Here is a 288,358-nt window from a genome sequence, read left to right as displayed (position 1 = left end):
TTTGCATTCTAATGCATTTTAAGACTCCTGAAGGTCCTCAAACACAATAGAAGACCTAAACACAACACAATTGACCCCTAATACATGAATACATTCATCTGGAGTACTTTACCTGTGAACTACCCAAGTATCTCACTTCTCAGGCTGTCAGCATCCTGAACACACTTGACTCAAACTAAAACTTGGACAACTCAACCATGGCTCTACTGAGTCCTAAATGGTTGGTCCATTATTACATCACAAAGATAATTATAAAACTTGAAATAAAACAAAAATTTGATACTTGGAGGGTTAGGTGCCCTACACCAGAGAGGAAATGCTAAAAGGATTTAGCAGAGTAGAAGGTGTTTGAGGTAGATCGACAAAGTGCAGAGCCGAAGGTCAGAGGATCGATAGAGTGAAGAGCCAAGAGAAGAGAACCGACAAAGTACAGAGCCAAAGGTCAGAGGATCGGCAGAGTGCAAAGTCGAGGGACAGAGGACCGATCAAGTAAAGAGCTGAAGGTGTAAGAAGAAAACCGGTGTTGTGCAAAGAAGACACAACTGGTGTGGATAAACTGTGATTCATATTGAGATCTGATCAAGCTATCAATAGCTAATTTAGCATATCATCCATTTATTGCCTTCTAACCATTGCAACATAAATCCCTTAACCGGGTGGACTTTAACAGGTCCCTTTTGTAAAATCCCTTAACAGGGTGACATCTTAATTGATGTTCTTAAATCGTTTGATCAGGCTACCTTTAATAGGGTAAAGGCACTAACCGACCTTAAACAAAATCCCTTAACCAGGTGGCACCTAATAGTGTCTTTGTAATCTCCTAACAGGGATGGCTCCTCACAGGGCGTACTCCAAAAGAGTACTAATTTTGTGAGTTCCTACTCACACCGTGGTTTTCTCCCATTTGGGTTTCCATGAGATAAATCTTGGTGTCACTGTCAACATTTCATGCTTGCATATTTACTTCAGTGATTAAGTAAATTGATGAATATTAGATAAGTGTAGATTAGAGTTAAAAGTTTTAATTGTTAAAAATTGATCAAGTGTTGATTCACCCCTCCCCTCTCAGTACCGGATGGGACTAACATTAACATGAGTTAAGGGATCACCTTTTCCATTATAAAGTTCCAATTGAGGGACTTCTACATGTTTGGGATGGACAACTCTAATAATGTCATTGGATAATGAGCTCGCTACATCAAATGTGGGCATATTATACTTAGATTGATTCATAGAAGCTATTTGTTGTTGTAATGAGGACATTGTTTGAGCTAAATTATTGATGGTAGCTTCGGTAGAAGGATTGAAATTAGACATGTTGGATTGAGAGGAAGGAGTAATATTGTTGAATGAAGGAAGAGATTGAGATAAAGGAGGTGGGACACTATGGTAGGTAGGTATTAGAGAAGATTGGGTAACAAATGGAAGACTCATAGGAGGAATGAAGGAATTGTGATTGAAGGAGTTGCCCCCTTGACTAACATTTATAGGTGGTGTAAGTGATTGGGAAACAAGGGGAATACTCATGGTAGGAGAAATGAAAGAAGAGGGATTGCCCCCATGACTAACACTTGTAGGTATGACATTTTATGTAGAGGTAACCATGATGTTTGATATGAAGGTGGGAATACTATCCATAGAAGTGGTCAAAGGAATGAAATGATTAACTTGACTAGGAGGTTGTGTAAAATGTAGGACTTCATCACAACTCTTCATGGGAATAATATTAGAATTAACAATATCAGAAATACCACGCAAGATATCAACACCATGTTTGTCACTTTGAATCATTCTTTTTAATCCTTCAATCAATGGGAGAGCTTCACTTTCCGGGTATTCTTGACTCATCCATTGTTGAAGATTGTCAAATTGATTGTCCATCTTCACTAATTGGTCAACGGATACCCTAGTTAGTGACTCCTCATCATGAGAATTATCAAGAGGATAAACGGGGATATCTGTAGTATTGGAAGAACCACCAATATCCTCATTGAAAAAGCTAGCCAAATTAGGCTCCATCTCCTCGGTAATTAAACCTTGGGCAACCTTAATTCTACAACTCCTTCTCACGAGGTTACTATAGGTAGGACTAATAGTAGTAAAACTCATGCACTAAGGGAGGGAAATTGGAAATTTGAATTTTGGAATCTAAGTTGCAAAATAATTGAATAATGCAAAATTCTAGAAAGGAATGATGCAATCTCCTAGGAAATTGAAAATGGAAATTATCCACAAGAGACTGAATTTTAAAATTAGGGCCTATTATAAATTACCTTTTAATTTTAAAATTTTAAATTTTAAATTTTGAAATCCTAAAATATTGAAGAAATCAATTTAATTTGAAAAATTAGGGTGTATGTAATTAACCACTTAATTTTAAAATTTAAATTGAAAATTAAAATGTTGGAATTTAGATTTGCTTTCGACCTTAGGGTGACCTAAAATCAATAAAATTTCACAAACCTCTAGAACTGAATAGTAAAATACAATCAAAATAGGCTCCCAAAATTTCAATAAAAAAGTTCGGGACCATGTGTAGGGACCAGGTAGCCCCCTCTTGGTCGGACCAAATTTTTGCCAGTTTTTTGGGGAAGCAATATATTGTGATTTTAATGCGAATTACATAAAGATATGGGAATTGGAGATGTCTAGATATGTAAAATCAAGCCTTGAAGGTCAAAATAGGAGACACTTAGGATATGCAATGAGATGATCAATTGAAAGAAGGAAACAAAAAAGGGCACTCTTAAGGTTAAGGGCCAACTTTTAGAAGGACAAAAGAAAGCTAAATTGATTAAATGCTTAAAAGAAAATTGGAAATTGCACAAGATTAATTTAAATTTAAAAATTAGGGTTTGTTGCATAAACCGCTTAATTTAAAATTAAAAAAATTGAAAATTTGAATGTTGTAAGGTGGGAATATGAATTTTGAAATTTAAGTAAGAACTCAAATCTGAAAATTAATTCAAGATCTACACAATCCACAGGTTCAATTTTAAAATTAAAAACTAGGGTTATTTTTAATTTAAACACTTATTTTTTGAAATTTTGTTGAAAATTGAAAATGTAAATGAAAACTTGAATTGTAAAATTAAAGAGCTCTCTCAAATCTGAAACAATTAATCCAATTTAGACAAATCACAAGCTCAATTTTGAATCTAAAAATTAGGGTTTTTGTGAATTTAACCTCTAATTTTTTTTTAAATTACAAGGAAATTAAACTTGTAATTGAAAATTTGAATTGTAAATTGCATATGAATCGAATCTAAAAATGAAAATTAGAAGTAAGGATAAGACACATCAGGCTCACCAAAATGTAAAGGGGAAAATTAGGTGACTTGGCAACTTGCAAGATAGAAGGAGAAATCACCAAATCACCCATTTTCACCTGGGATGGGGAGATGCCTTTACATTCAAAAGAGGGGGAAAATAAACTAGATTCAGTTACTAATCAGATTAGGACTAAATACTAAGTAGATTGATTGAAATGGAATGTGTTTGACCCTCTTTTGTAAATTGACTAGTTGAATTAAGACTAAGTGCAAGAAAGGAAGTCAAATCTGAGAAAACAATGAGTTGTAAAGTCGGGATTTCGTCGTGCACCTGGATTTGAGAAGTATGAGATGATTCAGAGCTGCTCTATGAAAACTGTCAAAAGTAGCAAGGACCATGTGTAGGGACCAGGGCGCCCCCTCTTGGTCCTCCGAGATTTCCAATCACTAAAAAGGGTTTTTTCGTCTTTGTGTCTAAAGCTTAACCCGAGATTTACAGCTGCACACCTATTTTTCTGCACACAGAAGGAAAGGGAAATGTGTTGGGAATAGGGGCTTTCCTTTAGGTCAAACCTCGGTTTTGGAATTAACCAAGTGGTTGAAATAATGTAATTGGAATGACTGGAAGTAGAAATCCTCCTCTTTGAGGGGATGTTTAATTGACTGAAAATCAAATGCTTATACCTCCTTGTGAATTTTTGGTTGCCTCCACATGGAATTAGGACTTCATGAATTAGAATGATGATCTCCTCTTCAATGCTTGAAATCTCGACTCTATTGCTGCTCCAAAGCTTGAAGAAAGACTTAAAATGGTCAATTACTCTTGAATGCTTGATTTCTTAAATTCTCAATACTTTCTTATGAATGTCGTCTAATTATTGGATGTCTTTAAATGAGAGGGAAAATCTTCTTATATACTTGCCGAAGGGTAAATGAATTAATTTTCTGACATGAACCGACATGGAAGGGGTTTTCCCTGCTCAAATTTGAGATAGGCAAGGGTGGCCAAAATAGGTCCCTATTAGGGAGGACCAGGGTGTCACACCCTAGTCTTGGTGAGGACCAGGGCGTCACGCCCTCATCCTGATGAGGACCAGAGTACCACGCCCTAGTCCTGCCCTATTTTGGGGTAGGATCAAGGTGGCAATGAGGTGCAACTTTGAGATAGGTGGTATTTATGACTTGTATGAGCATAATCAAGTCTCTTATTATACCAAGGGGTGCAAACACTAAGGTGAAAACCAAAATTCAATCAAAAATTGCAAGGGGTGCAATTTTAGGATGCTACAACAAGTTACCAAAACAAGCTTATTATTTGGGTAACTTACCTCAAACAGTTTGAATCAAACTTTCAAATTACTTCCACTAACATCAATAGATGCAACATGATACTGCATACATTCCTCAACTAAATCCATCACCATATTTTTTAGCCACATGTGTATTTGCAACTCAAAATGCTTTGATATGACATGATAGAAGTAAACATTCTTCGATGTTTCAGATGTCATTACATCAATGACGGAACTAACTAGCACACCTGACATATCTCTAACATCAAGGAAAACACACTTTTGACATCAATGACAATATATGTCCAATACTTTACCACTCAAAGGTGTCGGCAAAAGGACATGGTATGTGATCTGGTTGGCAATTTCACTATGCAGTTGTATGTTTCTTCTTAGAGGATTATATTTGTATGCAATTGGAGTTGAGATTCGTCTGGAGTTATTGTGATCACTATGTATGTGGCCATTCGTTGTTACTTCATTTTTAATTTTTTGTAATAGCATGAAGCTCTTTAAGCTTTATCTCTTATGATGTGGAGAACTTGGGAGAGATATGAAGCCTAGAATTGAAAATTGTGTTACAATAAGTTAGTTGCAATTGGTTGATTATAATGTATGTTCTTTGATGCAATGTTTTGATTTCATGAATCACACGGGACATTGAGTGCATATTGGAAAACTTTTACTTGCTTTTGATAGCCCCAAATTAAACATTGTTCATGCAGTGGGAATCCTAGGAGGTATACATGTCTTTGGTGGATAATTTTTCATTGAGTTGCAATATGCATTAAGAGAATATCAACAAAGTTATCTACCATGGATCTAAGAAGGAAAGTATTGGACCAAGAGTGAGCCATGAATACCTAAGAAGATTGGGAAGGATTCTTGGGGAGCATTAGCATAAGTGATCTACATCCAAAGTACATTGAAGGAAGAATTGAGAAATAAGTGTTGGAAATAACACTAAGGAAGGTTTTTTGCATTATGGGAGCACAAGAAACTAGAAGGAGATACCAACTACATTTTTTGATGGAAGTGGATACTAATGTTCATGTTTTATAAAGTAACAATGAACAAACAAGTGAGTAGGTAAACTGAAGGTATTTGTTGTTTAAGATGCTTGCATGTGACTTTGTGTTGGATAGATAGTCCCTTTTAAGTTAAAAATTGTAATGAATTATTGATGTTAGATAATATGTATACTCTAGTTAATGGTTGGTAGTGTCTTCAAATATGGAATTCACATTTATTAGAGGTATTGTTGAATTGAGTTATGAAACAATTGGTTCCACTTTTCACTTGATGGCATTAGGAAGTGAAGTGTAGATTAACCACGGATATTTGCAAGTTGGTGACACATAACTAGTAGTGAGTGTTCAAAGCAGCATGGTGTTGGACATGCAATCTAAGGATTCATTGAGTATGCAAAGTGAACCATTTGTTATGATAATTAAGGAATTAACAAGTGCATAGGCCAATCTAGGTGCATTTTGGTCACACGCTCTAAACCTACCAATGCAAACTAGCATAATAATAACAAGTTATCATAGTTGTGATGCATCTAGAATCACCAAGTGGTAGTTAACCACATCTATATTTGGTTGATAAAATGTTGTTTGAAGTGCCCCACAAGGTGAGTAAATGTTAAATACTCACACAAAACATTAAACAACCAAATGTAGGGTACCAATGGCAAGTTATTTCAACACTAATCCATAAAGAAATGTCCATGAAGTTATCAAACTACAAAGGGACTAACGAGAATGCATCAAAATATATTCATGTGTAAGATCATATGGAAGGTAAAAATAAATACCTATTGGAGTTAAGAGCGGGTCAATTTACTACTAGGGTAGTGGATTGGACTCATGCATGCTATCGAAGATATGGTATAACCGAATTGCTCATTCATCATGAGGAGATAATTGATTCCCATCTCAAATTGGTTTTTTGAGGCTCAAATTGCAAGTTTGATGAGACAATTATGAGAGTTGTCAACTTTTGGTGTGTGTAGAGCACAAACAAGGGGCATAATAAGAACTATTGTTAAAGGAGAAACACCACGACCATACTATGTGCATATGAAATTTGCTAGTATCTATGTGTGAAGCATTGTACATTGTTAGAGAAATCGAAAGGAAGCAATGCATATGTGGGGTGCTAAGTTTGCATATGATTTGAGGAAAACATATGCAAAACCATAGTCTTCCCAATACTATCAAGAACAATGTGATTGTGTTGTGCCAAAATACAATAATACTACACAAGGTTTTTTGAATTGTACACAAAACTATAGATTAAAACCATCTTATAGTGGCTAAAAACAAATCCATCGTGGGAAAGGTCAAAGATATGGTGAAAGGTTCTATGGATGAGGAAATAGAAACAAGGTTGTAGGGAAAGGACGGGAGATCTGCAAGCATGATGCGCTACACCACATTCAGAGAAAAAGTCCAAATTTTCGTCAACATGGGCATCACAATGTTGAGTACCAAATTGAAGATTGGCCTAAATTATCTGTGAAAAATTGTTGGAAGGATAAGATGCAAAGGAAGAAAGTTGAATGTTTTTCAACTCCAATATTTAATACTTCAAACCCATACGCAACTCACTATATCCTTCTTTTCATAGCTTTTATTTTTTATGTACACTAATTTCTCATTCATAACTCTTTATATTATTTTATGTTTTTTCACGATGGGATATGGAATTAAATCCTAGTTTTATTGTTTAATAAACATTGATTTTATCATTCATGACATGATGTTGTTTAATTTATTTAGTGTCTTCATGTTCTTCTAGTTTTTTTTAAGATAAACATCCTACAGTGCTATATCTAATACATTTTGTATCAGGTGTTGAACTATTGTGTCAATGATTATGAGTCAAGAATTATTGGGTGTTTATTTTAAAGCCAAATGTTTAGGGCACAATCTTCATCCCATCCCTTTAGGGTGTAAGACCTTTGCATTCAACAAGACTTAATTAGAAAGGTTAAATAGGATGCATGATAATGTTGACATCACCCCTAGTGAATATAAAGAAGCTATACCAATGGCCAATCCATTCTACCAAATTTATCCAAAGCACAATCATGGCCACATCCCTTCAAAGCATTGGACCTTTGCACTTAACAAGACTTAATCAGAGAAACTCGAGGCATGTAATGTCTCTCGTGTTTGTGTTATGTTGTTCATATATTGAGACATGATTTGTATAATTATACATGTATATTTGATGCAGGATTCTTCGTAGCACCATTCTTTTTGTATTGGCGTTATCATTGGATGTACTTTACGAGACATTATAGTATTGCTACATTATGATTAATATGTTGTTCTCTTTCCATTGATTATGCACATGTATGCTCGTGACTATTTTCATGATTGTGATTTTGAACCCCATTCGAGGAGATTGTATGTGCTTCAACTATTATGTATATGCACAAGTACACTTGACCTGTGTTGGGTGGTTACATGTACTGGGAATTTTTCCATTTGGTTTCATAGGTCTAAGTTATTCCTTGGTAGTGGTTATGAGGATATGTCACATTGGCCATACCCATCGTGCTTGATTTGAGTATAATTTTCCATTATGTTATTCAATAATATACCCCAAATACCGTGGTTGGTATTAGTGTAGACAACTAATAATGAGTGTTTGGATGCTTTATACAGATTTGTATTTTCTGTAAATTTAAATGGGAAGTAACTTTTATGGGTTTATATTGTAAATTAATATTGGGGTGAAAATATAGTTATAATTGTGCGTTCATTATGCGTTTTGGTAAATATAGGGTAAATGAAACAAATTAGGAATTAAAAGAATTATTTATTTATTTATTTCTCAAAAAGTGAAATTGGATTTGAGTTAAAAAGGAAAAAAAGGGAGTTCATTTTGGAGAGCATTTTTTGAGAGCAAAATGGAGAATGAGGAAAACCCTCTTGCCTAAAATCTTAAAATTGAGATTGAGAATCCATTTGAACTCTAATTTGTACAAGATTAGTTGGATTTGGGTAGGAATTGGGAAGGGATGTTGTGGTCGTGAATATTTTTGCATTTGATTTTTATTAAAATAAGCAACAAAATAAGGGTGTTGGCCCTATATATAAACAACCCATGGGTGGCAAAAGGAAGGTAACAAAACAAGAATGTTGACCTTGTACAAGCTTAGGTCGAATAGGCCAAAAACAACAGGTCAAAGGACCACTGCCAAAGACCTACCAAACCAATTACAACACAATAGCAGAAAGCTATGAACCCAACTCAAGAGTGGGGAGAATCGTCCCCAACCCGACACAGAGATTAGGAAGGAGAGGACTTACCTTTACACCTACGACAAACAACAGTGCAAGCAATACTATTGTTAGGGACATCATTACCAGGAAGATCAAGCGAGGAAACCATCTCAGAGAAACCGTCCACACCTGGAGCAGACTGTTGTTGTAGAACAACCCCTAGGGCAGACTTACCAGTAGCACACAGTTGTTGCAAGACATGAGCAACATGCAAAGAAACTGCAAGGCTAAAGGGGATCACACCAAGAGCATCCAAGGGGCCAACAGATGCCACAATAGCAATAAGAGGCACAACCTCATACCAAGAAGAGTCCACATAATAATCATCATAATCAGGAGCTTTGACAATCAAGTGATCAGCATTGGCATCTTTCCACCAGGTAGCAACACCTTTACGACAGGAGAGCAAGAAATCCAAACCTAAGTGACCAATAAAGAAAGATCTTTCAATTTGAACTTCTTGCTAAGAGTTGAGTTTGTTGAAAGATCTTTTCATTTGATTTTCTTGCCAAGAGTTGAGTTTGTTGTTTCTTTGTCCATGCTTGTTTTTAAAAAAATCAAAGGATTAATTTTAGCATTGATAGGAGATTTCAACTCTCTTTCACTATTTTTTTCATTCAAAATTAGTAAATAGAAGTAAATATGCGAAATTTTCCTAAAATATCCAAAAATGGGGTTACTATGCCTAGATTTTCTGAAAAAGGGTCAAAATGTGGATGTTATGTTAGAAAGTGGGTGTTGGACATTTCCTTTTTTTTTTTTTTGAATTTGACAATTTTAATTATTGGTAAAATTTGAAGTTGTGTTAATAGACTCTTCTTGGAATTTATAAATTTTTTTTATGTTTTGAGAAAATTGGAAAATAGGAATTTCTAATGGTGTTGGACGATTTGTTATTGTTGGCATTCTACACTCTAGTGAGAAATGATGGTGTTGTCATTGATGGCAACCTACCGGCAACCTATAGGCAACCACCCGACATTCATCTAGTAAATCACCGGCAGGCACCGACATCGGCGGCGACAACAATGTATACCGCCACCCCAGTCGACAACATTTTGTTTATTGTATTATAAATATCTTTTTGTAAAGACGACAAGGCATATTGTAATAAGACTCATATATGTATGAGATCTTGTAAATCATTTTGATATAGGTAGATAGATGGACATATAATGGCAAAAGTGATGAGCGAATATTAAGGTAGATTTTGTATAAGGGTTTATGGTTATAGTATGAGCTTAAACCGGTACTGAACCTGACATAGCAGATGTTGAATTATAGCAGTACATTCTATTGGATTCTCATAATCCATTTTGTAAGTCAGTGAGACTTCCTTTTGTAATTGAGTAGTGAGCTCTAGGCAGTTGGCCTTCCTGCATGTGCAGGCCCCTCTTGTAAGTAATATCCATTCATTGGCCAGTGAGTGAATATTGTGGGTCACAAATCCCACCGAGGTTTTTCCCACACTGGGTTTCCTCATTAAACATCTTGTGTTATGGTGTGCTTTCTATGTTGTCTTTACTGTTCATATTTACTGCATTAATTCTTGTTTACTAGTACACTGTTTTGAAATGCAAAATACTTAATAAGGTTAAATATTATGTCAACTGGTTATATATTGATTCACCCCCCCCCCCCCCCCCCCTCTCAGTATCTTTGGGTCTATCATTAATCCGAACAATTGATATCAAAGCTTGGTCCTCTATTTTCAAAAGTCTAACAGCTTGAGGAAGATTCTGACACCGGTAAAGATGGAGAACTCAAGAAAGCAATTAGAAGGAGCTCTTGTGGACTATGATGTAGAGAAGTTGAACAATATCAAACTTGAAGATGATCTAAGGAATGCATAGGAATTCATTCAAGGACTTCAGGAGAATCTCACTATTGCTAGAAATAAGAGAAAAGAACTTCATGAGAAGATGCAGAGTAATGATGATGAAAAGGAAACTCTTGATGAACTTGTAAGCAAGATGAGGCAAGAAAACATGACCTTGAGGAATGAAATGCAAGACATGACTATAAGATTTTGTAAAGACATTGAAGACATAAAGAAGAATGAAGATGACCTGACTAGAAAACTCGATGATGCTGGAAATGAAAATATTAGACTCAGTCATGAAAATGATATGTTGAAGACAGATTTGATTCACATGGAACATGATAAAATTGAACTTATGAGACAAAAGGGAATTTTGGAAAATGAGTTGGCTACTGCAAATCAACATAAAGAGAAATTCAATAAAAGTTCAAAAGAACTTGATGGTATGTTGAAAATTCAGAAACCTAATGGAGACACTAATGGACTTGGATTTGAAGTTGGAGAAAGTTCTAGTACTGCAAACAATCATGATCACAGTAAACGGGTAAGACAACCTAATGCTTACAAATTTAATGGGAAATGCTTTAACTGTAACAAGTATGGTCATAGAGAAAATTAGTGTAGATCTAGAAACAATCAGAACATTAATGCACCCACCGGTCAATGTTCCAAATGCAACAAAATTGGTCACAATTCATAAAACTGCAGAATGAATGTAAGATGTTATGTTTGTGGAAGATTTGGGCACTTATCTAATCAATGCAGAACACAAACCGACATAGGATATGGAAAGGCTATTCAAAAAAACAATGTGACTTGTTATACTTGTAACAAGATTGGACATATTGCAAAATTTTGTAGAAGCAAGACTTCACCGACAAACAATAAAGGACCCAGTTTGAAAGGCAAAGAGAAGGTTGATGAGGTAAAGCAAGAATTTTCAAGACAATAGATTAGAAAGACAAATCAGAATTTTGATGAGACTATTCCTTCACCGGTAGAATAGAGTATTACTCCACCAACAGGAGACTCTTCATCCAACTGAAAAAGTAACCCTTGGGGGTATTGCAACAAGTTGAAAATCATGCAAGTTTACCCTCGGTTGATGGTGAGAAGATGGACTTCTTCTCTACCGGTAGATGTGTTAAGTTTCACTTAACCGACGAGCATTTATTGCGGTTGTTGGAGGAAAAGACATTATAAATCAGTGATTTTCCCTCTTTTTCAAATTCACCGAGCATTCAAACTTTTAGAGAGCGCGAAATCCGAGCAAGGGCATCCAAGGCGAAGAAGTGAAGCAAGTTCTTTCAAGCACTCAAACCATTATCAAGCAAATTAAGGTATTTATCAATGGATTCCTCCTCTGCTCCGGAATTTATTGCAAACCCTGCTGTTGTAGAAGTTGTGAAGCGCCCTAGGCCCGTTTTTAAGATCATTCCCGAGATAGCAAAACAGGATGATTCCCTAGGTGCTTTTTCAAAAATTCCAAAAGGTGTTGCATATGCTGAGGACCCTAGAATCTATACTCATTGCAATATTGAGGAATTAGGTTCAGAGGAAATATTGAAAATGTTTAAAATTGTTATCTGTGATGAAAGTGGAACAGTAAAACCCGAACACAAGGTAATTGAAACTTTAGGTTTTGTGGAAATCTTGGACATCCCTGATTTTCCTAAGGAGGTAGTAAGGATTTTCCTTAGCAGAGTTCATGGAGGATTCTTTTGGCTAGATTATGTTTGTAAAATCACCAGAGAAGCAGTTAGGGCAGTGACTGGTTTACCCTCCACTGGTAGCAGGCCAGATAAAACTAAGAAGGTTCCTAATAACACTGTCATGACACTTACAGGAGCAACATATGACAGCAAATCCCTGAGAGTAAATGATGTTAAGGATGAGAATGTCAGATTCATAAGCATGATCCTAGGTTACAAAACCACACATGCAAACGACTCAACTCTATTTCCAGTCTTTGTATTAAAAGTGCATATGATATGGTCAATAATGATGCAAAAATAGATGTATGTGAGTGGTTAACGGATGAATTAATAGATAATCTGAAAATGTCTAATGTTGTATCTCACAAAAGAGGTTCCCAGTATTGGTAAGAAAGACTTTGGTTATGATATACCACTAGGAAAACAACTGCTAGAAATCTTCACCGGTATGGGCACTGATAAGGATAACAATATAACAAAGTACTTCAAAACATTCAAAGCAAAAATGAAAACAAGAGAGATTACCACAAAGCATTGTAGACAAGTATGAAAAGGAAATATGTTTTGTAATTAAAAAGGATGAGATCTAGATGGAGGCAGTTCTTCCTAGAACTGTATGGGTAACAGAAATGGGATATGAGGCAGATGTAAATATCATTGAAACTTATGCCAAAGCCCTATTAGAAGCCCCTAGAGAATCGGAAGAAAAGGTTTTTGGAAATGCACAAATAATAGAAAGTGATGTACAAACATTGAAACAAAGAAAGAGAAGAGAAAAATACATAAGAAGTGCATCTAAACAAGTTAAGGAAATAAAAGAAAATGTCATGAACATAATTGGAATAAAGGAAAATGACTTAGAAGGATTACAACCGGAGGCACATCTCTCACCGGTTGGTACATCCTCTGATAGTGAAATTCCTGTTGAGTTTAAGCGAGTTGATAGGAAGAGAAAACCCTCACCGATACCCTCTCCTCCTCCCAAGAAAACAAGAACACCAAGGCAGAAGTAACAGGCAGCGAGACCACCGACAAAGAAGTTGACACCAAAGAAGAAAAAGCAACAACAGGTTATACCACCTTTGGACAACTTATTGATTGAAATAACTGATGAAGGCAACTTAGCTAATGTTAGCAAATTGTACAATACATTCACTAGTGAGGAGAAGGAAAGTATTGAGAACAACATTATTTTACATCTTGATATTTACAAGAAAGTATTAATTGAGGTTGTAGATGATTTACCTAGTGAATTATATAGGCGGTTAGATGCAAAGAGAATTGCAGTCATGGAGCTTGACAAGAAACTAAAGATTGAAAAACTACTAGTTGTACATTCGGTCAACTCTGTAGAAGAAATTGATGAATTAATTGGTGAAGCTAATAGATCAATTTTTGCAAGTGGACACCGGCATGTGAGCCTAATGGCTGGCAGAGTCAATGAAATTGCGGAAGAAACAACAGACAAATGGGATATTTTCTTTGTTGAGAAAGAAAAATAGGAAGAGTTGAACAGACCAAAGAAAACCTTCAAAGTTTATCAGAAGGACAGAGACAAGGAGAAAGGTAAAGTAGGTGGATTACCCAACATTAAAGTAACTAACAGCCTACCACCACCTTTGGTTACTCCACTGGTACAGACTGATAGCACATCGGTTACTGAGAATGTAGATACACCACATGAGGATACCAACCCTGAGTCGGAAATTTTGTACACCGTGAATATTGACACTCAGGAAGTAAACATTGTAGTTGATAAGGAGAACACAGAGGAAAAGAAAAATGATATTGCTACTGAGCAACCGACAGATAATATTGGGATTGAGACACAAGCAGAGCAAGTTGAGCATTCAGCGGAAACATTGGACAGTGGAATGGTTACTGGTAGTGTAGATGTTGGCACAATAAAACCAACAAAGATACCAATAGTGGATAACACAGAGATACCGGCAGCAGATAGTACAAAGAAACAAACTGAGAAACCGGCAAAGTCCCAGGTACACATTGAGGTAGTGAAACTGGCAATCACAGAGAAACCAAAACCATTGCTAGTAGAAATGCAGACACAAACTGACCCACCAGAGGTCGATTCAGGCAAATTGGTTACCCCCACCGGAAGCACAGAAATTGTAAAGGTAGTTGGTCAGACATCTGGTACTTCACTAACAGAATTTATACCTACTAATGTGACTGAAGTACTTTTGGATTCAATAAAGAAAATAACAGATTGTAATGCATTGGCCTATAAGGCAATTGATGACACAATTCTATTCTTAAGTTGATTGCACCCAAATGCAATTTAGAGCATGTAAAGGATTCTTTAGTTCAGTTAGACACATTGTCTAAATATATTACTGGTAATATACTGACAGTTGATCAAATTAATGAGGATCCATTCAAGGAGAAAATGGAAAAGGAAAAAGGCAAATTCTTTGAGGAAACAATAAACAAGTGCACGAAACACATCAATACACTTTTACCGGCACTGAATAAAACAATCTTGGAGTATAAGGAACTGTACAGAGATACTTGCAAGACAAATATGTTGACAATTGACATTGATAAGGAAATTAGCAAAATTCAAAAGGAGATCAATAATATAGCTGATAATATCATTGGTTCATCTGAACCTATATCAGTTATTGAACAAGAAATTGTTGGATTTGAGGAAAAACTAGAGAAGTTAGAAAAAGAGAAGGAAAGGTTAAAGGGAAAAGCCAAAGAACTTAAATGCAAACTAAGTCCTAAGTTAGATAACCTTATCTCTCTAAGGAAAGAAATCTCTGAGGCATTAATTCAAGGACAAAAGACACCGGAGGAACATATGCATCATCTCACCGATCCAATTCAGAGAACTGAGGCAGCTATGAAGGACAGTAACAGGTTTTTACAGAGCCTAAACTTGGTATTAGCATACTTATTCCAAATTGTAACCAACCAGTTACAAAGTTCAAGTTGAACTTTTGCACTTATTTGACAATTTTGACAACCTTTGTCATTGATGTCAAAGGGGGAGTAGTGGACAAAGAAAAATGGTCATCAGAGGAGATCATCTGCTCAAGGGAGCACATATTTTTGGTAAAATTTTGGACTTCATTTTTGGGGTAGATTTTTGGATTTTTCTCATGAGTGTTGCCATCAATACCAAAGGGGGAGATTGTTGGCATTCTACACTCTAGTGAGAAATGATGGTGTTGTTATTGATGGCAACCTACAGGCAGCCACCCGACATTCATCTAGTAAATCACCGGTAGGCATCGACACCGACAACAACAACAATGTATACCGGCACCCCAGCCGACAGGATTTTGTTTATTGTATTATAAATATCTTTTTGTAAAGACGACAAGGCATATTGTAATAAGACTCATATATGTATGAGATCTTGTAAATCATTTTGATATAGGTAGATAGATGGACATATAATGGCAAAAGTGATGAGCGAATATTAAGGCAGATTTTGTATAGGGGTTTATGGTTATAGTATGAGCTTAAACCAGTACTGAACCTGGCATAGCAGATGTTGAATTATAGCAGTACATTATATTGGATTCTCATAATCCATTTTGTAAGTCAGTGAGACTTCCTTTTGTAATTGAGCAGTGAGCTCTAGGCAGATTGCCTTCCTGCATGTGCAGGCCCCTCTTGTGAGTAATATCCATTCATTCGCCAGTGAGTGAATATTGTGGGTCACAAATCCCACCGAGGTTTTTCCCACACCGGGTTTCCTCGTTAAACATCTTGTGTTATGGTGTGCTTTCTACGTTGTCTTTACTGTTCGTATTTACTACATTAATTCTTGTTTACCGGTACACTGCTTTGGAATGCAAAATACTTAATAAGGTTAAATATTTTGCAAACCGGTTAGATACTGATTCACCCCCTGCCACCCCCCTCTCGGTATCTTTGGGACTATCATTAATCCTAAAAGTTATGTGGGAATGATGTTACACTTTGTAGATTGTAAAAATAATTTTTTTGGAATCATGCTATGAAAGATATGAAAACATGAAATTATGCATTGCACCAAATTTTTGGACATTATGCACCATGTTGGTTTATGCCACATTTGTTCGAGGTTGTGATGAGCTTAGGATGTAGGTACTAGAGAGGGTTATGGGAGTGGCTCCCAACATTTCCTTGGCCCAAAGTGGTACACTAGAAGTAATCATGTCAGGGAATTCTTTAATCAAGTGAAAACTAATGAAACACATGTAATAAATTAACTAAGATAATGAACGTCTACTTTCATGCCTAGAGTGCTCGTAAAGACTAAGGATTACTAATGCAAGACATGACTTCTCATGGAGCATGGGACTTGTAAGATCAAGTATCCTCATTTGTACGAGAGGTGTACTCAGTTTCGTGTGATGCCATCCATTCAAGCATACATAATGGCACTCCCTAACTAACTCTCTAGCATCTAATCCTAGTGTAATTTGAGTAGTACTAAAAAATGTGCTATGCCTTCCTATGTTGATAATATTGCATCTCATGCATGGATGCCATGTATTCTTCATCTATGATGTATGTGTGTGTGTGTGTCTGTCTGTTTAGGTTGTGTGATCATTTCCTAGCACAATGGGGTGAACCTATGGGTCTCATGGTTGGGTGACATGGAAACCATTGTTGGGGATTGGAAGACTATGATGAACTTATAAGGCACTGAGAGGGGGGGTGAATCACTGATAGTCAATACAATACAAATCTGAATATCAATTTCACCAACTTAAAACTCAATAGACATGTAAGAAATAACACCAAGTATGCAATCACCACATAAATCATAAACCACATGACACAAGAGTTTATACGTGGAAAACCCAAATGGGAAAAACCATGGTGGGAGTTAGTACCCACAAGATCCGTTAACTGCAATATAGAGATTTGACCGGTTAAGGTCTACAACACCCAGTTAGGGGCACAGGCTGTTAGAAGTGTCTAAGCCCAGTTAAGAGCATTACAAAAAGGCCTGTGAGGACCAGCCCTGTTAGGAGCTACCCAAGTAACTGGGATTTGCAAACACAAGCTAATGTGTCACCTAGTTAGAGGATTTAATGATTAGAACTGTTAGGATCTGACTGCACCCTGTTAGGAGTGACCTTGTAAGAGGATTTTCTTGTTGCAATTGTTAGGAAGACAAAAAGTGCAAATGATCTTAGTATAACACCTTTTGTGTCTGATAAGATCCACTTCAGAACATTACAACATCACAGAGACTTCATCTCTCAACTTCTCTGATCTTCGCACTATCAAAAATACAAAATTCGCTCATCACATATCACACTATCAAGCTCATGTATATATATCCTTTCATACCTCATCACACAATAAAAATTATCATAAGGTCGGCTAGAACCTTATTACAATTCCCTAGGTTCAATGCATCTAGACAATCTTGCATTATACGCTTTAGTTATGTCAGCCACCGACATAACAAATCCAATTTTGTGTCATTTTACCGATCTGAGTGATTTTCATCACTACCGGTTAACTATGTTTCTTGGTCTCTGCCTTGTTGATAAAATCTCATTCATCTGATCAAATTTGTTTGTGCGGTCATGAAGTTATCTTCAACTGCTAGTCATCAACGTTGCTAGAAAACCGCATTCCTTCATCCTTCATAGATTTCATGTACCGGTTGTCGATGTGAGACTTTGTCAGTCATTTTACCGGTTGAAGTCCTAATTACTGGTTCTGATAAAACTATCTTCGCTTTACCAGTTAAGTCTAGCCAGTTGATCTGTAGGACTTAGATGACTTAAGAAACATAGTTGTCATCAATGACAACATACAAAATAGTCATCATACATAAATCTAATCTCTATGCACAACAGACATGTACCGATTGCATCAAGCAAACACACATTACATTACCGGTTGATCAAATGATCAAATGCCAACAATCTCCCCCTTTGGCATTGATGGCAACAATTAGGAAATTTTTGTCAACTAAGTGTGCAAAACAAAAATGACTTCATGACATACACTCCCCCTTAGCAATTGCATGTCATTACAAAAATGAAATCATTACTCCCCCTTAACAGTACATACAAAATTTTGACTCTTAAACTAATTCTACTCCCCCTTTGACAACAATGCCAAATAGAAAAGTAAATGACATGCATTACATCAAAATTTGTCAACAAAAGGTATATCTATATGCTCAGTATCAACAAGGTCCGGCTCAAAATCTGTAGGCTTAACACCCTCAGGAAAACCTTCCCCCTTTAACTTAACAGGTGTATCATCCTCATCTTCTTCATTTTTTTCTACTTCTTTAGGGATGAGACCTAAATATTTCTTTATCAAAATTTCAGTCTCCTTTTGGACTGATTCGGTATCACCTATTAACATTCTAGTTAATCTCTTCTTTGATTTGAACAAAGATTTTGAATTTACCTTTATCTGTTCAATTTCCTCTTTAGTTGCTTCCGGTTGCAAGTGTTTAAGTGTATAATCAATAAATTCTTTATCAAGGCTAATTGTCCCTTGCCACCTAGCATCAATCAAAATATATAAGGAATCTGGAATTTGCCCTTGTATTTCAATGAGGGCTCTACTAAACTTGTTCATACTGAAGATGACTGCATCTTTAATCTCTCTTCGTTGACTTTCAGACAAATGAGTAAACAATATGTTTAAACCTTTGTAAATACCATACTCCTTAATAATTCTTATCATTCTAGTGAAAGAATCTTCTAGTGTCAATATTTTTGTCGCTGCTTTACCTTTTCGAGTAGTCTTCTGCTTCTTAGCACTTGCCCTTAGTGCTCTCTTATCTTCTTCTGATTTTGTTTCCTCAAACCTTGTTGAGCCTCATATTTGGCTCTTGCTGCAGCTATCTGTTCTTTTGTGAATCCGGCCTGCTCAGCAAAGGCATGTACCTCTTTTCTAACTTTCTTTGCAATCATCGGTTTTTGTACTTCAGAATGCACTTTCAGTAGTTTCTCCTTGTAGGGTCCAAACCTCTCAGCAGTAGCATCTACCGATTGGCCTAACAAATGATCAACATAAGCAACAAGTAGATCTTTGTCTACTTCATATCCCATGGGCATTACCCATGTGGTTCTTGGAATCACAGCTTCCATCAAGCATGTATCTGTATCAACCATGAAACAGATGGAATCCTCATATCGATTGACTACCTCTGCCGATATGCATTCCCTAGCATGCATTTCCTTTTGAAATTTCTTAAAATATCCCCATGAAATATCATCGAACTTGTTTTTTGATCATCCTAATGTTGTTTTTCATCTGCAATAGGGCAGGTGTCCCGGTTATCCATTGTACATCACCAATACCAAGGAAAAAGTTTTGAAAATAAAAGAATAAGCCCATGATAAGTTGACCAAATTTAAATCTCAGCCTTCTGTCCTTCTTCACGGCTTCAAGATTCGCCATTAATTTACTTCTCATTGCTTCACAGAGATCATAATCAACATCCTCCTTAATCATCCGGTAGGCAGTATGAATAGCTGTTGTTGGTATACTATTCATTCTGCTTGAATAGAAAATTCTATAGCCAATCACCATAGATGCAAATTTAACAGCAAGATCATTAATATCATTCACTGTCATGGCTCTTTTATCCCATCTAGATCCAGTTAACTTCACAACATCATCCTTAGGTATAGACCTAAGCAATGGCACTTCACCAGTTGAGCAGGAGCCGATTACATCATGGATTGCCTCCTTAGTGATTTTGTGAGGTTTGTCCAACCACATGAACTGATCATGAGTACGGCTCAAAACAAATCTCACCAACTCATCATCAAAATAATCAATGAAATTGATCGCATGATGAAAACCTTTATCGGCTACACTTCTAAACTATTCTTTCAATCTTCCTTGTTCATTACACAGAGATCTGTATTGCTCATAAATAACTGCAACTCCCAAGTCTTCAAGTTTGCAGTGATAAAAGGATCTTACATCCTCTACATGCAATACACCATTCGGTACACCGAATAGGGCACTGATAGGGTCAGTTTCCTCCGACTTGTATGGATGTCGTTTGTATCCACGTCTTGCCCTCTCGGTCACATCAACTAGATGCAGGGTATCCATACTACAATATGCAAATCACCAAGCAAAGAGTGGAATTTCTCAAACAAATACCTCTTCTTCTTCGGTACTAGGGTTTTCGACCATCAAAAACTTTCAATACTCGATCACCGAATCAAACTTCGCTTCAATCGCCTCAGATTGCTAGTAAATGATCTGAATGCTGCTTGCACAAACTTATCTTTGCTCTGCTCACTTCGCCAAGAGTTCTCAAGATAAAAAGTGACAAATGAAATTCAAAAATTTCTATTTATTTGTACTTTAACTACTGCAATAAATGCATTTACCGACAAAACCCTAAAACGCCTTAGCAATCTCTAAATCATATTACTAGTAGCAAAAACTCAATGATATTTACCGGTTATGATCCACAAACACATCAAAACATCAAAGTGCATCTGAATATGCAGATTTAACTTACAGTACATCATCCAGGGGTTCAACTCAAGATTTGACAATAAGCTCACCCCAAGTTGTAGAAACAACTTAGTTTGTTGGAGAGGGATTCTCCACATTAAGTGAAGAATCTGATTCCTCAGATGGTTTGTCATCACTCTTCTTCTTCCAGGTCTTATTCATCTCAGCTCTGGTTTCTTCAATATCAACCTTCTGCTTTCCTTTCTGGTCTGCAGAATGATTCACCAGTTGGTTCTTCTTTGTTCTGCAAAACTTGGCAATGTGTTTCAGTTTGTTGCAATGATAGCATGTCATTCCAGATGCTCTCCAAGGTCCTGCATTGCCTCTCCCTGTTCTTCTTCTGCAGTTCATTGCCACATGTCCAAAATTGTTGCAGATTGAACAAGTCACATTGACTCTCTTTTCCATCTCATAAGGACTAGACCGGTTAACATAGGGTCTTTGCCAATTTGTGTTCCTCCAGTCAGTGAAATTCCTTCTCCAGTCACCAATAGGTCTTGGGTTCATGTGAGGTGCAGGATTGTTTGCTCCATATATGCATTCAACTGATCTATGCCCATACATGTTGCATGTATAACAGTATCCTTCAAATCTCCTAGGTACATATCTAGTATTAGGTCTATAACCAATATTAGCATCAAATCTGCTTCTACAAACATTAGCAGTATGTCCTGGTTTATGACAGTTAAAGCTAACAGGTTTGTAAGCTTTCTTACTAGTAGGCTTCTGAGCCTTAGGAGCAGTTTTACCTTCATGCATATCGCTCTTGGTACCGAAAGGTTTACCATTCTCAAATGTATTGTATCCTAACCCAGGTGTATCACCTTTCATCCTTTGAGATTTGATTTGTTCATCCAGCATAGAGGAACTCTTGTTGAATTTATCAAGCTTCTTATTTGCCTCAGCAAGTTCCTTTTTAAGATCTTCATTTTGCTTCATAAGAGTCTCTCTAAGAGACATTGCAATTTCAAGATCTGACTGTAATGCTTCTTTTTCTTCTTTCTCCTCATGCCAATGTTCATACAAAGTTGCATTCTCCCGCTTGATCTTAAAGATTTCATGCTCTTTCTCTTTGATCTGGTCTTCAGCTACCCTCCTAACTTCAAGTTCTTGACTCATACGGATTGTAAGGGCTTCAAGTTCTCTCCTTAGGTTTGTTTCTTACCATTCATTTTCTCCACTTCCTGAGCTAGTGCATCCACATTAGCTTCATCCAGTGAACTGTTTTCAAAGATTTCCATTAGTTGCTCTGCCAATTCTCCTCTTTGCTTGTGAAGCCTTGTATTTCACTTTGAGCTCATCAAAGGTCTATTCAGTCTCTGCAAATTCTCTAGCCATCTCTCTATAGGTCATTCCTTCACCCATTTTTGCCTTAGGATTAGAGATCCCTTCCAAGCGGTTAAGCCTTAAGGAAGTTAGGCTCTGATACCAATTGATGAACTTATAAGGCACTGAGAGGGGGGGTGAATCAGTGATAGTAAATACAATACAAATTTGAATATCAATTTCACCAACTTAAAACTCAATAGACATGTAAGAAATAACACCAAGTATGCAATCACCACATAAAGCATAAACCACATGACACAAGAGTTTATACGTGGAAAACCCAAATGGAAAAAACCACGGTGGGAGTTAGTACCCACACGATCCACTAATTGCAGTATAGAGATCTAACTAGTTAAGGTCTACAACACCTGGTTAGGGGCACACCCTGTTAGAAGTGTCTAAGCCCGGTTAAGAGCATTACAAAAAGGCCTGTGAGGACCAGCCCTGTTAGGAGCTACCCAAGTAATTGGGATTTGCAAACATAAGTTAATGTGTCACCTGGTTAGAGGATTTAATGATCAGAAATGTTAGGATCTAACCGCACCCTGTTAGGAGTGACCTTGTAAGAGGATTTTCTTGTTGCAACTGTTAGGAAGACAACATGTACAAATGATCTCAGTATAACACCTTCTGTGTCTGATAAGATTTGCTTCAGAACATTACAACATCACAGAGACTTCATCTATCAACTCCTCTGATCTTCCCACTATTAGAAATACAAAATTCGCTCATCACATATCACACTATCAAGCTCATGTATATATCCTTTCATACCTCATCACACAATAAAAATTATCATAAGGTCAGCTAGAACCTTATTACAATTCCCTAGGTTCAATGCATCTAGGCAATCTTGCACTATATGCTTTAGTTATGTCGGCCACTGACATAACGAGATAACAAATTCAATTATGTGTCGTTTTACGATCTGAGTGATTTTCATCACTACCGGTTAACTATGTTTCTTGGTCTTTGCCTTGTTGATCAAATCTCATTCATCTGATCAAATCTGCTCGTGCGGTCATGAAGTTATCTTCAACTGGTAGTCATCAACATTGCTGCAAAACCGCATTCCTCAATCCTTCATAGATTTCATGTACCAATTGTCGGTGTGAGACTTTGTCAGTCATTTTACCGATTGAAGTCCTAATTACCGGTTCTGATAAAATTGTCTCTGCTTTACCGATTAAGTCTAGTCGATTGATCTGTAGGACTTAGATGACTTAAGAAACATAGTTGCCATCAATGACAACATACAAAATTGTCATCATACATAAATCTAATCTCTATGCACAACAAACATATACCAGTTGCATCAAGCAAACACACATTACATTACCGGTTGACCAAATGATCAAATGCCAACAGACTATGGATAGGAGAGGACACTGGCCTTCTCTAGTCTTCATTTCTCTTATGCATTTGAAGTAGTTCTTTTAAAGCAAATTGTATATTCAAGGACATTTGAGTCCTCGTGATGAAATTGTAATATTGACTCTTGAACCTCTCTTACAAGGAGTGTAATGGAAATAAAAGAGAATGGATATTAGAAGTAGTTGCATGACTCGATGTTGGTATTGAGCGTGATGGAATTATACTTTACTTTCATTCTTGAATGTTGCAAAGATAAAATGAACTTGGAATCTCTATTTGGGTTCAAAAAGAACCTCCCTGTTCTAGCAATCAAACTCTTCTCGGACCTTGTAATTACATTCAAAACTGTAAAAAAATTCCAAGTGTTTCAAGCTTCTTTGATTGGGCCTTTGCCTTTGGTTTTCGTTAAGTTTGTGAAAGGGGTAATGGCTCATCGTCAAACCCCAATCAACGATGGTCCCTTTTAAAGCAGCAAATTTCTCTAAGGTTGTTGGGCATCAAACATCTAACTTTCACCCTAATGCTTAAGCTTTTCTTTCAATACAAGGGAAGGCGTACTGCCAATCCCCAACCCCCAAAGTGCAATTAAATGCTTTTTGTTACCTTAAATTTCAAGCATCGGGCATTGGACTTACACTCTTTCATCTTTGCCCAAACTGGCAAAATGAGTAAGTTGTAACCCCAACACTCCCTGATAAATCTTCCTTCAATCTTTAGAACTCCCAAGTTCATCAGGCTTCAAACTTCAAACTTTCTCCTTGCTATTTACATCCTAGCTAGGTAATGAGTATGCCAAAACCTCGATCTCTAATGCCTCAAATCTACTTTTTCAAACTTTGGAATTTGGACTTTCTCTCTTTCAAGTTCTAATGTCTCGTGAATAAGATAAGGTGAAACACCCATCACCAAACTCTAACAGGCAAACTAAGAGTGCCAAAATCAGTGCTTATATTAACCCCATCTCGGAAAGGTCATAACTTCCATCCCACTAATCGAAAATTAAACTTTTTTATATTGTTGGAAAGAGCTCGAAGAGATTTGTCCCTTTGAACCATGCCTTTGGTAATGGTTCTAAGGGACCAATGAAATATTAGATCCTAAATTCCATCCCAAAGACTTCTAAAAATGCAATTTTCTGAGACAAAATACCTAGAAAACTAGACCCTCAATAATTTGCATCTTCCTGTTAAGAAGCCTCTCTATAAGATGATCCCAGGTGTTTGAAGATGTCCTTGTTCTCTACCTTAATGTTTCTTTGTGGTTGAGCTTGGCTTGCAATGGTAGTCTTTCTCTTGTACCACGCTTATGCATTGGTGAGGACTTCTCTTCTATATTTACCTGTGTTGTATTTTGTGTGACACTGTTATGCACATTGTAATGCAAGTGAGACATGATGTTAGATACATATATACTCGGGGGATGAATCAATTTAACTTCAAATCCAATTTATCATTAGCTACATTTTTCGATCTTACTTTAACATTAAAGCAACCAACTAAAAGATAAACATAAACATAAATCCACACAAGAGAACACTATTTATACATGGAATCCTAGAAGGGAAAAACCACAATGAAAATAGTTGCTTGGATCTATTGTCCAAATCCAATCTCATGAAGAAACATTTAACTTACAAATGTTTATGGGCACCAACCTACCAGAGACACCAATCCCCTTACAATGAATTTGCAAGCACCAACTTACAGGAGACACCAATCTAATACAAGAGCTGAGCATCAACTCAAATTATGAGGCACCAACCACAATTATAGATGTGAAATATAAAAGATGAATCATGTTGACCTTCCAAACTCACGCAGCGTCATCAATTAATAGCTTGCACACTTCGTTACATACAACTTCACAACTTTCACAACCTCTCTGTCACACTCTCTCAACGAACATTAAGGAATGGCACAGGATCAATAATATATTTTCATTACCAGGTTAATTACATTCACATGTCGGCCTATAACACAATTACAATATATGCAAGTCAACCATTAACAAAATCCTTAAACCAAATGTGTAGTCAGCTTGATCCTAAAGCCCACAGGTTAAACTAGTAGCAGGAACATGCTATGCGTGTTGGTCCCATACTATCTCCACATGCTTCCTCCGATTGCCGCACATTACAATTCTTTGGCGCATTCATCTAAAACACTTGTATACTCAACTAGCTAACATTATGAACACTTTGTCATCTCTAACTTTTTGTTTGCTTGATCAAAACCTCAAAAACTTTGGAATAACATACTTCATGTCCAACTCTACTTCCAAACCACAAGCCATAACTTTCAACTATGGTAGAATGTGGAACCATAAACCATGATAGTGCAACTAGGTGCACATATTGTCTCTAAGCCACAAACCTCAAAAAACATATGACAAATACTTCTAGACTTCTATAAATATACTAGACAATCAAGGACAACTGATACCAGAGCATTATGATAACACTAAGTGATCTATCCAACAATACTTGACTCTGTTATTCACTGTTCTCAAATACTTTGCCATAACTCAAACTCTATGACATCAATGACAACACTGATAGCACCTTTGACATCAATGACAATACTATGCCCAACACGTTACCTTTTATCTGTGGTGTTGCAGTTGTTTGTTGTTATTTATAAAAATAAAATAAAAATTGTTCGTCAAGTTTTACCTTGGTCCTTTGGACAAGGCATTACAAGGTAACATGATAATGCTGGTATAAATTGTAAAGCTAGACCAAAGGCCACTTCTTTGCACTCAACAAGACTGAATAAAAAATGCTCAAGGAACAACATGATAATGTTAATATTACTCCTGGTGAATATGATAATGTTGATATTACTCCTGGTGAATACAAATAAGCTAGATCCTCTTCGTATTCACTAAGGGTAACATCAACAGGTCTAACTTTTTTGTATTTAAGCAGGGCAATACCAGCATTATCATCTTGCCTCTTGATCTTTTCTACAACTAGAATTAATGTTAAAATTACAATCTTCGTTTAGTCTAGCTCGTATCTGCCAGGATTGTCATTGGTACATACATTTCTGAATTAGTGAATTATTTTCATTGAGGACATTTTTCATTTGCAAATAAAAAGGACAGAACAACAATCATTAAGTTGTACTTTCATCTTCAACAAAAGAAATATCTATTTTAATAAGAACTTGACATTACATGTTCTATTTTCTTCATGTAACGAACACATTTTGAAAAAAATTATTCAATTTTTTCCTTTATTGTTAGAAACAACAAAATATATACTGCAGATAAGAATGTGTCCTTTGAGATTAAAAAAGTTCATAATTGACTGGAGGCTATTTATATGTTATATCAAAAACTTTTTATCGAAATCTTCTAAAAGGATATAATTTATTTCTTTAACCTGAAGAAATAATGGTTAATTCCTAACATCTTCCTATTTCCATTTTATTTTGTCCATAGATAATTTTATGATCCTGATATTCATGGTTGCTGTACTAATTGCCTGAAATAAATTTCTTTCACTCCAAAAGCTTCTAAGGGGTTCTTCCCGCTCTTAACAAATAAAATTGTTGAAAGAAGGCATGCAGCATCAAGGAGATTCTTTCTTTGACCCAGAAACGGCTGCAGTAGCAGCTGCAGTCATTGCTGCAGCTGCTGCTCCCAACTTTACACCACCTGCAGCCTTCACTACACCCGCAAATTTGGCACAAGCAGCTATACCAGCTACAATCGCTGCCCTAAATGCAACAGTTGGCTTTATATCCATTTTAGAATCTGCAACAGTAGTAGTGATGTGAATAACAAGAAATATGATAATATTACTCGAGGCTTGACCAAATACTTTCAAAGAAAAAAACAAAGAACAAAATTGGAAGCAGAGGCAATGTATTTTTGTCTAAAGGGTAATGCCAAAAGGAACAAAAATAACCCCAACCGTGATTCATATTTAACCGCTGAATGAAAATCAAGGTTGAATGAGGTTAATATGATTTCAAATTTGAAGTAGCAACTTGCATCCATCCTTAAATACTTGCCAAAACACAGAGAGGGAACCATATATGCAAAGAGCTGGTTGGAAGAATTACATTCCAAAGATGATACCATAAAGAAAGACCATTTACAAAGAAACGATGGCAGAAGTATTCAGGATAGGATTCTTACCAAAAAACTACCATCAAGAGGCATTCAAATTTCAACTAGCTTCAAAATTTAAGCGGGATGCATCTCAGATTTCTATTTTCCACAAACTATATATTCACAATGAGCTGCTAATGCTAAACCATCTTTCTGTGCAAAAACATGGAAACATTTCATTAATTTCTATCTTTAATCTAGTGCAGTATAAGTAGTCTCTCTGTGGACCAAGTATCACACCAAAAAGTAAACTGAGCTACAACTCCAATTCGTTGCCTCATAGTTGGTATTAGTTCACATTCATACCACGCGATTAGTCAGAACTATTTTAGGTCCAAAGAAAACTGTCTTCCTTGAGACAGGCTTTTGAAAGTTTAGTCCAAGTTCAAATCTCTTCAACTTCCAAACCACTCGCAAATGCTAAAGATTAAACATTTTTCTTTCCACAGATCATCTTCCAAAAGCATGTAATTTAGCTTTATCATTTCAACTATTTTCTTAAGTCATTAGTGTTTGATCAAGCAGTTATTGGTCAAAGTTTTGCGAGCCTAGCTTGAATTTTTTTCATAAAGCTACATTTTCAATACGCTCTCTTCAATATGCTCCTACCCAATTCCAAGATAGACATTGAGCATCAAAGTAAACATATTCCTCATTGTTAGAGATGCATCATCTAATAGCAAATAAAATCTGGGTACTAATAAATGGAGAATACTATTTTGTCTGTGATATACAACTTGTCTCTGACAGTCAATGGGTGTTTCACACTTTGGCATAGCTCATAGAGTTGAGTTGAATTCCTCTATTCTATATGTGGGCCTTTAATCCAATTCATATAGTTCCAATATCTAATCCTGTCTTAGCTGCCAAAACCTTTCTGCTACAAGCGATATCCTTGGATCCAATCCAGTAAAGATGCCAACTGTCAACTTTTATTTCTCAACATACCTTTTTTATTTTCATTGAAAGGAATTTATCCACTGAAATTCAAGTGTAAGGTCTATTGTGACATTTTCACACATCGCCCCATTGCAAATGGGGACACCCACTTTTTGCTTTCTAGCGTAGTTGTTTTAGCTGGTCATCTAGCTTGGCAGTAGTTTCTTTAGTTATTAACCTTTTTGCTTGTGAGAGATGCAGTGCCTTTGATTGTCAAGAAGTGATCAAGTCAGGCAGTTTGGCAGCAGTCAAGTCTTCCTCCAGACTAGTTTGAGGTCTTCTCAGCTCTAAGCCTCATGTGAGAGATGTGATAGTCCTAAAAATAACTGCACATGAATTTTCATATTTGAGCCAAAATATTGGTCATTCTGGTTTTATTTTTTGCCCTCTGTCAAAGTTCAAGGTATAGGGTTTAGGGTTTGTGAATATCTGATTAAGTCTTGTGAAAAAAAACCCTAACCTTGTTATATTTTGTCATTACCTTTTTCCTCTTAAGCCAAGGGTCGGTTACCGTTGGTGGGGCCATTTTACTTCCTAAGCATTAAGTCAGCGGGCCCCTTATATTTTCCTAAGTCTAAAAATCTAAATATTTCGGCCGATGGATAAAGGCAGTTTAAATTCGATGGTCCGCGCTTCCCCATGGTCGAAAGTGCAAGGAAGATAAAGACCGCGGCATCACGAGATGATGCCACGTGTTTTCAGCAGAGAGGGGCAAGCTGGCAATTTGACTTTTCAAGACCTCATGTTACCGGCTCTCAAGAGGTAAAAACTGGTTTACTAATGGCCCTATCAATTAGCACATGTTTCAAATGGACGATGATGTTATGATCTGGTCGAAAAGGTGCTCGATTTTTAATTTGCAAAGGTTAGCAGGCACTGTGGTTGCACGGTAAAGTGCGAACATATCTGATGGCCCTCGTATCCCCAGGATAGAAGTTGCAAGAAGGTTATGGACCGCGGCATCACGAGATGGTGCCACGTGTCCCAGGCTGACCAAGGAGATCAACGGTGGGGCCGCTGACAGCGTTGGGCTAGAAGATGATATGGCATTGCTATGTCACAGGTTTAATGGGTCCACAAGCCCCGATGGAAGGTCAATTGCCACATTGACCATTAGTGATCGCTTGATTTGCCAGGTTGGGCAGGATCTACGGCTGAGTTTCAAATTGATTTTTAAAAGGGTCATTAAAGGTATTGGTTGTCACCAGCGCAGGAAAGATAGGATGAACAAAATACAAGCTTGTCAACTTGGAACAGATAGCGACAAGTTGGGACACTTAGATGTTGACTCATTCCAGAAGGACTAATTTGAAATTTTCTACTGAGTCGAAATTAATTAGACAAGCAAGGACGATGTATCAGAGGTGTGAAAGGATTGGATAGCTTCTGAGTTAGAGATAAGGATCACGGGTTTCCCCGATGAATTCAGAGATCGCCTGTTGACAGGGATACTAAAGTAGAAAATGTACACTCAAGGAAGAATAAAATCAGAACAAAATCATTCCCACAAGATGAGCCTTGGCAGGAATACAGTGGATTTGATAGGCATGATTTCTAAAATCCAGAGTTGGCAGGTTGAGTTGAAAGCACTGGAATAGTGATATTTCATGTGAATGAGCATCACCAGATGAAGTGTTTTGATTATAAATACAATAGGGTGCTGACTTAATTGGTAGGAGAGAAAAGAAGCCTTTTTATTTTCTAAGAGCAGTTCTTTCTTCTGCAAGGAAGATGATGTTTGAGCAAAGTCGTAAATGGAGTTGTTGTATTATCTGTGATACCGGATGGATGTTTTTTCTCCTATGTGAGTATGTTTATTGTCAGAGGGGTTATGAAAGTGAGAAGGATTGCCAGAGGGGGCGTGAAAGCCTTTCTTATGAAGAAAGGCCACGCATGGCACAGCCTCTGCTTCTACTCTGCCACCAGATGGCAGGGGGTTCTAAGAAGGAGCCTGCAGAGGAATGAAAGGAGGACTTGTTCGGGTGGGGAGTGGCAGCCAATCATCTCTGTGACTGCATGGAAGCTGCGACCCCTCCCCAACATATTATGTTTCCCCCGTAGCTCCTCCTTCCACTTTCTCTGATCCTGGGCATGAAGGCTTCAGGTCCTCTTCTATTTCAGAGGCGACTTTTCTTCCTGTCGGGACCCAGTATCCCTTCCAAGAAGGGAGACGCTCTATTGGACAGAACGTAACATCTCACACTCCAACTGAAAGCATCAAGGTGATAATGGCACGGATCAAGCGGTTTTGCTTCTACCAATTTTCAGTTGAAAATATTGATTCACAGGTGCTAGCGCATGGATATAGAATATCTTTGTAACAAAATTGCATGTGGCCTTTTAGGCCTAATTGTTGAGAGTAAGTTTGTTGTTGGCGTGTGTCTTTTGGCCTGAAGCTTGTTGCTCCCTTTTCTTCTATAAAAAGGGAAATCAAGGCCATTAGACGGGTTCAGATTTTTGGGGAGTCTCTTGTGGGTTCAGGATTTTTCTTGTTCCTTGGGTTTTCCTTGTCTGTTTCCAGTAGTGAGTCTAGGTGAAGTGAGCAAGTTGTAAAAATTTTACAGAGCAAATAAAGAAGCATTTAGTGTCAAGCTTTGTGCAGGTTCTTGAAGGAGTTATATGTAAATTTCATCCTGTGACAGAAGTAGTGTTTCTATTTAAATAAAAATAGAATTCTGACACTTTTCTCTCCATTGTATGATTCTATCAGTTTTTGAATGAAATCAACCAAGGGTTTATTTTATTCAGTGCATTGTTGCGATGTATGTAGCTTTCTATTTATGCTTCGGCCCAAGGGGTCAATTAAATTGCTTAAATAGAGTTGCAGAATGATAGGGCTTGTGCAGGGATTTTAGATAAGCAGTTTGGGTTGGGATTGCAAATGAGATATACTGTAAGGCAGTATTATCTTAGATATTAATTATTAGATAAAATTCTGTCACATCTTCAATTTACATTTTGTATCTTCAGGTACCCAATGGAGTAAGGCACTGATCACCGCTTGTTGTTGTCTTTAATTATCAACCGTGTTTCAATTTCACTGATGAATCACTGTAATCTTGTCGATTATCAGAACATTTTTTACGTTTTCATGTATTGTTTGAGTTGTCCCACCCATCTCATGCTCCAGGTAGGTTGAGGATCACTAAAGGATTTGTCATCCTTGAGCATTCTCCCTTTCTGTCAAACCTTTTCATGAGATTATCTGCTTTGTTTTAGTGAATTTTTTAGTGTGGTGCAGAGATCAAAAAGTTAATTGAAGGGATTACCCTCCCGAGTCTTGTAGCGCCCAAAGTGTAGAAGGATTTGCAGATCCTTGTCGCAGTTGGTCCAAGCCTGAAGGATATTGACAGTTGGAAGTGGCTTTCCATAGGTATTCGGAGGAATCAACTTGGTCTCTGCCTTGTAGCAGTGTAAACCCGTTCGTTTTCGAGAACCAACAAGGTGCAAGCCAAGTGATAGATAGAGGTCAAGGTGATCATTGGGTGATGCTTCACAATGCAGCCTTCAGGTCGAGCCAAAGCATGAGTCTCAAGTGTGATAGGTAGTCAAGTGAACAAGTGGACTTCCTCAAGTCAGAGCATGGAGGCGAGGAACAATCAATTGAGGTGAAGTGTTTGAGGAGGACAATTCAAGGTCTAGGTGACGATGAAAGAGGGGAAGCACCAAGTCAACCTTATAAGGAGATCAAAGTGCCTCAAATCCATGGCCTAGAGGGTGGATGATGACTTTGTCCCTAACTTGCTAGAATCCACGCCTTGTGAAGGTCAAAGTGCTTGAGGAGTTTTAAAGGCAATGGTGAGTGAAGGTGGTGCTATCTAAATGCCTTAATGAATGATAAGGTCGCTTTGAAGTTGTTGGTTAACATATTTATCACCTAACTTTATATTCTCACACCCACACAAAGGTGACAAATGTAACCACAGTTGAACCAGTCTCAAATAACCATTTACTGACTGATTCTCTGCTTATTTCACCTTCGTTCATATCTTTTATGGGGTCGGCAATTTCTAACAGTCGGTGGCCAAACACAAAATCAGAAATGATTCAAGACATCCTCTTCGCCTTTTTGGGCTTGCAGGAGCTATAAAATAACAAGGCAATTTTATCAACTTCACTGGTGACAGGTGTGGTGGTTTTTCTCTTCTTCTCCACCTCTGTTTTCAACCATGCTGGAGAAGTCGTTTCCAATCTTGAGTCTCTATTAGCAGTACTCACAGGAGTATTCTAAACAGGGGAGGAAGGAATTTCCAATAAATCAGAAAAAGAACTATCATTAATTATTTGCTGGTAAATGCCCTTAGAATCAACAAGTGGTGTCTTTCCTTTTGATGGCACATACTCTTCATCCCGCTCACAAGCCGATTTGAGCCTGGTTCCAGTTTCTTCAAGTTTGGCTAATTTAGTAGCAGTTTTGTCTATTGACATTTGGACAGAAGTGGCCAAGACAATCACCTGATCCCCGAGGGCTAATGACTTATGTACTTGTGAGGAGTTGACATGTTGTCTCCATTGTCCATTCAACCAATCAGATGTCCTTCTCAACACGGGAGTTGTACGAGCCATCAAATCCGAGAGCTCACCTTCTGACCAATCAATCCCAGGTGGAGCCTTGTTAGCAAGAGTGTGGTATTCTGAGTCAAGAATGACCTCATCTTCCATCGTGGTATTAGGGATATTAAAAGAAATACCAAAGGCATGAATTTGTTGCAAAGTGAGCCTCATGAAACTTCTTCTAAACACTTCAGCATCGTCAAAACAATCTTCCCAGAAACCTTCAATATTTGGCCAATGCACATAATTTATAGCTCCATACTGTTGTGACATTTTCATAACATCGCCTCATTGAAAATGGGGACCCCCTTCTTTTTAAGCCCTTTCGGTCTTTTGGCTTTGTTTTTTGGATCTTTTCGCAACAGTCTCTCCAATCTCTTTGCTTTGCAACTGTTTGAGGGGTTGAATTGGTCAAGTCTGCTTTTCGTTTGAGTGATTTTGGTGAAGTCTAGGGCATGTTTCGTCAATTTTAGGGTTTCTGCGTGTAGTCCTATATTTCAAGGGTTTCTGCTAGGGTTTTGGAAAAACTGAACATGGAACTAGAATTAGGATCCTTCGAGGAGCCTCCCAATAAAATTTGAGCGAAAAGGGAGCAACTTTCTATTTTTAGAAAGTTCCTATTTTTTAGGGATTTTACTGAGCCCCGAAATGTCTTCATTTTACCAAAAATCGAACTTACTATTTTTAGTAAGTTTCTATTTATCAGTGTTCCACGGGGATGCGTCCCCCCCCCCTTTTTGGCCACGTCTCCTTGAGGGGGACGTCTCTGGGACGGGGACGCGACATCCCCCGCCGTCCCGCCACCGTCACCCAATCGCCGTCGGAGACGTGGAGACGTCTCCACGTCTCCCAAGGAGATCTCCCCGTCCTTTGAGAGACGTGCAGACGTCTCTCAAAGGACAGGGAGACGCCCAGACATCTCCCATCGCCCCCACGTATATGCAATGTTTAAAATTAAAATTTTAAAAAAAGTGACTTTTTGGGGGGTTAAGGGGTAACCCTAATTGGACGTGGGCCAATAGAAAAATAACACCCGACGCCTTTAGAAAATAATAAAAGTATTTTTGGCCTCGTGGGGCGCTACCCCTCGACCCCGCCCTGTATCGCGATTGACCCCGCAAGGGGCGATGCTCCTTGACCCCAACTTGGGGGCGCTACCCCCAAACCCCCGTCAAAAAATATAAGGGGAAACTGCGCTGATGGAAGTAGGGAAAATTTAACCTCCGAGTCTGATTAGGCTCCATATAACAACATAATTAGCATTGAAGAAATCTTGGTATTTAGATTTAGTATTTCAAATTTCCTATAGTCTCATTTGAAATGTAATTCTTATACTATAATACTGTCATACATCTTTTCAAAACTAGTTTTTCAAGTACTATATGTATATGTATAACTATATCAGCACCACCACCCCGCACCACCCCCCCACCATCCCCAAACTTAGGCCCTTGGTCCCCCCGTCCCGAAAACGCGTCCCCAACGCCCGTGGAACACTGCTATTTATAGTAAATCATTCATGTGTCCTGTTTTGGGGTCTAACGCTAACGTTCTGAAAGTTTCTATTTTTGGAAAGTTTATTCCTGACAGGACCATTCAAGTAGGCAATGAAGATCAAGCATTCACAACTACTTCTAAATCCAAAAAGTTTGAAAAGCAGATAGAATCAGTCAAAATTGGCTAAGTATTGGAAGCCCATTCTTGAAGTGGAAAGCTCGAGAAATTTGTCTCTGTCCGGGAAAGCACCTCAAATCCATATATGGTAGCCTAATCCGGAAGAAGCTCAGAAATTCACCTAAGTAAGGAAGAAGAAAGGAAATCATGAACTCCTCCACACATGGAAAAATCCGCCCTACTCCTCAGGAGGGCGCCAAAGTGGAGTGGTCAGGGAAGGATAGAAAAGTTGTGAATTCCTTGGCTTAGGTAGATTTGCGCCCTAGCAACTAGGAGGGACACAAGGAAAAGATTGCAAAACAAGTGAATTTCTTCCCCAGTGACAAATGTTGCCTAGGAATGATGGAGGGCACCAAAGTGGAGTGGTCAGGGAAGAATTGAAAGAATCATGAATTCATCCACCTATATTAAAATCCGCCCATGAGTGAGTTAAGGTGCCAAAATGAAGAATGCATGGAAAGTGTGAAAAATTGTGAATTCCTTGACCTCAGTCAAATTCCACCCTACTCCTCAAGAGGGCGCTAAATAGGAGAAAGCATAGAAGGCAGGACAAATAGAGAATTCCATGACAAGGTCAAAATCAGCCCAAGAAGGTCATAGGGCGCCAAATTCAAGGGATGATGGATAATTCAAACAAAGTATGAATTCCTCCTTCAGTGTGAAATTCCGCCCTAGCACTGTGGAGGGCGCCAAAATAGAGTCAACGGGAAAATTTGGAATTCATTGAACTCCTTGACCAAAGGGAAATAATGCCCTAGGGAATAGTAGGGCGCCAAATGGAGGGGACGAAGGAAAATGTTAAAAAATCATGAATTCCTCCCTCCTTGAGGAATTGCACCTAAGAAGAAATTCTAGGAAGATGAGAATTTGGAATTTGGCTAAGTGTTGGAAATTCCTTCCTTCAAGACAAAATTCCAAGAAAGTGGAAAAATTGACTAAGTGTTGGAAATTCCTTCCTTCAAGACAGAATTCCAGGAAAGCAAAAATTGACTAAGTGTTGGAAATTCCTTCCTTAAGGGCAGAATTCTTGGAAAATGTGAAATTTGGCTAAGACATGAAGGAATTCCTTCCTCAAGGGTAAACTAGAATCGAGGTCAAAATGAAGTCAAGGAGGAATTTTTCCTCCACATCAAAATTCCTTCACAATGGAGAAAATGTGCTCCAGGAAAGGAATGGGCGCTAAATGAAGGTAAGGAAGGAATTTTCCTTCCAAGATGAAATTCCTCCATGACATGAAAATACTGCCCAAGGAAGAAGATGAAAGTTCCAAGGCAAGGAAGGAATCAAAGATGAACTAAATAAGAAATTCCCCCCTGGGAAAAATTTTGAAAAATTCATTTTTGGGCATCAAATCACATGCAAATTTCAAAATTCTTTCAGATTTGGATTCGTGGGAGAAATTTCCCTCTCCTGGAACCTAGAACCCTATTTTTGGAAAGTTCCTAAAAATAGGAGATGGTGGAAAATCATAAAAAATCTCCTCCAAAGCAAGGAAAGTTCGAGAAACTTCAAGAAAATTCTTCATGGATCAAATTCTTCTCTCCTGAAGTTTTCTCTCTCCAAGGTTTTCTCGCCAAGTGGCAACCGGGTCAATGCACGCTGAATTAAAAAAGCATCTCTTTGCATGCAACCGTCACATTTATGGCATTATGGCAAATTCCTTCTGCATGCAGCCGTCACGTTCAGAAGATGATGGTGCATTTATGGCATCATGGGCATTTTTGTACAAGGATACATTCATTTCATAATGGGCACATTTTGAATGTGATGGTTAATTAATACTTTATGGGTGCCATTTTTGGCAGGATTGTAATGAATTGTATATGGGCTTTATGGGGCATTTATTGCTGATTCCCACCTTGTTGCATCTTGAGTGGAGAATCTTTTGGGGAAACCCTAATTAGGGTTTGCATGTTATCATAGCTTGAGGCTTATATAAAGGGGTGACCCCCCTCATTTGTAACAGGAGAGATCATTGTCTGAGATTGTTGCATCAAGATTGTTGAAGTAGCCAACTTAATACATTGTTCGATTTTGATGGTGTATTCTTGTTCTATTTTAGCAAGCCGCATGGTCTTGCTCTCTTCAGTTAGAATAGATTTTGCTTTATGTTGTTAGATGAACTGGATTTGATAGGATTGATTGTTGCAAAATTCATGCTCATACTTTTGGTGTGCAGCTGATTGTTGCATACTGTGCAAAGTTAGCCTAAGCCTCCGTTATTTGTGTATTTTTAACTTTGATTATCAAAAGAGATTGTTCGATGTGATGGTTTCTATTGATGATTTGAAAATCTTTAACACACCCTTTGAAGATTGCACCGCCTTCGTGTAGTTGTGCATTGTTGGCAAAGTGAAGCGTGGTTGGATTTTGCATAAGTAATCTCGTCTCTGAGTTCATAGGATTAGATTAGTCTTAGCCTAGTTCTCTAAACCTTTCCTCATTTACTTTTCCGCATATCTTAAATCTAAAAATCCAAAAAGAAAAAATAGAGCTTTCATTGCAAATCATTTGTATAGAAATCCTTGAGCTTGCTATCTTCTTCAAGTGAATGCGTAAGGCCCCTTGGGTTAGCAGCAAACCCATCAACTGACTGAGTCATGACCATGCATTGAAGGAACCTTGGAGTTAGCCATTTGAACTTTTTGTGCAATCTTAGCATACGGATTAATTCTGATCAAGAGAGAGTAAGGTGACCGTTGGTACTTTATTTTGTGTTCGGCATAGTCCTAAAAAACACGTCAACACACACAAACAGTGTTTCACATAGCCTTTGTTGTCAAAACTATCCTTGGCCGACGAGGAATGAAAGTGAAATTCTTCTAGGGTTTTCTCCGCTCCCTTTGCAACACCATTTGTTTTACAAGAAAAGTGAGGCATGGACAATGGGAAGGAATATCCCTTCTTCCCCATATTTAAATATTTGACATTAACCACAGCCATCTGCCGACAAACCTCCAAGAATATCATAAAATCAGCAAGAAAACGGGCTAGCTTTAACGGAGCTTTTTCAAAACCCCCAATTCAGAGGTATGTAAACCTGTCAAACTAGGTATAGAAACTCCCAAATTCCATCACAAAAGCAACGGCAGTATGAGAAATTCACACTCCGGGGTTTCCCTCTAATTCCCTAACAAGTCCCATTAGGAAGACATCATTCACGCAAGAAAAAATTTGCATGCCGACCTGCAACGTGAGTTGGGGAATTTTTTTGAAAATAGGTAGACATGCAAAGGAGGGGCATTGCAATTCCAACCTAAGCCAAACGGACTGTCGACAAGCTAGAACATATACTAAGTATGAACACATGCTAAAGGCCAAAGACTGCTGAAAATTTGTCAATTGCTCATTTAGGTGGTAACTAATTACAAAGGCCCAATTGATGGAATTTTGCGGACTACAAATCACTAAGAGGAAGTGGCACATCCAAAATTCAAAGGAGTCAGCACGGGCATTTCCTACTACATGATGCAACAAAGCAATAATTTCTGAAATTTCATCTTTGAAATGTATTCTTCTAAGCTTGGAGGGCAATTGAGACTTACCTCCTTTTTCAGACTTCAGCCAAGACTTGGCAATGTAGTTTTTGCACCTGTCTCCATGAGCTCGGAAATACTCTTCACTGGCAAGAACAGACGTGTCTTTGGAGGCTTCTTTCTCAGGAAGGCACAAAGCACGAGAAACACTTTCAAAGTTGATTTGTGCAATGACCTTTCTATCCTCTCTTCGAATTTCTTGTGTCGTTGGGTCGTATCTTTTGGAACATGCAACAATTAAATCAACACTGGGCACAGCGGGTGGAAAACCAGCTGAGTAAGCTAAACCACTCTGAAAGATTTTATCTCGCGACGGGGTCCTTTCTTTCTGTTCAAGGTCTCGCAGGAATTCTCCTAAGTTCAAGTGCTCTATCTCTATGTCCTTCACTTCTGCCCAATGATTTTGGATTCCGCTCTGCATGGGCTCCAACTAGATAGCTCACTTCATGAAAGCACCAGTGAATAATGGAAGTTGGTTCAAAAAAACATTTGCCACCTCGTTGATGTACTCATATGATGTGACATGTCTTTAATACTGCATTTATTTAGCCGCTTAAAAACGGTTCCTTTGTCCGCATAATCTTGTTGACAAGACAAATCAAGGTTAGTCTGTACAACTGACCCCACATGGTGGCAATGCCTCGAAATTTGAGCAAGGCTTCACAAGTCGCTTGGTCACGGAAAACACAAACTTCAGAACCTATGATCGAGGTTTTCAGACTTTTGACAACCTCCACGCGAGTGACTAAAACACAAGGCAAAGAGGGAGGTCGGGCGATCAGGGACTTTTGAAAATCTACAACCCCGCGACCAAGGTTTGAAAAAGTGGACAAAGCGCAAGTAACTTAGGGCGACTAAACATTTAAGTTATGAGACAAACAAGGAGAACCTTGAGAAACAGACATGGAGGGGATTGACTTAGTCGTGATTAAAATTTTAAAGGCTAACAGAAGTGAATTGAGAGGAGGAAAACTTAGTGTTGAACCTGAGTAACAACAAGGAATGCATGACTTAAAAGCATCCTTCCACTTCCACTTCCACCTCAAATCCTCGGCCATGCTTGACAACTTCCACTTGCTGGGTAAAAGCCCGGCCATCATGAGCTCACTTTCACTTCACACCAAAATCCCCGGCCTAGGAGGTGCAATAGTGAATGAAAACAATGTTTTCTTAATGCCTTGATGAGGATAAGGTTCCCTTGATGAATAAGGATTGGGAGTTCTTGAAATGAATTGAATAAGGATCGGCATATGGATAGGCTCAGTGTTGAAATCAGCAATTTGGAGAAGTCGCCATTTCCACTTCATCCTCCAAACCCCAGCCTTCCATCCTTCTATTTCCACTTCACCTTGAAATCCACGACCTACCTTGGAGAAGTTCCACTTCCCTCACATGTTGAAAAGCCCAACTTAAATGCACCGCTACCACTTCTCACTATGACCCACGCCTTGTGGAGGTTGTGTTTAAAAGACTTAAAGGCAATGATAATATCTTGAGCTCTTATTGAGTGATGAAAATGCCTTAGTGAAAAGATAAGGATGCTTTGAAAGTTAAGTGAGCAAAGAGATATTAATGTTGAAGGAGTCCGGCCAGTTTCACACCATTTCCACTTACCCTTGAAATGTCCGGCCATCTTGACTCATTTCCACTTCATGTCTAAAATTATGGCCACCCTTAGCAGATTTGCACTTGCTAGTCAAATCCACGGACTTCCAATACCCCCCCGCCCCAGAAGTCCGGCCATCTCCACTTGGCCTCCAAAAGCCTGGCCTTCCTTGAGTAGTCCCATTTCACCCCAAAATTCATGACTATGACAGATTTTACCTTAATTTGGCAATGAAAGTACATCATCACAAGTGTTTGATCGGGTAAAAGAGGGAGTTTGATGAAGGACAGAAGTGATTAAGATCAACAACTTTGAAAAGTCATCTTTCCTTCAACTTCCACTTGGAGCCCAAAAGTCCGCCCATCCCCTTCAACTTCCACTTGGCCTTCAAAAGTTCAGCCTACCTTGCATCAACTTCCACTTCCCATCAAAAACCCCGGCCATCCTTGGAAACTTCCATTACATGCCCAAATCCACAGACTTCCAGTCACCCCTTCTATCCCCAACCATCCTTGGAGTCTTCCACTTCATGGTCAAAAGCTCGGCCTTCTTATCAGCACTTCCAGTTGCCTTCCCCTGCAGCAAGTTTGTCTACCACTTGGTGAAAGCATGCCATCAATCAGACCTCTAAGAGGTGAAGTCTCAGACTGAAAGCATGAGCAATCAGACTTCAAAATATCAATGGATCAAACCTTAAAGCATTACAAATCAGAACATCATTACACCCCATTAGGAAGGATAATCAGATTAAAAAGGTAGGAAAACTATTTGTATCATGTATGTTTGATGCTATCTTGTTTGTTGTTGCAGATGATCAGATTAAGGAACTAGCTGCGAGCAACATCAAGGTCTGATGCAAGAAGCAAGCACAAGGAATGATGGAGAGAAGACATTACAACTTGAAGGGATCAAGATACTCAAGGTTTGAGGAATCAAACACAAAGACAACAATGCAAGAGAGAGGATTCCATAAGGGAAGATATCAAGCTAAGCAAGGAAGCTGATATCTCTATAATGAAGAACACTTCCAAGATTCATCAACATGGAAGGGGAAGAATCGGCATGAAGGAATCATGACAGGGAGGAGGCATCAAAGGAAAGGTGCTACAAGGTGTTGTGACGTTTTCACACATTACCCCATTGCAAATGGGGACCCCCACCTTTTGCTTAAGGCTTAGGTGTTTAGTTAGGTCGTCTTAGCTTGGTAAGTTTAGTAGCTGTTAGCCCTTGCTTATGAGAAGTGAATATGTCTTGTCAAGTCAGGATTGAGGTTGTGTTGCCAGCATTGTTAAGGTGGTTAATGTTACTAAAAATAGTCAATTTGCAAGAAAAAGTCTTAGGGTTTGAAATGGCAAGAACTAGAGTTTTGAAATGAAAATTGGACAGGGGCATCCATTCGCTCCAAAAGAGTGATCTAGATGAAGTATTTGCTAAACAAGAAGGTTCTTATCCAAACAAACCTTAAACGGCCGCCCTAGTTGATTAAATGCATTTGATCCCCCAAGTGCTGCCATCTTAAGCCAAAATTGAGCAAATTCATATGAATGAGCAGGTTTCAAATCATCAAGACAAAATCACCAATCAGCAATGGAGAATTGATGCTAAGGAGAAATGAAAGCATGTTGATTCCTATCTTGTGCAAACAAAACTCAAAATACTGATTCATTTGATGAAGAAATCCAAGGTTGATCAATTGATCATCTAATGCAAATAAACCTTGGAATGGCAATTTGAACTTGGTACAAATGAAGGTGAAAATTCCGCCCTTCAAGTTGGAGAGTTCAAGACTTGGAAGTGGTATGAATAAAATGACGAACGAACTTGGTACGAATGAAAGGTAAAAAGCCGCTCAAGGTATCAACTACGAATGAAGGAGAAAAATCCGACTCAACAAGGAGGGTTTTGATAATGCAAAAGGTGAGGTTTTGAATGATGCACTACAAATGAAGGTGGAACGGTTGATTTAACAAAGTGATTTTGTTCATGCAAAGGGCAAGAGATAAATTTCATCAAACAACCTTAGTACAAACGAAGTCTCAAAAGCCGCCCAAGTTGTCTAGTGCAAACGAGCCTCAAATTTCCGCCAAGGCAAGCTTACTACAAATGGACCCCAAATCTCTACCAAGATAGTCTAGTACAGACGAAGCTCAAATTTCCGCTCAAGTCTCAAAAAGTGCAAATGAAGTCCAAATCTCCGCCCAAGTTTCACAGTGCAAATGGACCCCAAAAGTCCGGTAAGAAGAGCTTAGTACAAACAAACATTAAGGGGCCGCAAAAGTAAATTTCCGCCAAGGAGAGCCCACTACAAATGAACATCAAATTCATGCCAAGGCTAGCTTAGTGCAAATAAATGGTATTTTGCCGCCCAACAACTGCGAATGAACATGAAATCGCCAACCCTCCAAAACCTCAAAAGGGCGAATTCAAAAGGCAAAGTCGGCAAGTGTAATATTGGCGCCCAAAATGAGAATAAAATGTTTTAGTTGATAAAGACAAGTTGGCCTAAAGGGAGTTGAAACAAGGAGACGTGACTCTTGGCCTTTTAGCGCCTATATAAAGGGTCACTTCTAATTCATTTTGTCACACCTCAAAGCAATCCAGCGAACATAATTCTGATCTGCACCTCAGCATACAACGAAATACACCCAGTCCAGCGATTTTGGATTTTAGGATCAAGTTGAAGGCATTTTCAAAAGCTGATATAGGATCAGATCTCACAAGCATAAAATCAGATCTAAGACATAAAGTTTGACCTTAAAAGGTGAAATCAGATCTCCAAACATGTGACTCAGACCTTGGAGCACCTCAAAATCAGATATGGGGATCAGAGATAGAATCACCATTTCATCATTCTTTTGAGGATATACCAAATTAGAGGTTTGTGAAATCTATCCATATCATGTGTGTTTAATACCATCCTTGTTTATTTTGCAGGTATGACTAACGAAAAAGATGAAGATGCGGACTGCAAACAACATCAAGAACACTTCAAAAGCATGGAAGAAGACTCAAAGCATTGCCAAGACGAAGGACTTCAAGCATCTCAATAGCCGCAACATGAGTCAAGCATGACAACAAGTGGAGCATAATACATTCAAAGTTTTCATTGCATCATGTTAAAATGAAGAAGTTTTGTTGATCAAGACAAGTTCAAAGACCTTCAAGATATCATCTCGACACCAGGAGGTTAAGGTCTTGGAACATGAGGGAAACATAGCTTATATGATGAAGGAATGTTTTTACAATCTTGAATTCCCTTTGGGAATCCAAGAATCAAAGTCAGTACATTGAGGAGTCAAATCCAGCTGGGTATATCATTCATCAAAGTAGATCATGAATGAGGAAAGATCAATCATCATTGTCACATGGAGCAAACTGAATAATGTTGAGTATCAAGAGATATTACTCAATACTCATTCATGATAATCTATCAAGTCTACAAGTGCAAATTGAGATGGCATCCTAGTCACCACTCAACCAATCAAAACTTTTTGTGATTGCAATTAATAAGACATGAGTATTAAGAGCATATATTGGCTGGTATGTTTATTGCTTAAGCTACCTATTTTGGTTCGACATGGGTAAGATTTAGGCGCCATTTAACTGTTTCTTGAAATACGTCATGATGCTCAAACGTGAGCTTAAAAAGTTTTCTTTTGGATGCATTCTATCGAATCTTTTAGAACCACATTATCTTACTTTTGTTGAGAGGCGATATTTATGTAACTCAATCATTTTTCATTGAGAATGGCACACAGTTGAAGTGGCAATACCACAGAGAAATGGTACTTAAGGTGGCAAATACATTATGAAATCATGTTTGGGAGGTAAAGGGAGAAAATAGACATAAAATTTGGGCCCTATTTTGGAGTAGCAAAGCCACTAGGGAAGTTCCATTCAACTTGCAAACAAATGGCAATAAGTTCATAAATCTGCACCTAGCAAAAAGTGGCAAACAGCTTCTAAAATTGCATCTGAAAACATGAGAATCTGAAAACCAAAGAGTGGCACACAATGACAATGTCATAATCAAGCAAAATGTCTTCCTGGCACATAATTTAGATGGCTTATTCTTATGAATGGTGCATGACAGCCAGCAATTAAAGGTGTTCAAAATTGGGCATGATTTTGTGATGACTTTTCCATCACATTTCCTCCAAGGATACATTTTTAGTGGCTCAGCCAATCACTTTCTACAACGCCTATATTGTAATGTCTCCTTTTGGGATGTTCCTGATTCTTGCCTTAATAATATTTACTCAAAATTGATAATAGTATCAAAGTATGACAATATTCAGATCAATAAATCATAACACAATACCCAAAGTCAATCATATCATGAATTCTTCGGAAATACTTGCAAATCTGCTGAATTAGAGGTTTCCATCCCTAACTCAATAGTGACAATACTAAGGGTCTTTGTCCTTAGCTTCCCAAAGAACATGAAAGGGTTTTCATCCTCCTCGACCGAGATTTGGGTTTTCGTCCAAACTCAATAAGAGCATGAAAGCGTCTTCTAATTCTCATGGACCCCAAAGGGCTTTCTGTTAGTTTTTGTGATCAGATTAACAATAATGAGCAGGAAATAATAATGCACAGTCACAAGAATCAAAGCACACAAATAGAAAGGGCACACAACACAAGTCTACCCTGGAAAAACCTCCCTCTTGGAGGAAAACCCATTGCAGTCTTACAACACTTATCTCAGGCTGAATACATGTGCAAATATCTTCAGCTTCAAATGACCTTTTTGTAATCAGCATAACTGTGCCTTCTTCAGCATGAACAATAGACTTAAGTTCGCATCAATCAGGGCAGAGTCGCATCCATAGATCAGGTATCTTCACACCAAAGGAGAGCAGATATATTTCGCACTGTTATTGCAGATCTGATTCACATATATGATAATTGTATCAAGATGCATTCTATGTAGCTTTTATATATGAGGATTGGTGCCTTATTGGGTCGGCCCAATAAGGCACCTTTTGGCACTAAAGTCTTTGTACTTTTCCCCCGTTATATGTGCAAGATAGGGTCGGCCCTATATCTCACTCCACGATTTATTTAGGTTCAGCCCTATCATGGGCGCTAAGGTAGATGCTACAATCTCACACGTTTGACCTTGCTTGGCGTGTGGAAGAGAAAGGGCCCAGCCCTATCCTAATTTGTGCACATGGATAGGGCCCAGCCCTATGTGCCCTTTTGCATAAATACATTAGATGGAGATAGGGCCCAGCCCTATTTACACGCCTCCTTAATGAAGAAGGGCCCAGCCCTATAAGGATTCGGGTGATGCCTTAAGGCAATCCGAATCCTTTTTATTTTCCTATCCTAGTTACACAAAAAACAACACTTTCATCCCTCCAATTTAAAAAATATTACCTAGAATTCAAAGCTGATAACTTTAAGTATTTTCTAGATTATTGCTGATTTGCTTTTGCTGATTAATATTTCTTGATGGATTGCCAAGTCGATCCTTGAATGCTTTATAAAATGATAGCTGCTTGACTTTATTTTCTGAATTATATCTATTGTTGTCTGAATTGATACTTGAATATGAATTTCTCAATTGATTGAGTTTCTTGGATGTTTGATGCTTGAATGTTTGATCTTTGGCTGGTTGATGTTTGAATGATTGATTGATTTTATAGATTGATTCGTTGCTTGATTGCTTGGCACTGAACTGATTTTCCCTTAATATCCATTTCTTTAAGGAGTCACCGCCCTTCATCACTCCCTTTTGAGAATAATCATTTATTTCCAGATCGATTGATTGCTTCCCTCATTCTTATTTCATGATTGATGGATGTCCTTTTCAAATGAAATGATCTCCCTTTTATATCTCATGTTTGAGGGAATCACAATTCTTTATTTCATGACATTTGACCATTCATTAAACTTAATTAGCATTTAATTATATTATACTTTATTTTATTTTATTTTAATTTATTATTATTATTTAATATTAATTATTGAATCCCATTTCAAATAAGAGGACATTACATATATGAAGGCTATCATTCTTTCGAGACTTAACAAAACAGTTTTGTAAGACAATCGTTGTGTAAACATAGCTGATTTTACTAGACGTGTGAAGAAGATTCCTGCACCATAGTGGAAGGATTTTGAGGTTTGCTGTCATTGGTGAAGGGGTTTTCTACATAATTAGTCTTTTGTCTTTCATATTCTCATCATATTGTGTACTGCTGTTGTGTCCAAACTCTTTCACTCCCAAGTGCTATTTGTCATCTCTAAGGAGGAAAATTCAACCAAAGTGCTACCAAGAATGAAGGTTTTCAGCCTGTCCAAACAATAGATAGGAATGTTGTTGACAATCTTTGCAAGTTCCAAAATCATATTGGTTGAGGGTTTTTCATCGCATCAAAGAAATCAACAGATTTGACACCATATTTAACTGGTAAATTCACAGTAATAAGGGATATTTGTGCTGCACATTTTGTCAAAATCCTAAGGAATATTCAAGTGTTGTTTTCTAAGTGCTCCAAATTGCAGGTTGTGCACAATGTCATTAAAGTGGAAGAATCGATCAAAGTATTGCTGAGGATGAGGTTTTTGGTTTCAGGGGATCAAGATGGCATGGGATATGTATTCATCAGTTTCTATTAATGAAATTTCATCAACTTTAAGAGGCCCTAGGGTAAAGTAGCCATATTTCTAAAGATTTGACATGTTTTCAAATCAAAGTTACTTTAAATTTTCAAAAATCAATAGTGTGACAAAAGTTTCTATTTTTCCAGCACAGCCACATCTGGAATCTGCCATCATGAACAGTGATTATTTTAGGGAGATAGAGATGAGCCTATTATTAGGTCTTTATTATATTAATTGTTTTAGAATTAGTTTGCTTTAAAGTTTAAAGTTTTATTTTCTCTTTTCAATGGATAGGGATAGTTTTTCTTTAAAGCGATATTTTTTTAGGAATATTTTATTATTTTAAATATTTTTCTATCCCTTGAAGCTACCTCTTGAGAGCTTAAGAATACATGCCTTGAGCACATGATTGGTCAAAGAGAGTCTATGTCAGACTTATGCTGCAAAAATTTCCAGTCGAACTTCAAAGTCAAGTTATTATGTTTTTAAGTAGTGAATGAATGTAAGTTGATGTTCGGCCTATGTTGTAGAAGCTTATGTTGAGGTTATTGATCTCCTGTTTGTAATTCTGTTAGATAGATTGAATTTAGTAACTTTGTCAAGCTTTGTATTGATGTTCATCAGTCATTAAAGTAATTACCTTGCATATAACTTAGCAATTTATATTTTGCAATCATGTAATATTCACGTGTTTAACCATTTCCTACAGATGTAGAATTACCAGTCTCTGATTTTAGCCAGTAGTTAACATTCGCCTGTTTATTCCATCAAACCTCTGTTTATAGCCGAATATTGGTCACCAATAGGAAGTTGAGTTTATCGTTCATGCTTGACATTAATTCTCCTTAGAATCTAAAAATCTCACTATAGAGCTTGATCATTGAGTCTTGACAATCAGGTGCTTGCATCTAGGGCAAAAACACAGTCAATTAGATATTTATATTTGATAATTGATACAAACTCCATTGAAATCTTGTAAAGTGTGCATATTCATAGATTCTCTTGATAGCTTTAAGTTTTAGATTTAATTAGGTCTCAAGGTGCTTCCCCTTATAATTTTTAGGGAGGTTCTACCGTACATACTATTCTGGTTTGAGTTGTCTAGCAATAGATAAATTAAAATACTAACAGCTTTCACACCAAAAATGTTGAGAAGAAAGAGTCTCATTATTCCATTGGCTTGATGGCATCAATCCATATTCAAATTGGATTGGCAAGAATGTGGTTCATTAACAAAGATCTCACTGAATTGGAGGGAGAAGCAGCAGTAACAGTAGAAGCAGAAACAAAATAAGCACTAGGAGATGACATATTTGATTATTCATTCACTCCAAAGGATGATGATTCAGATCTACCTTCCAACCCATAGCTGATTACTACTAGGAGGGGGAAGAATTTGTAAACTATAGTTGTACAATTTGAATGTTGGGCTTTTGAGGGATACATCATATGACATATGCAATCATTTATTCAAGACAAATTGATAATCAAAATAGAGTTATACATTCTGTAAATTCATTCTTTATATTTTTTGTGCATCAGTTATGTTTATTGTCTGTATTTATTTTGTTTGTCAAGTTTTTCGTAGAGTCAAGTCCAAGTAAAAATTTTGGGCTGCTGATTTTTGCACGTCTGAGTTTTTTAACTATGCATCTAACCATCAATATCAAACTGATAAAGCTGCAACGGTTAAAGAAAAAAAAAACGCATGCACCTCCTCCTCCAGGCAAGACCAACAATGCACTTACAATAGACACAAACTCTCCCAGTAATGTGTTCCACACTTCACAGTTTTTAACTTTTTTCCAAAGTGAAAACCTACCTTAGTAAAAACTTTGAGCGCCACCAAAAATGTCCACACTGTTTGGAGGGCACACGAAAAAACTCCTCAAGACATAACTTCCTAATGTTACAGAATGTGGTTGATAAGTCCATCATTCATTCTTTTGAAGCTAATCCACAGCCCACACTTTACAGTCCCAAACTTTTGAAGCTAATTCTACTATCATCTAAAGTCACCTGAAAATATTCACAATGGCCTTTTATTATTTTTAAAGTGTCATGCCTACAGTTAGAAATGAAAAAGCAATGACATGAAGATTCTGACCGAGGCCGTTGGGCGCAGAGTGCCCAGAGGTCCTCGTCCTACCAGAAAGCAGTTTGCTGCACTAATATCTGGGCCGGAAATCTAGACTGAGTGCTTGACCCACCTACAGGATTGGGTGGTCGATACTTCCGACCCAATATCTAATACATTTCATCACTGCACGATTATTGTAGTGTATGGGCAAGCAGAAGCACGAACACACCAAATGGCATTCACCATCCTCAGGCAATCAAAGAACAGGGAAATGACCTTTTGCACTTGCATTACGCAGCTGTTGACAGGGTTACCTATTACAACTCATTGACACGCATGGATATTACTTGCTGCAAATTCCTAATATTATTATTATTAAATAATCAAAGGATTGCAGTGGAAGGGTAATGGAGACTCTTGTAAAAATATCACTCAGGTTCAATTACCCCTCACGGAAATAAGGCAGCCCGTAACCTCAATATACATGTTTCAATGCTCGAATGTAACAAGCGGGGGATAAATTCCACCGTGTGCCAGATTTTACTTCAAGCTTGTCCTACATAGCAATAAAGGCAACCCCTAGACCGCCCAATATTGACAAACCGTAAAGAAAAAAGGTAATATCATCAAAGACTCTTTTGATCGTCTGTGCCCATGCAGCTAAACCCGTTTCTGTTCTTGATGAGTCCGTGGGAATTGACCCCGTGACCTCCTTCTGATTAGTCATGAACTAATTGCCCTATTCCAGAAATTCTTGACAAAATAAGGCAAAACTAAAGGTCTGTATCGAGATATTTAAACTCATTTTGAGTTCTAGGAAATTAAAAAATTGAACGTTCCAGAAGGCTATTCAGCAGATATTGAATTCTGTGATTTTATAGTTTATTTAAAACAAAAATGTGGAAGTAACAGAATTCATACATATCTGTCAAATCTTTCCTTGTTGCGAAACTTTAAGTGGCGTTTTCCTTCCTCTTACACCATGAATTGCAGGTCTGTAGGAATAAAGATGCTTAAGAAACGGGTAAACAAGGTATATATGCACTTCTATATCCCCGCTACGAATATTAATGTACAAGGGCAAGGTCATATTGGTAATTAGCTATTGAAATTGACGGTTTCTGGCCTGTATTTTTAGATTTTGGTTTGCCTCTCAATTTGGTGAATTAGTTTTATATATATATATATATATATATATATATATAATTTTGTGCAATACTTTAGGTCAATTGATAATTTGTTAAGAAAAAACATTATATATGTCACTAAAATAAAATTAAAAAAAATTATTCTTATAGTCACAAAAATCTGTCAATTTTAATTAAATGAATATTTGTTATTTATTTGATTAAAAATCCACTAGCCATCAGTTAATTAAATTAATATTTAATTAATTCATCTTCAAAATATTTTCCTATTAATTAAATAAATTATTCAATTTATTTTAATTAATTCATTATACCAAATTCACAATCAATTAAATGAATAAATCTTGTTTATTTAATTTAATCCTCTTTCTTCTTTTAAATAAATAATTAAAAATATTTATTTAAAATCATTTATTCTCCCTCACTTGCATTTTCCTACAAATGCAAGTTGCAACCACAAGTTGAAATAAATTAATTTTATTTTAATTAAAATCTTATTTTCCCTCACCCACCAAACCCACTTGCAATCCTAACCCCCTTCTAGATTCTTCTAAACCCTTCTCAAATACTTCAAAGTCTTTGAAAAGCATTAAATGTTTGTTCAACAAATTAACCTCTAAAGTCTTCCAAACCACTTATGGCTCTTACATGACCATTTATGGTTAACCCCTAACTCAACCCTCTTGTGACTCATGTGTCTCCTCAAGTATTTATTGTTTTGACCATGGTTATCCCTTTAACCTTTGCACAAGAGTTTATCCATTGGATAAAAATTTTATTCTTTGAATAAAGAATTTATTCAATCAACCCAGCCTTGACCTTAACTCCCAAATTTACTCTCAGGTCATGTCAAGCATTTAATGTTTATTCCCTCTCCTCTCAACCCCTCTCATGTTGACACTTGTCATCCTGGGATTGGTTTTGAAAGCCCTCACATGGATTGAATATCATTCAATCCTGACCCTTGTTGAGATTACTCAATCTCAACCATCCATTGCTCCATTTTACCTATAAATAGAGCTCATTTCTTCATAATCCAAATCCTGAAAACTTGTATGCATCCAAGTTATAGAGAATTTTAGAGAGCATTTAGCATAATTAGTCATATTCACTCTTTTGGTTAAAATTAACAAATAGCATTTAGATAACTCATCTTTCTTTGGTTATTAAGCTTGCATTTGCATACTTTTCATAATCATTTACAATCTTGAATCTCCATAAGGCATCCATAGTGCAAAAAGTTGCTGAGAGCTACACTAATTTGGAACTTGGAGAGGAGAGGAACAATGGAGAAGAAGCTAAAAGCATGTTAGAAGGCATTTGGAGATGCCTTGTTGTATTTGCTTCCATAGTTAAATATTTTATCATATTTTTAGTGTCTCTTTTGGTATGTCTGCTTAGACTAGTTTTTGGTTGATTAACACTAACGTTTATCTTTGTTTCTTGTGTTTTTGTGTGTTATACGACCACAGGCTTTTGTCTAACATTGCCCATTTTGCAGAGCATCAATTCTCTTTAATTATCTCTATTTCTAGAAATATATATCTCTACCTCTCTACCAAATTTAAAGAACTAGAAACTCATGCTTTTAATTAGATTAAAAAAAATTGTTTTCTTTTGTTATTTATATTTATATAATAATTTTATATTGTATTGAATCTAACAGATAATAATATATAACTATAATATAAATGCAGTGCATAAAATAAATCTAATTAAATTATATGTGTGATTTTGTAATATAGTAAAATTTTAAAATTTTATTTAGTTATTTATATTTAAAAGTATATGATATAATAATAACTAGATATTGCATCTTCGTGTGCAATGGGTGCACTGAATAGGTATGGAGGGTCAATTAGAAAAACAATCAGTCTATTATTTGCATACATTTGTGTAGTACATGAGTTCAATTGAGGCAAATTATAAAATAATGGCATTTGTACAACATAGGTATTGAAGCGGAGAAGTGATAGTTAAATCAAGAAGATAAGCATGATCCATTATGAATAGGCTCGTGTTATGTTTGAAATGGGGAGAGAGGGAGAGAGACATATATGCAAAAGAGATAGAAGGGGGAATGATGAGAGAGAGATGAAGAAAGAGTAAGGAGATAAAGTGTGTGTGTGTGTGTAGAGAGAGAGAGAGAGAGGTAAAAATATATCAATATATAAGTCTAGGAAGAGGGAGAAGAAGAGAGAGGGAGACATGTCTAAAGATATAGGAGGGATGGAAGAAAAAATGTTAAGAGACGTGTTTAGAGACATAAAGATATATAGATATAAAGGTCTACGAAGAGGCACAGGAAGAGAGAGGGAAAAATATCTACAGATAGAGGGGGAGATAGAAGATATAGGTAGAGATTAATATAAAAAGGGAGAGAAGAGGGAGAGACAAATAGAAAGAGGTAGAGGGAAGGATAAAGATAGAAAGAGATAGGGAGACAAAAGAAGATAGAGATGGAGATAGATAGATGGTGAGATGGAGTGATAGAGATATAAAGAGATATGGAGAGAGGGAGAGGGGCAGATATATAGATAAAGGGTGATCCATAAAGAGAGAGGGGGGGGGGGAGTGTGTGTTATAGAGAGGGTTAGAGATAAAGATAAAGAGATAGGGAGATAGAGCTAGAGAGAGACAGGTTGATGTAGAGACAAGTAATAGAGAGGGAGGTATAGAGAGAGGGAGAGAGATAGAGATAGAGAAAGATAGTGAGATATAGGGAGGGGGAACAAAGAGTGCATATACTAATAATAAATAACAATAACCTCATAATATATTAAGCTTGTTTAGTTAATAAATAATTAAATAAAAATAATATTATTTCATAATTTATTAGAATTTAAATATAAATATATTATGTATAGAAAATGTATAATTAGTATCAAACAATATTAACATTAATATTTTTCAAATATATTTAATAATTTGTATTATGTTAAATTAAAATTTTGTATAGAATAACAAATAAATTATTTATTTTAAATAACAACTTAAGTTTCAAAATTGTGTTTGTATGATATTCTACATGAGTTTCTAACATCCTATTTTCGATTTGAGAAAGGTGGCACCACAACTAGTGATGATAGTGAAGTACACAGCTAGTTACTTCAGGACTATTTAAAAAACATGTTAAGCAATTTCAATGATAAATTATAAAATGTGATCTATATTATAATTTTAAATTCATGATAATTTAATACATATCTTTAATTTATTTATCATTAGTTTCAACATTATCTATACTTACCTTTGAATTGAAGGAAAAAACTGAATATAAAAAACGTAATATAATTTAATTATAAGATAATATTACTTACCAGTTGTAAATATCTCTTGTTCCTATTCCTCTTCCACTGCTAATGACAAGGAAACATAAAATTTATTCCTTAAAGACGACCTTGATTTATTTAAGAGGCATTCACTAAAGAAGCTAAAATATAATTATAGTTTTATAATATTAATCTATGATATTAATTTATAAACTTAATTTAAAATCATTTATGATTAAATATTATATTTATTTTTAACCATATTATATTATATTATAATTATGATATTATATTATTATTAATAACTATAATATTATTAGAACCCGAAAATGGAGCGAGAGTTAGGGTTTCACAAAGATGGAAGATTTTCGCCCTGTATGGAAATACAAGGGCTAAAGGATTGAAGGATATCGAAATAATGCCTAGTGCCCCCTTATCAGGCATAGAAGGATTAGGCAAATAGAAAAAAGGGATATATCAAGGTTTCAGAGCAAGATTTTTTCTCATGGAAACGAGCAAGGGAGAAATTGATGGGGATGTGTTGCGATTCATTTGGGACCTAGAGTTGATTTTAGAACCATTGAAAAGAAATTCTGGAAGCTCAAACAACAAGAAGCGCAATTGCAGGCAAAGAAGGTATGTATGGCTTTTGAGCACTCTTGTGTTGTTTCTTTACTAATAAAAAATGATAAATGAAAAGATTCGTTTTAGATGTTTAGAAAGAGGGTTTTTTTATGAAACGGAATGGGAAGTGGTCAATATTTTCGAGGGAAAGGATTGCATTCTGAAAACCCTTCCAAATGGATTATATCTGGTTATATGCCTTTGTGAAAAGGATAACAAATGGATTTTGAATAGTGGGCCTTTTCTCATGAGGGGAAAAGGGTTTTTTATAAAGGATTGGATTCCAAATTTTTTACCTTAAAAAAGAAGAGATAGAGGAATTTTTGGTGCAGAATCCATTGTATAATCTTCCTCATGAGTATTGGGATTTGGAAACACTCAAGAAGATTGGGAATAAGTTGGGGTTTTTTTTAAAGGTGGACGAGGCTCTTGAGTCAAAATAATATAGCATGTATACTCGTATATATATTTTGTGGCAATCTATTCACCCTCTTCCGCAAACAATGGAGTTGAAAACTGGGGAAGGAATTTGGAGATAGGTGATTGAAGTGGAGGATATTTTGGAATTGTGTTCATTGTGTAAAAAAGGAGGGCATACAAGTGGGAAATGTTTAAAGGATCTAAAGGGAAAAGGGTTAGCACAAAACTCTTTATAAGATTTGTTGATCAAAATTAGTGAAGGGGTGAGAGATGAGATTATTCAGGTGAAAGACACATCATCGGAACCTAAAGATTCATCCAACGATGATGTAGCCCAAGAGACAACAATGAATATTGGAGTGTAGGTAGGTATGTAGGGAGATCTCAATAAGTCTTTAGAAGTTAATGTTGTTGAAAATGAAGGATCAGATGAAGATGAGTCTTTAAAAATCAATAAGGATGGTTGAGAACAGGAAGGAGTCAGACGGGACAATGATATGACCGAGGAAATGAACTTTGAGAATTTGAACTGAGGTATAACTTCAAAGTGTCAAGCAAGGGAGATGGTGATCAATGACATGAAGATAGGTGGTAGGAGCCCTTGTGTGTAAGCTACTACCTACAGTAGAAATCTGAAACCTACAATGCTTGGGCCATCAGTAGAGGGTGAAGAGCATTTGAATATTGGGTTTGAAGGTGAGGATTTAAACTCTACAGATGATGGATTGTTTAAAGATATTCAGATCTCCCCCATTAGAACTCTCAAATTCACAAAAGAGGATTTGAAGGATTTGGATACACCTAGAATAGAAAATTTAGGGTCTCAAGCAACTGTAGAGAATGGTAAAGTGATGGATGATTTGTGAATCTAAGTGAAAGTAGGGATAGTAGAGAAGTGATCCCTAAATCAAATAGACTCAAATCAAGAGAAGGTGATGATAGGTAAGAAGAAACAAAAAGGCTTGAAGCCTAATTAGGTGCACCTAGAGATAGCAAGGAGTGCTAAAGGGCAGACAAAATTGAGATCAGGAAAAGGTTATGCCTTCTTTTGGAAGTAATGAAGCTCCTTTCGTGGAATGTTAGGGGCTGTAATGCCCCTGACAAAAGGCAACTGATCAAAACATGTCTTGATCAGTCACACCCTGATGTTCTTTTGATGCAAGAAACTAAACTCAAAGGCGAGGATGTTGTCTCTTTTCAAAACATTTTTTTCTTATGGGGAAGTCTTTTTATGGAGGCAGATGGAGCTTTGAGGGGTCTCGACACCCTCTAGAATGCTTCAACAGTTAGTGTGTAGATGATTAGGCAAGAAAGGAATTAGTAATGGGTGGAGGTATCTTTGAAAACCTTACATAAATTTTTTGGGTTATTCAATGTTTATGGTCCTACTAACACTTTTTGCAAGAGGAATATTTGGCAACAAATCTTAGGCCTATTGGTGGATTTGGAAGGGAAAGTGTGTCTGTTGGGAAGCGATTTTAATGTTACTCTAAGTCCTATGGATAAAAAAGGTGGATCAAATTGGTTTGGACCAATCCAAATAGATTTCAATGACTTAGTTACTGAGAATGGTTTGCTAGAGGTAAAATTTAAAGCGCGTTTTTTCACTTGGACAAATAGACATCTCGATTTTTTAAATATTGTAGAAAAGTTAGATCGTTTTTTCACTTGGACAAATAGACATCTCGGTTTTTTAAATATTGTAGAAAAGTTAGATCATTTTTTCCTGGATGGCAAATGGGTAGAGTGACCTTGGGTTTTTTAGGTTGATATTCTTTCGCTTCATGGGCCAGATCATTATCCAATTAGTCTTATTGTATAGGATGACTTCGCTCCTTCTCAATGTCCCTTCAAATTTGAAATGATGTGTCTATGGGCTAAAGGTTTTAAATAATTGGTAGAGGGGTGGTGGAATTCAGCTCCTATAAGATTTGGTAATAGGGCCTTCATTCTTTTCAAGAAACTTCAATATCTCAAAGAATGTCTAAAAAAGTAGAATAAACAACATTTTAAAAATATAATTATGGAAAAAATTTGGCTAGAACAAAATTTGGAAGAACTTCATAACATAGTCATTAAAGAGGGGTATGATTGATATAGAATTTGAGGAAGAGAAGAGGTTAAATCAAGAATATACTAAAATTTTATCTAGGGAGGAGGCTTTTTGGTGGCAGAAATCTTGAAAAAGTTGGTTAATACAATTTTTTCCATAATTCAGTGAAGGCTAGAAGATTCAAGAAGAAGAAATGTTTTATAAAGAATCATAATGATGTTCTGGTGACAGATCGAAAAGGGATACAAGATAAGGCTATAAGGTTTTTTAGAATCTCTTGACTAATATGGGGATTGGTGTGGTTGATGATGTTGGTCTATGGAGTGTGGTTCCAAAATGTATTTCATAGGATCAAAATGACATGTTGATGAAGGCAGTGACTAAGGAGGAAGTGAAGTGTGTTCTTTTTGCTTTAGGTAGTGATAAGGCACCTGGTCCGGATGGTTTTCTAGTTGTTTTCTTTCAAAAAAAATTGGGATATCATTGTTGATGATTTATGGGGAATGGTGGAAAAATCTTGAAGAGATGGTTTTATGTTAAAGGATATAAACAACACTTTCATTGCCCTTGTCCCAAAGAAAAAAGAGGTGGAATCCTTTGAAGACTAATTAAGACCTATTATGTTGTGTAATGTTGTATACAAGGTTGTCTCAAAGGTCATTACGAATAGGTCAAAAGTAACCCTTGACTCTGTTATTTCTGAAGAACAGAGTGGATTTTCACCTAATAGATCTATAGTGGAAGGAATTATTACAGCTCATGAGGCTTTCATTCTATCCAGTTAGAATGCATGGAAAGACTGATAGTTAAATTGGATATTAAAAAGGCATATGATCAAGTCAATTGGAATTTTTTGTTTAAGGTTCTAGAGAAAATAGGGTATTGCAACAGGTGGATTGAGTGGGTCAAGGGTTGTATATGTACCCCCAATTTTTTGTCTTAATGAATGGTAGTCCCCAAGGATTCTTTAAGTCCTATATCTCATTTATATTTTGCTAATGATACTTTGTTGTTGGGGGAGGCCTCACTTAGGGAAGCTCGTATAGTAAAAAGCACTATTGACATTTACAACAGATTGTCGGGTCAAAAGGTAAACTAGAGGAAATTTGAGGTTTTCTTCTTCAATACATTTGTTCAGAAGCATAAAGAGATTTCTAGGATTTTAGAAATGAAAATTGGTAACCTTCTTAGGAAATGCTTGGGTAATCCTCTTTTTGGTGGGGCAAGTCATTCAAACTTATGGAAAAATTTGGAAGATTGTTGTTTGAATTGGATGGATGGAGGGAAATGCAAATGGCTTGCGTCGATTGGTAGGATTTTGATGTTGAAATCCATGATTTTGGCCATCCCTCTATATTCCATGATGTGTTTGAAATTTCCTCCAAAAGTCATAAAAGTTGTTGAGTGGAAAATGCAGATTTTTTTTTGGAATGGTACAAGGGAGGAAAATAAAATACCGCTTTTAGTATGGGATAAAATTTGCAGATCAAAGCAAGCAGGAGGGTCTAGTTTGAGAAATTGGTAGACCATGAATGAGGCAATGGGGGAAATACTTGTTTGATCTTGATAGTTATGAGGATCAACTAATTCTCACTATTAGGAGTTCTTTGAAAGGTTAGCTATATGGAACTTTATTGTTTCATGCAAGCAGATTATCACATACCACACTCCTTGGAAAATTGGTAATGGATGGCTTGCTAATTTTTGAATGGAATCTTAGGATGGGTTGGAGACATTGGGGGAAGATTAGAATGTGGAAGAGGTAAAGAGTATTTTCAGTATGCAATGAGGGCTAAAAGTTAGCGACTATATGGAACAAAGACTTGATGAAGGTAAATTGGAATGGGTATGGAAGTCAATGGAAAAAGTTCTTGTAGATGAGCATCACAAAAGACACTGCGAATATCTTTAGTCAAAGGAAGATTTTTTTGACAGAGAAGGAGGATAAAGTTGTATGGTGTGGAGCAAAATATGGTAACTATTAAGTTAAAATTGGCTATCATCTTCTTGACAAAAATGAAAGGGATGAATATTGGTCGTCGAGTTTATGTTGGGGGAAGGAATTCCTTCCAAAGGCGGGTGCCTTTGCATGGTTAGCCATAAAAGGGATAATCTTAACATGGGAGAGAAGGAAAATATTGGGTTTCATGGGGCCTTCTAAGTGTGTAATGCATGACAAGGCGGAAGAGAATTCTGATCATTTGTTGCTAAACTATGAATTTGCTAGACAATGTTGGACGATGGTTTTACAAAAATTAGGTTGGAGTGGTCCCTTTTCAAAAATGTTAATAGAGGTCTTCATTAGATGGACTTTGGCCAGAAGGAAGTCTGTCTTTTTCATGCGTATGTAAGATAAGACCCTTGATGATTGTTTGGGAAATCTAGAAGCCAAGAAACAAGTGTATCTTCAAGGATAAATTTGAATATGTAAACATGGTATGCAATATGATCAATATCTCAATAGAGGGGTTTGTGGGAGCTGCAGCATCACAACGAAAAAAAGAACATGTTTTATATACTAAGGATGATAGTAGAATTCAATAGTGTTAGCCAAGAATCAAGTTTCAGCCTGTTAATAGGCCTCTTCAGGTCAATTTGGGTGAGACTCAGAGGTCTATTGTGAAATGGATTTCTCCTCAACAGGGTTAGTACAAGGTAAATTTTGGCGGGGCCTCCAATGACAATCCAGGAATATCGAGGGCAGGGTTTGTTATTAGAGATTGGATGGGTAATATTATTGTTATGGGAGCCAAAAAATTATCCGTAGGCACAAATAATGTCATTGAAGCACAAGCGGCTTTGCTTGCAGTACAATGGGGGGAGAATTTGGGTATTCAAAATTTACATATAGAGGGACATTCTTTGTTATTAATCAACGCAATATTGAAAGGTGAAGCTCAAGCATGGCACCTAAATAAATATATCTATGTCATTTTACATGGTTTTAAATCGCCTAATGATTATTGTGTCACCCATACAACGTGAAGGAAACGAGGTTGTTGATTCCTTTTCAAAGTGGGTGTTGTCTTTTCATGATGAGAATAAAGTATGAATTGAAGATTTTCGAGATCCCCTAAAGGATAATGTGGATGTGTGGGAGTAAATCGCCACCTGAATTGGCAATTATTATTTAGCATGGCTAAATGTGATGGGACAGGGTTTCCATGCTCGATATTTAAAGGTGGCGGTTGATGCAGGTATGTTTTGATGTAGCTGGTGGATAGGTGTTTGTATAGATGGAGGCCACCTTCACACTTAACACCTCTAGGCAACAACTAGCCTTTGCAAGGGATATCTCTGCTAAGAGGTTGAAATGTGTATTCAAGTATGGAGATGAAGCCTTTCTACAAATTGTGGACTCTTCTAGGAGATTGTTTCATGTCGATAATGCACAAATATAGGACCAATGTGGACATTGTCACAATGGTAATGGCTTAGGGCCTCGAATTGGGGGAGGAGTATGTCATTGTGTGTATTTTGAGAGAATGTGTGGAGGATGTCTAGTTGTGTGGTTTGAATTCACTCCTGGAATGGTTGTTACTTGGTGCAGGGTTTGATGTAGGTGAGGGTTTGGAAATTGATGTCGAGCACGAGGTTCCTGAGCTAGTCCCTTTTATGAGATGGGCATTTGGTGTGATTGGGATGAAAGGAGATCAAAGGTCGTGATAGGGTGGGACTCTCTAAATATTTACTTGAGGGAGAAAGAAGCAAGGAGATGGGTGGTCGAGGAAAACTCGAATTCAATGCAGGAAGCATTTGCAAAGAAGAAAAGAAAGGATTTGGATGGGGTGAAGGCAAGGCGAGGAAGAAAGAAGAAGGTTCTAGGTGGAACAAAGACATCTGTTGTAGGTTTGTGTGGAACAAGATGATTCTGCGAGATGTTGCATGGTCAACAGGTTGTAGCCCTCTTCTTTTGGTTTTGCTTTTTTGTCAAATTTTGTTTAATGATGGTTTGACTGGCTTGGTTTTTTTACGAGGCCAATAACTATTAATTTTGAGTGAATGTACATGGTATACAAGCCTTGTGAATTTGTAATGGTGTAAATACTGCTTCATAGTAGGGGTTCAGGGAGAATGTAGGTTGGGCAGGGTTTTATGATGGAAAATTTCCAACTTTACTATTATTTTGGGTGAATCATAAACAAACTGGCTTGAATTTTTTGGTGCGGCCAGTAAATAATCTCAAAGGATATATGTAAATGGGTATACAAGCTCAATGTGACTACAATGATGAAAATTGTACTTCTATGAAAGGGTTCAAGGTGGTTGCAAGATTGGGTAGGGTCTTTTTTGGTGAAATTTTTGAAACTTTTGCTTTTGTTATGTAATACTTTTAATATCAATAAAATAATACTTATTATCGATCGAAAAAAAAAAACTATAATATTATTAATTCATATTATGTTATTTTTTAGATATAATTAATATTATAAAATATGAAATATCATTTTTTAATAGGCCTATTAATGGGCACCTGAGGGCTAATCTTCAGAGTCAGAGTCAATCAATCCCTTAATGGACTTCGCCAGAAAAGGGGTGGATTAAGATTAATTTCGATGGTGCATCGAGGGGCAACCCAAGGGTTTCTGGTGTTGGGGTGATTGCTCGAGATGATTAGGGCAACATTCTGGCCATTGGTGCTAAAAGATTGGTGGATGGATCGAACAACGTTGCTGAGTGTCAAGCAGCGTTAGAAGCTATCCTAATGGCTAGGAAACTGGGAGTGAAGAAACTCCATTTGGAAGGAGACTCTCGAGTTGTGGTGAACGGGATAGCTCGAGGCCAAATGGAGGCATGGCACTTAGACAAGTAGGTTCGAAGAATGCAACTTCTGTTGGGCTGTTTTGAAGATTTTAAGGTGACTCGTGTCCTTCGGGAAGCAAACTTGGAAGCTGACAAACTTTCAAATGTGGGAGCGAATGGCTCCTTGGAAAATAAGTATAGTTTGTTCGAGGACTTTAGAAATTTTAGTCCTCTCAATTTTGAATTTGGTTAGATGGCTTATCATAGAAAAGTGAACCTGAGCTCGATTTGAAGTGACCATTTGTAGCCATGGTCCTGTGGGAATTAAAGATCCTCGTGATGTGTGATCTACTATGTTACTGCAAGTGGCCTTGTGGTGATGGATGATGATGGAGGCGATCGGTGTGAGTGACTGGTGATGATGCTTAGTTTTCTACGAGGCGTGTGGAGTAATCATGACATGTGATGGTGGTGACTTTTAAAGGCCTTTGTGTTTCATTTCCTGGCATTTTGTGGTGGCTGCTTGGTGGTTGGCGGTGTGTTCAGGGTTTCTTTTGTGCAGTAGCGAGAAAGGATGGAAGCAAATTTTTCTTTGATGTCAGATGGGCAATTACCTGCATTTCGTGGGTTGATCTCGTGGAATAGGCTAACAAACGTCTTCAGAGTGGATGGAGAAGACTTCTGGGGGGCAGTGAGGTTGTTGTTTGGAGAGGAATTCCTGACTCTAGATTGGCGGCCGAGAACAAACCTTGACATTTCGTCGCTTTTTGCTGCTCTGGCCTTGCAGGTGGGAAAGTCGGTGGAGGAAGTGCAACGGGTTACATCTCTGATGTTGAGACCCAAATGGGCGGGTGGTTTACAGGAAGTGGTGGCCCGAGCTGTCATTGGCGAGGGGCTGAAGTCGGTGGAAGGCCTGCAGAGGAGGATTGGGGTGGATGTGGGGGCGTTGCAGCCTTTTGTCATCTGATCGGCTTCCCGGGCGGTTGCACTGCAGGTGGAGGATGCAAGGAAAGGTTGGGACGAGATTGTGGATTTTGTGCGTAAATTGGGGCCGACTGAGTGAGTGAAGATTCGTGTGAAGGTGACCCCCATTCGATATGAGGCCCCTCTGGATGTGGATTGGAGGCCTTTGGTTCGACACCAGATTCCAAAGAAACAGGCACAAGCGAAGGTGGTGGAGCGTGGGTCTCTGTGTGGTAGCAGGCCAAGAACGATGCCAGGTGGAGGGAGTGTGACGCAGGAGGTAGGACCCAGCAGGGGTATCCCCAATTTCTCAAGAGAAGAGGCATTAGGGTGGTTTAGTAGATAGGTTCTATGGGTCGTTCGGGGCCTCTTTGGTGGTTTTTGTGTCTGTAAGTGGCCTTTTTGTGGTTGTTGGCCATGGTGGGATGGTTTCTTGTCGGGTTCCTTTTTGTAGTAGGGGCGTGACCCCATAGTGTGGCAGAATGTCTATCTGCTCTCCGGATGTAAAACTTTTCTATTTTAAGCAATATATTATATACTATTATCGATAAAAAAAAAAAGAAATATCATTTTTTAATATAATTAAATTAAAGTGCATAGTAATATTTATGGGCATAATTCCTTTTCTATTCTTTAGTGATGAGATTCCTTATATAATATATAGGTAGAATATTATTTTAAGCAGAAAAGCTATGTGATGAATTATTGATATTAATTAAGGTTTACCATGGCACGTAAATGAATTATTGGTCGAAGCTTTTTAAAAAACGAGGTTAGGGAAACACTTTCCAAGAAAAGAGTTTAAATATTCTACAATAATATTATTCTTTTTATTTTTAATAAAATCACTAATGAGCAGTATGTACAATCGATTTCATGGTTTAAGAAAGATTTGGTGGTCAAAGTGCTCAATGAAATGAGCAAATTCATAGCGTATCACTTTCTATATCGATATATAAAAATAAAGAATATACTAAATTTAAGATAATACATTGTGCTAGCAAATTGAATTTTGTCTAGTCAAGGGACATGTTTAAAATCTGACAGCCATTTATGATATTTCATAGTTGTATGTATTAAAACAATTCCCGAAACTTCATAATGAAATATTTGCATTAAAGAAGTCTTAAAAGGCGAGGGGAAGAATGGATATAGAGGATTTCCCTAATCATCTTGCATGAGGGCTAATAGAATATTTACCATTATTTTACAAAATCAGGTCATTCATCTCAAATAAGGAACGCCTTCAACGTAAATATAATTATATTTGTTTGTTAATAGACACTATTAGGTTCATCCAGAAAAAAAGATGTATTAGATAAAGTCGGAGGAAGGTTGGATTAAAGTCAATTTTGATGGGGTGTCCAAATGACATCTAGGACCTTCAGGGGCAGGATGTGTGGCTCGTGATTGGTCTAGGAATATCTTTTATTGGGGAGCATAGAAGTTGGAGGATGGACAACAACATAGAAGACAAGATCACATTTCTCATCATAAACTTGGAAAGAAAACTTGCAATCAAAAAGATCCACTTGGAAGGGGATTCTCAAACTATTGTCAACCCAATTATCAATGATGAGGCACAAGTCTGGAAACTAAATAAATATATTAGATTGATAAGAACTAAATTATTATCTTCCAAAGATTTCAAAATTTTATACACATATAGAGTTGGAAATAAAGTAGTGGATACACTCTCTAAGTAGGAAATGTCATTGAACTGTTGGCATTTTGATGATGTTTTGATTGTCATTGATGGACACACACTTTCTTGATGTATGAGTTATGCTCAACCGGTATTATGTATTATAGTCTTTAGACTATCAATGTTTTGCATAAGATGTTTACCGGTCACAAATTGACTGAAGACCTCAAGCGGTATGGAGAAGCCAAGCGGTATGAAGGCCTCAAGTGATTCGAGGATCTCAAGCAGTACGAAGGAACAAAGCGGTAGTTAACATTTTCCAGTCTTCATTTTTGACAACCGGTAATCGGTATATTGTATGAACCGGTATTACTCGGTGATGAGTTACTAACCGGTATTTCTGTGATGAGTTATCATACATCGACACTTTGGTGGTGATTTTGTGTCATGTTACCAAATGTGTCTAGATGCACTGAACCTAGGAACTTGTAGTTTAATCCTATTAGACCGACATGAAATTAGTTTCCTTTATAAGGACATCATGTCTAGGGTTTGTATGGATGAGAGATGTATGATGTATGAGAAGGTTATGTGCGATCTTTGCAGAGAAGATTAGGTTTGTGTGAAGAGTTAGAGTGTGGAGATATTGAAGATTGAAGTAATGCTGAAATGCATTAACAATGAGCTATCAAGGATCTAACCAAGCATACTGTGCTAGTATCTAGATCACTCTTTTGTTGATTACTCACATCTTCGACAAGTATGAAACCCTTAACCGGGTAGGCCCAGCAAATCCTTTGTAAATCCTCTAACAAGGTGGTTCACAATTATGGATCTGAAATCCTTTAACAAGGTAGTCTTTAACAAGACTTATCTCCTAACAGAGATCTAGATTCCTAATAGGATCTGTTCTGGTGAAGAACATTGTATGATCTTAACCGATCTGGTTTCTATTCTGCAGATAGTTACTTGTGAGTTTCTGCTCACTGTGGTTTTTCCCATTTGGGTTTCCAAGTCAAATATCTTGTGTTATGGTGATTGTGGTTTTGTGGGTGAATGCTTTATTTTCTATTTGGTTTGCATTTATCTTAACCGATTTATTAGTGAATCTATTATACCGGTTATCTGCTAAATTGTTTAAGAGTTTGAGTTCAGTTATTTTTGGTATACTAATTCACCCCCCCTCTTAGTATTCATCATGAACATGGGCAAATATTATTGTGTATTAAAGGATTATCAAGCAATCTTTTTGGAGGCGAAGTGCGTACAATGGGTTGTAGAGAGATAATGAAAAATCTTCGGTATTTAATGTGATGGGAGTTTCTAGACTAGCAAAGTGTATAAGGAGTAATGTATGTCATCAGTGGTGTTGGAGGCCTTATTATTTCATTTGGCCTTGGTTGCAGTGGTTTGGTGCAGATCAAAAGAAGAACCATTTTTATTTGGCTTTGGTTGTGGTGGTGTGGTGAAGAGAAAAGGATTGATGGAAGCTAATTTCAGATGGAGAAGGAAGAAACAACAACTTGCCTTTTGGGAGAAGATTTTGGATGAATCGTTGAATAAAATATTCGCCATTGACAATTCTATGCTCTTCCAAATAGTAAAGATGATACTAAGTGATGAGTATATGGTGGTCGAGTACAAGTACATAATGAACATTGACATTGCTTCCTTGTTTTTAGCCTAGTGTTTGGAGTTGGGAGGGAAGGAGGACACTTGGTGGATTATGAATTCGTATGTAAAGAGAGAATAGTGTTACAGTTTAAATACCATCATTGTCATATCTATTCCAAGCAAGGGGTTCAAAGCCAAGGACAATGACTATCTTGATGTTGTAGACTTCACCTCACCTTTGTGTCCATTTTTGTTGTGGAGAGCTTCTTTAAAGAAAGAATATAGGAGGCTAGAAGACCAATTGGGAAGGAAAATCATCGAGTAGTACCTACAGGAGTGGGAAGAGGAGCAACATGTTGGGGTGACCAATGAGAAAATTCAGAAGAAAAAGAAACACAAATTCACTAAAGATGATCGTTCGGAGGAGAAACAAATGGAGAAATTAAAATATAATTAAGACTAGTATGTTTATTGTTTATGATGGAGCAATAAACGACTCGACAATTAGGATTTCACAAAGGCGATGGAGGCAGAAATGGATCATTGGTCAGGGGACAAAGAGTGCAGGGCTATCGAAATAGTGCTTAGAGGTTGTCAGGGAGGGCATAGAAGGACCTAGCAAATGAGAATCATGAGCCAAGATAGTTTTGAATAAATGGTGAGGATAGAAGGGATTTCTTCACAAATAACAGATGGGTTTCACAACAATTCACCCTGGTCCCAATGTAGACTCCATATACTTGTAGTTCTTGTAATTTCCATTGTACGGCTAGCCTAAGTCCTATGATCAAGGTCTCATACTCTGCTATGTTGTTGGTACATGGAAATGTGAGCCTGTAAGACTTCGGGATGCTGTCACCTTATGGTGTGATAAATAGAATGCATGCCCCCAAGCCATGCCTAGTGTATGAACCATCAAAGTATAGTTTCCATGGTTGTGCTATTGTGATCATGAATATCTCTTCATCTCAAAAATTGAAAATGAGAGGATGATCGCCTATGAGTGGTGCATCGGCCAATTGATCTACAATAACTTGACCTTTGATAGCTTTACGGTCCACATACTCAATGTCAAATTCACTGAGAATCATCACCCATTTGGCCAAGCGGCCTGTCAATGTTGCTTTACTGAGTAAGTATTTGAGTGGATCAATCTTCGCAATGAGCTGTACTTTATGTGTCAACAGATAGTGCCTTAGTTTAGTGGCTGCCAAGATTACTGCTAGGCAAGCTCTCTCAATAGGGGTGTAATTGAGTTCATAGCCAACCAGTGTGCCATATACTTGTAGTTCTTGTAATTTCCATATACTTACTGCTAGGAAAGCTCTCTCAATAGGGGTGTAATTAAGTTCATAGCCAACCAGTGTGAGAGAGATGTAGTAAACAACACACTCTTTCCCTTCTGCATTGTGTTGTGCCAATAATACACCCAATGTCGTATTTGTTGTTGATATATAGAGTAACAGAGGTCTGCTTGGATCTAGTGGGATCAGCAATGGTGTATTCATGAGATAGTCTTTAAGCATCTGGAATGCTTGCTGGCATCTGCTATCCCACTGAAAGCGGATGTTTTTGTGTAGCAGATGTGTAAAGGGGTGACACTTATCTGCCAGTTGTGCAATGAATCTTCGGATGGATTGTAGCCGTCCTTGTAATATCCTTAGCTGACTGATGTTCTTTGGAGGTGGCATGTCCATGATTGCTTTGACCTTTGCTGGATCGATCTCAATACCTTTGCTTGAGACAATGTATCCTAGAAGCTTCCCTGAGGTTACTCCAAAGACACATTTCTTTGGGTTGAGTTGAACATGATATTGTTCCAGTCTATCAAAGATTTTATCTAATATGTCTAGATGACCTTCTTTGGTGAGTGATTTTTCTAGTAAGTCATCAACATAATCTTCTATTATAGTATGCATCATGTCATGGAAGATGGTGGTCATTGCTCGTTGATAGGTCGCTCCTGCATTCTTGAGACCGAAAGGCATTACATTCTAGTAGTATGTGCCCCGTGGACATGTGAAGGTTGTCTTATGTTGATCCTCTGGTGTGATCTTTATCTGATTGTATCCTGAAAAGCCATCCATGAGTGAAAGCATGGCATATCTTGTTGTTAGGTCTACTATGATGTCGATATTTTGTAGGGGGACGTCATCCTTAGGACATGCCTTATTCAAATCTCTAAAGTCATTACAAATACGGATGCCCCCATTTGGTTTGCCGATAGGCACAATATTGGATATCCAATCTGCATAATCAATTGGTCTAATAAAACCAACATCTAGGAGTTTCTTGAGTTCTGCTTTGATTAGTACTGCAATCTGAGGATGCATCTTATGAAGCTTCTTCTTGACAGGTTTGGCTCCTTTTGCTATGGTGAGGTGATGCATGACTAAATCAAGATCAAGCCCAGGCATGTCTGCATATGACCATGCAAAGTTGATCTGACGCTTTTGAAAGAGCTCTACAAATTTAGGTTGTTCCTCTGGAGTTAGAAGAGATGCCAGATGTATGTGGTGAGGAGTTTCAGGAGTCCCCACGTTGTATTCTTTTGTTTCCTCGATGAGAATCGTTGATCGTTCCTATTGTGTACTAGCAGGGAGAATGTCAAACCTTTCATCCGCCAGCGCCTCAGAGAGGTTTTCACCATTGGATAAGCTCTTTCTTTTTACTTTTGTTGGATCAAACAGTGCTATGGTGTGGTTTTCACTGGAAGATCCGTGTTTTATTGTTATATTTTTGCAATTGAAAGGTTTGGCATCCGCCCCAAAGTATGCGACGCTATTAAGTTCTATGGCAAAGCCAGCTTTGTGATCCCCGCTTGGTATGTTATCCCGTAGTTCTAATAAGTCAATGATCGCCTCATCATTTTGGAAATGATCAAGACATGGGGGATTAGGTTGGTTCCATTCGATGAGTTCAGGATGGATAATGGGCATTACCTCATCAATTAGGTTAAGTTCATTAGATGTGTTAGTGAAGGTTAAGACATTATGGTGAAGGTCGTTGATGGTACTCTCCCTGTCAGAATCGGGTGTAGGATGTGACGTAGGGTTTGTGGAAGATGTTTCTAGCTCAGGAACCCAAGAGGTCTTTATCTGTGCTTCTCCATAAATAGGGATGTCTTTGTGAGGTGGAGGTAGTGATGTGTCTTCCTCATTTGAAGTATTTAGCTAGAGGGAATCAAATTCCCATTCATGTGAGTTGGTCTCTGAGTCACTTTCCAGTATCTGATTACTATACCATACTAGGATGTCCTTTGAGTTAAACACTGCGGGTGTGACCGGTTTTGTAGATGAAATGATTGGTGCTGCAGGAAGGATTATGGGGATCAATGAATCTGATACGGGGAGTATGGGTAGTGTAGACTCTGTTGCTTCTGCTGGAACTGCTGGTGTCATAGATACTGCTATGGGTTCTAATATAGTTGTTGCTGCTAATGGTGCTATTGATGTTATTGTTGTTGCTGATAGTGTTGTTGGTTCGATTAATAGGAGGATGGGTTTTGTAGGTGGTTGTGTTGGGATTTTTAGCCTCATTGGGGTAGTTGCGATGGTTTTTGATGTTGCTTGTATAATCAAAGGTGTCCTCTTTTTAATAGGCTGATATAGTGGTTTGTTGGGTTTTCCTTTGAATCTGAGCTTGGGAAGGATTTCCTTTTGAAAGCCTAGTCCTGTATTATCCTTGGGTTTTAATTCCGGCTGCAGCGATTCATGTCTTCCTTGTTTGCAAGGTCCCAGAGCACTCTAACCATCATAACCCATTCTTTGCATAATGAGAAGGCCTTTGCCATACTGATCTATGGGAAGCTTAGCTTGTGGAATATCTGTGGTGATGGGATCTTTATAGATCCATTCTGCTAAGTCCTCATCTCTAGTTTCTTCTTCTTGACTCTTTCCAAGGATGAAAGGCATCAAAGTACATGCTGACTTGATCAGTGGTTGTTGAAGTAACCGCTGAGGTTTACCATGTGTTCTAGGAGAAGTGGGCATTTGTCCCACACAAAAGAGTCGACTCAAATTGTATTCCCCAGGACCTTCCTCTGCTATTTTCATTTTAAGCTTTTCTTGCTTGGGTATAGTGGTGTTTGAATTGGCAAGAGAGGCTAGACTTATGTGTGATGTGGAGGAGATGGCTTCTCTATTGTTAGGAATGGTAATCTCTGGTTGATGACTTATATTATGACAATATGCAAAGGGATTTGCATCACCCAAGATTGTGATCTCTACACCATTATGCGGGAACTTGATACACTGATGGTAGGTGGATGGAACAGCTTGCATGGTGTGTATCCAAGGTCTTCCTAACAATAGATTGTATGGCAGAGGAAGGTCCAAGACTTGACAGATAATGTGTTTCACCACAGGGCCCACTCGGATTGGTAGTACCACAGCTTCGTTGGATGAATGCTCGACATCATCATAGGCTTTGATTGTGATCTTCTTGCGGGGATCCACTGATTCAATTACATATCCCAAAGCTGTGACTAATTATGGAAATTACAAGAACTACAAGTATATGGCACATTGGTTGGCTATGAACTCAATTACACCCCTATTGAGAGAGCTTGCCTAGCAGTAATCTTGGCAACCACTAAACTAAGGCACTATCTATTGACACAAAGTACAACTCATTGTGAAGATTGATCCACTCAAATACTTACTCAGTAAAGCAGCATTGACAGGCTGCTTGGCCAAATGGGTGATGATTCTCAGTGAATTTGACATCGAGTATGTGGACCGTAAAGCTATCAAAGGTTAAGTTATTGCAGATCAGTTGGCCGATGCACCACTCATAGGCGATCATCCTCTCATTTCCAATTTTCCAGATGAAGAGATATTCATGATCACAACAACACAACCATGTAAACTATACTTTGATGGTTCATACACTAGGCATGGCTCGGGGGCAGGCATTCTGTTTATCACACCTCAAGGTGACAGCATCCCGAAGTCTTACAGGCTCACATTTCCATGTACCAACAACATAGCAGAGTATGAGGCCTTAATCACAAGACTCAGGCTAGTCGTACAATGGAAATTACAAGAACTACAAGTATATGGCGACTCCCAACTGGTCATTCGACAAGCAACTGATGAATATCAGACTAAAGATGACAAACTCATGCCATACAAACAAATGGTGGACAAATTAAAGGCATCGTTTACTACTATCACCTTTGAATAGATACCAAGAGATCAAAATCGAGCTGCTGATGCTATGGCTACCATTGCATCTCTCTTAGATCTTCCACAGAATTCAACATGCTACGAGTTCTTGGTAGAACAACTTTGGATCCCCGCTTATGATATCCCCGAATCCAAGATGATATGTTGCCTTATCGGTTCTGAATCCCCATGGTACGATGAGTTCTATACCTACCTCCGCAATCACACACTTTCTCCTAACTAATCGAAGAACCAACGCAAAACCTTCATTCGCCAAACTGCTTGATATACCATTATTATTGAAACCCTATACCAACACAGTCTTGATGGTACTCTCCTTCGATGTCTGGAATAGGATGAGATAACTTAGGCCTTGGAAGAGGTACATGAAGGAATTTGTGGAACTCATGCAAGCGGTCCGTCACTCGCCAAGAAACTCCCACGCACTGGATACTATTGGCCATCTATGGAAAAAGACTCCTACTACTTTGTCCGAAAATGCAAGAAATGCCAAGTTCATGGAGACCTGATACATGCACCAGCACAGGAATTGCAACCCATCACAACACCATGGCCTTTTTGTCAATGGGGACTTGACCTTGTGGGTAAAATTCTTCCATCTTCATCCAACGGCCACAAATTCATTATTACCGCCACCGAATACTTCACAAAGTGGATCAAAGTTGTTCCACTTACCCAAGTCACCGGCAAGCAGATCACCTCATTCATCCTCAATTGCATCATCTGACGGTATGGTGTACCCATATCCATCATCACAGATAATGGTCTTCCTTTCAAAAATCAGGATGTACGTGAACTCTGTGAGAAATTTCACATCCAACACCGCTTTTCCACTCCCTATTACCCACAAGGCAATGGTCAGGCTGAAGCCTCAAACAAGAACATATTGAGAATCCTAAAGAAGATAGTCAATGATGTCGGTCGTGACTGGCATGTTCAATTAAATCCAGCACTATGGGCATATCGAACTAGCATTTGAACCCCTACAGGCGCAACTCCCTACTCACTAGTCTATGGCGCAAAGGCTATCTTACCTATTGAGGTCGAGATACCATCACTACGGGTTTCCTTGCACAATCTCATCGATGATGAAGCATACCGAGTATCCCATCTTCAGGACTTAGAGCTACTTGATGAGAAATGACACGCTGCATACAACCACCTCAAAGCCTATCAGCAACGCATGAGCAGAAGCTATAATCATCGGGTTAGACCTCGTACATTTGAGGTAGGTGATCTTGCTCTTTGAGAGAATCCTCGTAACCAACCCAATCGAGAACATCAAGGAAAGTTTGAATCAAATTGGCTAGGACCATATGTTATTACTGTTGTATTTGGGTCTGGGGCATATCAGTTGGCTACTTCAGAAGGCGAACCGCTAGCAGATCCGATCAACAACATGCACCTCAAAAGGTTTTATACATAAGCTGCACAGAGCATCAGGCTCCCATATATACTGGCAAAAATACCAAAAACATCCAGATAAAGGTCTTGAAGAAACATATAAAAACATCAAAATAGTAAAGAAAAATCATGCATCCAAATGGTGAACAACCACTTCGGTGGCACCTTGGGTAAGTTCGATGGTGAAAACCTGGTAAACAAGCGCCACTCGTAAAGGCCATGGCTCCATTATCTTTCAGACTTGTTGCAATCACATTCATTTTATTCACTTGTCCATCCATCCAAACCATGGCTTATCATTGATCTGCAATTAAGGATAGTACTTCATGCGTCTGGCATCCCGCTTTTTCATAGTCATGTCTAAACTGGGGGCAATGCCCTTAATCTAGTTTGATGGAAGTGGGTTCTACATTGTTTTGTGATTCATTGAGTTCTTCATTGGAAAATCGTCTCACAAACATCCAAAAACATTCAAAACAATCATAAAAATCCAAAAACATTCAAAACAATCATCAAACATCTAAAAACATTCAACATAATCATCAAAAATCCAAAAACATTCAAAACAATCATCAAACGTCCAAAAACATTCAAAATGTCTCACAAAATCCAAAAACATCAGAAAAAAACGAAAATCAAACAGAAAAACATGGCAACACATTGTACATACTCATCCGAGCAGATACCAAAAAAACATTGAAAAATACTCGCACAATGATCACTTCTCAAAATTGACCAAACAATCAACATCAACACTCAAGCTGTCTTCAACAAGGATACATCCTTCCTTAGCACACCAAAGACATAAATGACATTTTCTTTTACAGGAAAATTATGTTTAAGCTATCAAATACTTGGTTGATTTGTGGGTTATTCATTTGTTTATATATATTAGGTTCCTACAGCATTGTTTGTATTTTCTGTGGATTATTCCAATGAAGTTTTGGGGCATGTACTAATGGTGTCTACGTGGGAAGTTCACTAAGTTGCGTGATCATAGGAAACATACAGTCAATAGATCACTATGGATTACTGACTACAGCGTATACCTCGACCATATGAGCATGAACCAGTACCAAGGATCCATATTCTTTATTCTTTATGTATGTTATTTACTTACCGGTCCAATGCTCTTTCTTTGGTTCCTCCTCCCTCATCCAAACTGGATAAAGGTTTTTATCTCTTATTACGGTATGAACTTGTCTCAGGATATGATCAGCCCAAGATCAAGGAGGACGATCCAAGTCATGCATGAAAGGAGATAATCCTTGTCTATTCTGCAAGAAATACTCAGGTCAACTTGATCCATTATATCAAGTTGCTTGTATTAACTTGCTATATCAAAATTCATGTAAGGAATACTCAAGTCATCTTGAATCATTATGTCAACTTGCTTGTATTTTCTTACAACATTTTAAAGCTCAATGATGAAAATAAAGCACTATGGATCGTCATTTCACCTCATCTGTATATATTGCATTCCATCCATCCATCCATACATTCATAAATAGATGCATATCATTCATACATAGTAATGACAATAAATGCATACTCTATTTTCCTCTTCTTCCATAGGAATGAGTCATAGGTCCTCCATTTGTTCTATATAACATTGAACCTCCCCCCACCCTTCCCATCTTGATAATCAACATCACATACCCTACATCGTGCCCCATCAAATCAATCAAGCCATGTTCCTATAAGCCAAGCAAGTTACTTTGTCTGCACGGGTACATCAGCTCACACACACCTAGACTCTCAATAGATACTCTGATCAAGTATCTTCGGATCTCAACAGGTAATCGATCATGGTAATCCTAGACTACATCAGGCCTTTATCATAATGACCTAGTCTCAACGGGGCTGCCATGATTCTCCAAAACCATCCATCCCACGCCCACACTATTAATTGATCAACCAATCCAAACACAATCTAATGGACAATTACATCAATTGTCTACGTCTCAACGAGTATTTTGCTTCATATACCTTGACTTCATCGGGCAATTACATCAATTGTCTAAGTCACATCAGGTCACTTTGATTCACTTACTTAGACTTTATCTTGTCCAAACAACCAACTGACATCAACTGTCACGCTTTGACTCGACTGGGGCAATTAAACCGATTGCACCAGATTGTCCAACCAATTTTGATCAATTGTACAACATCAATCCAAACCACACACTACATCTGCTTTGTATCTCTTGCATGACCTAAAGGTACTCACTGGCTTGTTGTTTCTCTGTTTCACTCCGTTTACTCCCATTCTTTCCCTGTTATTGCTAATTTCTTCTATTCTACCTCCCCTCCACTTTTCATTCTTTTTCAAGAGATCGCCCGATTTTTCAAAAAAATTCAGCCCACCTCTCGAGGGAGCATACCACCCATTAAATTAATATTTGATGGGGCATTTCTTCACACCTATTTTTTTTCTTTCTTTGAAACAACGCGATAAACCGCACCGTCTCAAAGAGAGGCAAATGTAGTCACATAAATCTGTCCATTTTAATTAAATGAACATTTCGTATTTATTTGATTAAAAATACACTAAGCCATCAATTAATTAAATTAATAATTAATTAATTCATCTTCAAACATTCTCCTATTAATTAAATAAATTATTCAATTTATTTTAATTAATTCATTCAACCAAATTCACACTCAATTAAATGAATAAATTCTATTTATTCAATTTAATCCCCTTTCCTCTTTTAAATAAATTAAAAACATTTATTTAAATCATAAACCCTCTCCCCCCCCTCCCACCACTTGCATTTTCCTACAAATGCAAGTTGCAACCACAAGTTGAAATAAACTAATTTTATTTTAATTAAAATCCTATTTTCCCTCACCCACCAAATCCACTTGCAAACCTAACCCCCTTCTAGATTCTTCTAAACCCTTCCTAATTAACCTAATCCATCCCCTAAATATTGTCACATTCCTAAGCAAATTGGAGTCACTTCTTAAGGACTCCAAAGTCTTTGAAAAGCAATTAATGCTTTGTGTGTTCAACAAATTAACCTCTAAAGTCTTCCAAACCACTTATGGCTCTTACATGACCATTAATGGTTAATTCCACTTGCACCCATGGTTAAGGACTTTGACCCCTAACTTAACCCTCATGTAACCCATGTGTCTCCTCAAGCATTTATTGATTTGACCATGGTTATCCCTTTAACCCTTGCACAACAGTTTACCCCTTGGATAAAAGCTTTATCCAATGGATAACTCTAACCTAACCTTAACCTTACCTCCCAAGTTAACCCTCAGGTCATGACAAGCATTTAATGCTTCTTCCCTCTCCTCTCAACCCATCTCATGTTGACACTTGTCATCCTGGGATTGGGTTGAAAGCCATCACATGGATTGAATATCATTCAATCCTGACCCTCGTTGAGATTACTCAATCTCAACCATCCATTGCTCCATTTTTCCTATAAATAGAGTCCATTTCTTCATAATCCAGATCCTGAAAACTTGTATGCATCTAAGTTATAGAGAATTTTAGAGAGCATTTAGCATAAAACACTAATATCTTGTCACTTTGGTTTAAAATAAATCATTTTAGCATCATAGCATCTAGTATTAGCTTTTTATTCACATTTAGAGTAAATATTTCAATCTCAAACCTCCATAAGCATCCATAGTGCAAAAAGTTGTTGAGAGTTACACTAGTTTGGAACTTGGAGAGGAGAGGAACAAAGGAGAAGGAGCTAAGAGCATGTTAGGAGGCATTTGGAGATGCCTCATCATATTTACTTTCCTAGTTAAATATTCTCTCATGCTTTTAGTATCTCTTTTGATATGCCTGTTTAGAATAATCTTTTGTTGCTAACACTAACGTTTTGCTCTTGTGTGTGTGTTGTCATCGAATAGATTTTCTAACCCTTTTTGCAGAGCATCATGAGCTAAAACATTGGGAGGAGGAGGTTGGTTGTGATAGATGACTATCATTAGCAAGCTTTGACCTCAATAAGATTAATAAAACTACAAAAGATGCCTAGTTCAAAGATATTTAAATTTCTCCTATAAGAAACTTGGATTTATCGTTGGAGGAGAATAAATACTTGCATATTTTTCTAGCGGATCTGGTGAGTGACTTGAAGGATGTAAAGGATGAATATGAGGAATATGTATTGGGTTTGTAGGCCACGTAAGGTATTTTGGATAAATGTACGTTGTGTCAATCTAAATTTGTCTAGGACAAAGCCAAGGTAGGGGAAAAAAGACAACGAGGTCCAAAAACTATTAAGATGAAGCTAGAGATAGTTGGGAGCGCAAAGTGGCAAAGCCATGTCAAGTTTGTTGGGAGTCCTAGTTCAACTAGAGGTCCCAATCTTAAATGTTAGTATGAAAGAGTTTAAGGGTGATGACCGAGCATATATGAGTAAATATATCAAGTATAAAAGCTTAAAGGACCTCCTAATTGGTGATCTAATTGTTAAGTATGTTGAAACTATGAAATCTTAAGAATGGGTTAAGATCAAGAACATAACGAGGGTCCTAGAATAGGACTTGGCTTAAGGGGTCAAGAGTTTATGTGTCTTAAGGGGGTAACCGCGGGATGTCTTAAGGGGAGTTCAACATGATTAGATATAAATGAAAGATTAAGGGATCATGTGATTGACAATGTCTTAAGGGGTCCTAGTTCAGCTAGAGGTCCTAATCTTGAATGTCAAGTATACATTGAAAGTATGACAAGCATGAAAGATATTAAGGGGTCACAATTGAAGTTATGTGTCTAAAAATTAAACTTACATGTCAAGTATGAAAGATTAATCTTGGGTCATGATTGAGAATGTCAAGGGGTCCTAGAATAGGAATGCTTAAGGGGTGAAGATCGAGTTCGTGTATCTTAAGGGGGTCATTAAAGGATGTCTTAAGAGGAGTTTAACATGATTAGATAAACGCAAGCTTAAGGGTTCATGTGATATTGAGAATACATCTTAAGAAGTCCTAATTAAACTAGAGGTCCTAATTTTGAATGCCATGTATACATTGAAAGAGCTAAAGGGGCCATGATTGAACTTATATGTCTAATTTTTGTTAAGTACATGTCAAGCATGAAAGCTTGAGCTTGGGTCATAATTGAGAATGTCAAGAGATCCTAGAATAGGATGTCACTCGAGTACATGAGATTGGATTAAGCTATTAAGCTATAGGTCATAATAGGAAGACTTAAGGGGTGAAGATCTAGTTCACGTGTGTTAAGGAGGTCATTGTAGGATGGCTTGAGGGGAGTTCAACATGATTAAATAAATAAAATCTTAAGGGGTCATGTGATTGAGAATGCCTTGAGGGGTACTAGTTCATGGGATGTCAAGTATGACCTATTGGATTAAATTGATCATCTGGAGGCCCTGATCTAAAATGTCAAGTATACATTGTTCAAGTATGTTAACTATGAAAGAGCTTGAGGGGTGTATGATGGATGAGTTTGACATGGAAAATTTGATTAATCCCCCATATTTGCTCCCTCCACCTCAACTATTTCCACTTGAGCTACCTCAACACCCTCCACCTCCACCTCCTCCACCTCATAACCCCCACCTCCACCCACAGATCCAATGAAGCTTGATCTCAAGCCAAGATAAATGAGAATATGGCATCCATACAAGAAAAAGTAAATGCTATCCTAAATGAACCCTACATACCACCTCATCTAGTGTGTTTTGTGTCTTCGATGTAAAATGTAGTGGATACAATTAGGTCCATTGATGTAGACCTAAATTCATACTATTTATGGAGAGAGGAGAGAGGATAGTTTTTTTTTAGATGGCCTCTCTTGTAGGAAAATCCTAGACCTAAAAAATAACCAAAGTTGACCTAGCTACATTTTTCATTGACTTCACCACTAACTTATCAATTCCTCCAAATAAATTGTGCATTTTTATGATGTGGTGCAATCATTTTGTGATGGTAGCTCATTTTTTAGAGCAGTGGCAGATGGTCTTTGACCAACCACCACATGCTAATTTAGAGGCCTCTGTATATTTTCTAGACAAAATTATATGCAAAGTTTTTGATAGGTTATAAACACAATTATTTTGACATTAGATCATTCCAAGGTATTGATGGCGACATGCCACAACAGAGGTTGGGGGCACAAGTTGACCCTAATCAACCTGTCCCTCCTTAGCCTATTGTGGATCCTCCTTATGACACTATTCCTATTCCCATTCATTGAGATTTAGTGGTATCAACATTAGGATAATTGAGTGTGCTCTTTGCTAATCTTAGCGAGAAGACTATTGATATTGTAGCTCATCATGATCATGGAGGAGCATCAAGTGGATATGGTGCTAGTAGGTCCACTCCACATGTGTCGACACCCCATTTTTTCACAAGTTGTAATCAATTATGCTATGTCCCTGGTGATGGTGCATCCTCTTTAGGTGCACATCGAGCATCAGATCATGATATTGCTTCATATGTAGATTTTCTATGTTTTGAAGATCATCCAATGGACCAGCCTACATAGGTGCATATATATAACTTACCTACATGTTGAATTTATAAAATAAAAAAATTAAATTAAGCATGTGTATTTTTAATCAAGCATGTGTGTTTTTTAATTTAAATTAAGCACACGTGTTTTTTAATAATTGATTGTTTGGTATCTAGACCATAGCTACGGGCACATCGACTTCCTCTTTTGATCAATTTTGTTTTTGATGCCTATGCAACTCGACACATTTTTGGGGGTATAATTTGATTGATTTTTTAAATGTAAATTATATATAATTTTAACTTTTCTTTTAATTATAGTTTATAAAATTTCAAGTTCTAATGTTGTTCATCATACATTACTTATAAATATTAATGCTACTATCTAGGGAGTGACACTAACTTCAATGTCAGATGATCCACTAAAGGTTGTGGTGGGAGCTCCTCTAGTCTTAGCTATTGCAAACAAGGTAGTCAATGTATGACAATTGTATTTATAAGTAAAGTTATATATACACATAGAAATTTCCAAATTAAAAATTGAATTACTTAAATTTTTAAATGCATGTGAACTATGTAGGTTGACACCACTACGAGGATGAGTTTTGCACACCTAGATGATCGAAGTCAATTGCACGTGTCATCGACTCCATTTCAAGTAAACAATTTTATTTTAATATGTATGAAAAATTTGTAGGTCTTTTAAATGGATCAATATCAATTTGTATACCTTGACATGTGTTTTATTTGATCTTGTGGCATGTTGTTACAGACACTTTTGATCCTGACAGTGCCACTTAGACCATGTCTTGAGACAAGCAACAAACAACAATATTTGTTAATTTTAATTTTTTTAAATCATTTATAGTTTGAATTTTAGTGTTCGTGTGTGTTTTACATTTTCTAACCTACACCATGAGACAAGTCTGAGCATGCCCATAGCACGGTTTGTACCTAGAGATGTAGGGCACCTAGATGTGGGAGAAGATGATTAGGTATGGTAATATATCTGAAAATATAAATTAAAGTGAATTAAATCATTTTAAATTCTTAAAAATATAATTATCCGATTTCATTTTCTTCTATAGCATGAGATAGGTTCGAGCCTGCCCATAGCACTTGGAGATGTAGAGCACCTGGACGTAGGATGAGATGACTAGACTCGTATGATGAAATTTAGTTCTAATTTTATTTAAATTAAACTGTATTAAATTTAATAGTTTTAAAAATTTGATGTCAAGTTTATTTTTCTCTTGCAAAGTGATTTTGTTTGTCCTAGTTTGCGTGGATTGGAGAGTCCTCTTGATTTTAGGTAGTCCTCTTGATTTTATGGTTCCATGTATGCATGTTTTAGTACACATTTTAGTATCCATTCAGACTCAATATTTCAGTACACTTGTTTCATGGACTTTATCACATATATATACATGTTTCATAGACTTATTTCCTTACGCTTATTTCATAGACTAGATCTCTTTACATGTATGTTGAACAATATTTCATGGACTTTATTATATGCTTTCTAGTACTTTATTGTATGCATGGGCTTTATATGCTTTATTACAAGCTTTAAAGTACTTTATTGCATGGACTTCGTATGTCATGTTATTACACGCTTTAGTAATGTAGTAGACTTTAAATGTCAATTAAAAAGATCTTTTAACTTAGATTGAACATATTAAATTTTATTATTTTGTTCTGGTTTTTAAAAATACGTTATTTTTTAAAATGTATTGTTTATTTCTAACAATGAGTACCAATTTAGGAACTTATATAACTTATTTCAAATATTTATTTAATAAACACACACATAACAAATTGAACATTTACATAGTAATTTAAGAATTTATAATATACACACATTAACATTACAAATAAAGTAATAAATTATATATTGGAAACTTCTAAGAAATGTACTTATGTTAAATTTAGAACAAGTCAATGTAGAGAATTGATTCACTTTAAATTATATCAAATAGAAACAACATTAAAAATTTGATCCACATTTTAAAGATAACTCAATGTTCAAAATTCATGCACATTGTTAAATAGTTCAGTGTACTCAAGAAATAACATTATTGAATTAATCCACTTTAAATTATATAGTTCAAAATTATACAAAATTGATCCAATTCATTGGTATTCAATTGCAATACTTGTAGAGACAATCGTATTTAATATATATTCTTGTAGGAGACCTGTGCGATAACAAATGAATAAAGTTAAGTAAATTAAATAATCGAATACAATAAAAAAATTATTAAATTGCACTATATGTAACTAATAATAGAATTTAATTAAAAATTAAACAATTGATGCTTAAAATATTATGGGAATTCATTAATTACTCACAAACTTTCAAATGCACATCTAGACATGTAGTATTCATTAACACCTACAACAAAAATTAGTTAGATATAAAAATATGATACATCTTAAGTAATGGCTAAAGGGGATCTAGAATTAGGATGGTTTAGAGGGGATATATAATTAGAATCTATCAAAGTAATGAATTTTAACTATGTAAAGCAATATCGATATCATTGAAAAACATGTATTTAAATTGATATAAAACTATATATACACACACACTTGTATTTACTTATTCGATTGTACCATCTTAAGCTTAAGGGGATGGACCTATACCAAACAATAATAAAACTATCATATTAATTATATTAACTTGATTTTAATAAAATTATATCAACTTGATTTTAATATTATATCAAAACATGTCACAAACTTTGAACAATTGATGATTACCATATTATGGGAATTCATTACTTTGTCACAAACTTTCAAATGCTCATATAGACATGTAGTAGTCATTAACACCACCTACAACAAAATTAGCTAGATATAAAAATAGGATACAACTTTTATGGGGGGATGTAATTAGGACGACTTAAGGGGACATCTCATTAGGAAGGCTTAAGGGGACATCTTATTAGGATGGCTTAAGGGGATGAACCTAATTATGATAGCTTAAGGGGACATATAATTAGGATGGCTTAAGAGGATGGACCTAATTATGATGGCTTAAGGGGACATCTCATTAGGATGGCTTAAGGGGATGGACCTAATTAGGATGGCTCAAGGGGACATTTGATTAGGATGGATTAAGGGGATGAACCTAAACACGATGGCTTAATCAGACATCTCATTAGGATGGCTTAAGGGGATGAACCTAATTAGGATGGCTTAAGGGGACATATAATTAGGATGGCTTAAGGGGATGGACCTAATTAGGATGGATTAAGAGACACCTAATTAGGATGGCTTAAGGGGATGAACCTAATTAGGATGGTTTAAGGGGAGATAACTAATTAGGATGGCTTAAGGGGACAAACCTAATTAGGGTGGCTTAAGGAGATGGACCTAATTAGGATGCCTTAAGGGGACATCTCATTAAGATGGCTTAAGGGGATCCACAACTAGAATCTATCAAAGTACAAAATGATAATAAATGAAATTTAACTATGTAAAGAAATATTAATATCATTGAAAAATATGTATTTAAATTTACATAAAACTATTTATACATACCTCTATTTACTTATTCCATTGTACCATCTACATCTTCTCTTTTTTCTAATGCATCTATAATTGTCTCACGATCTTTCATAGAAATTGTCCACAACTCTTTATTAGTAGGTCTCCCGTGATATCTCACCAGTTGTATATTTTTTGCGATAATCAAATGTGGGTAGTGTATAATCTTCTTATATGTTTCATACTATTTGAATGTAGGAAAACCTTTCTTCCTTATCAAATATTTTCCTAGCCAAGTTCCAAGAACCACCACTGAACCAATTAGATAATGATAGCCATCATCATCTTCTCGAGGTTTAATTAACTTTTGTTTAGTCTCAACACATCGAGCCAACTAATATTATATTTACTCTTTATTGTCCTCATGTGCAACAATAGCATACACATGTCCTGCAAATAAAATTAAAATCAATAACTAATTTATGACATATATTTTCACCAATCTACATGTATATGCATGGTACAATAAAGTGAAAAAATTGAAATAAATTTTATAAATTAAATTACCTTTTTGTACAAGGTTTAAAAAACACTCATAATCATCTGATGCAAATTGTTGATCAATATCTTCAATTGTTTCATATTGACCATGTGAATCTTTGATTCCACTCTTCAACCCATTAAGTATTCCCACATGCTTCTAAATCACTTAAAATACAAAACTGACAAAAACATGCAAGCTCCCTTGTCCAAATAGTCCATCTACTTGCATTTGAAATCTTAAATGAATGTCATTTTACCGATTTGCTAATTATCTCAAATCAAGTTTAGGCACACTGTTCTCTTCTTCAACTAACCAAAAGAATTGTTGAATTATAAAGTTCACAATTGATCTAGTAGATAATATTGTATTGCACCAATCTACAATCGCACATGCATCTTTAAATTTTACTTGATCCTCAAATTTTAATTGCTCTTTAGAAAGAATTCTTTTAACACATGCACTAGATCCATCATGTTTTTCTTTACCATGTCCAACTTCAAAATAACTCCATATATGTTGGATATTGTTTTCCTTGTGAGCCCTACTTGACCAATAAACATTTGAGCATTCTTGAATTGTCCTATACAAATATCTGACCATACAAGATGTTTTATCATATGGATTCCTCTTTCTCTTAATTTTTTATAAAATATGTTAAAACAAAATTGGGCAAACTTTGACAAGCGCACCCAATCATCACTCACATATAAATGGTACTCCCTCAAAAAAGATTTATCATCATCTGTACTATCATTTGCATGTCTATAAACAATATGAACAAAAATAACCACCTACACTGAATTCTAGTACTAAGATTGAATTTTCTTTTGTGGAGCAAGGGTATAGTTTTCTGCAAAGTCAACCACTGATAGTATACTTCCAACTGTAAATGAATTTCTACATGTGTGAAATCCACCATCAAGCCATTTGGCATGTTAAGAGTGTCCCACATATTTTGGTACAATCTTACTTTTAAATTCTAACATAAACAAATGACTTGTTTTTGTGATCAAATTGACACTCTTTCCCATTTTTCCACCCTTTAAAGGATACTCAACATTCTTAAATCTTGTAACATCCACTAGTTGTTGTCCAAAATCATTTTCAATACTCTCATGCATGCATTCTATTAATAATGAAAAATTGTCACAGCCAATGTATTATCCATAAATAAATGAACAAAAATAAAATAATTGCCCATTAGATTTTTCACAAAATAAATCCGCTACAAACTAATTGATTGTTTGAGGTGGCATATGAATACCACATTCATAAATAAGCATGTTAGTATGCAAAGTGCAACAAGTGTATATATATATATATCAAAAACCAACATAATAATAACAAAATTACACATGCCTTTTACAACAACAAGAGATTTGTTTCTTATTAATTACCAAGGCTTACATTTCTCAAATGATCTTTGACTTATGGTAATATTTCTACGTAACACAATATCATTTAAAAAATTTCTATAAAATTTAGTTTGAGTTGTGTCTAATAGGTGTTTTGGATGAGGATCACTAAGGTTGGACCCCACTCCAAATTTCAAAACATCTCTAACATTAGATGATACCCTTGTATTAGTATGTCAATACTATGAACCAAATATTTTATCAATGTTCAATTTCATATCAAACCTAGGAAGTCAACTACTAAAACTCAAACATTGGTTGATTGGATTGTTTTCAATACTTTCTCTTCTCTTTGTTTCTCTTACCAATGTTTTAGGATGCATCTATAAAATTCCTCTAATGTGGTTAACATCCTTTTATTCAAAGTTGCTTTATTCACTATAGCAGCTATTATAGCTCATCATGCCACATTCATATTTTTAGATCAACTATTTTTTCCAATAGACTCAATGAAACTTGCAACAATAGACATAGCATGCTTAAGTGATTCAGTTTTTTTCTTGCTTTCACAAAAAATCCTAAATTTTTCATTACTTTTCTCATTTTCCACATTCTCATCAATTGCATCATTAGTTGACTTTGTGTTGGTTTCCAAACCAATAGTATTCGAGTTCTAGAGGAATTGCCACTAACTCATCAACAAACTTGGAGAAGGGTTTGGGCAACTGAACAAGACTCAATCACAAGACTGAGATCTCCTACTTTTTGGCTTTGTGAGACCAAGGCGGGTGAACCTATATAATGTCTAACAACTTTCAGCTTCAAAATACTCAGAACATTACAACTTACAACAGATCAACCCAATTAAAATGTACTAAGGAAGATGGGTGAACTCCTGGTTTTGGCTTTAACCTTAGCTTCTAAGCATCTATGCACTTCATTGAGAGGGGGTTTCTACACTAATCCTACTCCTAATGTAGAAATTAAAAGAGATTTTGAATATGATGATTCTGAAGACTAGATGCAAGCCCCATGAATAGTGCCTTATTAGGGCAGCAAAGTCAACCTTCAACAAGCAACCCTTGAAACTCAAACAGTGTGAAACATAACCAACTAAGTCTAAGTATCAATGCATGACACTGAAACACTTCATTAAAGATTTCCTATAATCATACTTGAAAACCTTGTGTATATAAAGACCATTTCTCATTCTACCTTGGGCATTTTAATCTCTTCTTTGAAGAGAAGCTGAAAGATAAAATGACACCAAGCTTGTTGGGACAAATTAAAATAATCTTGGATCATATGTTTCATAAAATGAGAACAATACATGTAGGAGGCAACCTTTGGAAAGCTTGTCAAACTTGCTATCACATTGGTTATAACTATTTAAAATAATAGAATATTACATGCTGAAAGAGAAAATTCACAATACACTAATGTTGGAATCAAGGAACATTGAGAGGGGGGGCAAATCAATGTTCTATAGGTAAACAATTTTTCAAACTTATTCTCAGACCACCAGAAGCAAATGCAAGAAAGTAAAGCACGGGAACACAAGATAATCAACCACAAAATCATAACACTAGGATTTTTACATGGAAACCCGGAAAGGGAAAAACCATGGTGGGATTGGAACCCACAATATTCATATACTATGATCAAGAGTACATAAATATTACAAAAGGTGAATGCACTTGCATTCAGGCATACTACATAGAACCAAAGGTTCAATTACAATATGGAAGTCTCACTAACGTATAGATCATTTACAATGATAACTACAATGACTAAACTCCAAAATAGCATCAAGCAATTTCTGGATGAGTTTCGGTTAAGTGCAAAAAGTCTAACTGTAACCGCTCTGCAACTCTACCCTGTTCTTCTTCTCAGTCAGCTATTGGATCAAGAGTGCGCATGTGAAACTTCACCAAATAGGTTTCTTTATCACTACTCACTCATATCATACTTGAAAAAGATCTTCTACATCAATCATATATATCCACAATCACAAAATGAAACATTCATCAAGTTGGCCATCCATATTATGCAATGTAACATGTAACCAAGTGTCGGCTTAGACCGGATATCTAAAACATATGCGGATCAACCAAATGATGTCAAAATAATTTCTACATGTCGGCCCTATCATCCCATGCATGAATTCAACCACCACAATCACCACAAAGATTCCAGATCAAAAGTGCTCTGCTATCTAGAGATACTAGTGATAGATTACTGGACCACTCCCTTTGCCAGTTACAAATATCCATAACTACCGAATAGGATTTCTAGAAAGAGTTGCCATCAATGAAAAACCTAATCCATTATCCATGCATTGGTATTCACCAGATCAGTGTTAGCTGCCAATAATCTCCCCCTTTGGCATTGATGGCAACATTTGTGAAAAATGACTAAGTGTTGAGTCAACCTGTATAACGAATCAAAATTTTGAAGGCTTCCCCTTAGACCAAAAAATCAAAAACTTTTATCAACCAAAAACTTGTATCATTCTCTGTACATTTTTCACTCTACTCTCCCCCTTTGACAACAATGTCAAAGTTGGGGTGTTGCTGAAAAACTTATATACAAGGGTATATACCAGATATTCTATACATACTTGAAGATATCTACAAAAATAGTCTTCAAAAATCCTAAGTGGGTATCCCACCCATTCTTCAACTTGTCCAAAACTGTGATGAAAGTACTGAAAACATAAGCATATATCTCCATATCTTCCAAGTCTGTCAGAACTGGTTGTGCCATTGATGCCATGCAATCTACTTTGTTACTCAACATGGTGTCCATTTGGGGGGCAATAAGGTTCCAGAGTTCACCAACCCGCCTCAGTATTCTATCCTTTTCTATATTTAGGCTCGATATTTGATCAATTAGAGCCATCACTTGTCATTTTATACTGTTGGTAAGGGCTACATTGGAATCAAATGACCGAGATATACCATCAAGCTTGCCTTGACAAACACATATCTGCTTGTCTACATCTGATGTAAATTAAAGCAATATGAGGCATGACTTATATATCTTTCCTCCTTCACTCAATGCCTCGGAGATTGTCTGCAGTCCTTTGTTCAATCTAACCCTATCATCTTCAATCATCATTTGGAATGTCTGCATACGCACCTCCTTGAATCTATCCAATACTTGCTTTGTGGTTGCCTTTTCCAATGACTCAAAATTGGTACTGATATTGTTGATCAACTGTAATAGCTTGTTGCAGGGGTTAGAATTTGGATCCAATTGCAGTTTTGATACCACCTTTTTCAAAACACTTACATACATCTCAATCAAATTTTTGTCATCACCCTCAGACTTAACCAAGTCCTAACTAGCTTGAGCCTGAACTGCTATAGCAACCATCAGCCTTTCAGTCGGAGACATCTGTCCAATGTTAAGAGGTCCATCAAAATTGATGGATATTTGTGGAAAAATCCTTTTCCCTTTGTCCTTCGGTGTGTCAATTGCCATGATTTTTGAGATCATCATCAATTTTTTGCTTTCCCTTATTCACCTCTTCGCCCTTATCCTGTACCTTGTCCTTCACTGATTCCTCTTTTCCTGCATCTTTTCCTTGATCCAGTTCTTGCTCAATATGTGCTTCTGCTTCATCCTTTTCTTTTTCTTCAACCTTTGCATCGGTGTCACCACTTGGTGCAGTATCATCTTTTGGTGTCTCTTTGGCCTCTTCAACTTTCCCTTCCACCATCTCCGGGTTGTCCTTGTCAACCGGAGGATTTTGACTGTCCTCTGCATCAAGGGTTATATTGGCCCGATCTTCTAGATTTGGAGCCTCTATCTAAGTTTCATCCTTCTTATTACCTAGAGCATCTGCTTGTACTTTTGGAGGGGAAATATCTTCCTTCTGTGAGTCATCATCATACTTTTGATTGGAAACCAATTGTTCTTTAAGAACTTTTTCCATATCTCTTCAGTTTCTTTTCTGACTTCCTCAACCCTACCAATCATAAGCCTATTTACTCTATTTTTGCTTTAGAATTCCTTCTTGTTGGCTTGCTCCATGAGTCTATCAACTTCTTTTTGTGAAATACAAGCACTGATATTGATCAATTCATGTTCTTTCATTTCCTTATCTACTCGACTTGCAGTTAGCCTTCTAGCATCAAGAATATTATATAGATCTTTTGGAATTCTACGTTCTAACTCAATTAATGATTTGCTGAAGTTATGCAAATGCAACACAACAACTTCCTCAAATTCCCTTTGATCATTCTCATCAAGATTTTCATAGTATGCACTAATATTCTTGAGATTACCATTAATAACTATTTCATCAATCAATTCTTTTGCAGTTAATGGGGGAACGATGGTATATTTACCTTCCACCTTGTCAGATTCAAGACCTTCATCAAGCTTTGTTCTTATCTTTCTTCCTCTTTGTGGCCTATCGATTAGAGAAGGTTATAATTTTGTCTTCTTGCTTTGTTGGGCACCAACAGACTGTGGTTTCCTTACTACTATGACAAATTATCCTTTATTCTTTGTTTTCTCGGCTTCCTGATCTGACTGCTTTCTCGGCTTCCTGATCTGACTCTATCTTGGATTCAACAGGAGATACAACAATATAAGTTCTTTTTGGTTTCAGCTTCTACTTCAATACTCCTTTGTTGGATGAGCTTTAGGCTATTGATTGAGGAGATGGCTTCACCGAAGTAGGAGAAGACTTAGTCTCCTTAGGCTTTGTCTTGGAGGGAACCAATTTAGTCTTAGGTTCCTTTGATTACTCCTCTGCTTCCATCTGAGCCTTCTTCTCCTTGGCTTTCTTGATATCTTCTCTGGTAAAGCTCATCTATTCATCCACAACCTCCACCATTTTTGTTACCTTTATTTTCCTTTCAGGCTAAGTAAACTTCTTATGAAATTCCATATCTTTTTCTTTGAATGAGCCAAATTTTGGTTCTTGAGGGTCAACCAGTTTGCTCAAAAGATGTTGATCATAGCCTTCAAGAGTTTGATCATCAACCTCATAGCCCATTGACATTATCCATATTGTCCTTGGCTCTACTGCCTCCATATGGCACCAGTCCTTGTTGACCATGAAACAAATAGTATCTCCATATTTGTCCACTACTTCCTTAGGGATCCTTTCCCTATTCTTCATTCTACCTTGGAAAGTTTTGAAGAAACTCCATAGGGCAGTTGTTTGATTCTCTTTATTTCTCAATCTTTGTAGACCTTGTTTGATCTGAGTAGCTACCAGTAACTCAAATGCCCATTGAACCCTGCCTGTCTCAGGGATTTTATTCATGAAGTATAGTGATAGACAGACAATCAATGAATCAAATTTGAAAAAATTCTTCTTATCTGATTTGATTTTCTCCAAATTGCTCATGAGCTCTTCAAGAAGAACTGTTCATCATGTACTCCCTATAGCAACGACCATTTTGCTCATCCATGACAATAATTAGGGTTTCTATCTTTTATGGAGGTCGCCTTTCCTTTTGCATTCTTCCTTCCTTCGCCCTAATTCATTGATCCCGCATTGCTCTTTTTATGACTTGTCCTACATGCGGGGCAATGAGATTAGCTTTGCACCTTTGTTTCTTTTATCCCATGCGATCTTTTCTTCATACATGCCCTCACACATGATAGAGGGGCAAGGGCCTTTCCCCTTTCGCGCTTACCCTGCACGGGTTTTGGCCCAACTCATTTTGTGCATGGGATAAGCAATCAATCTCCTCCGTCGGGCTGACTTTGATCTTGCCGCTTATCCACTATCTTCGCTCAAGTCCGCGGGATAACATGTTGACCTTCCTGCTACCCGGGCTTATCCCGCGCACATCCTGGGTGAACATAAAACTCACCCGAGATAATTTTTTTGCCTCACATGTTGCATTAAAAAGATTTGTAGGCTCCCTTTTAAGGTTCATGGGTCCCGCCATGACCTTTGAAGCTAAATGGGGTACATTGAATATTTAATTCTTATAAAAGGATTAACATAAGCTTGCCATCTTTTGAGTCCCGTGAGACAAACCTTTAATTGAAACCTATGCCCTTTTCTCAAGCATTTGTCGGGTCCTAACGACCAAGCAAGTTATATTTAAAATTTCCCTCTTTTTTTTCATTTAAGACCAACTTAATTTTCTTTTCCTTTGAAATTCCAATGGGCCCATGGATAAAATTTTGGGAGGGAAAAAACAAGCTCTCAAAATCAATTTTATTTTCCCCCGTTGAAGTCATTTTGGGAAAATTAGATAATCACCCTTTTTCTTTTTCTTTAGATATCCGCATAATATTAATATTGACAAATACTTATGTCAATATTAAAATGACTCAAAACCCATGGTCTTTCTTAAATTTCTCCAATGCATCCATTTGAAGTATTTCTATTTTCCCCCGAGAATGATTCCTCATATCAAACAAAATATTGCTTAAATCGAAGCAATTTAAACAATATTGATTTCTCTTGGTGAGCCTTAACTGACCTCATCAAATGCTGCCATTAGTTGGGCCTCGGGTGGGCCTGGCTAAAAAAAATTCGTTTCTGAGCAACTAACTGGGTGAGAACATTCTGATATGCTGATTGGAGGTGCCCGAGATATGATGAACTGAATTTGGAACCCTCATTTTGATGTTCTTGCAAATTTGACACTTGGTCTGAAACACCTGAGAAGCCTCCCGAATCAGTTTCAAAAATTATTCAAAACACTTGATCAGACCCTGGGAGCAAGCACGCCGATAGACTGCAAAACTGAGAATCCAGAGCACTTGATGGATCACCATTACGACATCCGAGGCAAAATCTATTAACTGTCAAAGTTGCCTACTTAGGCTTTTCTGAATCTGAACTTGTTAAATCAACCTAAGTAGCACCTAAAACTCGATTTGAAAAAATATCAAATCGCCACTTCAAAAGCCGCCACTTAGCACACTGGTAGATGAACATACCTTGAACACATGTGCAAGAGGATTTGACCTGATTAGGTCACATGTGAAAATTATTAACCCTCAAAGTTGGCTCTTCTGAAAATATTGAAGTTGATGCTTGAGAAATCCTGAAAAATGTGCGTTTGGAATGGGCTTCAAAAACTGATCAAATGATGAGTCGGAGGGCTACAAATTGGGAACATGGTAGATAATTCTACAAAGAATCATGAGGTACACTTGATTTGAATTTCAGGTCAATTGGGCATGAAATACAAATTTTCAAAGTGGGCACCAAACTATTGTTTGACATTGTTCAATCTAGAAAACCGAACTTTTTGCAAATGTAATTGGCTTTGAAAACTCAGCAGATGGATTTATGGTACTTTGCCACTTGGCATGGGGATTCAAAAAATTATAGAGAATCATGGACAACTCTCCGTTTGGATTGAACATTTAGTGGTACAAAGATATAATGCCTCAAATAGGGCTACTCAGAAAAATAGAGTAACTGCAAATCAACAACCCTAACCTCAAGACCTCCAAAGGAGACTTCAAAAACACATCAAATATGGTCCAGGGAAGCTGCAAGAAAGTATATGGTATCTCTACAAGGTTTAACAATCCCCCAAGAGGATTTTGCATGACAATTCTCCGGTGCAAAAATATGAGCTCACTAACTGAGCTACAAAGGCCTATTCCAAAAGGTGACTCTGAATGCAATCTACAAAATTTTGAGCTTGGGTCGTCAAAATTAGACAATTTTTGAAGTCCCAACACTTTGAAATGATAATTTATTTTGATAAAAAAATATTTGTTTACTCTATTGGCATGCATTCTTATCCGTCTCCAAGAAATCTTACGATGAAGATTATCCAAAACATTACTTTCAATTTTCAAAAAACAAATCATCTTCGACAACAAGAGGATTCTCATTTTCACCATGTTCATAGGGATGTCCATTTTCAACATCAAAATGGTTTTCATCTTCACTAACACAAGGGATTCATTTTCAATATCTCTTTGTACCTTTTTCTTGTGAATACTATCAATCTCAACATTGATATATCCAACTTCCAATAATTGATCAGCACGAATATCATCTATAATCACATTTTTTTATATCTTTCAAAGGTGGATTTGAAGATGTACCTAGATAATTTGAAGATGTACTAGGATTAGTTTCTATAATCGTATTATCTTCCACATGAACATCTTCCATATTTGCATCATCTACATCCATCTTAATCCCCAAGGGATCATCTTCAATGTTTTTCTCTTTAATTGTTGTGAATCCAGAAGCATCAATATTATTCATTTCTCAAATCCTCATTCTTCTATCTCTTTGTCGTTTTGCTTCCTTTTTTCTCTTTGTGCTTGAATTTGCCCAAGGGTCATGACCCTCGTTTCTTTCCTCTTTTGATGTCATTTAGATCGCATGATTAACAAATTTTGACTTGTACTTGATTGAATTCAAAAAGAAAAATTTGTTTAAATTAACCTCCTCAAAATGGATCATCACATATACATTATTCCACTCCAAAGGTCTCCAATGATTGACTCTTTCCAAAAATCGATACAAAATTGCAAGAATAAAGCATCAACAAGACAAGAATCATAAAAAATGTAGAAATAGTCATTGTTGGTTGTACAACATAACATGTGAAGTTGCAAAAAATTAATAGTAAAATTACAACAATCATTAAAAAAAAACCCGATACAAAACAAAATGGGATCCCGCTTTCTTTTTTGAATTGGGATTTCGTATCCTAATCAGGATCTTGCTTGTTTTTTGCCTTTTCTTTAAAAAAAAAAAAAAAAAAGCGAATAAGATTTCCTTTCATACACGTGATCTCGATTAGGAATCAAGATCACATTTCCTAAAATTTAAATTTTGGACCCGATTTTTAATTTGGATTTCACTTCGGGGGAAGGCTCGAAGATTCGACCCTTAGCTTTGAACCTAGTTTGACCTGCAACTTGAAGGCTATGTTAGTGTCCATACAAAATACTGACTTTGGACATATATTTGAAGACCTTATTTGTAGAAATTTTTTACGAAATTAAAACCTATTACAAAAGAGACTATCTAGATTTAAAATATGTAATTTTTTTTAATTGTATTATTTTTTATATTTTAAAATCATTTCTAATTAAAGAGGTCCACAAATTTGAAATAGCATGTTCTCTTATTTTTTTGATAATTTTTTTTATTTTTTAAGTTTTTTGAAAAACACATTATATGGAATCAAACTAGAGACAATTCCATACACTTTGAAAAAATTATAAGTTTAGGTCAAGTTATGTATGCCATACATGAGGGTTTTTTAAAACAACAAAAAGAATATTCGGAAAAAATTACAAAAAAATATCTTCATCAAAGGCGAGGGTGTTACAAATCTTTTCATAAAAGCATTAAAAAAAATACTTTCATTTAGGTCAAATTATGTTTGTCGTACATGGGCATTGTATGGTCCTGAACAAGTGACTTTTAAATAGTGGTTTTTAGAAATGCCTATTGAAACTTAATGTGTAAAAATAAATTACATATTTGGAAACTAGACTTTGAGCACTACATTTCAGATTCTTTACTTTTTTCAATATTCATTCTTTAAGTGCTTCAAATTTTTAGGTCAATTGGGACGAATTCTAAAAAATAGGGAAAACACTTCCTCTTTTTGACGAAAAGTGGACTCAACTTCTTGTACGCACCCATATGTTATATCGTATACCATCCATTATCTATATAGTCCTCCTTTATCATTTATTCTTCTTTTCATTGTAATGTTAGGAACAAGGTGTCTCAACCACCCATTATCTATATAATTAACTTGAGAAATGTTAGGAACAAGGTGTCTCAACCTTTGATTTCGTAGCATTGATTATTTAATTATTAATGTTGATATCATATTGATAATGTGCTTATGTAATCAATTTATGTGGACTTGATGATGTCATTCGTGGGAGTAAAAACCCGAGTCATCTGCATACATGTGAAGTTACATGGGTGACATGGAACTCCTATATTTTAGGAGATAGGTGTCCCACTTTGTTTGAGTTGACTAGAGTCATAGTCAATAGTTAACTCATGTTGGACTATCAATTGCTATAGGTAGTTTCTATTTCTAGGGAGAAGTCAAGTTTGGAAGTTTCTATTATAGATGGATTTGTGCATAAATGTAGTTTTTATTTCATGTTGAGTTTGAAAGGAAACTAGCTGGCAAAATACAACTTCATACATTGATGTATATAGGAGAGTGAATTCGAAAAATTCTTTAGACCCTATAACAATTACAAATTCAGATGTGCATTCAAATAGACATAAACATATATTCAACACTAAATAAACTCATAACTTAACATATACATGGGAAAAACCATTCAGGAAAAAAATCCACAATCAAAACGCTCAACTCAATTATATTAATCAACAAGATCAACCACTACAGTGAAATATTAGAGCTATGCTCTTTAGGAGTCTTCACACTATTATTTAATTCTAGATTAATTTTGAGAACATAATGATGGCTTTGAAAATATTCAACCTATCATACAAAATAAGCTAAGGCACCAACATTTTTATATAGCTCAACATGAAGAGATAGGCACCCATGGTTTCTAAAACCAACCGTTGGAATCATCGTTATCATTATGCCAAAAGCTCGAGCTATCAATGAATGACACAGTGGCCAGAGACAATGATCCACGAGAGGTGGTTAAGCACATGTCATGAATCTCGAAGGAGGTGCTGACTAATTGGCCAACAATCCTGTTATGCCCTGCATATCTAGCCCCATCATTTTCTTTGATTTGAAAATGTGGGTCCCCCTTTTTGTTTTATTTCTTTTTCCTTTCTTTGTCTTTGTTCTGCTCCTTCGGGATTTCGGGCTTCTGAAATCCCAAAATATTCTTTTTGTTTCTTGGTTTTCTTTCTTTTTCTTTGGGATCTCGAGACACCGAAATCCCAAAGCTCTTTCTTTCTTTCTCTCTTTTGATGTTCTTCGGAACTCTGGGTTCCCGAAGTCCCGAAGTTTCCTTTGTTTTCTTTTGTTTTTTGCACAACACCTTGGAACCCCTGAATCCCGAAATCCTGAAGTCTTGTTTATTCATTTTCTTTTGAAGCCTCAGGATCTCAGAAGTCTGAAATCTTGGGTTCTTCATGTTTTGTCTTGGTTAACAGATTTTGGAACCCTGGAACCCCAGGATCCCGAAGTCTATTGGTCGTTGTTGTCCTTCTGTCTCAGGATCTTGGAGTTCTGAAATCTCAGGCTCTTTGTCTTTGTTTTGTTTTCCACCTTGGGATCTTGGAACTCTGGAGTCTTGAGGTGGTCTTCATTTGCCCTTTTTAGGGCCTCAAAAACCCACAATCCCTAGTTTTTGTGCGTAGTGTGTTACCTATTGACTTCGAGATTTCGGAGCCTTGAAACCTCAAAGTCGTGTGCATTTAACGGGTTGTATGTTAGCCCGAAGGGGGTATAAATAATGACCAAATGAGAAGTTTCAACTCATTTGTGCACTCATCCATCCTAAAATCAAATCTCTCCCTTCGCGATTTTCACCTCCCATAGTGCATGAGTTTTCGATCGACCTCACTTGTCTAGGTTGGTCTTTTGTTTTTTTCTGTTGCATTTTTCTCTTGTTTTGTGTGTTTTTCACCTCCCTATCTTAGGTTTTAGATTAGATTTATTATTTTAAATAAAGTTAATTTTTTTATCGACCCCTTAGGGTTTAGCCTTGATTACCCACTTCAGGATTTTGAGTCTCCGAAATCCTGAAGTTTTTGATTCACCCAACCTCAAAACCCTAGAACCCCAGAGTTTCGAGGTTCCTTTTTGTCCAAAGTTTACCCACCTCAAGATCCCAGAATCCTGAAGCTTGATTTAATGAAGTATACCTTCTTCGAGATCTCAGAACCCTGTGATCTTGAAACCCTTCACGCCGTAGGAGTTTAACATCTTTGGGATCTCGAAATCTCGAAGAACTTTTTCGAAGTATTATAAACACCCCAGAACCCTGGAGTTCCGAATTAAATTGTTTTCATGCTTTTACCTACTTTGGGGTTCTAGAATCTCGAAACCCCGAAGTGAGTCCTTGTTCAATCTTTTATACCTCGGGACCTTGGAAACCCAAAATCCCAAAATTGCTTATAACTGGTTCTTTTATACCTCGAAACCTCGAAACCCTAGAGTTCCAGAGTCTATAGTGTTTTGCTATTGTGTATAAATTGATTATGTATATTTTATTATAGAGTAAAGTAGACTTATGGAAGCATCTACATCTAGCCGAAATAAAAACAGAGAAGAGATAAAATTGGAGAAGAATCCTCCCATGATGAAGTATCGATACCAGGGGCAAACTTTGGTATCTAAGCTTGATAACGAGGTACAATGGGTGACCGACATTGAGGTAGGTCACATTGAGATAGAAGACATTAGAATGGAAGTGGCCCGAATTGGTTGGATGCACCATATAGAATAATCAAGAGATCTAGATTAGTTAAAGCCACAATCTTCCCATAAGCTATGCAATTTCCTGAGCTCATACTCACTATAGACACCTAAAAGTTGCAAAATAAATTAAGTGAATTTTATTCATTTAATTATCCTACTTCTTCCAATTAATTAAATTAATATTTAATTAATATCCATATTCTTCTAAATGTTAGTTAAGATGAGAGGGGAGGGGGGTGAATCATAAAAACTCACAATACAATATATTCACCAGATTCAACCTCAGTAGCCTTTACTGATATGCAACTATGACTGTAAATCATTCAATACTCATAAACATATACACTTAAAACATCATAACACATTTAACACTAGATTTAACGTGGAAACCCAAATAGGGAAAAACCACTATGGGATTTCGGACCCACTAAGAAATATACCCTTCTAGAGTATGCTCGGTTAAAAGCCAATCCAGTTACAGATTACAAAAACACATTGCTAGATGTGACCCGATTAAGGGATTTCCCTCATACTTGTTAGAGTCTTGCACTTTGTTAGAAGTGACCTTGTCAAAGGATTTCAAACACTCATTTAGAATGTTACCTTGCTAGAGGGTTTACAAATAAGACTGTTAAGTCCACTCGGTTAAGAGATTTCCTGTCACTTACAAAATAAATAACAGTAATAAAATATATCTGCAACTTCACATCTGAAATGCTAAAGCAAATTCTATGTGCTCAAAACAATCTTGTCATAAGACTTATCTTGCTTCTTGCTGGGCTTCTCAATCTGTTCTTCAATCAAATCTTCAATCTTCTGTGCTCGGTGATCACTACTGTAGTGTCACTGTTCTTCTATTTTGCCCGCATCTATTGTTCATCAACAATTTCTTATTTATGAACAATACCTAATCGCTTAATCTCCTTGATCACATTTCCCATGATCAATCCTAGCCATCAGATCTTAAAACGTGACTAGGTTCATTGTATCCTTCGCTTTGAAAATGTTTTACCTCACCTTGGAACTTGTGCTAGGTTATGACCGTTCAATCTGCACTGTAGATCTATCTCTTGTATTTTCGATGTCGTAGATCCTCAACAAACTTCTTGCACGACATACCAATCATCTGATCAACTCCAGCTCATTGGTATTCTACATTTAATAATGTATTTATCCATCCAATGCATTCTGTTATTACTCGGTAAATACTAAACTTCACTCGGTAGATATTCTGCCTTCTTTAACCGATAGTGATAACCTTAGGGTTTATCGACTAGCATATTGCTCGGTAACATAGAACAGTATCAAGCCTTAACTAATTCTATAGCTTGAAATCTTTTCTCCTTCTTGTTCAGTCTTTGAATACTCATATATAGGATATCAAAACAATCAAAACAACATAATCTCATCACTGTCTAACTCGGTAATAGTTGCCCATTGAATAACTTATTATTCCCCTTTTATTTTCACATTCAATTTGTGTCTCTTACCGACATCTTTATACTTATCAAAACATACTCATTAAGATATGGCAACACCATACTGAATTAGAAAAATAATTGCTTGACATCAATGAAAAAATAATATTATTAAGATAGTAATCATCCTTTCTCAATTATATCAACAATCTCCAACAACCTTCTCAATATCCTCATACCGACAAACTTACTGAGATGCTAACAATCTCCCTTTGTGAAAATGCTAACAATCTCCCCCTTTGGCATTGATGGCAAAACCAACTTTAATGGCAATACCAACATGATTTATTTCAATTGATTCGGATTCAGATTGTTGTTTAAACTTCTCTAAAATTTTCTGGAATTCTCCCCCAGTCATTAGTCTTCTCCCAGCTTCTTCTGTTAGTTCCTTACAAATTACTCTTCTCCCCCTTTGACAACAATGCCAAAAAGAAAAACTAATTCATGATTTCTTCCTTCGTGAAGTAATTTCCTTGCAGTCTCATTCACGGTCAGAGCATCTTTGTCCTTTAGATTCATAGAATTGATGCTTTCACCGAACTCTGTCAGTGAGTACTAGATAGGGGTAGGACCCTTAACTGACTTCTGAGATACTCAAAAGTGTCCCTTGGCAATGGCTTTGTGAAAATATCTGCTATTTGTTCCTTTGAACTAATATATTCCAGCACAACTTTCTTCTCTTGAACTTCTTCTCTGAGATAATAATACTTTACAGAGATATGCTTTGTCTTAGAGTGCATTACCAAATTCTTTGAAATGTTAATGGCACTAGTATTATCACATAATATAGTTACTGGCTCGGTAACTTTCTCATTCATACCTTCCAACAGTTGTTTGATCCATGCTATATTGGTACAATTCAATGCTGCAACGACATATTCAGCTTCAGCTGTTGACTGTGAAATGCATCCTTGTTTCTTGCTAAGCCAACTTACTAGTCTATCTCCCCAAAAGAAAGCTCCACCGCTTGTGCTTTTCTTGTCATCAATGTTTCATGCCCAATCAACATCGGTACAAACTTTTAAGTCAAAAATATTTCTCTTTTGATATACTAAGCTGTAATCTTCAGTGCCTCTCAGGTATCTGAAAATTCTCTCGATTGTTGTCAAATGAGTGTCTTTGGGATCTGTAGAAAATCTTGCAACTATACCTACTGCATGTGTTACATTTGGCCTGCTGTGAACCACATATTGCAACTTTCCAATCATAGATCGGTAAAGTGTCTCATCAACAGATGCAGATTCATCACTCTTTGATAGTTTACAGTTGGTAGTCATAGGAGTACTTACAGGTTTAGAATTATCCATTCCAAATTTCTTCAAGATTTTCTTTATATACTTGGATTGAGTAATGAAAATATCATTTTTCATTTGTAGTATCTGTAAACCTATAAAATACTTTATTTCACCGATTAATGACATCTCAAATTCTTTGCACATTTCATTTCCAAAATTCTTGCATAAGGAGTCATTTCCACAAAAAATAATATCATCAACAAATATGGCTGAAAGCAGTATACCATTGTTTTCATCATTTTTCATATACATGTTGTTGTTTTCACTTGTCCTTATAAATCCAATCTTGATCAAATAAGAGTGAAGTCTTTCATACCATGCTCTGGGTGCTTGCTTTAAACCATATAATGCTTTGTTCAACTTACATACCTGATCTTTATTCTTGTCTTCAATAAATCCTTCAGGCTATTCAATATAAACTTCTTCTTCTAGTATACCATTCAAAAATGCAAATTTAACATCCATTTGATATGCCTTGAAATTTTTGTAAGCAGCATATGCCAACAATGTTCTCACTCCTTCAAGTCTTGCCACAAGTGCAAAAGTCTCACCATAATCAATTCCTTCTTCTTGAGCATATCCTTTGCAAACTAGTCTTGCTTTATTTCGAATGACCTCTCCTTTTTCATTTAGCTTGTTTCTGAAAATCCACTTTGTACCGATTACATTTTTCTCTTTTGGTCTTGGGACCAATGTCCATATTTCATTCTTCTTGATTTGTTCAATTTCTTCTGTCATAGCATTTATCCAATCTTCATTACTAAATGCCTCTTTTACTATCCTTGAATCAAATTCAGATATCAGACATGTGTTTTGTCTCAGTTTGTTCCTTGTCATCACTGGATCATCCTTATCTCCTATAATCTGACTCAATGCATGATTTCTTCTGACATACTTGGCTAATATAGGCTCGCTATGCTCTGTTTGATCTTCTTCATCACTCAGTAACTGAGTATTTTCTTCATTTTCTTCATCAACTTTCTCGGTAGGATTTCTCGGTTGAACATAAACAAATTCTTCATAATTTTCTGGTTCTTTGGAATTTCCTTCATCATTTCTTTCTGCAAATTCATCAATTTTCACATTTGCACTTTCTATTATTTTGTTAGATGATTTGATTAGACATTTAAATGCTTTACTTCTAGAAGAATAGCCAAGAAATTTTCCTTCCTCGCTTTTCTGACCAAATTTTCCATTTCTGTCATCTTTGTGAACATAACATCTACTTCCAAATATTTTAAAATAACTTACATTAGGTTTCTTATCATACCAGATTTCATATGGTGTCTTCAAAGTTCCTTTCTTCAGTTGTACTCGGTTCAGGGTGTAAACTGCAATGCTGATTGCTTCCCTCCAAAATGTTTGAGGTACCCTCTTTTCTATCATCAGGGTTCTGGCACAATCTACAATTGATTTGTTTCTTCTTTCAGCTATCCCATTTTGCTGAGGTGTTCTCGGTGCAGACACTTGTCTCTTTATACCATGATCATTGCAAGATAGGTTAAATTCATCATAAATGAATTCTCCTCCTCTATCAGATCTTAGACATTTCAACTGTATTCCTGTTTCTTTTTCAACTCTAGCCTTATACCATTTGAACATTTGAAAGGCTTCTGATTTTTCTTTTAAAAACATAATTGACATCATTCTTGAGTAATCATCCACAAATAATATGAAGTATTTATCTCCATAATAACTTTGTACTTTCATAGGACCATAAAGATCAGTGTGCACTAGATCTAAAATTCCTTTAGAAGTGTAGGACTTACTTGTAAAGCTTGACTTTGTCATCTTACCCATCTGGCATCCTCGACATATTGCATTCTCAGGTTATTCTAGGCTCAGTAGACCTCTTACTCGGTGCTTCTTACTTATTTTGATCAGATTATTAAAATTTACATGACAAAACCTTTTATGCCATAACCATGTATCTTCTAGTTTAGCATACATACAATTGTTCTGAGTTGAGTCAAGATGAAATGTATTACCTTTTGTTTGTGTCCCGGTAGCAGCCAACTTTCCATGTTTGTCATGAACTTTGACACATCCCTTCTGGAATTCTATTCGGTATCTTGTATTGTTTAGCTGTGCTACACTCAACAAATTGTATTTCAAACATTCAACCCAGTATACATCATCACATTTGGCATTGTCAAGAAGTGTTATAGATCCTTTACCTTTCACCGGACATGGTGCATCATTACCAAATCTTACATATCCTCCATCATAGTCTTCTAATTTAACAAACTTGTGTTTATCACCTGTCATGTGATGTGAGCATCTACTATCTATGATCCAAGAATCATTTTTATTCATGTGAGATATTAGGGCTTTTTCTTCATACCTTTCTTCATCTGATCCATCTTTGATAGCCACATAAAAAACTTCCTATGTATCAGTCCCATCAGATTTATCATCGTTGGATTCCTCATCAGCTACTAGGCATGTCTTTCTATCTTTCCTTCTGAAGTCATGGTGTCCTTTGTATTGGTTGTCTTTTTGTCTGTCATCTCAGTATTCTCTCTTTTCACTAGATTCTTTGTCAGGACAGTTAGAAGCCATATGTCCTATTCTATCACAGTTAAAACATTTTAAAGGTAACTTTCCTTTATACTTACCTTTACCTCTCGGTAACCTTCTGGCTAATAATGCTTCAAACTCTTCTTGCTTTCTGATTTATTCATATAGTTTGTGTACCTCTTCCATGTTTTTGCGAAATCTTTCACTTGCTCCACTGTGATTTCCTTCAGTATACTTATACATTCTATCATTGTAATCATCAGATTCACCAATATGAAAAGAACTAAATGCAGATTCAACTTTATTTACCGAGGACCCATTGTTATCAAAATTACTTAACTCAAATGCATGTAGCTTACCGATAGTAGCATCCAAAGAGACTGGCATGTTTGGCACATACCTTAATTTATTGATTGCAGAGACTCGAAAGGCATAAGCAGGTAGAAGTGTTCTAAGCAACTTACTTGTTACATCCTTTTCTTCAATAGTTCCTCCTGCTACTTTGATTTGATTGACAGTTTCCTTTAACCTTGTACTATATTGGGTTATGTTATCACCTTCATTCATTCTCATGGATTCAAGTTGACCTCTTAGACTGTCTACTTTTGCTCTCTGAACATGTTCATCACCACCATACATAGATATAAGCTTGGTCCACATCGCTTTGGCATCATTGCAGCCTTCTAGATCATTAAACTCTAAGTCGATTAATGCTGATGTTATTTCAATCATAGCTTGAATATGTTCTTGATTTGCTTTTATCTCTTCCATTATCATCGGGTTGGTTCTAGGTGCTATGTAATCATTCTCTAGATAATATGTTGCATATTCTCCAATTCCTGATAAGTGCAGCTTCATTTTTTTCTGCCGTGTGAAGAAACTTGACTTGTTCAGCTTTGGTGCATCCCTTTTATACATCTTCGAATCTTGGCTCAAGTACCTTTAAACACATTTAACACCAAATTTAATGTGGAAACCCAAATAGGGAAAAACCACTATGGGATTTTGGACCCACTAAGAAATATACCCTTCTAGAGTATGCTCGGTTAAAAGCCAATCCAGTTACAAATTACAAAAACACATTGCTAGATGTGACCTGGTTAAGGGATTTCCCTCAGACTTGTTAGAGTCTCGCACTTTGTTAGAAGTGACCTTGTCAAAGGATTTCAAACACTCGTTTAGAATGTTACCTTGTTAGAGGGTTTACAAATAAGACTGTTAAGTCCACTCGGTTAAGAGATTTCTAGTCACTTACAAAATAAATAACAGTAATAAAATATATCTGCAACTTCACATCTGAAATGCTAAAGCAGATTCTATGTGCTCAAAACAATCTTGTCATAAGACTTATCTTGATTCTTGTTGGGCTTCTCAATCTGTTCTTCAATCAGATCTTCAATCTTTTGTGCTCGGTGATCACTACTGTAGTGTCACTGTTCTTCTATTTTGCCTGAATCTATTGTTCATCAACAGTTTCTTATTTATGAACAATACCTAACCGCTTAATCTCCTTGATCACATTTCCCATGATCAATCTTAGCCATTAGATCTTAAAACGTGACTAGGTTCATTGTATCCTTTGCTCTGAAAACGTTTTACCTCACCTTGGAACTTGTGCTAGGTTATGACCATTCAATCTACGCTGTAGATCTATCTCTTGTATTTTCGATGTCGTAGATCCTCAACAAACTTCTTTCACGACATACCAATCATCTGATCAACTCCAACTCATTGGTATTCTACATTTAATAATGTATTTATCCATCCAATGCATTCTGTTATTACTCGGTTGTTACTCGATAAATATTGAACTTCACTCGGTAGATATTCTGCCTTCTTTAACTGATAGTGATAACCTTAGGGTTTACCGACTAGCATCTTGCTTGGTAACATAGAACAGTATCAAGCCTTAACTAATTCTATAGCTTGAAATCTTTTCTCCTTCTTGTTCAGTCTTTGAATACTCATATATAGGATATCAAAACAATCAAAACAACATAATCTCATCACTGTCTGACTTGGTAATAGTTGCCCATTGAATAACTTATTATTCCCCTTTTATTTTCAAATTCATTCTGTGTCTCTTACCGACATCTTTATACTTATCAAAACATACTCATTAAGATATGACAACATCATATTGAATCAGAAAATCAATTGCTTGACATCAATGACAAAATAATATTATTAAGATGGTAATCATCCTTTCTCAATTATATCAACAATCTCCAACAACCTTCTCAATATCCTCATACCAATAAACTTACTGAGATGCTAACAATCTCCCTTTGTGAAAATGCTAACACTAAATTAGCCTATTAATCAAATTAAAGATTTGTTTAATATTTCCCTTCTTCTATCCTAGCCATTTAATTAAAAATCTCTCTCATAGCCATTTAATTAAAATTCCCCCTCTAGACCCCTTTTACATTTAAATAAATCTAAATTTATTTTAAAATCCCCCCCACTTGCAAAATCCTACAAATGCAAGTTGCAACCAAAATTAAAATAAATAAATTTTATTTTAATTAGATTCTTTTTTCCCTCACCCACTTGCAAAATCCTACATCTCCCACTTGCCTCCTAAATCTCTTCTAGAGCCTTCTAGATTCTTCTAAACCCTTTTAATTAGCCTAATAAACTCCTAATCATGTCCCTTCCCTAAATTTGAGGAGGTCACTTCTCAAATTTGGAAGAAAGTCTTCTAAATGCATTTAAGATTTTATTTCCTTCAACAAGCTAACTTTTTTAGTTCCCCAAATTTGGAAGGACTCTTACAAATTTTTCCCCAAAGTCTTCCTAACCATTAATGGTTAACTCAACCTTCCCACATGGTTAGAGACTTTCTCTCTAACTTAACCCCCAGCTAACCCAAGGGTCTCATCAAGCACTAATGGTTTTGAACCTAGTTATCCTATTAACCCTTGCACAAAAGTTTACCCCTTGGGCAAAGGCTTTATCCATTGGTTATCCACTAACCTAACCATAACCTTACCTCCTAAGGCAACCTTCATGTCTCCTCAGGCATTTAATGTCTCTTACATTTTGTCTCAAGCCCTCTCAAGGTGACATTTGTCAACTTGAGATTGGACTGAATCCCTCACATAGATTGATAACTTTCAATCCTAGCCCTTGTTGAGATTATTCAATCTCAACCCTCCCTTGCCCTATTTTCCCTATAAATAGAGTTATCATTCTTCATTCACATATCAAGTCTTTTGTGCATCAAACTTGTAGTCATTTTGAAGGTTAAGGAGCTCTCTTTGTTATCTTCAAGAATCAAGCATTCATCTCATAGCATTTTAGTTTCATTTAGCTTAATCCTTTTCTAGCTTAATCAACTCATCTAGTAGCATTTAATCTTCAATTTGGAATTAACCTAATTTCATATCTTCATCATCTTGATCATTTAGTCTTGCTTCTTGCATTTCATCTTAATCCATCATCTTAGCTTTCACTAGGATCTTAGTTGCATCCATTTTGATCCTAGAATCATTTAAATCTCATTCTCTACGTTGTCATCTTGAGGATCAAGTGCTCTTCCAAGTGAGGGCCACCTTGAATCTTGGAGATCTTTAGAGATAGAGGAGCATGGAACAATTTTAAAGAGTTTTGATTCATTAACTTACTTTGTTTTGTTTTGATTTCTAACTCTAATGCAATGTTTAATGTGTATGTTTGAAGTGTTCTTCTCTATTGTTGGCTGATACCACATTTTTGGCATACACTCACAATAACTCAACATTGTAATCAGGAGACCAAAAAATGTGTAGATGCAACTGGTAATGTTATAGTAGATCTCTAACCTGAAATGATTGGGAGGACATTTGGGATACCAAATAAGGATGAGGTACATCAAACTATAGAAGAAGAGGTAGCCTCTATATTCCATAAGAATGCATCTAATTACAAACACCACATCAATGAATCTTGGTTAGAAGAACCTAGAAAGACAGGTTTAAAGGCAATAGATATCCCAAGGGTAGATTTCAAGGACGCACCAAAGGATTTGGTGATTATGCTAAGTTGTGTTTTCGGTAAGCTAGATTGCCTACATTTCTACCTGTGGATGTTCCACTACATGCACATAATCCTAATAGGTAAAGAATATTTTGATTGGCCACAGATTATCTCTGATAATATTCATAAGCAACTAACTACAGTTCTACAAACAAAGAAGTTTTTCATGACTTCTTATGCCATATGGGTAGTAGCTCAAGTTGGTAAATACCCGGGTTTGAATAAAGAAGGCAAATTGGGAGAAGAGCCAGGGCATAAGAAGGTGTGGGAACATTACACTCAACTAATCATCACACAAGCTAAGTTTCATTTCAAAAGGATAAATGACGCATTCATATATGTAGCCATATGCAAATTAACGGGTGATGTAGGGTATAGAATTTCACCAGAGGTAATGAAAATGATCAAAGAGTGGGGTTGTTGGTTCCTTCAAAATCAATGTTCTACTTACATAAGAGTAAGTGGATTTGTTGGAAGTCCTTTAATCCTTCCGAGGTTTTGTAGTAACCGAATAATTATTCTTGAGTATGCACGACAGATTGTGGGGGTGCAATCACTTCTGACCCTTAAGCACAAAATTGGCGTCACCTTCCCTATTTCACTTGAATATTATTCTTGTTAGAACTTGCAAGCAGCTAAGGCAGCTAAACAAGAGTTGTAAGACCTCAGTTTAAAAGAATTGAATTATGCAAGAGAGAAATATGAGTCTTTGGGTAAACTTAAGCAAATAATACCCATTGCATATACAGGTCACCAACCAACTTTGGAGGATTTTTGGGTAGACATGCAGGATAGTTTTGAAGCTCGTGAGAGAAGATACCACAGATTAACAGTTCCTCAGATTAGGAACTTTAAAATAGAAATCAATCTCCCCAAGATCTTAAATATGAAAGAGAGATATTAGATCCAATATACAAGGAAAAAGAGATTGACAAGAGACCACTCTCTCCTATCCGATGGTCTGATCAAGAAATTGTTGATATAGAAACAGTCTCAGAAAAGGTGATAGAAAGGACAAGGTATTGGTTGGGTTTGAGGATTAGGCCAAGCATGACAAAAGAAAAGAAGAAAGGAAAAGATACTGACAACCCTCAAACTAAAACAACCAAGGAGTATACTAGCGAATGACGAGACCAGAATCAAGAAAAATACTCCTATCGATCCTGAAACTGCTGCAACAATAGTTGATTATCAAGAGCTCATGAGGCAGTTGGATGCGAAAATGAAAGATTCCCAATTTCCTAAGACAACTGTCGAACACACGGTTACCACTGGATTACAAGTGATCCCTCAAGCTTCTATTCATCTTGTTGTTCCTACCATTGGAATTGCACCAGGAGATGGTACTGCGCATATGGAAACCACTGAAGAACAAGTCCCTCCCATGACACATACACCAACACCTGCCCCTATTCCAACACAAGAGTAGGTAATTATTCATAATATTGAAACTTATTCTGACCAGGATGATGAGCCTATTGTAGTGATTGCTCGGAAGAAAAGCGGTGAAACAAAGCAAAGGTAGCCCAATATAGCTCATGCAACACCCACGACTCAAGAAGAACCTGTGATTCAAGTGAAACCTATGGAGGTACATGTGCAGATGATGGAGGAGGATGAACTAGATGAACATGATGAAATGATGATACCAGGAGAACCTACTAAGACAGTTAGAGGGAGGTGAGGAGAAACAAATAGATAATCAAAAAGGGTATTTATAGAGGAAGTTACTAAGAGATTGAAGGAGTTGGTTAAGCAACAATAGGTAACTCCTGATCAGGTTCTTCAAGAAAACCTTGTTCAATAGGTAGCTCAACTTGAACAACAACCACAAAATCCTCCACTTCAACAGAAAGAAGAAGAAGAACATGAACAACATGTAGAAACCCACAAGACACCGCAGAAGTAATAGTATAGGGAGAGGAGCAAGACGAAAATATGCCTCAATGGTTGAATTTTAATTTCAAGAAAAAGGAGAAAGTCGTCCTCCCAAATATCACTTTACAACAAGAAATTACTGAGTCTCCAAGAAGAGCCAAGAGGGCCAAGACGATTCATCATCTTTCCAGAAATAACTCAGGAGACGTAATTGCAAGTGTAGCAGCTCCTATACAGGATAATGAAGGACAACCTCAAGTCACCTCAAGATATAAAGTCTCAGAGGTTAATTTGGGTAAATAGACCAAGTGGGGAGAAATCGCCACTCTAGTTGTTGCTACTTCAACTGTTCAAACTAGGCTATCAATGTATCTCTCTCAGTAATCCAAGCCTCCCACTCCCACTGGAATAAGGCTTGACCATCTCTCATGCACTGTCGCTCTGTGGCCAAAGCATCTTGTAAACTTTTGATTTGTGCTCTCATAACCTGTGTATCCTCGCCTTGATCAATATCCTGTACAGAAGGCACATCCTCGAATTCAGGCATGTCAGTATCCTCTGCGTTGTCATCTATTCCCTTAATGCTAGATGATCCCGATGAGGATTCATCATCCCCACTGATTGACTCGGTGTCTCTATCGATGTCTATCTCAGCATCACCTTCTTCCTCATCTCTCTCTCCTACTACAATAGTGGCCACCATTGCACCTCCTCCATCACCATCCCCCCATCTCCATCTCCATCCCATCCGCTTCATCATCTAGGCTGTCTGCCCATCTGTGGTGTAATGGGCACTGCATGATTAGTGAAGGGAATAGGTCAATACCTTGCCCACCATGCATCATACTGTGGTGTCGTACTTGGATCAATAACCCCAACTCCACTGCATTAGCCTCAAGGAATCAAACTCTCTAAAAGTAATATGCACCTCTATACAAGTCCCCCAATCCGAGACATCTTGAGCAGTATGTGCAAAATATGCAATCACATATGGCACACCCTGGACCTCACCAATTTTTTTCAAAACTCGGCTAGGAAGATGATACACTGAGTTTGCACTATCCTGCCAATAAGATATCTCTGTTGTCAACAAAATGAAAGGTGTTGTGCATTGTCAGCCCAATCGGGGCAATCCAAGTAAGGCCTCCACGTGAAATATTGTATCACAACAATAACATGCCACCAATATAGGGTATTACTTATATCCCCATGCCTGATTGCACCTTTATATCTATATGCATAAGGCTCCTTGACCTATAACTAAACATGAACAACTAGACAAAAAATGGCAATATGCTCCCAAGCCCAAACCTGGAGGAGCGTGACACCATAGCTAATAGATTTGTATGTTGAATAAATGAGTACATGTAATAATATAACATGGCTAGTACACAAGGACCCCATGCATAAACTCATCGATCTACAATCATACCTACTAGAACTTGACCCATCCTATAGGAAATCCATGGCATCATCTTTCTGACACCAAAGGTCATGCTATGATATTGCATAATACTATTGTGAGATCATCATAATCTGCACTAAGGTGGTCCCGACTAGTCTCATAGTCTCCATCCATGCCCAAATCTTGAGATCCACACTTAAAAAGCTTAGAAAGCGTTTCAGCCCCTGCTCGGTGATCATATACCACTCTCTCTCCATGAATGGGAATGTGGAGAATCTGCCATACGTCCTCCAAAGTAATAAAAGCTTCTTTGGTCGGTAAATGAAATGTACATGTCTCATAATGCCATCTCTCCACTAATGTTGTAATAATACCCCTGTTGATCATAACCTTAGGGAGATGAAGGACATTGTATAAAATCACATGACGAATTAGATCAATATCCTCCTATAACAGCTGAGTCTGCAATGCTAGACCATTGGGCTGATTCTGTCAAGTGCCTAGAACATCGAGAATCTCCTGCATGTCAAAAAATCAAAGTGATCGATCAAAATGTCCAATTATTACAAATTTTGGAACTAAAATAGTGAATTTTTGCATTACTAAACGAATGCGAAAAATGAGAATTTTGGAACTAAAACAGTGAATTTTTGCATTACTAAATGAATGCGAAAAATGAAATACTCATGTGAAAAACTTATTATGCATGCACAATATATAGTACTTATGCGACAAACAATCATGCATGCAAAATTCACCAGTCTTATGCAACAACTATAACACTCATACATTATACATAACAAATGTGACACATGAAAGACAAATGCGAAAAAAGATACCACTTATGCAAAAAAAATTAACATATGCATGCGAAATGGTTAAAATTAAGATCTCTAACAAAATTGAAAAAAACTTAAAAAACAAGCAAAAATTGATCAAAATTTTGGAGAAACTCACCATGCCTCCTATATTGGCTAGACGTTGGTATGATCAGACTCACTCAGATAAGTGATGTCGTGCTCTAATACCCACCATCATGCTCAAACGGTTTGTAGAAAGCTCAAAAGGTGCTTTGGATACTTTGAACTCAAGGAATGCAAATGAACCAAATGAGACTTGAATTCTCTATTTGTAGGCCAAAATTATTTTCCCTCCACAACGGTCATGGACCCCATGAACTTCAAAGCAATTGTAGGTTAGTCAAATGGATTCGAAAAATTCGCGAAATCAGACACTATGACTCATGAGCATAATATCGTTAAATTGATCTCACTTCCATAATTTTTCAACCAATTTTCCAAGGGGGCATAATTAAACACTGTTATCGCTGGGGCACACTAAGGTAATAAATCTTTCATTTTCTTTGAAACAACATTGTTCCAACATTCTCTCAAAGAGGGGCAAATGTAGACACCTAAAAGTGTCTCATCACTAATCCACTAATTATTCATCTTTATTACTTAAATAATTCTTTAATTATTCAATTAAGCTAATGCTTATTCTTTTGAATTAATTTAATCATCATCAAATCCATATTACTAATTATTCATTTTCTTATCTTCATTTAACCTACTCTTTATGTTAATTAAATATCTATTATTCAACAAATTGTGAATTAATAACTTTAATTAAATAATTTATTATTTAATTAGATTCAATTTATAATAATTAAATAATTTCTTTAAATTATTTAATTAACTAATTTATTCTTTACTAATTTAAAAATTCAAAAAATTGAAAATCCCCAAATTCTAATTTCGTCTGATTTCAATAAAACGTGCATTTCATTTCATATTTTCAAAAATCTAAATTCAAGTCAAATGCAAATCAAAATTGAATTTCAAATCAATTTCCTACAACACATGTTGAAAATCCTAACTCCAACACTAACTTTCAATCTGACTGGGCAACCAATTCAGTCAACTTCCCAATCAATTCAATCATCTCCCCAGTTTAACTCAGGTAACTCCCCAATCACCTTTTTAAACTCCAAATCAACTTTTTGGAACAAATCAATCAATTCAGTTATCTCTTCAATCAATTTAGTCATCTGATCAATCAATCCAGTCAACTAATCAATCAAATGAGTTTATTTGTCAATAATTTTTGTCTCAAGCAATCTCCACCATTGATCAATTATGTTCTTAAATCAATCTCGATTGTCCATTTTCTCCATCCAGAATCTATAAATTAAACTCAATTTTCCCAATTTTGATAACCAATATCTTCAAAATAATTGTGCCATCTTTATGCAGGAATCCCAACGCGACACTAGGAGTCACACACCACAATATTGGAGAAGAGCAATGGAAGCCATGATTTTCATCAACAAAGGGAGTTTATTTATTTAATGTTTATGCTTTGTTGATTCTGATTATCGATTTCATTGTTATTACAATTTAGCTAATTAGATTAGAGTTCTAGTGGTTAGCTCTGTTAATCTGATTATTTATGCCTAAATTTCTCGTAATACACAATCCATAATAGAAATTGCAAAACAAGACTCTTTAGTCAACATAAAAAATTGGCACATTAATTTCCACTCCAATATGGAAACATATGGGAACATCTTCCCAAATATAACATATTCCAAGCGGGCACCAACTTCCTAGAAAATAGTGATCATTCCATCTTCGCATCTACCATGTAGGATGCCACCTCACCAAGAGGTCCCACAAAATGAATGACAACTTGGGAATTTAATAACTTAGGATATAAACAATTATGAACACCAAATAATTCAAAATCAAATTATCAATTTTAGGACTCCCCAAAGGTTGAGACACCTTAATCCCAATAAGTCTATATGGAAAGTGGGTGCCTTTGGAGATGATGTTACTTTTTGTTAGGTGTAGGTTGTATGTGCAAGTTTGGTAATAATTGGCAATTGCATATTTGCATGAGTTGCTAATTGGAAAGTTACTTTTTTGCATGTGCATTATTTTTGGTGCATTCCATGTTACATCTTCATGCTTAGGCATTGAATTTGGAAGCCTCTATTTTATGCATTGTAAGATCTATAAACACAAGTGTTTGCTTGAGGATTTGTAAGGAGATTTATTCATTTTATAGGGGTTATGCTACTAGATTTCCCTTGGAGAGAAGAGAAAGATGTAAATCTCCATGTTAAGACTTAGAGCCTACAAGTGTATTGCACCAATATTTATATTTTATTAATATATTGGTTCGATGCTTTGAAGTTTGGGTTTTTTTTTCACCTGAAAGAGATTTTTCCATGTATATTGGTGTTTCTTCTCTTTTGTCTTATTCTTCTTTCATTCATATTCTTAAAGTATAAATTTACATGTCATTATGTTGTTGAAATTTACATAGATCTACAAGTTCAATTATCTTTTTGCAAAGGGTTAATGTAATGAAAATTAACTATGCTTGTTTCCACTTTAATGACATAGTAGTATGTGCTAGTATCAAGTTGTTGAATTTTTTTTGTGAAAAGAAACATAAGATACCGAAGGTGCATATCAATTCTTAGAGGTCTTTTTGGGATGTTCATTTCCTTTCAAGAAAAACCTCTTGGCATGTTTGAAATTATCACATTCAACCCTTTATTTTCCTTGTACCATTATACAATTTGGTCCCAAGTAGGCTAAAGATTTGCCCATTTCATTTTAAGGAAGTTAAGGTAGTAGAACAACTTCCTACACTAATGTTGAGAAGAGGGTAATTTAATTTTTTTATAAACCTGTATAACAATTATAGAAACTTAAAAAAAAAAAATATATAAATAGCATGCACATCACAACACGGTGATTTATGTGAGGAAAACCCTTTTGAAAGAAAAACATAATATTTCAAAAAGTACCCAATATATTTTCATAAATCAACAACAAATTACAATATTCTTGCAAACAAGCTTCTCACATGAGTATTGCAATAGAGATCTAAAGGCAACTCAACAACTACCAAATTCTCATAATACATCAGAATACATAATTGTGATAGAATGCTCTCATAAATTAGAACTGCCTTCTAAGACAAACAAAGTACATAAAATATCCACCATTAGATATTTTAACTTTATTTTATTTACAAAATATTTTAATTAAATTGTATAAGACCAAATATTTATATTGTATATATTTATAAATTAATAAATACTTACCGACATATTCATCAAAAAATATTTCTTTGAATTACTAACCAGAATTAGAACTGCCTTCTAAGACAAACAAAATACATAAAATATCCACCATTAGATATTTTAAATTTATTTTATTTACACAATATTTTAATTAAATTGTATAGGACCAAATATTTATATTGTATATATTTATAAATTAATAAATACTTACCGACGTATTCATCAAAAAATATTTCTTTAAATTGCTATCTTCCGAGGTTTCCCTATGCAGAAGCAGTCTTGCTCTTTAGCAATCAATTTAAATAAGATAATTTTTTCCAGATCAATGCCGGAGTCTACAATGGCTAATGCCGACCAAGAAGCCAAGCGCAGGGAACGTGTTTTGTCCACTAAACTCTACTTTGACATCTCCCAATCCAAGGTGACAAATTTATTGTTTTTGATTTATTTATATCATTTGTATGGTTAGACTACATGCAGATTATTTAAATTTGGTGAATTTATTTGATTCTAGGTGCCTCTAATCTACTCTTCCTCCTACGATATATCGTTTATGGGGATCGAAAAACTGTAAGTTTACTAAATTGATATCATTTACTTGCCATGAGTTTGTCCTTTTTTATTCTGCTGCATTATAATTTGAGCTGAACTTGATGAGATTCCACAACTGGGGTTCTAAGAGGGATAATTGGTAGTTTTACCCTGGTTTGTTTTCTTATCCGTGGATTGAATTGGTAGTTCACGGCAATTGAATCCCTCTTTTTTCTTCGCTGGAGAGGTCTATGTCACTGTAACGCCAGCTTTCTGCGGTTTTGTTTGAGATGCTGTGGCTAAGGGCTCAAATCTTAACCCACAATTATCACGACGCAGAAGCTCTAACCTCAGCTGCAGAGGAATTCTTCAGCAAGGGGTATGCACAGTATGTGTGAGGCCGAGGGATCCACTGGAATTGCTCATAATCACAGGAGGAATCACCCCAGACCTGCGGATGGTAAAATTTTGATATTCTCATTTGCTGTTTCCTGCATAAGCGCTTGCTTGAATGAAATAGAGTATCTCTGGATGAAATTCAAGTCGATTAAAGGTAATCGGCATTGAATGGACAGGTGCAAATATTTGCAGCATGAAGCTTGAGCAATTGCAGTTCATGTTATGGGCTGCAATGTTGAGCAGCATTTTTGTGTTGCAGATTCCCATAATAGTGTCAAATGTGCAGCATCAAGTTTTCAGGAGTTCAGCCGGTGGACAAACAATCCAACGTAGAGATTGCAGGAACTAGTACAGTTTGAACGTTAAATTACTTAAGTATAGTAAAATACGAATAGATAATGCATTTAAAAAAATAGTAAAATTAAGCTGCACTAGCTTATTAGGATGCCCGAGTTCAAAGTTTGCTTGTTAAGAAATTTTCATTGAGAGAATATACACATGTTTAAAGAGGCCAGGCGTTTCCATTGGTCCAGCTGTTACACCTACACACAGTAGGAATAACATCTGCTGTGCAATCGGTAAAAGTTCAGATGTCTCATCTATATACACCTTGCAAGAGGGTTTCTACACACTAGGAATCACATCTGCTGTACAATTCGTAAAATTCCAGATGTCTCATCTATATACACCTGCAAGGTGGTTTGCGTTACACAATTCAGAGTTCGCAAACATATAAGCTATACATGATAAATAAAAAAATAAAACCCAGTATTATATGCTAATGAGGTTAGAAATAATTCAGCAGTGTGGCGAAGTGGCAATCATATCAGTTGTCAGCCGAGTGACAATCTTGTTAAAGGCAAAAACAAAGACTAATCAAGAAATTCAAATGCCTACAATTATTCCCTGGAGAGCTAGTGCCTTAAAATTGATTTTGTATTGGTCAAGAAAAGGACCTTCAGTATTCTTAAATTTGCAGAGTCTATTAGATAACAGAGGGCTATCCACAATCAGACAGCTAGAAATTCTTTTGGATATTCCTGGCATAATTCTTAACAATCACTGCCCATGCTCCAAGCTAGGAGAAACATGCATAACACACAGATTATAAATTTACAGCAACAGAGAGGGAATCTAATGCCACTGATGCAATCAGAACATAATTACAAAATCTAGTTGTTATGATTCAGACATTGTTTAGATGATTTAGTAGAGTGCAGGTCATGTGTTATCGAGCTTCTTGACAATGCTATTGGCTCCATTTCTAAAGGTTTCTTCGTTCAGTATAATGATTTGAATCTGCGAGAAACCATTTAGATCAACTGCTAGGTCAAAAGAAAGTTTATCCAAATGCTTTATTGATTTTTCTTTTGGATAGGTTAGTTGAGGGTTCCATAGGAACTTAACCCGAGATAAGAAAAACAGTGCAAAATAACACCATAAGGCAACACCAATCAGGAGAAACTAAAATAGGGAAGAAAAGACATGGGCACTTACAGTTATACAATCATATACCTTTCCATGGTCCTAATAGAAGTAACACAAGCACAGAAAATAATCATTCTTTGGAAGCACTGCAAGTGCAAACTGATGCATCCAAATAAGTCCAACCGTTGGGGAGAAGAAGATCCTCCCCAAATAAGGCCAGTGGACGGTATCCCCAATTTCTACCGCTCTCTCAAGCACAGCTCACAACCTTCCATCACATCAGAAAACTATACATGAAGCATGCATCCTCTTAGCCCTTGACATTCAAAGATAAACCTTCAGGTAAGGAAACTAGTGCGTTGTTGATAAATTGCCATTGATGTCAGGATATTTTGATGCAAGGATTGATGTCAGAAATGTTTTAAGATGAACTATTACAAGGATTGTTACTCACACTCTTGATTACACCTCGGAGATGAATTTTTGAAGAATACATTATGTGCATGTAATGAAGACTGAGAGAGAAAAGGCAGGGTTATATTCTGTTGCAGATCAAGTTAAGAATTCAATCAATGAACATCCACGTACTCTATATTGGCATCTATATGGTCGACTTATTAGAACTGCAGTGTTTTTGTGTGAGAAAGATTCATGATTAAAATAAATAAAGAAAGGCAGCGATTATGGTCATCTGAATGCAGTGATTATCATTGTAGAAAGCGATTATCTTTAGAGTAATTATTGAAGATAATTAAAGAATCACAAGGACAGCAATTGATGCTTAAGATAGATTATCCAAATAACGGCCAACTACATGAGAAGCATTTTACTTGAATTGCACTTAGCCCACCATTTTCTGGGCCTAATATAAAGGCACATATGATTTAGATCACCCGAATCTGATTTTGATCAGTATTGTGTAAGGCAGTGGTTCATATACAATAAAAGAGCAGCGATTAATATCAATTAAAGATGACGCTAACCGATTGATAACTAATTTACCAAGAGGTGCGATTTATTGTATTCACTAAACATTCTCAAAAAGCTGTGATTGATTATAATCAGTAATGCTTTTTCAAGAGATGCGATTTAAAGAAGGGATGCAATTAAATTAGATGAAGTTATTTCTTCTATTCAAAAGGCTGTGACCCTTAGATGTATATATATATATATATATATATAGCAAATGGAGTTAGAGGTGTGTGTGCGCTTTGTAGACCAATCAAGTATATATATATATACACCTGATTTTAAGGGGGTTATCAATGAGAAGATCACATCAGATTTGAGGAGGAATATATGAGGAAGTGATAGAAAGAGTTAAAAAGAGATTGCGATCATCTTATAGCAGACTTATCAATTTTTGACAGATTTGTGGAAGCATATTATAGTAGAATTTAGTGAAGAAATTGATATTGAGGTTGGTGTCTCATTTTGGTGAAGTTGGTGCTTCATATTTAGGGAGTGGTGCCTTCAGTAGGTTGGTGCCTACAAGCATTGTAAAAGAAGATATATGATACCCTACTAGGGATAAGCCTGTTTAACAATAATTATCTAACTCAATATAGTTGAATTTGCTTAATTAGGAGACAAGAACTCTATCTAAAATTATCCACAGTGAATTTGAATCAAGATTTACCATATTACTCTATTAATTATTCTAACCTTTAATTCACACTTCTGCGAATTCAAGATAGGACTTGGATCTTACCTTTATATTGGGAGAGTAGATGACTTGATTAGGGAAACCTGCACCCACAATGAAACATACACACCTACAAGCATATTCATTTCTGATTAGTATAACCTATTCTATTTGTGACATAGTAAGAGAGATAGTATAAGAGGACTGAAGGGACAGCTTGAGTCTGTTGTCTACCAAGCCCAAGGGATGGTTGCTTCTAACCCACTTGCTAGACTTGGCGGCCCTGTTTGCTGCCCTTCCAAACTTTATACCTTAAACACTTTCCATCTTGGTAAGACTGGCATGGAGAGGGTAACTGGTTCGTTGACTCCATGAGTCCTTATGACCACATGGAAGCCCCTCGTCACCATTGGTTACTGTTGTGCGTTGCACACGTTCCCTGTCGCCGATAGGGTCCCCTTTCCTTTTTTGGGCCTTTCTGTTTTCACCCTGTTGAGTTCCGCGTAGAGTGTCTCGCGTCCTTTTGAGCGAGCCCGTAATCAGTCCGCGAGATGGTGGTGTCATGAGCGGGAGCTTGTCAATCCGTGAGATTAGTTGAGCCTTCGGGCATGAGATTCCAAGAGACAGTTAAATTCAAATCGCCTGAGTTTTCAAAATGGCTCAAATCGCCTAAGTTTTCAAAATGGCTCAAATCGCCTAAGTTTTCAAAGTGGCTCAAAACAAGAAATTCGCATTTTGGAGGGCAAATGACTAAAAGTGCGAAATTTTCAAAATCCCATTAAACCCTGAAGCTCGCACTGTTAAGTGAAAACGCAAGAAGTTAAAAGTTTGGAAAATGCCTCCAAACGCCGAAATCGCGCAAAGGGGTAAGTGAAGAGTGTTTTTTTTAAGGTTTTCAAATGGCCCATAAACCCCAAAAATCGCGATTTGAAGGGTAAGTTTAGAAGGTCCAAAAACGCCGAAATTGGCAAAAGGCCCAAAAACGCCAAAATTGGCAAAAGGTGCAAAAGGTCCGAAGTTGTCAAAACACCTAAAAGGTGTGAAATTGGCAAAAGGTCCAAAAATGCCGAAATTGACAAAAGGCCCAAAAACGCCGAAATTGGCAAAAGGTGCAAAAGGTCCGAAGTTTGCAAAACACCTAAAACGCCGAAATTGGCAAAAGGCCCAAAAACGCCGAAATTGGCAAAAGGCCCAAAAACGCCGAAGTTTGCATAGTAAGTGAAAAGTCCGAAGTTGGCAAACTCCCCCATATCGCCGAAGTTCGCATTTTCAAGTGAAAACGTGAAAAGGGAGTGTTTAACTAAAGTTTGCAAAACACCTAAAAGGTCCGAAGTTTACATTCCCCCCCAAATCGCCGAACTTTGCGTGATCAAGGTAAATCATAGGGATTTTAAAAATTGAAAAGTGTATTAAAATGTCGAAGTTGGCAAAATGTCCCAAAACCCCGAAAAATGGCATCATCAGAGAAAAGTCAAAACTTGCGAATTCCCTCCCATATCGCCGAAGTTTGCATTTAGGGGATAAGTCGCGTCGAAATAGAAAATTCAAAACCTCTTCATAATCTCGAAAGTCACGCAGTGAGAAAAGTGAAAGTTTATGAAGCTCGCAAACTCCTTGAAAGGTCCGAAATTCGCCATCTAGGGCAAAATCGCGATTTGGGAGGCAAATGTAAGGAATTTGCAAATTTACAAAGGCCCTAAAATCTCCGAAATTTGCAGTTCAGGGGAGAATCGCTATTTAAAGGCTTTCCGCCCCCTCCTAAACCCCGAAATTGTGAGTCAAGGCGTGGGTATAGATTTTTATGGTTTGCAAGAAGCAATAGAAAGCGCCTAAGTTTGGCGATTGAAAGGAAAGCCGTGAGATTCGAATTCCGAAGAACACCACAGCTTCCATGCGGAGGTTTGGTGTTTGGTCGAAAAGCAAAATCCATTCAAACATTCAAGTTCAATCACCATTTCGTCCAAGGTAAAAATCGCTATGTCCAAATGTTTAAATCTGCATTTTCTTTCCAAACCATAGGCGCGGAAATTTGAATAGGGAGTTAACCGTTAAAATTCAAATCGCGGACTCCCCCATCCAAAATTTGGAATTCATTCTTGCAAGGCCAGTTGTGCGAATTCACACCATTCATTTCGCCAGGTAAGTGTGCTTCACCTCTCTTGAAATCATTCGAAATATTTGCAAAATCATATAGATGCGTACGCAAAATGAATTAAAATGATTAAGTCTTAAAAACCGCATCTTTTCCCATTTATAAGACGTCATGCAAAGCAATTGAAAAGAGTCTAGGAATTAGCCAGAAAACGCGTTTTCAGACTTAGGAAAACTTTAAGGCGTCGTCCATTTTAAAATTTGATCCTAAAATGCCTGAGTATAAATCCGCAATTGAAAAGCTTCATAAATATTCATGTTTAAATCAATCAAGCTTTTAGCTAAAGATGTCATGCTGTTCTTTCAATTCGGTTTTTGAATTGATCCTTGTATGCTGGCATATCCTTTATCTAACCCGCTTTACTTCCTTTATATCGCCTCGTAATCCGCGTCCGGCTGTGCAGGATAAATGCCTAAGTCGGCGGTAGAATCATCAAAGACGCTTGCTGCAGCCAAGACATCGCGACCATCCAAGTCAGATATCCCTCGCAGAGTCGAAAAGATGAAGTATCAGTATCAGAGAGGGGGACTGAGGGAATCAAAAGTTCAGAGTGTCTGGGAGAATGTCGGTGATACTGACCTGGGCCATATTGATATCCAAGATTTCAGGAACCGAGTCTTCTCCCCTAATGCCTATGGTAGGCCTAGGTGGATGATGGAAAGTGCATTGCCCAAGCAGTAGGATTTCCCCCAGCTGTGCAAAACTATGAGCTAGTGGTAGAGGCTGCCCGGCACTACCAGCCAAGCTCCAGATTGCTGCTCCTCGAGGACATGGTCCTCGCTAACTTCACTCTTGAAGCCATTGGCGATGCATTTGACATTCCCTTCCCGAACAACCCCACAACCACGACTATAGATGAAGCGCAGGGGGCGTATGATATGAATCTCACCAGATGCAGAGCACTGATAAATGAAGAGTGGTACAAGGAGAGAAGACCTCCAAGCGTTAGGATTGGGAAAAAGACCCCTTGAAGTGACTTCCACAACGAGCATGGGGACATGGTCACATTGCTCAGCAGGATTATGGGACTTCCCCAATCCAATTACTTTGAAGAATGGATGTTTTACTTCACAGAACAGGTCTTCACTGGGAAATCCAAGTTTGACTGGGCCCAGATCATAAGTGACAACATCCACACTCAGCTGATCGAACTCGAGACAAAGAAGTACTTCACTATGACCTCCTATTTGGTCTACATGTTCGCCAGAAATCAACCACTGCCAGGTTTGATCATGAAAGGTGAAATTGGGAATGGACCTAATCAGGTAAAAGTATACGATTGTTATCCACAGCTACACTATTAGGATATAGCTCAAAGAGAAAAGAACAGCCCTGCCAATGCAATTGGTCAGTATGAGCGCGTCAATGACGCCTTCACAATGCACCTGGTCAGGCTAATGCAGGGAGGATTACACATAAGGCTCTCAGAGAAAGCTACTATTCTAGTATAGAGGTATGGGGCCTGGTTCATCCAATTCCCAAGGTTCTCCTACATCCGGATGGCTGGCTTTGAGGGTGCTCCTTTCCGACTTCCACGGTAGCCAACCGACAAGATAGTTCTTTCGGAGGTTGCAAGGCAGTCACGTCCGGCAGGCAGCTTACTCAGGGACAGGAAGCAGTCTGGATTCGCATTCCCTATGATTATAGGCAACCGAGATGTCCATCTAAAGAACCCGTCCCAAGCGGAGGAATCCTTTGCAGAGCTAGCCTCCTATGGCATAGAGGAGCATTTTCGAAGGAAATGCTCTGATCACGACAATCTGGCAAAGAGGGCCTATGGCAGGCGATACAGAGCAAAAGAATCAGTTGAAGATTACTGGAAGAACTGCTCTGATGACTATGAGGTCCGAAGGCGCGAATATTCGAGGTTGAGTGTGCAGCAAATGCGACTTTTTGAATACTGTCGGGTCCCAGATCAACTCACAGATTCAAGAAATTGCCTGCAAGTCCGGGAATTTGAGGCAGTAAGGCATCTTTTGCGAAGCATCGATTGGTCGCAAGACCTGATCACTGATTTTGAGGTGGTTATGGCAGCCCCAGGAAGATATACTGACCAATGGTTGCACCAACAGATTGAGCGACTAATACATGAGGGAGTCCAGTTCACTTACCACTTGATGGGTAACCTTGATTCTCAGTCCTCTGAAGATGAGGGAACTTCCAGTGCACCTAAGGAAGAGATCGAAAAGCCTGAGAAAAGGAAGAAGGCAAAGGCCAGCAGAGGAACTCGGACATCCAAAAGGACAAGAAGGGAAAAGATCCCCATTACGAGACTAGAGGTCACTTCATCATCAAACGACCCTAGTTCGTTCGATGACGTAGTTGAACTAGATTATTTACCTGCTCCGCCTTCCCAGAGTGATATCGACGGATTTGGGGCTGATGATCCTCCTGCACCCGACATGCTGGACGCCGAGCTAAGAGCCATTGAATCAGCCAAACCGGATAACCAAATAGAGGAAGGAGAGATTCCATCCACTCAGGGGATTGAATTGCATGAACCCACCCAACAAAGCCGCCATGAATTGCTGCTCCATAATACTACCAAGGATGACTCCACTGTTGAAGGGGAGCAAAGGACAGATGATACCCACGGGCCTGAAAAGAGTGAAGAACAACCATCACACGAAAATACTAGGCAGTTGTTCAGTGAAGTGGGAGAGAATTCAGCCGCGAGTAAGGAACTTGACACTTCCTCTACTCCTCCTGTGACGGAACAACTGCAAATTTGTGATGAGACGACTGAAAACATCAAAGAACAGAGTGCAAATTTAACCATAGCATCAACCCAGACTATACCTCAAGAATGGTTGATTGCCTGAGCTCAGCGCAAGGTCGCCACCAAGCCACCCATCGATTTGGAGGACATCTTCTCACGCATAGACCAAGCTAAAGCCAAGGGGAAGAAAAAGGCCAAGGCATATACCAGAATAACCAAAGATGAGCAAAGGAACCGTACTCTTCACATTGCCACCTCGCCTGTAGACAAGCCAGTAGATCAGATTACACTGGTGGATTATAGCATCAGGACTGTCCCCATCGGACGAGCAACTAAGGAACAGGATAAGGAGGAATTCAGGGATTCAATACAGAACATACTCAGGCAACTTGAAGAGATAACAGTTGAAAAGAACATGTATCAAGCTCGCGCTGAGCTGGCCAAGGGGTACATTGATCAACTCCTGAGACCATTGCACAATGCTTCCGAATCCCACATTCCCCCAACGGCGTTGGCACAGAGAACCACGACAAAATTTGAAGGAGTACAGGATACTGCTAAGGCCGTCAGGGAATGGATACATGCCATCAAAAGAAGGGGAGAACGAATCCTTGAAGAAGTAAAAGAAATGGCGCACCATCGAGAGACCACTCTGGTCAAGCTATTAGAGGTAAAAAGAGAATCCCTCAGAATCCATGAAGTAGCTACTACAACTCTTCCCCTAGTAAGAGCTCTCTTTTAGACCCAAGCACAGATCCCTACACTCTCTGACATCCTTCACCCCCATGATATTGGCGTTTTCAAAGAGTGGTACTGGACTATCACCATGAAGAATGACACAAGAGAAATCATTGATAAAGAACACGATGCATGCGAGGCAATTCTGAAAGGCATGCAAGAACTCGACAAGACAATCCTCCGATCAATGGTTTCGGGATGGCGAAATGACCTGTCCGATGATGTGATACTGCCGGACTGGGAGGAAAGACTGGGGACGGATAGGATCACCTATTCCGCTAGGGACTTGATTTTTGCTGGTCAATTCCATTCAGACATGTTGTGCTTTGAGCGTAATCGTTCCAGCTGGAAAGATGATTTGAAGCATGTAGACCAATACCTCGAAGGCATGCAGTATAAAATTCGTCATCCTGCTATGCCTCCATTTAGTTTGCTATTCCAATTGTGCATCAGGTTCTAGGAATATGTTCGTGAGGAACGTGCAGCAGGTTGGGACCTTTGGCAAGAATATTTGCATGGTGAGGATGAATTCCTGGAAAAAAGATGTGAAGCTGGAAAAGAGAAAGTGCTTTCCTAAAGTGCTTTTTTCTTTTGAATTTTGAAAAGTGCACTGTTTGGCCAAAGGGCCATATTTGACTTCCAAGTCAACTGTAAATGTAAAACTTTGTGTGTGTGCACTTTTTAAAATTATTCTGGATAAGTTTTAATTACCTTTTTGGGTAGTTATTGGTCCCTTTGGGGTAGTTGCTGATATTTACCCTCCATTTATGGGTATGGGTACCCTTTTTGTAAGGATGAATCTGGGCCACTTGTTTAGATTAGATCTTGGTCATTCATCCATTTTTGAAGCCTATTTAAAGGGACTGGTTTTCCCTCATTTTGTAAGAAGTTCATGGATTGTTGCTGAAGCCCTGGCGAAATTTACAGGATTTAATGCAAAGTTAAGACTGTTTCAAGTTTCCTTGTGAGTGCATGGTCTCCTTCTTCATTAATTTGAGATTTTCAGTTATGTTTCTTTCATTTATATAGCATTTTCTAGATAAACATCTGATAGAATCCTCGCTATTCATACCATTAGGGAATGACTGATTGTCTTTCCTTCTGCATGGTTAATCTGAACCTTTCATATGCTTAGTTTGGTTATTGAATACTCATGGAATGAATGTTAAAGTTATGAAGTTGTGTTTAATAGCATGAAAACTCTATTTTCCTTGAAGATCGCACTGGATTCATACAAATATTGTGCTTAAATGGCTGATAGTGTTTAATCTGGTTATTTCGGAGGTGTCTGTCTGTTTTTCTTAATGTGCTATCTTAGCTAAATAATTAGATTTCCTGTATCCCTCTCTTTCCCTATCCCCCTTTTTCCCCTTTTTTACCAAGAAGAATCCGCAGTCCTGCTGAAACAGTATCATGCAACTGAAACCAACCGATAACAAGACTGTTAAAGTTTTAGGGAACTCATCCAGCAAATTGCCTATTTTACCGTAAGTCCCCTTGTGTTTCCAGCAAAACACACCAAACCACTGAGTAATCCCGCAGTCAAGACCTGACAATCGAAACCTTGAGGTCGCCCCCTGTGATCAAACGAAAAACAACATTAGGGATTTCCTTATCTCAAGAGAGGATAGGATACTCAGTGAGTACATTCTATTCTGCATTGGCCGGATGGAGTTTGTAGCAATGCGACTTTAGACACGTCAACAGAATTAGCGCTAGAAGGAGGGCTGTATGATGAATGTCTAAACAACTAAATCCACACCATATCAGTGTATATTTGTGAAGAGTAACCTTATAGCTTTTTTTACCCTCCTCCGCGCGCAACAAAATTGGCGCTAGAAGGAGGGCATAATGCAGTATGGTATTGCTGCATGAATTCCCGCTCGACCTTCCCCTTGAACAGCTTGGTCAAGGACTGAATCAGTCATATATTGCAGATCAGTTACGAGCACTTGCTTGGAAATCAGAAGCAAATCACCCTCATTTCAGACAAGTAAGTCACGCTATTAATCAAGAAGAAGAAAAGGGTCTGCAAATAGAGATTGTGATCAGAGAAAAGCTAGATAGACAAAGGATCGCTGCCCTTCACAAGCGAGTTTTTAAATAGATCCGACAGTTTTCCTTCCAGTCCGCTAACATGGTCAGAGATGGGTCTGCCCATTAATCCTCCTCAGCCAGGAAGAGATCCCGAACCAGTGATACAGCCAGATTTGAATTTCAACGACGAACAAGAGAACCTCATCATAGAGCTATATAGCTTGGCTTGGTCCATAAAAAGAAATTATCCCGACTGGTCTCGAATGCGTTTTATCCTTGAGGAGGAACAGTAGATTGCTGATCGCATCGACACACAGAATCAGAGAGATCAGGAAGAAGCTAATTTAGCTCTTGCACCTGCTCCCGCACTACATCAACAGAATTGACATTGGAAATAACTCACGCTGGAACGAATTGGATCTTTCTCTCCGGAGAGAATCGAAAGAGTCCTGAAGTGTAGCCCGGAGCGTGAAAGATTTGTTGGATTTCACTTCTACAGGCGCAAAAGTTATCGCCGGGTTGTAGACCCTAGTGAGCCCAGTTCTTCGGACCAGCAGTTTGCTGTCCCAGCAAGAGCAGTTTTTACAGCTCCAGCTGTTGTAACTCCAGTTCCCATTGTAGTTCCAATAAATCAACCACAGATGGCGCACAACCCACCTGTTCCAAATGGTGCAACTTGGTTGGTGAACAATCCGTCACCAATCATTTTCTCAGCTTATCATGATATGCCCAAGAGCCCGGATAGGTTCTGTTCTATTTTTCACGTAAATGATCCAAACAAAACAACAGAAGAGCATATTAAAATATTTGAAGATGCGTTACGCAATAAACAAATTGAGTATGCAGACGTTGCATGTAGACTTTTCCCTTATTCATTGGGGGAAGACGCGTTTTACTGGTTTATCCACTTGCCAGTATCTTCTATTGACTCTTGGGAGAAGCTGAAGACAACTTTTACGGGAAAGTACGGTATTCCTATAACCCCCACAGAGCTATACCGACAGTTTGTAGAAGTCAAAAGACAGGGACATGAGCCAATCAGTTCGTTCAACAACAGGTTCCATAAAGCCTTTACCCGATTGCAAGACCCGTATGTCGTAAGTGATGCTTCAGCAAGAGAAATCTACTATTCAGCTCTAGACTATTTGACAACTATGTTTGTCCGACAGTCACAACCCGCACCGACCACGTTAACTGAAGCCTATGCTAAGGCTATGGAGATCAGTAAAGGACTAGGCCAAAACATCGCCGGACCATTGATGCAATTAGGACCTTCCGCTATGCCTAACCAAATTCAGGAAATTAGTCAGGCTTTGGCCCACCAAACGCCTATCATGAATCCAATTCCGCAATTGGCATATCAACCTCCGCAACCTACAAATCAATTGGTGTTCCACCCAGGACCGCCTATATCTCAAATCCCTCCTAAACAACCCATATATCTGCAAAATACTGCAGTATTGTCTAGAACTCAAGAGGAGAAGGATGAGATGCGAGAATTGACTGACCAAATGAAAAAACTTTCCTTTGAAGTCACCTATTTGCGAAATTAGAGTAACCAATTACTAGTTAGAGAAATCAGCAGCAAGGTCAGCACCAAAGTCAGTACCAAAACCAAGGATATCAACGACCCACAAGGACATGGAACACCCGTCCTAACAACGGAGGAGTCCCCACTCCACTAGATAACCCACCAGCATCAGAAAACAGGCCAACATATAGGGTATTTTTGGCAGAGGCAACTCTATCTAATTGGTGCAGGTTACATAATACTAACCAGCACTCAGAGCTGCAATGTGATGAGTTTCAGGTGGCAGCAAAAATATTCCAGCGAGAGGTTGAGAACACAATGCCCCAACCAGTGCTTCCTCCCACCGGGTTTGAGTTAGTCCCATCACCAAGGTATGATACAACGCTTGTCTTAGAGACCTATATTCCCCCGTTTTTCTTCCCTAATCAGGATGAAAATGAGGTTGCAGACCCAAACCAGCCCGCTGATGTGAATGCATTTCAGCAGTACCAACGCGGCAATCGGGGGTATTACAACAATAATAACTAGAACAACAATAGTGGCCCTTACACTACTTCCACGCCTCCTAAAGATATTCAAGTTCCTCCATACCAAAATGCCAATAACAACCCAAGTTATCCTAAGGCACCGCAGCAGTATGCGAGCCAAAGTCAGCCGCAAAAGACGCAAGCCCCTCCAAGAGTACTTACTTCTCAAAATCAGCCGACTGCTGCCACAAATCAGGGCCCGAGTGATAAACCATCTAGCAATATAGAAATTACTAAACTAGGCCAGTTGGTAGCAGATGAATTCAAGAAGATTAAAATCAGTTTATCCCTTGTTGAGCTGATGAAAGTTTCCGAGGTCAGGGATATGGTCTTGGGCAGCCTTAAGGAACCCTCGCCTGTTCAGTTTAAAGGAACCGATGAAAACTCCGGACAGAGAATGCCACCAGGGCAGCTCCAGAAGGTCAACAATGAGGTAAGAGGACCAACGAATCCTAGGGGTGCAACAGTAAATTATGCTGCACAACCCGAGTTCTCGAATGATCAGCCCATGGAGACTGGTTTTGGAGTGCGCGCACGAGGAAGAACTCAAGATATCTCAATCATGAACAATGACACCCTCCCATCCGAGCCTACTATCAATTTGTTTACTGAGAAGCTAGAACCCCCACCTTTCCTATTAACTCTCAGAATCTTTGGTAAGAACTTGCATAATTGTCTATTAGATTCAGGGGAAATGCTGCTGCAACCTGTATCTCACCACCTTGTGCCGTGGCCTCTCTCTTTCTTTTCTCTTCCAGATCAGCCATGAAGTTAGATAAAGCTATCTCAAAGGGGGATCTTTCCACTGTTTGCCTTGCCCATGTAAATCCATGAGGGATTTCCTAGGTGAAAACCTTGATCGTGCCATCTTGCAACAATTTCTCAAACTTGTCCTTTGATAGCCTCAACACCCCAGTTACCTGCCAAACAACATCATGGGTTATGAATCTCTTGAGAGACTCAGTAAGCACTCTTTCTTTGCCACTAAAAATATCTTTATTCCTAAACTTCCAAATTAACCAAAGAATTTCAATAGAGAGAACAAACCGAAAGACATTAGAATCTTTCATGAGTTTTGACACATAGCCCACTACAATCTCCCAACTACTGATATTAGAATTCACAACAATCCCAAAAATATTCCAGACCTCTTTAGCAAAAAAACAGTCAAAGAATATGTGGTTCAATGTTTCTGGCAATCTGCAAAAAGAACAAATATTGGGGTCACCATTAGTTTTATGAATAGGTAGCTTATGCAATAGAAGGCGCCACAGGAAATACCTTTTTTTTGGTTCCATAGGTCTGATCCACAAGCTCACAAGAGTTTTCTACCAACTGGGGGTATCCAAATTAATAGACCAACAGGAATTAAGATGGTTAAGGATATCCTCAGAATCAACAAGCTAGCCATAAATTGTTTTATCTTTAACATAGAGTAGGGGAGACCCATTTGGCCATCTAAACAAGGTAAATCTATCAACAAAATTAACACAAGTTATAGGGAGGGGGAGAGAGGCACATGCCTCCCTAAGCACAATATATGTCCTCCAATGTGATTGGGGGATATCATAATTGGAACATAATTCAATCTAAGAAACTAGGTGCCCTTCCTTCAAAATATCACTAAATTTCTCAATCCCCTTAGTGGCCCAGCTCCTGGCTGAGCACCCTTGAAGCAGGGCTAGAGGCTTACCGTTATGCTGCAAGTTCCACCAAATAGACCTTTCTCCACAAATCTTATTATCCTCAGTATCAACTTTGTTATTGTTAATCAAATGTCTAATATTTTCCCAAGCTTTCTAGATAGATTTAAAAACAACAGACCCAACTGGTTTGATAGGAAAGTGACCAACAACCAAGTCACTAAATGGAAGGGACTTCCAATTTGGACTTTGTTTAGGAACAAACTTTGAGATGTTGTGTCTAACTAGGATCTTCCAAGGTTCATCCCCTTGGAGGGCTTTAAAGATCCATTTTACTGCAAGTGAAATTCCCTGTAGCCTCAAGTCTTTTAGACCAAGACGCCCTTTTCTTTACTCATAATGCACCATTTCCATTTTACAACATGCTTTTTCCTGTTACCTTTACCATCCGACCATAAAAATTCCCTTATCATCTTCCGGATATAATTAAATTGATAATTATTAAAAAGCAAGGCAGAGGTATAGTATATATTGTATGATGATAAAATCTTCTGGCACACGTGTATCCTTCCTGCCATTGATAAGTATTGTTTATTCCATGCTGAAAGGTTATCTTCATCCAATTTAACCAAAATGGTAGTGCCATCTACAAACTGAATATTGGATAACTCTTCCTGATTAGGCAATGTAACACCTTTGACCCTAGGAGATAGGAGGTTATCTCTCAAAAGGTAGTGTAATGCATCCACAACAATGACAAAGATGGAAGGTGCCAATGGACACCCCTGCCAAATAGACCTTGTAAGATCAAAGCATTCAGATTTACACCCATTGACTTCCACATATGCCTTAGCATCCTCCATCAGTGTCTTAGGCATTAAACATTACTGCCTAGGAAATCCCAGCCCCTCCATCATCATGAATATGAAACTCCACTCAATCTTATCTTAGGCTTTCTCAAAGTCTATCAATAGCATAGATGCTGATTGATCAGACTCCTTTGCCCAATTCATTGCCTCCCAACACGATAGCAAGTTTTCCAAAATGTACCTCCCTTTCACAAACCCTGTTTGGGTGGGATATATTTAAAATTAAAAATATATACAAAGATATATTTACAAAATTAAAACTACAAAATAAAAAATATATACAGATAAATAAATATAAAACAAAACAAATATATATTTTTATTTTATTTTTTTCAACAATAAAAGTATACATATTTTAAACTATTAATTTTATTTACTAGAAAAGTTATTTATTTTTCAAGTATAAAGATATCAAAATTTGAAAATATATAAATGAATTATAGAATTATTGAAAGTTGATTTTCCAAAAGTAAAATAAAAAGATATATAGAAAAATACAAAAGTGATTTATCTTATTAATCTATTTTATTTAACCTATTTTAAAAAAAATTTATTTCATTATTTAAGAGTTATTTTAATCTACTTAACAGTAATTTTATTTAATGAAGAATTGTTTTATTTTACTTTACAATTATTTAAGAATTTTTATTTTTGTAAAGAGAGATTTTTATTTTAGTTAGAGTACATTTCATATTTTTCGATTTTAAAATTTATGTATTCATATAAAATAAATAAAATAAAATAATGTTTAAACAAATATAATATTAGAAAATTGATTTTTTAAAATTAATATATTGAAGATATCTATACCATTTCATTCTAGCTTCAAAATACATGTTCAATTTGATGAATTGCATAATATCTTTTAATTTGATGAACAATATTGATATTGGTCAAATGGATTGCATAATTTATCTTTCAATTTGGTGAAACAATATTGTTATTGGTTAGATGGATTGCATAACTTATCTTTCAATTGGGTAAAAGAATATTGATATTGATCAGATTGTTGTTGAATACACTGTACTATTTACTCTACATGTTTTTTCTTGTTGTAATTGAATTGTTCATTGCCATCTTATATATTGTTTTCTCATGGGTATTTCTTGTCTCTTTTTAGGCATCCCTTTGATTCTTCAAAGTGGGGTCGCATACGCAAATTTCTCGTTTCAGAAGGCACGTTGGACCCAAAGGATCTAGTAGAGCCCAATGAGGCTACCAAAGATGACTTGCTTGTGGTACTTTAATCTCTTTTAAGTTTTTAACTAACCTATTTTCCAATTTGGATGATGAAATTTTTGAAATTTGAATATTAAAAAATTTACATGTGGATTATGTGAAGAGTTTGGGTAACTTGGAAATGATTCCTTTCAAAATTTATATTTGTAGACAAACGGAAAAAATAGTAGAACTTATTGACAAAAAGGTGTCACGCTTCACATCTAATGCCTAACATTTGAAAGGCTTGTTTACCTGGTTGCCTTTTAAGGCGAGCTGAATGAAAACTGATGCAATATCGTATATGGACATCATGGTTGGTCCAGACCATTTGATATGGATATGGCTAGATACAACAAATAATTATATATATTTTAAAACCATAGAATTTAACATTAGAAATGCTTATTTAGATATAGTGTGGTTTATATTTTAACTTATAAAAATGTATTTTGTTATGTTATGTTATATGTAATTCAAAAGCATATATTACAACACTTTATATATATTGATTTATATTTTAGTTTATAAAAATTATTTTGTCATATTACATTTGTGTCTTTAATAATACATATATATATATATATATATATATATATATATATATATATATATATATATATATATTTTGCTCGGTAATAACTGTGATTTTATTGCTCAAAATAAAGTAAGTACATAAATATAAAGTTCCAGATCCTACAAACCAACAGATCAAAATTGCCTTTACGGCTTCTACCCAAACCAACCTAACAACAAAACAAGACATCTACAGATTCATTCATGATCACCTACATAAAAACATTCCCCAAAAAACATTAACATACATTTATCTACAAATTTAGCCATACTTGTAAAACCTGTCAATTCTTGTAAACATCCAAAATATAGAAGAGCGGGTTACACCGCAGAGTTTAAATGAAAGATAACCAGACAAAAACAAAATTCCGCACACCTCGATACACAGGCAATCAAAAAAAGGAAATTAACAGTTGAATCATCCCCTGCGAGAGGAGCACACCACACCACTGGGACCGGAGCCAGCCTTTGTCTTCCTTGGACGAAGAACACGCCGTCCTACTTCCGCCTCCTCTGCCTTCGCTTGCTCAATCACCATTTCCAACTCCTTAATCTCAACCAACAACTTTAGAGCTTCCCAGCCCCTCCATGCTTCCAAACTGCGATGGTATTTGCATTGTTCTCGTGCCCATCTCAGAAATGGTTTAATGACCTGCTTAATGCCTTCACCTTCTTGCTTTATTCCTTCCCCAATGTCAAAGCCAACTCCCGGGACTGCCCATTCGAGTAGTGAATCCAATTCACCCAGGTAGGCAGCAGGAACTAAGGCTTCCATCACACGCTTCACCGTCCCTGTATCGTCTTCGCTCTGCAAACCCCAGGCCATCACTAATGAATACACATCCATCCTGGTCTTATAGCGGTGTTTTATTTCCTCGAAAGCATTTCCCACAATCAAATAAATGCAGGGTACTAGATGCTAATCCCACAGATTAAAGAAACTCTTCACCCTGCGAGCAATCAACTCTCCATGGAACGAGCAAAGCTATTTCTGTGTCTTGAGGGTGAAGTTAGCTTCCATCTCGTACCCCTACACACAAAATCACCTCCGCCACCTCTCTGCAAATTCACCACCGCGCTCGAACTTTGCTTCAAACCCTTCACTGCCGACTCCTGCTTTGTTTGCGCATTAATTGGCATGAAGTAGTAGTTAAATCTCCCTTAAACTCGATTCTCACTCCCTCTTTAAGACTCTGTGCGGCATTAAAACGACGCCGCCTTCCATCCATCATCGGCATTCGTACTATTCACAATCTCGGGGATCTCAAAGCTGCATTCAACTGACATCATCACCTTGTCCTTTAAACATCAAAAGTTAGATGGCTCATGTCTACAATTCTCACTTCACCAATTTCTTTAAAACCCAACGCCCATTTTGATAAGACATCCGCTTCCATATTACCCATCCTTTTAATATGGCTAACTCTAAAGTCTTCAAAATTATTTAAGTCTTCCACAATATTCTGAATGCGGTTTTGCAGATGCCACGCATCAATCGAACCCTTCATGATTGCCTGTATGATCACCAGCGAATCACCTTCAAGATGTAGTTTCCTCACCCCCATCTGCCGACAAAAACTTACTGCCATCAACGCTGTGTTAACTTCCACTACATTAATAGTCCTAGATTCAAGTTTTTTTGCTCCTAGAAACAAAACCTTACCACACCAATCCCTAACAATGAAACTTGCCCCTAACGGTCCTGGATTACCCTTTGACGCACTGTCAAAATTTACCTTCACCCAACCTTCCAAAGGTTTTTCCCATAGCACCTTAGGCTGCACCAAGGAGCTGGATTGAACCCAGCCATGCCCATTAACGGGCCTGAATTTGATGCCCGACTATCTAGCATGGATCAATCTGTCATCTGAAGTGAACAGAACCTTCGGATTCTGTGACGCTGCCGCACCAACTGTCTCCTCCAATGCATGATTAATTCTGGATTTTAGTCTTTCAATTGACTCCTTATCCACAAAAATACGCCTATTTCTTTCCTTCCAAATCTCCCGCATAATTATCGAGGGGCTTGCTTTCCAAATACATGAAAAGGTTGACTTTTTAATCTCAATGGCCAACTTATCAATTCCTGCTTCAACTTTGGTTGCCTTGGAGCCTGCCAATCTAAACCCAATCTCACAATTTCCCAATATTCTTGAGCCACTTTGCAATTCAAAAGTAAGTGATCTGTAGACTCCTCTTCACACATAACACATTTGGAAGGTTCACAAAACCCCAACCTCTTACGACGTTCACCTGTAAGAATTCTATATCTGAAAGCGAACCACGCAAAGGTGCCTGCTTTTGGTAACACCTCTTTACTCCAAAACAAATCAATTGGCCAGTTTTCTGACCTTTCCCCCATCTCCAAGAATTTATATCCTAATTTCACAGAATACTTACCATCAACAACTCCACACCAGACCACTTTATCCAATCTATAAGTGAATTGACACTGCCTGTCCCTGAGAATGTCCTGCATTTGAGCTTTTTGTTGATTTGATAAGTTAACATCATTAATTGGTTTCCAAGACCATTGATAACCAAAAGCTCCCTGCTGAAAGAAAATATAGTCACAAACTCTCTCCCCCTAGTGCTAAGAGAACCATAGCCTTAGGTCCTGATAATCCGCATTATCCCTGAGAACCGGGTAACCATTCTATGAGTCGTCCCAAAACGTTGCAGTTTGTCCATTACCAATCTGCCATGTGATATGATCCACAATAACTTTACAACATGAAATAATAAAATTCCATATCGCAGAGCCACGAGGGGGGTTTCTAATGGTCAAGATTCTATTATCCTCCAAAGAGTCCAAATACTTAGCTTTTAAAATTCTCACCCAAAGTTGAGAAGGTTGAGCATATATGTTCCAAACCAATTTGGCTCCTAGTGCTTCATTCATAAGATTCCAATCACACAAACCAACTCCCCCTTTGTCCTTCGTAACACAAATGTAATTCCATGATAATAACGAAATCTTGTCTTGATCTCTTGCCCCATTCCAAAAGAACTTCCTCATTATTTGTCCAATAACTCTAATAATTTTCTTTGGGATCTTCAAACACATCATTGAATAAATAGGAATAGCCGACACAACAAATTTTAACATAAGAATCCTACAGGTGCAGAGGATAACCATTGACTTTTCCAGCCATCCATTTTTTCGAAACAATTCTCCACAAGACCTTTCCAAACCACACTTCGACTTGCACCTCCAAAAAGTGGAATACCCAGATACTTCCCTAGGAGAGTTCCCACTTTCATACCTAAAATATCACAAATTTCCAACTGTTTTTGCAAGCTTGTATTAAAGAAGAACACTTCCGATATCCTCCAATTGATGCATTGCCTTGAGACCCTGCTATACTTGTCTAGCACCTCTCGCATGACCCTGGCTTCCTTGAAAGATGCCTCACCTAATAACAGGGTATCATCCGCGAATTGTAAGTGAGAGATTTTCTCAACTCCTTCTGCCAATTTTACCCCCTTCCACCGACCATCACTTTTCCGTTTAGAAATCAGCCTCCCCAGGGCTTCCGCCATGATAATGAAAAGGAATGGTGAAATAGGATCCCCTTGTCTCAGACCTTTCTCAGTCTCAAAAAAGCCTTGCGGGCTACCATTAATCAAGACTGAGAAGCGTGGAGTTTTGATACAACTTTCCACCCAGTTAACCCATTCACCACAAAAACCAAAACGTCTAAGAACATCTAGCAAAAAATCTCTGTTAACTTCATCATATGCTTTCGTAATATCCAGTTAATCATCATTCTTTCAGATTTAGAAACCCGGATAGAGTGAATTACCTCATGTGCCACAATTACCCCTTCAAAAATTGACCGATTTGGAGAAAAACCACTCTGCTCCCTAGAAATAACAAAGTCCAATACATTTTTGAGCCTATTTGCCATTACCTTGGATACGATTTTGTAGATTGTATTGCATAGGGAAATAGGTCTAAAGTCACTGAAAGTTTTAATCTCCTCCCTTTTTGGAATCAGGGCTATAAAGGTGTTGTTAAAGTCTTTTAACACAAAACCACCCACTCTTGATTCCTCCACCACCTCCAGCAACTCCGTTGCAAACACATACCACATACACTGAAAGAAAAGAGTTGGAAACCCATCAGGGCCAGGAGCTTTATCTGCCCCCAAACCAAAAAGAGCAAATCTGACCTCTTCCATAGATACCTCCCTTATCAGAATTTCGTTTTGAGCTCTTGAAATTACTTCAGGAATAACATTTAAAATCTACTCCCTTTGAGGATCCCCCTGTGTATTAACTCCAGAACTTGAGAAGAATCTAACAACTTCATTTCAAATTTCCTGTTTATCTCTTATTTCTTCTCCATTCTCCTTCTGAATTGAATTTTTTTTATTACTAGCTCTTCTCGCTTTGACAGAGTTGTGGAAAAATTATGTATTTCTGTCACCCTCTTTTAACCACGTTTCTCTTGATTTTTGTCTACAAAAGATCTCCTTGCGTGCCAAGATTTCCAAATACTCCTTATTAAGATCTTTTTCCTGTTGAAACTCAACCTGACCCATACCATCTGCAATCACTTTTTTATGAAGAGTCTCTAGTTCAGCTTCCAGTCTTAGTTTCTCTGAGAAGATATTTTTAAATACCATTCTATTCCACTGTTTAATCTTCTCTTTTAAAAATTGCAGCTTCTTGAAAAACATAAAGGCTTTGTTACCACTTCTTTGAGGAGCCTCCTTCCACGAATCCTCCACTAGATTCAAGAATCCTTCCTCCCTCAGCCACATCTTTTCAAATTTAAAGGGGCACCTTTTTGGTACTGAATCCTCATGAATCCTTGCACAAATGGGGTAATGATCAGAACCAGTTATTGGAAGGATTTCAGCTTGCGCAATCCATTGATTGTTAGCCCAATTTCCTCCTAACAAAAATCTATCTAGTTTCTCCGCTATGTATGAGAAACCCGCCTGCTGGTTCGTCCAAGTAAAGTCACCGCTTTTGAAAGGAATGTCCAATAAATTATTTGAAATAACAAAATCACTAAAATCCTTGTGTTTCTGATTGTTCCAACCTGCTCCCCCTCTTTTCTCCGCCGGGTACAGAATTGCATTAAAATCTCCACTCAATAGAAAAAAAACTATCCCCATTCTGAGACAAAACACCCGAGATTTCCTCCCACACTCTTTTAAGATCCGCAATCTTATTGGGTCCATATACATTGATGATATAAACTTTGCATGTAGTTGTTGGACCAGACTTCCACCCATTGCCATGATCTCTCAACACGAAGAACACTTACCTCCACAACCTCCTCCCGCCAAAGGATGCCCAGACCACCTGAAGCGCCCATTGATTCAACAACACACTTCTGCCATCTGTTAAAGGCCCTGCCAAAATTCTCAACCTCCCCCCCACTCAGTTTCATCTCTTGTAGAAGAACTATATCCATTTTTTTCTTGATCGAAACATCGCTTGATCAAACGAATCTTGTCAGAGGCATTGCAGCCTCTGACATTACACGATAGGACCCTCACGGCTCCCGGGAACAGGCATAGCCTCTTCCCGATCTCAATTTTTTCTAGCCAGCTGCACTACCCGCCATTTCCACCTTAACTTGCACTGATCTCCGACCTCTTTTCTTTTTTTCTCCTACCGTAGCTACAAATTTTTTTGAAGAGGTTTGGTCTATCGAACGTTTCTCCAGAATTCCAACTTCAACTTTTAAACCTAGCTCGTCCTCATCTTCAAAATCCCCTTCGGAGTTGCCTTCTGATTCCAAATCCTCAGAAGAATTTTCATTATCCTTCTCATTTTCAAATGAGCTCTCCAGGTTTCTTATTGGGGATATTGGAATATCCTTAAAACCAACCTCAAAATCTTCCTTACCTTCGTCTAAGGTATTTCTTGGTTCAAAATTTGCTTGGTGCCCTGAAAAATCCTCCCTTGGCTTCTCACTCCTGCAATCCATACTTTGGGATTTAAACTTTGATGGGGAATTGAAGACTCCCACTTCCTCTGCCTTCCATCCTTCCAAGTGATTTGAACTTCCCTCCAGGGTCATCCTAGCAACTTTACTATGAGACTTCTGAACAAGGACTGCATCCTCATCTTTCAAAGCCGAACCCCTAAACACCCCTTTATCTCTTTCAGGCAACAGACATTTGTCTTCAACCAAAGACCTGACTCTTTCCTCTTTGCAGGTTGCATTAAGCCTCATAGGAGTCTCGATCTCTTGAGTGTCATTCACAAACTGATCCTGCAAGCCATCTAAACTGTTGCTTAACGAGTCTATAATTTTTTTTTGGTGTTCTCTCCATTGCAACACTTCAGCCAAAAAAACTGCGGATCTAATCTTTCGTCCCTCTCTGCTAACATCTCTTGTTCACACCTACTAGCCATCGAATGCAGGAAGTTTTCATCTTCCAATAAAAAAACCTTTTCCTTACTTAGAAGTACTTCATTCAAAACCTCATGCTTTACTCCCTTCCCTTTGCTCTGTGAAGAACATTCATTTTCTGGATGTCCAAAGCTTTCACATAACTTGCACATTTCTATATTTTCCTCAACTTCTATCATCCGCTTCCAAATGCCTTCACCTGATCTGAGTTCCACCATCTTGGGTAAAGGGTGTATGTTTTGCCAATAAATGCAAATCCTTGCATACATACTGTAGTCGTTCCTTGTGATTGCATCATCTGCTTTAATGAAGGTACCCAATTTATTCCCTATCAGTGCAAAAGTTTCCTCATTCCAGTACTCATGTGGTAGATTGTACAATCTGATCCACATCGGGACTTCTGAAACAATCTCTTCTTTCGGATTGAAATTTGGAACCCAGTCCTTAATATAAAAACCTTTGCCACCCATCAAAAAAGGGCCAATGTTTAAAATCCATTCCTTGTCCTTAGAACTTGCACAGAGGACCAAATAAAACCATTTGGCAGTGTTTTTAAAACCGTGGCATTTCCCCAATTATCATTCACCCAGCTTCTTATCTTACTAAAGGCAGGCCAAGGCCCGCTCCATTTCATAAAGAAAGCTTTTTCCTTGAAAAAACTAACAAAACTATTCCAAGCTTTTTCCTTGAAAAAATTAACAAAACTATTCCAAGCAGTACCATCTATTAACAGAGAAACAACCGTTGTATGCTCTACATTAAGGTTTACCTTATCCTGACTTTGAGGGCCAGTTGTGACTTTCGGCCTCCAAAACGTTTTTTTGATCCTACGAAAATCGAAAGGTCCATTCAGCCGTAGATTTGCATAGCCCCATCTGTTTCTTTCGGCTTCTGCTTTCCTTCAAAAACCTTCCCCAGGGGCTTTTCCCCCCTGTTTATTAGACTTTCCCGGAGCCTTCCATGCATTTTGGGGATTTCCCAATGTTCTCACTTGGCCTCTGTTAAAACCAAATCTTCTGTTCAGAGGCCACGAGTTCTGCCCACGACCTGTCCACTGATCTTGAGGTCTGATAAACCCTAGCTGCTTCTTGCGCTCCGCCATTTCACATACATATATATATTTTAATATCATATATACATGTTATATATCTTTCTCTCACACACAGTGTACATATTTTATATATGTATGCATAGTTTGAAAATTTTCAATCATTGATTGTTTACAAATTTTTGAAATTGAATTATTTTTGTTTGGTTAATTAATGACCCATCAAAATGTAGGAAATTAAGGTTAAAATGTTCAAAACATTAATTTAAAAAAAAAAAACTTAGTTATTGGTTTTGGTATGAATCCTAGTTTGGGGTTCATTTTGGCGTTGTTTGTAAAAAAACATGTAACCATATATATAATATATATAAGCAACCTAAAACATGAATTACATTTAGAATACTACATAGTATAATATAATCAACAAAATTATTATAAACTCTCATGTCATTTAAAACATAAATGATAAATATTATAAAACATTCATTGTTCAAACTTTAAGTTCCATATTAAAATAATCATATCAAGTTCAACAATCAATTGTCGGTGTCATAAAGATTTTCTAAATCATCTACATTAGCATCATCATTGACATAGATGATTTAGCAAACTTTGAAGAACTATATGTAGTGCTATTGCCACTTGTACTCAAAGTGTGCTCACTCAAGTGCAACGTGTTGAAAAGTCGAAGCATCCAAAATAGTTTTCTTTGGCTCCATATCCCACAACTTTGTGGGGCTCAAAGGGTTGCACCCCTCTCAGGGTTTGAGGGCAATGCCCTTGATACGTGCCTTGTCGCGATATATGGTGGGGTCGAGGGGTAGAACTGCCACCACCAAGCTCAAATGAAGATCTTCAAAACGAAACGCTTTATGATGCACACCGTTTTCATATTTTTTAAAAGGCAAAGTCAAGGTGGAAAAAAAGTAGAAATATGGATGGATTCTCAAATGCTTGGGTTCCCTGGGATCCTCATTGGGTTTGGAGACCAACCCAACCCCACTCTCCCACATCCTTCTTGTATTCATAGGTAGATCAGATTGGATCACAAATCTAATTTGAATTAAACCCAAATCTGGTCGATCTATAGGTTGATGTGGTAACATAATAAAAAATATTAAAAAATTAGTATTTTTGGCGTCTTCATCATGTGCCCTAAAGATGGCTACTGAAAAACATGCTTAAAAAAACATGTTGGTTCACAAAAAATGAACCCTAAAAATGCCTATATATTGTAAAAACTGCCTTAAAATGCAATTATAGAATGAAGAAAAGCAGTTTTTTGGTCCTAAGTGTTTATATATGTCACCAACTTTAATTGATTTTTTCTAAAATTTTTGTTAAATTTTTATATTATGAGATTTTCCAAATTCATATTTGCAAAATATATATGTGTGTGTGTGTGTGTTTACATATAATACCTATATACATATGTGTATAGACATGTATTACATGTATGCACATATATATACATAAATGTATGGCATATATGCATATAATACATATATTAAATATACATACATATAATACATGTAGATGTAGATGTATATATATACATATACATATACATGTATACTTGTTTCTATATATGTACAAATACTCATAGTATGTATAATACTTATATATCTTATATGTATACATTATAAATTTATACTACTTCTATATATTAAACATACATATAATACATTAATCTATTATGCACATAATATGTTTTATATATGCAATAATAAGTAACACATACATGTATGTATACGTATACATAATACACATATGAATATATTTAGATATGTAATTATGTGTATATGTATATAAAATATTATGTTACGTGTTTGTTGTTGTAACTTTGTGGATCTAGGTCTGATTTGTTCCGAATCTAGATCTTGGTTGGTGCAAGCAGGATTTTCACTTTCATTTGTGGGTTTGTCTTGGAGGAAATGTGAAGAATCTAGATGCTTTTTTTTTAATTGTGGCAAACCTGATAGAAGGTGATGAATTTTTATTTTTATTTTTGGCTTTTTTATTGTTCAAGACATTTGACTTTGACTAGAATGCATCTCGATCATGCAAATTTATTCATATGACCATGGTCATAGTGAGGAAGGGTTTAGCTCATGTGTAGAATCCGACAAAAGAGGAGTGGATTAAGTTAATTCGATTTCAATCAACATTGAGCATCAAATTGAGTAGCAGCTACTGTAGACAACTTTTATCTTATGTGACTTTTTTGTTTTGTGATTGGAAACTTGGGTAATGTGATGCTCCTCTTCAATGAATCGTTGATTTTTTTTGTATTTAAATTTAAAATAATTTTTAAATTTTATAAACTAATGTGTAGAATCAGACAAAAGAGGAGTGGATTAAATTTATTTATGTGATTATGCAATGCATATGCTACTACTGATTTTTTCAGACTTTAAGCTTCAGTCTCAAATGCTTGCCAGAAAACTCCATGGAAATTTTTGTATTCTCCCGGGCCATTTTGTTATAAAACAGATTGTAATTTGCAGCATATCTTTTGGCTTAAGGTATAAGCTCCTTGAAATTCATTGGAAAGTTTTTTGTTCTCTGGTTCTCTGTCATAATCTTTGACAACTCTCAGATTTTGTAAACTCTCACTCTATATATTAATAAATAGTTTAGGCCTTAGCCTTTTATCTTAAAAAAAAAAAATTATGATATTTATAAGGTCTTTAATTATAAATATTTTTGTACATTAAAAATATCAAACTAAATGCTTATTTTTGTTATTAATTTATTAGGCTGTAAATATGTATTTATTATTTTAATATGGAAAAGCCCAATCTCAATTCTGTTTTTATCAAATCCTTGAACTGAATCTTAATTAGAATCAATATGAATTATATATATACATATATTAATTGCTGTCAAAGAGGCAGCTCCCTTTAATTTAAAGAGAGTAAGAAAATAAGAATCCTCAAATAGAAGAATTATAGAGTATTATAATGCTTATTTCACCTAATTGTTCTGTAAGATGAAGAGAAGGCTTTCCATGAGCTCCTTCGGCCACTCATTATGCGGTTCGGAAAGCAGCTCGAGATGGTGTTTCACGAATTTTTTGTATTCTACAAGCTTACTCTTCATGAATCCAACTCTAAACAATTGAAGGATTTGATCACAACATTCTCTTGTAGCACATTCATATTGAAGATTTTGCCGCTATCATTTGCGGTTGATCAAGTTGAAGGAAGGGGAGAGGGCCCTATAGTGGGCACACTCTAACTTCACGCCTCCCAAAATCTTATGTGGATATTTCAAATCACTCTCGATATTGTGCAGCTGCTTAGTTGTCAAGTCCCCTACTTAAAAAATTGATTTTGAATCCACATGGTTAAATATGATGCCACACCAACATGCGTTTTTTCTGAGGTGTCCAAAATGGTCCCAAAGAAGTAAGATCCATAGTTGTGCACTAAGTCACGTTTATTGGTGCGTTGATGTGCCATCATCTAATTTTTTGCTTTTTTAGATTTACTGAAATCTTTGTAATGTCCCCTTCTCCTTAGCACATGCAGTTGTGTTGAGGTTGGCCTATATTTGACCCTCGTAGGCCAAGGAGTTGTTTAGGGGGTCGACATAGCGGTGATTGGTGACTTCACATCTCTTTAATATTTGTTATTTTGATATTATAAGGAGATAACACGTATCAAGAGACGCGTTAATTTTATTTAATTATTAAATTAAAGGTACATTAGAAATAACATGTTTAATTAAATAATATAAAGTGTACCTAACCTTATCTTCTAGAAGGTGATTGTGACATATTATGTAATGGATAAATAGAAGAGAGGAAAGACATGTTGGGCATCAGTTGTTTGTTATCTCTTGAATTGAGTTGTGGAGCCATAGGTTGTCCGCAGAAGATCTTGGGGAACGATACCTCCCTATTGATCAGCATAACTGAGGAGGTGAAAGACCCTCCGAAGGGTTGCAAAGAGAGTGGAGAGCATTCAGCTTTTCACATTGAGCTTTAAGGAGATCATTCATGCCAGATTGTGGAAGTTTCAGACTTGCAGATTTTGTGAGTTCGCCTTGTGTGTTGGTGAATGCATTCATTTGGTAATAGTAGACAGCAATTTCCCTTGGGCCAATTGGCGGTATCTATTATTATTTTTTGAAGACAAATCAAAGTATATAGTGCTGTCAACATTTCAGTTGCAGAACCTCATTCCCACGATTTTGTTCATACCTCCACCAATGTGCATCGATTTTGACAATTAATGAATCCAAAATTAATAGGAGGAGATTGCGATATTATCTTGATAATTTGCAAGACAATTTGGTGACAGTTTGGCTAGCATGGTGAATATGATCAGTAACAGGTCCGTGGGCTCTAAACCCTCGATTTGAGTCATAGTGCATGTGTTGGCTTGGTGACTCCTTGTTGAGCAAGGTGCTTTCATTTGGAGGAGGATCCGATCAGCTGGGAATAGCATTGAGATACTAGTTTGCAGATTTCACTTGGTTCTCAGTCCCCCATTGGCAGCAGCATGGACGGCATGCACATGGTTCGATTTTGCTCATTGGAGTCTGTTGTGCGTTGCACACGCTCCCTGTCGCCGGCAGGGTCCCCCTTCCCGTTTTGAGCTTTTCCTCGTTGTCCTGCTAGGTTCCGAGCAGAGTTTCTCGCGTCTCTTCGAGCGAGTTCGTGACCGATCCGTAAATTGATTGACATTGAAGTAATGAACCGATGAGTCCTCCTGACTAGTCTAGCTCTCGGGCGTGAACGCCAAGAGCTTTGTTCGAAGTTTTGAGAATCGCCTTAGATAGGCGTAAGGTGGTAGGAATTGGCGGAGCCCGCCAAGCAAGAGCAGTGCGCCTAAGGGTCGCACGAAGACCAAAGTCGACATTTTTCGCACTAGAGCTGTGAGGCCGATTGCATAAGGTTTGTCACCCGATCTTTGTAAGGTTTGAACGAGATGATTTTCGCCTGCTGATGAAAGATCGAATTGCTCGGCCAAGTGCCTTAGTATTCTGATGCCTCCTAAATCTAGATTTGTGGAACCTGGCAAAAGGCTAGTAGGAGGTTCGACGTTTTGTGCAAGTTTTCAAAATTGTCTAAAGGGCAGATTTCGGACCTAGAGGCCCGAAGGGGGTCAGAATTTCACTAAGCTAATCTTGCCAAAATCGCCCAGGGGATTGAATTTTAGACCTTGGGACGAAAATTTCAAAATCTGATGCTCCCTACATGGTCCGAAAACAATGCAGAAGTTCTTTAAATGTTGCAAAGGTAGCTCTAGGTCTAAAAATCACTTTAAGTTCCAAATTCGGACCTTGGGGCGAAACTGGAGTCTGTAAGAGGCACATTTTGGTCCGAAAGTCGCCTCAAGTTCCCATTTTCGGACCCTAGGGGGTAAATGGGATAATGTATCAAGTTTGCAAGGTCATCCCCTAGATCCGAGGTTTCTTTTAGAGCTCGCCAAGCATGTCAAAATCCGAGAACCCCCAATACGCCCAATCTTGGACCATTGGATTAAAAGATTAAAACGCGAAACGTCCAAATTCGGACCTTAGAGCAATTTGTTTTTTTTTTAAAATAATAGAAAGGGTGCGAAATGTTCCAAGGACTCTCCTAGCCCCAAAAATCGCTTAAGTTCTAAATTCGGACCTGGAGTAAAAAGGGCGTCGAGTAAAAAGAAAGAAGCGCGTTTGAGCTCCGAAACTCGCCAAAGCGCTTCAACCCTCCGAAAACCTTCAAGCGTCTATTTTCGGACCCTAGGATAAAACGGCAAAAATCGCAAAAGAATGGCTAAAGTGCTTTAGCCTCCGAAAACCTTTAAGTTCTTTTTTTTCGGACCCTAGCTTAAAGATGTGAGATAATAAAAGTCGCGAAAGCGCGTTTAGGTCCGAAATCGCTCGAAATCACTTAAGTTCTTTTTTTTCGGACCCTTGGGATTAAAGTGAGGAAAACGCGAAACATTTAAAAGAACGCCTCCAGCTCCAAAATCGCGACGAATACAGGGGTCGAGTGCTCCGAAGTTTATTGGCAAAATACACTTCGGACGCTCAAGGCAACATAGCGCTTGGAATCCGAGCTTCTCCATTCAAGCTCCGAGGTCATCGCGAAATTCACCAAAACGCCTCCAGCTCCGAAAAAACTCTAAACCCTCAAATTCGGACCCTAGAAAGCAAATGAAGAAAACGCGAAACACTTAAAGGGACGCATTTAGTCCGAAAAATGCGAGAACGCCCCCAGCTCCGAAGTTTTTTACAAATAAAGGCGTTGTGACTCTTGAAGTCGCGAAAGTCGCAAGGAATGGCATAGTTTAAAGGTTCGCACAGCTTGGAAATTCGTTCAAATCCTCCGAAGTCATCGCAAAAACTCTCCAGGAAGCCTGAAGCCGCCAAAGGTTAAAATCACCAAGTATACCGAAAACCTCTAAGCTCCGAAATACAGAAGCGCGTTGAGGTCCGAGGTTACTCTGAAGCCATCAATAATGAGTTGAGAATCCGTAGTTTTGGCGAAGCCGTTGAAGTCCGAGAATATCTCCAAAGCGGCGAGAGCACCCCAGCTCCGAAAGTTGCAAGATCGTCTTTCAAGTCCGAGGTTTTACCTCCCAAACAGTGTCGGTGCTCTGAAACCCGCCAAGCGCCCAAGACCCCCAGCAGGTGGAGGTCGCAAAGTTTCCAAGTTTGCAAAAGAGGAAGCGAAAGGTCCGAAATTCACCAAAGTGGGTCAGACCTCCGAAATTCGCCAGAGGTGTGCAAATCGCGAAGTGGAAGATGCGAAATTTGCAAGACTCGCAAGGAGGAAAACGCAGTTCAGAATTTGAAAACCATCCAAAGTCCGAAAACAAGAAGGTAAGGTGTTGCATTAAATCCTCCTGATCATCTAAGCTCAGATTACCAATTACCTAGGGTAAGAAGGAAACCATTTAAAATGATAAATTCTCTTTGTCCAGCGACCGCGTAAGTTTAAGACAAAAAGATAACCGTTGGAATTCAAACTTTGCAGGAGCGTCCGTTCATTTCACGTGACAAGGTTGGCTAATCTTTCGCCATCTGCTCCCATTAGGTAAGTGCGCTTTGTTGCATATGATCATTTGAAAAATGTTTAAATCGAATGGGCAAATCGTAAAATTTGATTGCAATGCTTGAATTCTTGAAATTTGCATCTCTTTTGCTCATAAACATTGTTCAAACGCTCGAAATTTAGAAATCCACTCTTAAGGCTTCGCCAGAAATTGCACCTCTTTTCAAACTTAGGAAAATTTTCATGCTGTCTCTGTTGAAAGTTAATCCAAAATCCAGAAGTGATAAGTATAAATGCGTAGTCAAAAATCTTCATGAATATGCTGCGGTTAAAGTTGATCAAGCTGTTAGCTAGAAATATTGCTCCATGTCCAGACTAAACTTTAAATTAATCCCAGCCTGCTGGAGCATTTTTTTTGTTATCTAACCTGCATTACCTTTCTTGTATCACCTCGTAATCTGCGTCCGGCTATGCAGGATAGATGCCTAAATCGGCGGTGGAATCATCAAAAACGCCCGCTGCAGCTGAAACCTCATGAGCATCCAAATCAGACATCCCGCGTAAGGTTGAAAAGATGAAGTACCAGTATCAAAGGGGAGGATTGAGGGAGTCGAAAGTTCAGAGCGTCTGGGACAACATTGGTGATACCGACCTTGGCCATATTGATATTCAGGACTTCAAGAATCGGGTCTTCTCACCCAACGCATATGGTAGGCCTAGGCAGATGGTGGAAAGTAGCATCGCCCAAGCGGCAGGTTTTCCTCCAACAATCCAGAACTATGAATTAGTAGTGGAGGCTGCTCGGCATTACGAACCAAAGTCCAGATTAGTGCTTTTGGAGAATATGACTATCGCCGACTTCCCCCTGAGGCTATTGGTGATGCATTTGATATCCCCTTTCCAAATAATCCCACAGCTACAACCATAGATGAAGCACAGGGGGCATATGATATGAATCCAGCCCGGTGCAAAGCACTGATTAACGAGGAATGGTTCAAGGAGAAAAGGCCTTCGAGCACCAGGATTGTGAAAAAGACCCCCAGGAGTGATTTTCATAATGAACATGGGGATATGGTCACCTTACTCAGCCGAGTCATGGGACTTCCTAAGTCCAGCTACTTTGAAGAGTGGATGTTCTATTTTACAGAGCAGGTCTTCGCCGGAAAGTCTAAGTTTGACTGGGCCCAGATCATAAGCGATAACATCCACACTCAGCTGATTGAGCTCGAAACGAAGTACTTCACCATGACCTCCTATTTGGTCTATATGTTCGCAAAGAACCAGCCACTGCCAGGATTGATAATGAAAGGTGAGATCGGGAATGGGCCCGGTTAGGTGAAAGTCTATGATTGTTACCCGCAGCTGCACTTCCAGGATATAGCTCAGAGGGAAAAGAACAGCTCGACTTACGTGGTTGGTCAATATGAACGCGTCAATGACGCCTTCACGATGCGCCTGGTTAGGCTAATGCAGGGAGGGTTGCACATAAGGCTCTCGGAGCAAGCTACTACTTTAGTGTAGAGGTATGTAGCCTGGTTCATTCAGTTCCCAAGGTTTTCCTACATCCGAATAGCTGGCTTCGATGGTGCCCCCCTTTGACTTCCACGGTATCCAACCGACAAAGTAATCCTTATGGAGGTGGCAAGGCAGTCACGCCCTGCCGGCATCTTACTTCGAGAAAGCAAGCAGGCTGGATTCGCATTTCCTATGATCATAGGCAGCCATGATGTCCATTTGAAGACCCCTACCCTAGCAGAGGAGTCCCTTGCAGAGTTGGCCTCTTATGGCTTACAGGACCATTTCCCAAGAAAACACTTCGATCATGATAATCTGGCAAAAAGGGCCTATGGTTGAAGATATAGAGCAAAGGAGTCAGTTGAAGACTATTGGAAGAATTGCTCTGATGACTACGAGGTCAGGCGATGGGAATATTCTAGGTTGAGTGTGCAGCAGATGCGACTCTTTGAATACCGTCGGGTCCCAGATTAGCTCACGGACTCAGGAAATTGCCTCCAGGTCTGAGAATTCAAAGCAGTAAGACATCTCAGGACCCAATCACAGATTTCGAAGCAGTTATGGTAGCCGCAACAAGGTACACAGATCAGTGGTTACATCATCAGATCGAGAGGCTAGTCCATGAGGGAGTCCAGTTTGCTTACCATTTGATGGGCAGTCTCGATTCTCAGTCTTCCGAAGACGAAGGAACATCTAGTGCACCTCGGGAAAGAACTGAGAAACCAGAGAAAAGAAAGAAAGCTAAGGCTTGCAGAGGAACTCGGACGTCCAAAAGAACAAGAAGGGAGAAGATTCCTATAAAGAGGCCAGAAGTCACTTCATCTTCAAAAGATCCCAGTTCGTCCGACGATGCCATAGAATTGGATTGCGTACCTGCTCCGCCTTCCCAGAGCGACATCGATGCATTTGAGGCCAATGATCCTCCTGCGCCTGATGTACTGGACACTGAGCTAAGAGCCCTCGAGTTGACCGAACTGGGTAACCAAATAGAAGAAGGAGAAATCCCATCCACCCAGGGGGTCGAAGTGCATGAACCTACCCAGCAGAGCCATCACAAGTTGCTACTCCTCAATACAGCCAAGGACGACTCCATCGTCGAGGGAGAACAAAGGATAGACGAAACTCATGAGCCCGAGAGAACTGAAGAGCAACCTTCACAAGAAGATGTCAGACAATTGTTCAGTGAAATAGGGGAGAACTCAGTTGCAAGCAAAGAGCTTCCTACCTCTTTCACTCCTCCGATGGCAGGGCAGCTACGAATTTGTGGTCAGTCGGTTGAGAACGTAGGAGAACAAAATGCTGACTTGACCCTATCATCGACCCAGACAGTGCCTCAAGAGTGGCTGATTGCCAGAGCTCAGCGTAGGGCCGCCACCAAAGCACCCATCGATCTAGAGGATATCTTCTCGCGAATGGATCAAGCAAAAGCTAAAGGGAAGAAGAAACCAAGGGCATATTCTAGAGTGACCAAGGACGAGCAAAGGAACTGCACTCTTCATATTGCCACCCCGCCCGTAGACAAGCCAGCAGATCAGATAACACTGGCAAATTATAGCATCACGACTGTCCCCATCGGACGAGCTACCAAAGAGCAAGAAAAGGAAGAATTTAAGGATTCAGTGCAGAACATACTCAGACAGCTCGAAGAGATCACAGCGGAAAAGGATATGTATCGGGCTCGTGCTGAGCAAGCCGAGGGATACATCGATCAGCTCCTACGGCCATTGCACAATCCCTCCGAATCCCATATTCCCCCAACGGCATTGGCACAAAGGACCACGACTGAATTTGAAGGAATTCGGGATACCGCAAAGGCCGTCAAGGAATGGATGCAAGACATCAAGAAAAGGGGAGAACAGATCCTTAAAGAGGTGAAAGAAATGGCCCTCCATCAAGAGCTCACTCTAGTCAAGCTGTTGGAGGTAAAGAGGGAATCCCTTCACATGCACGAAGTGGCAGCCTCTACCCTTCCCCTCACGAGAGCTCTTTTTTGGACACATGCGCAAATTCCCACATTGTTTGACATCCTAGATCCTCATGGCATCAGTGTTCTCAAAGAATGGTACTGGACCATCACCATGAAGAACGACGCCAAGGAAATTATTGACAAAGAAAGTGACGCATGTGAGGTAATTCTGGGGAACATGCAAGAACTAGGTAAGACCATCCTCCGATCAATGGTTTCAGGATGGATGAATGACCTGTCCGACAGTGTAATCCGGTCGGACTGGGAAGAAAGGTTGGGGACAGATAAGGTTTCCTATTCCGCTGGGGACTTGAGTTTTGCTGGTCAGTTCCATTCGAACATATTATGCTTTGAGCGCAATCGCTCCAGCTGGAAGGACGGTTTAAAGCACGTAGATCAGTATCTCGAGGGCATGCAGTACAAAATTCGCCACCCTCCCATGCCTCCATTCAGTCTGCTCTTCCAGTTGTGTATCAAATTCCAGGAATACGTTCGCGAGGAACGAACAGCAGGTCGTGATCTATGGCAGGAATACTTGCATGGCGAGGACCAGTTTCTAGAGAAAGAGTGTGAAGTCGAAATAGAGAAAGTAGTTTCTCAAAAGTGCTTTTTTCCCTCCAAATCTTAAAATACACTTTTGTCCAAAAAGGGTGACAGTTGACTTTTAGTCAACAAATTATAAAACTTTTTGTGCACCTTTTTTTGTTTTGTTCCAAATTGTTGTAATTATCCCTTTTTGGTTAGTTAATGCCCATTTTGGGGTAGTTGTTGATATTTGCCTCCCATTTATGGGTATGGGCAGCAATGCTTTATGGATGAGTCTGGGCCACTTATTTAGATTAAATCTAGGCCATTCATCTTTTTTGAAACCTATTTAAGGGACTGGTTTTCCCTCTTTTTTGTAAGAAGTTCTTGGATTGTTGCGAAAGCTTTGAAGAAATTTGCAGGAATTAATGCAATGAATTAAGACTATTTTCAAGTTTCCTTGTGAGTGCATGGTCTCCTTCTTCACTTAATTTAGAAAGATTTCAGTTATGTCTATTTATTTTACATAGCAGTTTTTAATCAAGCATCTGATAGAATCTTTATAGTCCATACCATTAGAGAACAGCTGATTGCTTTTCTTTCTGCATGGTTAATCTGGATCCTTTCATGCTTAGTTCGGTTATCAAATACATACCATGAATGTAGAAGTTCTAATATCGTACTTGATAATATGAAAATCTAGTTTCTCCTTTGAAGATTGCACTAGATTTATGCAAACATTGTGTCTAAATAGCTGATGATGTTTAATCTAGTTCCCTGGAGGTGTCTGTCTGCTTGACTGAATTTGTTGTCTTAGTTAGAGTTTACTGTTCGTGTCTCTCTCTCCCTCTCTATCCTTCCCTCCTTTTTCCCTTTTTTTTTAGAAAATCTGCAGTCCTATCAAAACAACATCAAAATTAACCAATATCATCCGACGGAAAGATCGTAAAAGTTCCAGGGAACTTATCCATAAAATTGCCAGTTAAACGTAAGTCCCTTTGTGTTTCCAGCAAAAACACATCAAGCCACTGAGAGGTCCCGTAGTCAAGACCTGACAAAAGAAACCTTGAGGTAGTCTCCTTTGATCAAACCTAGAAAACAGCATTAGAGACTTCCTTATCTCAAGAGAGAGTAGGATAATGAGTTGGCTATTCTATTGTGCGTTGGCCGTATGGAGTTTGCAGCAATGCGATTTCATCCACGTCAACAGAGTCTTGTAAAATTCCTTACTGGGGATTGACGGTAATGTAATGTTTATGACCAGATTGTGCAGAGAGATGCTATTTAATTTTAATCAGTTGATCTTTGGAATGCCTATGCATTTCATTAGTATAACCCGTGTAGGCAAATTAACCTTCTTGCTCCATATCACATTGATTGGACGACCATTTTATACATTCAATATTCAACATTGCGTAGATTGAACAAACAATACATTAAATAACTTTTGATTTAAGCATTTTTGGGTGCACCTGTTAATTCGCAGTACTGATGATGCCAATTCTGCCGTGGTGATCTTCCTGAAACGATACCATAGATTCATTGATGGGCTGTGTAATAGACTTCTGCTCCAAACTTGATTCCGCAGTTTGCTATTCTTACGCAGAATGGGTTATATCCGATATCTCTGCATACGTTGCCAATGACGCCTCCCTTGCGATCGGACCATCAACACCTCGTCTTGGCATAAATTTGCATTGTTGGGGACTTATGCCGTTGTAACATCCTATGGTGTTTGCCAGCCGACTCCCATCTCCCCTTTACGGTTTATGCAAGTTCTTCTGGATGGTTTGCCAATGCAAAGCGACCATATCCGTTGTGTGGTAGTGACGCACGTGTCCTTCAGAGTCTTTAGACGTTCACGCTGAATGGAATGTAGACTGCGTGAGATACTTTACCTGCATTCACCACTATTGCCTTATCCTTCCTTACGACCGGTGTGTGGAACACACACGTCTCTGCAAAAATTCAAATATCCACACTAAAGTTTAACTTCTCGGATCAATGCCTGGATCAATATTTTGGCTCCAATAGGCCAGTATGGGGTTGAGGAAAGGAATTCAATCTTCAAGTGTTGATATCACGTAGATGATCAACTTTCATCTTCAGGTATGATGCTTTATCAAAGAAATCTCATGTCCCTTCTCTCGGATGCTACCATCCTTTTATTATCAACAATTTGGTTAGGAATCCTGTACTAGTTAGGACTAGTTATGGTGTTAAATAAAATTAAAGACATTCTTGTAAATATTAATTATTTATATAAATGAAAGGGAAATTTATATAAAATAATTAATACATTTATACTTTCCTTTTAATGTTTATTAGGGGACATGACAAGTCTCCTTGCTAGTGGATAGTGCTTGTTCCTTCATCGCCATACATCAAGCAGTTCACTCCAGGTTCTTTGCCAATAAAATTCATTGTAATTTCAGTTTGATATGCATAAAGTTTATAAGTACCATTAGTCCTTAGAAGTCGGAGAATTAGTTATTGTTATCAGTCAATGTGTTTGAGCTTGTAAAGTTATCATTGAGCTATCCTATGAATAAAGGTTGAAGGAGTTAATGGCTGTGTCTCATATGACTGAATTCTGAGATTGTATGACAACCATTTGACATAATGACAGCGAGTAGATGTCCATGTTTGAGAGCTACTTTGGTCTTGCAACACATCTAGGTTGGTCTAAGTATTTTAATATTTTCATATTTGCATTTCAAAGTTTTGGTGAATGTTCTTTCATGAGGAATTAGTGTTGATGTCCCTTATATTGAACTGAAACTACAACCAACAGACTGAGATTCTGTTAGCCAAGTGTTTGACGAAATATTTAGGCCATAAAAATCAGAATTTTCATATCAGAATTAACTAGGGACATTACATTGGTATCAGACCTTTCATCCTGCCATCCTGTGATCAAAATTGGTGAATGAGTGCAAGGGAAGTAAGGTACTATAACAGGAACAGCGGAGACAGCAGTACCAAAACCCACAGGTACCTAACGTAGACACATTATCAGCAGCATTGAGGGAAAGAGACGCTGGAAAAATGGCGGAAGATGACAAAGATGCTCAGATAGAGAGAAAGTTTGACACCATGTTGGACATGATGTCAAGATTGTTGGGCAAGATGGAGCAGCAGTCCAACAATGACACCAATTACCAAAGAAATGAAGTTGAACACAGCGTGAGCAATGAAAACATCAGAAATATTGAAGGACGTAGGTCTTCCCAAAGGACGACTACTAGGGGATCAGCCTCTAGACCACTTTTCCCCACTTTCACACCAAGGGAGAACCCTTCTGTAGTTGCTGCTAACACATTTGGAGATGAAGCAAGGCAAGCGTACCAAGAGTATACTGCATTACTTGCTGATTTGAAGGACCAGTGGACCTTTGATCAATACATGAATCAAAGGAATAGAAGAGGTGGAGCTAGAAATGATCACTACAATCCACCAAGGAATGATTATCAGTAGACACTTGGTAAGATACCTATGCCTTATTTTGATGGCAGCAATAAATGTACAGCAAGGTCTTGGGTGCAGAAGCTTGATAATTATCTTTCCTTAAGACCAATGCCGGAAGAAGATGTCCACTTTGCATTTGGAAGGGGCTGCCCATGAGTGGTGGTACCACGGGTTAGTAACCCTTGGTCTTAACTTAATCACCACATATGCAGAATTCACAGAGAAACTCATTGACATATTTGGTGTAAAGGACCTCGAGGTAAGCTTCCATGAGCTAGCTCAACTTAAGCAACATGGCTCCCTTGAATCATACATCACTGAATACCAGCAGATGTCAGTCATGGTTCCCAACATTAGCGAACGAAGATTGGTAGTCCTGTTCATTGAAGGGCTAATTGAACCTCTCAAAGGCTGTTTGAAAGCTTTTGACCCCCCCTCTCTGCAAGAAGCAATTAAAAAGGCAAGAGGGATGGAATTTGCAGTGCCTACCAGCAAGTTCTCTTCGAAAGGATCCTCTTCCTATCGCAATAATAAGAAGTTTCAGAAGAAGGATGACAAAGCTAAGGAGAAGTCCAATTTCCCTCTTGATCGTGAGACATTGAATGATTTGAGGAAGAAGAAATTATGCTTCTATTGTAAGGGGCCTTATGATGCTAATCATGATTGTCCCTTAAGGCTCAAGGGTAAAGAAAACAGAGCTGTGTGGACACTATATGAAGGATCAGATTCTGACTAGGAAACTGATGATGAAGATTCTGAGTCAGAGAAGTCAGAACTAGAAGGAGAAGTTGAACCTAGCCAAGTAGTCATCAGCTCTCTTGGGTTCTTTCTCCTTATTGCTCCTAGCCAAGTAGTCATCAATGTTATTAATAGGCCGTACCTCTATCATTTTCTTACTCTTTTCCATACTCTTCATCAGCCAATCAGGAATAGCGGCCATCTCCATACCGTCATCGAGACACATATATCGATCAAGCCCTCTCAATGCCGAGATAACATCATCATCATCATCAGGATTGCTCCTGGTCAAATCATATACCTCATTTCCCAAACTAACTTCCAAAAGGACAGTAGGGGATCCCGACTGATCATCATTCTCATTCGGTGGAGCAGATGTCGCTGTGGCATGTAAATCCTGAATATTCTTTGGTAGTATCACTGTGTTGGAACATTGCTGGGTCTCCTTGTTTTGTTCTGTCATTTCAACTTCCTTAATTGATGAGACTTTGAGAGGGGGTGAAGGAATGATAGGTGAAGGAATGACAGTCTTTTGTTTCTTCCATAGTTCCTAGACTCGGACTCGGCTCTGACTCGGCAAGGCTGACTCGACTCGTGACTCGGCTCGGACTCGGCAATGACTCGGCAACGACTCGGCAAAATAAGAAAACCCTTGAAATTTAGAGATTTTTAACTATTTAAAACTTGTTTCATACACCCATTATTGAATTAAGCTTAAAGACACTATAACATCATCAAATAGAAGCTAATTTGATCACATACATAAACATACATCCATCACATGCGTAGAAATGTAAATTGTAGCTGAAGGAATTAGAAAACATAGATATATAGAGTTATAAATGTTGTCCAATGTATAATATAAAATCCATGACTACAAATGTTCTCAAACATATATCTAACTGTAAAGTGTAAAAAAAAACAAGTCTATGGCTCAGGCTCTGGCTCAGCCTCGTCTATCTGCCTCCTACAAAGGCGTCTAAGGTAGGTCCTGGATGACTGAGTAGCCATAGTCTCTGCCTGTGATGTGCCAGTCTGAGTAGCCATAGGTGCTGTGCCTGATCGTGCTCTATCCTCCTCCTCTGCCATAGCCGCAGCCTCAGCCTCTCTGTCTGCCTGGTCAACCCACTCAAGGTCCTCATCAGTGAAGACTGGATCGGTGGACTCAGTGAGCCAATCGGACTCGGGGTCGACTTCCTCTAGAGTGATCGGAGAGGAGTCATCGTCCAAAATCTGTCTGGTCCTGAGACGGAGGTTGTAATGAACAAAGACTAGATCATTCAACCTCTCCACAGACAATTTATTTCGCCTCTTCGAGTGGATGTGCTCGAACATGCTCTAGTTGCGCTCACATCCAGAAGCGCTGCACGGCTGGCTCAATATGCGGATGGCAATTTTTTGAAGGTTTGGGGTTGAAGGCCCAAACATTTGCCACCATCTATCTGAGATAAGGAAAAGAAAAAAACATTTGTCTCATTTCCAACTTTAAAGGTAGATTATAAAATGAAAAATTAAAATGCATGTCATAAACGTTAGAATTTTCTACCTGGCTGCAATTTTGTCCGACATTCTTTACACAATTGGCTGGCAAAGATTGCCCCTGATGCATTATTAAATGCATCCATCTCAAGAAGTGTAGCTGTGGTATCAGTGACCATCCGTTGTACTACTGAATATAGCCCGCTAAGAACCTCCTCATCCGCTTTGAAATCAGCACGGAAACGAAATGATGGATTGAGGTAATAAGCTGCTGCATGGATGGGCCTATGAAGTTGGTTATGCCATCTTCTATCAATTATGTCCCAAATGGGCCTATACTTATCCTCAACTCCAGCATATATGGATCTAATGGCCTCCTTGGCCCTATCCATGCCCTCATATATGTAGCCCATAGCGGGCTTCTCCCCATCAACAACTCGTAGGAGAACTACTAGGGGCTCAGTGACCTGCAAATAATGTTAAACAAAAATAGTTAACTCACAAGTGTGCATGAAAATAAGAAAAATTGCAAAGTTGCACAATACAAACAAAACAAAAATATGCATGTAATATTATAAATTTATAAAATTACCTGCATGATCTCTGCACAAGGGATCCAAAAACCTAGCTCATCAAAAATGCAATCTACTACATCCATCCCTGCAGTGGTCGTAGCATAGGATGAGGAAGTCCACTCCTCACCAACAAACATGCGCCTCAAAGATGCCTTTGATTTTAACAAGGATTTCAATGTGAGGAAATTTGAGGCAAATCTCGTTATACCAGGACGAGCCAACTCCCTTTCCCCCGTGTATTGCCTCATAATGCTAAGGACCAATGCATGATTGTAAATAAATTTGCATATATTCTTGGCCCTTTCAACGCATTCTTTCACCCATCCAAGCTTACCTATATCCTCCAACATGAGGTCAAGGCAATGGGCTGCACATAGAGACCAAAAGATTTTTGGGTGCCTCTCCATCAAAAGTTTTCCTGCAACAATTTTAAATTAGTTAAAGAATTAGATGTGATAACTTATAAGTATCAAGAAATTTTACCATTAATATTTAAAAGTTAAAAACTTAAAAAGTTTAAAAGTTAAAAGTTAAAACTTAAAAGAAAACTTTTAAAGTTTACCTGCAGCAACATAACTTGCTGCATTATCCGTCACCACTTGCACCACATTTTCTTCCCCCACCTCATCTATAACTTCCTCAATGGCCTCACATAAGTATGCCGCATTTTTGACATGTGAGGAAGCATCGATGGACTTCAAAAACATGGTGGATCCTGAAAATAAAACAAATTAATTATCAATAAATTAGAATGTAAATTATTCAATTTCAATCACAATGCATATAGAGAAGTAAAATGATTAATCACCTCCGCTGGAAACAAGAAAATTTAGGAGTGTTCTATTCCTCCTATCAGTCCAACCATCTGTCATGATGGTGCAACCCTTCTGGCTCCAAGATTGGCGGTGGTCTTCTAGGTCAACTTTCATATCTTCCACCATTTCCAACAAGAGAGGGCCACTCAACTCAGTATCACTGGGGGCTTTAAACCCCGGCCCACAAATGGTTACTGCATCAATCATGCCTTGCCAATAAGAAGACCTGTCACAAATTGAAATAGATTAAATAAGAAAAGTTCAATTTCAATTTCAACTTTCAAATTCAAACCATAAAATTTTAAATTTTAATTTAAAACAATCAAATAAAAAAGTACCTAGCTGCAATAAATGGAATGTTGCAGAAGTACCAAAACTTGCAAATTGCTTTTCTTCCTGCATCATGGACCTCCTTGTTCCAAGACATGCTCTCAAGCAAGGGCTGTGCGCCAGGAGTAGTGCGTGGTACAAAAAAATTGTCTATCTTAGATTTTCGCACTCTAGGACCAAAAGTGTGACTAGGAGTAGGAATAGAAGTACTGGCACTAGCAGAAGCACTAGGATGAAAGGGAGGCATAGAAGAACCCTCCCCAACACAACCTACGGATGCAGCTGTGGATGCGGAGCCAGATGCGGATGTGGGTGGAGGGGAACCAATATGACATAACTCCTCTCTTTGTCTTTTTTTTGTTTGCTTATGTATTTCAAAGTTTTCTAATAAGATGTAACAAAAACGGATTGCTTCAGGAGTTGCCTTGTCACAAGGCTCAGTATCATGACCACGTATGCCAGCAATATGATATTTTAATCTATTTATCCCCCCATGGTTAATTTCCTTACAAAACATACACTTGGTTTGATTTCTTTGTCTACCAGGAAATTCTTCAGTGTATTTCCATGCCTCATCTTTTTGACCATGTTTCCTAGGTGGAGGATTAGGATGAGCCATTAGAAAAAAAAATTGTTTTCAAAACGTGAGGGCTGCTGCAATAAGACAATTTTACAAATCACCATTTAAGCATTGTGTTTGACAAAGTTTTAAATTTAAAATTTTAAACTAATTAAAAAAAATCAGCAAAGACTAATTTGTGCATTGTGTTTTTTCTTGAAAATTTTCAAATTTCAAAGAAAGAAATTAACAATTCAAAAAAATCAGCAAACCCTAGGTTTTTTTTAGAAAAAATTATAAATACATGTATACAATTTTTTCAAAAAAAAAAGTCTAGGGTTTGCTATGCTATTGTTCTATTTATGTCATTGTGATTGAATCATTGAAGTATGCAAGCAGCAATATAGATTTGGAAAGCTGAAGTTTAAAAAAAAATAACAAAAAAATGAAAAAATCCATAAATATAGAAAAAAAACCAACATAATCAACAAAAATTAACACTTACCTCTTTCAAATTTGTTGACAAGTGTTTGAAATGAGCTCCTTGATGCTCTCAATGCAACTGTAGTGCTGCCCCAATGTGATTTGTGCTAGCTTTTCCCCTCTTCCTGTCTGCTGGTTGCACAACTATGGTTTTCTTTTTTCCTCTCTTCCTCTCTTTTTTCCTCTCTTCCACTCATAAAACTAAATGGCAATCCCTTTTAGGGTTATAACAAAGGCAAATGGCACAAGACATAATAAAATTGTGTTGTGTTTTTTTTAATTTTGGTCCACTTTTTGCAAGCAGCGCCGGCCGGGTCACGACCCTCGGACTCGGCGAGTCAGAGGGTGACTCGCCGACTCGGCGAGTCAGGCGAGTCATACCCTGTGACTCGTCCGGGCCCGGGTCAGGGTCGCCGTGACCCGACAGAGGTCACCCGGCCCGCTGACTCGCGCGACTCGCGTGACTCGCCGCGAGTCTCGGAACTCTGGTTTCTTCTTCTTGACCTCCTCAATCTTCTTCCCTCTGGCCTTGACTTCTCTTAGTGTGTTTTTCCTTCTCTTGGGAGCTTGACTCTCTTCATCCGCATGAATCCTGACATCACTGATAGTCTTTTGATCATCCTCGGAAGCCGATTCTTCCGGCTTCATCTTTTCATAAGTGAAGGAAACACCCATATCAACTAACTTATTCATTTGAATGTCTACCCATGCACGGGAGAAACTCAAGACCTCTCATCAACATCTTCAAATCTATCTCTTCTAACTTTGACCAATTGGCAATAAGATCGCCTTCTTCATTTCATTTTCGTACTGTGGATGCATATGATCTCTGTCGTCTAACACCTGATCAGGAATGAGGAAAAGTCCACACTTCCTCATGAAATCCACTGACATCCTGGACCACATTCAACTCTTCACTGCCTGCTTGTCCATCAGGTTGGTCCAATAATCTTCTATGTCTGCCTTGTGGATGAACTTCTCTCCCCTGATCCTTCCAACTTTCTTATCTGGATCAAATCTTTCTCTTTTCTTGAATGTTGCAAATCGATAGAATGCAAGCTCCTCACTTGCAGTGCTTGCGGCTAAGGCAGACTGGCAAACCTCCAACGTCTTCCCAACTGAAATAGGGAATGTCATGCCTGTCCCGTGCTTCTCTTTCTGAAAGGAATCAAACTCTAGAAGTTGTCTTGCCACTTCCAACAAGATCATTCTATCGGAAGGATACCTAGGAAGTTTGTAGGGTTCGGATTGAAACCCATGAATCCTAAGGTACGTGAAAGTGGAAAACTGTATATACCACGATCCATATTTCTCTATCAGCTCCCTTGTCTGCTTGGACAACCTCCTGTGGATTCTGCCTTGCAGCATCCACGTGATGTACATTGTGAATACATCATTCACTCTCTTATAATCTTCAATTCTATACATGTTCAGTTGGGGATAGCACTCATAACTCATGAATTGTCCTTGCCCATTCTCGACTTCACCTCTGCATATCAATCCTTTGTATGTAACAAACCGTGCAAGCAGGTACACCAAATAGGAAGTCATGGCAAATGACTTGGACCGCTCCACATTCCTCAGCTGAAAGTCCAGATTGTCACTTATGATTCTAGACCAATTCATTAACGTCCTTCTAAGACAATCCTGGATGAAATAGAACATCCATCCATCGTATATTGCACCCTGCGACATCCCCATCACTCGGTTAAGCAGGAATACTAAATCACTATATTCCTCTTTGAAATCTGTGTACATGAGTGTCTTGGGAGCCTTGGAATGATGAGGCCTCGATCATCCCCTCCTTATTCACCATGGTCTTACACGCATCCATCTTCTTCTTATATCGATCTTCATATTCATCTTTAGTTACATCCTTCATGTTTGCTCCACATGGAATTCCAAACACTTCAGCAATCGCATCCTCAGCAAGGTAGACAATGACAATGCCCTTAGGAGTTTTGATCATTCGGGAGCGAGGATCATAACATCGTGCACACTCCAGGATAAGCTCACTGCACTGTATGGACTGTGGAAATCCAGCGGCTTGAAAAATACCACTCTTCATAATGTTCACATACGTTGGGGAAGGAATCTGGCTTCCAACTCCGAACATCCACCGTTGCATCTGGTTCAGGTTCAGGAAATGCATGTTCGTGTTCGTTATCTCCTTTCATCTAGATGACATCCTAGATTCTGGATAGAATCCACTCTCAACAATCCTCTGTTGTTCTCTTCTTTCCTTGAGTCCGGACTTCGACATCGCACTTGTACGAAGCTTGAAGTTAGAACTTGGGAAAAAATAAAAAAAAATAATATTCTTAATAAAATTCTTGACTTCCTAATGATTTAGATTGATTAGGGTATGGAAATCAGGAAAATAATCCACACTATAGATAGATTTCAACAATTTAAATGCTAAATGTGACAAAGGTTAGGGTATGAAAACCCTCATGAAATCAACACCACCTTATACTTAGAAATTTTGTGCAAATTAAAGTGCAAAGGAGTATACTGGATCAACAATGACTAAGGAAGGATGTGAAAGGTTGTGTTTTCACACAACATTATGTCTGAGGACACCTTCCGAAGTCAACAATGGCTGCCAACAAATCTGAAGAAAACCTACAACTATACAAATTAACCTCTCAAAACATGTTGCAATCATTCAAAATATGCACAAATTTAATAAAAATCAGTCTTGATGACGAAAGCAATCAATCTCGGGAACTTAGGTATGGCTGGTAAAAGATAAGTTTTCTGAGGACAAGCAGCCAAAACGAAGTTGCAGACCTGTGACAGCTCTCCAATGGTCTGAGGATTGACTGAAAATGATCCCCAAAATGCCTCCAAGTGTAAATCGTTGAAGTTGTGGTTGGCTGGGCAATAAAATATAAGTCTGAAAATCGATGATCAGCCAACAATGGAGGTTGAACTAGTTGTAGCAATGGCGTCAAGACTCAGATCTGAAGTAATCACAGCAAATAGGAACAATGGCAGCCACCAAACACGAAGGGAAATCCACCAAAATATGGCACCAAACCCTTGCAAACCCAAAATTGAAATTTTCCAGCTATGTGGCCACCTCACACAAGTCTGAAAATGTCATCAAAGGCATTCCAATCTGCCAACTTAGGTCTGCGAACAGCAAGCAAGGATGGCGGCATCAAGGAAAATCGTCCAAGTTGGAGGTAGAAACCCCAAACACAAAAATCGCCCTCAAAAAAATGGCGAACTTCACCAAAAAATCGTGGCATTCAATCATCAATGGCAGCCACCAAACATGTCGCCAAGCTGGAAAAAGAAATGGCAGTGAGGAAAAATGGCAGCAAGAATAGTCTTCAATGAATCACTTTACTTGAACACTTCCTCCAAAATCGCCAACTATGGAGAAAATCGCCCTTGCATAGACACACTTGGCAAACTCAATAATAAAATAATGCTGGCTCACTCTCTATTTGAACTCACTTTCATCATCAAATCTCACCACACAAGCAATGTGGGATAAAACACTTGTTCTTATACTTGCTTGGTAGAAACTGATTTGGTTCTAGAAGGTTGAAAACATTAATTGCTTATTGCAAATCATTAATTGTTTTTATTTTTATTTTAAATAATCATTGCCTTTCATTAAAAAACAATTAAATGGGACTCACTTTATTAATATATTTCAATTTAAATAAAAAATGGGCCAATAAGGGAAAATCGATCCAAGGATTAAAAAATCCTCACAAAAATCATAAAATATCTCCTTAGGGGAAAATCGATCCCAGTAGGGATGGAAAAATCCCATTGAAAATCATCAAATGTGCATAAAATGGGGGTCTAGGGGAAAATCGATCTAGGTGTGGAATGAAAATTCCACTCAAAATTACGTCATCACACAAAAATACCCCTCTGGTGGAAAAACGACCCTAGTTTGGTTGAATATCCGGACTCAAAACATTAGAAATCTCTCTCAGTGGAAAATCGACTTGAGTCAGGACTGAGAGTTTGCACAAAAATCCTCAAAACTTGTCACAAAAGACCTAGTGGAAAATTGACCCAGGTGTGGAATCAAGACAACTGTCATCCGCAATTCCATCCATACTCCCCAGTGGAAAAACGTGGGTAGTCAGGATGAATCTTGACACTTAGTCAAAATTTAATGCATCCAGGGGAAAAATGACCCTAGTATGGATTCATAGTGGTGGAAAATCGAGGCAAGTCTGGATTTCAAGGGAAATCCATGTCTAGTTTGGATTTTGAGTGGGGAAAACCATGGGTAGTCAGGAATATGAGGGGAAAAGCACCTCTAATATGAAATTTTGACCTTTTAACCCTTAGAATATGGATTTTCATCCGGAAAATGATGATTTTTCCACTCAAAACCACTAGGAAACTTCAAAACTCAATAAAACCTAATTGGACTTAGGCAAATTCATAAAAAATTGGAGCGTAACACAAGGAAATCTATTGGGATAAAGTGTGAAATCAACTTGAATAACTTCCTAGGAGCGAGAAAACAACTCCAAAATGTCCTGAAAACACCTTAGCACTTAAAATCATCGACAAGGACGTTCAAAAACACGTTAACGCTCCAAAGGGTCTACACTTGGACAAAACTAGGATCATTTAAAAATCTCAATTTTCATGCGCTTGATCCTATAACTTCAAAACTCTAAACGACACTTAGGCATGACCAAAACTTCGAGACTCGGGCACAGAAACACAAAATTGCCCACTAAACTGCCAAAACCCTAACCTAAATAATGTTGAAAGCAAGAAAAGAGGGGGTCCTCGTTAGCAATGGGGCGATGTGTGGAAAGGTCACAACAGGACCCACGAGCAGCCAACAAACAAAAGCATGCAAAGCCCAAAACATTGCGCCTACTAAATCTCCTTTTCCTTTCACATCTTGGATCTTCTACTATGTATCTTGATCAAGAAATTTGCAACTCTTTATTCTTCAAATAAAAATTCAAAGAAAAATTAGAAAATAGGCTTCCAGGCCGAAGTGAAAGATAAAGTTTGCCAAAAATAAACCCGTGGGCCGAAAATCAACACAATCTCACAAATCGGCCTCCCAAGCCGAAATTAAATAAAGCTTGCAAAATAACTTAAGAGACCGAAAGGGTAAGAATAGAAGCAAAATAAAATCGCGCAGAATTACTTCATTGACCCGAGAATGAAAGGCAAGAGCCCAAGTTTGTAAATTGGCTTGGAAGGCCGAAAATTGCCAGAAGCTCACAAATCGGCCTGGAAGGCCGAAATGTGAGGTAAAGCTCTCGAAAACATGACCCCCCCCCAAAAAAATATCAAGTCCTCTAATATGGCCGTGTTTGGTTAGGTCGGGCGAATAAGAATAGGCTCCAAATCACGCGAGTCGGCTCAACAAGCCGAGAACGGAAGCGAATGATCCGCAAAACCCTTGTTTTGGCCGAAAATACCAAAATTAAGAGGCTCACGAAATCGGCTTGTAACCCAAAAGGGTTAATAGAGCCACAACCACACATTTTGGCTCAATAAGCCGAAAATCATAAGGAGAGTTAAAATTGCACAAATGAAAGCGAGAAGCAGAAAACTCCAAGAGCCCTAAGTCGCAAGAATCATTTCATCTTCACTTCTCGCAAAATCTCCAATTTGCCCGAAGTTAGAAGACAAGAAGAGGTCTATAAAGCCGAAGAGAAGCAAAGAAGGTCAAAATCGCATTCTAAAGATGGAAAATTCAGAGATCAAAGTCCAGACGCCCTCCAAAATCGTGCATTCTTAGCTAGATAGCCGATTTCTTTCGCCAAGAGGAAGGACACCTAAGACAAGCTTTTCGCTACCGGGTAAGTTAGAATTCCCCCTTTGAAATGATTTAAATTGTGCAGAATGATCATGTTACTTGACCTAGGGTTTAATCTACAAAGTAAATTCAAATTAATTTTGAAAAGTAAACACCTTCAGCAATTAACAACTATCATTTGATAAATCGACCTTTCAACCAAAAAATCTTGAGACTTAGGCAAGATTTAGAAATCCTAGTCTGAAACTGTTCAAGCACACAATCATCAAAATTTTTAAATGCTGAAACAAATCAATAACATTTGCAACTTTTTGTCGTCATGCATCATAAAAGGCAACGTTTTGAAAATTTGCCCAACAACTAACCAAACCAATTGGTTTTCAAATTCAAATTGCATTTAATTCCCAGCATAGAATTCAAATTGTTTTAAAAACCCGTTTCAAAACATTTTCGAATATTAAATTGTTTGGCTGTTTAAACAATTTTTTTTTGCTAACGCCATCTTCGGGCACTACTAACCCATATTTTCGCATTAAGGCTTGTCACATAATCCATATCCAAGTGTGCAGGATAAATGCCTAAATTGGCGACAGAGTCTTCAAAGGCACCCGACGTGCTAGGAGCATCGCAGACCTCCAGAGTTGACATCCCTCGCAAGCTCGAGAAAATGAAATATCAGTATCAGGGAGGAGTAATCAAAGAGTCAAAAGTCCAAAGTATTTGGGACAATATAGGGGATACAGACCTCGGGCACGTAGACATTCAGGACTTCAAAAATAGGGTGTACTCTCCCAATGCATATGGCAAATCCAGACGGATGTTGGAGAGTGGTATTTCTCAGGCTGCTAGTTTCCCACCGATCGTGCAAAATTATGAGCTTGTGGTTGAAGCCGCTAAGCATTACCAGCCGGAAACCAGATTAGTGGTGGCAAGAGGGATGGTGATGGTTGACTTCACACCTGAGGCTATTGGAGAAACATTTGATATCCTGCTTCCTGATCGCGCCACTGCAGTAACCATTGATGAAGCCCAAATCGCTTATTACATGAATCCTATTCAGTGCAAAACACTGATAAATGAATAATGGTTTAAAGAAAGAAAAGCCCTGAGCACTAGGATCGGCAAAAAGACCCGTAGAAGTGAGTTCAACAACGAATATGGGGACATGGTTACCTTGCTTAGCCGGGTCATGGGACTTCCCCACTCCAACCTATTTGAGGAATGGATGTTCTATTTTACCGAGCAAGTCTTCAGTGGGAAGGCTAAGTTTGACTGGACTCAAGTCATCAGCGACAACATTCATACACAGTTGGTTGAGCTCGAGGAGAAAAAGTACTTCACCATGACCTCCTACTTAGTCTATATGTTTGCTCGGCACCAACCGCTACCAGGATTGATCAAAAAGGGTGAGATTGGGAACGGGCCAAATCAGGTAAAAGTGTATGACTGCTACCCTCAGTTGCATTACTATAACATAGTTCAGAGAGAGAAAAACAACATTGCGTATGCAATTGGTCAGTATGAGCGTGTAAATGACGCTTTTACAATGCACATGGTCAGATTAATGCAAGGGGGGTTGCACACAAGATATCATAGCAAGCTACTGTTAAGGAATTTAAATCAGAGATATAGATTACAATAGTCTGGTAATATGTAGTGAGGATAGACTTTAATAAGATCACTGCAATGAATATGTTTTACCTCCGATGTGTATATATATATAACTCTAACTATTAATCTTCTATGATAATATCGATAGCTTGCTGGTTCGTGAAATTGCCATAGTTATTGGTTTCGGTTCACGACAAGTGTCGATGCCTATAAATAAAAGGATGAAGAGTCATGTCCACGTAGGGGCATGACTTCTACGTGGCTTATGCCACGTAGAGTCATGACCCTACGGGGACATGACCCTTCGTTCAATGTCGTTATATATTACTTGCTTCAATCCGAATGAAGCTATATCCTTAACACTCCCTCTTAGTAAAAGAGGATTGAATTTCATAATTAAGTTTTAAGGAACAACATTCTAGATATACACATTCATTTGACATGATCATTCACTTAGTAACACTTACTAGTGAAATACTTCATATGTCAGAGAGATATGGATTATCTGATATCCAACACTCTGGGACAACAACTACTTGAAGTCTTATTAGATTACAACCTTGATTCTAGTGACAATTGTAACATTGTCATTATCACAGGTGAAATAATTTTAGTATCATGATATCCGACACATTCCAGGACATCAAATTAATGTAGTCAATCATGATATGATTGTTATCATAATTTCCGACATATTTCGGAACAATCATTTAATGATAACAATTCAATAACTCATCATAGCAAATTTAGTATCAAGATTTCCGGCACATTTGGGGACAGCAACTTAATGTAGTCAATCTTGATAACAGATCAGGCTATTGTGAAAGTCGTCACCTTACAATAGCGATCTTACACTTACATCACATGAAAGATCGTCACCTTCCATGACATAACACATACATGGAATATTGCATTCAAGATATTCATGAATGTATCAATTAAATATGATTAAGATTAATATCAGAAATTTTCATTATGATTTAGTCATACCAAGTTTACCTCTAAAGTACTCCACTTTCAACTTTGCAAGAGGTTTGGTGAATATGTCGGCACTTTGCTCTTTAGTGCTGATGTAGGTCAATTTGATGACATCTCTGTCTACCATATCTTTTATGTAATGGTATGGGATTTCTATATGCTTGGATCGATTATGAAAAACTGGATTTATAGAAAGTTTGATGCAGCTTTGATTATCACAGTGAATCACAGTGGGGTTTAGGGACTTCCCAAATATTCCAACTAGCAATTTCCTTAACCATATTGCCTCACGTGCTCCCATGGAGGCAGCCATATATTCGGCTTCAGTGGAACTCTGAGCAACTGTTGACTGTTTTTTGCTAAACCAAGATATCATAGCTGATCCAAGACTAAAGCAACACTCCGTTGTACTTTTACGATCAATGGAACTTCCTGCCTAGTCCGAATCAGAATACCCTTGGAGGTGTATCTCAACATTTTTATACTTCAGGCCAAGTCCAATAGTACCACGCAAGTATCTCAGAATACGCTTAGCAGCCATTAGGTGAATCTTCTTAGGTTCGCATATGAAATGACTTAACACATTGGTAGCGTAACAAATATCAGGGTGAGTGTTTACCAGGTACATAAGAGATCCAATAATTTGTCTATAGTATGTAGGATTTGTAGGTTGTGAATCTACTGCTTCACTTTTGAGCTTATGAAGATTTGTTTCCATTGGAATGGATAGAGGCTTACAATCTATCATACCAAATCTGGTCAGGATATCAATGGTGTATTTTCCTTGATTTAGGAAAATATAATTCTCTTTTTGCCATACTTCTAGGCCCAAAAAATAGTGCAGTAGACCTAGATCCTTCATATCGAATTCAGCCACAAGATCTTGTTTGCATTTTGCAATGAGGTGATCTTCTCTAGTTATCAACAAGTCATCAACATAGAGAACAAGTATTAACATGTCACCATCCGATATTTTGAAGTATATGTTAGAGTCTGCTTCATTTTTGGAATATCCTAGTTTGGAGAGATAACTATCTATCCTTCCGTACCATGCCCTGGGAGCTTGCTTAAGGCCGTAGAGAGCTTTTTTTAGTCTACACACAGAGATTTCTACCATGTGTAGCAAAGCCTTTAGGTTGTTCTATATATACTTTTTCCTCAATAACACCATTCAAAAGTGTGGTCTTCACGTCCATTTGGTGTATCTTCCACCCTTTGGAAGTTGCAATGGCAATGATGGTTCTTATAGAAGTATATCGAGCAACTGGAGCAAATGTCTCTTCGTAATCAATTCCAGCCTTTTGAGAGAACCCCTTGGCAACAAATCTAGCTTTGTGTTTTTCAATACTACCATCTGGTGCATATTTGATTTTGAATAACCACTTTGATGAGACAACGGATTTGTCTTTTGGTCTAGGTACAATGTCCCAGACAACATTTTTTAAGATAGATTGGTATTCCTCAATCATTGCATCTTTCCAAGCTTGACATGTTAAAGCCTCTTCAACATTTGATGGTTCAGATTTTGTAAGTTCAATCATGAGGGCAACATAGCATGATTGACTTCTTGTTTTCTTATTCTCTTTGAAGATTTCATCGGGTTCCACATTATTTTCTTCAATCATCTTTCTTGCCCATAGTGGTCTTTTCTTGTTGTTAGGATTTTCAGTATTCTCGAAATTAGGTGATTGAAGTTCTTGATTTTCTATACTATTCTCCCTCTGATTTTCAATTGTAGGATTTTCATCTGATTCTGCGGTTAGATCATCTTCTGCACTTAGAAATAGTTTATAAGCAACATCTTCTTCAAATTTGACATCTCTACCGATTTCAATGGATCTTCGTTTTGTAATATAGACTCTGTATCCTTTAGTGGTTTCACTGTAGCCAATAAATATGCCTTTCTTCCTGGAGGGTTCTAGTTTGGTTCTCTTTTCTTTAGGAACGTGAATATACACGTGGCAACCAAAGATTCTTAGATGGCTTAAATCTGGTTTATTTCCTGTAAAGGCTTCTTCAGGTGTTATATTCTCTAGGATTGAATGAGGGCATCTGTTTTGAATGTACACAGTTGTATTTGAGGCTTCAGCCCAAAATGAGATATGTAGATTTTGATCATGCATCATGGCTTTAGCAGCTTCGATGATGGTTCTGTTTTTTCTTTCTGCAACTCTATTTTGTTGAGGATTATAAGGTACAGTACACTCCCTCTTAATCCCAACAGAAATGAAGAATTCTTAAATTTTTTTAGAGATATATTCACCTCCATTATCTGATCTTAGAGTCTTTATTTTCTTCCCAGTTTGATTTTCCACTAGGGCCTTAAATTCTTTAAATTTCAATAACACTTCATTTGATTCTTTGAGTTTTATGAAATAGATCCAAGTTTTCCTAGAGTAATCATCAACAAATATCACGTAATACAAGAATCCCCCTAGTGATGGTAATGACATTGGACCACACAAATCAGTGTGGACAAGTTCTAGTACAACTTTTGATTTGTGTTCACTTGAGGGAAAGGACCCTTTTGAGTTCTTCCCTAGAGCACATCCTTTACAAGTTCCAACATGATCATATTTTAGATTGGGTAATCTTGTGGTAATTTTTCCTATAGAAGGTAGGGCACTAAATCGAAGATGTCCTAATCTTCTATGCCAAATTTCATTAGAGTTTGATACTTCATGATTTAGTGCTTGTTTTTGAGTATTACATAATTTGTATAAACTACCATCTCTAGATCCTATAGGAATAGCATTCTTTATGTTAGAGTTTTTAGGCCAGAGTAGAACTTTATCTTCATGGAAGATGACACGATATCCTTGATTAGCTAGCCCTGAAATAGAGACCAAATTGCTTTTGATACTTGGTACAAAGAGAACATCTTTCAATTGTAATGTAACTCCTGTTCTTAATTGAATTGAGCAGGTCCCAATTCCTTTCACTGGATAGGTAGAATTGTCTCCTATTGTAACTTCTTCATTTGAGTGGGGCCTTCAAAGGTTTCGAATTGATCTCTAAAACTGGTTATGTGTCGAGATGCTCCACTGTTGATTATCCACATATGTTTGTTTGAGTTTAGTTCGCTTGATAAGGCTAAGAAAAATAGAGGATTCTCTACCTCCTTGACTTCAGCTATGGTTGCTTGAGCTTTCTTTCTTTCTGGGCAGAACTTGTGAGTGTGTCCAAATTTATCACACTTGTAGCATTGAATCTTCGAGAAGTCTTTGCTTTTGTGATTATTTCCTCTCTTCCGTTTGAACTTCCTTTTCTTCCCTTTGTTGCTTGTGTTAGCATGTAGTGTTTGAATTTCTCCCCCTTTGTTTGGACCCAATCCTCTTGTGATTAGTCGAGACTCTTCTTGAGTACAGTCATTCTTGAGTTGATCGAATTTTGGTAGTGTCGGACGAGCACTAATGCCTTGAATAAAGGATTCCCAACTGGATGGTAATCCCTTAAGTGCTATTAGAGATAGCTCCATATCATCTATATTATTCCCAATAGTTGACAATCGGTCTTTTAATTCTGAAATCCTCATGAAATAGGATGTGATTGTTTCTCCTTTGTTCATGTAGATATGCATTAATTGTTGTTTTAAAGTGAGCAATCTGCTTGCATTATTTATTTCATATGAGTTTTGAATGGTCTTGAACATATCATAAGCTGTAGTTAGTTTTGAGATGGTTGGGAGAATGTGATCTTTAACAGCATCAATTATGATTTTCTTAGCCTTGTTGTTGTGTCTTTTCCAGGTTGTTTTCTCTGGCTCGTCTTCGGGCATCTTAGTATCTTCTTCTATGTATGCATCTAGTTCGAGTTCTTGAAGAATTGTTGTTATTCGAATTCTCCATGAGATGAAGTTGGATGCGCCTTCGAGTCTATCCTCCACTCTAACACTATTCACCATGATTGATTTTCCTTAGATTCTGAGTGCAAGTCTGAATTTGTTTTGGAAAAGAGGTGTCACTATTTTATTATTTCTCTACCAATGTAGCTCTGATACCATGTTAAGGAATTTAGATCAGAGATAGAGAATACAATAGTCTGGTAATATGTAGTGAGGATAGACTTTAATAAGATCACTGCAATGAATATGTTTTACCTCCAATGTGTATATATATATATATAACTCTAATTATTAATCTTCTATGATAATATCGACAACTTGCTGGTTTATGAAATTGCCACAGTTATTGGTTTCGGTTCACAGCAAGTGTCGATGCCTATAAATAAAAGGATGAAGAGTCATGTCCACGTAGGGGCATGACTTCTACGTGGCTTATGCCACGTAGAGTCATGACCCTTCGTTCAATGTCGTTATATATTACTTGCTTCAATCCAAATGAAGCTATATCCTTAACAACTACCACACTGAGTCAGAAGTATGGTGCATGGTTCATTCAGTTCCCTAGATTCTCCTACATCAGAATATCAGGCTTTGAGGGAACACCGTATCAACTTCCCCGTTACCCATCAGACAGATTGGTCCTCATGGAGGTTGTAAGACAGGCACACCCACTAGGCGGCATACTCAGGGACAAAAAGCATTCGGGATTCACATTCCCAATGATCATAGGCAACCTTGATGTGCACTTCAAGAATTCTGTGCAAGCCGAGGAATCATTCGACGAGCTGGCATCATATTGCTTGCAGGAGCACTTCCCCAGGAAGTACTTTGATCTTGTTGGATTAGGAAAGAAGGCCTATGGCAGGCATTACAGGGCCTAGGCATCCATAGACAACTAGTGGAGAAATTGTTCAGATGACTTTGAGGTCCGTTGGCGGGAATACTCAAGATTGAGTGTTTAGCAAATGCAACTTTAGGAGTACCGCCAGGTCCCAGATCAGGTAACAGACTATGGGAACTGCTTGCAAGTTCAGGAGTATGAGGCAGTCAAAGACCTCTCCCGCCAACCATTGGTTGGGCTCAGGACCCAATCACGGACTTTGAGGCTGTCATGGAGGGTCCAAGGAGATACACATACAACTCGCTAGCCCAGCAGATAGAGAGGCTAACCCATGAGGGAACCCAATTTACCTATAATATGATGGGTAGTCTAGATTCCCAGTCTTCAAAAGACGAGGGAACAAAAGACGAGGGAACATTAAGCGTGCCAAGGGAGGAGGTTGAAAAACCTAAAAAGAAAAGAAGGCAAGGGCCAATAGGGGAACCCGGACATCAAAAAGGACAAGAAGGAAAAAGATACCAATCAGGCGGCTAGAGGTTACTACCTCATCCAGGGATCCCAGTTCGGATGATGATGTGGTCGAGCTTGATCATCTACCAACTCCACCTTCATAAAATGATCCAATTGCATCAGAGGCGAATGATCCGCAGATGCAAAGTGAGCATGAAATAGAGACACGGATCATTGGTTTGGAGAGACTTGAAAATCAGGTCGAAGATGGAGAGATTGTACCAGATCAAGGGATTGACAAACAAGAGCTCACGCAAGGGAGCAAACATGAGTTGGAGCAAGAGGAAGGTGGCAACAAGGAAGAAGATGGAACCCAAGAACCCAGTAGAACTGAGGAGCAACCACTACTAGAAGCTACACATCAGATGCTCAGTGAGGTGGGAGAAAACTCAATGGTGAGTAAAGGATTGGATACTGCCTCCTTCTATGTCCGATCAGTTACGGATAGGCAGTGAATCAGCTGAGGCATCCAAAGAACAGAGTGGGGATTTGGTAGTCATGTCAGGACAAACCATCCCTCACGACTGGTTGGTAGCTCGGGCACAATGGAAAGTGGCTGTCAAGTCACCGATTAACGTGGAGGACATCTTCTCTCGGATAGGAGAAATAAAAGCTAAAGGAAAGAAAAAGCCAAGAACTTACTCCAGGATTACCAAGGATGAGCAAAGGAATCGGACGATTCATATTGCTGCCCCACCTACAAACAAACCAGCAGATCAGGTTGCATTAGCCGACTATAGCATCACATCCATCCTGATAGGGAGATCAACCAAAGAACAGGAGAGGGAAGAATTCAAGGATTCTGTGCAGAATGTGCTCAGGTAGCTAGATGAAATAACTGCTGAAAGGTATATGTACCGAGATCGTGCTGAGCAAGCCAAGGGATACATAGATCACCTGTTAAGACCATTGCAACACACTGCTGAGTCCCACATCCCTCCATTGGCGTTGGCACAAAAGACTATAGCTGAATGCGAAGGAGTGCGTGACACCGCCAAAGCTGTCAGAGAGTGGATCCGGGACACTAAGAGAAAAGGAGAGAAGATCATCAATGATGTACGAGAAATGGCCGGCAACCGAGAGTCCACTCGTGTTAAAGTGTTTGAGGTAAAGAAAGAATGTTTCAATGCCCAGGAGACGGTTGGCATGGTTTTGCCCATCATGAGGGCTCTATTTTGGACCCACACCCAGATTCCCACACTGCATACTATCCTAGATCCCCATAACATCAACACTTTCAAGGAGTGGTTCTGGATTATCAGTATGAAGAATGACATGATGGACACCATCAACAAAGTGCAGGAGGAGTGCAAGGATGCTTTGGCTGGCATCGAGAGTATCGGTGAAAAGATCCTCAACACGTTGGTTCTTGGTTGGAAAAGTGGCATGAAAGATAACGATGTAAGATCACGGTGGGAGGATAAGTTGAGAATTGATAAAACCACGTACTCCACAGAGGGCCTAGAATTTGCCTGTGGGCTGCATGTGGACATATTGAGTTTTGAGGCTCGTCGATCAGTCTAGAGCGAAGAGCTGAAGAACGTGGACCGCCACCGAGAGGGTATTCAGTGCAAAATACGTAATCCTCCTATGCCTCCCAGCAAGGAATTGTTCCAATTGTGCATAAGATTCCAGGAGTATGTTCGGGTAGAACGTGCAGTAGGTCGAGACATCTAGAAAGACTACTTGGATGGAGAGGTTCTCTTTTTGGAGAAAGAATCTGCCTTGGGAAAGGAAAAAGTGCTTTCCTAAAAAGTATTTGTTTCTTTTAAGTTCCAAATGCACTTTTCCAAGTTAAAACTTCTTTTAAACTACCCAAAGTCATTGTAGATTTTGAGCTCTGTGCAGGTGCACTTTTGGGGAGCAACTTTATGTTGGGTAGTTGGTAGTTAGTAGGTAGTTGGTAGTTGGTAGGGGATATTTTGTTCCTTATTAATAGGTATGGGCAGCCATACTTTGTAGGATGAATCTGGGCCACTTGTAAGATTAAATCTTGGCCATTCATCCATTTTTGAAAGTCTATATAAGGGATGGTTTCTCCCTCATTTTGTAAGAAGTCTAAGATTGTTGCTGAAACTTTGGCGAAACTTATGCAAAATTAATGGATATTAAAGCTGTCTTGTTTCCTTGTGAGTGCATGGTCTCCTTCTTCACCTTTTAATTTTCCTGTTATGTATTTCGATTGCAGATAGTATTTTTATGATCATATTTGATAGATACCTTAGTGTTCATACTATTAAGGATTGGCTGATTGCCATTTCCTCTTGCATGGTTAGTCTGAACCAATTTATATGCTTTTGTTCGGTTGTTAAACATCAAATGAATGGATGTTTGATTCTGCATTTATGTTTAATAACATGAAAATCCATCTCCCTTCGAAGATTGCACTAGATTTTACAGCATTGTGCTTTATTAGCTGATAATGTTAAATCTGGTTTTTTTAAGGTTTTCGTCCATTTTTCTGAATATGCTATCTTAGATAGATTAATTAGATATTCTCTCTCTCTTTCCCTTTCCTTTTTCCTTTTTTTTATCAAATTTGAAGCCTAAACAACATCATGTCAAAGATAAAATCTGATGGAATCAAGACCGTAGAGTCCTAGGGAACCCGTATGAACAAAACCGATTCTACCTAACCGTAAGTCCCCTTTGTGTTTCCAGCAAAACACATCAGACCATTGAGTTATCCTGCAGTCATGATCTGATAGTTGAAACATTGAGGTCATCCCTAGTGATCAATCTAAACAACATTAGGGATCTCCTTGTTTCAAGAGAGGATAGGATACTCAGCTAGTAAATTCTATTCTATGTTGGCCGGATAGAGTTGTAGCGACACGACTTTAGCCACGTCAACAAATTGCAGTGGTGATTTGAAAATCATAAAGCTATTCCTAGAAGATCGCACTAGCCTTATGGAGATGTTCGTTGCATGTCAAACCAAAGCTTAGCTGAGTTTCATCAAAGATTGTCCATTGTTCTTACATTCCTAGTGTTAGAGTAGCTTCCTAAACCCTCATCCTTTTCCCTTTTTTTTTAATCAAGCGAAATCCCACGTTCTAGCGACATTAATGCATTCAAGATTCAACGTAAGTCCACCTTGTGATTCTAGCAATATCACATCAAACAAACGAGTCTATCCAAGAGCATGTCAAGATCTGACATTCGGAACCTTGGGGTCGTCCCATTTGATCACGCAGCTTAGCATTTGGGGAGTCTTTGTTCAAGAGAGGATGGAATACTTAGTATTTTATTTTGTGTTGTATAGTGTGTAAAAACAGCATCAACAAGTTGGAGTTCCTTTTCATTAAGCATCCATTTGCTAATAACAAAGAGAGGTGTGATGTGTTGGTTTGCAAATCATTTGTCATGTCTATGATCAAAGATCATTGGAGATATTGTACTTTTCTTTACAAGCAATTGGCAAAATTGCATGGACACAAATATGGATAAGGCCATTTTTAAGACCCTTAACATGGATAAGACTGGATACAACATACAAATTCATAAAAAAAAGAAAAATAAAATAAAAATTGCATGAATGAAGTTTTTTAAATTAAGTTTAGGAAGGTACATGCCAAACTTTATTAAAAATCAAATCACAGTATCCAACACGGCTGGAAAGTTAGCTTTTTTTGGGCACACGTGGATACAATATTTGATGTGTATTCGAGCCATATCCATATTAGGCATGGCGTTATGCGCACCTAAGAAGGGGCTCCGACTACTTAGGTATTTCTATGTCTATCAATGCACACACCATCAATAATCATTGCTAATGTTTAGAATGGTAGTATGTTTTCAATTATCCACCTATGTGATAGCATTCAATGGGGTGTCACTACATGGCTTTTCTTTGAGCTTAGAAATCTAACAAGGGGATTTTTTGTATTATCACAATATTTTTTTTATATATGTTATCAGCGAAAGAATCTATATTGTATTCTTTGTCTGAATTAATAGTAAACAACATTAGGGATCTCCTTATTTCAAGAGAGGATAGGATACTCAGCTAGTAAATTCTATTCTGTGTTGGCCGGATAGAGTTGTAGCGACACGACTTTAGCCACGTCAACAACTTGCAGTGGTGATTTGAAAATCATAAAGCTATTCCTAGAAGATCGCACTAGCCTTATGGAGATGTTCGTTGCATGTCAAACCAAAGCTTAGCTGAGTTTCATCAAAGATTGTCCATTGTTCTTACATTCCTAGTGTTAGAGTAGCTTCCTAAACCCTCATCCTTTTCCCTTTTTTTTTAATCAAGTGAAATTCCACGTTCCAGCGACATTCATGCATTCAAGATTCAACGTAAGTCCACCTTGTGATTCTAGCAATATCACATCAAACAAATGAGTCTATCCAAGAGCATGTCAAGATCTGATATTCGGAACCTTGGGGTCGTCCCATTGGATCACGCAGCTTAGCATTTGGGGAGTCTTTGTTCAAGAGAGGATGGAATACTTAGTATTTTATTTTGTGTTGTATAGTGTGTAAAAACAGCATCAACAGGTTGGAGTTCCTTTTCATTAAGCATCCATTTGCTAATAACAAAGAGAGGTGTGATGTGGTGGTTTGCAAATCATTTGTCATGTCTATGATCAAAGATCATTGGAGATATTGTACTTTTCTTTACAAGCAATTGGCAAAATTGCATGGACACAAATATGGATAAGGCCATTTTTAAGACCCTTAACATGGATACGACTGGATACAACATAAAAATTCATAAAAAAAAGAAAAATAAAATAAAAATTGCATGAATGAAGTTTTTTAAATTAAGTTTAGGAAGGTACATGCCAAACTTTATTAAAAATCAAATCACAGTATCCAACACGGCTGGAAAGTTAGCTTTTTTTGGGCACACGTGGATACAGTATCTGATGTGTATTCGAGCCATATCCATATTAGGCATGGCGTTATGTGCACCTAAGAAGGGGCTCCGACTACTTAGGTATTTCTATGTCTATCAATGCACACACCATCAATAATCATTGCTAATGTTTAGAATGGTAGTATGTTTTCAATTATCCACCTATGTGATAGCATTCAATGGGGTGTCACTACATGGCTTTTCTTTGAGCTTAGAAATCTAACAAGGGGATTTTTTGTATTATCACAATATTTTTTTATATATGTTATCAGCCAAAGAATCTATATTGTGTTCTTTGTCTGAATTAATAGTTCTATTGTCAAAGGTATCACATCATTCAAATGGAAGTTTCCATCTAGAGTCTTTCTTTAATCAGTTCAATTTCATTTCTTTGTTTATGCACCAATTTACTTTATTTCATGTTTGGCAATAGTTGAAACTTTTGTTTTGAAGTAACACATTGTTTGGTTCTTTATTTTGTCCCCCTAACAGGTACACTCAGAACGCTACTTGAACAGCCTAAAGAGCAGTCCAAATGTCGCTTATATCATTGAGGTAAAGTTGATTTTTCCCAAGAGAAAAAATCAGAAACATCAATAGTTGATTATATTTAATTAATAATACAAATGTTACATTGCATACTACTTATACCTATGGGATCTCATAGGGTTCGCCAAATTTTATTATAAAATAATGAGATTTGGCAAACATAAGAAAAAGGTGTAAAATTGCCTGAAAATTTTTCTTACAGAATGATTTGGTAACAAAATGTTAAAAGGAGTTCTAGGTTTTTTATTTTTATTGAAAAATATAAAACATTCACATTTGCTGGAGTTTCTATGAAGGCTTTTGGTTTTAGTTGACAACATGCTGTTGTGCCTTGTTGTATCAAGATTCATTGCCTTTGCATCTGTGTTTTTTGCTGGCGTGTCTTGTCTTACCTTCTGCCTATATGGTTGTGCCAAAGAAGAGACAAATTGTTCTGTATTTGTTGCTTTAGCTTCAGCCCTCCGTCAACCTTGTTTCAAAACTTTGTGTAATTTTTACTGCTAATAGCTTGGACCTGTTTGCTATTGAAGCTCAAGGCCATTGTTCGCAGTTCTTCGTCTTCATTTCATGTAGCTTTGGTTTTTTGCCCCTCTCTATTACATTATTATTTGATTGGTGAATCTGGGATTTTCAGCCTAGCCTAGACCAAGTGAGGCCACAATCAGGGGACCTCATCCCTGACATGAATGCACAAAACAATCCAAACCTGCGAGCACGGTAGCCCAGCAGGGGTGGGGAGCCCACAAGCACACCAACTCAGCAAGGATATGGAGTACAGTCATGAATGCCTGCTAAGTCACTTGGCAGGAACACCAACAACGTCAACTGTATGGTTCTAATCCGCAAGCACACTGGATCAGCGAAAGCACAAATCTGCAATCACAATGGCTTAGTGGGGGTCTGAACCTTGGTGGCAACATCAACAATGCCGCAACTTAACCATCACAGTATGGGATGAATCCCCACTCTATTACATTATTAAGATCACACTTAATTTCAAATTTTTATTGCAATTGAAATTAATTAATAGCTGGTTTTAATTAGTTTTAATCATTACTAAAATTTTAATTTGGTTTTAGATTTTTATTCTATTTTATAGGAATTTGTTATGCTTAGTTTTTTTACATTTATCTTTAATATTTTTTAATATATTATTTTGAGGTTTATTTTTTACATCTAGACATTTTGTTATGTTTTAGAATTCTTTATTATTTTATATATTTCTAATTTATATTGCTATTTTTTTTTTCCAATTTTTATCCAATGACAAACTTGTTCTGAATATTTTTCAAACACAAACCCGAGCACAAACCTTTTGATTTAGCCTATGGATATAACAAAGCCTGAAAGGACAAATGATAAATTGCTTTCTATCAACTCTCATTGGATTAAACTTAATTATGAGAGAGTTCTTAATATTGAAACTGGAAATATTGAAACGGGGAATGCACAGACCCTTTAAGAACTTTTGTACTGATATCTGACCTTCTGAAAAATCTCAATCCAGCAAGATTGTAAATTTTTTATGTACAAATGGCCCACAAGGCTGACTTATAAGTTTTTTTTTAAAAGTTGAACATACAACTTGGAACTTGCTGCATGCATTGATTGCTTGATGAAAGAGCTTCCTGAAAGTTTGTAGTGTAGGTTAGAATCGCTGATAATATCTTTGCTTTTGATGATTGAGCATGGAATAACAAACCAATTGATGTATACGATAAGGTTTTGTTGATGTGTATTTTGTACACGACCAAACACAGAATAAAATACCTAAAGGTACCTTATCCTCTCTTGAATAAAGTCTCCGAATGCTGAAGATGTCGCGAAAAGGATCAATTGGTATGACTTCAAGGTTCTTTGCTGTAGGATCTCTATGTGTGGATAAGCTCTTTGCGGTATGATGTGATTTTGCTGGAATCACAAGGGGACTTACACTTGATGACCTAAACGTTTGATTTGCTGGAATCACAAGATTTTACTGGCTTAGATTTGAAAAAAAGGAAAAAGGACAAGGGCGAGGAAAGGATCTAATCCTAACACTAAGAATGTAGGAGCAATGAATGATCTTTGATGAAATTCTAACTAAGTCTTGTTTTGACATCCCAGGACCATCTCCACAAGGTTAGTGCGATCTTCGAAGGAAAACTTTATGATGTTCAGATCATCACTACAGGCATAGACACCATCAGGCTGATGCATATCAATGAAGAAGCGAAAATTGAAGTTAAGCTTAAGCTGAATGATTCCAGTTGACTACACAAGGCAAGTTTGCAATCAACAAACTGCTAGTAGTATGGATATACGAATTTCACCATCAATCAAACACATTTCTTCCACTCATCTAATAACATAAAATCAAATATGAGAAGTACAGAGACCATGCAAATTGTTGAATCGACCCATAAATTTCACCATTTCTTCAATGAAGTTCTACAAGTCTTTTACAACAACGTCTTGGCAACAATCTTTGCCTTCTCTTTCTATTCTACTCTAATTGCTATTCTATCAACTGACTATCCACTATTAGCTAACTATTCACCTTCTAACTACTCTCTCTCTCCTACCAGCCTTTACAAAATGAAGAGTCGGGGCTTATATAGTGCCCTTAATACAATTCAATGGCTAAGATCAATTTGAGATCAATGGCCAAGATTCTACAATGAAAACCCTAATTAGGGTTTGTTACAACAAACTCAATTTTGACCAATGAAATAATTGTATTAATTGGACACGTCTTCTCTGGAATATTGGACCAATGGATAGCTGGGGTAGTGTTGACGTGTATTTTGTACACAATCATACACAGAATAAAATACCGACAGGCATCTTATCCTCTCTTGAGAAAATAGTCTCTAACTGCTGAAGATCTGCAAAAAGGATCAGTTAGGTGGACTCCAAGGTTCTTTTAGTGGGGTCTCCACGTGTGGACAAGCTTTTTAGTGGTATGATGTGATTTGATGTTTCCTTCAAGGCTTCTTACGGATTCAAAAGTTCGAAGGTTTTACTAATCTAAAGGAACTTTCAAAAAAAAATGGAAAAAAGGACAGGGTTTAAGGAAGTCTAATCTAGCCCTATGAACGACTTAGCATGAATGAGATTTGGCAAGACTCAACCAATTTCAATTTTGCCATAAGATAACAACTCAATTGAAATTAGTGCGATCTTCTAAGGTAATAATGGTATTCAATGCATCAAAGACCAAGGACACTACTACGAAGGTACATATCCTAGATGCGAAAATGCTTGAAGGTTAAGGACTCAAAGTGTTTTCCAGTCGACCACGCAAGGCGTTCCTACAATCAGCAAGAAGCTAGTGGTTTGGATTGCGAATCCTACCAAATATCAAATCTCACACTTAGCCTTTCAAATTAACAAACTACTTTGATTGAGCGAGATTCAAGTACATCCAACAACCATGAAGATAACTCAAGAAACTTGCAACAAAACACCATAACTTCAATATTTTATTGATTTCCAAGTCATCATATACAACAATTGCTTGAACTTCTCTCTTCAAGACTCGATCTTGCTATAAAATAAAAATTGCTTACAACTCTAATCTCTTAATTCTATTCTCTATTTTTCTATTGACTATTCTATTATAAATGAAATGAAAAATGGGGGGGGTATAAATAGCATCCCCAATTACAATGAAAGGTCCAGATTGAAAGTAAATCAACGGACAAGATCATGACACCTAAACCCTAATTAGGGTTTGTTACAAATGACCTCCTTTTTACTGAACAACATTAAATACATAGCCAAATATTAAATTTGGCACAAAAATCTAGGAGGTATCAACCAATGAGAAATAAGATGTCATGTCATCTGTAACAACCTTTCATCTAGAATCTTATTCCCTTTCCAATTCTCTTTCTTAGCATATGCAATGAATTTTGTCACGATTCCTTCGATTTCTGTGATTGGAATCTCGGGAAGATTCTTGATACTCTCTTCTAAGTGGATAACCTGATCAAATGCATCTAGAAGAGCTGTGTCCCAAGTAGGTTCAAGTTCCTTTGTTCTATCAATTAGGAGCATGGTGGCATACATCTGATCATACTGCTCATCTGTAACATCTGCGTCCTTGCGAAAGATGATCTTGATTCTATCTTCAAATTCTTGTAAATCCACATCTGTCTCGACCTCGATCCTTCTGCCAAGAATGGTACGAAGTACCTCAAATACTCTGTCCTGGATCGGATTGATCACCTCCTCAACTTGACTACATCTAATACTGATGTCCTCAAAGAGAACACTCTTTATATGGAGTAAGGTTGACCACTGAAACAAACTGTGAGAATCACCTTCTAAGATCTTCTCTTGTGCTAAAATTCTTCTGGATGTATGTCTTATAACTTTCAAGACAGGAATGACAACGTCCTTGGTATGGGCAAATGCAGCTACTGTTGCCATCAATCTGTGGATTATCTCAAGAACTTGGATAGCCTGGTGGGTGATCTTCGACATCCTTGTAATAAACTCAATGGCCACCGTGTGAGATCTATCCATCCAATTACATGTACGCTGGACCATATTCCTGAATCTTTCTGCTTCATTGATTGATTGAAGGGGCAATGCCTGCAATGGTGATCTAACTGGATCCTGACGTCCCAAAGGTTCATTGATGTGACTGAAATATGTTCTCCATGCACCGACCTCTTTCTCAAGCTTTCTATTCTTTTCTACTTCTTCTCTAAATTTATCCTTCAATGCCTCAAATGTGTCGGTGGCATCATCTAAAGTCTGCTCTGCTGTGGATGGTCCTAACTCAATAGTCTGTATATGATAGTCTTCTGCTAGGATCTCACCCTCATATTTGTCTGCTGCCGGTGTAGCTATCTGCAGTTTTCTAGATCCAGTCTCATCTCGAATCATCTTGGACATCTTTATAGCCTTCTTCTTCTCTGTTGTCATATGTGAACGTCCAACAAGGCTCTCTAAATCAATTGCACTGTCCTCGTCCTCAATTACGATCACCTTAGTCAATCTTTCCTTCAACCAATCTGGGATATTTGACCTTGTCTCTTGAACTTGAATTTCTTTGTATACTACTTCTTCTTGTCTGGGAGGAGATGTTACTTCATTATCATTATCTAAATCATAGTCTTGAAGAGATCCATCGGATGAAACATGCTGTGCCTGTTCTTCCTCCTGTCTGTCATTCTGTACCATCGATTCCATGGATTCTTCCACTCGAACTGTTCTATCTTCTGGCCTGGAAGAAGTACCTGGTGTTTGATCTTTGTTAGCACCTTGCTTTTTCTTGGAAGGCTCTTTCTTTTCTGATCTTTCCTTTCTCTTTGAACCTCTCGAATGGAGATTGCCCTCACTGGCACATCGAAGGTTACCTTCTCCTGAATTCCTAGGATTAGGATTGCCTTCACTAACACTGGCTCCACCTTCGGTTGGCTTTTCTTCCAAAGTAAAAGTCATGGCTATGCCTTGTTCTCTCAACTTCTGATGTTGAATGTCTACCCATCTGCGAGTACAAGACAAGACTGGTGCCATCAATTCATCTAAATCCACGGCCTCGGGCTCATTCCAATTCAAACTAATTGTTTTGCTCTCTCTATCATATGAAGATTGGATGTGCCTGCCGTTGTCCTGAGCTTGGTCGGCTACTCTGTAAATCTTACATTTCCTGATGAAATCCAAAGGCAACCTAGAATGTATCTTACGTTTCACTTCGAGATCATCTAGGAGATTCATCATAAAATCTTCAATCTGGTACTCATGTCTAAATCTTCTACCGACTGTCTCCTCTAAATGTCCATGAGGATCAAAACTATTCCTCCAAGCAAAAGATGAAAAAGGATACAAGGCTAACTCCCTCTCTGCATCATCCATGGCTGAGACATTGGGACATACCTCAACTGAATTACCCAAAATAATAGGTACCTGAACTCCATTCTGATGTCTGTGTCTGAACGCCTTCACATATGCTGCCAACTGCCTTGTTACTTCAAGTAACACAATCCTGTCTGTCGGGTATCTCGGCAACATGTATGGGGGTAAAGGACATCCATACACTCTAATGTAAGTGAACTTGGGAAACTGAATGAACCAAGCACCGTACCTCTTGATTAACTCCTGGGCATCCTGAGATAATCTGTTGTGAATCCCTCCTTGCAACGTCCTTGTGATGTTCATCGTGAAAGTATCATTGATTAACTTGTAGTTCTTCCCTGGTGGATGATGCAAGTGGGCATAGGATTCACAAACTCTGACCTCGCCGGGTCCTCTTCCAATCACTCCTCTGTGAGGTAGTCCTGCGTACTCAACGCTCCTGATTAAGGCATAGATGACATATGAACTCATGTGGAAGGACTTAGTAGCCCTGAGTCTTCTCAACTGTACGTCTAAGCAATGGCTAATTATCCTAGCCCAATGTATTGTACCCTTCCCTTGAACAATCACCTGGATGAAATAAAACATCCATTTCTCAAAATAGAAGGCATGAGGTGCTCCTGTAACTCTGTTGAGCATGGTAATCAAATCTCTGTACTCCTCTTGGAAATCGATCCGGTGTGGTGTGTTCGGTACTTTGCTCAGACGGGGACGACTCTTGAGTAGCCAGTTCTTGTTGATTATGCTTAGACAAGCATCTGGATCATCATCGTATACTGATCTGGCTCCTTCAATGCTCTTGTATATCATGTCCCTGTGCTCTGGAAGATGGAAGGCTTCACTTATGGCCTCCTCTGAAAGGTACGCCAAAATGTTTCCCTCATTGGACACAATTGTCCTGGACTGTGGATTGTAATGACGGGCACACTCGATCATCAACTCGTGACACTGAATGGCTGGAGGAAAACCGGCCGCCTTAATGATGCCACTTTCTATTATTCTCCGGGCGACAGGTGATGGCTTGCCGATGTAAGGGACCTCTCGGAACTTCTTCGTGCTAAAGTTCCCCAAGTTTGTATCTCCAATGTTGCTCCACTTGGACACGATCTTGGTCTCCACTTCTTCAGTCTTCTGATCTTCTTTCATGAGAGCCGAGCGACTGGTGGATGCTCCCGCCTTTGGGGTTGCCATACCTCGATAGAGAGCTAACTCTAGAATGCAAAAACAAAATTTGCCTAGGCAAAATTGAGGTATAAAGATAATCTTCAATATGATCCCCTCAAATTTGATTTCGCCACCTCTGGAGGGAATGTGATCTTCAATTTCGCACAAATAAATCACCAAGTCCTTAGCAAATTCGCCTTAGGCGTGGTCTTGGATGGATCTTCAAATTCGCTCTTGGTGTGGTCTTCGAATTCGCACCTCTTTTGATCTTCAACGCAATTCGCACCTCTTTAAACACACTTCGCACGCCTCACACCACCTTGGGAATGTCTACGCCACCTTTGGTTTGAAGTCGCACCACCTTTGGAATGTCTAAGCGCGCCACCCTTGGTCTTCAATGCAATTCGCACCACCTTAGGAGTGTCTTCGCCACCTTGGATAAATGAAACTTGCACTATATTCGCCTCTTGTCAACTCGCATAAAGGAAGGTAAAATAATGATGTAGAAATGATAACTTTTACTCCCCTTATATAGCGCTTGCATCCTTTACCCCTTAGGCCGACTTAATAAAAATAAAACCATTTTTTAAATGATTTGCAATGACATAACAAGGCCGACCTCCATATATGAGCGCTCAAATCGATTTTTTTATTAATTAATTAATTAATTACTAATGCCTTGCGTTTTTAAATTGTAAATTTCGATTTTTAAATAAGGCAAAAACAATTAATAAATGTTAACGCCATATTAAATGCCAATAAAAAATGGATTTTCAATTTTTTTAAATTGATTTAGCATTTAAAGAAGATTCGAATTGCTTTAATTTGGCGCCAAAACTGGAAAATAAAGGGACGTACCTCATCGCTCTGGTCCCTTGGAGAGGGACAGGAGCGATCCATGATTTTTGGCATGATTCTTGCGTTTTCAACATTCAACTCCTTCATTTCCACGTCCCAAATCGATCATCTAGTGGTCCTTCGTTTGGATTTCTTTTCTTGTGCGAGCAAATGCATCCCATGACCATTATCGCCCTGGTCCCTTGGAGAGGGACAGGAGCGATCTCCATGTTTTCACATTCACCTTGCATCTTTGACCTTCGAAATATCATTGCTCGTGTCCTTTGCGCTTATTTCCATTGGCTTTCATTATGTGTTTGGATGCATTAAAGGGACCATCGCCCTTGTCCCTTGGAGAGGGACAGGAGCGATGGGAGACTTTTACCTTGATTAGCAATGTTTGGACGTTAAAAACTCTTGCAAATTGTCTTCAAACGATGTCCTGGAGCATATGTAACCTTGTGTATCTTTGTCTTTACGTTAATCTTGCATGAATTAATCTAATATATCAATATCGCTCTAGTCCCTTCCTGAGGGACAGGAGCGAAGTTCATCATAACATGCTTGTTCTTGTTTGTACCAACTTGCAATCATCTTCATTGCGTGGAATGATGTCCTTTCGACCCTCTTGGTAACTTGAAACTTGTTTGCCTTTTGAAATTTACGCCATTATGTGGATATCGCTTTGGTCCCTTGGAGAGGGACAGGAGCGATCTAGGTCTTTAGAGTGCAAATCCTTCCATGTGATGACCTTTGCAACGTTGCGCTTGATGGAAATGCCTTGAAATGTCCTCGCCACCCTTCGTCCTGGCTTGGATCGACCTTGAACCTTGGAGGGACGGCCTTGAACTTTGGAGGAACGTATCATCACCATTGTATCGCCCTGGTCCCTTGGAGAGGGACAGGAGCGATCATCTCTTTGTGGCCTTTATCTTAATTTGCCAGGTTCCAAGTTTATATTCAACGGAGTCGTCCTTCTTTACTCGATCCACCCATGCCTTGACTTTGTTTGTAATTTTGCAAAAAAGGTAATTATATCAAAAATCGCTCTGGTCCCTTCCTGAGGGACAGGAGCGAACTAGGCATTTAGCATTGGTATGGACATCCCAAAAATCTTCAATTTATATTCAATGCATTCATCTCATGTTCTCCTTCGTTTTTGAACGTAAACTTGCCTTGACCCTTTGTCTGGATTTTGCAAAATTGAGGACATCGCTCTGGTCCCTAGGAGAGGGACGAGAGCTACAAGGTACCTCGCCTTGGTCCCTTGGAGAGGGACAGGAGCGATTTAGTCAACATAGGTCATTTTCCTTCGTTTTTTGCATCTCAAATTATATTCATTTGGCAAAGTATCTTCCTTCGGACGTCCTCAAATCATTAAGTTTTCAAAATCTTGCAAGGACAAGGCGAAATTTGAATTGCAGCTCCGGTCCTTCACTGAGGGACAGGGGCGATTTTCCTCCTGGAGGCATTTCTGTGCTCATGAAAATCTTCAATTTATATTCAAATGAAAGATCTTGTCGTTCTCTATCACTTCAAACGTAAAATTTGTCTGGACTCTGCAAGGATGATGAGATATTCGAAATTGAGCTCCCGTCCTTCACTGAGGGACAGGAGCGATTTTGCTCTTACAGGGCAAAATAACAAGATTTTTCACATCTTAACACTTCACGAGGCGAAAACAAATCAATTCTAATGCCCAGGATCAAACTTCAAAAAAGTCAAAATTTGGTCAAAATATTCAGTCAGACAAAAATTCATATTGACGGTCATTATTTAGACAAGTTTAAGCTCTGCATGAACATTCCAATTGAAAATTAGACCATTTTGGCGAATTCATTGCATTCAAAATTTGCATTCTAGAAAAGAAGCTCAAAAAGCTCTCAAAAGTGACTGGATTTTGGCTTGAAAAGGCAATATTTAAAACCCTAAGGCTTGGCCCTAAATCCAGACAACTAACTAACTAACAAAACCCTAAAAAACGAAAGCGAAAACGAGCAAAAAAAAACAAGCAAAAAGAGGGGGTCCCCATTTGCGATGGGGCGATGTGTGAAATGGTCACAACAGGTAGGTACATCGAAGTTTGTGCCACCTTTAATGAGCCAGGTACATTGAATCTGGACATGCTGAGGTGGACCAACCCGCCTGGAGGAGTGATGACTAGGATGCCACCTTGTCTAACACTTGGTTGATGCTCAATTTGGTGATGCTCTCCTTCAAATGCTGGACTGGAGGATAGATGGAGAAGGTCGCCCTTAATGATGCTGGACTGGAAGAGGTTATTCCTGATGATGGTTAACCGAAGAAGGCCGTCCTTGTCGATGCTAGACGGGAGGAGGTCGCCCTTGTCCTAGCTTGATCTTCTTTGATGAGGGTCCGCCAAGTAATTGATCCTCCGACTCCGGGGCCGCCATTCGATGCCTACACAAAAGATTTAAAGTTAGTCTTTGAGCATCAAACCTTAAAGTACGAAATTTAAGACCTTCAAAGGTATAACTTAAGATATTAATTTGAAAAAGACATGATAAATCAAGAATTACACATTTTCAAATTAATTATGAATGGAAATTGGATTTTCAAGACTTAGACTTTACAAAATTGCTACGAAATCACAATAAGTCTTGAATAAGAACTTCAAAAAAATGATTCTTCATACCTCCTCCTTGAATGCTTAACTTCAAAACCTTGAAAAATGATGAAAGAAGACCGGATTTTGATGGACAAGGCTTAGATTATAGTCCTCCCTTGGATGAATTACGCCTCCATTAGCCTTCAAAAATGAATTTCACCTTCTTTAGTCTCCACACTTAGCAAAAAATCGCCTTCAAACACCTTCCAAAATCTGGAAATTATCCTCCAGCTTGCCCAATTTCGCACCTCCAAATGTGCTCTTTGAATTCGCATGAGAGATAATGCAAGAATGATTTGAATTTGCTAAAGAACCTCTCCCATTATATAGAGCGCTCACCTTGATTCTTGTTGAGGCCGACTTGACAAAAAGGAAATAAAAATGAAATAAAACCCCCCTTTTTGAAGGATGGCCGACTTGGTTGTAAAAGCAAATAAATGTATTTGAGCGCTCACCTTCATTTAAAATTTGAAAATTAATTTCAAGGCTTCAAAGGTGGGTTTTTTCATTTGTTTTAAGGCTTAGAATTTAATTAATCAAATTATGAATGCCTTAATTTATGCGAACTTGCTTTAGTTTTCCAAATGTCTTGAAATAGGCAAATTTAATGAAAGGCTATAGGCTAGCTTAGGAATGTTAAAGCTTGATCAAGACTCCTTAAGCATCAAGATATCCACAGTGATGGTTTGAACCCCTTGTCTAGACTTGCTCACTAGATAAAATTGAAATTTTCTCAACCAATATTTGCAAATTCCCATGCCTTTGTATTCTCAATCTTGTAATTTGCCTTAGATTCAATCAAACAAGGTTGAAAATAGATTTTTTGATATTTTCGCCCTGGACCCTCTGGAAGGGTCAGGAGCGATTTTTGCTTTTTGTAGCTCATTTTTGATCATTCCAACTTCAGTCCACCTCTCAATGCTAGGAAATATCTTTCTTCTTTCTCCCAATCCAAGTTTGATTTCATTTTGCAAGGCAAAATGGGAGATTTTAGGATTTTCGCCCTGGACCCTCAGCAAGGGTCAGGAGCGAATTTTGAGTTTTAGGCATATTTCTTCATGCTTTTAACTTGACATCACTTCTAAGGCAAAGAACATCATGCCTCCCTCCCATCCAAATCATGAATAGCAAGATCTTGTCTTAATTTTGCAAAAAAGGGGAGAACTTGGAAATTTCGCCCTGGACCCTCAGGAAGGGTCAGGAGCGATTTTCCTCCTTATCCTTAAAACTTTCATTCTTAACAATCCCTTTTCACTTTAAATCAATTCAAACATCATTTCAAGCTTATCCCTAGGCCTAACTTCGCTCAATTCTAGGGGAAAAGTCTAATTTTAGATTTTTCGCCCTGGGCCCTCAACAAGGGTCAGGGGCGATTTTCTTTATTTAGCTTGATTTCTCCTTTGTTGGCCATCCAAATTGTCTTCACAGGATAAAACATACCTTTTCACCTTCACTCCAACCATAAAAATCATTTTGTCTTTGCAAGAAAGAGGTGTTTTTGAGAATTTCTCTCTGGGCCTCCTGAGAGGGTCAGGAGCGAATTTTGCAATTTTAACCAAAATGTTCCACTTTTCACTTTGAAACCTCTTTGCCAAGTAAGATCTCACCCTGTGATATGCTATGAATATGATTTCATGTCCAAGAGAAGTAAAATACTGTGCTTATAAAGAATTTCGCCCTGGACCCTCAGTAAGGGTCAGGAGCGAATTTCCACTTCTGGGCAAAATTCCTTCATCTTCAAGCGAATTAGGGGCTCTATTAAGTTCATCTCACTATTCATCATACCTTTGGCATTTCAATTCAACCAAAACTGAGGAAAAAACATCTCCCACAAGATTTTCGCCCTGGACCCTCAGCAAGGGTCAGGAGCGAATTTTAAGTTTTCAACAAAATCCTTCACTTTTTCAAATTGACACTTTCTCAGGTGGGTAAAGGGAGATGTCTTTATTTCACTCATGTTTTAAGACTTGTTCTTTTTCACTACAAAATAAGGGAAATTCAAAATTTCGCCCTGGGCCTTCAGCAAGGTTCAGGAGCGAATTTACCTTTGTTGCCCAAAATTCACCATTTTTCATGCTTTCAAACCTCCAAATGCATCAAGTGACATCTAATCTTCCTTCTAGGAGACCCTGCACATAAAAATTTAGCCAAAATTAGTGACAAATAAGCTCAAATAAGATTTTCGCTCTGGACCCTCTGGAAGGGTCAGGAGCGAAATCTTCATCCCAGGCTAAACTGCTCAATTTTCAAGTTTGAAATCATTTCACAGGGCAAGGTTAGATGGTTTTCCAAGTTAGGAACAAGTTTTCAAGCTCAAACAAGGTGGCAAATGAATTTTATAATGAATTTCGCTCTGGACCCTCTGGAAGGGTCAGGAGCGAAATCCCTCTTCCAGGCTAGAATCCATCATTTTTCAAGGTTTTCAAACAATTCAAAAGTCCAAACATGTCCACTTTTCCCTTCAAATGCCTTGCAAATCCAAATTTGGTCAAATAAGTCAAGAAATAAATCCTAGATTGATTCTCGCCCTGGACCCTCTGGAAGGGTCAAGAGCGAAAATTCGCTTTGGACCCTCTGGAAGGGTCAGGAGCAAAATTTGACTTTTTGAACTCTCCGTCAGGATCATTTTATGGAATATAACATTTAAGTATAAGAAAGATTCTTATACTTTAAGTTATATTCCATATATACTTTCAGGATGTTTGAGAGTGGTTTCAGACCTCCAGGAGCTATATTGCAAAATCTAGCTTTTGGAGGATCCTTCAGTTTTCTAGACTTAGTCAAATTTAAGGATCAGGACATTCCAGATTTAGCCAAATTTCAGGATCAGGACATTCCAGATTTCATCACTCACCAACTTGACCTAACTCAAGCAGAACTTGCTATCCTATTGATCTCCTGGCGACACTCGAAATTGCAAAGGCTAACAGACAAAACCCTAAAAGACAAACCCTAGAAAGCAAAAAAGCAGGGGTCCCCATTTGCAATGGGGCGATGTGTGAAATGGTCACAATAGGTTTCTACCCCAGTCCTTGATTTCTTTCCAACTGTAACTGAATGTATTCTTGAATCACATTGCTGATGTTTGTCACCTCTGGATATTAATGTGATATCTTTATTCCTTTCTCTTCAGCTATAGCTTGTCAATTTATTTAGTCATCTCATTCATGGTATGGCTTTGCTTTGCATGTTGTTTGCAGATCTGCTGAATAGTATCAAGAGGCCTCATCTGCTTATTTTTCAACTCCTTAAAATACCTCATTTCTCTAGCTACCTTTTCATGCATCCCATACTTTGCTATTCGAAGGGCTGCAATTGTGTTAACATCAACCATTACATTATACATTGATAATAACCTTTTCGGAACTCCACAACAAGGGGTTTCATCTTATTAATCACCCCTTTCCTCAATTCAACAATTAGTTATATCTTTACCTTCGCTACTGTAGTAGACGAAATGTCTGTTACGTGAAATACATAATGAATTCAAAACACTATGACTATATATTATAGAAAAGGCTTAAGGAAGTCATCCACAACAATCATAGATGGATACTTATGATATCCAAGGGGTGCAATGCCGAGTCATGATCTGTCCAACCTGCCATTTAGTTTTAATATATAACCATGTTTATGTTATAATAGTTTTTTTCATAATTTCTTTTATAATAAATAATTATAATGCCAAGAATCATAACCAGCAGCTATGGAGGGGGCCAACGGTGGTGGTGCGTATTGTCCATGAGTTGTGCACAAATTTGATCGACCCTAAATAGTAATAAAAGATTTCACAAATTTGTTTAACTTTATAAAAGTCTCAGCTTTAAAGCTTTAAGACAAAATTATTTTAGTTTTTAGTTGAGTAGTTCTTAATTAGAAGTTCCTTTTTAGCTATTAATTTATTGTTTTGAGACCTATTAATGTTTTAATTTGTCTTTTGCGAGACAACACAAAATGAAAGTGTGTATTGTAGAATAGTTCTTCAAATTAGGAGGGTAAGCTCTTTGAGATCTAACTAAAACTATAGACAAGATATACAAATATGCACACCATTCAAATATGCCTATGTTCTGGCCATGGATGCATGTGTTGGATTGTTATCAATCAAGTATTGTAGATAAGATTTTCAGATATTAAGGATGAAACCTATCTAAGCATGAACAAATAAAAGATACTATTGGTGAAAAACCTAGACCATTAATTTGTTACAGATGAGATTTGAAGGAATATCAATTTGAACAACACATGATTTGAATAATTGAAAGACTATGTTGCATGCAAACCTACAACAGAGATATGAATATTGTCAATACAAAGCTTCACTTAATAAGATCTACTTTCGATTAATTTTAAGAAATTACTAGTGTTCCACATAGTTTCCTAATGGGGGGACGTGGGGTTAGGGGGACCAAGGCCCTAAGTTTAGGGACGACGGTGAGGATGGGGGCAGTGCTGATATACATATAGTGCTTGAAAAAAGAGTTATAAAAAGATTTATAAGAATTAAAATTTTGAATTTTCAAATGAAACTTTGGCAAATTAGTAAAATAGTAAATAGTAAATACTAAAATACTTGAATGCTACTAAATTTGAAGTGACCATTCAACATTATCAATTTAAGATTGAAGCTAAATTGCCAATTCGGGTACGGGATATGGGTTTGGGTATGTAGGTACAACAAAAAAAATTTCCCCTTGGGTAAGGGTACGAGTATATCCTATTAAAGTATTTATTATATTATTAATGGTCATTAGTTAGTTTAGTTTAGTTCGTTTAGTTAGTTTCTATTTTTGTATTTTGTTATCGATTGTTTCTTTTAGAAACATCATTCTATAATTGCCTATATGTATTTGTTTCACTTCATTAATTAATCATGCAATTACCATTTCATGGTATTAGAGCCATTTTAAATTTTTGACAAATATAATTCATGGGTAGCTCGAAATCTTTTTCATTTTTTTTTTGATCTTTTTTACAAACAAAAAATGTGAGATAAAATTCGAGGGTTTTTCTTAAAGCTCAAAATTGCGGATTTTTTTATTGCAGCAATACGGGTGTCTTTGTTTTCTGAAAATCGCGACTTGGGTTTTTAGAAAACTGTGTTGAATTGCTTGGGTATTTGTTCTTTATCACATGCCTAAGGAGATTTTTAATCATGCCGTCTTTTTTTTTGCATGCCTTCTATGCATCGTTTTTTGGTGTTATGTTCTCCCTGATGGGATTTGAAGTGGTTTTTCTTTTTAATTTTTCTACGATGCGATTGCTTTTTCCGTTGTGTTGTGTTCAACATCGACGAGAATTTTTGTACCACGCGGGTGCAAAGGTTTATCATTTCTGCAATAGTTGGATGGTGTTTCTTCTTTTTGCGTTTGTTTTTTTGCTTCGACAGGACTGTAGGATTCCTCAACTCACGTGACGGCCATGGTTCCTATTGGTGCATGGGGTTTTCTACTCACACCATCCGAGTTTTTTTGCTTTGCGTAGTTCCTTGGCTTCTACTCGTGAATTCTCTACACCCATTCTAAGGTTTCCTACAATTTGAGTATTTATACTTACAACCTAAGTCACAAGGTTCGAATTCAAATTCAAGCTCGGCAAGAATAAAATTCAGATGAAATTCGACGTTAAATTCGCCTTATATAAATTTGATTTCTTAAAATATGAATAATATATCCACAAAATAACTAAATAAAATAAAATGTCATTTGTAAATAATAATTTTTGAACATATATTATTAAAAAATAAAAATGCAACATTTAACTATTTATCTTTATATATATTTTTAGTGTTTGTTAAGTTCATAACCATGTAATATAATATAATTACATTATATTTAACTTAATTTAATATATGTTTTTTAATTAATAGACTAAGTATATACTTAATCAAATATAACATATTAATACTTATATTATTAAAAAAGCTAAAATATATTTTGATAAATATAATAGTTTTTAATAAAATTTATAATTTATGATATTTATTAATAAATATAATATTATAAATTTATAAACTATATTGAAATTCTATAGATTAAAAAACCCTATAAAAAGCAAATAAAAACAAATAGAGAAGGAAACAACACAGAAAACATTGCACATTAAGATCAAAATTGCAGATGGAGAATGCTGGTTTGAGCAACGAGAGGTGCGGGCATGATACTAGTCACGAACATTGCATCCGGGGAGGAAATCATAGAAGATGCCCATGTCTTGCCGACAACCTATGTCGTCTACAAAGCCGGAGTCACCATTAAAACAGCCTTAGGAAAAACATCGATCATGTTTGGCAACAAAGAAGTGCCCCTTGTGGTAGCTTTTTCGTCGAGGGGTTCGAGCACTGCTGATCGGGAAATCCGACATCAATGGAAAAAGCTGATGTATTCTTTCGTACGAATATAAACCCGAATTTTAATGAATTTTATAGTAATAATTGAAATTTGCCAAAATCCGAATTTCATGTTTCAAGTTCGGCGAATTCTGTGACTTAGCTTGCAACTAGGGTTTTAGCGCCCATCAAATTAATTTTGCCAATACCTTGGGATCTGTGCCTCAGGCTTTGTGCAATAAAGGTTTTGCCTAATTTTTGACCAAAAAAATCACATTTAGCTGCTAAGGTTTGTTTTACCTCTATTTTGTTGGTTTGCCACAAGTATCGCATATCCAAGAACAACATGTATCTCCTAACCATATCGCACCTGCCACCACAACATATGCATCAATAATTATACTGAAGATATCGAATATGCTGAAGGTATTGATTCTTTCTTGTAATCGCTAGATTTCTCGAATTCATTCATTCCACAAATGAAGGAGAATTGCCTTAATAAATAGACAGAACGTGGTGCCTTTTCACGAATAGATAACCTCAAGAGAGACGTCTTTTTTCACCATGAACTGAGGTGACTTTTCCCTCAAGTTGGTGATCAATCATTTAATGAACATTTAAATACATGGAGGCGTCACACACTTGTGGCGGCCTTATACACAATGCATATTATTTGTAAGGAGATATACGCACAAAATCTCTCGATGCTACAGTAACATCAACACTCCCTCTTAGCTAGGGAGGAATCCTTCTTAACCTCTACAAGTCACATCACCTCATTGTGACAACACATCACCTCATCGTGATGTTTGACCACAATGTCTACTCTCATATGTGGAAAGGAAAGATATCACCTCACCGTGATATCAACCATCATGGCTCCTCCATAGATATCACCTCATGTGATATCAACCACTATGGCTTATCCATAGTGATGTAAGAGCATCCTTGGTTCTTAGCAATCTTGCATCAACCAAAAATATTTCCTTTTTGTTTTGCTTTCTATTTTGCAGTTTCAGCATTTCGTTCTGCATTTTCTGGAATTAGCTCACCGGATCTCGAGGAGTTGGATTTTGCTTGAGGACTTGATCATCTACCTTATTCCTAAACTGCAGAGCATTTGGATCATTTTCCGGCAAGTTATCGCTACCGGTTTTCGAGACAGTTTTCTAGTACTGGTTGCCTAGACCTATTTGCATTTGTGATCTATCGGGATCTATCGGATCCCTTTTGTAGCTTGCAGAGCCTTGAACTTTGATTCCGATGTTCCTTGGTGTGTGGCCGACCTTCCCTTTGATCTACAATTCATTCTTTGGATTTTCCAGAGGAATTTCTTTGGCAGAGGCCGATCTTGTTGTTTTTACACGTTAGGTCTTGTTCTTCGGCATTTGATCCCTTTTTGGGCCGACCGGATCCCTTTGGATCGTATAAATCATTTTAATTGAGCATTAGAATGTAGATAAGTAGAGATAAGTTAAGATATAGAACATAGAAGATAGATCTTACGATTTGAGGTCCTGGTTGTGACCTGTTCTGTAATTAAGCATGTTTTAGCAGGTCAGTGAGCTGGTTTCTATAATCCGGTTGTTACCGGTTGATTGTAAACAATTTTCATGGTATAATTCATTCAATTCTACATTGCCTCCATCATATCCTTGTGTTTCCGTTGTGTTTACTCTTGCTGACCGGTCCGGATTGATCTCTTTGAAGTCCCTCCTAACCGATGACTGCACTAAGTGGTACCAGAGTGATCTTTCATTCCAGAGATTGCGTTGTCCTAATAAATTTTGTTATGGGGTGGCGGACTGTGGATCCAACCTGCAACTGCAGAGGACTAGCGTGAAGATAGCATGAAGAGGAAATAGGAATGGTGGAGCACGTGGGAATGCATACCCTGTTGTGATGGAAATGTTGCGAGGAATTGCAGCTTGGTTGGAAGCCGTTGAGATAACCCATAGAAGAGGCCCATTGTGTTTACTCCTGCTGACTGGTCCGGATTGATCTCTTTGAAGTCCCTCCTAACCGATGACTGCACTAAGTGGTATCAGAGTGATCTTTCATTCCGGAGATTGCGTTGTCCTAATAAATTTTGTTGTGGGGTGGTGGACTGTGGATCCGACCTGCAGCTGCAGAGGACTGGCGTGAAGATAGCGCGAAGAGGAAATAGGAATGGTGGAGCGCGTGGGAATGCAGACCCTGTTGTGATGGAAATGTTGCGAGGAATTGCAGCCCGGTTGGAAGCCGTTGAGATAACCCATAGAAGAGGCCAACATATTGAAGATGTGAGTGAAGATGAAGGAGAAGAAGCCCCGACAGAACAAGTAAACCCACCGACTATTGATCCAGATGAAGAGAGGTTTTTGAGTAGGGCGAATACTAAACCACATTTTACCCCACCGTAATATGATGGAAAGTTGGATTCGGATGAATTAATGAATTGGATCTCGGAGATGGAGAAATATTTTGATTTTAAGAACACTGCAGAAGAAAGAAGGGTGAAATATGCCTATACCTAGTTGAAAGGTCATGCATCTCTTTGGTGGGAGCATTTGCAGGTTGATAGATAGAGAAGAGGTAAAGAGAGGATCAAGACATGGGATCGGATGGTTGCTAAGTTGAAATCAAAATTTATGCCATCTTATTATCAAGTGAATCTGTTCTGGAAGTTGCAGAATTTGAGGTAGAAGGAATCTAGTGTGAAGGAGTGCACCAAAGCATTTTACAAGTTGAATATCAGATACGGACATGTTGATGATGAAGTTGAACAAGTTGCAAGATATTTGAATGGTTTGTGGATGTCTATACAAGATGAACTCAGTTTGATCAAATTGCAGAGTGTTGAAGAAGCTTATCAGTATGCCTTGAAAGCAGAAGAGAAACTGAACAAAAGACATGAGCAGAGGCAAAGAGGTAAAGGTGGAAGGTTTCCGGAGGAAGATTTCAAGGAGCAAGAGGATATACCGGAGGTAGAGCAACTTATATGGATCAAAACAAGGACAAGGAAGTGAGCAAAGAAGGTAATTCATACCGGAAGGATGATAGAAATTTCTATCGGAGGAGAGAACCGGATGGCTACCGGAATGAGAATTTTAGAAAAGATGACAAAAGACAAGACACGAGTGTTTAACTTTAGAGGAACTTGCTATAAGTGTGGAGAAGGACATCGTGCTTTCAAATGTAAGAAGACAGAGAATACCGAAAGAACAACAGTGGTGGAAGAAAACCCCACTGGATCAGCTAATAAACTGGAAGATGAAGAACTATTGATGATGAGGAGAGCTCTATGTCATACCGGAGGAGATGAAGAGCCCTTGCAGAGGAAGAATTTGTTCAAGACCAGATGTAAGGTATCCGGTAAGTGTTGTAAAGTTGTTATTGATAGTGGTAGTTCGGATAATATTGTTTCAAAAGAGATGATGAATAAGTTGAATTTGGAAATATTGAAACACCCTAAGCCTTATCGGATAGCATGGATTCAGGATGAACATAAGTTGTTGGTAAGTGAGCAATGTTTGGTGAAATTGAAAATTGGGTATTATCATGATGAAGTCTTGTGTGATATTATGCCTATGGATATTTGTCACCTTTTGTTGGGTAGACCTTGGCAGTTTGATAGACAGGCAATACATGATGGGAGAAAGAATACATACACTATTGTGGCCAATGGGATGAAGCAAACCTTGTTGCCCTTGGAGGAGCCTTTGAAGAGTGAAGTCTGTACGAATGCTAGAATTTGTTTGGTGGATGGAAGGAAATTCCTGGATGGAATGAGACATGAGAGTGTGTTTTGCCTTAGTTCCTAAGAAGACTGAGAATCCGGAGCATGAAGAAGAACAACTGGAAGAGATAAAAGAGTTGCTGACAGAGTATGAAGACATCATTTCAGATAATGTGCCTGATGGATTACCACCTGTGAGAAGTATCAGTCATTGCATGGACCTGATTCCCGGAGCTAGTTTACCTAACAAAGTTGCACATCGGATGACACCGATAGAGAATGAAGAGTTGAATAGACAAGTGCAGGAGCTGTTGAAGGAAGGTTTGATCAGAGAAAGTCTGAGCCCTTGTGCAGTATCAACAGTATTAGCACCTAAGAAAAATGGAGAATGGAGGATGTGTACCGATTCTAGAGCAATAAACAAGATCACAGTTAAGTACCAGTTTCCATTGCCTAGGATGGATGACATAATGGACTGTTTGAGTGGAGCCAAATACTTTACAAAGACAGACTTGAAGAGTGGATATCATCAGATCAGAATCAGAGAAGGAGATGAGTGGAAGACAACATTCAAGACAAATGAAGGACTGTATGAATGGTTGGTGATGCCTTTTGGATTGACTAATGCACCGAGTACTTTCATAAGGCTGATGAATGAGGTATTGAAAAAATTCTTGGGTAAGTTTGTTATTGTATATTTGGATGACATTCTGATTTTCAGTAAGACAAAAGAGGAGCATTTGTTGCATTTAAGACAAGTTTTGCAAAGGTTGAGAGAAGAAAAGTTGCTGATAAATCTTAAGAAGTGTACTTTCATGAAGGAATAGTTAGTCTATTTGGGATTTGTGATATCTGAGGATGGTTTGAAGATGGACCCTGAGAAAGTAAAAGCAATTGTTGAATGGCCTACACTGGAAAGCATTGGAGAGGTAAGATCATTTCATGGATTGGCTAGTTTCTACCGGAAGTTAATAAAAAATTTCAGTTCAATTTGTAACCCTATGACTGAGACAATGAGGGGAGATAGGAAGGAATTCAAGTGGACCACCAGAGCAAACAAAAGTTTTGAATTGCTGAAGTGGAAAGTGACTGAGCAGCCTGTGTTAGCTTTACCGGATTTGAACAAAGTATTTCAAGTGGATTGTGATGCAAGTGGAACAGCAATAGGAGCAGTCTTGAGTCAGGAAGGGCGAGCAGTAGCTTATTTCAGTGAGAAATTGAATGATGCCCGAAAGAGATATTCAATGTACGATCAAGAATTTTATGCCATAGTTCAAGCCTTGAAGAAGTGGAGACATTACCTGTTGCCTAAGGAGTTTGTGTTGTATACGGATCATCAAGCTTTGTAGTATTTGAACAGTCAGAGTAAGTTGAATCAGAGACATATGAGATGGGTAGAATTTTTGCAGAGTAACACCTTTGTGTTGAAGCATAGAAGTGGGAAATCTAACAAAGTTGTTGATGCATTGAGTAGAAGAAGGAATTTGCTGACAGAGATGAGAGTGACAGTATTAGGATTTGAGGAGTTGAAGACCTTGTATGATGATGACCTGGATATTGCAAACCTTGGAGAACATGTAGAGAACCAGTTACGGTAGATAGAAGCAAGTGGTTGGATTACTTCATTCAGGATGGGATATGATTCATAGGAGTTTAGTTGTGCATACCTAAGAGTTCTAGGAGGGAGAATCTGATAAAGGAGAAACATAGTGGAGGATTAGCCGAACACTTTGGTGTTGATAAAACAATAGCATTGGTGAGTGAGCATTACTTTTGGCCCCAGATTCATAAGGATGTTAGGAAATATCTACAAAGTTGTAGAGTTTGTCAAGTTGCAAAGGGTAGTAGTCAGAATGTGGGATTGTATAAACCTTTGACAGTACTAGAGAGACCTTGGGAAGATATAAGCATGGATTTCATACTTGGATTACCTAAAACATAGCGAGGGAATGATTCTATATTTATAGTAGTGGATAGATTCTCGAAGATGGCTCATTTCATACCTTGTAAGAAGACATCAAATGCAGTGCATATAGCTAACCTATTTTCAATGAAGTGGTAAGATTGCATGGATTACCTAAGAGCATAGTTTCAGATAGAGATACTAAGTTTGTTGGTTATTTTTGGAGAACACTTTGGAAGAAGATAAAGACAGATTTGTAGTTCAGTTCTACTTTTCACCCGCAGACTGATGGATAGATAGAAGTAGTTAACCAGAGCTTGGGAAATTTTTTAAGATGCTTAGTTGGAGACAAAACTGGAAGTTGGGATTTGATTCTTGCACAAGCAGAGTTTGCCTACAATAATTCAGTAAATAGGAGTACCGAAAGGACACCTTTTGAGATTGTTACCGGAGCACACCCTAGAGGTATATCAGAAGTGAGAGATATCAATAGTGAATACCGGAGAAGTTCAGAAGCAGAAGAATTTGCAGATCACATACAAGACTTACATATTCAAGTTAAGCAGCATTTGGAGGACATGAACAACAAGTATAAGGAGAAAGCAGATGAGAAGAGGAGACATAAGGAATTTGAAGTTGGCGATGAATTGATGGTGTATCTGAGAAAAGAAAGATTCTCGGTTGGAACTTATAACAAGTTGCAGATGAGGAAGTTTGGACCTTGCAAGATTTTGAGAAAATTCAGTTCTGGAAATGCATATGAAGTGGAGTTACTGGATAGTCTGAGTATTTCACCTATATTTAACATGCAAATCTACATCAATATCATGAACCAAAATCCAGTATCGCAGACTTGGAGAAACAATTGCCCCGAAAGGAACCGGATCGGATTGAAGACATTGTTGGACAGTAGGATTGGGCGTAGTACCCAGAGCAGTCAATATAAGGAGTATCTTGTAAAGTGGAAAGGCAGACCAGTTGAAGATTCATCTTGGATTTCTTAGGCAGAGGTAGACCGCCTTGGTTTTCCTTTGACCCCAGCAAAGTGAGAGACTCACTTTTTTTTAACAACCCCGGATGTCTGATGCAGGAGCATCCCCAGTTCTTGGCAATCTTGTATCAAACAAAAATGTTTCCTTTCTGTTTTACAGTTTCAGCGTATTCTGCATTTTCTGGAATTAGCTCACCGGATCTCGAGGAGTTGGATTTTGCTTGAGGACTTGATCATCTACCTTATTTTTAAACTGTAGAGCATTTGGATCATTTTTTGGCAAGTTATCGCTACCGGTTTCCGAGACAGTTTTCTAGTACCGGTTGCCTAGACCTATTTGCATTTGTAATCTACCGGGATCTACCGGATCCCTTTCGTAGCTTGCGGAGCCCTGAACGTTGATTTCGATGTTCCTTGGCGTGTGGCTGACCTTCCCTTTGATCTACACTTCATCCTATGGATTTTCCAGAGGAATTTCTTTGGCGGAGGCCAACCTTGTTGTTTTTACATGTTAGGTCTTGTTCTTCAGCATTTGATCCCTTTTTGGGCCGATCGGATCCCCTTGGATTGTATAAATCATTGTAATTGAGCATTAGAATGTAGATAAGTAGAGATAAGTTAAGATATAGAACATAGAAGATAGATCTTACGATTTGAGGTACCGGTTGTGACCTATTTTGTAATTAAGCATGTTTTAGCAGGCCAGTGAGCCGGTTTTTGTAACCCGGTTATTACCGGTTGATTGTAAACAGTTTTCATGGTATAATTCATTCAGTTCTGCATTGCCTCCATCATATCCTTGTGTTTCCATTGTGTTTACTCTTTCTGACCGGTCCGGATTGATCTCTTTGAGGTCCCTCTTAACCGGTGACTGCACTAAGTGGTATCAGAGCGATCTTTCGTTCCGGAGATTGCGTTGTCCTAATAAATTTTGTTGTGGGGTAGCGGACTGTGGATCCACCATACCATACCAAGCTTACCTCGAAAGTACACAAACTTTATTCTGGAGAGAGGCTTGGTGAGAATGTCTGTCGTCTGCTCATCAGTGCTAATGTATCTCAGTTGAATAGCATTCCTTTGCACCATATCTCTAATATAGTGATATAGGATTTCCACATGCTTGTCCTATTATGAAATACAACGTTGGAGTCTGCATCACACTTGGTGAGTCCCAAGCTCACCAAGTATCCATCTATTCAGGAATATCACGACCTAGGAGTCAGCATAAAGGCCTTCCAGCCTACATACATGGTACTCCATCCCATGAATCATAATCCTTTGACTGATCACTAGAGAAACCATCTCGACATGGTCCACTCCCTCTGAACCAATATGACCAAGATCCTTGGATGTCAACCGAAGCACATCCTCTTAGCTGCTCCCTCTGAAGTTGAAATGTTAGGCTCCCTCTAAATGTTGATTCTTCCTCTTCGAAGAACCTGATCGCAATTTGTATAGGTTCTTCCTCTTTGAAGAAACTGATCGGCTTCTTCCTCAGTGTTCATCTTCAATATCTCAACAATATTATCCACTATGTACGAAATTTGTTTGTTTAATTTGATTTTCTCTTGATTTATCCTTTCCTCACTTGTGCCGAATTACTGATAGGGTTCAGGGAAGCTGAATTGCTGACGTTATTAGCCTTATTATGCCTAGTGTGCTTAGACACCCCATTTGTCTTCACTGATATGGCAACAGCCTACTATCTGCAGAAAGTCCAAAGACACACTGATCTGATGTCTGTGGAGACTCCTCCAATGGGGCATCGCTTGACTGGATTTTCCCTTCGGCCTGAGTAGCATCTTTGCCATCAGCAAACATCTTCGTTGCCTCCATAAACTTTGGTGAAGATGTTGCTGACTGTGGGGATCCTGATGAAGGACTAGATGTTCTTGGATGTGCGGAAATGGACATTAAATTCGATTGGGATAGCGGTTTTTGTACCATTGGAATCTCCTCCATGTGGCCCAACCAACCTGTTTGGCACTAACATTGGAAAAATTGAATACATACCAGCTGAGTTAAGCATTTCTTCTAGGTTAGCCTTGACTTGAGTTAGTCTCGGGGAAACTATTACCACACTTGCAGGTCTTCTCCCATAAGCATCTACACAATTTATATCACCACCAGACTGAATTAACAAGTTTACAACTTCAACACCATAAATAGACCCTCCCACAGCTGCATAATTGTTGTCCTCAATTTTTTATTTCAAAAATTGGACTATCACATAGAAATTTTTGTTAAAAAATGAAAACTTTTACTCTATGGCATGCTCACCGAGGCAGAAATTCACCCCATCCTTGGACTGGATCGATCGTTGATCCATCCCCAAGCTATGTTTCGAATTTCGTCGCGTTTCGAGTTCGTTTGCTATGTTTTTGCTTCAATGTAGGGGAATTTTTCGATGATTACCAGTAACTGGTAATTTGTTTTTCAAAATCCCCTTGAAGCTTTTAGGCTTGTAGGGGAATTTTTCTCCAATTGCAAGTTTTTATTAAACTTGTAATGGGGGTTTTAAAACCCCCATTACCCGTAGCTTGACTTTAATGTTAAAATAAAACTTGTAAATGGGATTTTAAAACCCCTTTACATGTTTTAAGTGAAATCACTTGTAAAGGGAATTCTATTTCCCTATTACAAGTAATTTTACTTGTAATTTCTTTTCTAAAACCCGAAATTTGCCTTAAAGACAAAAATATGAACATTTTGTAAAACTTGTTGTTTTGTTTCTAAAACCCGAAATTCTTCCATGCCATTGCAAGCTGATTTGAGTTGGAATTTCTTGGAGGAAATTTAGGGATTCCTTCCAAGTGTGGATTTCCTGCAACTTTGAAGGATTCAAAACCCATTTTTTGCGCATTTGTGCAAACCGTTTTATCGCCATTTGTCTTCTTGAAGCCGTTTTTTCTGAATCATGCATTTATGCGTTTTGGCTATGATTTGGGGGATTGAATCCGTCTAATCTCAAGGCGCCTTATCATAACTGCATTGGATTCTATGCTTTGATCAAACCATTTTATGCGCATTTGTGGTTTCGGATTTGTAAAAAGGCCCTAAAAAAACAGTTACGTGTTTTGCTAAGATACACACTCTTCTCATTTGAGGTATGCTTACAATCCTAAGTTGTTTTCGCTTTGTCTTGTGATTTATGATGAATGAAATCAGTTTCGAACCATTTCCTTGGCATTTTTATAGAAAATCAGTTTTTCTATTGTCACAACGCGTGGCTAAGTTTTTTCCATTGTTTAAATTCTATTTAAAGGGCTTCATCTTCCATGTTTGGTTGATTCTTCAAGTTTGGATTTCTTCTCAACTTTGCAAGGTAATCTTTATTTTTGTCTTTCTTTCTTTCTTATTTCTTTCCTTGCATTTTCTTGTTTAGTTTTAGTTTTGTTCATGTTCATAATGGGTTTATGAGAGGAAATTCCCCATTTTACAAAGAAATTTGTAAAGTAAAGTTGTTCTTTCCCTTTGGAATTTCTCCTTCTTTACTTACATTCGGGTTTTAAAAACCCGATTGCAAGTAAGAGGAAAATTAGTGTTCTTCCCTTTTTGGACAAAGACTTAACCTTCTTTGGTCCAAAAAATCAAGTTTCAAAATAAGAAAGATGTGTTCTTCCCAATTTGCAATCTTCCCAATTTGCAAAGAAATTTGCAAGTGTAAAAAGTTCTACCTCTTGATGTGTTCTTCCCTTTTTGGACAAAGACTTAACCTTCTTTAGTCCAAAAATCAAGCTTCAATGATTAAAAAATCAAGTTCTTCCCATTTTTGCATGACAAAGTTCCAAGTGATCTTCTTGAAATTCATTTTTACCTATTTGCTTCCAATTCCCTCATCCGTACTTATCATCTTCGTCATTTCCTGCATGCCTAAATACCATTTCTCATCCATTCGTTCGATTTTCAGTTTGTAAATAAGTTTGCATTTGGATTTAGAAAACCACGTGCAAATGTGTTCTTCCCAACTTCCAAACTGAAAATTCATTCTCCTTTCATTTATTCATGCTTCGTGTTTTGCGAGTATAGTTGCATTCGGAATTTGGAAACCCGATTGCACGTTTGTACTTCCCTCTTGTGTACTTGCAAAACATGTTTCAAAACCCGAAATAAGTCAAAAGCTTATCTTTCCACCTCTTATATTTCCTCTCACAAAGCCAAAGTACGAAAGTTGAACTTTCCCATTTGGAGGAGTAAAAATGTCTAAAGATACTGACTTTGATATTGCCTTGATACTCTTGGATTTACATTGCAGCGTTTCCAGTTGTTTTCAGATGATAGATGTACCATCATCTCCCACTCCAAAAAAGGTGAAATACAGGTATGACAAATACCAAAATGAAGTTCCGCAGTCACAGGTTTCCTCCTCCCTTGGTCATATCAAGGATACTGAGATAGGGCATGTTGACATGTCTGAATTCATACAAAGGATTGAAGATCCGAAGGAGGGGGACGTGCAACGATTGTTGGACAACCATATCCATCATGCCGCATCCTTTCCAGTTGCTGCCCTAGAACCGGAATTTGTTCTAGCATGTGCCCATCATTTTGATAAAGAGACACGAGTTTTAAAAAATGATGATGGAGAAGTGATCATTCGCCTGGATGCAGAAGCTATAGAGAGGGTTTTCAAAATACCTTCTGAAACCATCTATATAGAGATCTCCAAGCAAAGTGCAGCTGAATACTTTGCCAAAAGGGAGAAAGACTGTAAGCGTCATATCAACAAATGAATTCATGAACCTCGCACTGCGCTTACCAAATGGGCTAAGTTATATCGATCTGATTTCAAGAATGAGATCGGCAATACTATTACCCTTCTGAGTCGTATGATGGGATTGGAACATTCCAATGTTTTTGAACCTTGGATGTACCAATTTATTATGTTAATAAGGTAGTCTCAGCACATCTGTTGGGGTGAGATCATCAGTGATGCTTTGTGTGAACAACTTGCAGTCGTCCCTACTACTTTCACCTTCTACATGAATTCATATCTCGTGTATATCGCTGCGTCACTTAGACTTTCCCAGGTCTTTCTACCAAGGGTGACCGCATGCTTGTACCAGTTTGGGAATACTATGATTAGTTGGCTCTAAGATCAAGTAGGTCTCATTTCAGAAGGGTTCAGAATGCTTTCTTTGGTCATTACCTGTGTCAATTTGACAAAAACCTGAAGAACAAAAGAGTCTCAGATGAAGCATGGGAAAGGGTGAAAGAATATGGTTGTTTGTTTCTCCAATTTCCAAATTTTACCTACATAAGAGTTGGATGCTATGGCGGGCAGCCTTATATGCTCCCATGATACCCAACCGATAAGATTATTCTTATGGAATTGGGAAGACAGATCATGGCTGTGCATACACATCAGTCAGTCAGGCACAAGGTTGGCATGGGTATTTCTTCCAAGAACCCATTGAAGATTGGTCAATATTCTTTAATGACTTCAATCAAGGCCAAGGCTATGGAGACTGAGTTGCGGGAAATCAGACTCAAAAGATTCAAACCTAGAGCTGATTTCGATTACCAAGGCATGAAGGAAAGATCAAGAAGACCTTCATCCATGTGCATCGGATTGAAGATATCTGGGTTGATCTCCGTACGGAAAAGGAGATTCGCAAGATGGATTACTGTCGACTCACTGTAGACCAGATTGTGGATCTAAACCTCGTGGACGTGCCACAAGGGATGATTGATGATTGAAACATTCTTGATCCTGAGTTTGTCAATCAGAATGTTGATGAGGCTCCACTTCCTTCTATCCATTGGTCCCATAAGGAAAGCACTTCTATCTTGGATAGATTTCAGCCAATTCTTGCCAATACCAATACCTGGCTTAAGAATAATGGTGTCAAGCTCATTAAGATTAAGGTTGGGAAAGAAGATGATTCTATAGGTCCTCTTGGGCGGAAGTCTGAAATTCAACTGGATAATAAAGAAGGTGCATCCTCTTCTAGTACGAGGATCAAATTGTGAGTCAGCCATGCAATGGTGCTTCCTCCCCAGGAAATAACAATTCAAGGAAAGGAGAAGCCATAGTTGGAAATTCATGTGATTGATCCTGAAGCTTCAGAGGAAGAAACTCAATCTGATAATGCTCCTCAGTCGCTTTCTACAGAGTCCCCACATAATTCTCTTTCTTCACTTCCTATTGAGGTACCCATGTTTCCTCCTGTGATAGATGTGAATTCTCAATCAGCCCCTTCAGTTTCAGAATCTCCGCAGGACGTTCTTCCACTTTCAGCAGCAAAACCATCTCAAGATCGTTCTCAGGAAAATTTGTTGAATATCTTTTCGGATGATCCTTCATATGTACCTTTGTCTGATATTGATACTTCTATGACCCGTTTTGATGAGTTCATGACATCTTCATCACATCCTGTCATCACTCAGCAGACTATGGTGGCTATTTAGACAGACACTTCTCCCAAGGTCACCACAGTTGTTCCAACAGATGCTTCTCCCTCTTTCCCAGAGTCAGAGTTAATGGCTTTACCTCCATGGCTCAGTTCCTTCACTGCGAAGAGGAAGAAGCAGGTGATCTCACCTAATGCCTTTGACTATCAACAGTTGAAACAATCAAAACCTAAAGTTGTTAAGAGGGCAAAGACAGTTTCGAGGGTGACCGTTGATGAAAATCGGATGAGAGTGGCAGAAATTGCTGAACCAATATCAGATAAACCAGTTGAAGAAATGCAAGCAGCTGATTATCGGATCACAAAAGTGCAACTGGGTAAGCAGACTCATGAGGTTGTCAAACATGATGCTCAGCAAACAGTGGCTACATTGGTACAACGGTATGATGAGGTTTTGACCAAGAAAGATCAGTTGGAAGTAGAGAATCAAAGACTCATGGCAGCCATCCAAAGTATTACTCAACCTTCAAATGGAGAAGGCCAAGTACCTGTTTCTTCCAGTGCCAGTGAACCAATCCAAGGTGTCGAGAGAGCCGCCCAAAAGGTTCAAGCCTTAGACACCTGGGTTGATCAATTGCATGACTTATGTTCACAAGTCATAAGACAGGTATTTGAAACAATGGTTAAATTGGAAATCATTGAAGATAAGTTGAATCAAATCTTGGGTGCTTTCAAACTAAATTTGGAGAAGGTTGAGAGAAATTTAGTTTCCTGGCAAAATATGCCTCAACAACAGTTGAGCGTTCTTCAGGTACATGACGTAATTCCTTCCAAAGTCATGTACATTGAATATGAGGAACTTCTGGAGAACAAATCCCTTGTTCTCAAATCACTCATTGAAGAAATTGATGAGACCTTAAAGTTGCGTGAAGCAGTCTTTCAAGATGTTACCTCCCACTGTAAAAAGGCATCCTGCGACATTCTAAATCAGAATGATGAGTTGCTGCCCGAGGAAGAAGTTCTTGCAGATTTGCAACTCAAGATTCATGATGAATGGAGAAGTGAACAATTTTTAGTCGCTTCCATTCAAATATTGATTAAGTATCAAACTGAGTTGCAGGAAATTCGGTCCGCGTTGGAAAAGGGCAACTCCATGCTATGCCAATGCCATGATGTCGTCGTAAAGACTATTGTGGTGGCTATGAAGACTCATGAACCAGATCTTGATGAATTGTAGAAAGTTATTCGGAAGTTCGAATTGTTCATGTCTTTAAGAGGCGCAACTTAAGTGTTTTTAACTCTTGGTTGTAAATTCAAAATTGTAATCTCAAAATTGTAGTTTCCCTTTCGACAAGTTTGCTTGTAAAAACATTTTTTGTAATTGCAAGTTGTCATCACTTGCATTTTTGTAATTACAAGTAGGCAGGTTACAAGTCAATTTGGAATAGGACTTGTTACCTTGAATAAGTCATAATTAGTTGTTGAATAGGTCTTGGTGGTTGAGGGAATTTCTCGAGTTAGTTAGGATCCTCCCACCTTTTTCTCAAGGCTCCTCTCTTATAAATAGAAGAGAGGGTCCATTGTAATTTTGTAGTGGACACCCTAGAATGCCCAAAAACTAACCCCACTGCTGATAGGAATTTAGTCAAACAGTTTGCAGCCAACTCCTTATTCCTCCGTTTCATGTTTCAATGTTTTTTTTTGTTTTTAAGTCTTTGCACAGGTATGGAACCACATAACATGAACTAAAAAGAATTTACAATAATAGGCAAGCTGGAAATTGAACTACTGCTGTTATAATATTATTTCCAGAATTAACAAAAATCAAATACATAGCAGGTTATTTTCAACTCACTAAATACTCCAGCATTTTGACATAATGTTCCAATCAAAGTTTCTAATTCTGCTGCTACAGTAACCTGAATAGTGCCGCGTGAATAGTGCCAGGTGAATAGTGCCGTAGGTGAATAGTACCCACGTGAATAGTGCCGCGTGAATAGTACCCGCGTGAATAGTGTCGTGTGAATAGTACCCGCGTGAATAGTGTCACGTGAATAGTACCCACGTGAATAGTGTCGCGGCCTGTAGCTGGAAATGCAACCAAATAATGCTGCTGCTTGTAGCTGGAAAAACACCCAATCTGCCTGTAAATGAGGCTGATAGCAAAGGATTCCAAAGGCCAAACCCCAAGGGAATGACGTCTAGAATGTCACAAGAGAGGATAGACGTCCTCTAATGCCAAGAACGGATCTGCAACTCACACACCAAATTCTTCTCATATTCCACCTGCCCAATGAAGCCACAAAAGCTCCCTTTTATTCTTTCTCCAAGGGGCGACCCAACTCACTCAAGCAATGTGGGATAAAACATGTTCAATATAAAACATATTAAAATATTCACTTATGTCTCCCTTGGTTGCCCCTTTGATTTACACATATCTCCATAAAATAAATATTAAAGTAACACTTTAATATTTTACAATTAAATTAAATGTTACTTTAATAAAACTTCAGGCATTAAAATATATTAGCAATCGGACTCCGAATAGCGTGAGTGATAGCTCGTCGGAAAGCTCTCGCCAAGGAGTATCAAATCCAATCACCAAAACTAGCCCCCGTTGTGTCCTGCTGACTTACTAAAAATAGTAAGTATGCCTGAAACTAAGTAAATCAACTTCGTTTTGGGCCAAACTGGAAATGACTAGGCCAAAACACTCCAAGATCCCTTTAAACCCTTCGTTAGCCCTCGGGACCATGTAGAGCTAGGCTAACGCACATATACTTGGTCAATCTGCTAGAGCGGGGACATTACAAATTTTTATCTTTTAAAAAGCAAGCAAAAACTCTGCCAAATTTACAGCAAGAAGTCTTTGAGCTTATGTATGTGAATTGAAAGTTTTGAAGAATAATAAAGAAGGATTACTCAAGTTTTGAGTCTTTGAGTTTGAATCTTTTTATTTCTTCCATGCAAAGTGTTTCTAAAGGAGCCTAGTCTAATCTGACTTGAAGTCTTTGAGCTGCGAGTAGAGAAGATTAATTAAAATAGGAAAATCTCTAGAAGGAGCAACAAGTCTTTGAGCTTGTGTCTATTCTTGAGGAAAAATTATTGTTTGATAAGAAATAGCAGCAAGTCTTTGAGCTTGCATTAGTTCTTGTCTTTGTGTTGAAAGAATAAATTATTCTAGTCTTTGAGTTGTTGTCTTTTATTCGTTGTAAATTTTAGTATAGCAAAGGGTAGATAGGACTTCCAATAGTCAAGTCTTTGAGCTTGATATTGTTGTCCTGTCCCGAAGGAAGTGACGGGAGTCTTTGAGCTTTCAGGAAACTTCATTTTCTTTCTCTCGTTTTCATTTGAAGTTGTTACCATTATTATACATTTTCTTGCTATCACTTTTCTAAGGAGAGAAAAGGATATAGGCTTCCTTGAAGAAAGAAGGAAGACTGCTGTCCCATCCTGTTTTTATTTCAGTTTTAGATAGATAGGGGGAGCCTTCCCTTAATTAAGAGAGTTTCATGCTCACACACTGTGGTTGAAGCCACAATTTTGTTTGCTTTCATGAGTGTACAAAATTTTCAACCAACAATAATGCAATGCAGTGCTCTTATTAGAGCCACAGGCTTGGTTCACATCTGCACCACAGGTTACATAAATTGATAGGATATAATTCAAAAAATCTATGTTGCCAATGAAGCAACCATCAAAGGAGTCCTCTATTCCAGAACCAGTTGATTAGAACCATTCTGCCTACAATACCAAAAGTTAACTTCATCTACTTTTGACCCATCTTCCTCCATTGCCTTCTTAAACCCAATAAGATCATTATTTGCAGCCAGCTCATGAAGATTTGAGCAAGATTCAGAAATTTCTTTCACTTTGTTTGAATGATTGTCAACCATGTTAGTATTACTTTCTTTTCCTTTCGTGTGATGACTAGCAAGCTTCAAATGTTCAGGACCTCCTCACATGATTTCTTGTCAACAACAAAAATCTAAATCCTCTCAAAGCACAAGTTGTTCAACCCTCTCAAGGCCCCACTATCAGATATCAGAACAAAACAAGTGTTGCAGATGAATCGGAGATATCCCTGAAAGTTCTGAAGAAACTCATGCCTAGCTCAAAGGTGAGAGATGCTCTTGCATCAGCAAATAATAACATGGAAACGATTTGTTTATTCACAGGTATCGCATATGCAACCGCAACATATCCTATGACGATGCCACCTATGCATATTAGTGTGGACCCACCCACTCATCTCATTTATGACTGACCAAATTAATTTTCTTCTTAATCAATAACTAGCCAGATTTCATTTTTATGGATGACACCTTCTACAAACCTTTTGACAAGTGGATTATTATTCTTTACCAATCATTATTATATTCCACGTATTTGTTACACTAAGTCATGTCAATTATAGTGCATACGACCCACAACAAGTCGACTCTGGAAGATTGCAGAGTTGAAGCCGACTCTGAAATTTGGAGCCACTGTGAACTACTGAAGAGATCACGTGACTGCCAAAGGAAACTCACAATTTGTTTTGCTATTGAGAAGTGAACTGACCAACCTTTCAATCCAAGTGACCACAACTTGATCAGCACCCGCTCAAACAAATATTTGCCCCAAACACGGGCTTCAAAGGCAATATAAACCAACAACCTCATCATTCCATGTCCAATGGTGATATGATCATTAGCCTAGGTGATGGGGTGCTTGAGAGCTATTCTGATGAATACCCATGAGACCATGAGGGACGGCTTGAAGCCCATAGATGGAGATATTGTTTGCACTAAAGACAAATTAGACCTTGTACTTTGCTCCTCCTAAGGACCTAGGTTTGTCTAAATTCTCCCTTGTTTCCCCAAACCAGCAGTTAGACGGAATCTCTGATAACATGTTGGTTTGCCACAGGTATCGCATATCCAAGAACATGTATCTCCTAACCGTATCGCACCTGCCACCACAACATATGCACCGATATTAATTATACTGAAGATATCGAATATGCTGAAGGTATTGATTCTTTCTTGTAATCGTTAGATTTCTCGAATTCATTCAATCCACAAATGAAGGAGAATCGCCTTAATATATAGACAGAATGTGGTGCCTTTTCACGAATAGACGACCTCAAGAGAGACGCCTTTTTCCACCACGAATTGAGGTGACTTTTCCCTCAAGTTGGCGATCAATCATTTAATTAACATTTAATTACATGGAGGTGTCACACACTTGTGGCGGCCTTATACACGATGCATATTATTTGTAAGGAGATATACGCACAGAATCTCCCAATGCTACAGTAACATCAACATTTTTTGTGCATCAAAAAGCACGAGAGATGGTGTCGTTGACCAACATCATGTTGGAAATTAATCAGTGCTTCAATGGAAAAAATTACAACACGTGGAAACAACGCATGCTCACAATATTTAAATACTGGTGTCTATGCTAAGTTGTTTTGGGTATGACTCGTCCAACGGTGGCAGGATTAGACCAGGACAAGTACAATGAGCCCAATCGGGAAGCAGTTATGCTCATCAAACTGTTAGTCATTCACGACGTGCTTCCACAAGCCGTTTGGCAAGTTACCTTCAAAAATTTGGATGCATCTAAAGGTTATCCATGAGACCTCAGATAAGAGTCGAGCATTCTTTCTGAAGAATATGCTGTTTTCAATCATGATGGACGATAAGATGTCTCTGTAGGAGCATCTTACGAAGTTCAAGGATATTCGTGATCAGCTGGAAGCTATTGGCTGCAAGATGGAGGAAGAAGAGATGGTGGTGGTCACTCTCAAATGTTTGCCATGCTTGTATGAACATTTTATTGAAATGCTCAACATTACATCCACAAATGTTGACTTGAAATTTCCTGAAATGTGCAATAAGTTTATGTAGCAGGAAAGATGGAAGCAATAGTTTGGGACCAACAACGAATCATCACCTATAGAACAAGCCTTAATTGCTAAAGCCAAGGACAAATGCAAAGGCAAAGGCAAGTCACTATCGTGGTAAGCTTGGCCACATGAAGAAATAGTGTAGAAAACGGTTGGCTGACGAGCAATCCAACCAAGGAAGGTCTCAGTAGAAGGCCCATGTTGCAGAGCACATTGAGTAAGAGTTTGCTTTTTATGCTTTTATGGCCAATAGACCAACAAACCAAGTTACACCATTTGCCTAGTACATTGATTCTGGAGCTTCTCGACATTTCATGCATAGAAAGAGATTGGTTCATAGAGTAACGACTTGCTCTATTTCAGTGATCTTTGGAGGAGATGAAGAGTATACAGTTATTGTCAAGGGAACGTTCATATAACATTTGGTGGGAGAAATCTCATATTTCTCAACTTATACTATGTTTCGAGCATGGAGCTCAATTTTCTTTCTGTCAGTCAGATGATGCGACATTGTCGAAAGTTGGATGTGCTGACTTGATATCATCTTGACTTATGGATGTGCCATGATATGTTATGGTAGACATTATGCGACGTAATGTCAGTGCACATTCCATAACCTGGATATAAGAGAATTCAATATTCTCTAATTATTCTATATCCAAGGTATCATGTGTTATGCGATACTGATATCACGTGCTATGTGATATCTCTATATCACGAGATGATGTGATATATTTTCAGTATCACGTGTTATGTGATACATCATGTCACGAGCATATGTGACATGATCTTTTGTATTATGAGATCATGTAATACATTCTATAATGAGAAATGTGATGCTATATAATTAGATGATTATTTCAATGTTTATGTAGGTCTTCATTTATCTTCCCTAGCTAAGAGGGAGTGTTGAGACTATGTAGCTTCGGTAAGATAAATGATTGAATGAGAGACTTCATTCATCTCTCATTCAATCATCTATTCTATCGATAAGACTACAAGCTAATGGTAGACATCATGATTGATTGAACTTGTTATAATCATCTTTATATGCATTTCATGTTTCAAGTATTTCTAATCTATTATCGATTGAGATATGATCGTATTTCTTATGCAGAGATTTCAGTTATATTTCTTATGCTGTGAATGTGATTGGATCTGTATATCTATTATAGTTGTCATATGACAACACTAATTAGTGTTGTCATATGATAACTATAATGGTTATCTTATAAACTTGCTTTTGCTCTTATACCGATCCTCTATTTGATTTACATAATCGAATTACACTTACCATGTTTGGTATCGATTATCATTAATAGCATTAAGAATAAACCGATTGGTTATCGGTTAAAATGATAATTAAATTGCATTGGAAATAAACCGATTTGTTATTGGTTATGATTATGATTGAAACAGCATTAGACATAAACCGATTGGGATTGGTTATTATTCTTTATGTATCGGTATTTATATAAACCGATAGTTATATGTTTTTCTTAATGAAAAGGCACCTCTCTTGGATTGATCAAGACATGTCTTGATCGGACATGTCAAGAGACATGTCCGGTCAAGGCATGCCTTGATCTTTCAAGGCTATGCCTATATATTTGCCATGAAGGATGCTGTAGTAAACATTGAAATCAATAAATGTTATCTACAGCAATCTGCAATATAAGAAGGAACAGTCAATACAAACAATAAAAGATTAAATATATTCCTTAAGCATTGAAGTAATTCAATAAGAAAGTAAAAGAATATCTAAATTCTTACAACTTCAGATTTTGAACATAAATTTGAATTACATTTACACTGCCATTAACACCAATTGTAGATGGGTATTTATAATATCCAAGGAACATAATCCTAAGAACCATGGCCTATCCAACCTTACCTCTAAATACATTGTCATGGGTAGAAGGTAGGTTATATGTATTATATTTTGTAATATATTGTAGTAATTAGGTTCACTACAGCCATTTTCCTCATTCGCTAGCATATTGATTTTGCTTGTAACATACATAAACTCAAAGACTATGCTATTAACACAACTTTAATCTTTTGAGGTGTTCATTGGCAGAACTCACATTTTTCATAGTTATGGTCATTCTTGACTTCTTCATGCAATGAATCCTTTTAATTCCTTTCTTAATTTTCAATTCAAATAATTTTATATACCTGAACATATGGTCACTCCCCATGTGAAACCAAGGACCATATGATTTCCAGCACCTGTTATGCCACTTGCTACCCAACTCTCTCTAGATTATGTTTCACAACCTCATATTGAGGTAAACTTCTTCCAGAAAGTTGTTGATGGTATTTAGCATTCAACTTCTACTTATGTTTGAAGTTGTTCAAAATAAGCATGATCCTTGTCTAACATTGTGAATGCAGCATTACTGTTATTATTTTGCGAAATTTCTGTCCTCTGAAGTTTCATATTATTTGAAAAGTTCTGTGATGACAGTCCTACTTGTTGTAATTTGCAGGTTCCTCCTGTTGCATTGCTACCCAACTGTATTTTGCAGCAGAGAGTTCTTCAACCATTCCGTAAGCAGGTACAGGTTGTTTTTTTACATAAAGTTATTTCCCTATTTGGGATCTACTAGTAATTAAGCTGGATACTTCTGGTAGGTTGGAGGTACTGTGCTAGCTGGGAAACTTGCCAAGGAGAGAGGCTGGGCTATCAACATTGGTGGAGGATTTCATCATTGCAGTGGTAACAGAGGGGGTGGATTTTGTGTATATGCAGACATTTCTCTTTGTATACAGTTTGCCTTTACTCATATGGAGATCTCAAGGTATGCATTTTGAATGTCATTCATCAATGTCAATAGTAATATAGAATACTCTTCCAGACCAGGGAACCGTTGTGTTTCTTTGTTCCTTCAAGTTCCCATTTCCTACCTGTTTATTGACATCCTTTGGATCCTGGACTTACATTTCCTGTTATTTTGATTTTTACTTGCAGGGTGATGATAATTGATCTTGATGCCCATCAAGGAAATGGGCATGAAATGGACTTCGCTCGTGATGGTAGAACCCTCCTTGCCTTGGCCATTCATTTTTTAATTGAAACTGTATTTGTTAGTGAACCTGCAATGAATTTGTAAGCGAACCTCATCTTGCGCAGAGAGGGTCTACATCCTGGACATGTATAACAGCGAGATCTATCCTCAGGTGAGATTTTTCTGTACTGGTGTTAAACACAATAATGGGGTTTTCAACCATGTAGTAGATTGAGTTGAATGACGCTTGTTTTAGCATATAAAATCCAAGTATACTTTTATGTTGATTTTTTGCTTTTGTTTTTACTACTTATGTTTCTTCAGGATTTTGAAGCAAGGCAATACATTCAACAAAGGATAGAAATATCGGTACGTTAAAGGGAAATTGTTTTCTCAGCCCAAAAGTTCTTATACATCAGCCAATTAATGATTGTGACACGATGATGCGAATCACTGGCTGCATTATATCTATGTTGTATCTTGACATGGCCATCAATTCTAGCAGTTACGTTTTATTTTATCTTGAAAAACACTTTTATAGGCAAGTTCAACAAATCTAAATGTCATCGTTCCTTCAGATTGACTGCTTCTTTGTAACAAATATCTGCAGAGATCTACACATTTAATTATTTAATGCTTCTACACTCCTGTTACAGAGTGGCACTTCAAACAAGGAATACTTGGATCGCCTGGACAAAGAGCTTGAGGTGCGAAGTTATCTGTTGCCACTCTATATTCTTGTATTTTATTTTGCAGAAAATCTGAGGCTCATCTGACATTCAACATCTTCATAAATTTACTTAATGAAATTGTTGAGTACACTTGTGCACCTAGTATGTCTACAAAGTACAAACATTATGATAAGCTATATGACTGAAGTGTCTTTCCAAGTCATAAATTACAAGTGACATTGCATCTCACCTTCCTTAGGAAGAATCAATAAAACACCTAAATCACATGGCATAGTGGTCTAAATCCCAAGAGATCTGGTGGACAACATAGTGAATGAGAATTATCCTATGTTATAAGGTGGAAGCTAGGTAAGCAATACTTATAAATGAGCAATCATAATACACAATAGTCAGAAGAGATGCAAACGGTAACCTGGATGTTAGAGTTGCTCTTCATTGTATGGAAATAGATGTGTACATTAGTTCTTTGAGAACAGGCCAGAAATTACAGTAATATAGAAAGGGTATGCATAGCCAAACCATGAAAGAAATATATACTTGACATAGAAAGTGGCATTAACACTGTTGCTTTCTTTTTTTAATACAGAAGTACAATAGAGCATAGGCTCGCAAAAACTCAGTAAAATTTCTGAAATGTTTAAAAAAGTTTAAAAACACATATATATATGCAAAATAATTTTAAAAAACATGCATAAACAGAATATAGAGAAATGATAAGTAGTTTTTTTCATTCATTTATGAATAAAAAATGTTCAATAGACATCATAGTGTCATGTGATCATAAATCACAAATCTATATTAATATTTGGCAAATTTTTTTTACAAGTAAAACTTCTAAGTGGCTGTGTTGATGCCCTTGAAATGGATGGTAATGATTCATCCTCACCCCCAATGAAGCCCCAACTAACACCTTGCTTTCCGCCTCTTCTCTGTTGATTTTAAGGTAGTACTCGTTAACCACAGGAAAACATCAGATCTGTTGCCTTCCCAACCATAGACGATAAGCTCTTATCGTCACCCCTGAGCACGCTACATAAATTTCTCACCATCAATTGATCTGCTTGTACATGAATTCGATGTGCTTGATTATGATCAAACTTGCTGTTTGATCTCAGTTCCATAGAGGGAAGACCACGTCCATATATATCCGTCGAAAGGAGATATCCAAGAGTTGGCTCTCATCAAGGAGGCACGACCTTCATGAAGCATCGTATGCCTTCAAATGAGGGGTGGCGGACTTTAACCAAAAGTCGGCCCCTTTGAAACAAATCCGATAAGTCAAACTCGATAATGTATGTTTAATCATTAAACCTGATAATGCATATGTGACTTAATAAAGATATTAAAGGATTAATATAAGTTGATAGATTCATCAAATGTGTAAGGCCAATAGGCCATTCACACATTTGATCTTGTTGAGTCGGCCTATAGGATTTCTATTGATGCTATATCATCAACACTCCCTCTTAGCTAGGGAGGAATCCTTCTTAATCTCTACAAGTCACATTACCTCATCAATGACTAACATAATGACTACACTCATGTGAATGAAAGAAGCTTATCACCTCATCGTGATGCTTGACCACAATGGCTACTCCTAGAGGGTGAATACACACAAATGCTAAGTCATGGAGTCTCTCACATGACATCCACCATACCTACTCGCAAAGGGTGGAACAAGGGCTGGAACCTCAAACTTCTCTCACAGAGAAGAATGCACAACAAGGGCTGATACCTCAAACTTCTCTCACAGAGAAGAATGCATAACAAGGGCTGATACCTCAAACTTCTCTCATGGAGAAGAATGTATAACAAGAGCTGAAACCTCAAACTTCTCTCACAGAGAAGATTGCATCTTCACCATTCCTACTCGCAGAGGGTGGAATGAGGGCTGGAACCTCAAACTTCTCTCACAGAGAAGAATGCACAACAAGGGCTGATACCTCAAACTTCTCTCACAGAGAAGAATGCATAACAAGGGCTAAAACCTCAAACTTCTTTCACAGAGAAGAATGCATCTCCACCATGCCTACTCGCAGAGGGTTGATCCACCATACCTACTTGCAAAGGGTGGAACGAGGGCTTTCACCTCAAACTTCTCTCAGAGAAGAATGCATTAACAAGGGATTGCACCTCGAACTTCTCTCTCACAAAGAAGAACTCATTAACAAGGGATTGCACCTCGTACTTCTCTCTCTCAGAGAAGAACTCATTAACAAGGGCTTTCACCTTAAACTTCTCCATCACAGAGAAAAATGCATTAACGAAATCTTCATGATGACGTGGCTCCCTCTGACGCTGAAATGATAGGCTCCCTTTGAAGCTGAAAAACAAGCTCCCTCTGAAGCAAATATCAACCTTCTGATCTCTTCGTCCAAGGTTACTTTTGACAATATGTCAGACTCCCTCTGAATGCTGATTCTTCCTATGCGAAGAAATGCAAGCAATCTTCCTACCTTGAATAGAGATTCGTCAGTGTCTGAACCTTGGGTAGAGGGACCGCCAATGAAAAGCATAATTCTGGTAGCAGTGTCAGGCACACAAGCCCCAACCAGCCCCAGGGCCACGCTGAGAGCAGTGCCAGTGCAGCGTGCAGCTCTTGCATCTGTCTATGCCACCCACGGATCCTTCTGCAACTCTTCCAAAACCAAATTCAAAGTGAATTCACACTGGGAAGCTGGCAACAAGAATCAAGCGATTCTTTGAGTAGAGAGGTTGTCCTTGACGTTGATTACATCGTCAACAAACTTGTAGATAGCGTCAAGCGTTCTATTAATCTGCTGCCGCAAATTAGGATTGGGAGCAATACTAGACTTACTGAGCCAATAATGCCCGACCATGCGGCCCTCATCTGGATTGGCAATCAAACCAGCCTTAAGTTCTTCCAAGGCCTTAAAAGCGCTTTGAAACTTGGGTTCCATCGCCTCCACGAATTCATCTGTAAACCCGATTCAACTGACATCAATATAGAATCCGAGCTCCTTGTGCTGATAAAGCCAATCCAAGTACCGATTCCACAAGGTTGCGGGCTCCGTCTCTAGCCCTTTCTTCTTCAAAGAATTTGTATCGAGCACAGAAACCTCTCCAACCACAGCAGCTCGAGTTCGAGTCACAAGCCGACATCTTTCAATGCTGACAATGCCGAGCTTTGAAATCTTGGGCAAAATCCTGTGACTGGGCAGCAGGCAACATTTTGCACAGGTTGTTGTCTGTGTTCCCCCACGGAACTTCAGACAAAAAGGATTTTGGGCCATCATACTTGTTCTCGAGGCATGGGGAGACTCGATCCCTTGATTGCCACCTGATTTGTTTAGACGCCTGACCGACACCACTGTGAAGGGGGGAGCTCAGCGAGTGTAATCGCTGCATTATCCTTTGTAGTCGCCTTTCGATCTGGAAGAGATCATAAATTTGCAATTGTTTCTGATTGATTTTCCCTTGAGAGCACAGGATCTACCTTCAAGCGGTTAGGCTCTGTAGAAGGAACCTGGCTCTGATACCATGTTGAGACATGGGCTAGCTACGACTCGAACCTAGGACCTTCCATCGCTGCTGGAGTTCTCTACCACTGAGCTACTGGCCCCTCTTGGACCAGTCCATCGTCGGTTCGGGTGTGGCTTATTTCCAACACCAACACCCCCCCTTAAGCCACACCTCTCGTGTGCTTGGGGCTCCTAGCCTGGACCTGGCTCTGATACCATATTGATTTTAAGGTAGTGCTTGTTAACCACAGGCAAACATCAGATTTGTTGCCTTCCCAACCATAGACGATAAGCTCTTATCGTCACCCCCGAGCAAGCTACATAAATTTCTCACCATCAATTGATCTGCTTGTACATGAATTCGATGTGCCTGATTATGATCGAACTTGCTGTCTGATCTTAGTTCCATAGAGGGAAGACCACGTCCATATATATTTGTTGAAAGGAGATATCCAAGAGTCGGCTCTCATCAAGGAGGCACGACCTTCATGAAGCATCGCATGCCTTCAAATGAGGGGTGGCGGACTTTAACCAAAAGTCGGCCCCTTTGAAACAAATCCGATAAGTCAAACTCGATAATGTATGTTTAATCATTAAACCTGATAATGCATATGTGACTTAATAAAGATATTAAAGGATTAATATAAGTTGATAGATTCATCAAATGTGTAAGGCCAATAGGCCATTCACACATTTGATCTTGCTGAGTCGGCCTGTAGGATTTCGACCGACGCTATATCATCAACATTCTCATGGCACTATGTTTGCTGCCCATACTGCTGCTTCTCTCTCAAGGTCAATGTCTTCGTGTGTGTACCTTTTGTCCATTTTTTGATATGCATACGAAGGTTATTTCACACAAGGACAAAGTGTTGGAATGTGTCCAGCATATCCCCTCGGGATTCGTGAAATGGTTTAACAACCTCCCATGAGATCCTTGATTGGGATGGTAGCGGTTTCTTGAAAAGGTGCATTTTTGGGGGAAAACGCCTAGCTCAACTCCCAACAAGTGGTACCAGAGCAAGGTAGCAGGTTTGAATTCCTTCGGGTAACGCTAAGGGGGGGATTGTTGGAATGTGTCCAGCATATCCCCTCAAGATTTGTGACATGGTTTAACAACCTCCTATGAGATCCTTAATTGGGATGGTAGCAGTTTCTTGAAAAGGTGCATCTTTTGGGAAAAAATGGCTAGTTCAACTCCCAATACAAAGTAATTTAGTTGCTATTTATTTGGCTGCAAACTCATTCTTCTTTGAATGCATAGAGGCGAAGAAAACAAAATCCTTTTTGTGGCCTTGTAAACAAGTAACTCTTCCAAAATCACGTTTCTATGGTCTTCATCAAGGACCATCCTCTCTATGTATGTGCTGAGGCCATCCATGACTTCTTCATCAGCCTTGAAGGAATATAAGATGAAAATCTTTGAGTTAAAGTAGTAGGTAGTAGCATTAATGTGTCGGTTGAAGTTATTTGTTTCACACCTCCAATCAATAACATGCCAAATGGGTTCAATTTTTCGGTTTGACCCATAAAAATGTTGTATTGCCTCCTTGGCCTTGTTAATGGCCTTACATAGAAAACCCATGGGGTTTTCCTCCCCATTCGCGAAACATAGAACCCTTACCAAAGGTATTGACACTTAAATAGAAAACAATATATACAAGAAATGTCTAACTTGGACTGACAAAAAGAAGAAGAATAAACTAAAGTCATAAAAACATATTGTGGAACATCAATTTGGTAATTCCAATGTTGTCCATGTGTTTGGAAAAAACTCATAAAAATGGTACTTTTTACCCTTTCCCCTTCAGCCTTCTTTAAATAAGGAGAGTGCCTCCCACCTAGCACTCACAAATATCTACTTAAGAGATGGCAACAAGGCTGCAATACTTTGCAAAGTGATGAAATAGGTGACAAATCATGTGACAACTGATTGCACAAACTCCTTAATTGGTGTGGTCTCTCATTATATTAAGCATCCAAAGTTGGTTGTAGATGTATTTTTCCTTGCATCCCCCTCTCTAGTTTTGACCCACTAAAATTTGCAAATATCTTCAAGAGTAGGTCAATGGATCAAAGAAACGGGACTCGGACTCGGCAAGGCCAACTCGGACTCGGACTCGGGACTCGCCGTCAGACTCGGCTGGACTCGGAAAGTGAAAAACTCAAGAAATTTAGAGATTTTTAAAGATTTAGAACTTGTTTCAGACACCTTTTATTGAATACACCTTAAAGACACAATAACATCATCAAACTCGGCTCATTTGATTACATACACAAGTATACATCAATCACATAAGCATAAACGCAAATTGTAGCTGAAGAAAATAACAAACATAGATATATAAATATTGTCAAATGTATACAATATTACAAAACTCATGGAATAAAAAATCCATGTCCTCATATGATCATCATCAAATGTTTCATACAAATACCAAAGGTGAATAGTAAATACAACTACAAGTCTACAAGCCTATGGCTCAGAGGGCCGTGCACCCTCTCGCCCTGGCCCCCTGCGAAGGCGTTTAAGGTAGGTCCTGGATGATTGAGCAGCCATAGGTACTCCCCGTGACACCATGCCATGCTCACCAACATCAGGAACAATTGTGTCACTCTGAGTCTCAGTATTTCCTGTCTCTGCTCGTGCTCTTTGCTCCTCCTCTGCCATGGCTACAGCCTCAGCCTCTATATCTACCTGGTCGATCCAATCAATGTCATCATCACTAAAGACAGCTGCAGGAGTCCCAGGATCTGTCTGATTCTCATTGGCCCACTCTGTTTCAAGATCAACCTCATCTAGAATAATAGGAGAGATGTCAACTAATGCATTCTTTCTCATTCTTAGGCGGAGGTTGTAGTGAACAAAGACGAGATCATTCATCTTCTCCACAGATAATCTATTGCGCCTCTTGGAGTGTATGTGCTCAAACATACTCCAATTGCGCTCACAACCTGATGCACTACATGGTTGGCTCAAGATGCGAATGGCCAACTTCTGAATATTTGGTGTCATTGGGCCAAAAAAGCTCCACCAATGATCTGAGTTTGAAATGAGAAAAATAAATAAAATCAATCTCACTCATGAACTCATTTATCAAGTTACAATATACAATAAAACTAAAATTAAGCCTTACAATTTATTTTTACCTGGCATCATAGTTGTCCTACCGTCGTTGGCGACAGGATGAGAGAAGGTCTCCCCTTGTGCATCTGAGAACAACTGTAGCTCTCGAATAAGGTTTATCTGAGAAGTACCAGCAAGTCCCATCTTCTCCATGATTGAGTATAGCCCATTAAGGACCTCCACATCAGCCTTAAAAGAAGGGATAAAACGAAATGCCGGATTCAGATAATAGGCTGCCGCATGGATGGGCCTATGAAGCTGATGATGCCATCTCCTATCAATGATCTCCCAAATGGGACCATACTTGCTCTCATCTCCTCCATAGACGAATCCGATGGCCTCCTTCGCCCTATCCATGCCCTCATATACATAGCCCATTGTGGGCTTATCTCCATCCGCAACTCGCAACAAAACCACCAAGGGCTTAACAAACTGCAAAATTGAAAATATTGTGTAAATTAGAAAAATGAGCAAATAAGAGAATACATATAATAAGTTATAAAACATGAAGTTAAATTGTAGAATTTATAAAAAAATTACCTTCACTATCTCATCACAAGGGACCCAAAAGTCTTGCTCATCAAAAATGCAGTCTGCCATATCTTTCCTTGCAGGGGTGGTAGCATAGGATGAGGAAGACCACTCCTCACCAACAATCATATGTCTCAAGGCAGACTTAGACCTAAGCATGGACTGCAATGTGAGGAAGTTTGTGGCAAATCTTGTGATTCCTGGACAATGCAACTCCTTCTACTCTGTGTATTGTCTCATAAGAGCCAACACCCATGAATGATTATATACAAATTTGTAGACATTTCTTGCCCTTTCTACACATCTCTTGACCCATGGGATTTTTCCAATATCCTCCAACATGAGGTCAATGCAATGAGTAGCACATGGAGTCCAAACTATAGATGGGTGCCTCTCCATCAATAGTCTACCTGCAGCAACATAATTTGTTGCATTGTAAATTGTAATTAATGGAGGTACAAACTACAAGATAGTAACTAATTTGCAAGCAAAATTAGTTTGTAATCAAAAGTTTACCCGCAGCAACATAATTTGCTCCATTGTCGGTCACCACCTGTACCACGTTCTCCTCGCCCACCTCATCAATCACCTCCTCTATCTGCTCACATAGGTAGGTGGCATTCATGCAATGGGCGGAGGCATCAATGGACTTGATGAAAACGGTGCCCCCTGAAATAAAAAAATAAAGGTAGGTCAATGATCATTCAATAAACCATTAGATAAAAAATAAAAAATTAAAGACTATATGAAACTAAAATTAATCAATCACCTGCAGAAGAAACAAGAAAATTAAGGAGAGTTCTATTTCTCCTATCCGTCCAACCATCAGTCATGATGGTGCAACCTTTAGTGCTCCATATCTAGTGTTGTTTAGCCAAATCCTTCTTCACATCATCCACCATTTGAGACAAAATGGGTCCCCTCAAATCACTCTCACTAGGGGCTTTGAACCCCGCCCCGCATATGGTAAGGGCATCAACCATTTCTTGCCAATAAGGAGACCTGTCGCAAAGAAACTCAATGAGATAAGCTAAGTATAAAAATTAAAACAATCAAACATAAAAGTTAGTAAAACATTCACCTGGCTACAAAGAATGGAATACTGATGTAGGTCCAAAACCTGCCAACTGCCATTTTAGCAGCATCATGGACCTCCTTGTTCCAATCCATGGCCTCAAGCAACGGTTGGGACCCAGGAGTAGTGTGAGGCACAAAGAAGGAATCCAACCTAGATTTACAAATCCTAGGTCCAATGCTAACACTCCCACTACAACTACTAGTGCTAGGAGCATGAGAAGTGGCGGTGGCACTGCTACTTATAGAAGTAGAAGCGGAAGCACCAGCAGTAGCAAACTGAGTGGGACGATATGAAGGTAAGGAAGAAGGGCCTCCAACACAACCTAACTGTATCCCTCTTCCTAAATTTGCCTCTCTCCCAATGGCCGCTCGATCCTCCTTTTGTTTCTTTTTCCTTTCAATTTCCTCAACCATTACATAACATTCACGTACGGCCTCAGGGAGTGCTTTTAGGCATGGTTCGGCATCATGTCCACGCACACCAGCAATATGGTATTTCAGTCTATATTTACCTCCATGGAATATTGTTTTGCAAAATGTACATTTTGTTTGCCCCTTTCCTTGCCCTAGAAAATCCTCATGATATTTCCAAGCAAGGTCCTTTCTAATGGGGGATCTAAAAGCTGAAGCAGACATTTTAGGATAGTTTTGTGAAATTTGAAGTTGAGGCAAATAATAAAGTGAAGTTTGCTGCAATAAAACATTACAAATACAAAATAAAATTAATACATACATTCAAAAAAACTAAAGTAGGGTTTGTCAAACCCTACTTTTAAAAAAAAAAATTACAAACCATACATAGTACAACACTACAACTACATACTACATGCTACATACAAACATACAAAATATTTTGAAAGAAAATGTAAAACTTTCAAAATAAATGAATATAAAATGGAATTTTTGCATACAAGAAACAAAATAATCTTCAAAAAAACAATCTTACCTCTTACAACAAGCTTGAAATGAGCTGCAAACTCTTCCTATCCAACTCTTGATGCACCAAATCCAATCCCAATGCAGCTCCAATGTGACAAATTGAAGAAAACTTGACCTTCCTCCTTGCTGGTTTTTCTTCTATGCACCCTTGTTTTTCTTCCCAACTCACTTTACTCCTTTTTTTGCAAGTGAATGAAATGAAGGTCACTTTTAGGGATAGGAGACAATTAACCAAAAAAAACGAAATTGAAAAAACCTTGCAAACTAATTTTATTTTTTGTTTTTTAGTTAGCTTGACGTCGGCCGAGTCTGGGGCTCGGGACTCGCCGAGTTTGGCGAGTTTGAGCCAAACTCGCCAACTCGGCGAGTCTGGCGAGTTACTCGGACTTGGACTCGCCGAGTTCAAGCGAGTCCGAGCGAGTCCCGTTTCTTTGCAATGGATTGAGGAGCACAAAGGCCCCAAAAAATGGTAGAGTGTCTCATCTCAAATAGCCTTTTAATTAAAGTATTGCACCATCCATTTAATAGCATCTACACGATATGTTTTGAAGGCATAATCTCACCAAATTAGCACCGATATAGCTAGTAATATAGTAATCAATTAAATTTGATTCTTGGTGCAAAGAAAAAACATAATATTATGAATTTGTCATTTGCCAAAGATCATATAACATTGCTCATAAAACTAGGAAGGAGATCAACTTATATTTTCATGAGCATAAGCATGAATAATTAGTTGTCTTGTTCAAAAGTAGACATGCTACTACATATAGTAATGATCCATAAAAAATAAAGCAATAAGTGAGTTATCCTTTCTAGGCTTGCTCCTCGGACAATGCATTAGGGCAATAACCACCCATTATGATAAGATGCTTTACACCCGATAATTTAAGAGGATCCCTAAAGCTCATAAAAAATGATAAGTAACATATAAGAGAGAAAAGAAAATATAGTAGCCGAAAGATGCTTTGAAAGTTTATACAAGTTCAATTCGTCTATGGATGTGTAAGAGATTGAAAAGAAATTATTACCTTTTGATTCTCTTTGTTATCCTTGTGTCATGGAGAAAGGGAATGAATGCCCATTTCAATATAACAAGAATGAGAATTTATTGAGAGAAAATAATGATCTCCTTAGATGTTTGTGTAAATAACCTATGTATTTTAGGGTCCAATTTGTTCCATAGTATTATATCAACTTTGTTACATATAAATTGCTGATATCTAGCTAAAGTATGAGGTAAAAAAAGATTACTCTTTTAAAATGAATTCTCGAGAAATCCTCAAACCTTATCATCATGTGGCACTCCACTTTATATGCAAACTTCTAGAAGCTATATGCATAGGTTATGTATTCACAAAGAATCACCCAAATGTTCACAAATGGTTTCACATAGCCTAGAATATTCATTTCATTTTGTAGAAAAAAAATGACATCATAGATGTTCATAGATAGAACATTATACTTTCCACTAAATATGTTGTTTAAACAATTAAAAGTTTGAAGGCCTCAGAATTTAGAGGAATTACATCTGTACTAGTTTATCTTACAAAAACAAATCTTGGAAAGGAGTTGTTTTCTACAGACTCCTTATTACCTTGGTCTTATCAAAATATTAAGATCATTTTATTGCTCATAATGTTTCAAAGGATTTTGACTCAGTCAAACCATTCCTAAACAATGAATGGAGATGGGTGCTGAATTTCATCCCCGTCAATACTTACTTTTTAATACTAAAGTAATAATTTGCTCCAGAGATCAGACTTCGACGTGTGGAAAAGTGCATCAAAAACACTTTGGAGGCTACACTGTGACATTAATCTGTCTATACAAATTATTGCATAGCATTCATGGCTATATAGCTAAAAATAGATTCATGTTATGACAAAAGAATCCGTTTAATAATTTATACAGAGATCATGGGATTGAGAATGTGTCATGATAATTTCATGATATGTACGTGTTGACGCGTCTAAAGTCGCATTCCTGCAAACTCTATACGGTCAGCACATAATAGAATAAACTTGTTGAGTATCCTATCCTCTCTTGAGATAAGGAAATCCCTAATGCTGTTTTTTGTTTGATCAAAGGGGACGACCTCAAGGTTTTGATTGTCAGGTCTTGACTGCAAGATTACTCAATGGTCGATGTGATTTGCTGGGAGCACAAGGGGTCTTACATTTTGCAACAAGTTGGTCTGTTGTGATTCTCGAATTACGTAATAAAGAGCAAAAGGAAAGGGTTTAGGAGGCCTAAAACTAACAAGATTGGTATGCGGGTAGACGGATTCAACATAACCAATCCCTGCTTGGCCAGAATAGCTCACAACCTTGCAGGAATGGTGCAATCTTCAAAGGGACTTGGAAGATTTTCAGACTGGAGACGCACGGCTAAGCACCCAATTCTGGCGCAGCTCAGACGGACACCTGCATTTGAACTAAGCACAATTAAAGGCTCAGGTTAACCATACAAAAGGATACACAATCAGTATATCCTCAATGGTATGAGCCTGAATCTATCTAATACCTGCACACCCAAAACAGAAAGATCTATCTAAAATGCTGAAAGAAACCATGCAAGCAGGATGAAAACAAGACAATAAACACCAAATCAATGTTTATATATTGATTTCAGCTGCCTATTACAACAATTTCTGCAGCATCTCTATGCTGCTGCTAAGATCTAACCTATTCTAACTTCTAAAATCTAACTCTCACCAGAGTCTAACTATCTAACAAAAATCTCTAACTATCTAACCCTTTACAAAAGAAAGGCCTCTACCTTTTATAGATTTTACAATACGAACCAAAGGCTAGGATTAACTGCATCCAAGGGTCCTGATCTGCCTTCCAAAAACTAGCACCCCTAACCCATACCCATTAAATTCTCACTCATCCATTCAACTACAATTTCAACTACCTGCCACTATTTGGCTTCAATTTGAGTCTACCCGGTAGTTGGACATAATTGTCCACAACTGACTTGTTTCCCCTTTCTTTCAAAATATCTGAGTGGGACCTACAAGCAGTTTTACAATAAAACAATTTCAGCTTTTTAGAAATTGAATTCCTGGAATTAAATCCAGCTGTGTGCTTTTTCTCGAGAAGGCATAAACTTGCAGCATTTAGAGTGTTCTTTGGTATTTGGTCCTGGTGGTGGACTTCATCTTTGTTCAGTGGCACGGTTCCCAATGTTTGGTTGCTCTCGCGCTCCTACAGCGCGTTCCCACATCTTTTTTCTTTTCCAGTCTTCAGCGCCTGGCCTTGATTGCGATCCTTCTTCGATTTGCGTTTCAGGTCTTTCTCCTGGTTCTCTAATGACGTCCTTCGACCTGCGAACGATCAATTTCATTTCAATAAATCAATTTGAAAAATTAATTAATTTAATTTAACAAATATTAAAATTTAATGCCTAGAGGGTCATTTGAAAATTTCCCAAGTTTTAACGCTTTTACTCCTTCCGCGAATTTAGTTGTTCCTGGCAATTTTAGGCAAGAGGAGCGTTCGAAAAGTTTTTTTTTAAAAAGTTCATACTTAAGACATTTTTGAAATTCGGCCTAAATGGCACTTCCGCAAACTTTAAGTTAATGCCTTACTATTTTATTTTCACATTTTCGGGGGGTTTGAGAGCAATTGCAAGGTTTTTAAAACTTTAACATTTTCACCCCTTTATGGTGAATTTCGGGATTTTGGGCACTTTTGCAAACTTTTGCAAACTTTGACATTTTCACCCCTTTATGGCCAATTTCGGGATTTTAGGCACTTTTGCAAACACAAAAAACTTTGACATTTTCACCCCTATATGGCCAATTTCGGGATTTTGGGCACTTTTGCAGACTTTAAAAACTTTGACATTTTCACCCCTTTATGGCCAATTTCGGGATTTTAGGCACTTTTGCAAACTTCGGACCTTTTGAACGTTTTGCCAACTTTGCTTTTTCACATTCTCACTAAAAGGTTCGAATTTCGGCCCTTTGAGGCATTTTGCCAACATTTCACTTTTCTAACATTTTGGCTAAAAGGTCTGAATTTCGGCCCTTTGAGGCATTTTGCCAACTTTTCACTTTTCTAACATTTTGGCTAAAAGGTCCGAATTTCGGCCCTTTGAGGCATTTTGCCAACTTTTCACTTTTCTAACATTTTGGCTAAAAGGTCCGAATTTCGGCCCTTTGAGGCATTTTGCCAACTTTTCACTTTTCTAACATTTTGGCTAAAAGGTCCGAATTTTGGCCCTTTGAGGCATTTTGCCAACTTTTCACTAAAAAGTGCGAGTTTGTCAACCTTGGCACTTTGCATTCTTTATCTCCTTTGTATCCCTTGGCAAAAATCGGCATTTCAACATCATAGCAGGCCTTAACTCTTTCTTCACATTTAGGCGATTTTGCAACAATTGGGGAGTTTTAAGTTCACAATATGGCCCTAGAGGCCGAATTTGGTTTTAGCGGCACTTGACCCTTCATATCCCCTTCCTCTTCCGCAAGGACAGAAAGGCACAAACTGGGGGGTCCCTGTCCAAGACAGGGATGGGTGTGCGATTCGCACAACAAATGGCGACTCGGTTGGGAAATGTTCCTGAACATTTCAAGGATGACTATCCGGATCGAACCCAAGAATCTCTGGTATATACCCCACAAAACAACCCAAATGACAGAAGACAGATTCAAAGTAAAAATGAGGTCGCAAACTGAATCAAGTCACCAACCTTGAGAAATCGAGTTTGTGCAGTGAAGTTCATTCAAGCCTAAAGAAGGTTGAGATATCATTGTTTAGTTAATGCAAGTTACGTAGAGCGACTCTAACTCCAAAAGTAACCTGGGTAGAGCCTCGCTGCCAGCAAGCGTCTATAGCCCCGGCGGAGTTATCGCCTGTAAGCTCACAGAGATTGCTCTGTTTTCGATAAATTTTCTTGTTGAAAATCGGCAAAGGTGTCTGCATTCCCAAAGCCAAGCAACTTGATATTTCTTTGCTTTTCAATTTCTTTTCTTTTGATTTTTCTCTTTTATTTTCACCTTGGCTGGTAAGCAGTGAAGCCTACGTGGGATTGAGTGTTACAGTGGTCGCTGAAGCAGAGCTTCAGATTTTTTCACTTGCTGCAAACTCTATACGGTCAGCACATAATAGAATAAACTTGTTGAGTATCCTATCCTCTCTTGAGATAAGAAAATCCCTAATGCTGTTTTTTGTTTGATCAAAGGGGACGACCTCAAGGTTTTGATTGTCAGGTCTTGACTGCGGGATTACTTAGTGGTCGATGTGATTTGTTGGGAGCACAAGGGGTCTTATGTTTTGCAACAAGCTGGTTTGTTGTGATTCTCGAATTAGGTAATAAAGAGCAAAAGGAAAGGGTTTAGGAGACCTAAAACTAACAAGATTGGTATGCGGGTAGACGGATTCAACATAACCAATCCTTGCTTGGCCAGAATAGCTCACAACCTTGCAGGAATGGTGCAATCTTCAAAGGGACTTGGAAGATTTTCAGACTGGAGACGCACGGCTAAGCACCCAATTCTGGCGCAACTCAGACGGACACCTGCAATTGAACTAAGCACAATTAAAGGCTCAGGTTAACCATACAAAAGGATACACAATCAGTATATCCTCAATGGTATGAGCCTAAATCTATCTAATACCTGCACACCCAAAACAGAAAGATCTATCTAAAATGCTGAAAGAAACCATGCAAGCAGGATGAAAACAAGACAGTAAGCACCAAATCAATGTTTATATATTGATTTCAGCTACCTATTACAACAATTTCTGCAGCATCTCTATCCTGTTGCTAAGATCTAACCTATTCTAACTTCTAAAATCTAACTCTCACCAGAGTCTAACTATCTAACCCTTTACAAAAGAAAGGCCTCTGCCTTTTATAGATTTTACAATACGAACCAAAGGCTAGGATTAACTGCATCCAAGGGTCCTGATCTGCCTTCCAAAAACTAGCACCCCTAACCCATGCCCATTAAATTCTCACTCATCTATTCAACTACAATTTCAACTACCTGCCACTATTTGGCTTCAATTTGAGTCTATCCGGTAGTTGGACATAACTGTCCACAACTGACTTGTTTCCCCTTTCTTTCAAAATATCTGAGTGGGACCTACAAGCAGTTTTACAATAAAACAATTTCAGCTTTTAAGAAATTGAATTCCTGGAATTAAATCCAGCTGTGTGCTTTTTCTCGAGAAGGCATAAACTTGCAGCATTTAGAGTGCTCTTTGGTATTTGGTCCCGGTGGTGGACTTCATCTTTGTTCAGCGGCACGGTTCCCAATGTTTGGTTGCTCTCGCGCTCCTACAGCGCGTTCCCACATCTTTTTTCTTTTCCAATCTTCAGCGCCTGGCCTCGATTGCGATCCTTCTTCGATTTGCGTTTCAGGTCTTTCTCCTAGTTATCTATTGACATCCTGCAACCTGCGAACGATCAATTTCATTTCAATAAATCAATTTGAAAAATTAATTAATTTAATTTAACAAATATTAAAATTTAACGCCTGGAGGATCATTTGAAAATTTCCCAAGTTTTAACGCTTTTACTCCTTCCGTGAATTTAGTTGTTCCTGGCAATTTCGGGCAAGAGGGGCATTCGAATTTTATTTTTTTTAAAAGTTCATACTTAGACGTTTTCAAAATTCGGCCTAAATGGCACTTTCACAAACTTTAAGTTAACGCCTTACTATTTTATTTTCACATTTTCGGGGGGTTTGAGAGCAATTGCAAGGTTTTTAAAACTTTAACATTTTCACCCCTTTATGGTGAATTTCGGGATTTTGGGCACTTTTGCCAACTTTATAAACTTTGACATTTTCACCCCTATATGGCCAATTTCGGGATTTTGGGCACTTTTGCAAACTTTAAAAACTTTGACATTTTCACCCCTTTATGGCCAATTTCGCGATTTTAGGCACTTTTGCAAACTTCGAACCTTTTGAACGTTTTGCCAACTTTGCTTTTTCACATTCTCACTAAAAGGTCCGAATTTTGGCCCTTTGAGGCATTTTGCCAACTTTTCACTAAAAAGTGTGAGTTTTGGCACTTGGGCGAGTTTGTCAACCTTGGCACTTTGCATTCTTTATCTCCTTTGTATCCCTTGGCGAAAATCGGCATTTCAACGTCATTGCAGGCCTTAACTCTTTCTTCACATTTAGGCGATTTTGCGACAATTGGGGAGTTTTAAGTTCGCAATATGGCCCTAGAGGCCGAATTTGGTTTTAGCGGCACTTGACCCTTCATATCCCCTTTCTCTTCCACAAGGACAAAAAGGCAAAAACTGGGGGTCCCTGCAAGACGGGGATGGGTGTGTGATTCGCACAACAAATGGCGACTCGGCTAGGAAATGTTCCTGAACATTTCAAGGATGACTATCCGGATCGAACCCGAGAATCTCTTGTATATACCCCACAAAACAACCCAAATGGCAGAAGACAGATTCAAAGTAAAAATGAGGTCGCAAACTGAATCAAGTCACCAACCTTGAGAAATCGAGTTTGTGCAGTGAAGTTCGTTCAAGCCTAAAGAAGGTTGAGATATCATTGTTTAGTTAATGCAAGTTATGTAGAGCGACTCTAACTCCAAAAGCAACCTGGATAGAGCCCCGCTGCCAACAAGCGTCTATAGCCCCGGCGAAGTTATCGCCTATAAGCTCACAGAGATTGCTCTGTTTCCGATAAATTTTCTTGTTGAAAATCGGCAGAGGTGTCTGCATTCCCAAATCCAAGCAACTTGATATTTCTTTGCTTTTCAATTTCTTTTCTTTTGATTTTTCTCTTTTATTTTCACCTTGGCTGGTAAGCAGTGAAGCCTACGTGGGATTGAGTGTTACAGTGGTCGCTGAAGCAGAGCTTCAAATTTTTTCACTTGCAGTGACCTCCGTTTGATAAAACGACAGACTCAAGCGTTTTTAAGCGTTTAAAAGTGCAGTGATCACAACTTTGGCGACAAGACGCAGTAAGCAACTAAATTTTTAGACTGACTAAGCCTTAAACCAAAATGGACTGACTACGGGGGCAACCGTCAATTAGGTGCTCTACCAAAGTCGGCATCCAAGAAATGAGCCGGAAAAAAATTTCCGACTTCGTACACCAGAGTTGGGAAAAGCAAACAAACCCCTTCAAAAACTGACAGGGAGACAGCCCCTTCCGAAAGGACACCTACACTATGGAAAGCAAACTAAACGAAAGCAGAAAACAGGAAATCTAAGCTAAAAAAAACATAAAACGAACAAAAATAGAAAACAAAAACCTAAACTATGTACAAGGAGAAACTAACTGTACAAAATGCGGGTTATATACATGCGCTCCCAATCCATGATGATTTCTCAGTATATGCAGCAGTAACAGGGCAGTGGGAACAGTTCTCAGTTTGGCCTGTTTGTCTTTATATTCTGAAAAGAAAATTTTCAGTTGGCCACTCTCAGGTTTAACCAAGACGTCGGGTAGAATTATTAATTGAGGGAGTTCATTATGACTATGGTTAATCCATTTACAAGTTGTTTTCCCAAAATATTCAAAATTAAACGGAAAATTTTCAGAATTAACAGCAAGAAGGAAAGAAACAACCTGGCAAGTTTCTGAGTCATGCAGAGTATTGTACGATGGGTTGTGCGGCGGGAAGGCTTCAACAGTTGTATCAGGAGGTCGCCATTGGTGGTGCAGCATCTCGGCAACGTTTGGTGTATGCAAATCAGCATCACACTCTACATTAGGTTGCGCAGGCTGAAAATCAGTCTTGAAACCGAACTCGAACTCAAGAAAGAGGGGTGCATCATCTGTCGGTGCATCTTCATATTGTGTGAACAGTGCAGCCTTAGGCACCTTTGCCAGCCCGTCTTCAAATAGCCGGGATTGTTTGATATCTCGGTCCTCAAAAACATCCTCGACGGACTCCTGGACTGCATCGTCCATTTGTGGGGCTGCTGCAAACTGCTCTTCAACCTGTGGCCGATCCACAAAGCTCACTTGATCGTCCTTCTGAACACTGTCCTCATTAGTTGCAAGGATAATAAATTCATCTGCTGCCTTGGTCTGATTGACCGGTTCATCTTGCTTAGCAATTGGCAACTCCATCCTTTCATCATCGGGGAGTGCGGTGCTGCATTGATTTTGTGTTCATATATACTCGTTTGTAGCAAGGTAGGCACTCCACACTTTGCTGGTGATGCTCTCCCTTGGTTCTTCCGACAATTCAAATTGGGCTTTGACTTGACTGACTACTTCTATGCATAGCGAGCAAGCGAACTCTGAATGTGGGGTGCGATGAATTCTGCACCACCAAGGTGATAGCACACTCTCCAAGCGTAATTCCTCTTCGAGACCAAATTGGTTCTCAATCAAATTCTTAAATCGTGTAAACTCCTCACTGTTGGATGGAGGACTAGGGATATCCGGCTGTACGATCGCCTCTAGTTTGGGGACATCCCAAAAGAATATCTGCCCCTGCAATGCGAGCTCGACCCTTGACAAAAATGTCAAGCAATTCAATTCATCGTGCGTTGTCATGCCATGAATTCTGCAGTGAGCTACAGATGCAAATTCGAACAACTGCTTGGGATATAGCCGCAAACTCAACCTCTGCTGGATCTGAAAAATTTCGGACTGTGAACGGCCTTCATGAAGCGACTGACTCAACATACTGACTCAGAAATATTTTTGGTATTTTCAGGTTTTCTGATTTTTTGGCTTTTCTTGTTTAACAGGGATCTTGCATATCCCAAGTATAGCATTTAAAAGGTCTCAATAAACTCAACTTGCTGCCTGGATCCTGACAAAGGCCCTCCTAGCGCCAATTCTGTTGTGCACGGAGGAGGTTAAAAAAGCTATAAGGTTACTCCTCACAAATATGGATAGATATGATCTTGAATTAGTTGTCTACACATTTCATCATATCGGCCCTCCTTCTAGCGCCAATTCTGTTGACGCGTCTAAAGTCACATTGCTGCAAACTCTATACGACCAGCACAGGATAGAATAAACATGCTGAGTATCCTATCCTCTCTTGAGATAAGGAAATCCCTAATGCTGTTTTTTGTTTGATCAAAGGGGACGACCTCAAGGTTTTGATTGTCAAGTCTTGACTGCGGGATTACTCAGTGGTCGATGTGATTTGCTGGGAGCACAAGGGGTCTTACGTTTTGCAACAAGCTGGTCTACTGTGATTCTCGAATTACGTAATAAAGAGAAAAAGGAAAGTATTTAGGAGACCTAAAACTAACAAGATTGGTATGCGGGTAGACGGATTCAACATAACCAATCCCTACTTGGCCAGAATAGCTCACAACCTTGCAGGAATGGTGCAATCTTCAAAGGGACTTGGAAGATTTTCAGACTGGAGACGCACGGCTAAGCACCCATTTCTGGCGCAGCTCAAACGGACACCTGCAATTGAACTAAGCACAATTAAAGGCTCAGGTTAACCATACAAAAGGATACACAATCAGTATATCCTCAATGGTATGAGCTTGAATCTATCAAATACCTGCACACCCAAAACAGAAAGATCTATCTAAAATGTTGAAAGAAACCATGCAATCAGGATGAAAACAAGACAATAAACACCAAATCAATGTTTATATATTGATTTCAGCTGCCTATTACAACAATTTCTGCAGCATCTCTATGCTACTGCTAAGATCTAACCTATTCTAACTTCTAAAATCTAACTCTCACCAGAGTCTAACTATCTAACAAAAATCTCTAACTATCTAACCCTTTACAAAAGAAAGGCCTCTGCCTTTTATAGATTTTACAATATGAACCAAAGGCTAGGATTAACTGCATCCAAGGGTCCTGATCTGCCTTCCAAAAACTAGCACCCCTAACCCATGCCCATTAAATTCTCACTCATCCATTCAACCACAATTTCAACTACCTGCCACTATTTGGCTTCAATTTGAGTCTATCCGGTAGTTGGACATAACTGTCCACAACTAACTTGTTTCCCATTTCTTTCAAAATATCTGAGTGGGACCTACAAGCAGTTTTACAATAAAACAATTTCAGCTTTTTAGAAATTGAATTCCTGGAATTAATCCAGTTGTGTGCTTTTTCTCGAGAAGGCATAAACTTGCAGCATTCAGAGTGTTCTTTGGTCTTTGGTCTCGGTGGTGGACTTCATCTTTGTTCAGCGGCGCGGTTCCCAATGTTTGGTTGCTCTCGCGCTCCTGCAACACGTTCCCACATCTTTTTTCTTTTCCGGTCTTCAGCGCCTAGCCTTGATTGCGATCCTTCTTCGATTTGCGTTTCAGGTCTTTCTCCTGGTTCTCTAATGACATCCTGCGACCTGCAAACGATCAATTTCATTTCAATAAATCAATTTGAAAAATTAATTAATTTAATTTAACAATTATTAAAATTTAACGCCTAGAGGGTCATTTGAAAATTTCCCAAGTTTTAACGCTTTTACTCCTGCGAATTTAGTTGTTCCTGGCAATTTGGGCAAGAGGGGCATTCAAAAAGTTCTTTTTAAAAAAGTTCATACTAAGACGTTTTCGAAATTTGGCCTAAATGGCACTTCTGCAAACTTTAAGTTAACGCCTTACTATTTTATTTTCACATTTTCGGGGGGTTTGAGAGCAATTGCAAGGTTTTTAAAACTTTAACATTTTCACCCCTTTATGGTGAATTTCGGGATTTTGGGCACTTTTGCAAACTTTAAAAACTTTGACATTTTCACCCCTACATGGCCAATTTCGGGATTTTGGGCACTTTTGCAAACTTTAAAAACTTTGACATTTTCACCCCTTTATGGCCAATTTCAGGATTTTAGGCACTTTTGCAAACTTCGGACCTTTTGAACGTTTTGCCAACTTTGATTTTTCACATTCTCACTAAAAGGTCCGAATTTCGGCCCTTTGAGGCATTTTGCCAACTTTTCACTTTTCTCACATTTTGGCTAAAAGGTTCGAATTTCGGCCCTTTGAGGCATTTTGCCAACTTTTCACTTTTCTAACATTTTGGCTAAAAGGTCCGAATTTCGGCCCTTTGAGGCATTTTGCCAACTTTTCACTAAAAAGTGTGAGTTTTGGCACTTGGGCGAGTTTGTCAACCTTGGCACTTTGCATTCTTTATCTCCTTTGTATCCCTTGGCGAAAATCGGCATTTCAACGTCATTGCACGCCGTAACTCTTTCTTCACATTTAGGCGATTTTGCGAGAATTGGAGAGTTTTAAGTTCGCAATATGGCCCTAGAGGCCGAATTTGGTTTTAGCGGCACTTGACCCTTCATATCCCCTTCCTCTTCCACAAGGACAGAAAGGCACAAACTGGGGGGTCCCTGTCCAAGACGGGGATGGGTGTGCGATTCGCACAAAAGTACGATGGGTAATGTGGTCAGATTGTTAGCTTTGTGATTGACTACAGAAAAATGAAGAGCAGTGTATGTAATGCAGCTACGGAGGATGAAATTTCTTAAGGATTCAGCAAACATCTGTTGGATCTTTCATTAAACATATAAGTGAGCACATCACATCCCAAAGTATTTTACAAAAATGAAGGCATGGTCCCTTTTAAAACCAATGGAAAAAATAGTATGCAGGCCTAACATAACAGAATAAGCACACATTCTAAACTAGTTGTGCAGCCTATAACATATGGTGGAACCTTGTAACCCCCAACACAAAACAGTTAAGAGTAGTGCCTCCCTCAAATGTGACACCCTAATATCAAGCAAATCTCTATACAATAAGTTAAATATAGCCAGAAATAGAGCTATTGCATAGCCATATATGAATTAAAATGCATATATAGTGCAATGAATATTCAAATCATTTGATTGGTTTGTTTGAATAAAATACAACTGCTGCAATATTGGCCGGGCATAACAAACTGCATCCATTACAACCATTATGTCAAACAATAAAGTCATTGCAGGCCACTAAACAAGGCACAACAATAGTTAGAAATAGTTGGAAGGATGGAATAATGCACAGGGCATCATAAAATAATATCAAACAATTGCAAAATAGTGCATAATTCCTGTGATTTTAACGGAAGGTGATCAAGTCCGCTTTGATCTCAACAACACTAAACTGAAAAAAATACAGTTAGAATATGCCCAAGGTATAAAAAATTAAACTAACAGTACACTTAACATAATGGACCTCTTCTAAACAGTAAAAGCTTGGCTTAAAGCAGTTTGAAATGGTACCAATGGACCTGGATTTTCCTAAGCTCTGATTAATATTTAACATTTGCAGCCATTGAATACAATTCAAACTTGACATATTTGCTCGGGTTAAGAAACATATACTAAAACATCGTTGCTCAGCTCAATGCATACTCACAATTTATTCTATTAAGACACAATCTTGCTTAAACGGATAACATTTGATTAAACAATAAAGCTTGAAAAAGCAAAGTATCAAACTCTGTCTGGCTGCAGTGAATTTCAATCCTTGATTTTGGTGGAGAAAATGTGTTAAATAGTTTTGATCTTGGTTACACAAAGTGTCATGTCTTTAAAACATCTGAATTACATGGAAGAGGGCACGCACTTATAGATTACAATGAATAGCTTTTAGTGATTTGAGAATTATTTAAAATATCCCAAATGGAAATGTTTTAAAACAAATCTATCTACAAGCAGGAGGAAAAGTGGAAACAAATGAACTTTAAAGCAAACCTATTCTAAAACAACTAATAGAATACAACTAAATAAAGTGACCTAAAAATAGGCTCCCATCGTTTCCCAGAATAGAACACTAGCCGCTGCTATGGTAATTGCTAAAAATAGCAATTTGCATGAGTGACTTTCTTGGAGTTTGTGGCAATTTTCAAATTGAAACAGGTGAATCTTTGGATCTTCTGAAGCATGTTCAAGCACTAAACCTCTGACAATCATCTTGATCCTTGAATCTGAAAGGTTTCCATTATGCTGATTCAGCATCAATACTTATTGAAAATGTTCTGTCCCCCTTTTAGCCAGTCATGTGATGATGTGTCGTTAACCCATCTTGCCATGGTCCCGAGGGCTAACCAGGACTTTACAGGGATCAGAGAGGGGTTTGGCCTACGCAATTTCAGTTTCAGGCCAATTGGAATTGATTTGGTAGGGTTTCCAGATACTATTTATTGTAAGTTAGCAGTGGCTCAGTGACTTGGAATATTTGATGCATTTTGAAATGTCAGTATTTTGGTGATCTTTATTCTTCATATGGATTGCAATATTTATTGAGCTACTTATTTGGGCAATAAAGTTAGAAGTTATTAAAGTTAATTTTAAATATTTAACTTTAATGTATTATTTAACTGTGGGTCTAATGTTAATGGGAAGAATTAAAAGTCCCCTTTAATGTGGAGACATGAGGAGATAATATTATTTTATTACAACTATGTTTTATCCCACATTTAATGTGTCTTGGAAATCGTGCCCAATAGAAGCTATATAGAGGAGTTTGTAGAGCATTTTGGATATCTTGGAGTTTGTGTTTTCTGGAGTATTGTCTGGCATTTGAGGATGTAATCCCCCATTTGTAACATCTCCTACACCTGTGAAAATACCAGGCCTGGGAGATAAATTAATGCGGCATTGGTTGATTAAATTGGCTTTGTTATTTTGAACAATGAATGTACAGCTGGAGAATCACAGGGCATAGTTTGTGACTGGCAAAACACTATACTTACTGCTGGTAACAAGTTCATCCTGAGTGCTAGTAGTCAAAATCCAAATGAATCGATATTGCACATGTACACCTTGCTGGCCGTAGTATACTCTTATCTGTGTTGAAATTATTGGTGGCGCAAGTGCTGGAAACCTTCCTGGGGTGCTGTACAAGACAGTGTCAGCTGCAACTGGGCCGTATTGGCCTGAGACACAACCAGGAGGTGCCACAAAGCTTGGAGATACCAAGGAGTGTGACATTAGGAGTTTGGAGAGGCAACACTGCTGACAGCAAACGGATTGGGTATTTAACAATGGCTTTGTGAGGCTTAATTCGCTGTTGAACTTCTTCCTTGCTTTCTGCATCAGAACAAGGTTGGGAGCTCATGCCAAGGGTAGAAAGGAAGCAATACTCTCTCTTTATCAATCTGAGATTACCAGGTCTGCAATGTTTCCTCAAGCTGTTTGTATTGTTGAGCCAAAACAATTAAATCTGAAAGCAGTCTGCTGATATTTCATTTCAGAAATCATTGTATAGAGTTTATCATGGTTTCCTTCTGATGTTGCTGTATGTGAATATTAGTGTTTTCAGATTAGACAAAGTATTAATATATAGTGTGTTTAATTTCAATAATGATAACTCACATTACAAGCATCGCTGTCAATGCCATATTTACACGAAATTCAGAATAAACTAGCTCAGAAAACTTAATCAGCAGTTGGCCAGCCAGACATAATACCTGAGTACTGTCAAAGAAGTAAAGTGCAAAGAATTAAGGGAAAACAAGGGGACCTACGTTACAATGGCATCTGAGGATGTTTGCAAAATGTTTGTTATAATTTCTAATGTCTATCACAGCTGGAATTGAGAATGGATGCCAACTGTTTGACATAATTCCTAGTAAGCAATCAAGGGGAAAAGAAAGAAATTGGTACAAACAGGGGGTGGCCATTACAGAAAATATAGTAGCTATACCTAGAAAGCACCTTAATGTTTGATACCAAGCTGTCATTGGTGAAATACAATGATGACAGCTGTCCAGAACCTTAGAAAGACTTAAACTAACTGTTTGAGGGTGAAAATTTGCTTGCAAAACTCGCTGAAAATCTGAGAGTTTAGGTATTTTGACAAGGGGAATCAGCCAAAGGTTTGAAGATAAAGACAGATTGTCATTAAAACCTTAGGTGCCAAAAACTGCCTTTTAATAGAATATTAAAATAATGTTAATTTTAGTATTAATGCTCAATAGTGTATATTCTGTTTTGGTTAGATCGTCTTCGATCTTCTCAGCAGTTTCTTATTAGAAACTTGCTATTCTTGTAAATATTCTTGTATTATTTATGAGCGTCTTGCTCATTCTGTTAATTGAATCAATTCTTTGAAATCCATTGCGTGTCTCGCACTGTTTTATGGTATCAGAGCTATAGGAGAAATTTTTTCGAAAATTTTTTAATCCTAATTTCCAATTAGTGGAAATTTTCGAAATTATTTCTGAAAAAAATCCATCAAAGTTTTTTTTGCCTAGCTTTTGGGGTTGTATCGTCGCGTTTTTCCGCGACCTGTGTTCGCGCGACCTGCAAGGTCGTCGTCTCCCGTCATTCCGTCTGCAACCCTCTGCAATGTTCCGCAACCTGCAACATTCCCTCAGCGTCGCGACCTCAACCCTCGGCGATCGCGGCTCTGTCTCCGGCGGTGTACGTGGCTCTATGCGTGCTCTGGGCTCGTTTCTGTGTTCCGCGTGAGGCCATCTCTACTGGTGGCGCGACTGTGTCTTCTTCCCCGTGCCAAGTTTTCTTCGGTCTGCAGACTTTCTGTGAAATCCATGGCTCCCACGACCTTCGGAATTTTTTTCGATTAAAGTGTTTACCTTCTGTTTTCATCGAAAATAAATTTTTCTTGCAGAATCTTGCTGGGTTTTTCGAAACCTAATCTGGGTAGTTGTTCGTTTTTTCTGGGTGCCTCGATTTTCATGCCTCGATTTTCGAGCCCGCGGATTCAGATTTTGACAGCAGATTCCTTCTGGGTTTTTCGCACAAATTTGTGGGTTGTCTTTGGATTTTTCTGGGTCAGCCGGAAATTTTTTATTGGGAAACGTGCAAATGGCTTCTCTCACCAATCTGATGTTAGAAGGCAGTCAACGCTTTAATGGTCACAATTACAACATCTGGAAACAGCGTATGTTGACCATTTTTGAATATAGGCGTCTTGACCAGCTTGTGTTGGGAAAAGAGCTCAGTCCTGGTACACCTGGTGCAGATCAAGATAAGTTTGATGAACGCAATCGGGAGGCAGTTATGCTTCTCAAACTCTCAGTGACTGATGATCAGTTACCGCAGATTCCTTCCGGCAAGACAGCTTCCGACATCTGGAAGCATCTGAAGGAATTGCATGAGACATCTGACAAGAGCTGAGCATTCTTTCTAAAGAATCAGCTGTTCTCCATTATGATGGACGAACGTATGTCCTTACAAGAACACCTCACGAGGATTAAGGACATTCGAGATCAGCTCGAAGCTATTGGTCGGACTATGGAGGAAGAAGACATGGTAGTAATCACTCTGAAAAGTCTTCCAAAATCGTATGAACACTTCATTGAGACCCTCAATATTACTTCCACTAATGTTGATCTGAAGTTTTCAGAATTGTGCACCAAACTTCTACAGCAGGATCGCTAGAAACAGCAGTTTGGTAGTGGTACTACATCAGCCTCCTCGGAAAATGCCTTCACAGCCCAATCCTTTCACAAGGATAAAGGCAAATTTCAGTCCTCTCAGTCTTCTCAGCAGAAAGGCTCTTCTTAGACACAGGATGGAGCTAAGAAGAAGAATGTGCAGTGCAATTACTGTCACAAGTACGGCCATATGAAGAAAGATTGCCGTCAGAGGCTTGCTTCTGAACAAAAGAAGCAGGGAGGGTCACACCAGAAGGCGCATGTTGCTGAACATTCCGAGCAGAAGGAGTCTGCCTTTTATGCCTTTATGGCTAAGAGGTCTTCAAATCATGCCAAGTCTTCTGCTTGGTACATCGACTCTGGTGCATCACGTCACTTTTCTCATCGGCGTGACTGGTTTACAGACTTCTCACCTTTTAGTGATTCCGTTGTATTTGGCGGAGGTGAGGAGTGTACAGTTGTTGGCAAAGGCACTGTTCAGATATAGTCTGGTGGCAGGACTCTCATTTTTTTGAATGTGGACTATGTTCCTGGAATGGAACTTAATCTGCTCTCTGTCAGCCAGATTATGAGGAATTCTCCTCAACTAGATGTGGTGTTCAGTGCTCACAAGTGTTCCATCATTGATCGGGAGACTCGTCTTACTGTTGTTGTTGGTCTAGAGGATCATGGCCTATATAGGCTTCTTGACATTGGTGATTCTCCTGAAGTGGCTCTGGCAGCTCGTGTTTCTCCTCTCAGCACTTTGTGGCATCAGAGATATGGACATCTCAACATTCAGTATCTCTCTCAGCTATCTCGGGAGGGACTTGTTTCAGGGTTACCTGATATTCAGACTCAACATCTTGGAGTATGTGGCGCCTGTCAAGCTGGCAAACAGCATCGGACTTCATTCACACATGGAAAGTCTTGGCGCGCATCTAAGGTACTTCAATTACTTCATGTTGATATTTGTGGTCCTATGAATACATCTTCTGTTACTGGTTGCAAATACTTTTTGCTTATTGTAGATGATTTTAGTTGAAAGATGTGGGTGTACTTTCTTAAACATAAATCAGATGTATTTAGTATCTTTCAGAAGTTTAAGTCCTTTGTTGAAAAAGAGTCTGGACATAGTATCATTACTCTTAGGACAGATAACGGGGGGGAATTTTGTTCTTCTACATTCTCCAACTTCTGTGATACCCATGGCATCAAACACCAGTTGACTACACCCTACACTCCTCAGCAAAACAGTGTTGTCGAGCGTCGCAATCGTACGGTTGTTGAGATGGCTCGCTCTATGTTACAACACAAGAGTGTTCCGAATAAGTATTGGGCTGAAGCAATGTTTATTGCTGTCTACCTTCTTAACCGTTCTCCTACTCAGGCTGTTAAGGGGAAGACTCCAGAAGAGGTTTGGTCTGGTCGGAAGCCTCAGATCAGCCACCTGAAGGTTTTTGGCTCTATTGCCTATGTTTGGATTCCAGATGCTAAGCGCTCCAAGTTGGATTCCAAAAGTCAGAAACTCATGATGACAGGATACAGTGATCACCATAAGGCCTACAGACTGATAGATATAGACACTGAACGTCTTATCTTCAGTCGTGATGTTGTATTTGATGAAGACAGAGGATTCTTTCAATCCCCTTCTTCTGAGCAGAGTTCTGAGGATCAGCCTCACAGTGTTCTTATTCCATTAGGTTCGCCTGATGGGAGGGATGATGCAGAATCTATTTTCGATGATGCACTACTTGAGTTCCCTCCGGAGAATAATCCTCCTCTTGCTGCTCCTATTCCTGATCCTGAGCCTCTCCCAGCTCCTCCAGATGTTCGCACTTCTACTCTCCGGCATAAATGGTGGGCCAAGACCATTGGTGATCTCAGGGATACTGAGCTCATTGAGGGTAGAACCTCCCGTAATAACAGCAAACAACAGCATACAGTCAATTTTGCTCTCATGGCTAACATACACAGTGTTTTTGAGCCTCAGACATATTCAGAGGCTAAAGGTATACCTGAGTGGGAACAAGCTATGGAAGCTGAGTTCCAGAGTCTTCAGAAGAATCACACTTGGGCCCTTTCTGATCTTCCTTCAGGGAAGAAACCCATTAGCTGCAAATGGGTGTACAAAGTAAAATACAAAGCTGATGGAACCCTAGACAAGTATAAGGCTCGTCTTGTTGCTCGTGGGTTCTCACAGAAAGAAGGCATTGACTACGAGGAGACTTTTGCTCCTACAGCCAAAATGAGTACCATACGGCTCGTTCTTGCCTTGGCAGCCCAGTTCAGTTGGAAAGTCCATCGGATGGACGTCAAGAGTGCTTTTTTGAATGGTGACTTACAGGAAGAAGTCTACATGACGCAACTCCCAGGATTCAAGGTTGCTGGTCAAGAACAGAAGGTCTGTAGATTAGTCAAAGCACTCTATGGTCTGAAACAAGCTCCTCGGGCTTGGTACATGAAAATTGATAAGTACTTGACAGATCATAACTTTCAGCGGAGTCCATCTGATGCAAACTTGTATATCAAGCATTCTAGTAATGATATTCTGTTTGTGGTTGTCTATGTGGATGACTTAATCATTACTGGTAGTTCAGCACATTTGATCACTGGTATCAAACAGGATTTGTGCCGCACCTTTGATATGACAGATTTGGGACTTCTACATTACTGCTTAGGAGTTGAAATCTGGCAGACTGAGAACAGTATCTTTCTCTCTCAATCCAAGTATGCCAGAAGTCTTGTGGACAGATTCAGAATGCAGGATTGCAAACCTGCCTCTACTCCTATGGAACCCGGGCTCAAACTTTCAGCTCAGTCATCTTCACCAGTTGTGGATGAATCTCTGTTCAGGCAACTAGTGGGCAGCCTCATCTATCTTACTGCCACTAGACCTGACATCAGTTTTGCAGTGAGCTACATTTCACGCTTCATGACAGCTCCCAAGGCTGATCATTGGATAGCAGCGAAGTGTGTGCTGCGTTATGTGAGTGGCACTTCTGATTATGGACTTCTGTACACTCGGAGTTCTGATCCTATACTCAGTGGTTACACAGATTCTGACTGGGCAGGTTCGGTTGATGACCGTAAGTCTACAGCAGGGTATGTGTTTAGTTTGGGATCTGGTGCTATCACATGGACTAGTAAGAAGCAGCAGGCAGTGGCTCTCTCCTCGACAGAAGCAGAGTATCGGGGAGCAGTTAAGGCATCTTGTGAGGCGGTTTGGCTTCGACGAATGCTTGCAGATATGCATGTCTCCCAGGCAGGTCCTACTCCCTTGTTCTGTGATAATCAGGGAGTGCTCAAACTCGCCAAGAATCTAGTCTTCCATGAAAGAACCAAGCATGTGGAAACTCATTGTCACTATATTCGACAGCTGGTTGAAGACGGATCCATCTAGTTGCTGTATGTTCCTACCTCGGAGCAGCCAGCAGACATCTTCACCAAGCCCCTTGGTCCTGATAAATTTGTAAAATTCAGGGGGTCTATAGGTGTAGTTAATAGATTGAGCATTAAGGGAGGGTAATAGAATATTAAAATAATGTTAATTTTAGTATTAATGCTCAATAGTGTATATTCTATTTTGGTTAGATCATCTTCGATCTTCTCAGCAGTTTCTTATTAGAAACTTGCTATTCTTGTAAATATTCTTGTATTATTTATGAGCGTCTTGCTCATTCTGTTAATTGAATCAATTCTTTGAAATCCATTGCGTGTCTCGCACTGTTTTACCTTTAATTGTCTCTCACCACAACTGCTTCAACGATACTGAAAACCACCTTCAGACCTGCAAAAATAAGAAGAAAATCCCCGTTTCTGCTAAAGATACCAAGGATGAATTGTTTTGAAATGCAGTGATGAAAGTTTGTTTACATATATTGGCGCTTGAATTCAATCTTTGCATACTTTATAAATCTGTTTTTTGCTTATACGACTGACTGAAGCACCACCTTTCTTGATTTTCCACAGCACTTAGGCAAAAATATCCTGTTGGCTGACTAAGTTTAAGGCCAAAAAGGTGAGTCGTGGAAGATTTAAGTGGCAAAGCCACTGCTGGAGCATGCCCAGTTACCTTGTGTCACCTTTCCATGAGTTGGGTGGAAATAACTTCTGGCAAAGCCACTACTCAAAGACACCAAACAATCCCTGTTGCTTTTGGGTAGACATTTTAAATATTTGTGCCACGTTTTACAAGGCAAGGCGGGGTATAAGCTATTTTCCATATTCCTAATGTTTGGCAGAATTTCATAAGGGTTTAACTAACCAAAATTGCTCTCATTTTTCTGATTAAGCATTACTTTTCTTTCACACAAATCACTTTAGTCATTGCTCACTTTTGAATGTGTTAATGGGAAAAGTGCTTAAGGTTCTTCCAATGAATATGTATGCTTTAGTCATGTTGTCTTTCACTTGAGATGAGATCACTTAAGTCATTGCCATCTTTTGGATGTTGTGATGGAAGAAGGTAATGGTTTAGCTGCACAAAATTTGCACCACACTTTCGGTTTTCCTTTCAAACGTGGTGCACTTGGCTAATATGTTTGTCATTTTTTCCCTTGGTGGAGATTTAGGTGGAGGAAACCACTGGCTTTAGCCTTCAAAATGTGCACTGGCAGAAATAAGTCATGGTTTTGCCATCAAAAGCATGCGCCAGCTCTACTTAGGCTACATATTTAATGATTTTGGTAGAGAAGAGCAATGGCTTTGACAATCTGCAATGTCCCCGATATAATTAAATAATATTAATTATTGTATGGCCCTAAATTTAATAATAAAATCTTTCGGGCCCCCTTTTTATTTTATTAGTTAAGTTATGTTTGTTGTGTTGGCCCGTTTGTAACCCTTCAGGAAGCCCCTATGTATGGCCGAGTTAGTCTTTGTTGTGGCTATGCGAATTTGGTATTTTTCTTTGTATGTGCGAATTCCAGTTGGAGTTCAGCTTGTCTGCCATTTCGGAGGTGAGAGATCCTCCCTACTTGGCATCTGCAGTTTCGGTGGGAGTTTCTCCTCACCCTATTCTGCTTTTGTTTGGAGTTTGTGTAATCTGTTGTGCGATCATTATCAATATAATTTCTCTTGCATGTGCGAATCTTCATCTAAATCTCTCGTGTCAGGAATAATAATAATTCATTCCACTCCTCTGTGCAACATCGAATTGACTGAGGGCATCGAGGGCGGAACTTGGCGGGTATTCACCCACCGTACGGCCCACTACCGTACACCCCGTTTGTACAACCAACAACAACCGTACGGCTGAGCAACAGACTACTGTATGGTCAGGTCATTAATTTGCACGCCGAAGGGAGGGTATACCGTATGGACATCACAGGGAGCATACCGTACGGCGTACGAAACATCCCAGTGGTATCAGAGTTGGTAATTCTGCCAGCCTGTTGGGGGAATCATGGCACCGAGTGATGGATTGATAGATGCGTTGAGGGAGTTAAGAAGTAGTGAGCAGAGGCTCTCCCAGACCCTCGTGAGAAGGCTTGCCATATGTTCTCTATCCTAGATTTCGGTGGATTGGAAGGAACATCTGTTGGTTGAATACTCCAAGAATACATTCGTGTGCAAACTGATGGATGGTCAAGTGCAGGATGACCGATACAAGGTGGTTGACGACATCATTTACTACAAGGACAGAATCTATCTGATGCCCGAGTCCAAGAAGAAGGAGAAGATTTTGAAGGAAATGCACGACTCTCCCTTGGTCGGACACCCGGGATACTTGAAAACCTACAAACATATCCGAGAAAGGTTTTCTTAGAAGGGACTTAAGAACGACATTCTGCAGTACATGCGAGAATGCCCCACCTGTCAGGAGAACAAATCTAAGCACACCTTACTCGCTAGACTACTTCAACCATTGCCAATCCCCGACCAGAAGTGGGATAGCATCTCGATGGATTTCATTACTGGGCTTCCCAAAGTGCAAAGAAAGGATTTCATCTTCATCGTGGTAGATCGTTTGACCGAGTATGCTCATTTCTTTGCCATCTCCATTGGATACCAAGCAGCTCAAGTGACCGAGTGGTTCTTCCATGAGGTATTCTGCCTGCATGGTCTTCCACAGAGCATAGTGAGTGACAGGGATTCCGAAACATCATGGTGGTATGAAGAACATGCGACAAACATGAGCATTGCTTTTCAGGAAGAGCGACATCTACATGAGAAGAACCTATTGCAGATGAGTTTTGAGATTCCAGACCATCATTGGAAAATGACTGATTGGCATGATGGCATGATAGCTTGGGATTCGGGCATCGATCTGTTTGATGATTGGTTGCAGTGGGATCCCGACGACTTCAGGCATGGCAACGTTTATACCAGAGTGGAGCAGTGGAAGCTGGAGGGAGGTTTACTCTTCCCGCTTACTTCTATGTGTGGGCACGTGGTCATATTGCGGCATGGAGATTTCACATATGGCTATTGGTGTCCGCGCTTGGTTTGGGACCCTAGATCTCTACAGTGGACAAACCGTTTGATGATGGATTGCTTGAGGGCAAGCAATCTTTGGGCGGCGAGGATTTGTAATGTTCCCGATATAATTAAATAATATTAATTATTGTATGGCCCTAAATTTAATAATAAAATCTTTTGGGCCCCCTTTTTATTTTATTAGTTAAGTTATGTTTGCTATGTCGGCCCGTTTGTAACCCTTCAGGAAGTTTCCCGGAGCCCCTATATATGGCCGAGTTAGTCTTTGTTGTGGGTATGTGAATTTGGTATTTTTCTTTGTATTTGAATTCCAGTTGGAGTTCAGCTTGTCTGCCATTTCGGAGGTGAGAGATCCTCCCTACTTGGCATCCGCAGTTTCGGTGGGAGTTTCTCCTCACCCTATTCTACTTCTGTTCGGAGTTTGTGTAATCTGTTGTGCGATCATTATCAATATAATTTCTCTTGCATGTGCGAATCTTCATCTAAATCTCTTTTGTCAGGAATAATAATAATTCATTCCACTCCTCTGTGCAACATCAAACTAAGTAAGTGTCTGGAGGGCATCGAGGGCGGAACTCGGCGGGTATTCACCCATCGTACGGCCCACTACCATACAACCAACACCAACCGTACGGTTGAGCAACAAACTACCGTACGTCCAAACACTCACTGTACGGTCAAGTCATTAATCCGCACGCCAAAGGGAGGGTATAACGTATGGACATCACAGGGAGCATACCATACGGTCATCACCGTACAGGAGGAGTAGTGTTTGAAGGGACCGTACGGCGTACGGAACATCATAGTTTTGCCATCAAAAGCATGCGCCAACTCTACTTAGGCTACATATTTAATGATTTTGGTAGAGAAGAGCAATGGCTTTGACAATGGAAAATTGTGCCTACTTTTTCTCTTAACACTTAGGTGGAGAAAACCATCTATGTTGCCAATTTTCTGATTTGGGAGGAATCGCCAACTGATATTAGCCATTGGAAAAGTGTACCAACTTCTCCTCTTCACTCTTAGGCAAAATTTCAACCAGATTTGCCATATTTTTTCAGCTGATCTGCTCTTGCCTATTCTACCATTCCTTGTTTTTCCATTTCCCTTGATATTTCGTTATTGCTTACTCCTTACCAGGCTTGTGATGATCATTGGCACCATGCAAAAGTCATTAGAAGAAAAGACCATGACAGGATGACCTTGCAAACTAACCAAGATGACCACAATCGACTTAGGTTACCACACAAATAATGATCAACTGGTTACAAACTTAACAAAAGATAGTACCAAAGTTGATTTTCTTATGGCTATCGACAAGATATAAATTTATAACTTGTAAGATTATAATCATTTTTATTGTCTATCCTAGTAGCAAATGTTATCAGAATATTTGAGGCCAACTAATTTCTTTTAAATTTAATTCTTCTTGATTTTACTCTCAAATCATGTGATCTACATACTTGTAATTATTTTAAAGTTAAACTCTCACGATTAAAAATTTAATAATGCATTTTCTATTAATGTAACCTTTTTCAATTATATTTAGTTTCTTTGGTGTAACCTTCTCTCTCTCTCATTTATATATGTATGTGTATATATTATTTGTCAAGAAAACTAATAAACCAAGGGCAAACAATTTCTTATAAAGTTGCAGTAAATTGAAGGGAAACTTTTCAACCAAAAGCAGACTAAATTTGAAGGACAACCCTTTCATCGCTGCTGGAAATCATTAAATAAATAAGACAGGATGTCCCTTGCCCCTTTATTATACACTTTATTGAAAAATATGAATTGAGAGGATCCCTTTTACTTTTTGTAATGACTACTTTTGAATTTAACGCAGAAGCATTGCAATGCTGAGGAGTGGCTCATAGTTTGATATGACAACTAAGCTACAATGATTAATTTATGAGACTTTAAATAGTAAATTGAAGAGAAAATATTCAACCAAAAGAAAATTTAATTTGAAGGACAATCCTTTACTTCATCTGGTGGGAAGCATTAAATAAACAAGGCATTATGTTCCTTGCCCCTTTATTGTATTCTTCATTGGAATTCAAATTGAGAGGACATTTTCTCTGTAATGGCTACTTTTGAATTTAATGTAGCAGCATTGTAATGTTGACGGATAGCTCATAGTTTGGTATGACACAGTATGATAACTATACTTGAAAATGTGATGATTAGTTTATGTTTAATACAAGAGTTTCAATTTTATCCATTATAAGATTCATGTCATCTCTAACTTGAGATGGAACCCAGGTTGCTAGGAATGCATTCGAGCCAGAGTTAGTTGTTTATAATGCAGGAACTGACATTCTCAGTGGTGATCCATTAGGCAGATTAGAGGTATGTTGTCTTTCTAAATTAACATGAAATACCATTTATGTAAGAGATTCTTTTTTTAATTTCCTCTAATGTAATTCGTCACCTTCATAATTGCCTTTTGTGTGCTTGAACACATGTAGAATAATTTCTTTTATTATATATGTATGTTGAAACATCGTTTCTTTTAATTGCTTTCATTCTATTGTACATATAGAAATGTCTTTACGATATTTTTTTGTCAAGCGACCCTTTAATTTCACGATCACCATTTTCTTCTTGAAACTTACCACCTTATAAAGGTATACTGTAAGTAGTTTCAGTGCTTTTCATGTGGCTAAGAAAATTCTTTCAACGTTGACTAGATGATTTCTGTGTTATTCAACCTCTTTTTGGGCAACAACGGTAGTAAAACTTGCACTTTGGGTTGTAATTACAATTATTTTTAAAACGTTCTTCCATGATTTTATTCAGAAACATTTTGCTCTAATTGCTGATAACTTGTACTAGGTAGTGTGATCAGTGTTTCTTTGTTTTTCCTTTTTCCTTTAGAAGAAGTGCATCTTAATTAACTTCAGTGTTCAAAGAATTACATCAATCCAACAAATATGATGGAAGAGAAGTCCCTTCCTAGCAAAGTTAGAAAATAATGAATATGACGAAAAAGAAGCCCCTTCCTAGGAAAGGTAGAAAATCCAACACATGCACCTTTGCCTGAGTGAGAAAGGAAACGCATGAATTTAATATTGCCTAGAATCGCATTTTCTTTCCTAAAAGCATCAACTCCCCTAATTTGAGAAGTTTAGCTTTACACCCGAATTTCCACAAGAACTTGATAGCACTCAACCAGATTGTATGCCATAACAGTTTGCAGCTGTGTCTCTAATCATTTAAGCATCAACAAGGAGGACCTTTACAAGAAAGAGGGGCTAAGTTATTGGTACGGATTTGGGTTTTGAATACGCTGTTTCTTTTTTGGATTCTGAGTAGGACACAGCTTGAGTAAATCAGTAATTTTTTCATAAAAAAATACTAAAAATTAGACAAAACATGCGTAAAATAAACAAAAGGAATTGACGGTAATCATAGTCAAAATAAGATAACATTTGATAGTCAATGTCAAACTTAAGAACTATGTAATAAATCAAACCATTATATTTCTCTTCATTGAGAGAATCCAAATTAGCAATTAGTCTGTTAGACAACATGCAGAAAGAATAGCGGCAGTAGTTGCATTTTTTATTTTTAAATTTTTATTATGATTTTTGTAGTAGACGAACACTTTTTATTTTATTGTTTTATGGCTGGATACATAATAATAAATATAATCTAGGAGGTACCTGTAGTTTACTAATACCAAAACCATAAGGGTATGCAGTATGCACTATGCATACAGGAGCCTCCAGGCTAATACTCAGTTTTGTAAAAGAGGTGCAATGGAAACATAATTAAATTCAACTTTAAACCATGCTAAGGGAGCCTGGCAGTTGAACTTTTAAGGACATGGTCCACTTTTTCATCTCTACTACACTAATGGCATGTAGTCTATAATGCCAAATTTCTGTAACCTTGCCTTGATCTCTAGTCCTTAATGGATCATTGACCACCCTAGTACTTACAAACTTCCTAAATACATTGGCGCCTGCTTTGCCAATGCTCTTCGGAGTCCCTCTATCCCCACCTTTTGTTCATTTGCGAAACAAGACCAGTCTTGGTATTTACTAGTTCATAAAGGTTCTTTGTCACATGGTTGTAGAAAGCCTTCCCACTATTTTATTCTAAACACTTGTGAATTGGTCACAATCCTTGATATTATATTTTAAATAGACATTTTTGGGGGATTAAAATGATCCTTAAGTTTGTTTGTATTCGTAAGTCAAGTTTAGGATCCATCATTGCTGATCATGAGTCCTCATATCCCTCAAAAAAAAAATTTTGTTTTTGATGGCTAATCAGTCAATAACAAACCTTGACAAAGAGACCAAGCTGACATCGCTGAAAACATTATGCCTAGATAGGGCATGATGCAAGATCCCAAGCAACCTATGGCCTTTCAAATTACCAATAAAGAAAGTCAAGACATCATTTTTTTTAGCACACTCTTTTATGCAGTGCTGAACTCGAAAGAGTGAGGGTCATTGCAATAACAACAATGTGCTGGAGTTTAAAGTCCCCTTGAATACCTTAAATATGCTGAGCAACTTGGATTTCATGGTAGACTAAAGTTGACATGCTGTATCCCTCTCCACTCTTATCACCCACTTTCTCTAAATGGAAGCTTCTTGATTGAAGGAGATTTAAAACCCCTCCTTGAACCATTGGTGAAGTGCAGAATCCCATGCCTTCAGTACAATCCCTTTCACCTCACCCCTGTTCGCTGATAGAGAGCTTTTGAGCATCTTCTCCATGATCTTATAGGTCACCTGAAAGTGAGAAAAGAGAATCTAAAAAATAGTAGATGTGCTTTACTTCAAAAATCGAAACCTTCCTAGCAAAGGGGAGGTTGGGGCTTCTCCAAACTTGAATTTATTTTCAAACCTAGTTGTTATCCATTTCCATTCATCAACTATAAAAAGCTGGATGCTAAAAAGGATGCTCCCTAATGGGTGTATTCCCCTGGTGTCTAGGCAGGAATGTGTCTACAGGGAATGCTGGAATCAGTAGATCAATTAAAATGCCGTAGCACACAATTATTCATGGAGCCTTTGCATAGCTTGGTTGTATCTTACCTTTGCTTGACATAATCTTCAATAGCTCTTCTGCATAATTTATGATATGCTCCATAATGAAAAGGTTGTTCTGCAACCATTAGCTCTCATTCCTTAGCTGTTGATTTTCTTTTAATTGGTGTTCATTGTGAGACACAAAGAGATATGCATGTTGGTGCTGATAAAAAGTTACCAACTATTCACATTTGATCACAAGTATTTTCTTAGAAGAAGCTAAGACCTGTTGTATTCTACAGGAGTGATTGCTAGGGTGATGAGGCTATGGCATTGGGATCTGTTGACCTTGTAACATTCCCACATACAAGAGTGATCTTAGAGAATGCAACACACTTCTGGAAGCACCATGCCATAGAGCACATTGTCTCGAAACAGCTTTTGGGCCTTATGGTGAAGTTCACATGTTCAAACTGTTTCATTTGGAGTTGTGCACCATATCATAATGTTGTATATGTTCTAGGATTTCTGACAATTGGTCATTTCAATTTTTGGTCGCTTTGAGCTATAATTGCCAAGTTATGGCCCCAACAAGACGGCCCACTGACATTGTCCCAAACTGCCTGCCTATATCATAGTGAGTTGTTTGTTGTTCATGTAGAGGTTCCACTCATACACAAAGCATTGAATATGAACGTATATTTTCCCACCTAGATGACTAAACACACCGGAAAAAGAGAAGGCTAAACACTTAATGAACAAAATTAATTTAGTGACCGTAAACTTGATGGCTCTTTGTATGATGGTGGCAGGTGTACTTTGACATTCATAATGTGGTTGCAGGAATCTAACCAACTTGTCTTCCTTTATAGCCAAGAAATAAACATACAATAAAGTTACTGATAACTGTAAGGGCAACTAATAGGTGTCTACTGTGGGATGAATACTTTTGGAACAAATTTCAACCAACATGGGATGACTTTATGTTTTGACCAAAAGTTATTCTCAAGGGTTGACTTGTATATGTAAATAATAAGGGGATTCCTTACAGATGTCTCCGAGATGATCAGTACTCAGTATCAACATGGGACTAATTACAAGAGACAATCACACGAGGGGATGACTTTTAGGTGCCAACAATTAATATGGAAACGTAGTCATGTAGTGAATATAACTGGACATATTTAATATATGTTGTAAAGTATTATAAATTCCATTCAATAACATTTAATTGTAGTTTAAAGTAGAGTCAACATGCTCTAGCTAATACATGGAATACAATATATGTTGTAAAGTATTATAAATTCCATTCAATAACATTTAATTGTAGTTTAAAGTAGAGTCGACATGCTCTAGCTAATACATGGAATACAAATCGAATTTACAAAGAAATTTATTTGGATTAAACTGTAATTAAGAATTGAAGGATGTCTTCGAAGTACTCTAGAGGCTTTAAATGCGATCCCTTATTGCTTAATGGCTCTTTTTGGTGCTTGAATGTCATGACCTCCAAATTTTTCTTTCAACAGGTCAATCCTGAAGGAGTCATTATGCGAGATGAAAAGGTCTTCACATTTGCTCAGGAGAAGAGAGTTCCCATTGTCATGCTTACATCAGGTACACTTCATATTTATGCTAATATAGTCCCAAAAACACAATGCAAATGGTTTGATTTATATATGTTTTTTATTTAAAATAGTGAGCTAACTCAACAGGGTTGCATTTGTTTCAGGTGGCTACATGAAAAGTAGTGCTCGAGTTATTGCAGATTCAATCACAAATCTTTCTAAGAAACATTTAATTGATTTAAATAATAAAAATACCTCTAGTTCTCAGAATATACAGAGTTAGGTTCTGCTTTTGCTTGAACCAAGCTTGTATGTGAATATTCACTTGTAAAGTACTTTCTGTTTTGTCAATAAACACTTGTGTATATCACTGTTCTGTAAATTTCCCATAAAAATAACAGAGATTGAAATAAACTTTTTTTAATTGATTTTCTTTTTAATTAATGTTCTACATTACATAATACAACTACAAAAAAATTCTCTGCCCAATTTTTGATAGATGACAATTCCAATCATGGAAACTCAATCAATGAGAATTTTATCATAACAATGTTGAACAATAGGAGCCACTTGCCAAGTTTCGAAATGGCCCATAGCAGTGTTAAAAATGGATGGCTTTGAAGAAGGGGGCACTTCTCTCAGGAGTTAACAACAGTAGAAGGTATCTTCCTTAACCATCTGAGCTAAATTCAACATCATAACGGAGAAGCCTTTATCTAGCAGATCAATATTATATTCATTACAAACAAGAGCCACTGTCCTTGAAATCAAAGATCATAATGCACTGCTCCATCACCGAAATTTTAGAGGATAAGAACTGTATAAATTGTAGCAGCAGAGCATAAATCATTTCCTGTGAGTAATTAGATAATATCATAAATGTGAAGAGCATTTTAAAATTTGGTGATGTAATCCAGACCAGAAAACTGACAACTCCTTCCTTCCAAAGGCAATACCTGATGATATGAAGCAAATATACTCCTTGCATTTCATCCAAAATAATTCATTACAGTATAATTGGTGCCGACTGATGTTTAACTGATGGTTTAACCTATTGTTGTAGACAGCACAAACTGATTTGTTTGTTGCCTCTCTTTCCCACTTGTCTTAAAAAAGAAAATACTATACACAGAGGAAACGTGACCCTTTACCCATGATTGCAGCTTTTGCCAATTTCATTGACATTTTGAAGAACATTAGGAACATAATTATCAGAAATAACTCAAACCACCACCACATTACTGCAATCTTCTAGATATTTAAGGAAGTCATAAACCTCTTTGATGAGATCAGAATGATATCTTCCGTTGAGATTTAGGTGTAAGCTACTATGAAACAAAGACTAGTGAACAATGTAGGCATCTCTAATTTGACTAGGTAAATTAATGAAATATTTTTTATTTAATTAAATTTTCATGTTCTAATAATTAATTAAAATATTTGATAAAAAAAATTTCTCTCAATCAATTAAATTATATTTGATTAATTGAATTTTTTTTTTTTTTTGATCGATAAAAGGCCAAAGCCATAATTTATTTCTTTTATAAAAATATTACATCTCCATTCAGTGTGGGCACCAGTAGGAAAGAATGGAGATAAGAAAACCTCCGGTCTAGCCCAGATCTCTTATGGGATCAGATATCATAAACAACTGTAATTTTTACAATTCCTCTTCTGAGGATGGAGGCTGCCTTTTTTAGACATTTTAGTTTCTTTCTATACATAGATTCTTGCAAATCTTTTCCCGGTTGGATCCATCCTCTCAGTTTTGGCGAATCCTCTTATACTTCGAGCTTTATCTTTTGTCCTGTATCCCGAATCTGCAAAACCTTATTGCATCTTACTCTGCCAGACTGTTAGAAGCATAGTAAACATAATAACTTGCAACAATCATTCAATGAATATTAACATCTTTTCTATCTTATGTAAGAGGATTATAGCCTGGATATCCCTTAGCTTGAAACCATCTTGACCTTTTGGGTTTCAATTTAAGAGATTATCCAGGCTACAATTCTGCCTACACTAATGAAAAGGATCAATTTCTGTCAGTTCCTTAATTACTTCTAACTCTGCAGACCTCTAATTCACCAAAACATAAATATTTTCATATGCATATGTATGTATATTGATATGCCTATATGCGAGATAATCTATCATTGAATCGGACAGAATTGTCATGAATATATACAAATGCACACAAAATTATATATGTATGGACAAAGGAATGAAATAACAAAAGAGCAAAGAGCCTATCCAAATGCATATCATATATAGTTCCTTCTATACATCTGTGTACATATCTAAGCCTGAACATATCCTCTTCTTCCCTCCACAATACAACTAAAAAAACATGCAACCCATACCTCAGATGTTTGTAAGAACCCGAATATACCCCATACTGTAAAGAAAGGGCACCTCAAAAACCCTCGGAGATGTCAAGCACTATGGCATTCCATAAAAACCACTTCTACCATATAACCAACGTTGTTGTAACCAAAGATATCTGTCCCGTATTTAACAAAAGGCTTATATCCTATGTTATAATGATAACCAACACTATCCGATACATAGAATAAGGGTCTTCAGTACCAAATTTCAAAAAACCAGTAATCTTAGCACGGAGACACATAACCTGTCAGTCCCTAATTGTCATTGGAAGGCATAATAGATTCCTCGTTGATGTCAATTCCCTCGCTGTCCAGGTAAGTCTTGACCCAGTCTACACGCTTTGGAGGGGAGACCTGCATGAGCCAGAGCAGGAATACCAGGCTACTTCCAATCTCCTCTCTTCTCGCCTGAAACATCCCTATTACACCCACACACAGAATTGGATGTCTAGGGACAGGTGATGAGTGAAATATACAAACAAATATATGAATGTTCAAATACGGATATATATATATATATATATGTGTGTGTGTGTGTGTGTGTGTGTGTGTGTGTGTGTGTGTGTGTGTGTGTATATATATAGTTTCTGTATATATATATATGTATATGTGTGTGTGTAATTGTGTATGTTTCTATTTACACCCACACACACACACATATGTATATTTATGAGTATATATATATATATATATATATATATATATATATATATATATATATATATGAATATATATATATATACATATATTTATATATATGAATATATATATGTATATATTTATATATATATGAATACATTATATATCATGAATCAATCCTTAAATACCCGAAGATAAATACATATGTGATTATATATATATATATATATATATATATATATATATCTGAAGCTTAATATACCAAAATGCTGATATAAGGAAACAGTGACCGCACCTCCTAGAACTTATAAATGAGGGGCTTGGAGAGGAATAAGATGGAGGAGTGACATGGCCATCCCCCTTAATTAATCCGAGGGAATTCCCTTCCTATAGACATATGAATTGCCATCCGCCCCTAAATTGGCTAACTTGTCTGCTATAATATTACCTTCCCTATAAATATGTTTAACTGAAGTTTCCTCAAAGTATTTGATCAAATCCAGGATTCTTTTTAATTCTGCTTTCAGTTTCCAGTTTGACACTTCTCTAGTCCTTACTGCATTTATAGTCAAGGTCGAATCACCTTCAATTTCCAGATTTTTAATCTTGAGTGATTTAGCTATAATCAATCCCTCCCTCAACGCTGTAAACTCAGCCATGTTGTTTGTAGCCTCACCTATGGGTTTATTAATGCTAGCTATTAATACTCCGTTATCTTGGTGAATAGCACACCCTATACTTGCTACACCAGGGTTCCCACGGGAAGCACCATCAAAGTTTAGCTTAGCCCAGCCCTTTCGGGGGGGTTTGATTAATTGAATTTTATTATTTCTAAAGTTTGATTAATAAAATTTAGTCAACTTTAGTTTCCACTTTCATTAATTCTTTTAATTACGATTAGTTGGTTAATTCATTTAACCTTTATTAACAATTTCTTCAATTTAAATTTTTTCAAATTTTCAAATTTGTAGTCATGTGACATGTGTCCTCTAAGCCTTCATAAATGCTTGCATGCACATGTTACTATCACCTCTTTCACCTCTTCCTTTGACCAATTATTTTATTGGATACTCACACGTGCGAGATCCTTTTCCAAATTGAGCCACCTACACTTTCCTCTTTTCTCTATTTGTCATCTTTACAACACTACTCTAATATTTCGTCACATATGTCTGCACTTGTCATCTCCTTGTTATTTCGAATGAACTCTCACACATGGGTGAGCACACATCATCCTCTTCCCCATACCAGGTTTCATTTTCACATGCGTCCACCTTGTGACACCTTTCACTCCCCTTCAATTTTGACCATCCATCTTGTAGTAAAATCTTGATTCTCCATTCCTCAACTTTCTTTTTGATAAATGAGTCTCTCACCTTCATTATCGCTTTATGCATGTTAAATTTATGCTTTTAATTTTCACTCCAAGATCATCACATTCCTAAAGTTATGTTGTTTAGAGAACCATCCACGTCTCAAGTTCATTCAAGAGCAAATCAAGTGAAAAGGGTCATCATTTTGGTTGAATCAAGAAAGAGAGAAAAGCATAAAATTTGAAGCGTCTCATGTTAGTCTCCTATTTCTTTGTGTTATTGTAATGTCCCTTGCTTGATTAGTATGTCAATATACTAAAATTGATTGAGAGACTAATCATGAAGCCGGACATTGATATTCTTCAATTTATTAGTTATTAACAAGTGCTTATTTATCTTCCTCATTAGATGATTAATTTCATTATTCATAGTTTTTAATATAGATATCAAACCATGCTACTACTTCAGTTTTAAGGGAGAAGGGTCTATGTATGTTACCAAAGCGCTTAGAGACCAAATACAATAGGTTCCCTTACCTATCTTCGATCTATACCCTCAAGGCTTATGGTTCGTTGATCCCCACCCTATCTTGGGACTTAACCTATTGCTTGGATTTAGACTGCCCCTCTTTGGAACATCTCATTCCCATCTTTTTAAATACTGACAATAATAACATGATTTAGACCATAAGTATGCTAACTTCTCATGTATTATGAATATATATAAAATTAAGTATGACTATCATACATAGTACAGTCTATATTAATATTACTATTAAAAACTGCATAAGAACATTATCAGGCATCATATATTAAGCATGTCCTCATGCATACCACCAAGAGCAAGGATGTTACTGCATGTAGCTTAATAACAGTTTTGATCTGATTTGATCTGATTTAATCGATGGTGATCTCACTAGATCCTTTTGATTCCTTTCCTTTATATCTCTCAATGTGAGGGAGAGGTCACCCCTCTTCATCATGTATGCCCTTTGGCAAGAGACACACCCTTTCACCATTAGCACCCTTTGAAAGAGTGCACCTCTTCATTATTTTTGCCTTTTGAAAGGGACACAACCTTTCAAAATCAGATCTGCACTTCTTATTTAAATCATATCTGCACTTCTGATTTTCAAATTGTCCCCCCTCTCAAATGAGGTTCTCTTCCCTCTTTTATATCTCATTGTTGAGGGAGTCACAACTTTTCCTTCCATGTCTTTTGACCATTCATTGATTTAATTAAATATATTTCATTATATTCTTTTAAATTTTAGTTTAATTTTTTTTTTAATTCTTTTTTATTATTATTATATTTCAAAGTAGGGACATTACAGTTATGCCTTTTAATTGTTCATCCTTTTCATTTTGGCATACCTTGCAAGGCAAATCCATTTTTACTAACCTCCATTTGAGTTTTGGTTTTAAGTTTTTGTTGGAAGTCTTAAAACAACACTTTTGCATTGTGTTTAGCACTTCTACTCGGATTAACATTTTTGAAGCAAGATCGATGCTTTCATAGTTTCAACGCTTTTGTGTTCCTAATGTTTCCTTTTTATTTTGTCTATTTGGTTTTTATTTTTCTTTCAAATTGTTTTATTTGCTTCTTGGACTAATTTGCTAAATAGTTCTTTATGTGTAATATAAGCTATTTGTTTACAAGAAACTAATGTTTATTTTGTAACTATAATGTTTTAGCATATTTGTTTTGTGGTTTAGTACTTTCATTGGACACTTTTGATCTACAAAACAAGAAATATGTCGACAAATATACTCAAATTTTTAGTGCTTCTATTTTTGTTTTAGCTTCTACGTGTACTTTAGCATTTACGTATGTATGTCAGTGTATTTGTGAGTTTTAGCACTTATATTCTAGCTTTTGGCATTTGTGCTTATCTTAGTGCTTGTGTCCTATCTTTTAGCATTCTTGTTGAAAATTTAATGATTTTGTTTTATTTTGGATTTTGAATTAACCCTTTCAAATCAACTAACAAAGTGGTGTAGTTTGCTTTTGTTGGTCAAAGAAAAATAAGTGAAAATACTAATAGTTGTTGCATGTTTTGTTTGTCCAAGACTTGTTAATTTTCCATTAGATTTGGTACTAAATTTAGAGTAGTGGCTAATAAACTTCTTGTTTGACGTGTTTAGAGGATTGTGATAGGTGTATTATCTCCTGTTGCACCTATTGTGTTCTTGGAGATCAAAAACCTTATAATTTCTCATTTTTTGTTCTCGCGTAAATCCTAATGCTCGCTAGTTTGTGTGCATGTTCTCCTCATGCTTTGTGAAATCTTGGATGATTAAGAACACCTAGCAAAGTTTGTCCCATTAGAAGGCCTACTTGGGGTTTCCATCACCTTAAAGGATGAGCTCAACTATGTGTTGTTGAAGAGATATTAAAAAAGGGCAGAATAAAAGTTATGGCCCAATCTATTCATATCGTGTCTTGCAAAATCTCCATATTTGAGTGATTTCAAGGTAGGGGTGCAGGGTTGGTCTGAGCGATTTACTGACATTCTCAATCTACGCTTGTGATGGACTAGTGTTCACAGTTGTGCCTAGCATACCTTGTGTATTTTGAGGATGTCCATTGAAACTTGTAAAGTGTGGTTTAAGATCTTTCAACCACTCCTTATGGTGCATCATTGTTGGGGAGGGAAAGTGCTCACATGTGCCTCCATGTGGTGAAATAGAGTTTACTTTGGGCAAGGATAATCTTCCAAGGTAAGGGGTGTAAGGTGGTACATGATCTTACATTCCCTAACTATTCATTCATGTGGTAGATGACATTAATGGAATTAATGTCACGATTCTATTAAAGTAGAGATAAAAGTAGATGACATTAATGGGATAAATGTCACTACCTTGAAAAGTCAAGTTGGCCACTTTGTCTGTGTTGAAAATCTCTTGTCAAAATCCAAAAACACGACTAGGTCTCTCAAATTAGAACATTTGTCCTATTATTTAGTGCTCTCAGACTATGCAACACTCTCTAATGTTAATCAACGTTTATGCCTTGACTTTTAATGCTTTTGATTGTGTATCAACACCTACACTCTATTAGCACTTTTGCCTCACCTTTTAGCTTTTGCTCTTGTTCAACGCCTTTGCCATGTGTTTCAGTGTCTTTGTTGTTTCACCAAGAATTTGAAAACCAAGCTTTGAGCTCCATAATCTTTATGTTGCATAAGCTTTGATAATCTTAGGTGACCTAGTTTAACCACTAAACCTCTCCCAAACAATAACCATCATCCCTGCTTCCAAATCATTAACCCAAATCCTTATTAACCGGTCACCAATTTCCTTTCATTCCTCTTAGAAGCGAACTTTCAATAGCTATACTACCAACAAAAAACTATCCTCAATCCATATCTCCAGAAAACATAACCTTAATTTTGGACTTAGAAAAAAAACTAACATCTTTACTACATCACCTTTGACAAATAATCAAATCCAAAAGCCAAACTAATAAGATCAAAATTAGTGAAAGTCTATCTAGATCCATAACATTCTATTTCTAGCTTAAACACCAACACAACATATGCTTCATTCCAAACATCCCAACAAACACATCTTATGAATACATTAACCTTTATTCCTCACATCCACACATCCAACATTCCATTTATATCTCAACTTCCTTACATCAATACAATCAACATTCAACTTACATTTCCATTCATAATCAACATGTTACCACCTATAACTAACCACCTCATAACTAACAATACTACCAAATGTACATACAACCCACCAACCACAAGCCTCACACAAGAACTAGAAGACATGAGGAATATGCTTCAAGACCTACAAACTGGAAATCAAAAGAAAAGCAATTCCTTTGAGGACATATATCCTACTCTTTTGACAAATCCATCACCATGATCTATTTTCCCTAAAACTTCGAAATCCTCAAATTCGAGGAAAAGGAGATCCTAAGGTACACATGAAGGAATTTTACATAACATGCCAAGAAGTCTTTCCTAAAAGTTTAGGAGGCCAAGCATTGGAATGATTTATCCATCTTCGACATGGCTCTATCCTCACTTTCAAAGATTTAGTCAAAAAAATTGTTGCATGTCTCTCATATAATATTGAACATGAGATCTCTATGGTGCACTTGTGCAACACAACAAAAAAAATGTGGAAACCTTTTCTAACTTCTTGCAAGAATGGAAACATCTAGCTTGTTGGTTCTCTTGTGACAAACTCATTGGTGACTACATTTGTCTAAAATTTCAACTTTGAAATGGCCTTTCACCTATAAATTCAATGTCCAATACTTTTGATGAAATCATAGACAAAGGCATTATCATAGAAAAGGCCCACATTGCTAAAGGCTTAATCAAAATCTACAAAGACAAGGACAACAACACCCAATCTAATGATAAGCCACACTTTGGGGTAATAATAAAAACATTTTAAATGATGGTGTAACTGATGCTAAGAATGTCCAAAACATTCAAACACCATAATCATCCCAAAATAATCCAAACTCACAAACCACTTAGAACATCACAGTCCCACAAGGATAACCTTGACAAAACAAGAAACCAAAACACAAATACACTCCATTAGGGAAACCTGTAAAGGTAGTATTTTGAAAACTTTTTCAAGCTAACATGGTCCAATATCCTATAACAAGACAATTTTATGCAAACCAACCAAGCTCACATGGTATAAAGAAAATGAATATTTTGAAAAACATTGAATCAAAGGACATGACAGCCAAATGTATGAAACAAAAAATATATATCCAAGACCTTATCGATAAAGAGAAATTGAAGTAGAAGGATGCACATCCAATACCTCTAATGCTCAACTTAAGATATATAAAGAACCCTTTCTTAAGAATGGTAATAGAAAAACCTCTGCATCTTACAATGACATTTCATATGATTACACCAATAATGTCCACACTTCACCATCCTTTGATTGTGTCATAAGAAAAATGGAACTATTGCCTAATTGTTTAGCTACCTTTAACATCAAAAATTTCAATTTTGTCGTTACCACACGTTCGAGAAGAGTTACCATCCAAAGATGTAATGTCCCTTACTTAGACCTCTCAGACTTTAGTGGAGGTTGACCTACTGTTAGGGGTCTCGTAGGTCAACAGGGTGGTTTGGGGACCCAACTGAGGTTGTGGGGCTCAGTTGTGAGCTTCACAGGCCTTTCTGATTGGAGTTTTGGGAGTTGTATCTATGATTAAAATTGAAATTACAATGTTGGCCTTATGTGAACAGTAACTGAAGAACATAAGATGAATAGTAAAAAGTGCCCCCCATCCTAGTAACTCAAGTTGTTTTTTAAAAAGGGGTCAAATTCTCAATAAGGAAATAGACCCTCAAGGTTATTTTATGTTTTTAAAGGCCAAATAGTAACTCCCAAATAGGTCGAACTTCTTGGGGAGGTTATAAAAGCAACTTTCTTATCATTTGCTCTCATTCTTATGACTTCAAATTTGAGAACAACAACAGGTTTGAGGGTTTGAGCAACTTGGAGCTTCCAGGAACACAAACTTCTAGAAGAATTCAGAGATTTGGACAAAAACCCACCTCTCCCAGTGTCAGGTTTTAGCAGTTTCTACCTCCAGGGTGAAGTTGGCAACCTTCTTTTGAGTTTAGAGTGCAGATTTATCAATTGGAGGGCAGACCTACTGGAGGTCAACATCATCCATTTCCAGCTTATTCTCAGCTAGCCGCTCCATTTTGGAAAGAAGGGCATCAAACCCTAGGGTGTATTTAGGGTTTTTAGCAATTAGTGGAGCTGATTTCTATATTCCATCAGCTGGGAATTTATATCAGACTTATGGATCATGTTAATGGTATGCACATCATTCTTTTAAGCAAAAGAAAGTTTCCTTGATTGTCTTCTCTATGTGTTATGCATTATACTAGTTTATATCAGCAATTTATTTCATACAACATTCAAGAATCTTTCATAAAACATCAAAAACCAATCAAAATAAGAAAAATTAGACAAACCCCTTCCAACATATGTTGGCCAAAGACTTATCAGCAAACAAACAGTTGCATATAACTTCAAATTTTGGATCAGAATTGGTAAAAAATGGGTTGGGGATCTTTCACAAGAAGCATCATCCTCATCCACCCAATAAAACCTCTTGAATCACCTTGGTAAAACTCTTGTGTAGATATCCATCCTCGAACTATTAAAAGCTTCATATATCATCACATAACAAAGCCCTCTATATTGAATCCTCCATCCATGAACATAAAATTAAAGAAGTCCTCATAGATGGTGGATCTGACTACGTACATTAAAGTTCATAAAATATTTGGGATATTCCGACGAGGTCATACATCCCCAAAAGAAGATTACCATCAAGGCATATGATGAGGCTAAAAGAGAATCAGAAGGCACAATAAAGTTACCAATCCAAGTTGGTCCAATTTTCATGAAGACCATGTGTCAAGTCATAGACCTTGATCTCCCCCATAACATTCTCCTCAATAGACCATGGATACATTCCATGCAAGTCATTCCTTCCACCTACCACCAACACTTCAAATTTCCATGCAATGGTAGGGAAGTAACTATTCCTACCTATTATGCCCTACATACTCATCCCTACATTTTGTCTGACAAAATAGGGTCCCCCTCTTTTTCTTGTTCTTTGTGTCTCATTTTCTCTCTTTTTCCTCTATCTTAATTTTTCTTGTTCCCCTTATTTGTCCTTTGTTTTCTTTTGTCTTTTGGTTTTGCTTCGGAGTGTAGACCGCAAAGAAACCTTAAGACTTTTCCCTAAGGTCTCTTCGGATCCCACATCCCTAGTTTTTCCTTTTTCCCTTTTGTTTGGTCATTTGTGTTCTTTAAGACTTCGAGTCCCAAGGAAACCTTAGAACTTAGTTCTAAGGCTTGCCTCTTCCTCGAGCCTCGATACTTACCATTGTTTGTGTGTCGAGTCCCATAGGAACTTCAAATTTTCTCTTGAGTTCTTGTTTGTCTTGGACCCCAACTCCTAGCCTCTTTTGGCCTTCACTCTAGAGCTTCGAGCTTCGAGGGAACATAAGCGTTGGCTAAGTACCATTGCGTCAATGACACCTCGAAAAGGTCACTTTTTAAACTTTAGTTGGGTTTATTTCATCTACCTTGCATCTCGAAAGCTCATTGTGACTCCTAAGCTATCAAACGACTTTGGTGACCAAATACTTGCAAGTTTCAAGATAAGTGTGTGATTGATCATTCCTTGGTGCCCGTCTTCCTTTGCGATTTCATGTCCCCAGTCCGTGTGCTTTGTGTTTTCTGTCTCATCGTGGAAGAGGTTGGTTTTTCTTCCCTTCTTTCACATTTTCCTTTCATTTGATGCCTCTTTGTTTTGCTTTTGTGTTCCTTTTGTTTCTTGTTTCACCTTGTTTCCTTTTGGTCTTGATTAGTTTAGGTTTGTTTTCACAAGTGGAGGGTTTCTTGCTTTCTTAGCTTAGGAATAATTGAGCTCCCTTGGTGGGATTCGATGTCCAGACCTGTGTTCATCGATTGTGCCCTAAATTTGACCAAAACCTTATCTACATGAGCATTACTCTTAATGGGATCCTTGAAAATTACCTTTTCTGTGTTGGAATTTGACCTATTTCATCATCTAGTCGTGTCCTGGGTGAACCCATAAAAGTGGGTTACACTTTTTTGGATGAAATTTTTTTATTCTTTTGTCCAAAACCAAAATTTAATAATCTTCTATCGAATATAATGTTTGATTGAACCAAAAAAAAATCGCTTGAACATAAAGAATTTAATACTTTCGATTGAACATTATATTCAATCGAAAGCCTTTGAACTCGTTTATTTAGGGTGTTTTTAAAGAAATCTATAACTGTCAAAAAGACAGTCATATTGTCATTTTCGACAGCACTCTCTTGGACTGTGAACCTAAGAACTAGCGAACCTCCAAATTTCTCTCCCGTGCTTGCAAAAAATCACCCAAGGTAGTCAATTTTTAACTGTTTCAGTTATTAAATTTACAAATTTTTATTTACATTTTATTGTTTACAGTGGTATATACATACATACATATGTATATGTATATATATGCATACATACATATGTATATGTATGTATATGCATACATACATATATATATATATGCATGTAATACGTACACACACACACACACACACACACATATATATATGTATATATATGTATATGTATGTATGTGTGTGTGTATATATATATATATATGCATACATACATATGTATATACACACACACATACATACATATACATATACATACATATATACACATACATACAAATATATATATATATATGTACATATACATATGTATATATGTATATATATACATATACATATATACATGTGTATATATACATATGTATATGTGTATGTGTATATGTACATATACACATACACATATACATATATATGTGTATATGTGTATATATGTGTATATATGTATATATGTATGTGTGTCTATATGTCTATATATATATATATATATATATATATATATATATATATATATATATATATATATATATATATATATATATATATATATATATGTATGTATGTATGCATACTCTAACTTTCGTTGAGCGCTAACTATAGACCAAAAAAAAGAGAACAATTTAGAATTGTATAAATTTAGAGAGAGAGAGAGAGAGAGAGAGAGAGAGCTTAATCACCTAAAAATCTTCAACCTAAAAGGAATTTAATAAAGAAAGACAGAGATCCTAAAAAGACTTAATCACCTAAAAAGACCTAAACAGAATAATAGAGAGACAGATTTCCTAAAAAGACTTAATCACTTAAAAAGACCTAGAGAGAGAGAGAGATCCTAAAAAGGCCTAAAAAGAATAATAGAGAGAGAGATACTAAAAAGACTTAATCACCTATTTAAAAGACCTAAAAAGAATAATAGAGAGAGATCCTAAAGGGAAGAGACTAAAAAGATCTAAAGAGAATAATAGAGAGAGAGAGTCTTAAAGGGGGAGATTGAAAAGAGATTCTTATTTAAAACTTCTTTATAATTATTAATTTATTATCGAATTAAATCTTAATTTCAAGAGAGAGAGAGAGAGAGAGAGAGAGAGTCTTAAGGGGAGAGACTGAAAACAAATTCTTATCTAATATATTTCTTTATAATTTTTATTGCCAAATTAAATCTTAATTTCATGAGAGAGAGAGAGAGAGAGAGAGAGAGAGATCTTAAAGGGGGAGACTAAAAAGACCTAGAGAGAGAGAGATCTCCAAAAAAGACTTAATCACATAAGAAGACCTAAAATAAATAATAGAGGGAGAGAGAGAGAGTCTTAAGGGGAGAGACTGCAAAGACCTAGAGAGAGAGAGAGAGAGAAAGACTTGCAATCAAAAAACCCAAAATATGCATGCATCCCTCTTCAACATAGAGAAAATTCCATCTACTTCTATTAAATTTAATAAATTGATTACTTTCAAACTCTTTAGGCTATACTAGCAATTGTGTATGATTGACAAGTGAGTTCAAATTATTCATACCAAATCTAAGTGGATTAATGAATTCTAAATTGTAAAGATGCATACCTATTTTTTTCATATAATATCTTGCCAATTCTTGTTCACAACGTCTTTGTCCAGTATCATGTGAATACTTTCGCACAATCTTATTTACCCTTGTCCTTCTATTTCCCATCTCCTTCCTTTGAAAAAATACCCCTTGAAAATTCCACACCAACAAAATTCACTTCAAAATGTCTTCTTTATAAAAAATGTGAATTATCCTTCAATTTTGTTTTCTAAGAAATGGAAAAAAAACACTTATATTTATTTGCAATCGTCAATAAAAAAATTGTCTGATAGGGGGTTCTATCGAACGTCAGTTGTTAATATAGGCCAATTTCAATCGAACATGGTCTTTACAAAAAAAATTGTGCCCAGCATGTTCGATAGAACATGGGTTTGATCGAACCCTAATATGTTCGATCGAACCCCTTTCAATCAAACATGCTTCTTATGCATCTTCCCTCCAATCTCTCCAAAATTATGTTGATTTTTTGCCTTTGAAGCTCTGATTGAAGGCTCAAATGGAACAATCTTGACAAACCCAAATGCATGATAGTAGTACTCAAAGCAAGCTTTTCAATGATTATAATTTTAATATATATTGAGTTAATTATGATTTTTTTTTAAAGTTTAACTAAACATAGGTTTTTCACCAAACATCAACTTCTTTGTTCGATGCTTATGGAAAAATAGTAAACTAATGAAAAAAAATTCTAGAAAACATCTACGCAATAGGTATTGAAGTCCTCTTTCCAATTAAAAAAAATTGAATTTCGATACATACACAACGTTACAAGTTACCAAATGAACCTATGTCTAAATTATAGTTAATTTGACTTCAAAACTTAATAAAATATGAAATATTGAACATAAATTTTTGAAACCAATTGCAAACATTATATATCGATGTTAAAACCCTAAATTCGAAAGAATGACATTTTTATCTATTTTAGAAAAAAAGTTATGCGTTACTGAGTGAGTATCAGTCTTTAAAAGTGTTGTTTACTATTAAAAACTGGTTTTCAAGGGAGATAGAAAAATGTATACAAGTTGATTCCAAAAAAATTCAAAAAATAATATTTAGAATCTACATACAAAATTTCATAAATCACTAGTTTACATCATCTACAAATTCCTTACGGTTTAGCGGTAATAGGTCTCTAAATGTGAAGTTTTTTTTCAAAATGTTTGTTTCAGTGTCAAAGTTGATTAAAAAGTGTAACCCACTATTGTGGGATAACCTATTTAAGAAAAAATAGATGGATCTGAGGATGGAGAAGAAGAAGAGGGTTCAAAGAGTTCAAGTGATGTGTAGGATGAGCATACAGAGGAAGATGAACAAATTGATCCCATTACTCCTACCTCAAGGAGGTCTACGAGGCAACAAAATATAGTTGATAGGTATAGCCCACCAGATTTTCATTGTATATTTTATTTATTAAGTACTAACAATGAACCTAGATCCTTAAAGGAGGCTCTCTCTTTGGAGGAAAGTGTGTCGTGGATGCAGGAGGAGATGATGGCCTTAGACAGTTGTGACACTTGAGATCTTGTATTTTTTCCTAAAGGAAGGAAGGCCATTGGATGCGAGTGGATATTTAAAAAGAAGTTTGGAGCATATGGACAATTAGATAAGTACAAGACCAGACTGGTGACTAAGGGCTACTCCCAAAGAGAGGGAGTTGATTTTAGTGAAATTTTCTCTCCTGATGCAAAATTTAATTCTATTAGATTCCTATTATTTATTGCTATTGCTTGTGATTTTTAAATAGAGTAAATGGATGTTAAAACCACTTTCTTGCATGGGGATCTTAAGGGGGAGATTTATATATGACAACATGATAGTTTTGTTGTGAAATGGAAAGGACGATTGGTTTGCTGGTTAAAGAGATCTTGTATGGTTTGAAATAGTCGCCCAAGATGTGGTACCAAAAGTTTGATACTTTTGTACTGAAGTTGGGTTATAAGAGGAGTGAGAAAGATCATTGTGTTTATATCAAGGTTATTGATGATCATATACTAATCATTGTCTTATATGTTGCTGACATGTTGTTTATGGGCAACAACAAGGTGATGATTAGAGAACTCAAGGCTCAACTTTCTAGCATATTTGATATGAAAGACTTGGGGGCTACAAAATATATTCTTGGGATGAAGATTAGCAGAGATCGAGCTTACAAAAATCTTTGGTTAAGCTAGAGTAAGTATGTTGATACTATTTTGTAGAGGTTAAATATGCATGATTGTAAGCCAATTAGTATTCCTTTTCCAGATGATACTAAGTTGAGTTTAGACACGTGTCTAAGTTTTTATGATAATTACGAGGATATATCTAAGGTTATTTATTCTAGTGTTGTTGGGAGTTTGATCTATGCAATGATTTTCACTAGACTAGATAGAGTCCAACCAGTGGGAGTTCTGAACAGGTTTATGTCTAATCTTGGTAAAGTGCATTGGACTTTTTTTAATCGAGTGTTTATATATTTGCGAGGTGCTTATAATTACCATTTTTTTTATCATGGTACTGATGATGTGCCTAAGTCATTGGACATATAGGGATTTGTTGATACAGATTGGGCAGATGACTTGGACAGTCAAAGGTCCACTAGTAGCTATGTATTTACTTTGTTTGGAGGAGTAGTAAGTTGGATGAGTAAGAGGCAGCTCACAGTTTCTTTGTGCACCAATGAAGTAGAGTATATGGATGCTACTCATGCCTCCAAGGAGGCGGTATGGTTACAAAGACTTGGTATTGGCATTGGTTTTGATTGTAGGACTGTGAGGATTAGATGTGACTGTTTGGCCAAGAATCCTATGTATCATACTCATACTAAGCATGTTGATGTTCAGTATCACATTATGTGAGAAATGGTTGATAATGGTAAGGTATTGATAGAAAAAATTGGCACTTAAGATAATGTTTCAGATTCTCTTACTAAGCTAGTGACCATTGAAAAGTTCTCTTGGTGCATGAAGGCCATTGGCCTTGATCACTATACTTCATTTTATTTTATGTATCTCTTGGATGTAATTGTAATGTATAATTTCAAGTGGGATAATGTTAGAATAAGGTTACATTAACCTTTCAATCCTAAGCCAGTCATATATCTCCATGTACTTTGGAAAGTGTTCCCTAGGACATGTGAAGAAAATATTAAGTATATGTACTTTATGGCTATTTGTAATTGCATTTTAAAGAGGTGAACATGAAGAGGTTATAAATATAAATCAAAATGTATAAAATACACTCCTTCCCATTCCCATAATGAGACATGAAAGGTCATGTATAAGGAGATCAAGATTAAGAGGATAAAAGGTGTTCATTTGGGGTTTTGAACAGTTACCACAAACTACAGAGCACTCAGAATGTGTAAAGACTAAGTGGCTTTGGGTTTGGCAGCCATGAGGAGTCACTTGAAGAGTTATTTATTATTTTATTATGTCTATTGGCTATTCATTCTCCAAGGCATGGACTTTTGCAAGTGGTTTTAGCCCCTTGTTTGGGGAAAACGATAATGGTTTTTCCTCTCCCATTTGGCTATAAATTGGAGCCAAGGCATAGAAGTTTAATCATTAGTTGGTCATTGTTTCCAAGTATTTCTAAGATCATTTGGAGAAGTGTATTTAAGTGTGTTATTGCGGTGTTCTCTCTTTTGAATAATAATAATATAATTGCCCTCATTCTCTAGTGGAGTTTTTTCCAGAAAGGGTTTCTCCACGTAAATTTGGTGTCTCTTTTGGTATGGTTGTTTTTAATATTTATGTTTAATGGTGCAATCGCATGTTCATTTTAGAATTAGTTTCATATTTGGTAATCTTTTCATATTTATAATCACATAAGAAAGTTAATATTGCAATATTTCTTCACCTTGTTTTCTTAACATGTTCAAATGTTGGAATAAAACAAGGTGCAATAACAATTTATTGTGATACTTAGAGTTCCATATGCCTAGATAAGAGCCCGACATTTCTTTCCCAAACCAAACAAATAGATGTTCAGTATCTTTTTGTCAAAGATATGGTCGAGAATGGAAGGGTGAACCTAGTTAAGGTAGAGACTTTGATGAATGTTGCAGATTATTTAACTAAGGCTATGAGCACATATGAATTCAGATGGTGTTTGAATTCTATGGGCCTCATGGCTCCTAGCAATTAAATTATTGTGTAGATACTCCCTTTGCTCTTGCAAGGTATTCGATAAGTGGGAGAATGTTTGGAAAATGGTGTCTCAACCTTGCATATACATAAGATTACTATTTTTAGTAATTCTTCATTTGAGCACAGATTAAACTGAAATTTTCCCCAAGTTTTGAATTGGCTAGATAAGGATGTCGATAATTTTTTTGTTGCAAGATCATGTCTAGATTTAAAGATATTAAATTTTTCATTTTTGAAAGTTGTGAACGAAAGTTTTAGAGACAATTTGGAGGAATTTAGAGGCTCTAAAATAGATTGAAAGTGTTTGTAACTGACCTAGTGGGTTATAGCTTTCCGATACTTTAAATGGTTCGTCAATCAGACACTCGGTTCAAAAGTTATGGCCTTCGAAAGTTGGGTCTCCTGAATTAGGAAATATCAAAACACGTCAGGCACATAAATGAGTTCTAAAAGGAAGGTACACATGTTGATGTGTGTTTTGACACATCATAGGGAATCTAGGATTGGAGATAAGTTGGGTGCCACTTTATTGAGTGGTTTTATCCCATGGTTTTGTAATACCGTTTAACAGTTTCATGTATTGTATCTACTATATATGAGGTGTGTAAGATGGAGGTGGGGTGTAAGAGTCTTATAGCTATGAATCTCTAGTTGGTGACACTCCTATGAAAATATTGTTCTGCAAGTATATTGTAATCTTTTATTGATTTTTGAATAATATATTAGGCAGGTTTTAGAGTGGGATTTTTCTCCCGAAAGGGTTTTCCCCACGTAAATCATTGTGTTGTGGTATGCATGTTATTTATGTTTATTTATTTTAAGTTTTTGTAAATATTATAAGGATCTGTAAAAAAAATTGCATTACCCTCCTCTCAAGGTTAGTGTAGGAAGTCGTTCCAATACTTGCATTTTTGCCTTTCCTATAGGCTTGCAATATTCTCGTGGAATTTACATTGTTCCTAATTCCACAAGTCCTTATCTCTCCCATATTTTTTTATTCTCCCCAAACTCATTATTTTCCTCATTTATTCATTTCATCCTTGTGGACTTTCTCTTTTTGTAAGGAATTCCCCATTTGCTTCCAATTCCTAATATTCTACATTTTTCACATCCAATAGTTTTTCACTTCCTTTTCCCCAATGTTATTTCATCTTTTTATAGCTTTTAATTTTGCCAAGCCCAAATCCTCCTTCACTTATTGCTTACCTCACTCACCTTCAAATTAAACTTTTACTTTTAATTCTACCATCATTCTTAAAGATCATGCAACATTTTGCATTCATAATTCTCGATCTCTAAAGGGTTTTTTGTTCCTTTTCCATTTCCTATTTCTCTAATATTGAGTTTTCATTTTTCTCAATCCATTACCGCTTTCACTCTATTTACAATTTCTTAGAATTATCCATCCCTTTCTCTCTAAAGTGCACCCTACACTTAGTATTAAGAAAACCTAAACCATGCAATTTCATTCATTATTTCTTCAATCCTCTAGGGGTTTTCTTTGTATTATTTCAAATTTTAACTTTGGTATTAGATGGGTTTCCTTCCCAATTTGCAGTCCTCTTCACACTTTCTCATTTTATAGTTTTATGATTCTTAATCCCCTCATCTCCTAAGTGAAAAATAATCATGCAACATCCTAAATCCTAGATTATTGACTCCTAATCCCTCTTGGTTGTTAGTGTAGGTTTTTGTTTTCATAATGGGTTATTTATTTTCCCTTAGTCCTAGGCTTTTCCTATACTTTTATTAAACTTTCTTAGGCTCATAAAGTGAGATTAACTAGGGTATGATGTTGAGGTGTCCCCTTCCTTAAAGGGTGGAGCATTTGCTAATTTAGACTACTTAGTGGTCACACCCTATTTGTTGGATTTTTAACCTCCATCCTCTCCTTAGTTCTATATAAACTCACTACCTAGATCGTATTTGGTATCCCTAATATACTCTTGCATAGACTTGAGATACTCTTGTATTGTTGTAAGCAATAGTTTTTTTCAACTTTTTTGTGAGCTCCTAATGCAATCTTGACATCTTGATATTTTCACATCTCTTGGAATCATGGGTCTATAATTTCTTTATTTTATTTATAGTTTTATAAATTATTTCTCTCATAGAAAGATCTTGGTTATGCATCAATTTCATACTTATAACATTGGTATCATAGGTATGTGATTTTCTAAACTCTTGTCTCTTGGGACTATAAGGAAAATTGTACTATAAGACATTATTCAAACATAAGACACTATAGCTTGACCCCAATGTTCAATCTAGAAGCAATACCTATGTCCTCACATAGTTTGAAACACCATTAATAACCTTGAGTGAAAGTAGTTAGGTGGTAGATGGTTCTCTCAAGCCACTTTATACCTATGGGCACCTCAAATTGAATAATTTGTGTACAAATGGATGTGTTTTTAAATACAATAAGGTGCGATGATGATGATGTAAGGAAATATGGGTGACTTTGGAAACTTGTTGATGACCCACCCAATTTGCACAATAAAATTGTAGTGATATATACACATAAAGATGTAAAAATGGTTATTGCTAAGATAATTCCCTACTCTATTGCTAAGAGTATATTCTAGGGTATCAAATGGAGTGTATTCACAACATGCAGAGGAAAGATCATATTTGTATGAGTTGCAGGGATGTGCAATCGGGCTAGGTATTATGTGATCATATGTCTCCATGATAGGTTGTAATGTCTCAAGGGAATATTTAAACCTAGTTTTTGGTTCTATCTTACCAAATTTTCTAGCCTAATGTAATGAGAAATTGATTAATGTTACAATATTATAATGTATTACAAATCTTTTGTAATGACCTCTCTTTTTTCATGTCGAGTATTGTTGATCTACTCTAGATTAATAAGTATATGTGGCATGCAATATTTCTTTATATTGCAACCCATATGGTCATCTTTCTTTCTTATATGTTTTGACTTTGTTATCCCTTAGATTAGGAATTAGTCAATTGGCTTAGGATTCAATCATTCATTTTTACATAATGTGCATTTATTTTTTATTTTAGTTTAGTTCTTAAACCTATTTCCATGCAAAATCCATTCTTGTTATTTTTTACATGTCTCAAGGGATTATTAGTTGAATGAGTTGTATAAATTCTTGTGAATCATAAGATTATTACTCATTATTGAAGCCCATCACTTCAATAATAAACATCTATAGTGATTGGATGTCAAATAAATCTCTATAAGGTTGTATTGATGAGATACAAGATGTGTATGCATTTTGAAATGATAGGGGGACTCATGTTGTGTGGTATGATTCATTCTACATCCTTAGGTGTATATTAATACTTCTCCCTATCTATTGTTAGTGAGGTTTAGCAATTATTTTTGTAATTTTCATCAAGACATGATTTTCGAAGCCTTGTTCGAAATTTTTTCATGTCAAGAGGCTTTAAGGGAATAGCCCCATAGGTTTTGTAAAGCATGAAGAATAAGATATTTTTTCCTAATCCTATGTGTTAGTTAAAAAACACCCACTCATTGTTGTGTATCAATCACTATGTTTGAAATACTTTGTTCTCCTTGTCTCGCTTTGGGATGTGGTGCTAGAGGAGAGGAATTGTATTTTTTTGCACTACAAGACCAAATGTATTTGAAACTACATTTTTACAAAGGGGTCTAGAAGAAGATATTTATATGTCACAACCTAAAAAAATGGTTTCTTAAGGGAAAGAAAATTGGCTTGTATATTGAAGAGATCACTGTATGGTTTTAAAAATATCTTAAGATGTATCAAAATTATGATGTCAATATTTTGGATCTTGGATTTAATAATAGTTCATATGATCTATGTATTTATTATAAGCAAGTACAATTCAATGAAAATAGTAAATATATGATTAGAGAAAATAAAACACAATTATGAAAGAAGTTTGATATGAAAAAATTAGGATCTATGAAATATATCTTAAGCATGGAAATTAAAAAGGGACCATACTAGCAAGATTGTTATGTTTAAAACAAAGGAAGTATATTGAAATAATTTTGTAGATCCAATTGGCACAAAAATATCTTTGGAACAATGTCCTAAGTCTAATAAAGATCTTTAATACAAGTGTAATTTTCCTTATGCAAATTATAAAGGAAGACATATGTATGCAATTATTTGTACTAAACTACATATTCCATAATAGTGGTAGTTTTGAGTAGTATTATGTCTCAACCTAGTAGGGAACATTGGACCTATGTAAAAAGGATGTTAAATTATCTAAAATATTATTTTACTATTCTTTTTGTTAAACTGGAACATGTGATATGGGAAGGATATTATACATACAGAGATTTTTTTACACAGATTAGGGTGGAGATGTGGAGATTTGGTGTAGTGCCCCGCCAGGAACCCCGAAGGAAAACCCATAACAAGGGTGAAACAATTTTTTTTTTTAAAGTATAAACATCATAAGTGCATTTACACAACATGCACAATAACACAAGCGGAAGACTTACACAAGAATTCCTTAAGGGTTACCAACGAAGAATTAACTTCAAGAATAATATTCACAACATCATAAATCCACATATGCATCATTAACTCAATGGTCACAAGAAGCCATAAGTAATAAAGATTCATCATAGAAAGATAGAAAGGATACAACATAATTTCCACTTCAATAAGCATTTACTAACTTCATCAAGGAAACTAGATAAAAACATCCAAACATAGGATTACATTGCTCTTTCAATACATAGCTTCCCAATAAACATATAAGGATAGATCTCATCCAGTTACAAGGTTACATAAGATCAATATTACAATGATACAATGACCACATAGGTCTACAAATACCAATAATCTCCAAAACATGAGATGAAGCATGAGTCACGAACCACAGGAACACCTGTGAAGCCAATCCTCGCATGAAGGCACAAATTCGAACATCCGATGGGAAGTGGCACTACCACCCGACCATGTAATTCCCAAAAGGAATCACCCCACCGTGCTAGGAGATAGTTGAGAACCCTCAAACAAGCATAAACATGACATGGTCGACAAAACAATGCGACTCCATGACAGCACAATAAGACTCCACAAGAATCCAGGTGACTCAACTTCACAAACACAAGTGAACTGACATCACAAAACACAAGTGAACCAAATGAGAGAGTGTCATCGCATAGCTTAAGATGGTTACCCTGGTAGGCCCTCATATGTCTCGGCTCTCTGTCCTGGTAACCTCTCCCGAACCTCCGGCTCCAACTAAGTCTCATGCGGACCCTACCAACCTTTCGTGAAGATGAGGCGGTTGGTTTGCCATTCCAGGCCTTCTCGAAACATTATGAGCCTTGTACTAGCACTCACCTATGCACGAGGTATAATTATCTTTATTAATGTTATGATACTACCCACCTAATCATTTCATTAGATTACCAGTTATTATCTGACTTTCGCTGGGTCGTAATGCCTACCACTTTGGGTGCAACCCCCAAATGAAAGCCACTCTCTCAAAGGACACTACACAAGCATGGTCACTCCCTGAGGACCCTATGGCGAAGCAGACAGCCATAACACCACTATCAGAAAAACAAGTGGTCAAACAAGGACATGCTGACTCTTGACTAACCATAAGGAAAAGACACTACATGGTTAAGACAACAGAGCCAACATATATCACTTGGTCAAAGGTACCAATTACACGACCACAGGATGACTGAACCACAGACCAAAATATCACAATACACACTTGCAAGGACAGCTAAATACATCAAATCCGCACTCAGACAATCTTTGAGAATATCAGCATCATAAGCACTTGCAACATCATTGATTGAAATTAAATATAACACTCTTACAACAGTCACATCATTCAATTTCCAAATCAATATTCCATCAGGAATGAAATCCACATTTAAACATTCAACCGGTTATAACATGAATTCCAAACAGGCATTTAAATCATTTTTAGAATATATACAAATCTACCAATTTGAATCTCTAATTCATGCCTTGATTTCCATTGGTAAAATTATTAACCACATAATAAAAATCACATGAAAATCACATTACATCACACAAAACCACTTTAAACATTCCATTTATACAATTTAAGTTCTTAACATAAACCGGTTTGGAGGTCGGTGAGACCTCAAAACCAAGCGGGGTCAAAACAACCTGCCATTGTGTTGTTGCCTGGACAACAGACACCACTTACCGGTAGTGCTGCTACCACTGGTAACACTGCCACTACCAACTGGTAACACTACCACTACGAACTGGTAACACTTACCACTTTGAACCGGTAACACTTACCACTTCGAACCGGTGACACTTACCACTTCAACCGGTAACACTTACCACTTCAAACCGGTGACACTTACCACTTCAAACCGGTAATGCTTACCACTTCAAACCGGTAATGCTCACCACTTCAAACCGGTAAAGCTTACCACTTCAAATCGGTAAAGCTTACCACTGCAAACCGGTAAAGCTTACCACTTCAAACCGGTAAAGCTTACCACTGCAAACCAGTAAAGCTTACCACTTCAAACCGGTAAAGCTTACCACTGCAAACTGGTAAAGCTTACCACCGCAAACCAGTAAAGCTTACCACTTCAAACATTTCACTTCCAAAATTATTTCACGGGCACACACATACAGTGCCAATTTCCAAAATTTCAAGGAGAGTTGACCAGCAAGGAAAATGGTGAAATAAACATACTGGAAAGAATAGATAGACAAATAAAGACATAATAGAAACAAGGATGCACCTAGCAAGCCCAATCTAAAATTCTTTCTTTCAAAAGAAGAGGTAGAGAAAGAAATTGATTTCCAAGAACAAAACACACAACAGATAGAGAAATGAACCATTTCTTTCCTGAATGCAACCATATGATATAGATTTCACAAAACAGCAGTAATAAACACTAATTCTTTCACTCCAATCATTCCACAAGCATCTACAAGAAGATTGAATAAATTTCCATGCACAGGAAGTAAACTAAAAATTACAAAACAAATTCAAAATAAGAAGGAAACCTCCAACCTTGAAGCAATTAGCAAGCAAAGGAATGAAGCAAATCCAGTCTTGCAACCAGGACGAATTTCCAGCTCCTCCAGGAAGTTTTTCCAAAATTTTCTCTCCAAAAATTCTCCTCTTCTCCTGCCATGAATTTTTGAATGGATCCCCAAAATATCTTTTAACCCAAGCTTTTAGGTTAAAGTTTTTCATCCAATCAAATTTAAATATTTTAAAACTAAAAGGCAATCAGATTTATTTCTTTTCCAAAATAAAATAATAATTCTTTCCAACAACTAAAATGAAAAGTAAAAGTCAAAAGGAAAGCAAAAGGGAAAGCTTTTATTAATTTCTTTTTCCAAATTACTTTCTTCCAACATAGGCATTTTACCTTTTTAAATGGCTAGGCAATTTATTTATTTCACAAAAATATCAATGCAACTTTACACAATAAATTAAGCCATTTTAACCATTTAATCTAGCAATCATTAATTTAACTAAACAATAATCACAAAGCATATTAATTAAATGATTACGCCAACATAAGATAGCATCATTCATTTAAATTAAATAACCATTTAAATAACGGAACCACGCAAAACTAAGATAGATCAAATGATGACTCTCAAATGACCAAACCAAGGCACCATGACACGCATAACAGCCAGACGAGGAAACACAACCGACTGAAAACACTCACACGAGTGTAAGTACGGTCAAGCTAGGGTACAACAACTATCTCCTCCACTCCCACCGGATATATAAGGCATGCTCAGACCTGCGAAACCAGGTGGTCAATACCCCGTACCTTCTTGGTACTAGTACCTGCAATGTCCTGCACCAAAGAACCACACGTGCATATAGACCAATATACATACATACATATATATATATATATATATATATATATATATACAGACATGGTAAACACACCAATGAAGGAGAATCGTGACGTTCCCTGTCTCACCGGAGTGAGTGAAGGAAAATCATCCCCTTGCATCCCAATACACTTACAAACACGCAACATATAAATGACGGATCACAATAGAAGGGAAAAGTGTCAATCCATGATAATGATCCATAAAATAACATTAATCATAAGCACTGAAATACTACATAAAATCATACACCATAAATCCAGATAAAGCATGAAATAACATCGCACAATATCTGAATCAAAATACAATAATTTTCTACAGAACAGTCACTGAAGTAGCTCAAGACATACAAAAGAGGCTGATCAAGGAGGGGTACTACATTTGGATAACATAAGCTCTACAAGTGGCTAGATGTATTTTCTTTTTTTGAGGCAGCTACTAGTTGGATGAGCAAGTGGTAATAAGTTATTTCCCTTTTCACTATTGAGGTACGTGTGCTTGTAAAAAAGTAGTGTGGTTATAAAGACTATTCTTGGATATTGGCTTCATAAGCATGACAAGGACACATTCTAGAGTATTGTATTCCACTCCTTCAAGATAACTCATTTTTCTATAATTAAAAATAAGATGGTGAAATATATGATAATCAAGGATTTTTTCTTTATTACTTTTCTTTGGTAGAAAAGACATAAATAATTGGGATAATTTGAATACTGTGTTGGAATAATAAAGAGCCCATCATGAAGATACAGACATCAAGGATCAACCAAGAAAGATTCCAACCACAAGAGAATGTTATAACATGAGCTTAAGATAGGAAATGATATGATTAAGATGAAATTGATATGATACAATGTACAAATGGTTCATGTGTATAAAGGCAAGGTGATGAGGTAAAAATGCAACTGCCTTGTTACAAATATTAAATGCATGATGAATTATGAAACTAATATTAAATAATGAGCTATGACTTCATATCTATCTATAATGACACCTATGATAACTAACATGAATAATATTATACGATTAGTTACATGTGACAACTAAGTTATCCTAAGTAAACTTAATAAGGCGAATAGGTTATAACTATGAACTAGTTAGGGGATAACCAAATTCACACCAACACTCCCCCTTAAGTGCAAATTAGGGATATAAATTATTATGCAAATGATGAAATACTAATATGAATATGCAAATTATATGGGTCACAACAACTAGGATATGTTAGGTACCCATGTGCAACTAATCATGCTACTAATCTCTCACAAACCAAGAAAATGATAGAACCCTACGGGACAAACTCCTCTCCAAAAAAGAGATAATGCAAAGCATGTACAAGTGAAAGATGGAGTGATGTATGGAGATCTCAATATCAATACCCCCAAAAAAATACATCCATCACAATAAACCAATCAATAGCCCCCCATAGGAGTGAAAGAGAGAGACTATGTAGCACCCCCCCCCCCCCCAATAATGAATAATCACCTAGAAGAATGGTAAGTGTTTGAAGACAAAACAAGAACCAACACTTACAAACCACTTTTATCTCCCCTTAGGAAGAAACAAAACCATGTATAGATGCAATTATGCTTCCCATTTAGGATATGCATCAAAGGATGGAATCATGAAGAGTGAAGATGATGTCTCTAAAAATTTCTCATGTGTCTCCTTGTCTAAGAGCAATGATGCCAAATCCAATCAGGTACATGCCCAAACAAACAAGAAAGTGACAAACTAGAAGTGTGGAAACTAATGTAGAAAATATTTCAAATGTGAATATAATGTGAAAACAAGAAGGAAAGGGTTGTCATTAAAGAGGAGAGAAAACCCCTCAAATGTATCCTCTAAATCTAAAGTATAGTAATGACAAGCCAAGTCTAACATACCAGATAGGAATCCATCCTGCAACCACAAATCTGAAACACAATGATGGTCCAACTAATCATGAATAATGGAATTCTCAATCAATGAATTTGGATAAGAGATCAATGAAGTTGAAGGTGGATAAACTATCTCCAAAGAAGAATAAAGAACCTCTGAAGCAATCTCAACCTCATATGAAGTCTCAAAATAATCCAAAGTATCAATTCCCTAATAGTATTTGTTATCATGCTTTCAAATTTGGCCTTCAAAACTGAAAGAATATGATAATCCCCCATGATTCTTTCCCAATCGCACCATTTATACTTAAAGTATATTAATATTGGGATGTCTCCATTTCAGCTCCTTTATGGTGTAAATGAAAAAATTCCATTTACCTTGGAGCTATCTCCTTTGAAATTGGCTAAAGTAGTAGAAGATGCAACATATGAGAACTCCCCGGATAAGGGCATTGCGTTCCTTTTAGAATGTGAAGAGAAGCACGTACAGGTAGTTGATCATATTTTAGAGAATCAAAATCAATTTAAGGCTCTTTTTGATAAAAGGGCAAGGCAGCGAGAATTCAAAGTTGGAGATCTTGTCCTACTCTAGGATAAGAGACATGAACCTAAGGGAATACATGGAAAGTTTGACTCCTTATGGACAGGTCCATTCACCATCCATCAAATTTATGGTGAAGGAATCTATTTGCATGCATACAGTGATAGGACCCCTTTCTCACTGCCACATAGTGGACAACATCTCAAACTGTTCACTCAATGAAATTGGTAACATCTTGTAAATAGTTGTTTATTCTGAGTCTTCTTGTTGCTTGACTCTATTTCCCAATGGAGAAAATGAAGGTACTTAGAGTTCTGGGATTCTATCACTCTTAATTATTTCAAAGGATGATTCAGAATGATTCCCCAGTCAAAGCCAATTATTATCATGCTTTCATATTTGGCCTTCAAATTTGAAAGAATATGATAATCCCCCAAGATTCTTGCCCAATTGTGGCCTTTATACTTTGTATATTAATAAAGGTGATTTTGTCCAAAATCTCCCTATTGACTTGGTCCTTAGTTATTTTATGTTTGAGTCTTTTCTTTCAAGAGTCTTTAGTTTCATTTCTTTTATGTTAGTTTTATTTTTTGCCTCAGTCTTGGTGTTAGATCGGTTCCTAGACCTAATTGTGCACGTGTCTCAAGGATTTCTGTGTAAATCGGACCCATAGACCCAAAGTGCACCTAAGAATGTAAATCAGGTCTATGGGCCCAATTTACATCATTTATTATCCCCTTCAAATTTAATGAGTTTGAGTTCATTTTAAAAACAAACTCCTTAATCTTTTATTTATCTTTTTTTTAATTGTTATTGTTATCTTTTGTGTGAACAAGTTTGTAGTTGGGAGCTACTATGAGATTGTTTCCCTCGCCATTATCTTACTAGGTATTTCTTTGTTTTTGTCTCTTATTTTTCTATTATGGGCTTTTTCATTTTGTGTTTTTCTTTTGTTTACTCGCATGGGACACCATGGAAATGATGTCATTCAAATCCGAGGATCCAAGTGACATCATTCTTGTTGTCTTTGGCCTTAAAATCTTTGAATTCCACCAAACAGGTGTTGTTTGAATTTTCAGACTCGAACTCTACCCAACTTGGTGTTGTTCGGGCCTGTAAACCCAAACAACATTGAAACCCTTGCTTTATAGTGTTAATCGATATGAATAATGCCCTTGGTTTTGTTTGGTTTCACTGACCTGAACTACACCAAGATATTAGTGTCATTCGAGTTCATAGACCCGAACTACACCAAGATATTGGTGTCATTCTGGTCTGTGAACCCCAATGACACTGCCTTTGGTTTTTCCCTGGTGTATGTCGGGTTCATGAACCCGACCTAAACCATTATCACTTGCAACCTTTATGTGGTGTATGTCAGGCCCATGGATCCAACTTGCACTTAGAATTGACTTACCTTTGCAGGTGTCAATTGGGTCTATAGGTCAAATTTGCACCATGCATTTCATGAGTTCTACCTTAGGTGCAAATCGAGTCTACAGACCTGATTGACACCAACAATTAGTAATTTTTTTGTGTAAAAATATTAAGATTTACAAATTTTTACTTATAATTTTTCTAAGAGGAAAATTCCTAGTCTTGGAGGACCTTTGAAGACAGTATTTCAGTCTTCTTGTTCCAGTAAAGATATTTTTCTCATGAAGATGTTTTTAGCTAACTCATGAGATTTTTCCCAAACATGTTGTAGTCACAACTACCAAATGACTTCACCTTCTCCAACTCAAAAAAAGATGAAGTCTAGCAAGAAAGATCCTCATCCCACCTTTCCATAGTCTTCGATGGCCTCTAATATTGAGCATATCAGGAATACAGAAATTGGTCACATAGACCTAGAATATTTTCTTAAAAGGGTTGAGAATCCTCCAAACTACTATTTGATGGAACCCACTATCAATAGTGGTATACGTCAAGTTGCAACCTTTCCCATTTCCATTCAAAATCCTTGATCCATGCTTGCAATGGCAAACCATTTTGATCCAATTAGTAGAAGTGTCAAAGATGTTGATGGGAATAAAGTGTTGGTTTTGGATGAATATTTCTTTGATACATTGCTCAAGTGTCTAGATATAGATTCTTTTGCCAACCTAGATATGGAATCAACTGAAGTTTTTAATGAGAATAATTCTGACAGGCACATGAAGAATATTAATAATAATTGGTTGAAAACTCCTAGGTCAACCATTTCTAGGTGGCCCAAGACTATTCAGAGGAGTGATTTCATAGAAGAAGTGAATAACCTAAACACTTTTCTTAGCATGGTAAAAGGTTTGCCAACTTCATATACATTTTATGAATTGATGTATTAGTACATTCATGTCATAATGCAAAATAATAAAAGAATCTTTTGGGGAAGGGAAATAAGTGATGCACTTAGTGGTTAGCTTACCGAGGTTCCAACTACCCTGAAGTTCTACATGACTTCATAATTGGTATCTGTTACTACAACCATAAGAAATTTTTTGGTTCTGTCTACAAAACGTGAATGAAGGTTTGTTCATGTTTGGAAGTACTACCCACAGTTGACTTTAAAACAAAGTCAATATCATTTCAGGAGAATCAATGATGCTTTCTTTGGTCATTTTTATAAAAAAAATTAGAAGAGTCTAGAAGACAAAAGAGTTCCAGATCAAGCTTGGGAAATGGTTAATAAGTATGGATGCATGTTTCTCCAATTTCCCACTTTCACTTACCTGAGAGTTGGCTTTTTTTATTACCAACCATTCATGCTTCCTAGGTATCCATTCAAAAATATTATCTTGATGGAGTTAGCACGACAAATGATATATGTTCATGAGAGATAGTCAAGTTCACATAGGACAGGATTCAAATTCTCTTTGTCCATTAGCAGGTATTCAATAAATTTAGCTTTCAAAATTAGAGCCATGGATGAAGAAATGAGAAGAGTCACCATGATATTTTTTAGGGCTCAAAAGGATTTTGATTTTAGAAGTATGAAAAATAATTTGAAAAGATCTTATACTCATGTTCATGAGATTGAAGATATTTGGATAGATTGTAGAATAGAAAGAGAGATTAAAAAACTTGACTACTGTCATATCTCCAAGGAGAAAATAATTAATCTCAACTTGGTTGATGTACCTGAAGACCTTCATGATGATGGTAATATTCTTGAGCATGTGTATGAGGCTAAGAAAATTGAGAGTGCTCACCTTCCTTTGATTCAAAAGTTGTTTCTATAAAAACCTAGTTTTAGAAGATTCTTGCTAATAATAATGTGTGGCTCACCTCAAAAGATGTTCAAATTAAGGAGTTCACAACGGGTTCACAAGAAGACATTGCAGGACCTATTGGGAAGAAATCAGAGTTGAGGACAAAAAATAGGCAAGACCCCAATGCCTCAATTGTTGCTCCTAGATTCAAATTTACAGTGGAGAAAGGTAAAGGAAAGGAGAAAGTTGAACCATCTACTCCTAGTGTTCATGAAGAGAAGGAGTTAGAGATATTAGATGAACACTTGGATTATGAGCCACCTAATCTAGAAAATCAAGCAGTGGATGATGAAAATCAAAGTGAAGATCAGCCTATAGACAAGGAGCATAATGAAGAGCAAGAAGAAGAATTTGATGAAGAAAGCTTGCCGAAAACTTCAAAGGATGGAGATCCATAAAAGATTCAAGAACAAATTTACCAAGCACTTGATTTGGTAAGAGTCACTTCATCTTCGCAGGTTTCTACTCCTACATCAATGCCTTTTGGATCTACAATTTCATATGTATCAACAATTTCTATTTTTGAATCAATACCGGTTGGAACTACTCCTAGTTATGTTATCTATGTGTCTTCAAATGAGTTTGCACTAGAAACTCCTCAAGATAACATTATTATTGTTTTCTCCTCCCTACCAAAAGTAACCTCCAACATGTTAGATGATTTTGATAAATTCCTGCTAGAAATCGGTATCAAGCCCAATGAGTTGTCTATTGAAAACCCCCCAATTGTTGTTGTTACCACCTCTACTTCACCTATAGTGGAAATTGTTGCTCGAGGTCAAGGGATTTCTTCTCAAACATTGGTTTCTGGTTTTGAGAATCTTTCTACACTTTCGCTGCGGTTAGTCTCAAATACTTCCAAAAGAAAGAAATGGGCAATTTACCTGATGAATTTTATTTTGGTTAGTTAGTTCTTGTTTAGCCAAAGACTACTAAGAAGGCCAAAACTATCTCAAGAGTGAAAATTTATCAGGTTATAAGTAAATATGTTGAAGTGGCAGAACCCCCTTTGGATAGGAATGAGGATGAAGTTCAAGTAGAGGATCACATTGTAAGACGAATGGATGTCAGCAAATAAACTCATGATGATGCCATGCAAGATGCTCAAGAGGCCTTCCAATCCCTCATTGTCAAATATGATGAGAAGAAATTTAATAAAGATACTCAAGGCTCAAGTAGAATCGCTCACAAATTTTTTAATCAAATTCACTAATTCTACTAAGATAGTTGAGCCAGTAACTTCATCCATTGACAAAGGAGCTTTCAAGCAAGTTCAAAGACTCACCTCAAGGGGCACCATAGTAGGAAAGTGGATGGATAGAATACAAAGTCAAGGAACACATCTTCTAACTTCAGCAATCAGGTTGATAGACAACATTCAAAGTGTTGAATCTGAATTTGATATAGTACTTGATGCGTTAAAAAAGGGATTGAAACACATGAGAAGAATGTTGAAGTCTGGCTCAAGTTGAGAGATATCCCTTTGGATGTTCTAGTTGACAAT

At 37.7% G+C, this 288,358-nt stretch overlaps 1 protein-coding gene and 1 long non-coding RNA gene across 2 annotated transcripts; one reads left to right on the top strand and one right to left on the bottom strand.

Annotated features, from left to right (window-relative positions):
• Positions 1-26,883: 26,883 nt before the first annotated feature.
• LOC131040670 (uncharacterized) lies at positions 26,884-49,803 on the bottom strand. The gene is made up of 2 exons (XR_009104908.2): positions 49,628-49,803; positions 26,884-27,345 (listed from the first exon to the last, which is right to left on the bottom strand). It is a non-coding gene; the product is annotated as an uncharacterized LOC131040670 (long non-coding RNA).
• A 63,103-nt stretch (positions 49,804-112,906) lies between these two features.
• On the top strand, positions 112,907-255,724 carry LOC131040657 (histone deacetylase 2). Its single transcript, XM_057973613.2, has 13 exons — positions 112,907-113,094; positions 113,188-113,243; positions 130,013-130,130; positions 176,471-176,533; positions 214,689-214,757; positions 214,834-215,000; positions 215,171-215,235; positions 215,333-215,379; positions 215,532-215,576; positions 215,864-215,914; positions 251,007-251,093; positions 255,262-255,349; positions 255,465-255,724. The coding sequence occupies exons 1-13, from the start codon at positions 112,939-112,941 to the stop codon at positions 255,581-255,583; spliced, it is 1,131 nt and encodes a 376-aa protein (XP_057829596.2). The 5' UTR covers positions 112,907-112,938; the 3' UTR covers positions 255,584-255,724.
• Positions 255,725-288,358: the final 32,634 nt, after the last annotated feature.

Source organism: Cryptomeria japonica, chromosome 1, assembly GCF_030272615.1.
Source record: "Cryptomeria japonica chromosome 1, Sugi_1.0, whole genome shotgun sequence".
In the NCBI taxonomy this organism is placed as follows: Eukaryota; Viridiplantae; Streptophyta; class Pinopsida; order Cupressales; family Cupressaceae; genus Cryptomeria; species Cryptomeria japonica.
This window is presented reverse-complemented; position numbering and strand designations above follow the sequence as displayed.

Excerpts from the sequence above, each read along its gene's own strand:
- LOC131040657 (XM_057973613.2), top strand. The coding sequence starts at position 112,939 with ATGCAGAAGCAGTCTTGCTCTTTAGCAATCAATTTAAATAAGATAATT. Across the intron at positions 214,758-214,833 it reads TTCAACCATTCCGTAAGCAG|GTTGGAGGTACTGTGCTAGC; the intron begins GTACAGGTTGTT and ends TACTTCTGGTAG. Across the intron at positions 215,577-215,863 it reads AACAAAGGATAGAAATATCG|AGTGGCACTTCAAACAAGGA; the intron begins GTACGTTAAAGG and ends CTCCTGTTACAG.